Below are 206,039 nucleotides of genomic sequence, written 5' to 3'. Positions count from 1 at the left end.
CATGGCATGGCATAGCGGTTCAGTAGTTAGCACTGTTGCCTCTCAGCACCAGGAACCCAAGTTCAATTCCATGCTCAGGTGACTGTCTGCAGGAGTTTTGCACATTTTCTCTGTGCCTGTGTGAGTTTCCTCTGGGTGCACCGGTTTCCTTCCAGAGTCCAAAGATATGCAGGTATGGTGGATTGGCCATGTTAAATTGCCTATAGTGTGCAGGGATGTGCAGGTTAGATGGATTAGTCATGGGAAATGCAGGCTTACTGGAATGGAGAAAGTGTCCCACCTAGACCCATTCCCCTACCCGATTACTTTACATTACCCCTGGTTAATGTATCTAATCTACACATCCCTGAACATTATGGGCAATTTAGCATGGCCAATTCACCTAACCTGCACATCTTTGGACTGTGGGAGGAAACTGGAACACCTGGAGGAAACCCACACAGACACGGGGAGAATGTGCAAACTCCACACAGACAGTCACCAATCTGGATTCAAACCAGGTCACTGGTGCTGTGAGGCAGCAATGCTAACCACTGAGCCACCGTGCCATCCTTGAGTTATGGTTAGTAAGTTTGCAGATGACACCAAAATTGAAGGTGTAGTGGACAGCAAAGAAGGTTACCTCAAATTACAACAGGATCTTGATCAGATGGGCCAGTGGGGTGAGAAGTGGCAGATAGAGTTTATTTTAGATAAATGTGAGGTACTGCATTTTGGAAAAGCAAATCAGGGCAGGACTTATACACTTAATGGTAAGGTCATGGAAAGTATGGCTGAACAAAGAGACCTTGGAATACAGGTTCATAGTTCCTTGAAAGTGGAGTTGCAATTATATAAGGTAGTGAAGAAGGTGTTTGTATTTGCCTTTATTGGTCAGTGCATTGAATACAGGAGTTGGGAGGTCATGTTGCGGCTGTACAGGACATTGGTTAGGCCACTTTTGCAACAGTGTTTTCAATTCTGTTCTCCCTGCTACAGGAATGATATTGTGAAACTTGAAAGGATTCAGAAAAGATTCACAGAAAGGATGTCGCCAGAATTGGAGCGTTTGAGCTATAGGGAGAGGCTGAATAGGCTGGGACTATTTTCCCTGGACTGTTGAAAGCTAAGGAGTTACCTTATAGAGGTTTATAAAATCATGAGGGGCATGAATAGGATAAATAGACAAGTTATTTTCCCTGGGGTGGGGGAGTCCAAAAAGGTTTGGCGGTTGCTTAAAGGTAAGAAGTAGGGGCATGGGGATGGTCTTGGCGAGGTGCTCGTCCTCAACTATAAACAGACCATTGTTCACAGCAAACTGCCCAGCCTTCAGGACAACATCGACCACAACACTGTACAAACCTATCATGGCAACTACTGCAAGACATGTCAGAATGTCAACATGGATACCGCCATTAATCATGGGTACACCACCCACCAATAATGCGGCAGGTACTCATGTGACTTAGCCAACATTGTCACATTTTTTATATAAAACCTTATTTTAAGTCATATTCTACAGATAACAAGTTCTGAGAGTTGCATATTAATGAACCGAAACCTGCAATCCATTCTAAAAGATGAAAGACTTAACAACAATCTAGGTTTGTTAACTAATGACACTGTAATCTTTAGCTATAAATTCTGTGTCCTGTGATTTCAGTTCCACAACCACCTGATGAAGGTGCAGTGCTGTGAAAGCTAGTGCTTCCAAATAAACCTGTTGGACTACAACCTGGTGTTGTGTGATTTCTAACTATTTTAATCTGTTCACCAATGGCGGGGCATCTTCAGTCACCTATGACCTAAACTTTCAAAATCTCTCAACCTTGCCTTCCACATTTAAGAAACTGCTCATAATGAATCAGCATCAGACCCCACCTTAGCTCCATGTTTATCTTTACAATGCTCCATGGGAGGCACGCTGTCACTTTAAAGGCACTATATAAATATACATTGTTGTTGCATGGTGATTTGGAAGGGGGAGGGTAAGGTTATTTCCTCGTCACCAGATAGGCTTTGCAATGTTGGAAGTGTTCTTCCTCTATCGGTGGAAGGGTTAAGGATTGCAGGAGTTGCAAGTTGGAGCTGACTTTGCTAGATGGCAGTGGGGAGCTGGGAGGCCAGGGCTGGAGGCCCTGGGAACTTCTTGCTTTCGAGTTGGAAAAGGGATTTCTTTTCGTGTCGGGGGCTGTGGAGGATGGCAATGAGTCAGTGAGACCCAGGCTTACAGCTGCCTGTTGTTGCTGCCACGTCGGAGAGACTGGGGGGAGCTGCAGACAGCACAGCAGCTGGGGTATCTGTATCAAACCGAGAGCATCCCAGTCCCTGCAGAGAGACCAACCCGGGAGCTGGGCTCAGCATCACCAAGGCAGGACCAGAGCAACAAGAGCCAGGCACTCCTGCAAATCGCTTCCCCATGATCAGCAATAACCACAGCATGGACGACTTCGAGACTGAGGAGGACGAGCCCTGGTATGATCAGCAGGATTTGGAACAAGGTGAGCAGGGCGAGAGGAATGAGAGAGAGGGGATTATGGAGGGTGGAGGGAGAGAGGGGATTAGGGAGGGTGGAGGGGAGAAATGGGAAAGGTAAGGACTGCAGCGCATCATGGAAATACAGGACACCAGAACAGCAACGTGAAAATCCAGTGTCGAGACAGGGGTGAGGTAGGAGGCCAGCTAAAGATGGTTGAAAGGGGAATAAGAGAAGGGACAAAGAGATTAAGGTGGAGGTGGAGAGAGAATTTCAAAGTGCTATCAGTTTTACTTTTTTTTTGCAAAAATAAAAATATCATCTGCATAAAATGTTAGAAGCTGCCATATATGTTTAGGTGTTTGTTTGTGGAGTTGAACAGAATCGCTGTAGTGTGATATAGTGCAAAGGAATTAAACCCTCAGACAGTGAGTGTAAGATGGTGGACTGCTGGAGAGGGAGGAATGAGAAATATGTGTCTCTGATAGAGAGAGACTGGAGTATACAGGGAGAGCCAATGAGCAGAGAAAACTGATGAGGTGTATAAACAGGACATGGGAATGACTCAAGAAAATGTGATATGCTTGCTGGGGAGGAGATTAATTGTAAATATTAAAGAGTGCAAAGGAAAACAGACAAAAGTAACAGACCAAATAGTTAATCAAAGGGCAAGAGAATGAGTTTCTGCCACCTTTTTAACACCATGAGTGCACAATCCCCACCAACACTTGCACAGTTCTCCTGAGCGTGTAACCTGTATACTTGGCTGCTTCTTCCCTGGAATGTGCTGGAGACAAAATCAAGGATAGTTTGCAAGAAATGACAACAGGAACTGGGTAGGCCACTCAGCCCCTCTATCCTGTGTCAGCTAACCACACTAGGAGCTGAGACCTGACCTCCTGCAGGTAATGAGCTGCTAGTTTGGAATAATAAATTACAGGTTTGAGATAATGTTTTATTTGAATTGGGTGTATCTAATTGATGAATATTCTGATAAAATCAGTTTCAATTCTCAGGATTATTTTTGCTTTGCTGTGAAGGAGAATTGCTCAGAGTGTGCTGTCATCTGGGAATGCTGTGTTGTGCTTGGCAGCATTTCTGTAACAATCCAGACTATATACACTGGTATGTTAGGATGAGATGGGAACTCTTTCTTTGAGTGCTGGAAGTTTCAGTGTTGCAGGTTTAAAACAAAATTCTCATGTTTAAGGGGACGTTATTTGTTCTGTACATGGAACAAGTGTGAACTGGATGCCCTGTAGCACTCACCCAGTGTTAGTCTTAATCATATGACAGCAAGCAGTTTAAGTAGATCAAGCATACTTGACCTTCACAATGTATTTATTCATGTCAGGGTGGATTTATACAGAGCACAGCAGCTTTATTTACAATTCAGTAGCTTTTTAACATACAATGAGCTTTTTCAGGAGTCATGGGATATCTGTGGGGAGGTAAGATGGTGGTTAAATGTTCATAGAGTCATAGAGATACACAGTTTGGAATGTTGTGTCCTTTCAAATTGTGATTCAATATTTAGCTTCTCCAAACATGGAATGTATCTGGCCAGATTGCTTTAAAAAAAGGAATAAGGTAATGGTGGGGGCAGGTCTGTCCCTGTATAACACTGGGGTACAGTATTGGTGGGGGACAGGTCTGTTACTGTATAACACTGGGGTACAGTACTGGTGGGGACGGGTCTGTCACTGCATTATACTGGGGTACAGTATTGGTGGGGGACAGGTCTGTCGCTGTATAACATTGGGGTACAGTACTGGTGGGGACAGGTCTGTCACTGTATAACACAATACTGGTGGGGAAAGCAGTTTGGGGGTTGAAGTGTTGTTGCCCACATTTTATCTGATTTGCACTCTGTGGGTGAGGAAGCCGAGGATCCAGTTACAGAGGGGAGAGCCGAGGCTTAGATCTTGGAGTTTAGAGATTAGTTTGGTTGGAATTATCATACTGAAGGTGGAACTTTAGTCAATAAGTATAAGCCTGACATAGGTATCCTTGTTATCAAATGTTCCAGGCATGAGTGTAGGGTCAGGGAGATGGTATCTGCTGTGGACGTATTGTGCCAGTAGATGAATTGCAAGGGTTCGAGGCACTTTTAGTAGGTTAGAGTTGATGTGAGGCATGACTAACCTTTTGAAGCACTTCAGTATTCATTAAGGCACACTACATAGTTTTTCTTTGGCACCCTGATGATGGTGGCCTTCTTGAAGCAGGTGGGGACTTCAGCTTGGATAAGGAGAGGTTGTAAGTGTCTGCAAGTACTCCCTCCAGCTGGTCTACACACGGCTGGTGACTCCATCTCGGTCAATTGCTTTCCATGGGTTCAGTCTCAAGAAGGCTGACTGCAGCAGTGACTGAGGGAATAGGTGCATCTGAGGCTTTTGGAATAAATATTGTTTCACTGACCTTGTGTTCAAAACGAACATAAAATGCATTGTGCGCATTGAGTAGGAATGTACTGTTGCCTGTGATTCTGTTTGACTTCGCTTTGTAGCCCATTATGTCATGTTAGCCTTGCCCCAAATGATGGGTGTCTGTGCAGTTGGTCTGGATCCCAAACTTAGTTTGAAATTGCCTCTTGGTGTCTCTGGCCTTGTGAAGGTTGTACCTGGATTTCCAGTATAGGTCAGGGTTGCCTGACTTGTACCCTTCAGACTTGATCTTCAGTAGGGAGTAGATGTCCCAGTTCATCCATGGTTTCCAGTTGGGAAACATTTGGATTAACTTCTTTGGCACACAGTCTTCTACACACTTACTAATGTAGCCTGTAATGGTAGTGGCAGACTCCTTGAAGAGGGTGGGGGGGAGAGAAGAGTTGGTAGATAGGTCGGTGGTATTGCAGTCAGTTTGATGTCAGGTTTTGTTCCCACTCTGGTTGAGCCTTAGGTCTGGGTTTCCATGAAGAGGTTGGGTTTGTGGGAAACTGGTAGGCCCTTAATTCATCTGGGCTTGCGATTTCAATGTCGTAAGTAGTCTAGCCTTATCAGTTATGGATTCTTTAAACCTGAAGGTAGATTTTAGAGACGTAGAATTGAGGTTTAGAAGAGGAGAACAGTTATAAGATATGTAAGAATAAGATCTGCTGTAGATTGGCTTGGAGGGGAACTTGTGGTGTTCCCATGTATCTCCTGCCCTTGTCCTTCTAGATGGAAGTGGTTGTGGGTTTGGAAGGTGCTGTCTAAGGATCTTTGGTGAATTTCTGCAGTGCATTTTGTAGATACGACACACTGCTGCTACTGAACGTGGATGTTGAAGGGAGTGGATGTGGTGCCAGTCAAGCGGGGGCTGCTTTGTCCTGGATAGTGTCAAGCTGCTTGTGTTGTTGAAGCTGCATCCAACCAGGCCAGTGGGGAGTGTTCCATCTCACTCCTGAGTTGTGCCTTGTAGATGGTGGACAGGCTTTGGGGAGTCAGGAGGTGCATTATTTGCCACTGTTTTCGTAGCCTCTGACCTGCTCTTGTAGCCACAGTATTTACGTGGCATGTCCAGTTGAGTTTCTGATCAACAATAACCACCAGAATTTTCATAGTGGGGGATTCAGTGATGGTAACACCATTACATTTCAAGGGGTGGTAATTAGATTGTCTCTTATTGGAGATAGTCATTGCCTGGCAATTGTGTGGCACGAATTTAATTTGCTACTTGTCAGCCCAAGCTGGGATGTTGTCCAAGTCTTGTTTGGACATGGCCTGCTTCTGTATCTGAGGAATGATGCCGAGGAATGTGCGATCATCAGGAATGTGTCGACTTGTGACCTTTTGATGGATGGAAGATTAAGCAACTGAAGATGGTTGGACCTAGGACACTACCCTGAGGAACTCCTGCAGAGATGTCCTGGACCTGAGATGACTGACCTCCAATAATATAACTCCAAACCGTGGAGATTTTGTCTCCAATACTTATTTATTCCAGTTTTGAAAGGGCTCCTTGATGCCACACTTGGTCAAATGTGACCTTTTTGTCAGGGGCTGTCACTCTCCCCTCACCTCTGAAATTCAGCTTTTTTTGTCCATGCTTGAACCAGGGCTGTAGTGAGGTCAGGAGCTGAGTGGCCCTGGCAGAATCCAAACTGGGCATCACTGGGCAGGTTATTACTGAGCAGGTGCTGCTTGATAGGCATTGTTATTGACACCTTCGATCACTTTATGAATGATCAAGAGCAGACTGATGGGCCAGGTTGGATTTATCCTGCTTTTTGCATACAGGACATACCTCGGCAATTTTCCACATTGTAGGGTAGATGCCAATGTTGTAACTACTGAAAGAACTTGGCCAGGGGAGTGGTAAGTTCTGGAGCATAAATCTTCAGTACTATTGCCAGAATGTTATCAGTTTTTCGAATTAAATTTAATTTACAAATCTGCCGTCAGTAATGTGATCATGAAGATTTCCATTTGTTCTAAAACCCCAACTGGTGCACTGATAGGTGAGAAGCAGCTGCCCATAGTCAATTATAGCCTATATATGGCTTCAGTCCAGCTGCTACTTCGATGTCTTAACCTGATTGTGTAAGGCAACCTCTAATTTAAATAGAAGGGTTGTATTTTCTTTTCAGGGCGACAAGTGATGGTTTTTACCACTAATGCTCACATCATGTATTCCCATTGTTACAGCTGTCTCTGCCCCCTGAACTAAATTCCCAATCTTCATATCAACAGTGAATGTGTCAGCATGCTTGTCCAGCAAGGAAGACATCCCAGCTGCCTCCATTGACCTGCAGACAGACCACTGGATCATGAGCACGCACCTTGTTGAGTCTACCTGTTTATTGTTCCCCCTCTCCTGAAGTCTAGGTTAGAATCATAATGGAGAAAGTGAGGACTGCAGATCAGAGGCTGGAGATCAGAGCTGAAAAATGTGATGCTGGAAAAGCGCAGCAGGTCAGGCAGCATCCAAGGAGCAGGAGAATCGACGTTTTGGGCATAAGCCCTTCTTCGGGCATTCTCCGAGGCCCGCTCTGACTGGAACAGGCTGGGGCCCCCGAGGCCCGCTCTGACTGGAACAGGCTGGGGCCCCCGAGGCCCGCTCTGACTGGAACAGGCTGGGGCCCCCGAGGCCCGCTCTGACTGGAACAGGCTGGGGCCCCCGAGGCCCGCTCTGACTGGAACAGGCTGGGGCCCCCGAGGCCCGCTCTGACTGGAACAGGCTGGGGCCCCCGAGGCCCGCTCTGACTGGAACAGGCTGGGGCCCCCGAGGCCCGCTCTGACTGGAACAGGCTGGGGCTCTGAGGAGTGGTCTATTGAGTACAGGAGTTGGGAGGTCATGTTGCGGCTGTACAGGACATTGGTTAGGCCACTGTTGGAATATTGCATGCAATTCTGGTCTCCTTCCTATAGGAAGGATGTTGTGAAACTTGAAAGGATGTTGCCAGGATTGGAGGATTTGAGCTGTAGAGAGAAGTTGGATAGGCTGGGGCTGTTTTCCCTGGAGCATCTGAGGCTGAGGTGTGACCTTACAGAGGTTTATAAAATCATGAGGGGCATGGATAGGATAAATAGACAAGGTCTTTTCCCTGAGGTGGGGGAGCCCAGAACTAGAGGGCATAGGTTTAGGGTGAGAGGGGAAAGATTATAAAAGAGACCTAAGGGGCAGCTTTTTCATGCAGAGGGTGGAATGAGCGTGTATGGAATGAGCTGTCAGAGGAAGTGGTGGAGACTCGTACAATTGCAACATTTAAAAGGCATTTGGATGGGTATATGAATAAGGTTTGGAGGGATATGAGCTGGGTGCTGGCAGGTGGGACTAGGTTGGGTTGGGATATCTGGTCAGCATGGACAAGTTGGACCGAAGGGTCTGATTCTGTGCTGTACATCTGTATGACTCTAATCCGAACCCTGTCCTGTGACTTGTTCTCTCTGTGTAGTGCATGTGATGAAACATTGACTGTGCTGCATTGCCTGGCAATTTTGAATATTTGTCTCTTTCAATTTCAACTTCAGTCATTCAACCCCATTTGAGGAGTTTGTTTGTTTGTCATAGTTTCCCTTCCTACGACCTGTGTTTTCCAGTAGTCCAGCTTAAATTCCATCCATTTTTGTCCTTCTCACTTCCCGACTTTGCTCAACTTTGCAATTTCTGATCTATTTCCCCCATTTCCACTGCTTGTTCCACATTGGTACCATCTCTAATTTAGCCAGTACCTTGGCCTTTTGAATCTAAATTTTTCAAATAAATTGTAAACCGTTTAAATTCCATCACTGAGCCTGCTCAGTACCTCCACCCGTCCGTCCATACCTCCGATGTGTCCTCTTTAATAGATTTCTTGATTCCTACTTTTCAGGTTCTTGTACATCCCCCAGGCTCACATTGAATATCCCAAAGGTTTGCTGTCAAACATAACTCAAAATTATTTTTTTTAGATTAGATTACTTAGTGTGGAAACAGGCCCTTCGGCCCAACAAGTCCACACCGACCCACCGAAGCGCAACCCACCCATACCCCTACATTTACCCCTTACCTAACACTACAGACAATTTAGCATGGCCAATTCACCTGACCTGCACATCTTTGGACTGTGGGAGGAAACCGGAGCACCCGGAGGAAACCCACGCAGACACGGGGAGAACGTGCAAACTCCGCACAGTCAGTCGCCTGAGGCAGGAATTGAACCTGGGTCTCTGGCGCTGTGAGGCAGCAGTGCTAACCACTGTGCCACCATGCATTTTATCTGAAACGTTTTACAAATGTAGAATTTAGAACCGTTTTTTATTATTATAGTGTTTCCAGGCCCCTCACGGTCTAGTTAGGTTATCACCTTCCTAACAATTTAGAGGATGTCTGTCAGCCTCCATCTCCAGTTCTACAATCTGCGATGATAACTGTTCACTGAATTGACTCTCACTCAAGATTATTGTTGATAATTGATCCTGTTGATTGCGAGTGACAAGAAAGATCATTGGTCTGTGGTAGCTCTGGTTTCTTCAATATAAATGCAACACTGGCATATTTGGGAACGATTTTTAAAAGGTAATTATTGGAATATCAGCACCACTGACAAGGTGGGTATTTGTTGGCCCTCGCTTCTTTCCGTAGGATGATGATGGTGAGCCTCTAGCCCGAAGCAAAGCAGTTTGTTCCAATGGAATGGATTAGTAAAACACAACCATCTTGTGGAACTACGGCTGCATAGCTCACACAGGGGGAAAGGTTTCTGCTCATACTGGGGGAAGTGATGGAGAGGGAATGGTACAGGGTCAGACTTGGGCTGGGGGGATGATATAGAGTCAGACTGGGGGGTGCCATATACAGATCAGGTAGGAGGTGTATAGGTCTGATTGGGGAAACATTATAAATCAAATGGGAGTAAACATAAAAATCAGGGGCAGGGGTAAATGCACAGATCAAATGGAGGAATGATACCTGCTTCACTTTTTCCTTAAGAATATTCATGAACTAAATGTGTACTTTAGGGTAATCTAATAGCTAAATGCTCACTATGGCTGAGACTCCAGCCTTTTCATTTAGGATTTTAAAAGTTTAATCAGCTTCTCAAACTGCCAAGATGGGATTTACCTTCTGTTCTGTGGATTACTGATGTAGCAACATAACCACAAGATTTGTGCAATAATGTTTGAGGATTGGACATGTGGCTGTTATCTGTTCACTATGGAATGTTAAGAGCGGAGTTGTTGCTTGGGAAGTTTTTCTTAGAACCCCTATAGTGTGAAACAGGCCTTTCGGCCCAACAAGTCCACACTGACCATCAGAAGAATAACCCACCCAGACCCATTCCCCTATCACTCTGTATTTCCCCTCACTAATGCACCTAACCTAAATATCCTTGAGCACTATGGGCAATTTAGCACAGCCAATCCACCTAACCTGCACATCTTTGGACAGTGAGAGGAAACCGGAGCACCCGGAGGAAACCCACGCAGACAAAGGGAGAATATGCAGACTCCACACACACATTCGCCCGAGGTTGGGATTGAACCCAGGTCCCTGGTGCTGTGAGGCAGCAGTGCTAACCACTGAGCCACTGTGCTGCTCCAACCGTGTGTGCACAACCCCGAAATCTGACGGAATATGCTCCAAACAAGTGAAGATCTGCTTTGTTAAATATTATGTCCCAGCTAACTGTCCAGTGCCACTCAGACGTTGCAGCTTGGAGTTTGTAGCAAGTGAAATTATCTTTCATCCCTTTTTTTACAGCTAAACAACCAATAGAGACAATCCAGATCAGTTATTATCATTGCTCCCCATGTCCTCCTGGTATGTTTGTTATATCTGTTAGTTGCTTCATTTTAAGATTAAGAAGAAACAGACAATGATTATTAATTAGCTGAGCATATACATGTAAGAGGGGCTTTTGTGGTGCTGATCATGTCCTGGCCTCTGGGCTAGAAGATGTGGGTTAAAGTCCCACCTACTGCAGACATCTGTCATAACATGTCTGGATAGTTTGATTAAAAATGTCTGTAAATGGAGGGAACCCCTCTAATACTGCGGGGGGGGGGGGGGTGCGGGGTGCGGGGTAGAAGGAACAGTAAGATGGAGTAGTCAATAAAGTCTATCCACGAAGGAAAATGTCTGCTTTCTATCTCACAGCCTAGTTTGGAACCAGATTGACAATCTTGTTTCTGTTTTATCACGGGTGTGTTGTGGATTATGCTCATAAGATCATTAAAAAAATGGGAGGAGGAGGGGCAGGAGGGTCCTCGAACCTACACTGATTTCATTGTAGCATTATTTCCACTCACATGCTTGTGCCTCCATCTCAACTGCCCAGGATCCTTAACTCTGTCAGAGATCAAAAGTCTATCTAATTTGGTCTTCACTGTATTCAATGACCCAACCTCATCTGGGGAAGAGAATTCCAAAGATGAATGATTCTCTATGAGAAGAACTCTCCTTTTGGCAGCCTTCATTTGTCAGACATTGTATCCCACAATGATCGTCTCTGTTCAGTATTGTCTGGTGTGGCTCAGGGACCCCATGCTGACATGGCCCTCTCTGCTACACTTGGTGTTGAGTGAGCAGATTGACAAGGAGTAGGCCTCGCTGCTCTGTTTCCTTTGTCCTTGTCTCTGAAGCTGAACTCCTTCTTTCTGCCCTCCCTTTTCCATGCCCCTGCAAACAATCAGACTGTCTGCAGTTGGTAGGGTCAGTGTTTGCCCATTGCAGTTGGAGCGGTTGGTACCTGGGAGGCTGTGCCCCAGTGGCCAGCTCAGCAGACAAAAGGACTACGGATTTATGGCTGTCATCCATCTGATGAAGATGGCTGAGCCAAAGCAGACATTGTTGGTATTACTCACATTCTAGAACCTCTGAATCAATGATCTTGTCCTACCAAGAGATGCCAAAGGTCTGAGACAGTGAAGGGGGAAACTGTTCAGCCTTTCTCCTGCCTGGTATAGGTTGTTGAGCTCTGTCCACTGGAGAAGAATGCAGTGTGGACACACGCTTAGTAGATTCACAGTTTGATGTTCTCACTCAGGTCACAGTGATCCCACACACTCTCTCTTATCCAGTTTGGAGATAATAGCAGCAGTTTCTGTGATACGTTATCATTTCAGCATTGAGTGACAGATTGCTGGTGTTTGTACGGCCTAGGTTAATGCTGCCATCTATCAGCATTGATGCTGTCTCAGTCAATGACTCCCTTCTTCCTGATGCTGGGAATCAAACCATACTCTTCATGGGCATGAGGAAGTGTACCTTTTTGCTGCTGAAGTCTTTTTCATGGAATAATATTATGGAACCATCAATATCACAAAGCTCGCTGATGAAGACTTGATGCACCCTGTATTGAGTCTCAGACAGGTAAAAACAATGACTGCAGATGCTGGATTAGAGTGGTGCTGGAAAAGCACAGCATTTCAGGCAGCATCCGAGGAGCAGGAAAATCGACGTTTCGGGCAAAAGCCCTTCATGAGTCTCAGACAAGCAAGGCTGAGCAACTTCGTCCATTCCGGTTCATAGTGGACATCCTGTTGAAGATCTGAAGACCTAGAACAGCAGCATAGAGAATACACTAAAGAATGTCAATGCCAGAATGTAACCTTGTTTGACATCACTCAGATAATTCTGATGTGACTGTCAATGCTGTCGTGTTGTCTTGGAGAGAGGGATTCATGTTGAGCAACTCATTTTCTCCAGCAGCTTAAACACCCTGAGCTTGCTCACATGGTTGCATGCCTTAGAGAACAATCAGGGCAGTGTATAGTGGCCTGTTTTGTTCAGAGTGTTTCTCTTGCAGCTGCTGGACTGAGATCTTTCAGTTCTGAATCCACACTGTGATTCGGAACAGCGAAGTTCAGACAGAATCTGCAGCTTAACGAGGCTAAACACTTGCCCCACTATGCCCGTTGGGGAGATATTCCAGTACTTAGTGCAATTACTTTTGTTCCTGTGCAGGGTCCTGTTACTGTACACAGTCTTTGCGTCACACACATCCTGTGGCAGTGCCCTCTCCCTCCATCAGAGACTGGAGTGTCTGTTTCCTGTGCCTGATAAGCTTGGTATCCAGCTTCTGCTCTGGCAGCCACTCATTCTATGGTGCCTAGAGCTTCCTGGGAAACCGTGTTGTCCATGGATACAACTTGAGGCAGTGTTCCATATATTTCTGTAGCTGTTTATTACATTTGATGACCTCCAAAACTTTGTTTTCAATTAAGCCATTTCATTTCATTTGCTATTCATATATGTGTCCCCAGCATTGCCTGTGTGTGAGGATATCTTTATATTTGGAAATGATGTAACCATTAATCAATGGCACATTGCCTAGCAGTCTGTTGGATTTTACTTTGAGCGCTAAGGCAAGATATATGTTGCAAAAAGAGACTTTGAAATCAGAGCTCATCTTACTGAGCTGCGCATTTTCACATCTGCTTTTATTTGCACTTTTTACCAATTTGCTCATGGGACAGATAGTAATCTGGAGCTAATTAAAAAGGGACTATAACTCGAGCTGTCATACTCCTTGTACAGAGCCTTCTTTCCTGATCCTCTCTGTGCCATGGGTTCTCACATGGACCATGGCAACCAGAAACTTTGCCTCCCACTCCAAGTTCCTCTCCAATCCTGAGGGAGACGCCCTCAGCCCATATACTGTCCAGTATTGTTACATTCCTCTTTACTGAGTGGGCACTTGCACCAAGATGCTGAGGTCAGTTTGCTCATCCTCCCTGCAGTCCCTGCCCTTGTGCTTTTTTGGATAATTAGCAAGGCTGAGGCTCCTTTACCTACTGGATCCTCATACATGCTTCATATATCGCCACATCTTCCTGAATTGATTAGATTCTCTACAGTATGGAAACAGGCCCTTTGGCCCAACAAGTCCACACTAACCCTCCGAAGAGTAACCCACCTAGACCCATTTCCCTAACCTATATTTACCCCTGACTAACGCACCTAACACTATGGGCAATTTAGCAAGGCCAATTCACCTAACATGCAAATCTTTGGATTCTGGGAAGAAACCGGAGGAAACCCACGGGGGGGGGAATGTCTGTGTGGAATTTGCACAGTCGCCTGAGGTGGGACTCTAACCCAGGTCCCTGGCGCTGTGAGGCAGCAGTGCTAATTGGAAGTACTTGATTACGGCTGACCCAATGTGTCCTGGCAACTATCCCCCCTCCCTGATGTATCACAGTGTCCAAGGCTGGATTCCGACATTGGATGTGGATGTGTTGCTGTGGATCACTGAGGTGTCCAGCAGCTCCCACCTGTGAGAGCTGCAACACATGCTTGCCTGCCATCTTGATTGTGTTTTAGTTAACAAGTTGATGTTTCATGTTTAGAGATATATACAATGATCATTTGTAGTTCTATCAAATACATTAACTATCTAAGATATATCTTAATCCAGTATTTGCACCTCTCTGGTATTTAAGGTCTGCCCAATTTAAAAAAAAACTTAACATTTACCGGCCGATGACCGGCCTCGTTAAAGCCCCTTGATTTCAGATCTCTGGCTCACTGTCTCTTGTTCTCTCTCTTGGATCACCCCTTCTTCTGTTAAAAAAGACAGAATATAAACTTTTCCCTTGCAACACTAAGGCTTTTATTGTTTTTCGGAGTGGATAGCAATGAGAATTACTACTGTGTTGTATTACTGACACAGATCCCAGACAGGCAGTGTACCTTTAAGACAGTTAGAGGCAACCACAACATCGCCCATTCCAGTATAAAGGTACCCATTGCACCTTCGGTTATGGTAATAATAGTTAGCTCCATCTTTGCTCAGTGTCATCAGTAGGTATAGAACCCAGCCTGTGTGTAAACCAGAGATCTTACAGCAGTGTAAGTTGTGTTGTTAAAAAGCTTCAAGATATCTGTCTCAGTAAGCACCTGGTTGTCTTGCTTTATGTTAGAGGGGCAAGCAGATAGAAAGCAGTGAGCTTTTCCAACATTAGTTACAAAAGACTTTGGATAATTCATAGTTTACCATTCTCAAGTTCATTGGGGAGGGCTGGTCAAGCCTTGGCAAATTCTTTTCGAACACCCGTCTATCTATCTTTCTGTCCAGAGTGAATTTATATTTATCAACTAATTACTTCAGCCCATAATATATGAAACAAATTTCAGTTTTAGTAAGCACTGTCAGTTCATTCAACTGGAAATGGAGTCTGAGATTCCTGACCAACAAAATATTTCATTATGACAGCTGAGATATCTGTGGGGTTTGGATGTGGAAACCATGTTACAGAATAGTCATCCGTTTAACCCTGTGGAGGTGAGATCCCAGTCAGATAAGCTGCTATCTCTGAGTGGTGTAACAGGCATGAATGGCATATTTCTGCTTCCAGCATCCTAGGTTTTCTGTGTCAATTCCTTCCAAAAATTGAAACTTGTGTCATGGGCGAACATCCAAGTTGAATAAGGAATGAATCCTTTCCTTAAAGGTATCCCTGTCACTTCTGTGTCACATGATGGTGCCAGATTGGCACTGCAGTACCACTGAAATGCTGCTTGCCGGAAGTGGCATCTTCAGTTAATACAGAAAACTCTGATATGGAGAGAAAGATCCCATAGTACTATACACAGAAGAGCGTGAGTGGGAGATCCCTGTGGAGACTTGGCTAACATTTATCACTTAACCAACTTCGTTAATAATGACCTGATATCTGCTTTGAGACCTTGCTAACTGGCTCCTGTGTTTCTTATTGTACAACAGTGATTGATCTCATTAGCCATAATAATGTTGAATAGTACAGCCAGCTTGAATGACTGGCCTACTCCCACTCCTATTTTCTAAGTTTGTATGACTGCACTTCAAAAGAATGTCATGGACTGTAAAACACTTTGAGGTGCCTCGGGGGTTATGAGAAACACAATATAAATGCAAGTTTTTTTTTCCCACTTTGTGCTGCATTATCCACGTTTGTGTTTCTTGCAGACCTGCATCTCGCGGCAGAATTGGGCAAAACCCTTCTTGAGCGAAACAAGGAGCTGGAAGATTCACTGCAGCAAATGTATGCAACCAACCAGGAACAGGTCCAGGAGATTGAGGTGAGAGCCATTTGATGAGAGGTGGCATGATTATCGAGAGCAGCTTGGTGCTAAGTTAACAGATCTGAAGGGAAGGGGCCTGGAGTTGGCCTCTGACTGTCCCCTGCATGCCAAGATCCTGATTTATTAATATACCTCGGGAAAAGCAAGAATCCCAATACTGACCCCTGGGGAACTCTCCTTCCTTCAGCCTGAAAAACATCTGTTATCCATTACTCACTGATTCCTATCCCTCAGCCAGTTCTGAGTCCACGTTGCTACTGTCCAATTTATTCCATGAGCTATAACTCTGCTGATGAGCCTCTTAATGTAATGAATTTTTTTCACATGTTCATGTGGCAGAAGCAACAAATTTCTCATGAACCCATTCTATTTCCTCGGTTATCTTTGGAACTCATTGCAGAAGAACAATTCTCCTCATGTCGCTTTTGGACTTTTTTTTTTAAACCAAATATCTGAAAGATGTGGCCTTTCTCACAGAGGAAACCTGTTTCTTGGCAATCCTGGCAGTTCCTGGAAAGAGAGAGAGAGAGAGAGAATTATTGTTTCAGTTCGATGACCATTCTTCAGAATTGGAAAAGTTTGAGAGATGGCAGAGTTTTGAAAAGCTCAGCAGCTCTGAGAGGGGTAGGGAGTAAAGAGAGGGGGAGGGGTTTAAAAGGAAGGCTTGCTATGGAGAGGGAAGTGGGGCAATGAAAGCAAAGAAATAGGGCAAGTCAAAAGGAGAGGGTAATGGGAAAGATTGTGAGCCAGTTTTTGTTACTTGCAGGTTACCAAAACCTGAGTGATGAGTGGCAAAGAGGGGGTGGGGCAAAGTGACATATAAGGGAGGGTGAGGAAAAAGGAGTGTGGTGGGGAGAGGAGAGCGGTGAAGACCTGTGGTTGGGAGGGTGGATTGGGTAGACCTTAACAGGGAATAGTGGAAGTTCTTGAGTGACCTATAGAAATGTCAATGAGATTGACAGCTCAGAAAAAGGCCCTTTGGCCCATTGAATCAGCATCAGTCAAAAACAAGCCCTTTACTATTTTAGTCCCATTTTCTAGCACTTGACCCATAGCCTTGTATGGCTAGGGTGCAGCCCACAGATTGGGACATCCTAGGATAATTGATCTATCTGAAATTGTTGAATTTATTGTTGAGTCTGTAAAGTGTCTCATTGACAGCTGAAGCCCTTTACACCTGCCCTGCCATTCTAGATCATCTATTTCAATGCCATCTCCCTAGATCCTTTGATATTCTGAGTTTCTAAAAATGTATTCATCCCTCTCATAGAGTCATAGAGATGTACACCATGGAAACAGACCATTCGGTCCAACCTGTCCATGCCGACCAGATATCCCAACCCAACCTAGTCCCACCTGTCAGCACCTGGCCCATATCTCTCCAGAGCTGAAAATGTGTTGCTGGAAAAGCGCAGCAGGTCAGGCAGCATCCAGGGAACAGGAGAATCGACGTTTCGGGCATAAGCCCTTCTTCCTTACCTGCTGCACTTTTCCAGCAACACATTTTCAGCTCTGAGCTCCAGCATCTGCAGACCTCACTTTCTCCATATCCCTCCAGACCCTTCCTATTCATATACCCATCCAAATGCCTCTTAAATGTTGTAATTATACCAGCCTCCACCACTTCCTCTGGCAGTTCATTCCATACATGTACCACCCTCGGAGTGAAAAAGTTGCCCCTTAGGTCTCTCTTATACCTTCCCCTCTCACCCTAAACCTATGCCCTCTAGTTCTGGACTCCCCGACCCCAGGGAAAAGACTTTGTCTATTTATCCTATCCATGACCCTCATAATTTTGTAAACCTCTATAAGGTCACCCCTCAGCCTCCGATGCTCCAGGGAAAACAGCCCCAGCCTGTTCAGCCTATCCCTGTAGCTCAGATCCTCCAACCCTGGCAACATCCTTGTAAATCTTTTCTGAACCCTTTCAAGTTTCACAACATCTTTCCGATAGGAAGGAGACCAGAATTGCATGCAATATTCCAACAGTGGCCTAACCAATGTCCTGTACAGCCGCAACATGACCTCCCAACTCCTGTAGGAGAAAGTGAGGACTGCAGCTGCTGGAGATCAGAGCTGAAAATGTGTTGCTGGAAAAGCGCAGCAGGTCAGGCAGCATCCAAGGAACAGGAGAATTGACGTTTCGGGCATAAGCCCTTTATCAGCTCCCAACTCCTGTACTCAATACTCTGATCAATAAAGGAAAGCATACCAAACGCCGCCTTCACTATCCTATCTACCTGCGACTCCATTTTCAAGGAACTATAAACCTGCACTCCAAGGTCTCTTTGTTCAGCAACACTCCCTCGGACCTTACCATTAAGTGTATAAGTCCTGCTAAGATTTGCTTTCCCAAAATGCAGCACCTCTCATTTATCTGAATTAAACTCCATCTGCCACTTCTCAGTCCGTTGGCCCATCTGGTCCAGATCCTGTTGTAATCTGATGTAACCCTCTTCGCTGTCCACGACACCTCCAATTTTGGTGTCAACTGCAAACTTACTAACTGTACCTCTTATGCTCGCATCCAAATCATTTATGTAAATGACAAAAAGTAGAGGACCCAGCATCGATCCTTGTGGCACTCCACTGGTCACAGGCCTCCAGTCTGAAAAACAACCCTCCACCACCACCCTCTGTCTTCTACCTTTGAGTCAGTTCTGTATCCAAATGGCTAGTTCTCCCTTATTCCATGAGATCTAACCTTGCTCACCAGTCTCCCATGGCGAGCCTTGTCGAACACCTTACTGAAGTCCATATAGATCACATCTACTGCTCTGCCCTCATCAATCCTCTTTGTTACTTTTTCAAAAAACTCAATCAAGTTTGTGAGATACGATTTCCCACGCACAAAGCCATGTTGACTATCCCTAATCAGTCCTTGCCTTTCCAAACACATGTACACCCTGTCCCTCAGGATTCCCTCCAACAATTTGCCCACCACTGAGGTCAGGCTCACTGGGCTATAGTTCCCTGGCTTGTCTTTACCACCCTTCTTAAACAGTGGCACCACGTTTGCCAACCTCCAGTCTTCCGGCACCTCACCTGTGACTATCAATGATCCGACGGTCGGAGGAGGAGCGTCTTATCTTCCGACTGGGAACCCTCCAACCGCAGGGGATGAACTTGGACTTCACCAGTTTCTTCATCCCCCCTCCCCCCACCTTGTCTCAGCCGGATCCCTCCAGCCCGGCACCGCCTTCCTGACCTGCAGTCTTCTTCTTGACCTCTCCGCCTCCATCCTGCTCCGACCTATCACCCTCACCTTGACCTCTTTCCACCTATCACATTTCCAACGCCCCTCCTCCAAGTCCCTCCTCCCTACATTCCTGAGGAAGGGCCTGTGCCCGAAACGTCGAATCTCCTGTACCCTGGATGCTGCCTGACCTGCTGTGCTGTTCCAGCAATAAAGTTTCAACTTTGATCTCCAGCATCTGCAGACCTCACTTTCTCCACTATCAATGATACAAATATCTCAGCAAGAGGCCCAGCAATCACTTCTCCATCTTCCCACAGAGTTCTCTGGTACACCTGATCAGGTCCTGGGGGGATTTAATCCACCTTTAACCGTTTCAAGACATCCAGCACTTCCTCCTCTGTAATCTGGACGTTTTGCAAGATGTCCCCATCTATTTCCCTATCCTTTTCCACAGTAAATACTGATGCAAAATATTCATTTAGTATCTCCCCCATTTTCTGAGGCTCCACACAAAGGCCGCCTTGCTGATCTTTGAGGGGCCCTATTCTCTCCCTAGTTATCCTTTTGTCCTTACCACACTCTGCACTTGCACGGCGGGTGCTCTAAAATGGCTACCCGACACACTGACCAGTAAATACAATGTACTGTACTTCACCCAGATAACAGGATGATATCCACTGCCTCCTCTTCCTCAAAGTAATCTCTGTCTACTCTTAGGTGAACTTAAAAGATTCTAAAACCTTCTTCAAAGTAGAGCATAGGGACCTTCAGTGTCCAGCCCTTATTTATCCCTCAAACATCACAAAAGGTTACAGGGCTGTTATTACATTGTGTTCTATTTGATTTTGTGTGCTCAAAATCGGTTGCTATTTTTCCGAAATTCCACCAATAACTATTCGGCTATAAAGCACTTTGGGACATCCTGAGGTTGTGAATGGTGCCACGTAAATGCAGGTTATTCTTCAGTGGCAGAAACAGTCCCTCCTGCATTTGCTTTCAGACTGAATACATTGAGGCCACTCCTTTAACCTTCTTCTGTCTCCCATGTACTAATTCTCCATTCTTTTCCTATGGCTAATCCTCTTCATATTTTCTCTGCACTGCAAACTTTAGGTTATATTTTAAACCCAAATCCCAAAATGTTTGTTTGAGACTTTAACCATTCAGGGACTAGATGATGACCTGCTGGAGTAACTCAGGAAACTAAAGCTATAAAGTAATATCTATCAAAGTAGGACAGTGCCATTATGAGCTGGCACAGCTTTTGATTCCCAGTTTGACTTTTGGCATTGGGGTCAACACTCAGTCACTGATGTATTTCCGTCACCCGTTTCTTTCCGAACAGTAGGACTCCACTAACTTCAGTTTCGCACTCTGTGCACACTGAAAGCTGTGCCTGTTGACTTTCTTTCCAAAACATAATCCACAGCATAATTAATGACATTTTTACTTGTCCAATCAAGCTACGTTTATAGTTGGCTGAAGGGGAGCATAATAGATCTGTCTGCCTAACTGCTGTTGTCTCTCTCTCTAGGCTTCACCTATCGCATACCACACACCTGCACACTTGAGCATTTCATGACTACCATCCATTCTGATGAAGAGTCACTGGACCTGAAACAGTAACTTTGTTCTCGCCACAGATGCTGCCACACTAAGTTTCTCCAGCAACGTCTGTTTTTGTTTCAGATCTCCAGCATCTGCAGCTCTTTGCTTTATTTTAATGGTCAATCTGTGATTGGCTCTCAGTGGGTGACATCTTGGTTTCTTAAGATTCATATGTTCATGACCACATCCTCTTCGCTATGGTCTATTTTTGTTACTTTTCTATGAAAAGAGGTTATTTTATGAGATGATTTGGAGATGTCAGTGTTGGACTGGGGTGTATAAAGTTAAAAGTCACACAATGCCAGGTTGTAGTGCTTCGGAGTGCTCCGAAAGTTAGTGCTTCCAATTAAACCAGTTGGACTATAACCTGGCATTGTGTGATTTTTAACTTTATTTTATGAGCGTTTACTTGCCATTTTGTTTAGAATAGTACTGTCAAGTTTAGCACTCAGTTTGAGAAAGAGAAACCTGGGTTATCAACAACTGTGGTAAACTTAAGGGTAAATACAAAGGAATGAGGGCAAAATTGACTGGAGTGGACTGAAAAAATAGTCGAGGAACAATTTGAGAAAACCGTTCAAGGCACATAGCAAGAGATATCATTTTGAGGAAGGAGGATTCTAGGAAGGGGATAAACCTGGTTAACCATAGAAGCTAAGGATAGCATCAAATGACAAGAAAAAACATACAATATGGCAAAGATTTGTGGGAGGCCAGAGGGATGGGGCGTGTTTTAAAAAACAACAAAAGATGACCAAAAGAGAATAATACGAAAAACACTTGAGTACCACAAAGGCAGGATAAAAGATTAGGTTAATTGATGAATATATTTTGTAATGAGTAGATTGCTGTTTCCTGGTTAGCCTAAGTGTTTTTTTCTCACCTTCTCTTGTGCTTGGACCAGTTTCTATTGTTTGTTTACTTTTCCCTGTTACTCTGACATGCTCTCACATTCTCTGCATGTCTGGTCAGGTAATCGATTCAAACAACCTTCTCTTATCTTTACTGCCCTCCCTATCTTTATTATCACCTCTCCAATTGTGCCTATATCCAACAATCATTAATCCAATGACCAAGACCAGGGTCCATACTATGATCTTCTAGCACTATCCCCAAGCGTGACTGATCCTCACCACCCACACCCCTCCCCTCACCCCACCCTGCCTCCAAACTCAATGCACAGATACGCTCACCAAGACCAGCCCAGCCTCTGATTTCCTGAACAAATCCTCAAGATTACCTTCCCTTTCTCATTCTGTATTGCCTGTCACATTCCAAGGTACTGCTGCAGAGACAACACCCACCCACCCCCTCCCCCCGCCTGAAATGAGAATATTTGTGAGAGGTATTACTTTAGAACATCGACCAGTACAGCACAGTACAGGCCCTTCAGCCCACGATGTTGTGCTGAGCATTTATCTTAATCTAAGATCAACCTAACCTACACACCCTTAATTTACTGCAGTCCATGTGCTTGTCCAGCAGTTGTTTAAATTTTCTAATATCTCTGATTCTACTACCATTGCTGGCGTGCATTCCACACAGCCACCTCTCTCTGCATAAAGAACCTACCTCTGACATCTCCCCATGTCTTCCTCCAATTACATTAAAATTATGACCCCTCGTGACATCCCTGGGGAAAAGTCTCTGGCTATCTACTCTACTCTAGCTATACCTCTTATTACCTTGTACACTTCTATCAAGTCACCTCTCTTCCTCCTTCTCTCCAGTGTGAAAATTCTGAGCTCACTCAAGCCCTCCAATCCAGGCGGCATCCTGGTAAACATCTTCTGCACCCTCTTAAGCATCTACATTCCTTCCTATAATGAGGTGACCAGAACTGGACACAATATTCCAAGTGTTGTCTAACCAGGGTTTTATACAGCTGCAGCAAAACCTCACATTGTTAAACTCAACCTCCCGTTAATGAAAGCCAACACACCATACGCCTTCTTAACAACCCTATCAATTTGGTTAGCAACTTTGAGGGATCAATGTACATGGGCCCCAAAATTCCACTGCTCCTCCACACTGCCAAGAATCTTTAACCCTGTATTCAGCATTCAAATTCGACCTCCCAAAATGAATCACTTTGCATTTTTTTTTATTCGATTAGATTACTTAGTGTGGAAACAGGCCCTTCAGCCCAACAAGTCCACATCAACCCTCCGAAGAGCAACCCATCCAGACCCATTCCGCTACATTTACCCTTTCACCTAACACTATGGGCAATTTAGCACGGCCAATTTACCTAACCTGCACATTTTTGGACTGTGGTAGGAAACCAGAGCACCCAGAGGAAAACCATGCAGACACTGGGAGAATGTGCAAACTCCACACAGTCTCCCAAGGCAGGAATCAAACCCAGGTCCCTGTAAGGCAGCAGTGCTAGCCACAGTGCCTCCCAGGTTGAACTCCATCTGCCATTTCTCAGCCCAGCTCTATAGAGTATCTTGTCAATATCTTGTAGCCTGCAATAGCCCTCGACGCTATCTACAGCACCACCGACCTTTGTGTCATCGGCAAACTTACTAACCCACCCTTCCATTTCTTCATCCAAGTCATTTATAAAAACATTGAAGAGCAGAGGCTCAAGAACATCTCCCTGCGGGACACCACTGGTCACCGACCTCCAGGTGGAATACTTTCCATCCAGTACCACTCGCTGTCTTCTTTTGGCCAGCCAATGCTGTATCCAGACAGTGGCGTCCTACACCACTCCCTAACTTCAGCCTCACACCCAGTGCACACCCTAATCACTGAAAGCTGTGCCTATTGACTCTTTCCTTAGTTTCCTGGGTTACCCCACCAGGTCATCTCCTGGTCTCTGAATGGTTAAAGTCTCAAACAAACACACAGAATTTAGGATTTGGGTTTAAATTATAACCTAAAACTCACAGTGCAGAGAAAATATGAAGAGGATTAGCTGTAGGAAAGGAATGGCGAAACAATATGTTCAGTCTAAACGTGAATGCAGGAGGGACTGTTTTTGTCATTGAAGAAAGAACCTGCATTTATATAGCACCATTCACAACCTCAGGATGTCCCAAAGTGCTTTACAGCTGAATACAGAACAACCTTGTCTTCCACTTTAAAAAAAAGGGGGTGGGGCAGCATGGTGGCTCAGTGCAGCCTCTCACGCAGCCTCTCAGCGCCAGGGACCTGAGTTCGATTCCAGCCTCGGGCGACTGTCTGTGTGGAGTTTGCACGTTCTCCCTGTGTCTGCGTGGGTTTCCTTCGGGTGCTCCGATTTCCTCCTACAGTCCAAAGATGTGCAGGTCAGGTGAATTGGTCATGCTAAATTGCCCATAATGAGGTGCATTAGTCTGTGGTAAATTATAGGGTAGGAGAATGGGTCTGGGTTACCCTTCGGAGGATTGGTGTGGACTTGTTGGGCCGAATGGCCTGTTTCCACACCGTAGGGAATCTAAATCTTTAAATCTTAAAACCTCAATTATCCAAATGAGACGGGTGGGGAGTATTTTGTTCGGATAACGTTTTTACAGGACCTTGAAATCTTGTTCGGATAATCCGAAATTCGGATAATTGACATTCAGATAACCGAGGTTATTCTGTAGTCGTTGGTGGAATTTAGGAAAGATAGCAACCAATGGTGGGTCTGATTTGACCTGGCGCTCTTGATCTCTGTTCTGTGTGCTAGCATTTCATCGAGCTGCTGGAATATCTGTCCTTGTTTTTGATTGTTGGGACGTGGGGCTCATTGGCGAAAGCAACACTTAGTTTCCATTCCTTGTTGCCCTTGAAAAAGTGTTGCTGAGCTACTTCTAGTCATTGAATGGAGGCTAGTAAGGCCATCATGACTCTTTTGTCCCTCTTGAAGAGGTGTTCAATCCCAGTCCACTACCTTTCTATAGGATACTACAGATGTTTCTTTCCACAGCATCAAAATCCCAGATACTGACCCATGCTGCAAGTTCACCCACCTTATTTTGGATGCTCCTGGCATTGAAGTACACACATTTCAAACCAACACCCTGATTGCCAGTGCCCTCTCGTGACCTTGTAAACCTGTCCCTGACCTCCCTCTGCTCAACTTTCCTTCTTTACACTGAACTACAATTCAGGTTCCCATCCCCCTGCTGCATTGGTTTAAACCCTGCCCCCCCCCCCCCCCTCCCCTCCCCTCCCCTCCCCTCCCCTCCCAAACAAAGAGCATTAGCAAATTTGTTCCCCCCCCCTCCCAGGATATTGGTTCCCCTCTGGTTCAGGTGAAGACCATCCTGTTTGTAGAGGTTCCACCTTCCCCAGAAAGAGCTCCAATTATCCAAGAATCCAAAACCCTCCCTCCTGCACTATCCCTGCAGCCACGTGTTTAGTACTGCTGTCTCCCTGTTCCTTGCTTCACTAGCATGTGGCACAGGCAACAGACCAGAGACATGTAGCTCTGAGCTTCCACCCTAGCTCCCTGAATTTCTGACTTAGATCCCCACCTTCCTACTTATGTCATTGGTGCCTATGTGGACCACGACTTGGGGCAGCTCCCCCTCCCTGTCAAGGATCCCAAAAACATTATCAGATAAAACAATCCCAGCTTCTCCGACCTATCTACGTAACTGGATAGTTATTACTGGTTAGGGTAGTTCCACCCTAACCAGGGAACAATTCTGTAAACCTCAGCAGCTCTCTCTGATTCACATCCTTCCTGAATGTGGTGCTGAGCACTGGATACAATATTCCTGCTGAGGCTAAGCTCATGATTTCTGAAGGCTCACTATATCATCCTTGCATTTGTACTCTTTTCATTCGATTTACAAACCGCTCACTGCAAGTTAGTGCCATATACGGAATCATTGCAGCCACAAACACAGTGGGTTGCATTTTCTCATTAACCCCTCTGACCCTTTCCCACCCTGTGACCAGCTTGGTGGCCCATTGCTATCTCCCACTTGAGGTCCTGCCTTCTGTGTCTGGCCAGTGCCGTCAGGCTACTCATTGTCGTGTTGACCTTGACCATGCCCATGCCCCCTTCTAACAACAAGGGCTCTTACACCCCAGTGAATGGAGACAAGGCAGTTACACAGCACCAAACCCCAACAAAGAGATCATCAATGCTCACCCATTACAATACAAATGCAGACCACATTGTCAAACCCCAGAACTTGATGGGGTCAGTGTAGAGAGAGCATTACTCTGTATCAAACCCCATGCTGCCTCTTAAGGAAGTGTTTGATTGGGACAGTGTAGAGGGAACTTAACTCTGTATCTGACCCTGTACTGTCCCTGTCATAGAGTCCTACAGCACAGAGACAGGTCCTAAGACCCAAACTGGTCCATGCTGACTAAAATGTCCATCCACACTAACCCCATTTCCCACTTGGCCCATATCCTTTTAAACCTTTCCTCTCCATGTATTTGTCCAATTACCTTTTAAATTGGCAATAAGGATTAGGGAGAACCCAAAGGCATTTTACTCATGTGAGGAATAAGAGAATAATCAGGGAGAAGATAGGGCTGATCAGGGATAGTGGAGCTTGTGTGTGGAGTCTGAGCAGATAGGGGAAGCTTGACCAGATCAAGATTAATGAAGTTGATGTGCTGGAAATCTTGGAAAATATTAAGATTGATAAGTCCGCAGGGCCAGACCAGATTTATCCTGGGCTGCTCCGGGAAGCGAGAAAGGAGGTTGCTAGGCCGCTGGAGAGAATATTTGCTTCCTCACTCTCCAAGGGAGTCGTACCAGAGGATTGGAAGGAGGTGAATGTTGTTCCTCTTTTCAAGAAGGGTAATAGGGAAATCCCTGGCAATTACAGACCAGTCAGTCTTACGTCTGTGATCAGTAAAGTTTTCGAAAGAATTGAGGGATAGGACTTATCACTATTTGGCAAAGCATAGTGTGATTAAAGGCAGTCAGCATGGCTTTGTGAGGGGCAAGTCATGCCTCACAAATCTTATTGAGTTCTTTGAGGAGGTGACAAGACAGGTTGAGAGTGGATGTGGTGTATATGGACTTCAGCAAGGCATTTGATAAGGTTCCCCATGGTAGGCTAATTCATAAAGTAAGGAAGTATGGGATACAGGGAGATTTGGCTATCTGGATTCAGAATTGGCTGGCTGACAGAAGGCAGAGTGGTTGTAAATGGAAATAAGAGAATAATCAGGGAGGAATAGAGGTCAGTGCCTAGAGGTCAGTGTTGAGTGGGGTCCCGCAGGGCTGTGTTTTTGGGCCTCTGCTCTTTATAGTTTTTATAAATGATTTGGATGAGGAGGTTGAGGGGTGGGTTAGTAAATTTGCAGATGGCACAAAGGTTGGAGGTGTTGTTGTTGTATAGAGGGCTATTGCAGGCTGCAGCGTGACATAGACAAGATGCAGAGCTGGGCTGTGAAATGGCAAATGGAGTTCAACCTGGATAAATGATGCATTTTGGAAGGTTGAACTCGAATGCTGAATATAGGATTAAAGACAGGATTCTTGATAGTGTGGAGGAACAGAGGGATCTGGGTGTGCAAGTACACAGATCCCTCAAAGTTGCCATTTTTAAGCGACTGCTGGACATGCACATGGATAGCAGTGAGTTGAAGGGTGTGTAGGTTAAGTTACTATATTTTACATTAGGATTAAACCTCGGCACAACATCGTGGGCCAAAGGGCCTGTTCTGTGCTGTACCTTTCTATGTTCTAAATGTTGTTAATGTACCTGCCTCAACCATTTCCGCTGGTAGCTCATTCCATATGTGTATCACCCTCTGTAAAAAAAAAAAAGGTTGCCCCTCAGGTTCCCTTTTATTCTTTCCCCTCTAACCTTAAACTGATGCTCTCTAGTTCTCTATTCCATAACCTTGGGGGGGAAAAAAACAGTGCATTCACCCTATCCATGCCTCTCATGATGTTATAGAAGTGTAGTTTCCTACACTAAAGAAAAATGTGCTAACTTGTCCAGTCTCTCCCTATAACTCAGACCCGTGAGTCCTGGCAACATCCTTGTAAATTTCTTCTGCACTCTTTCCAGTTTAATAACCTCTTTCCAATAGCAAGGTGACCAAAACTGAACACAATACTCCAAGTATGGCCTCATCAACATCCTGTACAACTGCAACTAAACTTCCCAACATCTATACTCAAGCCCTGACTGATGAAGGCCAGTGTGCCAAAAGCCTTTTTCCCTGCCCTGTCTACCTCTGACTCCACTTTCAGGGAACTGTGCACCTGAACTCCAAGGTCTCTCTGTTCCACTACACTCCTTCAGGCCCCACCATTCACCATGAAACTCCTACCTTGATTTGACTTTCCAAAATGCAAGCCCTCACCCTTATCTATATTAAACTCTATTTGCCATTTCTCAGCCCATTTCCCCAGGTGATCAAGGTCCTGCTGCAATTTCTGACAACCTTCCTCACTGTCCATGATACCATCTATTTCAGTGTCATCTGCAAACTTACTAATCAGGCCTACATTCTCATCCAAATCATTGATATGGGTAACAAACAGCAGTGGGCCCAGCACCAACCCGTGAGGCATTCCACCAGTCACAGGCCTCCAGTCTGACAGCATCCCTCTGCTTCCTGCCATCAAATCAATTGTATATCTAATTTGCCAGCTCTCCCTGGATTCCGTGTGATCTAACCTTCCAGAGCAGCCTACCATGTGGACCCTTCTCAAAGGCCTTACTGACATCCATATCGATTATGTCTACTGCCCAGCCATTGTCAACCTTCCTGGTCACTTCATTAAAGAGCCTCTAACAAATTTGTGAGGCATGATCTCCCACACAAAGCCATGCTGACCATTCCTAACAAAAGCCTGTCTTTCTAAATGCATGTATATCTTATCTCAAAATCTTAAGTAACTTACCTACCACAGATGTTAGGCTTACTGGTGTATAGTTCCCAGGTTTTCCTTTGCAGCCCCTTTCTTGAATAAGGGCACAACATACACTACTCTCCAGTCCTCTGGGACCTCACCTGTGGCTAACGATGATTCAAAAATATCAACCAGAGCCCCTGCAATTTCTTCTCTAGCCTCTTGCAGTGTTCTTGGATATCTCCGTCAGGACCAGGAGATTTATCCACCTTCATACATTCTAATACATCCAACACAACCTCGACTGTAATATAGATTATCCCCAAGATATAACCACTATCTTCACCAAGTTCCCAAATCTTCATGTCTTTCTCCACAGTAAACACAAAGCAGAAATATTTATTGAGGACCATGTCCATCTCCTGTGGTTCTGCACAGACATGTCCACTTGTGGTCCTTGAGGCGTCCTATTGTCTCTCTGTCCTGGGAGTATTTGATGGGACAGTGTAGAGGGAGCTTTACTCTGTGTATCTAACCTTGTGCTGTCCCTGCCCTGGGAGTGTGTGAAAACAGGATACCTGGTTAACAAGTCAAAGTGGAGGACTAAGGGTGAAACATCTTCAGAAATTCCTCGTCGGCTGCCCTTCAATCGGAGTGGTTCACCGGGCACTATTTCAATGTGACACTGTCTCCTGCTTGCTGCAATGTCCTCACCAGGCTGCTATCCGTGTGTATATCCAGTAGATGATGGTAGCCTGAAGCCTGTCTAACAATGAACATGTGAGGTACCCACTGTTCCTAGCTCAGCAGAGTCCATAATAAGGATTCAAAGCTTCCAGACTTGTCATGGCTTGTACCTCTCTCCAGGGAAACTTAAAGAATACAGGAAGCCACAGGAGGGAGCTTCTGTTATCGATGAGATTTCAGAGACATCTGGGGTTTGTTCTTATAGGACAGGGAGAGTGTGATGGTGCTGAGACATGGGGAGCATGTGTTGGGACATGGGGAGAGCATGAGCAGCAGAAGGAATGCTTCATGGTGGCACTTTGCCAGCTGGCTGTCTCCCTGCAGCATGCTGCCAAAGTTCTGGTTCCTGTATGTTCCACGCCTCCATTGTTAACCAAGCAACGGTCTGTCTTACAGCTGGGAATAATGAGATTCCATGTCAGCATCACTCTGGATTGTTTCCCTCGAAGCCACCCCCTCTCCAACTCTTCCTTCTCTCTTCCCTCCCTCCCTCTCTCTCTTTCTGTTTCAGTCACTGTATCACATCCTACCCCTCCCTTTCTATCTCTCTCTCCCCTCCCCGTGTCTTACTCCTACCTTCTCTCTCTCTTCACCCCTCACCCGTCTCTATCTCTTTTTCCCCACCTTCCTCCCCATGTACCTCTCTCTTCTCTGTCTCTCTCTGTCTCTCTCTCTCTCTTCTCTGTCTCTCTTCTCTGTCTCTCTTCTCTGTCTCTCTTCTCTGTCTCTCTTCTCTGTCTCTCTTCTCTGTCTCTCTTCTCTGTCTCTCTTCTCTGTCTCTCTTCTCTGTCTCTCTTCTCTGTCTCTCTTCTCTGTCTCGCTTCTCTGTCTCTCTTCTCTGTCTCGCTTCTCTGTCTCTCTTCTCTGTCTCTCTTCTCTGTCTCTCTTCTCTGTCTCTCTTCTCTGTCTCTCTTCTCTGTCTCTCTTCTCTGTCTCTCTTCTCTGTCTCTCTTCTCTGTCTCTCTTCTCTGTCTCTCTTCTCTGTCTCTCTTCTCTGTCTCTCTTCTCTGTCTCTCTTCTCTGTCTCTCTTCTCTGTCTCTCTTCTCTGTCTCTCTTCTCTGTCTCTCTTCTCTGTCTCTCTTCTCTGTCTCTCTTCTCTGTCTCTCTTCTCTGTCTCTCTTCTCTGTCTCTCTTCTCTGTCTCTCTTCTCTGTCTCTCTTCTCTGTCTCTCTTCTCTGTCTCTCTTCTCTGTCTCTCTTCTCTGTCTCTCTTCTCTGTCTCTCTTCTCTGTCTCTCTTCTCTGTCTCTCTTCTCTGTCTCTCTTCTCTGTCTCTCTTCTCTGTCTCTCTTCTCTGTCTCTCTTCTCTGTCTCTCTTCTCTGTCTCTCTTCTCTGTCTCTCTTCTCTGTCTCTCTTCTCTGTCTCTCTTCTCTGTCTCTCTTCTCTGTCTCTCTTCTCTGTCTCTCTTCTCTGTCTCTCTTCTCTGTCTCTCTTCTCTGTCTCTCTTCTCTGTCTCTCTTCTCTGTCTCTCTTCTCTGTCTCTCTTCTCTGTCTCTCTTCTCTGTCTCTCTTCTCTGTCTCTCTTCTCTGTCTCTCTTCTCTGTCTCTCTTCTCTGTCTCTCTTCTCTGTCTCTCTTCTCTGTCTCTCTTCTCTGTCTCTCTTCTCTGTCTCTCTTCTCTGTCTCTCTTCTCTGTCTCTCTTCTCTGTCTCTCTTCTCTGTCTCTCTTCTCTGTCTCTCTTCTCTGTCTCTCTTCTCTGTCTCTCTTCTCTGTCTCTCTTCTCTGTCTCTCTTCTCTGTCTCTCTTCTCTGTCTCTCTTCTCTGTCTCTCTTCTCTGTCTCTCTTCTCTGTCTCTCTTCTCTGTCTCTCTTCTCTGTCTCTCTTCTCTGTCTCTCTTCTCTGTCTCTCTTCTCTGTCTCTCTTCTCTGTCTCTCTTCTCTGTCTCTCTTCTCTGTCTCTCTTCTCTGTCTCTCTTCTCTGTCTCTCTTCTCTGTCTCTCTTCTCTGTCTCTCTTCTCTGTCTCTCTTCTCTGTCTCTCTTCTCTGTCTCTCTTCTCTGTCTCTCTTCTCTGTCTCTCTTCTCTGTCTCTCTTCTCTGTCTCTCTTCTCTGTCTCTCTTCTCTGTCTCTCTTCTCTGTCTCTCTTCTCTGTCTCTCCTCTCTGTCTCTCCTCTCTGTCTCTCCTCTCTGTCTCTCCTCTCTGTCTCTCCTCTCTGTCTCTCCTCTCTGTCTCTCCTCTCTGTCTCTCCTCTCTGTCTCTCCTCTCTGTCTCTCCTCTCTGTCTCTCCTCTCTGTCTCTCCTCTCTGTCTCTCCTCTCTGTCTCTCCTCTCTGTCTCTCCTCTCTGTCTCTCCTCTCTGTCTCTCCTCTCTGTCTCTCCTCTCTGTCTCTCTCTCTCTGTCTCTCTCTCTCTGTCTCTCTCTCTCTGTCTCTCTCTCTCTGTCTCTCTCTCTCTGTCTCTCTCTCTCTGTCTCTCTCTCTCTGTCTCTCTCTCTCTGTCTCTCTCTCTCTGTCTCTCTCTCTCTGTCTCTCTCTCTCTGTCTCTCTCTCTCTGTCTCTCTCTCTCTGTCTCTCTCTCTCTGTCTCTCTCTCTCTGTCTCTCTCTCTCTGTCTCTCTCTCTCTGTCTCTCTATCCCCTCAACTTCTCTCCCTCCCTACTGCTCCCACCCCTGTCTGTGTGTGTGTCTCTCTCTCCCTCTCCCCCCTTCCATTTCCCCCAATCCCCTCTCTCCTCATCCTCATCTCCCCCCCAACATCTCACCCCATTCTCTCCAAGCCCCCCCACCTTTCTCTCTATCCACCCCGACCTCCCCCTCTCTTTACCCCCACCTATATCTCTCTCCTCCTCTCTTCCTTTCTTCCCCCCCACACACACACACATCTCGCTTCTCAATTCCCTCTTTTTCCCCCCTCTACCTCTCTTCCCTCAGCCTCCCCTCACAGCTACCTCTCTCTACTAAGCATTATGGATTCTGATGTTATAAGCCATTAGCTTTGAGTTTGAGTTGGTGAACTGCTGGGAAGATTCATAAATAACATTGCTGAGCTCTCCATCTGCTCAAACTCAGAAAGGAGCCCTGTTCTCACAGGAACTACCTGTTGGTCAGCACTTTGCTTAGCGGTCACTTTGTGAGCTAACACACTGAATACCTTACACAGGTTTACAGCTCAGAAACAGGCCATTTGACATAACCACTCCATGTCTATGCTCTTTTCAAGCCTCCCCCAATCTTCTCTCCGCTCAGTGCATCATCATAACCCTTGTTTTCTTCTCAACGTATCTAGTTTTCCTTTAAATCCATGAATACTACTTACTTCAACCACTCACCATGACTGTGAATTCCCCATTCATGCCATTCCTTAATGGACTGGTTGTCATAGTGGGGAAATGCATTCAAACCCATTCAGGGCATACATTTTCCAGCAGGGGATAGTTGACATTTGACTCAATCCCTGTTCTGATCAGACCCTGAGACCTTTCTATTGTTTGTGTGTGTGTGTCATTTGAGGCTTTACAGCAAAGAAAGAGGCCTTCAACCCATCCTGCCGGCACCAGTCATCAAACATCCATCAATTCTAAACCCATTTTCAAATACTGACCTGTGGCGTTTCAAGTGCTCATCAGAATTGTTTTTCAGTGTCTTAAGAGTTCCTGCCTTTATCACCCTTTTCATGCAGTGAATTCCAGATGCTCTCTAAATCTCCTGTTCCTTGCCTTTAAACTGTGCCATTGAGTATTGCCTCATGTACTAAGGGGAAATGTATCTTCCTATCTACCCTTCCTAACCCCTCAGAACTTTGTCCACCTCAATCAAGCACTTCTGCTGTAAGGAAAACAACACCGGCCTTTCTAGTCTCTCTGAATTGACGCATCCCAAGCAACATCCTGGTGAATTTACTCTTCACCCCCTCCAGTGCAATCACATTCTTCCTAAAGTATGATGACCAGAACTGGACACGTACTCCAGCTGTGGCCTAATTGACATTGCATACAGCTCTATCACAACCTCCTTGCTCTTGTGTTCAAGAGCAAGGACTTATAAGGTAAGTATGCCTTAATTACGGAATGAGCTGCCAGGGGACATGGTGGAGGCTGGTATAATTACAACATTTAAAAGGCATCTGGATAGGTATATAAATAGGAAGGGTTTAGAGGAACATGGGTCAAGTGCTAGTCAATGTGACTGGATAGGTTAGGCTATCTGGTCAGCATGGACGAGTTGGACCAAAGGGTCTGTTTCGGTGATGTACATCTCTATGACTCTAATTACCTTACCTACCTTTCCTGCTGCCTTGAATGACCTATGGACATGCACACCAAGGTCCCTCTGATTCTCTGTACTTATAAGGATCCTACCATTTCATTGTGTACTTTCTCACCATGTCAGTCTTGCCAAAAAGATTAATTCCATTTGTCCAGTGTGTCTGTATCAACCTCTCAGTTGAGAGTTTTACTCCTCATTATTTACCACATCACCGATTTTAGTGTTATCCGCAAAACTATTAATCATACTTCCTACATATATGTCTAAATCATTAATGTTCACAACAGACATTATGGGACCCAACACTGAACCCTGTGCTGTGCTAGGCTGAACTCCGGCTTCCAGTCACAAAAAAAAATCTTCGGACATTCCTCTCTGCCTTCTACAAGTCAGTCAATTTTGGAACCAATTTGACAAATTGCCTTGGCTACCATGGGCTCTTAGTGTCTTAACCAGCTTACTATGTGTGTTTTTCCAGTGTCTGCGTGCACATGAGTGCGTGTGAAAATTGAGGAAGTGATGCTACACCTCTCCTCTTCAAATCATTGGTCAGAATATAGTGTTCAGTTCTGGGCACCATTTTTAAGGAAGGATGTTAAAGAGAGTGCAAAGGAGATTTACTACAATGATACCAGCAATGAGGGAAATTAGATACAAGGAAAGATTAGACAAATTGGGCTTAATCTCCTCGAAACAGAGAAGATGAAGAGGTGACTTTCTTGAGTTATACAAAACTATGAACAACTTTGACAGGGTGAAAAACTATGTTGTGTTTTCACTAATTGGTATGTCAGTAACTAAGGGTCACAATTTCAAGATTTTTAACAATACAGCTAGGAGTGAGATGAGGAGGACCTTCTTTTCTCAGAGTTTTTAGGATTTGGATGTGCTACCTGGGAGAATGGTAGAGGCAGATTCCTTGGGAGGTTTCAAAAAACAGCTCGATGTATATTTGAAAGTAATTAATTTAGAGAGCTCTGAGATAGAGCTGGAGAGTTCTTTTGAGTGCTGATCCAGACACAGTGGGTCAAGTGGCCTCCTACTGTACTATAAAATTCTATGATTCTGTTTGTTTGATTTCACTGTGTCCAACTCTGGGCATACATTTAGCAATGATGTCAAGTCCTCTGAAAAGGTGCAGAGTAGATTTATGTGCCATGGGTCAGGAATTTCAGTTACTGGAGAAACATCTGTAGTTCTCATTTGAGATGGAAGGATGAGTGAAAGTTTAATTTACATTTTGAGCATTATGATTGGCTTTGATAGAGTAGACAGGAAGTAAAGGATTCCACCCGTAGGAGACTCAGTAACTAGGGAATAAATATTTAAGGAATTTGGCAACAGTTCCAGACATATGTGCAACATTTTATACACTGAGCTGCCTGACGAGGAACTCCGAACAGATTAAATAGTAACATTTGGAAGGGAATTAGATAATTACTTGAAGTACTATGGGTAAAAGAGTAGGAATAATTTGAAACATCTTACAAAGAGCTGGTACAGAGACAGTGGGCTGAATGACCTCTATCCACACTGGGAGCCTTGTGGACAGAGAGAACTCTCCATTCACTGTCACAGTATACTCACCCTGTGTTGGGGGAACCAGGCAAAATGGGTGTATTACCAAAGCAAGACAAAATTTCTCTTGGGGAAGATGTTTGAACTTATTGTGGGAAGTTATTCCGGGCTATAAGATCTTCAGGTGAGACAAAGTGGGCGGCACGGTGACACAGTGGTTAGCACTGCTGCCTCACAGCGCCAGAGACCCGGGTTCAATTCCCGCCTCAGGCTGTGTGGAGTTTGCACGTTCTCCCCGTGTCTGCGTGGGTTTCCTCCGGGTGCTCCGGTTTCCTCCCACAGTCCAAAGATGTGCAGGTCAGGTGAATTGGCCATGCTAAATTGTCCGTAGTGTTAGGTGAGGGGTAAATGTAGGGATATGGGTGGGTTGCGCTTCGGCGGGGCGGTGTGGACTTGTTGGGCTGAAGGGCCTGTTTCCACACTGTAAGTAATCTAATCTAATCTAATCAAAAAAGTTTTTTAAAAAAAAAGGTGGTGTTGTATTATTAATTGTCAGTTACTGCAGTAAGGAGGGATGATATCTTGGAAGCGTCTTCAAATGAGGATTTGTACATGTATGTAGATCCTTTGTACATGTATGTAGAGCAGAGTCTGATTAGAACAAGTCAACATGGATTTAGTAAAGGGAGGTCATGCCTGACAAACCTGTTGGAATTTTTTGAAGAGGTAACAAGTAGGTTAGACCAGGGAAACCCAGTGGATGTGGTCTATCTAGACTTTCAAAAGGCCTTTGATAAGGTGCCACACGGGAGGCTGCTGAGCAAGATGAGGGCCCATGGTGTTCGAGGTGAGCTACTGGTATGGATTGAGGATTGGCTGTCTAACAGAAGGCAGAGAGTTGGGATAAAAGGTTCTTTTTCAGAATGGCAGCTGGTGACGAGCGGTGTCCCGCAGGGTTCGGTGCTGGGGCCACAGCTGTTCGCATTATATATTAATGATTTTTGATGAGGGAACCGGGGGCATTCTAGCGAAGTTTGCCGATGATACGAAGTTAGGTGGACAGGCAGGTAGTACTGAGGAAGTGGGGAGGCTACAGAAGGATCTAGACAGGTTGGGAGAGTGGTCCAGGAAATGGCTGATGGAATTTAACGTGAGCAAGTGCGAGGTCTTGCACTTTGGCAAAAAGAATAAAAGCATAGACTACTTTCTAAATGGTGAGAAAATTAATAAAGCCAAAGCACAAAGGGATCTGGGAGTGCTAGTCGAGGATTCTCTAAAGGTAAACATGCAGGTTGAGTCCATGATTAAGAAAGCGAATGCAATGTTGTCTCTTATCTCAAAAGGGTTGGAATATAAAAGTAGAGATGTACTACTAAGACTTTATAAAGCTCTGGTTAGGCCCCATTTGGAGTACTGTGTCCAGTTTTGGTCCCCACACCTCAGGAAGGACATACTGGCACTGGAACGTGTCCAGCGGAGATTCACACGGATGATCCCTGGAATCACAGGTCTAACATATGAGGAACAGCTGAGGATACTGGGATTGTATTCATTGGAGTTTAGAAGATTAAGGGGAGACTTAATAGAGACGTACAAAATAATACATGGCTTGGAAAAGGTGGATGCTAGGAAATTGTTTCCGTTAGACGAGGAGACTAGGACCCGTGGACACAGCCTTCGAATTAGAGGGGGTCATTTCAGAACAGAAATGCGGAGACATTTCTTCAGCCAGAGAGTGGTGGGCCTGTGGAATTCATTGCCACGGAGTGCAGTGGAAGCCGGGATGCTAAATGTCTTCAAGGCCGAGATTGATAGATTTTTGTTGTCTCGAGGAATTAAGGGCTACGAGGAGAACGCTGGTGAGTGGAGCTGAAATGCGCATCAGCCATGATTGAATAGCGGAGTGGACTCGATGGGCCGAATGGCCTTACTTCCACTCCTATGTCTTATGGTCTTTGAAGTAATCAGAACAGTTGGACAGGATGGTTACGAAGGCATATTGGATACTTGCGTTTATTAGTTGAGGCAGTAAGTACAAGAGCTGGGAGGTTATGAAGGAACAGTGCACAACATAGGTTAGTCCACAGCTGGAGTACTGTGTGCAGTTCTGGACACCTCACAATAGGATATGATTGCACTGGAAAGGATGCAGAATAGATTCACTTGGATGCTGGAAAATTTCAGCCAGAGAAAGAGACTGTATAGCTATGCCCCAGATACCTTTTTTACCCCCCATAATTTTGTACACCTCAATCCGATTTCACCCTTCTCACAGCCTTTTCTGCTCCAAGGAAAATAGCTCTACTATGTGGCCATGTGGGGTTGTTTAGGCCATAGCTGGAATACTGTGAGAATTCTGGTTACTGCACTATAGGAAGGACACGATTGCACTGGAGGGGCGCAAAGGAGATTTGTCAGGATGTTGCTAGGGATGGACAATTTCATCGAAGAGAGGCTTGATAAGCTCAGGTAGCTTTTTTTTTTGAGCAGAGAAGGTTGGAGATTGGGTGAGGGAACCTGATAGAGGTGAATAAGATTGAGGATCATAGACATGGTGGATAGGAAGTAGTCATTCCCCTTAGTTGAAGAGAACTTAATGAGGGGCATAATTTTATGGTGAAGGGCAGGAGGTTTAAATGGACTGGAGGAAATAGGGTGATGGGAATCTGGAATGCACTGCAGGGAGGGTAGTAGATGCAAGAAATCTCATAACCTTTAAAAAGTACTTGGATGAAGAGTTGAAATGTCACAACATTCAAGGTTATGGATGTGGTGCTAGAAAGTGGGATTGGTGTAGATAGGTCTATGCAGACTTGATGGCCCATAGGGCCTCTTCTGTATTTTCTGACTCTATGAATATGAGAGCTGGATGAGAGGCATTGTGTAAATCAGTCTGGTCCAGAGTGTGCAAATTAGCTTCAGTATCTCTGTGCTGGCCATGGAGTAGCATCAGCCAGCATTCCTGCTGCCGACTATGATCAGACTTTACTTCAATGTGGGAATGGAGTAGGCCATTCAGCCCATCTAGCTGATTCTGCCATGCAGTTTAGTTTCTGTCCTTATCTCGCAGTACCTCAGTAAACAACTGGAGATGTTGCGGCAGATGAACGAGCAGCATGCCAAGGTGTACGAACAGCTGGATGTGACTGCCCGGGACCTGGAGCTCCACAACCAGAGGCTGGTGCTGGACAGCAAGGCGTCACAGCAGAAGATAGACCGGTGAGTACACCTGGGGCAGAGCATACCCACCCTCGGGCACTAGGCTGATGCTGGCAGAGCCTGATGCACCACCACACACATCGTGGGAAATGTTTGATTAGACATGAAAGTCCGGACTACAAAAGCAAGCTAGTTAGACCAGGCTTTCATGAATTACTCAAGTCTCAGCTGGAATATTGCATTCAGGTCTGAGCATCTTCCTTTAGGAGGAGGTAAGGGCCTGGGAGAGGATGCAGAGAAGTTTCAGTAGAATCGAATCAAGGGCTGGAGGAGACTTCTATTACGTGAAGATACTGGAGAAAATAGGATAGTTTTCTTTAGAGCAGAGAGGTTAAGAAGAGATTGAACAGAGGTTGGAAGATTTTGATAGTGACTTCAGCAGCAGGAGATGAATGACCACAGATCGACGAGAAAATAACCAGAGAGAGATGAAGAGAATCTGTTTACACAATGACTATTACCATCTAAACTATACTTCCTGAAAGCATGATTTGGAGATGCTAGTGTTGGACTGGGGTACAGATTCAGTCGGACCTTCCGAAAGGAAAAGAGATAAGTATTTAAATAATTAATACATAAATCTAGGCCTGTGGGGAAAGGCTGGGACTAATAGGATATGTCTTTGCAAGAGACTGCAGGCATGATGGACTGAAAGGCCTCTTTCTGTCTCATCAATGATGCTCTGAGGTACTCCGTTCACAATGTTCCCTGCTCACTGTGGGATCTGGCATAAAATGAGATTCCAGTTTCTAGTGTGTAAGAAGCTATAAACTGTCCAGCTTGATCTCACTGACATGAGGCTTATGTCGGAATTACGTGGCAAAGTATGAGCTATATGCACAGGGACCTCTATCCGACCCCATGCTGCCCCTGTCCTGGGAATATTTGATGAGGAAGCTTTACTTTGTATCTAACCCTGTGCTGTTCCTGTCTTTGGAGCATTTGCTCGGGACAGTGTAGAGAGAACATTACTCTGTGTAAGAGAATAGCAGGAGTTTTAATCTGTATCTAATTAACTACATACCATGCTAGTACTTTTTTGGATGGATGGATTGAATTAGTGTAAACCTTTCTCCTGTGATTGGCTGCAGGTTGACAGAAACAATTGAAAGTTTACAGAGCCAAGTGGATGCTCTTCAGAGCCAAGTGCAGGAAATGAGGAACATGGATCAGCTGCGAGTCCGCAGGGATAAACGGGAACGCCGGAAAACTATCCATACATTTCCGTGCCTGAAGGAACTGTGCACCATGCCCAGGTAAGGTTCTGTGTGTGCTGCAGAGCCTGTGACCAACTCAGAGACTAGAAGCTCCCTGGATAAACTAGTATGTGTAGGGGGAGATAGTGGTTTGGGATCAATGTCTGAGCAATGGGGAGGGTGCCGACGGGGAGATCAGCCATGGTTCTTGCTTTAATTACATCCTCTCCTTTTGCTCTACAGCTGAAAACTGTACATGACTGCCTGAGTCTCTCAGATGATTCCTATTCTGGTTCAGTGGGCTAGTGATTCTCCCTCTGGGCTTCACAGGGGTCGGAGTTGGGTGCAGTATTATGTGCAGCTGCTATTAAAGTAATGGTCAGTGAGTACTGATAGAGGGAAGAAGAGAACACCAGTGAGTCTCAAGTTAATTTGGATATACAGGTTCGAATGGGAGAGCAGGAGTAATGTCTGAGGGAGGGGCAAGGTTTTGAAACATAAGGAGGCTGAGAACAGTCTTTGCTCTTGAGAGAGACTCCAGCAACAGTTTGATAAGCTGCCTGCTGCTTGTGTGGGAGTTAGCCATGTGACGCTGCATCTTACAACACCCATCATTTACACTTACCATATCTCCAAACACTGAGGACTGAGGTCTCCATCACATCCTTACTTGTAAATCCAATCAAGTCTGAATCTGCTACAGTTCTTCAGAAATAGGAGATAATGGAACTGCTCTTTGATGCCTCATACTGTTCAATAACTTACTGTTTCTCAAAACAGTGCACACTGTGAGTGAGTGAGGGTACATGATGACCCAGTGAGGTCAGATGAGGGTGCAGGGGGGGGACTGGAAACAAAGTGGGGATAGGTGAATATAGAGTGGGTCTGGATCTGCCCTTTTTGACTGCCTTTCAAACATGTCCAATTGGAGGAAAGATCAATATTCCAACCTCTATCTTCCCAGAATGAAAAAGAAAGTAAAGATTTTTTTTTTAAATGATGGTGTATTGGACAAATGTTAGAGACAGGATATAGTAGAAAATCAGACTGGTTACATTGAGTATAAGGTAAAAATAAAATGATCAAGGACAAAATATAAGAAAAGTCTATTGAGTAATATAAAGGAAATCCTAAAACCTTTTCATAAACACACAAAGTGAAAGGCTAGTTCAAGTTCTACAAAAAGGAAAGCTTCTTGCAGAGTTAGAGGGCATGATTGAGGTACTGAGTGAGTTTTTTGCATGAGGTTCAAAATTAACAAAACCCCCACTACCACCCCCAAACCTTGTCAGTGAGACATAGTCTGGGTTGCTAGGAAACTCGGCTGGAAATAACAGACCATCTGACCAGTTTTCAATCCTTCTCAGATGTGGGAATAATTTAAAGGAGGGTGTAGGAGTAGTAACAAATGACTGGTGCATTGTAAATGTTTACAGCTCTGTATAATAAAGATAACAGGGATAAATACAGCCCTATAACTCCGTCATCCCCGAGTCCAAATCATGTAAACTAATTTGGCAGGGGGATGGAATCCCCACTTGTAGTCCAGCAAGTAGGCTAGCTGTTTGTCAGGATGTCCAAGAATGTAGGGAGGCTGTGAAGAAGGTAGCACTGACAGGGAATACTTGCGGACACAGAGATGGGTTCAAGTGCGTATACTTCAACGCAAGGAGTATGAGAAATAAGGTGGGTGAACTTAAGGCGTGGATCGGTACCTGGGACTACGATGTTGTGGCCATCACGGAAACGTGGATAGAAGAGGGACAGGAATGGTTGTTGGAGGTTCCTGGTTACAGATGTTTCAGTAAGATTAGGGAGGGTGGTAAAAAAGGAGGGGGGGTGGCGTTGCTAATTAGAAATGGTATAACGGCTGCAGAAAGGCAGTTCGAGGGGGATCTGCCTTTGGAGGTAGTATGGGCTGAAGTCAGAAATAGGAAAGGTGCAGTCACCTTGTTGGGTGTTTACTATAGGCCCCCCAATAGCAGCAGAGATGTGGAGAAACAGATTGGGAAACAGATTTTGGAAAGGTGCAGAAGCCACAGGGTAGTAGTCATGGGCGATTTCAACTTCCCAAATACTGAATGGAAGCTCTTTAGATCAAGTAGATTGGATGGGGCAATGTTTGCGCTGTGTCCAGGAAGCTTTTCTAACTCAGTATGTAGATTGTCCGACCAGAGGGGAGGCCATATTGGATTTGGTACTTGGTAATGAACCGGGACAAGTGATGGGCTTGTTAGTGGGTGAACATTTTGGTGATGGTGACCACAATTCTGTGACTTTCACCTTGGTTATGGAGAGAGATAGGTGCTTGCAACAGGGTAATTACGATGCTGTAAGACAGGATCTGAGGAGCATAAGTTGGGAGCATAGGCTGTCAGAGAAGGATGTCGTGTAAATGTGCAACTTTTTCAAGGAACAGATACGACGTGTCCTTGATATGTATGTACCTGTCAGGCAGGAAAGAAATGGTCGTGTGAGGGAACCTTGGTTGACGAGGGAGGTTGAATGTCTTGTCAAGAGAAAGAAGGAGGCTTACATAAGGTTGAGGAAACAGGGTTCAGACAGAGCAGTGGAGGGATACAGGATAGCCAGAAGGGACCTGAAGAAAGGGATTAGGAGAGCTAAGAGAGGGCATGAAAAATCTTTGGTGGATAGGATCAAGGATAACCCAAAGGCATTTTATGCGTATGTGAGAAACATGAGAATGACGAGAACGAGGGTAGGTCCGATCAAGGACAGTAGTGGGAGACTGTATATTGAGTCGGAAGAGATAGGAGAGGTCTTGAATGAGTACTGTTCTTCAGTATTTACAAATGAGAGGGACCGTATTGTTGAAGAGGTGAGTGTGAAACGGACTGGTAAGCTAGAGGAGATACTTGTTAGGAAGGAAGATGTGTTGGACATTTTGAACAACTTGAAGATAGACAAGTCCCCCGGGCCTGACTGGATATATCCTAAGATTATGTGGGAAGCAAGAGAGGAAATTGCAGTACCGTTGGCAATGATCTTTTCATCTTCACTGTCAACAGGGATGGTACCAGAGGACTGGAGAGTGGCGAATGTTGTGCCCCTGTTCAAAAAAGGGAATAGGGATAACCCCGGGAATTACAGGCCAGTTAGTCTTACTTCGGTGGTAGGCAAAGTAATGGAAAGGGTACTGAGGGATAGGATTTGAGTATCTGGAAAGACACTGCTTGATTAGGGACAGCCAGCACGGATTTGTGAAGGGTAAGTCTTGCCTTACAAGTCTTATTGAATTCTTTGAGGAGGTGACCAAGCATGTGGATGAGAGTAGAGCAGTGGATGTAGTATACATGGATTTTAGTAAGGCATTTGATAAGGTAGGCTTATGCGGAAAGTCAGGAGGCATGGGATAGAGGGAAATTTGGCCAATTGGATAGAAAACTGGCTAACCGGTCGAAGTCAGAGAGTGGTGGTAGATGGTAAATATTCAGCCTGGAGCCCAGTTACAAGTGGAGTTCCGCAGGGATCAGTTCTGGGTCCTCTGCTGTTTGTAATTTTTATTAATGACTTGGAAGAGGGAGTCGAAGTGTGGGTCAGTAAATCTGCAGATGATACGAAGATTGGTGGAGTTGTGGATAGTGAGGAGGGCTGTTGTCGGCTGCAAAGAGACTTAGATATGATGCAGAGCTAGGCTGAGGAGTGGCAGATGGAGTTCAACCCTGCCAAGTGTGAGGTTGTCCATTTTAGAAAGGACAAATAAGAATGCGGAATACAGGGTTAATGGTAGGGTTCTTAGTGAGGTGGAGGAACAGAGGGATCTTGGGGTCTATGTTCATAGATCTTTGAAAGTTGCCACTCAGGTGGATAGAGTTTGTAAGAAGGCCTATGGTGTATTAGCGTTCATTAGCAGAGGGATTGAATTCAAGAGTCATGAAGTGATGTTGCAACTGTACAGGACTTTGGTTAGGCCACATTTGGAGTACTGTGTGCAGTTCTGGTCGCCTCACTTTAGGAAAGATGTGGAAGCTTTGGAGAGGGTGCAGAGAAGATTTACCAGGATGTTGCCTGGAATGGAGAATAGGTCGTACGAGGATAGGTTGAGAGTGCTAGGCCTTTTCTCGTTGGAACGGCGAGGTTTATAAGATGATCAGAGGAATAGATAGAGTAGACAGTCAGAGACTTTTTCTCTGGGTACAACAGAGTGTTACAAAGGGACATAAATTTAAGGTGAAGAGTGGAAGGTATAGGGGAGATGTCAGGGGTGGGTTCTTTACCCAGAGAGTGGTGGGGGCATGGAATGCGCTGCTTGTGGGAGTGGCAGAGTCAGAATCTTTGGTGATCTTTTAAGCGGCAATTGGATAGGTACACGGATGGGTGCTTAAGCTAGGACAAATGTTCGGCACAACATTGTGGGGCGAAGGGCCTGTTCTGTGCTGTATTGTTCTATGTTCTATGTAATCTATGAATAACGTCAGTACTGTTTTGTGATTCTCTATTAATTAATCATTGGAGAAGGATGTGTAAATGAGGGACATTCTACATGAATTAACTGGAAGCTAATAATGTCAAACTATACTGCGTGAGGTCTCTGAAGAAGCAGAGAGGGTTTGATGAAGGTGACGCAGTGGGTGTTGTGTAAAGAGCCTCCCCACAGACCGATTTGGAAATACACATAGTAGTTAAGAGGCAGTGTTAACTCTGAGCTGTAAATGGTGAATGGAGATTGTGGTGAAGTGTTTTCTGCCTGACAATATACTGATCCCCAGGGGTTGGTACTGGGACCATTACTCTTTCAGTAATAGAAAACTGGACTGGAGTACAGTGTGACAAGTATAAAGACTTACATTTATGTAGTGCCTTTCACAACCACCAGAGTCACTTTACAACCAGTGAAATCCTTTCGAAGGATAGTTACTGTTGTAAGGTAGAAATCATGGCATTCTGCACACACATTTGTTTTCCAACATTAAGTAAACAGTTGGCAATACTGCGTGTCTGTTACTTACAATGTTATTTAAATAACACACAAACTCTTCTTAGGCTTTAGCCAGAAGTATGGTTTATTCATGTGTTCAAACCCACGCAATTGTCACCATGCATATCTGAACCTCGAAGGAAAGAAAAGATGGCTAGGAAAGAGTTTGCAATTAAGAACAATTTAAAACTCAAAAGATATGGACATTTAATTCACTCTATTTTTGACTGAGTCCTGATAGTCCATGTCCACTGAAGGTTCCTTTCTGTTGGGAGGTTGAGTTCATCTGGATGCAGTTAACAGGAGTCATAGAGAGGTACAGCATGGAAACAGACCCTTCAGTTCAACTTGTCCATGCTAACCAGATATCCTAAATAAATCCGGTCACATATGCCAGCATTTGGCCCGTATCCTTCTAAACCCTTCCTATTCATTTACATATACAGATGCCTTTTAAATGATGTAATCGTACCAGCCTGCACCACTTCCTCTGGCAGCTCATTCCATAAACACACCACCCTTTGCGTGAAAAAGTTGCCCCTTCAATCCATTTTATATCTTTCCCCTCTTACTTTAAGCCTGTGCCCTCTAGTTTTGGACTCCCCTACCCTGGGGAAAAGACCTTGACTATTCACCTCCAACATTCCATGGAAAACAGCCCCAGCCTATTCAGTCTCACCCTATAGCTCAAACTCTCCAACCCTGGCAACATCCTTGTAAATCTTTTCTGAACCCTTTCAAGTTTCACAATATCTCTCCTGTAGCTGGGAGACCAGAATTGAACACAGTATTCCAAAAGTGGCCTTTGTAATCTCCTGTACAGCTGTAATATGAAGTCCCAACTCCTATACTCAATGCACTGACCAATCAAAGACAAGTGTTCTTCACTACCCTGTCTACCTGGGACTCCACTTTCAATGAACCTGCACTCCAATGACACTGCTCAGGACCTTATCATTAAGTATTATGCCTGATTTGCCCTACCAAAACACAGCACCTCACATTTATCTAGGTTAAACTCTATCTGCCACTTCTCAGCCCATCTGATCAAGGTCCTGTTGTACTCTTAACATTTAAAAAGAAAAGCACTTAAGCTGTGCCCCTGCTGTGAGCAGCTCCCAACACCGGTTTCTCCGTGGTCACTGAATTTCACTCATCCCTAACAAAATCTGTTAGAATTTTTCAAAGATTTAACCAAGTGTTTGGATGAGGTTTGGGTAGTTGATGCAGTTTATATAGATTTCAGCAAGGCCTTCAACAAGGTCTCACGTGGGAAACTGATAAAGAAGGTAAAAGCTTAAGGGATCCAGGCTAATTTAGCAAGATGGATCCAGAATTAGTTTAGTGAGAGAAGAGAGTGCTAGCATAAAACTGTTTTGTGGCTGGAGAGTGGTGGCCAGTGGCAAACCACTGGGATCACTGCTAGGTCCCTTATTGTTTGTGATATTAGTAACTGATGTAGATGAGAATGTGGGCACTCCAAGGCACAGAGAGGTCATGTTGGAACTGTACAGAAACTTGGTTCACTCACAGCCAGAGTACTGTGTGCAGTTCTGATCATCACACTAAAGAAGGATATGACAGTCCTGAAAGGGTGCAAAAGAAGATTCATCAGGATGTTGCCTGGGATGGAGCATTTCAGCTACAAAGAGAAGCTTAGTTTGTTTTCTTTGGAATAGAGAAGGTCGAGAAGAGACCATGTAAGAATGAGGGACATGGACAGTATAGTTAGATATAAAGACAGAGTTCCCCTTGTCCTCATCTACCTCTTGACAGTTTCCGCATCCAAAGCATCATCCCTAAACACTTCCATCAATTCCAACTAGACCCCACCATCAAGACCATCTTCCCTCTCCTTAGCCCCTTCTGCAAGGATGTTCCCTTTAACCATCCTTTGTTTGCGCCACACTGCCCACCAGCCCCCCTGAACCCCCAGGTACCTTCCCCTGCAACCAAAAGGCTGCAAAACCAGCCAGCATACCACCCCCCTCACCACCATCCAGGGCCCTAAACAGTCCTTCCAGGTGAGACAGAGGTTTACCTGCCTCTCTTCCAACCTAGTTTGCTGCATCAGGTGCTCCCGATGTGGTCTTCTTTATACCTGGGAGACCAAATGTAAACTTAGGGAATGGTTTGCCAAGCATCTCAGCTGGGCCCCGCAGGGGCCGACCGGACCTCCTAGTCACCACCCATTTTAATTCCCCTTCCCACTCCCTTTCTGACATGACCATCTTTGGCCGCCTCCATTGCCACAATAAACCAAACCACAAATTGGAGGAACAACACCTCATCTACAGCCCAGATTACTTAACATTGAGTTCTCCAATTTCAAATAACCTCCCTCCCCATCCCCACCACCTCCCTTCCACTCCTCCCATCCACCTACCGGATTCATTCCTCCCATTTTCCAACCAGGTTGTATCCTCTACCTGTCTTCACCTAACCCCACTTCATCACCCTGCCCCTGCCATTGCCACCCCCTTTATCTGCAGCTCACCTTACAGCCACCCTCAGTTGTGAAGAAGGGTTACACTTAAATGTTGACTTCTCCACCTCCTGTGCTGCCTAGCTTGCTCTGTTCTTCCAGCCTCCTGCTTGTGTACCCTGGATTACAGCATCTGCAGTTTTTTTTGGCTCTAATATAGATAGGAAACTGCTATTCCCCATAGTTGAAGGGTCAGTAACAATTACATCATTTTAAAGTGAAAGGCAGGAATTTTAGAAGTGATATGAGGAACACTGTTTTTACCTGTTTGGGGGGGAGGGAGGTCTAGTGGTCTAGAATGCATTGTCTGAGTGGCAAATTGAGTAGGAAACCTCACAATGTTTTAAAAAAAGATACCTGACATTTAATGCTATGGGACTAGTGTTGATAGAAGTGTATTTTAAGTGGCTGAAGGGCCTATTCTGTACTATAGGATTCTATGGATTCCTGCAAATTTTCCAAAGTTGATGAAGACACAATTGGATGAGATTCGTATCTTTTTTCCTCCCAGATTCTAATGTTTTCTGAACTAGATTTCAAAGGAGATTTAAATTGGAGGCAGACCATTTCCTTATTCCCCGTGATATTGTTTCTGTCTCCAGTCTCTATCCCTTTAGGATTTGAACACAAGTAGTCCAGGCTGACACTGAGGGAGTGCTGTCTTTCAGATGCTATCTTTTTGCCCCCTCATTATTCTATTTCAAGAATAATCGCGGAAGTTTCCCTTGGGCAATATTATCCTTTAATCCGCATCAAAAAACAGCATCTGGTCATTACCATAGTTACGCCCATTAGACATGGAGAGATCATAAATTGTTTTAAAGAGCTATTATTTCTTCTTTAAACATTATAATGAACATTGCTGTTCTAAAACATGGCCAATGCCAAACATGTATTTTACCCCAATTTTTGAAAAGTTCCAGCAGTAATTATGTAGCACAAAAGTTAAGACCCCAAACATCACACTCTTGCCCTTGTGGATTATACAGTCCACAAACTTCAAAGAACCCAAGTGATTAAGAACAAAGGAAAAACTGCAGGAAAGTATTTTAAATACTTGTTCAATGCTAGTTTTCTCAGTAGAAGCATGAAATATAGTTATAGTTCCCAAGCTTCTACTTCCCTTCCTATACAAAGGCACAAAAGGAGCCACGCTGCAGTCATCTGGCAACTCACCTGTAGCTATAGATGACAAATAGAAGGGGCCTTCCAATATCTAATATAATTATTTTGTATTTTTGACTAGAACCTCAATCTTTATTCATCCATTGTTTTTTGATCCTACCAGCCCTACCTCACTCAAGCAGAAACGTAGTGACTCTGAAGTCTCGTTATCACATTTTTGAAAGCCTCCCATTTATCAGAAATCTTTCTATCTGTGAACAGTCCAGTGGTGCTGTAGAGCAGAGACCTAACAGTTCAGGTACATAATTCTTTAAAGTTTGGGTTAAAACGACCTTTGGTACACTTGCCTTCATTGCTCAGACCTTGGAGTACAGGATGTTGGAGATCACCTCTTATGGAGTACTGTATCCAGTTCTGGTCACCCAGTTACCGAAAGAATATTATTAAGCTGGCCGGGGTTCAGAAAACATTTACCAGGATGTTGCTGGGAATGGAGGATCTGAGTTATCAGGAGAGACTGTAATTTTATTCACTGGAGTGTAGGAGGTTGAGGGATGACCTTTAGAGGTTTATAAAATCATGAGGGGTATAGATATGGAGGATGTCTTTCCTCTAGGGTGAGGGATTTCAAGACTTGGGGGCATATTTTCAGGGTAAGTGAAGAAAGATTTAAAGACACGGGGGGAGTAATTTGTTTTTTAAACAGTGTGGTTCGTGTGTGGAATGAACTTCCAGAGGAAGTGGTGGGTGCAGGCACAATTACATTTAAGACATTTGGGTAAGTACATGAATAAATGTTCGGAGGGTTATGCGCCAAGCAGAGGCAGGTGGGACTAGTTTAGTTTGGGATTATGGTTGGCATGAACTGGTTGGACTGAAGGGTCTTTTTCTGTGCTATATAATTATGACTCTACATGCCAGAAAGAGTGGGTAATTAATATTATAAAAGAACATGTTTGAGGGAAATGTATGACATTAAAAAATGACCAGTTCCAGGATCTGATGGCCTACACTCGACGTTCTTAAAAAGATAGAAAATCCTCATCGCAGGAGCTAAAATTCCTTAGATTAAAATGGCTCCAGCAGTATGAAAGTTAACACTAAAGACCATGCAGCACTGAGGAGGGAGAGATAAAACCGAGAACTACAGCCAGTTAATCATCAAGAAATTGCTGGAATACCTTATTAAAGAAGCCTTGACAATCCACTTAAAAAATTATAGTATGATCAGGTTGCATGGTTTTACAGACAATAAATTGTATTGGACAAATTTGAGTTTCTTTGGGGGACCCAACTAGTAGTGTAAATAAAAAGGATGTAGTCTACTGGTTTTCCGAAAGGCATACGGACCCACACAGGTTAATATGCAAATGTTCATGAAGTTATGCTTTCTATGACCATGGATAGATGGGTGGCAAATGGACAGGAAACAGTAGAGATATTTTCAAGGTGACTTTCTGTAACTAATATTGTTACAAGGATCGGCCTAAGGCATCAGCTATTTCTCTTTATTAAGAACTTGGACAAAGAGACAGTTTTGTGGCTAAATTTGCTGATATAAAGGAAGTGAGGAAGTGTGAGGTTATTCTTTGGTTCGTGAGTTTTGAGAAGATTTGTACCTCAGGTTGAGGTTCTGGATGTAGGTTTGCTCGCTGAGTTGGAAGATTCGGTTTCAGATGTTTCATCACCACATTAGGTGACGAAGCTTCATCCGGAGGCTCATTGATGGTACCTAGTATGGTGGTGAAATGTCTGAAACTGAACCTTCCAGCTCAGTGAGCAAACCTACATCTACTTATTCTTTGGTATTAGAACATATCTGTTTTCCTAATTATTGTGGAGTTGACCCATCTAAAAGTTTATTTTCAAAGATACTTAGGTATGCACTTGTCAGGAATGCAGAAAGTTACTATTCAGATACAGCAAATGTTTAGGAAGGCAAGTGGTATTTAAAGACTTTTATGCAAGGGGATTGAGTACATAAATAAAGAAGTCTTGCTACAATTAGAATCATAGAATTCCTAAAGTGTGGAAATAGACCCTTTGATCGAACAAGTCTACACCAACACTGAAGAGTAACCCACCCAGACCCATTCCCCTATTATCCTTCATTTACGCCTGACTAATGCACCTAACCTACACATCCTTTGTTCACTATGGGCAATTTTGCATGGCCAATTCACCTATCCTGCACATCTTGATTGTGGAGGAAACCAGAGCAACCGGAGGAGACCCACGCAGACAAGGGGAGAATGTGCAAACTCAAAACAGACAGTTGCCTGAGACTGGAATCAAACCTGGTTCCGAGGCGCTGTGAAGCAGCAGTGTTAACCACAGTGTATTTAAGGATGAATGTACTTGTTTTGGAGGTGGTACAGAGGAAGTTCATTACATTAGATTTTGGAATGATGGGTTATCCTGTGATAAGAGGCTGTGGAAATTAGATAAGACTACTTGCAGTGTGGAAACAGGCCCCTCGGCCCAACAAGTCCACACCAACCCGCCGAAGCGCAACCCACCCAGACCCATTCCCCTACATTTACCTCTTCACCTAAGACTACGGGCAATTTAGCATGGCCAATTCACCTACCTTGCACATTTTTGGATTGTGGGAGGAAACTGGAGCATCTAGAGGAAACCCACACAGACACAGGGAGAATGTGCAAACTCCACACAGAGGCGGGAATTGAACCCGGGTCTCTTGCGCTGTGAGGCAGCAGTGCTAACCACTGTGCCACCCATTAGGTCAATATTCCTTGGAGTTTAGTGAGAAGTGATCTCACTGAAATGTTCAAGGTTTAGAATGAGCTTGATACTGAGTGACTTCTGAGTGAATTTACACTGTTCAGGGATTATAAAACACACAAGAGGAAAGTCTGGCAGGCACAAACTTGGGATAAGGGAGCAATCACTTAAACTTGAGCTGAGGGGAAATTTATTCACAAAGAGTTGTAAATCTTTGGGATTCTATACTCCAACACAGTTATGGAAGCTCACTTGATGAATTGAATAAAGACCAAGGTGAATGGATCTTTGGACACCGAGATTAAAGGGATTTGGGAGTAGTGTAGGAGAGTGGGATTGAGGTAAAAGATATGGTGCTGAATGTTCTGCAGTTGCTTCATTTTCTTTATCATTTTCAGACGATAATTGTTTTATTTTTAAAACTGTTACGGTAATCTGGAGCATACCTATCTGAAAGGATGCTTCAAAGGGTTACTGAAGGAGCGGGGACTGATCAGGCACAGCCACAATGGGCTGAATGGCCTCTTTCCATGCCCTGTTGTAAGTGACAGCATCTGTTTCTCGCTCAGGTATGGCTGTCCCGAGGAGACGGGGCTGCTCGGGACCGGGAGCCCGGCCGAGCCCGAGCACAAGCGCCTGGAGAAGGAGAACGAGAGGCTGCGGCTGACGGCGAACGCCCTGAGGCTGCAGATCAGCCAGGAGAGGCAGCGCAAGGAGGCGGCAGAGCGGGAGTGCGCGGCCGTGCTCGGCGAGTACACGGAGCTGGAGCGGAGGCTGGGCCAGATGGAGAGCTGCAAGCTGCGGGTGCGGGAGCTGGAGGCCGAGCTGCGGGAGTTGCAGCAGATGAAGCAGGTGAAGCGGTACCTGATCAGCGGCGAGGACCGCCTGTCCGAGGCCCTGCTCGAACCCCTCAACAACGCGCCAGAGTCGGACGACGGGGCCCCGGCACCGGCCGACGATGAGGCCGCCTCGGAGCAGAGCTGCGTGAGGAAGAGCTGCAGCGACACCGCGCTGAGCGCCATCATCAGCCGGGACGATGTGAGCCGCCATGAGGGCAACTACACGCTGCACGCCAACAGCGTCCGCAAGCGGGGCATGTCGATCCTGCGGGAGGTGGACGAGCAGTACCACGCCCTGCTCGACAAGTACGAGGAGCTACTGGGCAAGTGCCGGCGCCACCAGGAGGGCCTGCGCCATGCGGCCGTGCAGACCTCGCGGCCCGTCTCTCGGGACAGCTCCTGCCGGGATTTCCTGCTCGAGTGCCTGGAGGCGGATCTCAAGGCCCCGGACAAGAGCCTCAGCCTGAGCCAGCAGGTGGAGGCGGCCGACAAGAGGCTGGGCCACTCGCAGCCCGAGTACAAGGCCCTCTTCAAGGAGATCTTCTCCCGCATCCAGAAGACCAAGGCCGACATCAGCGCGAGCAAGTCCAAGAGCCGCGCCACCAACTGACAGCCGCGTGCCCCGGGCTCCCGCGCAAACGGCAACCTCCAATAGGAGACGCTCTTACTGAACTCTCTCTCACTGCTGTGCCAATCGGAAGGCAGCTCTTTGTTAGGTATGTCCAGGTGACGGGCATGATCCGTTACCGACCGTCAGCTTGCCCTCCCCACTCAAACACAACCTCACAGAAAGACACCGCAAAATGTTTACTTTTTAGGGTGTTCGGTGTTTTCCAGGCGGGGCTGACACACACACACACACACACACACACACACACACACACACACACACACACACACACACAATCTTCACTCGCCCTGCCATGAAGGATGCCTGTTGTCCTGTTACCATGGTGATGGTACCCGCTCCCTGTCCTGAATCCCAGGCACACGTGTTTTATTTTCCTGAATGCACTCTGTTTCAGTGTTACTCCAGGATTAACTTCTTATCGACCGCTCATTCCGAACTTCAGCGCATGACTCGCAAGGCAGCGTGTCTGCTTATGGCACCCAGACAGTCGCCTCTTTTACCTTTTCGAAGTTCAGTGTTACAAACAAACTCCTGAAACCCAGGTACTGGCAAAACCTTCATCTTCAGGGGCTGTAGGGTTTTTAAACCACAAGAACGTGCTGCAGACTTGGTGCGACTGTTACTTGGTGTCAGATATGGGGGTCAGTGGTTCTGACAAGTTGGCTGACAGAAGATCGAACTTGCATCTGCAGCGACCATTGCTGTTCAGTGCAATTCACTGTGTTCCTTCTGTTACCATCTGTCCACTTGGGTTAGGGACAGAGTGAGCTTTTTTACTGCATTTACACATTTTGTTGTTTGACCTAATGATTAGACCAACTCTCTGGGTTCTGCTAATGTGACTGTTGATGGGTTTGGTGGGTGGTTGGGACGGGTTGATGAGGGTTGCTGGTGTTGTGGGGGGAGGGGGTGTTTTTAGGGGACGCTATGCAATAATGTAATTGCTTTCACAAATGTAATTCTGTGTCTGGGGTGGGAGGGAGAGACAGTAATTTGGCTTTTGGACCTTGTTCCTGATTACCCTCTCTAATGCATGAAGGTTTGGTCCAGTGTATTTTGTCTCTGCCTTCACTACTTATTGGTATCTGATTGGTTTCAAGGTCTAGAGAGCCTCTCTCATTTGCTCCATATCTTTCCTGAAGTTACTGTCTTTCATTGAGCTCACCCTGCTGGTAAGCCCAGAAGGTGAGGGTGGGATTGCAGATGGAGAACAGTTAACCAGGAATCTCTTTCAATTCTCTGTCCTGTGTCAGTGTCTCTCCATTTACATTGAGAAGTGCACAATCAATCCCAGCTCCTGGGCTAATGTGGTTCAGTTTTCACTATGTTAATGGTGCTTGTATTTGAGTCAATGTGCAATACTTTTTAATTGACAGTATTCTGTGTAATTTAGCACTGTCTTCCCAGAGACAATATGGTGAAATTTAAGGAAAGGAACCCTTTAGGCCTTTACTGACAACAGAGCCTAGCCCAGCCAAACTTTGAGGTCAATGCCCTTAGCAAGTAGAGAGATGATGGAAAAGATTATGTGGTTTGGGAATGGAATGGACCTCAGGCTGTACAGGTCAGTTAGAGCCTAAACGGGAGCAAGAGGCCTTATGATACCCTCAACCAGCTTGGGGAATGGGCAACACCAGTAAACATGGGGCTACTGTCTCCATTGCAGTCACAGCTTCACAAAACCCCTTTATGTTCTCTGAATCCCTTGGGGGGAGTGGGCTGGCTCTTTGCACTGTGGTGGGTGGGGAAGCTTTACCCATTACCCTGCTTCACTGAGGATTTTTGGCACAGGGCGATCTCATTCTGTAGGCTGACCCTGTCGGGGAAAAAAACTCTGAAAGAAAGAAATCTCAGGCCTCATTTGCTGCTGCTGCTGCTTCCATTTGAGATTATGGCTGACATCACCGAAACATGGGACTCATATCAACCATTTTCACAGCCAATTGCCATCTTCTGCAGGTTCAAAGGGCAAAACCAAACCCAGAGGCTGAGTGGCATGGCACAAAAAGTGAGTTGCTCGAGGCTCCGGTCTCCATTCTTTAGTCTGTTCTAGGTTTTACAGTTTACAGTGTGGTGGAGGAGGTTTGTCTGAATGGGCTGAGCTTGGAGACGAAGCACACTGTGGTCAAATATCACCAGTTCAAAATTGACATTTCTATGGGGCTGCCTAGAGATGAAGGAATGGAAGATGGAAAGTGTGGAATCCAATCCAATCAAGTAGGTACTGAGTGGCAAAGCATGGATGCTGTAACGTGTGAGAGGTCCCTGATGTTGATTCTGCTCCTTCTCCTTGACATGGGGTTAGCATATGTTACAGATAAGTGCCAAACTGTATTTAAAACATTTTTTGGTTAATAAATTGAAAATAAGTACTAAACCTCTCGGTCCTTGTATGATTCAGAGATTAAAAGGAGACATTGCTGTTACTATTTTGACTGTGTTTGTGACTGGTGTATTTTTGGGTCAGATTCTCAATGTTGAATGCAGCATCTCGCGGTTGTCTGGATATCATCACTTTCCCCCCCACCCCCGACTTACCTCCCAACATCCACCTCACGTCAGCTTCCGCAAGTCACCCTTTCCTCAATTTCTCCCTGTCATCTTTCAAGGTGTTGTCCCAATAGAAACTAGTCTCCCTTGTCTTGAACTCATTCTTCAGATTCTTCCCTCCCATGTTAAGGTCTGAAGTAGGGATTGTGCAATCATTGGTGCACATGTTCAGCACTATTCATGAGTCCTCAGATACTGAAACAGTACATGTTCAAACCTGGGCAACATCCAGCCTTGGGCTGAAAAATAGCAAGGAATATTCATGTCATGCAAATGCCAGACAATGACCATCTCTAAGAAGTGAATCTAACCACTGCCATTGACATTTGATGACATTACCATCATTGGTAACCCCCAGACTGTTGGTAATGGGGGAATTCAATGACCAGAAACTGAATGGAACTAGCCATATAAGTAACAAAAACATAAAATGCTGGAGAAACTCAGCAGGTCTGGGAGTCTGTGGAAAGAAAGCACAATTCTGAAGAAAGGTCACTGAACTCAAAACATTAATTCTGTTTCTCTCTCTCTAAAGATGCTGCCAGACCTGCTGAGTTTCTCCAGCACTTTGTTTTTGTTTCAGATTTCCAGCATCTGCTGTTCTTTATTTAGGAAGCTCAGGGGTGACCTGGCAGATTTCTAAAATCATGAGGGGCATATATAATGTAAATGGCCCAGGTCTTTTTCCCCAGGATGGGGGACCCCAAAACTAGACGGCACAGGTTTGAGATGAGAGGAGAAAGATTTAAAAGGGATGTCAGAGCCAGCTTTTTCCATACCGGGGGTGGTGTGTGTATATGGAATGAGCTGCCAAAGGAAGTAGTAGAGGTGGATACAATTACAGCAATTAAAAGAATTTGGACGGGTACATGGATAGGAAAGGATTTCAAGACTCTTCAAGTCTTGTCCACCATAGCGGGTTTTGAGAAGTTTTGTAGCTCAGGTTGAGGTTTTGGATGTAGGTTTGCTTGCTGAGCTGGCAGGTTCATTTCCAGACATTTCGTTACCATACTAGGTAACATCTTCAGTGGACCTCGGGCAAAGCAATGCTGAAAATTCCTGCTTTCTATTTATATGCGAATGACATCACCAACCCAAAGAAACCCAAAAATATAAATAGAAAGCAGGAATTTTCAGCACTGCTTCGCCTGAGGCCCACTGAAGATGCTACCTTGTAAGGTAACAAAACTTCTTGTCCACCATCTGCAAGGCTCAAATCAGGAATGTGGTAGAATATTCCCTACTCGTTTGGATGAGGGGCTTCCTGAAGGGCTTATGCTCAAAATGTCAACTCTCCTGCTCCTCGGGTGTTGACTGATCTACTGTGCTTTTCCAGTACCACTGCTTCTGACTCCCATTAACATCCAGGACAAAGCAGCCTATTTGATTGGGCACCATGTCCACAAACATTCACTGCCTCTACCACCACTTCAGTAGCAGCAGTGTGTACTATGTACAAGATGCACTGCAAAACTTCATTTGGATACATGCTGTGGAGGTACCGGTGTTGGACTGGGGTGGACAAAGTTAAAAGTCACACAACACCAGGTTATAATCCAACTGATGTACAGGCTTTCGGAGTGCTGCTCCTTGTATGATTTTTAATATTAGGATTCAGAACTGGCTTGAAGGTAGAAGGTAGCAGTGGAGGGTTGCTTTTCAGACTGGAGGCCTATAACAAGCTGTCTGCCACAAGGATCGGTGCTGGGTCCAATGTTTTTCATCATTTATATAAATGATTTGGATGTGAACATAGGAGGTGTGGTTAGTAAGTTTGCAGATTACACCAAAATTGGGGGTGTAGTGGACAGCGAAGAAGGTTACCTCTGAGTACAACGAGATGTTGATCAGATGGGCAAATGGGTGGCGGAGTAGTAGATGGGGTTTAATTTAGATGAACGTGAGGTGCATTAGTTTGGAAAGGCAAATCAAGGCAGGACTTGGTACACTGAATGCTAACATCACTGGGGCTGTTGACGGAACTGTTATGAAGTTGTAGACGTGTACTGCACCTTTAAGGGAGCTGAAACGTCTGGCCGGCATAGAGTGTGCTGAAAAATTTTAAAATGTAATATTTGGTTGTCAAACAAATAGCTGAAGCTGCGTTGCTATGGTACACAACAAATTCAAATTCGGCCAATCAGTTTAAATTATGCTCCAGACACCAAAATCCAAACGAAGTTGAATTTTACTGTTTTGGATGACATCAAACCAATGAGCTGGTCCGATGTTTTGGGGTTTATAAAATTGGGTATTTTGAACAGTTGGAGAGAACAGCAAAGAGCAGCCAAGCTCCAATAGACTACCTGCAAAATAGCTCTCTGAAAGGTACCTGTCCAGAAGAAAGTTGTGCAGCAAAAGACCGAAGACGACCTCAAGGAATCTACAGAGGATATTTGACATCTGAAGACAATTGGTTTTGAAAATTGATTTGCTGTAAATTTAAGAGGGAATTTATTGGACCAGTATTGTAGAGTGGGAGCTAAAAATAGGTTTAAGAGATAGCAGTTGTAAATAGTTGTTGTTAGATGTTCTCTTTTGGACTTAAAATTGTTAATTTTTTCTTTAGTGATATTTGGGCATATTTTCTTTCGTGTTCTTTGCTATTAAAAATTTAACAGATTACAGCGTGAGGTGATCTTTTCTGTGTATCTGGTTTAAATTAGCAGATGGAGTTACCCTGTGTTGTAACAGAACAAAGAGACCTTGGAGTACAAGTTCCTTGCAAGTGGAGTTGTAGAGATGTAGTGCATGGAAACAGACCCTTCAGTCCAACTCGTCCATGCCAGCCAAACATCTTAAACTAATCTAGTCCCATTTGTCAGCATTTGGCCCATATCCCTCAGAACCCTTCCTATTCATATACTCATCCAGATGCCTTTTAAATATTGCAATTGTACCAGCCTTCACCACTTCGTTGGAAGTTCATTCTATACACGTACTACCCTCTGTGTGAAAAGGTTGTCCCTTAGGTCTCTTTTATATCTTTCCCCTCTCATCCTAAACCTATGCTCTCTAGTTCTGGACTCCCCCACTCTAGGGAAAAGATGTTGTCTATTTATCCTATCCATGCCCCTCATGATTTTATAAACCTCTATAAAGTAACCCCTCAGCCTCCAACGGTCCAAGAAAGCAGCCGTAGCCTGTTCAACCTCTCCCTATAACTCAAACCCTCCAACCCTGGCAACATCCTTATAATTTTTTTGTGAACCCTTTCAAGTTTCACAACACATTTACATGAGAAATTTGTTGGGTCCTACATTGAATGGGGATTGTAATCTAAACAAAGCATCATCATTGCAATAATCTTCCCATTGCCTGTACTTCACATTGTACTTATAAGCAGATAAAAGAACACCTGAGTATCTGGGCTGTGGCTAAAGTAGCTACCAGAGCCAGTGAATTCAGAACAGCCACTGATGCTGCATGATCCACTTTGATTGTGAACTACGGGTGTTGTATAACTGTTTGAAAGGAAGTTGTAAATCTGAGTAGTTAAGGACAGATGATGAGGAAAGCTTCAGCTTGAGAGAGCAGGAGGTCTCTTCACTTGCCGGGGCTGCTTTGGTCAGCGATATCACTTTTCTTTTCTCCCACTGACTGGTTAACAGTTGGGTTATCCGCAACATCCAACTGTTATTGGTAGTTTAAAAAAAAACATAACGAGCCACATCACGTATGCATTGAAAAACCTCTGATCATGCCTTTGCTGTCCCTGTCTCCCCAGAATCGCTGTTTGAAGGTCAGTCTATCCAAACAATTGAAGACAAGATTTCAGTAAGAAAAATGTCATGATTCCTATTCTGGCTTGCTGGAAGTTTATCCAACTCAGACTGGTTTGTCTCAGCACATACACAATCTCACCTCTTCACTAAGTGTTATATTTTTTCAGGACAGCTGCAACAGAAGGTTAACTCCAAACTAAAACCAGTTTATACTGAGAAAAAAATGTTTCCTCATTTCACCTCTGCTTCCTTTCTAAGTCATCTTAAATGTATAACTTTTGGTTACTAATGGAAACAATTTCACCCATTTACAAATTGCAAGAAACAATTTATCAATTAATTTTGAAAATCTCTTTCAGAAGATAGTGTTAATTTTGCTGCATCTGAATTTGATAATTGTGTGAGACAATCTGGCACCAGATTATTCTGAATTGAAATGGCACATTTTTAAAAATAGAAAAATGTAACATACAGAAATGAGAAGGAGCAGTTGCACACAGGCATGCAGAAAGCTTGCAAAGACAGCTCTCTTACCCTCTGACAGTGAAAAAGAAACAATCCACAGATACATTGACAATAATTCTAACTCAAGAAATACCTAAGTCCAACTGACCAACTACCGAATTGAAGATCATGGATTCCCTACAATGTAGAAGCAGACCATTCAGCCCATTAAATTCACACGGATCCTCCAAAGACCATCACACCCAGACGCACCTCTCTACCTTATCCCTGTAACTCTGCATTCCCCATGGCTAATGCACCGAGCCTGCACATTCCTGGACACTTCCACACAATCGCTCAAGTATGGAATGGAACCCAGATCCCTGGCACTGCTCGTTCTCTCTCTCTCCCTCCCATACAAATACACACACTTCTTTCACTCCGAGGCTGCGCCCTCAGGTCCAAGTCTCTCCTACTAATGGAAATCACTTCTCCACATCCACTATATCTATGTCTGTCAGTGTACTGTAAGTTTCAATGAGATCTGCCCTTCATCGTTCTAAGCTTTATTGAGTACGGACCTAGTGTCCTCAACTGCTCCTCATATGACAAGCACTTTATCTCGAGGATCATTCTTGTAAACCTCCTCTGGACCCTCTGTGATGCCAGCACATCCTTCCTTACATACAGGGTCCAAAACAGCTCATAATATTGCAAATGATGTCTGACCGCAGCCTTACACAGCTTCAACAGTACATCTCTGCTCCTGTATCAACCTTCAGAGAATCCTGAACTAATAGCTCCCTCCTTGTCTAACACTGAGTGTCCCATGAATTCATACCCATTTCTCCTACACCAATCTTTGAGTCACGTGTTTAATTTTGTTAACCCTGTGTGGGTCGGGTAGTAATCCGGAGATTATTACCTTTTCGGTTATGCTTTTAATTTAGCCCATAGCTGCTCGTGTTCCCTCAGCAAAACCTCTTTCATCTTTCTACCTATATCATTGAAACTTACGTGATCCATGGTAACTGGATCTTTCCACTCCCACTGCATGTTCCTCTGCAGCCCAGATAAGATATCCTGAACCTGAGCACTAGGCAGGCAAGGAGGAGAAAGTGAGGACTGCAGATGCTGGAGACCAGAGTTGAAAAATGTGGTGCTGGAAAAACACAGCAGGCCAGGCAGCATCCGAGGAGCAGGAGAATCAACGTTTCGGGCATAAGCCCTTCTTCAGGAAGCACTAGGCAGGCAACACAACCTTTGGGACTCTTGATCCTCGCCTCAGTGTACATTCCCCTGACTGTACTATCCCCAATTACAACTACATTTCTCTTTTCTACCCACTCTTGAATGGCTCCCTGTGCTATGGTCAGTTTGCTCATCTTTCCTGTAGCCCCCACTCTCATCCCCACAGGGAGCAAGAATCTTAAACTTGTTTGACAAGCTCAAGGGCTGAGGTTCCTTCAGCACTATCTCATGATCCTTCTATCTGCCTCGCTCTTATCCACACTCTCCTGTCCGTGAACACTGACCAAATTCACAGTTGTTAATCTAAGGAACGTGAAACACAGAATCCAGATGACTCTCCCCCTCCTTGATGTGGTACAGTTTTCAAAGATCAGACTGTAGCTCATCAATTCTGAGCTGTTGTGCTCCTTGAATAACCAACACTTGAACAGATGTGGTTTCTATGAACAACCATGAGACTGACCGGTTCAGGTATCATACAGGCGCAGCACATCTTTATTTTAATTCATTAGTTGCTAATTTGATTTTTAAAATGTTCGCACTGGTCTTTTAGTTTGTTGTCCGTAAGTATTTCCCCGGTTTATCTTCAATCTGAAAGTAACCGATAATATAGTCACATTTGTAGCTATCACCAACAAATGAACTGACCGTTTTTTTTGGGCTTCAGTAAAGGTCCTGACACTGTGGCCTTTTGTTCTTCCGTCCGAGAAAATCACCACTTTATTAAGGTTTATGTGTAATTGCCCTGTTTATGTTCTTATAAATAAGGAGAATAAAATACACTTTATAAAATTTGGAAACATTGATAGGTAAGTAGGGTTTTTTTTAAACTTTTTGAATTGCTTTCGGTAATAACGTAATTGGATGACACCTTTATATAATAAAAATATTCACTGCAGCGTATTCACAGAAACATAATAAATGGGAAGAGCTGAACTGTTAATATTTAATAATTGATCCAGTGATTGACGACGAAAGACACCTCGGACCGTGTTTCAGCCCCAACTAGTGACATCGTTCGGGCGCCATGTTGTGAAGGTCGAGCCGGAGTGTGGGCGCCATGTTGTGAAGGTCGAGCCGGAGTGTGGGCGCCATGTTGTGAAGGTCGAGCCGGAGTGTGTGCGCCATGTTGTGAAGGTCGAGCCGGAGTGTGTGCGCCATGTTGTGAAGGTCGAGCCGGAGTGTGTGCGCCATGTTGTGAAGGTCGAGCCGGAGTGTGTGCGCCATGTTGTGAAGGTCGAGCCGGAGTGTGGGCGCCATGTTGTGAAGGTCGAGCCGGAGTGTGGGCGCCATGTTGTGAAGGTCGAGCCGGAGTGGGTGTCATGTTGGGAGCCGGGAGCCGGTTGCTGAGAATCTCAGGCGCGGTTGTCCGCTCCGGGCCCGGGCTCCGCCAATACCGCAGCGTTTACAATTTGGAGGTGCTTTACCCGAACAGCAGAGCAGGTTATAAGGGCCAGGTGCGAGCGGTGGAGGGGAGCTGATCGGCCTCTGAAGTCCTCACCCCGCGGCCTGTTCCCCCGTCCCCCCCTGTTCCCCCGTCCCCCCCTGTTCCCCCCCCCCCGTCCCCCCCTGTTCCCCCCCCCCCTGTCCCCCCTCCCCCCCCCCCCTGTCCCGTCCCCCCCTCCCCCCCCCCCTCCCCCCCCCCCTCCCCTGTCCCCCCTCCCCTGTCCCCCCTCCCCTGTCCCCCCTCCCCTGTCCCCCCTCCCGATGTGACAGGGGTCCGGGGACACAGCTGTACACCCCCCCCCCCCCTCCTTCCTAACCTGAACCGGTCTCTGCCTTGTTTACAAAGCCCTCCATTGCCTCACCTTCCCCTGTATTCTCCAGCCTCCTCTCTCTCATGTCTCCTCTAATCCTGCTCCTTTGTGACCCCCCCCCCCCCAGTTGTCATGCCCTTCATGCCTTTCGGTACCTTGCCCTAAACTCTAATAGTTTTATTGTGTTGTGCCATTTGTTGGGCTCCTTGTTTGCCCTTGATCTAGATGACTTGCCTGGCTATTTCAGAGGGCAGTTAGGAATCAGCTATATCGTTGTGCGTCTGCAGTCAGTTAGGCAAGATCAAGCAGATTTCCTTCCTGAAGAATCTTTGTGAACCAGATGGGTATTTACAATCATTTCAAATCTACCACTTGCTGTAGTGGGATTTGAACCTGTGTCTCTGGGACATTAGCCTGGCCTTAGGGATTACTAGTCGAGAGTGTGGTGCTGGAAAAGCACAGCAGGTCAGGCAGCATCCGAGGAGCAGGAAAATGGACATTTCAGACAAAAGCCCTTCATCAGGTTCGAAATATCGATTCTCCTGCTCCTCGGAAGCTGCCTGACCTGCTGTGCTTTTCCAGCACCACACTCTCGACACTAATCTCCAGCATCTGCCGTCTTCACTTTCACTTTATGGGTTACAGGGACAATAAGGATGGAGGTGGACCGTTTCTTTTCAGACTGGAGGACTGTGATCAATTGTGTGCTGAAAGAATTGGTGCCGGCCACTGCTTTTGTCATTTATATAAGTGATTTGGATGTAAACATAGGAGGTATGGTTTACAGACAGTAAGTTTAAAGATGACACCAAAATTTTTGGTGTAAGGGAGAGCCAAGAAGATGACCATCGAGTAAAACAGGATGTTGATCTGATGGAGAGAAAGTGACGACTCCAGATGCTGGAGACCAGAGTCAAAGTGTATGGCACTGGAGGGGCACAGCAGGTCAGTCAGCATCCCAGGAGCAGGAGAGTCAATGTTTCAGACATAAGCTCTTCATCAGGAATGATTCCTGATGAGGAGCTTGTGCCTGAAACATCAATTGTCCAGCTCCTCGGATGCTGACTGACCTGCTGTGCTTTTCCAGCAACATATTTTTCGATTTTGGATCAGATGGACCGAGGAGTGGCAGTTGCTGTTTGATTTGGATAAATGTGTACTTTGGAAAGACAAATCAGGGCAGGACTTGTACACTTAATGGTAAGGTCCTGGGAGTGTTGCTGAACAAAGAGACTTTGGAGTGCAGGTTCATAGCTCCTTGAAAGTGGAGTTGCAGGTAGACAGGATGCTGAAGAACACAGGTTTATAAAATCATGAGGGACATAAATGGGTTAAATAGACAACATCTTTTCCCCGGGTGGGGGAGTCCAAAACTAGAGGGCGTAGGTTTGAGGTGAGAGGGGAAAGATTAGAAGGGACCTAAAAGACAATCTTTTCATGCAGAGGGTGATGTGTGTAAAGAATGAGCTGCCACGGGAAGTGGTGGAGGCTGGTACAATTACAACATTTAAAAGGCATCAGGATGGGTATAAGAATAGGAAGCATGTAGAGGGATATGGGCCAAGTGCTGGCAAATGGTACGAGATTAATTTAGGATATCTAGTCAGCATGGACAAATTGGACCAAAGGGGTCTGTTCCCATACTGTACAGGTGTATGACTCTGTGCTACTATTTCCCACCCTCTAACCAAGATTTTGGCTAATAACTGACCTAATAACTCTTCCTATGGTTTGGTGTCACGTTAGTTCATGTTGTAAAGACATTCCATCACACTGGGTGACGTTGGTCACTGCAGCGACTTTCCTGTTGAGGTTTAATTTTATTAAAGTAGGTGCCTTGTGTCATTTACATAACTGAGAGTCTCATTACTCTGTGATGTGTTGTGAAACATAACTCTGTAAATTGGTTCTGGTTTCCTTTGCAGGAGGGAGCACAACAGAATACCTCCAGCACAGATATACCTATAGGTATGTGAAATAGGAAATGGTATTTGTGAATAATTCAAAATCTCAACCCTGAAAGGGTGATTTCTGAGATGATATCTCTGGGTTATAGACAAACAGTTTAGAACAAGTAATCCAGAACATTCAATTAAATTGTACAAATAGGAGAGAGGGACACCAGTTCAAACTCATTAAAGATATATTTTGAACTGAAATGCAGACACTGATTAGCTTGTGGACTTTTAAAATAGTGTATTCTTTCATGGGAGGTGGGTGTTTCTGACAATTATTGTTGTTGAACTGAATGGCTTGCTAGAGCTAAGAGTCAGCACTCTCACATAGGCCAAGGAGAACAGATTTCCTTTCCTGAAGGATGTTAGTGAACCAACCAGCCTTTTCGCTGGTTCTTTTCTGATGTTCTGACTTCACATTGTCCTCCAATTCTCTGGTAAAACTTTACCTGCATTTTCCCTCGCACCTCAGCCCTGATCATGCTGCAAACCTTTCACCTTATTCCTGATGTTATATTGGAGTAGGAAATAAATATTTGTTTTTATATGACACTTTTCATGACCACTGGGCATCTCAAAGCCAACAAAGTACTTCTAAAATGCGTAGTGAGCATGCTGATTAATTTAAGCACAGCAAAATCCCACAAATAAGAGTGTGGTAATAACCAGATAATCTTTGTTTGTGATGTTGAATGAGGGTTAAATATTGGCGAGGACATTGCTCTTCATCAAATTAAGGTGATTGGGCCTTTACATCAACCTGACCAGGCAGTGGGGGGTCTCACTGAAAGGTGCTGCTGTAGGATATCAGCCTTGGACTTTATACTGAAGCCCTGAAGTGGGCCCTAAAACTGGGATTTCCTGGTACACAGGTGGGTTTGTTGTATACCAAGCCAGAGCTGACCTGGCCGAGATTTTATCCCAAAATCTGGCAAGTATTGCTCCCTCTCCCGATTGTCTCACACTTCAGGATCTGTTTTCACTCCCTTTTCTGATGAAGCTCTGACTCAGCTGCTGTAACCAGGGTGTGGGACAATCTGAGAGCGAGAGAGGCCTTTCAAGGTGGTGAGGGCTTTCCAGGGATGAAACACAAGGGGTGGAACAGAATTGGGGTGGGTGAGGAGTTAGGAAGGTGCTCCCTTGGTAAGGAATTGGGAGGAAGCAATGGGTGTCACAGGTGCTCCTAGGTCAGATTGGGTATCAGCTGAGGCCTAGGTCACTTACAAGGTTCCAAACACTCAGCACTGGCACACGATTCACCATTAAGGGCATCACGCTTGAGCCCATGCCAATCTGACACTTAAGAACTCATCCATGTTCACTGTCAGACTTTGATTGTCCCTCTGTACTAGCCCATAATGACCTTGTCCTTGTCTGTATCCCTCCACCATCACTGGACCTGGATGACATGTTCAGTGTCCCACACTGTGGTTACTGTCTCTCTGTCACATCGATGTTTAGCTGTGAGGTTCTTATGTTACCATCAGTCTGCAGTTTCTGTTTGGATTGTGATCAGCTTGGACCCTCACTGTTGGTAATTTGTTTTGTCCTCAGACCGACTCACAGTGACCTACTGTCGGAGTAGTGGCCCTGGGGGACAGAACGTCAACAAGGGTGAGGAGACCGTTTGCTCAATAACATTTGATTTTCCTACTCTTACTGGCTACAGCTCGCCATCGCCTCACCTCAGTGCTGTGTGACCCTCATCTGAGAGGATTCACCTCCGGTTCAACTGGAAGTGACAACATATTGAGTTGTATCCTGTTGTCCTCTGGAATCCCGACTGGTTGCTTGGGGAGCTCAATGGATCATGATCAGGAGCTTGAGTCCTGGCTGTTTTGCAGTTCTCTGCCCACCCAGGCACTTGGTCTGATTCTGATCCAGATGAGCAGCAGGGCTGACCACCCAGGACACATCTGGCCTGCCAGTATCACTGGGAACAACACCCACGGGGGGTAGTATGAGGGGTTAATGACCATCATTAGGGGTATGGGAGACACTGTCCCTCAGGAAGGGTAAAGGAGGTGCAGCCCATCAAGAGGGGACAAAGGAGAATGCTGTCCCTCGGGAGGAGCTGACCCTGGGGAGGGGTACGGGAGGAGCTGACCCTGGGGAGGGGTACGGGAGGAGCTGACCCTCGGGGGGAGGGGTACGGGAGGAGCTGACCCTCAGGAGGAGCTGACCCTGGGGAGGGGTACGGGAGGAGCTGACCCTGGGGAGGGGTACGGGAGGAGCTGACCCTCGGGGGGAGGGGTACGGGAGGAGCTGACCCTGGGGAGGGGCACGGGAGGAGCTGACCCTGGGGAGGGGTACGGGAGGTGCTGACCCTCGGGGGAGGGGTACGGGAGGTGCTGACCCTCGGAGGAGGGGTACGGGAGGAGCTGACCCTGGGGAGGGGTACGGGAGGTGCTGACCCTCGGGGGGAGGGGTACGGGAGGTGCTGACCCTCGGGGGGAAGGGTACGGGAGAAGCTGACCCTGGGGAGGGGTACGTGGGTGCTGTCCTTTGGGAAGGGTATGGGTGACACTGTCCCTTGGGGGGGGGGGGGGGGGGGGGGGTACGTGGGTGCTGTCCTTTGGGAAGGGTATGGGTGACACTGTCCCTCGGGGGGGGTACGTGGGTGCTGTCCTTTGGGAAGGGTATGGGTGACACTGTCCCTCGGGACAGGGCTGGGTGTCTTGTCTCTCAGGGGTGTGCTAGGTCTAGTTGGAGTTCTCTTTGTGCTGGGTGTGAGTGAGTGATGGATGCTACGCTGGTTCTGTTGTTACAGTGAACACCAAGGCAGAAGTAAGGTTCCATGTAGCGACAGCTGACTGGCTCTCTGAGGATGTGCGGAGCACAATCACTGCCAAGGTGAGCCTTTCTGCTCGGTGACAGCCAACAGTAAAGAGTGGTCAGATGATAGAGCCCTTCTGTATTACTCCCTCCCTCTCCCTCTCCTCCTGACTGAGGCGTGTAATCCTCCCTTTATACATTGTCTCAGTCTGAAAAACAACCATTCATCACGGCAGGGACTCCTCACTTAAAGCTGCGGCCCTCTTCCTGAAAATTACCAAATGAAGTGAAATGAATTAAAGTTAATCACTGGTGCTAATAAGAATTAATGTTAAAGCTGGAATTCACATGTTTCATGCCTGGGAAAGTTGATGTACAGATTTAAATACTGTATTGTCAATGTCCTGTACTGTGTGTTCCTGCAAATTAAAAAAAACACTACATCTAAAGGAAATACAGAGTACAATCCAATACAGTCAATGATAAAACTCAGCTCTGTGCAGTGACCAAGTTTGATTAGTGCTGCAATCCCACGCTGTCAGTGCAAGGGAAAGAGGGAACAGCTGAAGATATTCCTTGTGGCAGTGGTCATTGGGGTCTTTGAAGTAAGAATGGAATGGGAACAGGAGCTGGGACTGGAGAAAGGCTTCAGCACAGGGAGCTGAGGCAAGAGGCACTTCAGAATAAGGGCATGAGCAGGCACAGGACAAACATTGTGTGCACATGTAGGCTACAGAATTGACTGTGACTGTTAGACTGCAATGGACAATAGTGAAAGGATCTGTGTGTTCTTTATTTTATGGAAAACCTTACAAGGGAAATGACATTGATTCAATTAATGTTAAGAAGTGTTACAACTTACCTGGGAAGAGGGTGCTGGTAATGGTGCCCCACTGTTCCACAATGTAACAAATCCCAATTAAACCACCAGGGTGACTAATCTGTCAGACTGACTACTGTCAGGACAAAAGCACAAGCATGACTGATTGACAGAAAATATTTATACTGACTGTAGTGCACTTAACTTTAACAAATATTGCAATAAATAAAGTTTCTAATCAATTAGGAACAAAAGTAGGCCATTCAGTATTTGAACTAGAAGACAATGAGGACTGCAGATGCTGGAGATTAGAGTCGAGAGTGTGGTGCTGGAAAAGCACAGCAGGTCAGGCAGCATTTGAGGAACAGGAGGATTGATATTTCAGGCAATGGCCCTTCATTCAGTATTTGAGCCTGCCCTGTCATCTAATATGATAAATAATCAAATGCTTAAATATCTTTTACACAGTCCATCCCCAATAGCTCTTTACATCATTGATTATCAGAAAGTTATCAATCTCTATTTTGAATGTACTCAAAGACTGAGCTTCCACAGTCCTCTGGGATAGAGAATTCCAAAGATTCTCCACCTTCTAAGTTTTCTAAACAAAAATCTCCTCATTTTGTTCTAAATGGTGTAACCTCCTAGTTTGAAATTGTGGTTCCAGACTCCCCAGTCCGGGGGAGCATTTTACCTGCATTGACCACGTGTGTCCCTTTAAGTATTTTGTAGGTTTCAATTAGATCACCTCTGATTCTTCTAAACTCTAGAGAATACAAGCCCAGTTTGCCCAATCACTCTTCACAGGACAGTCCCACTATCCCAAGAACAAATTTGGTGAACCTTCATTGCACTTCCCCCTACGGCAATAATATTTTCCCTGAAAGAAGGAGACCAGAATTTCACACAATACTCCTGGTTGGTCTAACCAAGCTTCTGCTTAAGTCTTCTATACTCCTGTACTCAAATCCTCTTGCAAAAAAGGCAAATTCCATTTGCCTTGTTAATAGCTTGCTGCACCTGCAAGTCTTTAGTGACTTATCGAGAAGGACATTTAGCTCCCTTTGTGCATCTATACTTTCCAACTTGTTACAATTTAATAAATACTCTGCACATCTATTCTTCCTACCAAAATGGAAAACCTCACATTTTCCCATATTATGGAATTGAATTTTGGTTTTATAGCCAAAGGAATAGAATATAAAGGTAAGGAAGTATTGTTGCAACTACACAAGGCATTAGTGAGACAGCACATGGAATATTGTGCACGGTTTTGGTCCCCTTATTTGAGGAAAGATGTAGTGGCATTGGAGGCAGTTCAGAGAAAGTTCATTAGATTGATCCCAGAGATTTAAGTAAGAGGAGAGATTGAACAGTTTAGGCCTAAACTCTCTGGAATTTGGAAGAGTGAGAGGAGATCTAGATTAGATTACCTACAGTGTGGAAACAGGCCCTTCGGCCCAACAAGTCCACACTGACCCTCCGAAGGCCACCCACCCAGAACCATTCCCCTACATTTACCCCTGACAAATGCACCTAACACTACAGGCAATTTACTATGGCCAATTCACCTAACCTGCACATCTTTGTGGGAGGACACTGGAGCATCTGGAAGAAACCCACACAGAAACGGGGAGAATGTGCAAACTCCACACAGACAGTTGCCCGAGGCAGGAATTGAACCTGGGACCCTGGTGCTGTGAGGCAGCAGTGCTAACCACTGAGTCACCATGCTGCCCTAATCTAATTGAGATACTCAGGATGATAAAAGGTTTGGATAAAATAGACATGGAGCGGATGCTTCCTCTAGGTCGAGAGGCCATAGACTTAGGATAAGGGGTAGCAAGTTTAAAACAGAGTTGAGGAGAAACGACTTCTCCCAAAGGATTGTGAATCTGTGGAATTCACTCCCCTAATGTGCGGTGGACACTGGGACAGTGAGTAAATTTAAGGAGGTGTTTGACAGATTTTAAATTGGTAATTAATGGAGAGAAGGTAGGAAAAGGGGGATGAAGAGCATAACAGCCATGATCGAATGGTGGAGCAGACTCGATGGGCTGAATGGCCTAATTTTGTTCCTGTTTCTAATGACTTTATTATATTACAACTGTCATCTTCTTGCCCATTCACTAAACCTGTCCATATCTTCCTTAAGGTACTGAACATCTTCCTCAAACACACATTGCCACTTTGCTTCATATCATCTGCAAGTTCTAAACATTACATTTAGCCGTAGCCTCCAAATCCCTGATATATTTTGTGTACAGCTGGTGTCTCAAGTACTATGTACCTTAAACTACATTCTTTAAGAATCCCAAATACATGCAAACACACAATCATGACTAAGACAGACAATTTGACACATTATCTTTCAGTGCTTCATCCTTTCTTTTCCTCTCATCAGTACCAGAACAGAATTAATCGGGCTGGGCAGCTGATTGTCACTTCGGAAGTCAGCAGGTACCAGATGAAGAACCTTGCTGATTGTCTGCAGAAGATTCGGAACATAGTGGCAGCAGCAAGTCAGCAACCCAAGCAACCATCCAAAGAGGATGCTGAGACTCGGAGAATGAGGTGATGGTTTAAAAACAGAGGGGTGCTTGTTTGCTCGGAACCCTCTTGAGGGTGTCTCCTTTCTGGCTGTGAAGTCCCATCCTGCTCATCTCTGAGGTCCCACAGTAGGGTACAAAATCCTGGCTGAGCTCCAGTGCAGTATAGAGAAAATGCCACATTGTCAGAGGTCCCACTGCAATATTCAGGGGATGCCACACTGTCGGTGGTCCTCTTGTGGTATTGAGAGAATGCCACATTATCATAAGTTCCACACCTCAAATAAGTCATTAAAACAAGTCTCCCCTCACACCAGGCAAGTGTAAGACATCCCATATTTTTATTTTGAAGAAGAGCAGGGGAGATTTCCCAAGTGTTCTGGCCTCAAAAAGAAATCTCAAGATTATCTGACCATTATCATATAAAGTCATAGAGATGTACACCACGGAAACACACCCTTAAGTCCAACCAGATATTCTAACCTAATCATTTGCCATCACTTGGCCCATATCCCTCTAAACCCTTCCTATTCATATATCCATCCAGATGCCTTTTTAATATTGTAATTGTACCAGCCTCCACCACTTCCTCTGGCAGCTCATTCCATACACGTACCACCCTCTGTGTGAAGATGTTGCCCCTGAGGTCTCTTTTATATCTTTCCCCTCTCACCTTAAACCTATGCCCTTTAGTTCTGGATCCCCCACACTAGGGAAAATTCCTTGTCTATTTATCCTATCCATGCCCCTCGTGATTTTATACACCTGTATAAAGTCACCCCCCCCCCCCCCCCCAGCCTTTGACACTCCAGGGAAAACAGCCCCAGCCTGTTCAGTCTCTCCCTATAGCTCAAATCCTCCAATCCTGGCAACATCCTTGTAAATCTTTTCTGAACCCTTTCAAGTTTCACAACATCTTTCCGATAGGAAGGAAACCAGAATTGCATGTAATATTCCAACAGTGGCCTAACCAATGTCCTGTACAGCCACAACATGACCTCCCAACTCCTGTACTCAATACTCTGACCAATAAAGGAAAGCATACCAAATGTCGTCTTCACTATCCTATCTACCTGTGACTCCACTTTCAAGGAGCTATGAATCTGCACTTTAAGGTCTCTTTGTTCAGCAACACTCCCTAGGACCTTACCATTAAGTGTATAAGACCTGCCCTGATCTGCCTTCCCAAAATGCAGCACCTCACATTTATCTGAATTAAACTCCATCTGCCACTCCTCAGCCCATCTGATCAAGGTCCCGTTGTACTCCAGTAACTTTCTTCGCTGTCCACTACACCTCCAATTTTGGTGTCACCTGCAAACTTACTAACTATACAACCTATGTTCACATCCAAATCATTTATATAAATGATGAAAAGCAGTGGATCCTTGTGGCACACCACTCATCACAGGCCTCCAGTCTGAAAAACAGCCCCCCACCACCACCCTCTGTGTTCGACTTTTGAGCCAGTTCTGTATCCAAATGGCTAGTTCTCCCTGTATTCCGTGAGATCTAATCTTGCTAACCAGTCTCCCATGGGGAACCTTGTCGAATGCCTTACTGAAGTCCATATAGATCACGTCTACTGCTGTGCCCTCATCAATCCTCTTTGTTACTTCTTCAAAAAACTCAATCAGATTTGTGGGACATGATTTCCCACGCACAAAGCCATGTTGACTATCCCTAATCAGTCCTTGCCTTTCCAAATACATGTAAATCCTGTCCCTCAGGATTCCCTCCAACAACCTGCCCACCACCAACACCAGGCTCACTGGCCTATAGTTCCCTGGCTTGTCTTTACTGCCCTTCTTAAACAGTGGCACCACGTTTGCCAACCTCCAGTCTTCCAGCACCTCACCTGTCACTATTGATGATCCAAATATCTCAGCAAGGGGCCCAGCAATCACTTCCCTAACTTCCCACAGAGTTTTAGGGTACACCTGCTCAGCCCCTGGGGATTTATCCATCTTTAGGCGTTTTAAGACATCCAGCACCACCCCTTCTGTAATGTGAACGGTTTTCAAGATGTCACCATCTATTTTCTTTTCATATCCTTTTCCACAGTAAATACTCCATATCCTTTTCCACAGTAAATACTGATGCAAGTATTTAGTATCACCCCCATCTCCTGCGGTTCCACACATAGGCTGCCTTGCTGATCTATTCTCTCCCTAATTACCCTTTTGTCTTTAATGTATTTATAGAATCCCTTTGGATTTTCCTTAACCCTATTTGCCAAAGCTATCTCATGTCCCCTCTTTTCCTCCTGATTTCCCTCTTAAGTATACACCTAGTACACTCAATCTCTATTGTCTATACCTGACATATGCTTCCTTCTTTTTCTTAAACAAAACCTCAATTTCTCTAGTCATCCAGCATTCCCTACATCTACCAGCCTTGCCTTTCACCCTAACAGGAATACATTGTCTCTGGACTCTCGTTATCTTATTCTTAAAGGCTTCCCATTTTCCAGCATCCTTTTACCTGCGAACATTTGCTCTCAATCAGCTTTTGAAAGTTCTTGCCTAATACTGTCAAAATTGGTCTTCCTCCAACTTAGAATTTCTAGTAGGTACAGCCATACACAGAATCAGACAATTTTCTTGTACACACCTTGTAACACTATGGCACTCCCAGTTAAAATCTGGGAGTGGGGGGTCTATAGTACAATCCCAATAAGATGATCATCCTTTTCTTATTTCTTACTTTCACACAAATAACTTCCCTGGATGCATTTCCAGGAATATCCTCCCTTGGTACAGCTGTAATGCTATCCCTTATCAAAACTGCCACTCCCCCTCCTCTCTTGCCTCCCTTTCTATCCTTCCTGTAGCATTTGTATCCTGGAACATTAAGCTGCCAGTCCTGTCCATCCCTGAGCCACGTTTCTGTAATTGCTATGATATCCCAGTCCCATGTTCCTAACCGTGCCCTGAGTTCATCTGCCTTCCCTGTTAGGCCTCTTGCATTGAAATAAAGGCAGTTTTAACTTATCAATCCTACCTCATTTTCTGCTTTGTTCCTGCCTGCCCTGACTGTTTGTCAAGCTCCATTTCCCGACTGTACCAGTCTCAGATTGATGTCTATAATTGTGGGATCTTGCTGTGCACCCATACATTACTGAGTTTTCTGCATTTCACAACTTCCTGGATTTCAATAAATGTTCAAAGCTATTTTATTGCTTGGAAAGTTCTTTTTAGCTTTCTGAGGTCATGGAAGGTGCTGTGTAAATGTAATTTCTTAAACATAAATGTTCAAAGACAGTATCTTAAAGAGAGGTCTCACTCCATTGGAAGTTTTTTTTAAAAAGGTCCCCCCCTCGGCATTCAGTGCACATTGATAGCTGAGTGCCATGTGCCTTGAAGGTTCATTTGGTACTACCACTGTGGACTTTGAGCTGTGCTGTGTTTTGGTCATAGTGTAAAGGACTTATAGGTGATGCATAATCAGCTGCAAGACTAGCTTAAAAGGTCTTCCCTGACTCAGTGTTAAGGTTCAATGCATGAAGGTTTTGTGGAACGTGTCCCAAGCTGAGCAGCTTCCTCCCCCATCCACATAGGCCAGTACTTAGCCAGATAAAGGAGGTTAGCAATGGGCTTGAGGGAAAATACACAGTCTTTGCTGACAAATTGTGATGATTCCAGGGTGGAGAATATGCAACGAGAACGGCTACGGCAGAAGAGGATTCAATCTACCATCAAAAGAGACCGACGCATGGGATTTGACTGACCAGACAGTCGCCAATCAACAACATCTGTGAACCTCATAGGGGTGGAGGGTCAGCTCAATCATTATCTCTACTGTTTTGTACAAAACATAAATTAATAAAATTGCTGCAAGACTCCAGTCATTGTGCTTTGCTCTTTACATTAGTGAGGCATTAGTGAAGGACTGTTCTCTTTTGGAGATCTAAATGACATGGTTCCCTGTATTAGTATTAAAGGGTCTGAACCTCAGCTTAACAATTTAGTGTTTGATGGAGTGTGACAGGGCAGTGTTCTTGGGTGTGTAAGGCAGTGCTGAAGACCTTGTTACTCTTGGTAATGGTGAATGCTCTGTGCTCCCTCTATCACTGAAAATTCAGTTTTAGAAATCCCAGATGACACACATTTGAGCAGGTCAGGAGTAAGAGCATGTTGAAGAACATATTGCACCCAAAGGAGAGTTTAGTTGGGTGATTGGGGGTTTCAGTTTACAAGACATTAAAAGCAGCACCTCAAATGGGTGAAGTGATTTTTTAAAGAACTAAGCTATGCCAATTATAAGGAATGGAAGATTCAAGATGAATATTGAATCTATCCAGGGACCTCAATAGTTAGGTTTGTGTGCAGTTTTCAGCTCAATGTGATAGGATGAGTATTGATGAAGAGGGCACAGCACAAATTCATTGATAGTTTGAGATTGAATTGAAGCTTCAGACCTAATCCAGATTTCCTGCTTACAGGTCTGGGCTTCACAACTCACCATCTGAGTTAGGGATTTAAACAGAGACCATATCAACCATAGGATTAAGTAGTTTGCATGTGGAGCATTTACATTAGAGGCCTGGTCTTATCAAACTGCCTGTTCCTGCACTCTTCTTTCTAACTTTTCACCTTTGAAATCCATGACACATAAGGTTCAGTATAAAAGTGGATACAAAATTGACTGCCATGCGACTGCTTAGTTCCTCAAAGTGTTTTTTAGATTGGTGAGAATATACAATTGTTTACAGATCTGTAAAATGGGTTAAAGCTTCCTCTATTAAAGCCAAAAGTAAAGCTCTCTCTAAACTATCCCAATCAAAAGCTCCCAGGACTGAGACAGCACAGAGTTAGATACAGTAACTCTACAATGTCTCTGATCAAACATTCCCATAACAGGGAAGCATGGAGTTAGATATAGAGTAAAGCTCTGTTCACTCTTTTGCATATAAATATGGAAAATAGGTGCAAGATTTGGCCCTTTGACCCTTCATGGCTGATCCTGCAGTCTCAATATCCCATTCCTGCTTTCTTTCTGTCCCCCTTGACCCCTTTAGCTGCATTGGCTATGTGCAGCTCCCTTTTGAATTTATCTAACAAACTGTTCCCAACAACTTTCTGTGGTAGAGAATTCCACAGGTTCACAACTCTGAATAAATTCTTCCTGATCTCAGTCCTGAATGGCTTCCCCCTTAGTGGTGGCTCAGTGGTTAGCACTGCTGCCTCACAGCGCCAGAGACCCAGGTTCAATTCCCGCCTCAGGCGACTGACTGTGTGGAGTTTGCACGTTCTCCCCGTGTCTGCGTGGGTTTCCTCCCACAGTCCAAAGATGTGCAGGTTAGGTGAATTGGCCATGCTAAATTGCCCGTAGTGTTAGGTAAGGGGTAAATGTAGGGGTATGGGTGGGTTGCGCTTCGGCGGGGCGGTGTGGACTTGTTGGGCCGAAGGGCCTGTTTCCACACTGTAAGTAATCTAATCTAATCTAATCTAGACTGTGACCCCTAGTTCTGGATATCCCCAACATTGGAAACATTCTTCCTGTCTAGTCCCATCAGGATTTTCATATGTTTCTATGAGAATTACCCCTTATCCTTATCCTTCTAAATTCCAGTGAGTACAAGCCCAGTCAATCCAGTGTTTCTTCATTCTGGGAATCAGCCTGGTGAACATTCACTAGAACAAAGGTAAAGCTTTATCTTCACTGTCACCATCAAATGCTCCCAAACAGGGGCAGCACAGGGTTAGATACAAGTAAACCTACATAGAACATAGAAGAATACAGCGCAGTACAGGCCCTTTGGCCCTCGATGTTGCGCCGATCCAAGCCCACCTAACCTACACTAGCCCACTATCCTCCATATGCCTATCCAATGCCCGCTTAAATGCCCATAATGAGGGAGAGTCCACCACTGCTACTGGCAGGGCATTCCATGAACTCACGACTCGCTGAGTAAAGAATCTACCCCTAACATCTGTCCTATACCTACCACTCCTTAATTTAAAGCAATGCCCCCTTGTAATAGCTGACTCCATACGTGGAAAAAGATTCTCACTGTCAACCCTATCGAAACCACTAATCATCTTGTACACCTCTATCAAGTCACCCCTAAACCTTCTTTTCTCCAATGAAAACAGCCCCAAGTGCCTCAGCCTTTCCTCATACGATCTTTCTACCATATCAGACAACATCCTGGTAAACCTCCTCTGCACCCGTTCCAGTGCCTCCACATCCTTCCTATAGTATGGCGACCAAAACTGCACACAATACTCCAGATGCGGCCGCACCAGAGTCTTATACAACTGCAACATGACCTCAGTACTCCGGAACTCAATTCCTCTACCAATAAAAGCCAGTACGCCATATGCCTTCTTCACCGCACTATTTACCTGGGTGGCAACTTTCAGAGATCTGTGTACATGGACACCAAGATCCCTCTGCTCATCCACACTACCAAGTATCCGACCATTAGCCCTGTACCCCATCTTTTTGTTACTCTTACCAAAGTGAATCACCTCACACTTAGCTACATTGAACTCCATTGCCACCTTTCTGCCCAGCTCTGCAGCTGATCTATATCCCGCTGTAACCTGCCACATCCTTCCTCACTGTCTACAACTCCTCCGACTTTCGTATCTACTCTCTTAAAACTGCAGGTAAACTCTCTCTACACTAACTTCATCAAACACTCGCAGGACAGATACAACATAGGGTTAGATACAGAGTAAAGCTACCCATACACTGTTCCCACTTGTCACGCCCAGGATAGATACAGTATGCAGCTCAAACACACTCAGCATCCCTGGGTCCCTGATGAGATCAGGCCTTCTAATGAACTCAACCCTTGTGATGAGCTCAATCTCAACACTATTACTGTCCTAAAGCTTTCCCTGTTTAACAGAGGTGTCTTTGTCAAGTGATTGATCAGGCCAGGCTGTGACACACACACTACAGCTGAATACCATGCTATAATCAACTCACCTGGAGGGTTGCCAGAGGAGCTGTTAGTCAGTCTTTAACCACAAGAAGTAGTCTGTTGGAGACCCCAACAAGAATATACTTGGATGAAATTGTATGCACCTTGTTTGGCAATACACATATTTCACACCAAGGTTAAATAATGTCTCCTAGTGCCATCCCAAAACCAACATCCCACCCCCAACACTGGGTCACAGCCACCCTCAGCCTCTCTACACTGGGACACAGCCACCCCCACCCCCCAACACTGGGACACAGCCACCCCCACCCCCCAACACTGAGACACAGCCACCCCTACCCCCTCTACACTGGGACACAGCCACCCCCACCCCCCAACACTGAGACACAGCCACCCCTACCCCCTCTACACTGGGACACAACCACCCCCACCCCCCAACACTGAGACACAGCCACCCCTACCCCCTCTACACTGGGACACAACCACCCCCACCCCCCAACACTGAGACACAGCCAGCCCCACCCCCTTTACACTGGGACACAGCCACCCCCACCCCACGCCAACACTGGGACACAGCCACTCCACCCCCCAACACTGAGACACAGCCACACCCACCCCACCCCCTAACACTGAGACACAGCCACCCCACCCCACAACACTGAGACACAGCCACCCCAACAATCCTACACTGGGGCACAGCCAACCTCTACTCCCCTACACTGGGACACAGCCACCCCACCCCCCTACACTGGGGCACAGACACCCCCACCCCCCAACACTGGGACACAGACACCCCCACCCCTCAACACTGAGACACAGCCAGCCCCACCCCCCTACACTGGGGCACAGCCACCCCCACTCCCAACACTGGGACACAGACCCATCCACCCCACCCCAAAACTGGGACACAGCCACCCCCACAACACTGGGACACAAACACCCCCCATCCCCCAAAACTGGGACACAGACACCCCCCAATCCCCAACACTGAGACACAGAAGTCCCCACCCCCCAACACTGGGAAACAGCCCCCTCCACCACCACAACACTGGGACACAGCCACCCCCACACCCCCCAACATTGGGACACAGACACCCCCACCCCCCCCCCAACACTGAGACACAGCCAGCCACACACACCCTACTGAGACACAGCCACCCCCACACACCCTAAACTGGGGCACAGCCACCCCCCACCCCCCAATACTAGGATACAGACCCCTCCATCCCACCCCAACTCTGGGACACAGCCACCCCCCCCCATACAACACTGGGACACAGACCCCTCCAACCCCCAACACTGGGACACAGCCAACCCCCACCCCTCACTCACTCCACAACACTGGGACACAGTCCCAGTATTGTTGAGGGCATGACTACGTTGCAGTGTTGGGGGGTGGGGGTGGCTGTGTCCCAGTGTTGGGGAGGGGAAAGGTCTGTGTCCCAGTGTTGGGGGGGTGCAGGTGGCTGTGTCCCAGTGTTGGGGTGGGGTGGAGGGGTCTGTGTCCCAGTGTTGGGGGGTGGGGGTGTCTGTGCCCTAGTGTTGGGGTGGTGGGAGTGCCTGTGTCCCAGTGTTGGGGGGTGGGGGTCTCTGTGCCCCAGTGTTGGGGGGGGGGGGGTGGGGGTGGCTGTGTCCCAGTGTTGGGGGTTGGGGGTCTCTGTACCCCAGTGTGGGGGATGGGGGTGGCTGTGTCCCAGTGTTGGGGGTGTGCAGGTGGCTGTCTCCCAGTGTGGAGGTGTCTGTGCCCCAGTGTTGGGGGATGGGGGTGTCTGTGTCCCAGTGTGGGGGTGGGGGTGGGTGTGTTTGTGCCCCAGTGTGGGCGTTGTCTGTGGCTCAGTGTTGGGGATGGGGGTGACTGTGTCCCAGTGTGGGGTTGGCTGTGCTCCAGTGTTGGGGGATGGGGGTGTCTGTGTCCCAGTGTGGAGGTGGGGGTGGGGGTGGGTGTGTTTGTGCCCCAGTGTGGGGGTTGTCTGTGACTCAGTGTTGGGGATGGGGGTGACTGTGTCCCAGTGTGGGGTTGGCTGTGCTCCAGTGTTGGGGGGTGTGGGTGTCTGTCTCCCGGTGTGAGGGTGGGAGTGTCTGTGCCCCAGTGTGGGGGGATGTCTGTGCCCCAGTATGGGGAGTGGGGGGGTGTCTGTGCCCCAGTCTTGGGGGTTGGGGGTGGCTGTGTCCCAGTCTGGGGGTTGGGGGTGGCTGTGTCCCAGTCTGGGGGTTGGGGGTGGCTGTGTCCCAGTGTTAGGAGGTGGGGGTCTCGGTGCCCCAGTGTGGGGGGTGTCTGTGCCTCAGTGTTGGGGTTGGGGGTCTCTGTGTCCCAGTGTGGGGGGTGGGGGTGGCTGTGTCACAGTGTTGGGGGGTGCGGGTGTCTGTATCCCAGTGTGGGGGTGAGGGTGTCTGTTCCCCAGTGTGGGGGGTGTCTGTGCCTCAGTGTTGGGGATGTGGGTGACTGTGTCCCAGTGTTGGGGGGTGGTGTGTCTATGCCCCAGTGTGGGTAGTGGGGTCTCTGTGCCCTAGTGTTTGGGGGTGCGGGTGGCTGTGTCACAGTGTTGGGGGGTGCGGGTATCTAGTGTTGGAGGGTGGGGGGGGTGTCTGTGCCCTGATGTGGGAGGGGGTGGGCAGGTGTCTGTGCCCCAGTGTGGGGGGGTGGGGGGGCTGTCTGTGCCCCAGTGTGGGGGGTGGGGTGTCTGTGCCCCAGTGTGGGGGGTGGGGTGTCTGTGCCCCAGTGTGGGGGGTGGGGGCGGGTGTCTGTGCCCCAGTGTGGGGGATCGGGTGTCTGTGCCCCAGTGTGGGGAGTAGGGGGGGGGGGGGGGGGGGGGGTGTCTGTGCCCCAGTGTTGGGGGGGGGGGGTGTATGTGCCTCAGTGTGGTGTGTGGCGGGGTGTCTGTGCCCCAGTGTGGGGATGGGTTGGGGGGGTGTCTGTGCCCCAGTGTGGGGTGTGGGGAGTGGCTGTGCCCCAGTGTTGGGGGTGGGGGGTGTCTGTGCCCCAGTGTGGGAGTTGGGGGGTGACTGTGCCCCAGTGTGGGGTGTGGGGTGTGGGGGGTGGCTGTGCCCCAGTGTGGGGGTGGGGTGGGAGGTGTCTATGCCCCAGTGTGGGGGGTGGGTGTCTGTACCCCAATGTGGGGGGTGGGGGTTGGGGGGATGTCTGTGCGCCAGTGTGGGGGTGGGGTGGGGGGCTGTCTGTGCCCCAGTGTGGGGTGTGAGGTGTGGGGGGTGTCTGTGCCCCAGTGTGGAGGGTGGGGGGGTTGTCTGTGCCCCAGTGTGAGGGTGGGGTGGGAGATGTCTGTGCCCCAGTATGGGGGGTGGGGTGGGGGGATGTCTGTGCCCCGGTGTGGGGGGTGGGGGGGGTGTCTGTGCCCCAGTGTGGGGGTTGGGGGGGTGTCTGTGCCCCAGTGTGGGGAGTGGGGGGGTGTCTGTGCCCCAGTGTGGGGGGTGGGGGGGTGTCTGTGCCCAAGTGTGGAGGGTGGGAGGGTGTCTGTGCCCCAGAGTGGGGGGTGGGGGCGGGGGGGGGGGGTGTCTGTGCCACAGTGTGGGGGTGGCTGTGCCCCAGTGTTGGGGGGTGTGTGCGGGTGTGTGTGCCCCAGTGTCGGGGGTGGGTGGGTGTCTGTGTGTGCCCCAGTGTTGGGGGGTGGGTGTGTGTATGTGCCCCAGTGTTGGGGAGTGGGGGTGTGTGCCCCAGTGTGGGGGGAGTGGGGGGGTGTGCCCCAGTGTGGGGGGGTGTACCCCAGTGTTGGGGAGTGGGGCTGTGTGTGTGCCCCAGTGTTGGGGAGTGGTGGTGGGGGGGGGGGGGGTACTCCAGTGTTGGGGAGTGGGGTGTGTGTGCCCCAGTGTTGGGGAGTGGGGGGGGGGGGTGTGCCCCAGTGTGGGGGGTGGGTGTGTGTCTGTGCCCCAGTGTTATGGGTGGGGGTGGCAGTGCCCCAGTGTTGGAGGGTGGGAGGGTGTCTGTGCCCCAGTGTAGGGGGTGGGGGGGTGTCTGTGCCCCAGTGTTGGGGGGTGGGGGTGTGTGTGCCCCAGTGTCGGGGGTGGGTGGGTGTCTGTGTGTGCCCCAGTGTTGGGGTGTGTGTGTGTGTGTGTGCCCCAGTGTTGGGGAGTGGGGGTGTGTGCCCCAGTGTGGGGGGTGTGGGGGGGTGTGCCCCAGTGTGGGGGGGTGTACCCCAGTGTTGGGGAGTGGGGCTGTGTGTGTGCCCCAGTGTTGGGGAGTGGTGGTGGGGGGGCGTGGGGTGTGTGTGCCCCAGTGTTGGGGAGTGGGGGGGGGGGGTGTGCCCCAGTGTGGGGGGTGAGTGTGTGTCTGTGCCCCAGTGTTATGGGTGGGGGTGGCAGTGCCCCAGTGTTGGAGGGTGGGAGGGTGTCTGTGCCCCAGTGTATGGGGTAGGGGGGTGTCTGTGCCCCAGTGTTGGGGGGTGGGGGTGTGTGTGCCCCAATGTGGGGGGTGGAGTGGGCGGGGGGTGTGCCCCAGTGTGGTGGGTGGGGGGGTGTCTCTGCCCCAGTGTGGGGGTGGAGTGGGTGGGGGGTGTGCCCCAGTGTGGGGGGTGGGGGGGTGTCTGTGCCCCAGTGTTGGGGGGTGGGGGTGTGTGTGCCCCAGTGTGGGGGGTGGAGTGGGCGGGGGGTGTGCCCCAGTGTGGGGGTGGGGGGGGTGTCTGTGCCCCAGTGTTCGGGGGTGGGGGTGTGTGTGCCCCAGTGTGGGGGGTGGAGTGGGGGGGGGGGCTGCCCCAGTGTGGGGGGTGGGGGTGTGTGTGTGTGCCCCAGTGTGGGGGTGGAGTGTGGGGGTGGGAGGTGTCTGTGCCCCTGTGTTGGGGGATGGGTGTGGGTGTGTGTGCCCCAGTGTGGGGGGTTGGTGGGTGTCTGTGTGTGCCCCAGTGTTGGGGGGTGGGTGTGTGTGTGTGCCCCAGTGTTGGGGGATGGGTGTGGGTGTGTGTGCCCCAGTGTGGGGGGTGGGTGGGTGTCTGTGTGTGCCCCAGTGTTGGGGAGTGGGGCTGTGTGTGTGCGCCAGTGTGGGGGTGTGGGTGTGGGGGTGTGTGTGCCCCAGTGTTGGGGAGTGGGGGGGGGGGGGGGGGGTGCCCCAGTGTGGGGGGAGTGTGTGCCCCAGTGTTATGGGTGGGGGTGGCAGTGCCCCAGCGTTGGAGGGTGGGGGGGTGTCTGTGCCCCAGTGTAGGGGGTGGGGGAGCTGTCTGTGCCCCAGTGTGGGTGGTGGGGGCAGGGGGAGGGGGGTGTCTGTGCCCGAGTCTGGGGGATGGGGTGTCTGTGCCCCAGTGTGGGGAATGGGGGGGTGGGGTGTCTGTGCCCAAGTGTGGAGGGTGGGAGGGTGTCTGTGCCCCAGTGTTGGGGTTGGGGGGGGGGGGGGGGTCTGTGCCCCAATGTGGGGGTTGGGGGGGTGGGGGTCTGTGCCCCAGTGTGGGGGTTGGGGGGGTGGGGGGGTCTGTGCCCCAATGTGGGGAGTGGGGTTAGGGGGTGTCTGTACCCCAGTGTGGGGGTTGGGGGGGGGGGGTGTATGTGCCCCAGTGGGGGGGGCTGTCTGTGCCCCAGTGTTCGGGAGTGGGGGTGTGTGTGTGCCCCAGTGCGGGTGTGGAGTGTGGGGGTGGGGGGTGTCTGTGCCCCAGTGTTGGGGGGTGGGTGTGGGTGTGTGTGCCCCAGTGTGGGGGGTGGGTGGGTGTCTGTGTGTGCCCCAGTGTTGGGGGGTGGGTGTGTGTGTGTGCCCCAGTGTTGGGGGATGGGTGTGGGTGTGTGTGCCCCAGTGTGGGGGGTGGGTGGGTGTCTGTGTGTGCCCCAGTGTTGGGGAGTGGGGGGGTGTACCCCAGTGTTGGGGAGTGGGGCTGTGTGTGTGCGCCAGTGTGGGGGTGTGGGGGTGGGGGGGTGTGTGCCCCAGTGTTGGGGAGTGGGGAGGGGGGGGGTGTGCCCCAGTGTGGGGGGAATGTGTCTGTGCCCCAGTGTTGGAGGGTGGGGGGGTGTCTGTGCCCCAGTGTAGGGGGTGGGGGAGCTGTCTGTGCCCCAGTGTGGGTGGTGGGGGCGGGGGGAGGGGGGGTGTCTGTGCCCGAGTGTGGGGGATGGGGTGTCTGTGCCCCAGTGTGGGGAATGGGGGGGTGGGGTGTCTGTGCCCAAGTGTGGAGGGTGGGAGGGTGTCTGTGCCCCAGTGTTGGGGTTGGGGGGGGGGGGGGGGGGGGGGGGGGTCTGTGCCCCAATGTGGGGGTTGGGGGGGGGGGGGTCTGTGCCCCAGTGTGGGGGGTGGGTCAATGCCCTAGTGTGGGGGTGGGGTGGGGGGGTGTCTGTGCCCCAGTGTGGGGGTTGGGGGGGGGGGTCTGTGCCCCAATGTGGGGAGTGGGGTTAGGGGGTGTCTGTACCCCAGTGTGGGGGTTGGGGGGGGTGTCTGTGCCCCAGTGTGGAGGGTGGGATGTGTGTGCCCCAATGTGGGGGGTGTGGGGGATTGTCTGTGCCCCAGTGTGGGGAGTGGGGTGTGTGTCTGTGCCCCAGTGTGGTGTGTGAGGGGGTGTCTGTGCCCCAGTGTGGAGGGTGGGAGGGTGTTTGTGCCCCAGTGTTGGGGGGCGGGGTGTCTATGCCCCAGTGTGGGGGGTGGGATGTGTGTCTGTGCCCCATTGTGGGGGGTGGGGTGGGGGGGTGTCTGTGCCCCAGTGTGGGAGTTCGGGGTGTGTGTGCCCCAGTGTGGGGGTGGGGTGGGTGTGTGTGTGTGTGTGTGTGTGCCCCAGTGTGGGGGTGGGGTGGGTGTGTGTGTGTGTGTGTGTGCCCCAGTGTGGGGGCTGGGGTGGGGAGGTGTGTGTACTCCAGTGTAGGGGTGGGGTGGGGGGGTGTCTGTACCCCAGTGAGGGGGGGTGGGGGGTGCGTGTGCCCCAGTATGGGGGGTGGGGTGGGGGGGGTGTCTGTGCCCCAGTGTGGAGGGTGGGATGTGTGTGCCCCAATGTGGGGGGTGTGGGGGATTGTCTGTGCCCCAGTGTGGGGAGTGGGGTGTGTGTCTGTGCCCCAGTGTGGTGTGTGAGGGGGTGTCTGTGCCCCAGTGTGGAGGGTGGGAGGGTGTTTGTGCCCCAGTGTTGGGGGGTGGGGTGTCTATGCCCCAGTGTGGGGGGTGGGGTGTGTGTCTGTGCCCCATTGTGGGGGGTGGGGTGGGGGGGTGTCTGTGCCCCAGTGTGGGAGTTCGGGGTGTGTGTGCCCCAGTGTGGGGGTGGGGTGGGTGTGTGTGTGTGTGTGTGCCCCAGTGTGGGGGCTGGGGTGGGGAGGTGTGTGTACTCCAGTGTAGGGGTGGGGTGGGGGGGTGTCTGTACCCCAGTGAGGGGGGGTGGGGGGTGCGTGTGCCCCAGTATGGGGGGTGGGGTGGGGGGGTTGTGTGTCCCAGTGTGGGGGTGGAGTGGGGGTGGGAGGGGTGTCTGTTCTCCAGTGTGGAGGGTGGGGTGGGGATGGGTGTCTGTGCCCCAGTGTGGGGTGTGTGTGTGTGTGTGTGTGTGTGTGCCCCAGTGTGGGGGGTAGGGGGTGTGTCTGTGCCCCAGTGTGGGGGTGGAGTGGGTGTGTGTGTGTGCCCCAGTGTGGGGGTGGGGGGCTGTCTGTGCCCCAGTGTGTGTGTTGGGGGTGTGTGTGCCCCAGTGTGGGGGTGTTTGTGCCCCAGTGTTGGGGGTGGGGTGGGTGTGTGCCCCAGTGTTGGTGGGTGGGGATGGGGTGGGGGTGTGTGTGTGCCCAAGTGTGGGTGGTGTGCCCCAGTGTGGGGGGGTGGGGGTGCGTGTGTGCCCCAGTGTTGCGGGGGTGGGGGTGTCTGTGCCCCAGTGTGGGGGGTGTGTGTGTGTGTGTGCCCCAGTGTTGGGGGTGGGGTGTGTCTGTGTGTGCCCAAGTTTGGGGAGTGGGGGTATGCCCCAGTGTGGGGGGTGGGCGGGTGTCTGTGCCCCAGTGTTGGGGGGGTGGGGGGGGGGTGTATGCCCCAGTGTGGGGGGTGGGGGTGTGTGTGTGCCCCAGTGTGGGGGGTGTCTGTGCCCCAGTGTGGGGGTGGAGTGGGGGTGTGTGTGCCCTAGTGTGGGGGTGGGGTGTGTGTGCCCGATTGTGGGGGTGGGGGGCTGTCTGTGCCCCAGTGTGGGGGGTAGGGTTGTGTGTGCCCCAGTGTGGAGGTGTCTGTGCCCCAGTGTTGGGGGGGTGGGGGGGTGTGTGTGCCCCAGTGTGGGGTGTTGGGGGTGTCTGTGCCCCAGTGTTGGGGGGTGGGGGGTGGGGTGTGTGTGTGTGCCCCGGGGTGGAGGGGGGGGTGTCTGTGCCACAGTGTGGGGGGTAGGGTTGTGTGTGCCCCAGTGTGGAGGTGTCTGTGCCCCAGTGTTGGGGGGGGGGGGGGGGTGCGTGTGTGTGTGCCCCGGGGTGGAGGTGGGGTGTCTATGCCCCAGTGTGGGGGGTGGAGTGGGCGGGGGGTGTGCCCCAGTGTGGGGGGTGGGGGGGTGTCTGTGCCCCAGTGTGGGGGTGGAGTGGGTGGGGGTGTGCCCCAGTGTGGGGGGTGGGGGGGTGTCTGTGCCCCAGTGTTGGGGGGTGGGGGTGTGTGTGCCCCAGTGTGGGGGGTGGAGTGGGCGGGGGGCGTGCCCCAGTGTGGGGGTGGGGGGGTGTCTGTGCCCCAGTGTTCGGGGGTGGGGGTGTGTGTGCCCCAGTGTGGGGGGTGGAGTGGGGGTGGCTGCCCCAGTGTGGGGGGTGGGGGTGTGTGTGTGCCCCAGTGTGGGGGTGGAGTGTGGGGGTGGGGGGTGTCTGTGCCCCAGTGTTGGGGGGTGGGTGTGGGTGTGTGTGCCCCAGTGTGGGGGGTGGGTGGGTGTCTGTGTGTGCCCCAGTGTTGGGGTGTGTGTGTGTGTGTGCCCCAGTGTTGGGGAGTGGGGGTCTGTGCCCCAGTGTGGGGGAGTGGGGGGGGGGGGTGGTGTGTGTGTGCCCCAGTGTTGGGGAGTGGGGGGGGGGTGTGCCCCAGTGTGGGGTGTGTGTGTGTGTGTGTGTCCCAGTGTGGGGGGTGTCTGTGCCCCAGTGTTGGTGGGTGGGGGGTGTGTCTGTGCCCCAGTGTGCGGGTGTCTGTGCCCCAGTGTTGGGTGGGTGGGGATGGGGGTGTGCCCCAGTGTGGGGGGTGGGGGGGTGTCTGTGCCCAAGTGTGGGGGTGGAGTGCGGGGGGTGTGCTCCAGTGTGGGTGGTGGGAGGGTGCCTGTGCCCCAGTGTGGGGGGTGGGGGTGTGTGTGTTCCCCAGTGTTGGGGAGTGGGGGGGGTGCCCCAGTGTGGGGGAGTGGGGGTTGGGGGTGTGTGCCCCAGTATTGGGGGGTGGGGGTGTGTGCCCCAGTGTGGGGGTGGGGGGGGGGTGTGCCCCAGTGTGGGGGGTAGGGTGTATGCCCCAGTGTGGGGGGTGTGCCCCAGTGTGTGGGTGGGGGGTGTGCCCCAGTGTGGGGCTGGGGGGGTGTGCCCCAGTGTTGGGGGGTGGGGGGGTGTGTGCCCCAGTGTTGGGGGGGGTGTGCCCCAGTGTTGGGGGTTGGGGGGGTGTGTGCCCCAGTGTGGCGGTGGGGGGGGTGTGCCCCAGTGTAGGGGGTGTTTGTGCCCCAGTGTGGGGGTGGGGGTGTGTGCCCCAGTGTTGGGGGTGGGAGGGGGTGTGTGCCCCAGTGTGTGGGGGTGGGGGTGTGTGCCCCAGTGTGGAGTGTGTGCCCCAGTGTGGGGGTGGGGGGGGGGCTGCCCCAGTGTGTGGGTGGGGTGGGGGGGTGTGCCCCAGTGTGGGGGTGGGGTGGGTGGGGGGGTGCCCCAGTGTGGGGGGGTGTGTGTGCCCCAGTGTGGGGGTGTGTGTGCCCCAATGTTGGGGGTGGGGGGTGTTTGTGCCCCAGTGTTGGGGGTGGGGGGTGTGTGTGCCCCAGTGTTGGGGGTGGGGGGTGTGTGTGCCCCAGTGTGGGGGTGGGGTGTGTGTGTGCCCCAGTGTGGGGGTGGGTGTGTGTGTGCCCCAATGTGGGGGGTGGGGGAGGTGTGTGCCCCAGTGTTGTGGGGTGGGGGGTGTGTGTGCCCCAGTGTTGGGGGTGGGGTGTGTGTGTGCCCCAGTGTTGTGGGTGGGGTGTGTGTGTGTGCCCCACTGTGGGGGTGGGGTATGTGTGTGCCCCAGTGTGGGGGTGGGTGTGTGTGCCCCAGTGTGGGGGTGGGGGGTGTGGGTGCCCCAATGTTGGGGGTGGGGTGGGGGGGTGTGCCCCAATGTTGGGGGTGGGGGGGGGGTGTGCGCCCCAGTGTTGGGGGTGGGGGTGTGTGCGCCCCAGTGTTGGGGGTGGGGCTGTGTGCCCCAGTGTGGGGGTGGGGGTGTGTGTGCCCCAATGTTGGGGGTGGGGTGTGTGTGTGTGCCCCAGTGTTGGGGGTGGGGGGTGTGCCCCAGTGTGGGGGTGGGGGTGTGTGTGCCCCAATGTTGGGGGGTGGGGTGTGTGTGTGCCCCAATGTTGGGGGTGGGGTGGGGCGGTGTGCCCCAATGTTGGGGGTGGGGTGGGGGTGTGTGTGCCCCAATGTTGGGGGTGGGGGTGTGTGCCCCAGTGTGGGGCGTGGGGGATGTGTGTGCCCCAATGTTGGGGGTGGGGGGTGTGTGTGCCCCAGTGTTGGGGGTGGGGGTGTGTGCCCCAGTGTGGGGGGTGGGGGGGGGGTGTGCCCCAATGTTGGGGGTGGGGTGTGTGTGTGCCCCAATGTTGGGGGTGGGGGTGTGTGTGCCCCAATGTTGGGGGGTGGGGGGGGTGTGTGTGCCCCAATGTTGGGGTGGGGGGTTGTGCCCCAGTGTGGGGGTGGGGGTGTGTGTGCCCCAATGTTGGGGGTGGGGTGTGTGTGTGCCCCAGTGTTGGGGGTGGGGGGGTGTGCCCCAGTGTGGGGGTGGGGGTATGTGTGCCCCAATGTTGGGGGTGGGGTGTGTGTGTGCCCCAATGTTGGGGGTGGGGTGGGGCGGTGTGCCCCAATGTTGGGGGTGGGGTGGGGCGGTGTGCCCCAATGTTGGGGGTGGGGTGGGGGGGGGGTGTGCCCCAATGTTGGGGGTGGGGGGGTGTGTGCCCCAATGTTGGGGGTGGGGGTGTGTGCCCCAGTGTGGAGGGTGGGGGATGTGTGTGCCCCAATGTTGGGGGTGGGGGTGTGTGCCCCAGTGTGGGGGGTGGGGGGGGTGTGCCCCAATGTTGGGGGTGGGGTGTGTGTGTGCCCCAATGTTGGGGGGTGGGGGGGGGGGGGTGTGTGCCCCACTGTTGGGGGTGGGGGGTGTGCCCCAGTGTGGGGGTGGGGGTGTGTGTGCCCCAATGTTGGGGTGTGGGGTGTGTGTGTGCCCCAATGTTGGGGGGGGGGGTGGGGTGGTGCGGTGTGCCCCAGTGTTGGGGGTGGGGTGGGGTGTGTGTGCCCCAGTGTGGGGGTGGGGGGTGTGTGTGCCCCAGTGTGGGGGTGTGTGTGCCCCAATGTTAGGGGGGGTGGGGGGTGTGTGTGCTCCAGTGTTGTGGGGGTGGGGGGGGGGTGTGCTCCAGTGTTGGGGGGGTGGGGGGGTGTGTGTGCTCCAGTGTGGGGGTGGGGGTGTGTGTGCCCCAGTGTGGGGGTGGGGGTGTGTGTGCCCCAATGTTGGGGGTGGGGGGTGTGTGTGCCCCAGTGTTGGGGGTGTGGGGGGTGTGTGCCCCAATGTTGGGGGGGGGTGTGTGTCCCAGTGTTGGGGAGGTGGGGGGTGTGTGTGCCCCAATGTTGGGGGTGGGGGGGGGTGTGTGCCCCAGTGTGGGGGTGGGGGTGTGTGTGCCCCAATGTTGGGGGGGGGGGGGGGGTGGGGGGGTGTGCCCCAGTGTTGGGGAGGTGGGGTTGTGTGTGCCCCAATGTTGGGGGTGGGGGTGTGTGTGCCCCAGTGTGGGGGTGGGTGTGCCCCAATGTTGGGGGGTGGGGGTGGGGGGTGTGTGTGCCCCAGTGTTGGGGGGGTGGGGGGTGTGTGTGCCCCAGTGTTGGGGGGGGGTGGGGGGTGTGTGTGCCCCAGTGTTGGGGGGGTGGGGGGGGTGTGCCCCAGTGTTGGGGGGTGTGTGTGCCCCAGTGTTGGGGGGGTGGGGGGTGTGTGTGCCCCGGTGTTGGGGGGGTGGGGGGTGTGTGTGCCCCTGTGTTGGGGGGGTGGGGGTGTGTGTGCCCCAGTGTTGGGGGGGTGGGGGTGTGTGTGCCCCAATGTTGGGGTGGGGGTGGGGGGGGTGTGTGCCCCAGTGTTGGGGGGGGGTGGGGGGTGTGTGTGCCCCAGTGTTGGGGGGGTGGGGGGGGGTGTGCCCCAGTGTTGGGGGGGGTGGGGGGTGTGTGTGCCCCAGTGTTGGGGGTGTGGGGGGGGTGTGTGTGCCCCAGTGTTGGGGGGGTGGGGGGTGTGTGTGCCCCAGTGTTGGGGGGGTGGGGGGTGTGTTTGCCCCGGTGTTGGGGGGTGGGGGGTGTGTGTGCCCCTGTGTTGGGGGGGTTGGGGGGTGTGTGTGCCCCAATGTTGGGGGGGGTGGGGGGTGTGTGTGCCCCAGTGTTGGGGGGGGTGGGGGTGGGTGTGCCCCAGTGTTGGGGGGGTGGGGGTGTGTGTGTCCCAGTGTTGGGGGGGTGGGGGGTGTGTGTGCCCCAGTGTTGGGGGGGTGGGGGGGGGTGTGCCCCAGTGTTGGGGGGGTGGGGGTGTGTGTGTCCCAGTGTTGGGGGGGTGGGGGGTGTGTGTGCCCCTGTGTTGGGGGGGTGGGGGTGTGTGTGCCCCAGTGTTGGGGGGGTGCGGGGTGTGTGTGCCCCAGTGTTGGGGGGGTGGGGGGTGTGTGTGCCCCTGTGTTGGGGGGGTGGGGGTGTGTGTGCCCCAGTGTTGGGGGGGTGGGGGGTGTGTGTGCCCCAGTGTTGGGGGGGGTGGGGGGTGTGTGTGCCCCGGTGTTGGGGGGGTGGGGGGTGTGTGTGCCCCAGTGTTGGGGGGGTGGGGGTGTGTGTGCCCCAATGTTGGGGGGGGGGTGGGGGGTGTGTGTGCCCCAGTGTTGGGGGGGGTGGGGGGTGTGTGTGCCCCGGTGTTGGGGGTGGGGGGGGTGGGGGGTGTGTGTGCCCCAGTGTTGGGGGGGTGGGGGGTGTGTGTGCCCCGCTGTTGGGGGGGGTGGGGGGTGTGTGTGTCCCAGTGTTGGGGGGGTGGGGGGTGTGTGTGTCCCAGTGTTGGGGGGGTGTGTGTGCCCCTGTGTTGGGGGGGTGTGTGTGTCCCAGTGTTGGGGGGGTGGGGGGTGTGTGTGCCCCTGTGTTGGGGGGGTGGGGGGTGTGTGTGCCCCAGTGTTGGGGGGGTGGGGGGTGTGTGTGCCCCAGTGTTGGGGGGGGGGGGTGGGGGGGTGTGTGTGCCCCAGTGTGGGGGGGGGGTGTGGGGGGTGTGTGTGCCCCAGTGTGGGGGGGGGTGGGGGGTGTGTGTGCCCCAGTGTTGGGGGGGGTGGGGGGTGTGTGTGTATCAGTGTGGGGGGGGTGGGGGGTGTGTGTGTCCCAGTGTGGGGGGGGGGTGGGGGGTGTGTGTGCCCCAGTGTTGGGGGGGGGTGGGGGTGGGGGGTGTGTGTGTCCCAGTGTGGGGGGGGGGTGGGGGGTGTGTGTGTCCCAGTGTGGGGGGGGGTGGGGGGTGTGTGTGTCCCAGTGTTGGGGGGGTGGGGGGTGTGTGTGCCCCAGTGTTGGGGGGGTGGGGGGTGTGTGTGTCCCAGTGTGGGGGGGGGGGGGGTGGGGGGTGTGTGTGTCCCAGTGTTGGGGGGGTGGGGGGTGTGTGTGCCCCAGTGTTGGGGGGGTGGGGGGTGTGTGTGCCCCAGTGTGGGGGGGGTGGGGGTGGGGGGTGTGTGTGCCCCAGTGTGGGGGGTGGGGGGTGTGTGTGTCCCAGTGTGGGGGGTGGGGGGTGTGTGTGTCCCAGTGTGGGGGGTGGGGGGTGTGTGTGCCCCAGTGTTGGGGGGGGGGTGGGGGGGGTGTGTGTCCCAGTGTGGGGGGGGTGGGGGGTGTGTGTGCCCCAGTGTTGGGGGGGTGGGGGGTGTGTGTGCCCCAGTGTGGGGGGGGGGGTGGGGGGTGTGTGTGCCCCAGTGTGGGGGGGTGGGGGGTGTGTGTGTCCCAGTGTGGGGGGGGGGGTGTGTGTCCCAGTGTGGGGGGGGGGGTGGGGGGTGTGTGTGTCCCAGTGTGGGGGGGGGGTGGGGGGTGTGTGTGTCCCAGTGTTCGGGGGGGTGGGGGGGTGTGTGTGTCCCAGTGTTGGGGGGGGGTGGGGGGGTGTGTGTGTCCCAGTGTTGGGGGGGGTGGGGGGTGTGTGTGTCCCAGTGTTGGGGGGTGTGTGTGCCCCAGTGTTGGGGGGGGGGTGGGGTGTGTGTGTGTCCCAGTGTTGGGGGGGGTGGGGGGTGTGTGTGTCCCAGTGTTGGGGGGGGGGGGGGGGTGTCCCAGTGTTGGGGGGGTGTGTCCCAGTGTTGGGGGGGGGTGGGGTGTGTGTGTGTCCCAGTGTGGGGGGGTGGGGGGTGTGTGTGTCCCAGTGTGGGGGGGGGGTGGGGGGTGTGTGTGCCCCAGTGTGGGGGGGTGGGGGGTGTGTGTGCCCCAGTGTGGGGGGGTGGGGGGTGTGTGTGTCCCAGTGTGGGGGGGGGTGGGGGGTGTGTGTGCCCCAGTGTTGGGGGGGTGGGGTGTGTGTGTGTCCCAGTGTGGGGGGGTGGGGGGTGTGTGTGCCCCAGTGTTGGGGGGGTGGGGTGTGTGTGTGTCCCAGTGTTGGGGGGGTGGGGGGTGTGTGTGTCCCAGTGTGGGGGGGGGTGGGGGGTTGCTGCAATTAGACACATGTTCAGTGTCAATTTCCGGGTTTGTGCGGGAACCGATTATCTTTGAGACTTTGCGCTGAATTTACCGAGCGCCGGAAGCCTCCGAGATTAAAAGAACGGGCTTTAAAAATTGCCAATCAGAGTAATCCGGGAGCCGCCGCACTCACCGGTAGTTTTGGATTTCGAAGAATGTTACGATTATTTCAAGTTTATTTTTTAAAAAATGCACACCTTCCGTAAAATGCGACCACGAAGGGACTCGAACCCTCAATCTTCCGATCCGAAGTCGGACGCCTTATCCATTAGGCCACGCGGTCGGTACGATGTCTGCAGCACAGACGGCAGATCCGCAACTGGTGCTGACACATTGCCCAATGTCAGTGAAGTGGAAGGAGGCTGGACCTCAGAGTACCCTCATTCAAAACATTCCTCACTCACAGAGTCCCTCAGAGTATCCTCAAAGTCCCTCAAAACATTCTTCACTCCTCACTCACGCACTTCCTCACTCAGAGTAGCCCTCACTAAGTCTCACTCATTCAGATACTCCCTCATTCAGAGTCTCCTTCACCCAGAACCTCACTCACTCACTCAGATAAGGCTGGATCTCAAATACCCTCTCACTCAATGTCCCTCAAGAGCATTCCTCACTCGTCTCCTCACCCACAGCATCCCTCACTCAGAACTTTCACATCCCTCACTCATACACTCCCTCATTCTGCCTGCCACCTCCTTGTCTCAGAGCATCGACATCCACCCCTTCCTCACTCAGAATCTCCTTCACTCAGAACCTCCACCTAGACATGCCTCACTCACAACCTCCACTTCTGTCTCAGACCTTTAATCACTCAAAACCAATATCCCCCCTCCTCATTCAAACCCTCCCTCACTCAGACCCTGCACTTTCTTCTCCCAGAGCCTCCATGTCCAAGTCATGAACCTTTACTTACTTAGAGCCATCATTTCTCTGACACCTGCCCGCCCTCATTCAGTAACACCCCATTACCCATACCCTCCTTGACTCGGATACCCTCAACACTTAGACCTTCTTGCTCCTAAAACATCAAACAATGAGACCCAGGTTGCCAGCACCCAGTCCCACTCACCAATTAATCCTGCCCTTGTTTTCTTCCAATGCAAACAGTTAATTCCTGTGTTTAAAATGCTTAACATACTCATCACCCCATCTGTTTTAAGATTATCACTATTCCATTTATCGGGGGGGGAGGTTGAATTGAGATTAAGAGTTGAACTTTGAACACTCGAGCGACTTGTTTTAATGGTGAAGCACTGTAGATGAATTGACACCCAACTGTTTCTACGTTCAAGGCTAGCAGCTGGTTGGATGTTGAATTGGTTAATCCAAGGGAGAAGTAATGATAACTAACCAATCACAAAGAATGTTGATTAAAAAAAAGAGAAATCCAGATCTGACTGTGTTTTCACAAGAGTGATTTGAAAGCTTCCAGATTGACTGTTTTGTTTTGATGCCTCATATAAAATCCAGTTGTTGAATTGTTGAATGTTCTGAGAAAGAATCCCAGTCTGTAATAAGTAAGTAAATGTTTCTGGAAATTTGTTGAAGATGTTTGCATTCACTAGTGACTTTGGAATTTGAGCAAGATATACAGTTCTATGCGAACAATCCATTGTCCAAGGATTTCATGAAGCCTGAGTATTCATTGTTTGAAACTGTTTAATTACAGGTAAATTACAATTTTATTGTCTTTTTAGTTTCTGTCTTACCTGTATCTGTCTTTTGGTTTGGTTGTGCATGAATAAGGATTATGTTATAAGATTTGGTTTAGATTGTAGATATTAACAAAATTACCTTGTTGTTTATCCTTGTTCTGTCAAAGTGACATTACTAATTAATTGTTAATTGTTTGTTTGAATTGTAAACTTAGTGTCCGAAATCTTCTGGCTATGATCAATTGGGTAATTTTGGGAGTCACTGAATGTTGATTTCACCATATTGTGAATCCAGTAATATTGAGGATTATTTGATTTGTCTTGCTATCCCTGTGTTGTAACACAATCTCCTCCATCCTCTGGTGGAAGAAATTTCTCCTCATCTCAGTTCTAAAAGGTTGTCCCTTCACTCTGAAGCTGTGGTCTCAGGCCCTGTCTCTTCTACTAGTGGAAACATCTATTCCATGTCCATTTTATCCAGGCCACTCAGTATTCTATATGTTTCAATTAGATCTCCCCCTCATCCTTCCTTCTAAAATCCATTGAGTAGAGATCCAGAATCCTCAACCATTCCTCATTTGACAAGCCCTTCATCCCTGGGATCATTCTTGTAAACTCCTCTGGACCCCGTCCAAAGCTAGCAACATCCTTCCTTAGATATAGGGCCTATAACTGATCACAATATTCAAAATGCGGTCTGACCACAGCCTCAGCAGAACATCTCTGCCCTTACATTTTATCACTCTCAAAGTGAATGCTAACACTGCAACTGCCTTCCTAACTGCCAAATGAATGTTCACCTTAAGAGAATCCTGAATTAGGACTACAAAGTCTCTTTGTATTTCAGATTTCCTGAAGCCTTTCCCTATTTAGAAAATAGTCTACACGTCAATTCTGACTAAAGTGCATAACCTTAAACTTCCCCACATTCCATCTGCTATTTCTTTACCCAATCTCCTAGCCTCTCCAAGTCTTTCCGCAACCTTCCCACTTCCTCAACACTGCCTGTCCCTCAACCTATCTTTGTGTCATCTGCAAATGTAGCAACAATGCCCTCAGTTCCTTCACCCAGGTTGTTAATGTAGAATGTGAATCATTGTGGTCCCAACACTAACCCCTGCAGAACTCCACTTATCACAGGCTGCCATCCTGTAAAAGACTCCTTTTTTTCCCCTACTCTCTGCCCTCTGCCAGTCAGTCAAATCTCCATTTATGCCAGTACCTTGTCCCCAATAAGGGCTCTTATCTTGTTTAGCAGTTTCCTGTGCAGTACCTTGTCAAAGGCATTCCTGAAATCCAAGCAGATGACATCCATTGACTCTCCTTTGTCTAACTTGCTCATTACCCCCGAAGGAGGTCTAACAAATCTGTCAGACATAACCTCCCCATGACAAAGCTATGCTGACTCAGCTCTATTTTAACATGCAATTCTAACTTCTCCACCAATCTCATCTTTAATAATGGGCTCTAAAATCTTACGAACAACCAAGATCAGGATAAACGGTTGATGATTTTCTGTATTCTGCCTCCCTTCTGCCCTCCTTAAACAGGGTGTTACATCAGCCATTTCCAAGTCATCTGGGGCACTCCCAGTTTTTTCTGAAGGGTCATTACCAAATGCCTCTGCAATCTCAACTATTTCTGTTTGAACTCTAGGATGTAGTCCAGATTATTTATCCACCTTCGGACCTTCCAGCTTCCCAGCGCCTTCTCCTTAGTGATGGTTACTACACTCACATGTTGATAATTCCCAATTTAATATCCTGTGATTCCACCACGTGTCAGCCCGCTGAACAGTTCCAATTAAACAGAATTTTATCCTCGAAGAGCAGGATTTTGTCCTTCAGAGTTTTGAAAAGTTCACTGAGCTGATGCTCTGACACTTGACCCCTCTCCCTGGTGACCCCGGGGACTGCGCACGCGCGCTGCCGTGGACGGAGCTGTTTCCGGCCTCACCGGAAGTACGGCGTGGCCATGAGGCAGAGCCAGTTGTCGGTGCGGAAGCGATGGGGGAAGCCGCTGCTGTTTGCGGCGGTCGGTGTCGGGATGGTGTCCGCCTTTCTGTACAGGTCAGACAGCGGCCGGGGGGTGTCCACCCCAACCCGGGGCTGGGGTGTTCTCCCTCCCCACCACCACTTTAGAGAAATAGGAGTGACCCCTCCTTGGCCACCCCCCCGGAGACCGGGGTGTCCCACCCCCCACCCCCCCCCCCCCAGAGACCCGGGGTGTCCCCCCCAGAGACCCGGGGTGCCCCCCCCCCCCCCCAGAGACCCGGGGTGCCCCCCCCCCCCCCCAGAGACCCGGGGTGCCCCCCCCCCCCCCAGAGACCCGGGGTGTCCCCCCCCCCCCCCCAGAGACCCGGGGTGTCCCCCCCCCCCCCCCCAGAGACCCGGGGTGTCCCCCCCCCCCCAGAGACCCGGGGTGTCCCACCCACGGGGACTGGAGTGCTCGCTCCTTCCCGATCCTCCTCCCGAGCAACTGAGGTGTTCCCCTCCTCTCCCCGTGATGATATTCCCCACCCCACCTTCCTTGCCCAGAGACTGGTGGTGCCCCCTCCCCCCAGAAGGAGCGTCGCTCCGAAAGCTAGTGCTTCCAATTAAATCTGTTGGACTATAACCTGGTGTGGTGTGATTTTTAACTTTGTACACCCCAGTCCAACACCAGCATCTCCAAATCATAATTTTGTTGAAAGTGACTTGCTGAGGTAATGACGACCAACACTAATATTCAGCGGTAATCAGTTCAAATCGCACCAGTGACCTCTGACACATTTAATTAAATTTAGTAACTTCTGGACTCTTGCAAAGTGCTGTGTTGTACTTAAGGCAGTTAGGTATTTTTTAAACATGTCAGGGTGAAAGCTGTGGCCCCTGCATGGTCTGAGCCCACATGTGGCTTGAGGCATATGCCAGCTGTGATTTAGTTTTAATGTCCTGAGGGCAATGAGGAATGTGTCAGGCATAAAGTTGTGAAGTAGCTCGTCATGACTTGCACTACCTGGCATTGTTGTGTGTGTTGAACAGGCACAGTTTCTTCCCAGATATTGAAGAGATTCGTGCTAAGGAACGTGACAAATATAATGAAAAGCTGCAGGTGATCCTGGAACGGAGAGACAAACAACTGCAGGAATTGGACGAGAAGAAAAGACCACGATGAACTTGGGAAACAGGAATGAACTTCCCCACTTGAGTAGCCAATTGTAGTGCTCTGCAACCAGGCATGGTGCTCAAGCATGACACTCAGACTGAACAAAACCAGGATGAATGTTTGTACGATACACAATGCTTCTGAAATGCTCTTTAAAAGAATGAATGAAGGTTAAAGTTACACAACAATTTTAAGGATGTATATATGTTTGTAATAAAAGTAAATTGTAGATATCATGTCATTTTTGTTGACAATTTTTAATTTAAAACTCAAAGGGTTTCTTGACTTATTCAAACACAATAGAGAGGAATTGCAAGCCCATAGGATAGCAGGATCACTGTCAATAGCTGAGACATATACCAAAAGTGCTGGTTTCAGCACTTAATTAGCAATAAGTGGTACTAGGAAAGATGGGTGTTGTAGCTGGGCTTAGCACCATGCATCAAAGTTAAAGGGCAGAGAAAAATGTTACCATAGAGACAACTGAGTCCAATTTTTGATTTATGCATAGTGCTCTGACTAGCAGAGGCAGGAAACTGCCCAGCAAATTCAGAAATAATAGGAAGAAAGAACAAAAATGTTTTTTCTTGATCACTATCTGACTTGAATGAGTGCCATTTTGCTACATTGTTTGAACCATGTCTTATCTTATACACAAAGCAGGGAGGGATCTTACCTTGGTGTTTTCAAGACTTCAAATAATATGCATTTAATACTCCCTTTAAAAACACATCAGAACAACTTCAAAATGTAGAACTTCCCAAAAGCCCTGATTGCAGTCAGTGACATGCTGGAAGGCCAGCGTTTATTGCTCTGAAGGTGGTGTGAGAAACAGATTTCTTGAATTGCCGCAGTGCCATTAGGAATGGGTGTTTGACCTATAGATAGTGAATGAACAGCAATATAGTTCCAAGTGGCTTTGAGGAGCTCCCATGCACCTGCTGCTCTTGTCCTTCTGAGCTGGTAGAAGACTTGTTTGGAAGGTGCCTATTGAAGGAAGCTTGACAAGTTGCCGCAGTGCATCTTGCAGACAGAACTGTAGAAAGACACAGAGCTTTGCCCAGTAGTACTGTATCTGGATTATACAATGACCTATCTTTACCCATTATACAGTGAACAACTGTGCACACCTATATGCAACCTTGGTGTTGTTCAGTGACCTAAAATCAATTGTGACAGAGAGAGACAGGCCTGTACCACTTAGTACTGTCCCCACATTGTACAGTATGACCTGACCCCAATGTTATTTCATGACTGAACTTCACCCACTAGTACCATGTTTGTGCAATATAGTGAGAACTGTCCCCACCAGGGGTTCCATGGGGTATTATCCAGCAATCGACCTCTAGCTACTAGTACTACCCCATGTTATATAATGAGAAAACTACTGTACCTGTTCACTGACAGACCTGAACCCAATGGTATTGTACCTGTATCCATCAGTACTGTATTGTTATAGTGATAGACCTGACCCAACCAGTACAGTACCCCAGTGTTGTACACTGACAGATCTGTCCTCATTCTGTACAGGTGTTATACAGAGACCTTTCCCCACCATTACTATACCAGTGTCGTAGAGTTTCAACTAACTTCAACACAACCTACATTTTGAAGGACGTAACCTAGAACTGTATGTCACATGAGTTGAACATTTCAAATTGTCAGAGTTCAAAAGATCTATAAATGCAGCACACTTCAATGACAATACTGTGTGGTTTAATCATCCCATCATCATGTCATAAAAGTACAGCGATGAAAGAGGAACAAGATTGACAAGAATTGTGGAATTTCACATAATTGTTTACTCAATTGTTATACTGCATCATTCACCTCCCCTCAAAAGTCACTGAGTGAAATCCATGCACACAATGATCCATAGGAAGAACAGAAAGGAATTCTCACAAAGCAGATACAATGATACACTGGCTCTGCTTTCTAGTCGCCAAGGAATGAGCAACACCACAGGTCCGTTAAAGGCAATTAAATGCATTGGTTGAATATATACTTATCACGCAACAACAAAAAAAAACATGGGGAGATTTGGCAGCTTTAATTCTTGAGTAGTGCTGTAAGCCTCTCACAGGCTTCAAGCGAAAGGCAGAGAGGTTGAGTTCTTCAGTAAAATGAGCCCACTGATCAAGGAGGCCCATGTGAACCAAAACATCAAGAGGCCGGTGTCTGAGTGTGGCAAAGGTTTGATGCCCCCAACTAGTGGAGGCTTCCTCCTCAAGGTTCAGAATTGAAACAGCAATTCCGATTCAGTAAGTCACATTCTTGAGCCTCGCTCTTGCAGAATCTGTTTCCAGAAAATAATATCGGGAGATAAGTTCATTAGAGGTTTTAAAGGGGTGGGAAAATTTGGTCAAGCAAACCCAAGTTGGTAGATCTCAACCCCACCATGTCAAGTATCCCCCATCCCTTCTGTCCAGCTGTCCGACCTTCTCCACTTTAGCACGTTCCACATTCTAACCAGTAACAACAAAATGCAAAGAATATCTCAAACTGTCGTAACTTGCCAGCATGAGGTCGGCATGTCTTGTGGCAGCGAGAGTGTGAGAGAGAACTAGAGGTGAATGGATGGCAGAGCAGTACCTTGGCTTTTTCACTGGGCTCTATGACAATTCCATTAGTCGAGTTATTTAGCTCCCTGGAGACAACACAAAGGAATTCAGCCTGATCTTCATTGCCATAGTTATAGGAGGATCCAATGCTAATGAGCTGTGAAAGAACATGGAATTTAAATTACGTGTAATACATTTATTAGTGCACCAAGTATAATTACACATGCCTCCTGCTGCACAGACATTTTCTCCATTAATGAGATACTGCAAACATTTGGAGAGATCTCTCGCTAATCTAAGATGGAGGACAGGAAATAATTATGGCTGTAAGAGCTGCTCCTTTTTTTGAGGTATTTTCAGTGTAGGATTTCCCCAAATTCCAGGAGCAGTAATCACTGTTTTATAAGCTGTTGCATTGTTTTGGAACTTTGGGGGGAAAAAGATCAAAAGGAGACAAGGGTCACATGGTCAGTGAATCAAACAAGAAAGACACCTGCACTGTTGTGTGACCCAGCAGTGAGCCTTCACAGCTACTGCCTCTGCTGTTTGATTTCAAATACCTCTGAACATCGGAGTTCATCTGAGATGATGTTGGCAGGGTTGGAGTTACAGGGAGAGGTTGAATAGTTCGGGCTATTTTCCCTGGAGCGTCGGAAATGGAGGGACTTTATAGAGGTTCATAAAATCATGAAGGGCATGGATAGTGTAAGCAGGCAAGGTCTTTTCCCTGGAGTGGGGGATTCCAAAACCAGAGGACACAGGTTTAAGGTGAGAGGGGAAAGATATGAAAGGGACCAAGGGGCAACCTTTTCGTGCAGAGTGTGGTGTGGGTATGGAATGAGCTGCCAGCGGAGTGGTGGAGGCTGGTATAATTACAACATTTAAAAGGCTCCTGGGTATATGAACAGGAAAGGTTTAGAGGGATATGGGCCAAATGCTGGCAAATGGGACTAGATTTATATAGGGATATCTGGTTGGCATGGATGAGTTGAACCAAAGGGTCTGTTTCCGTACTGTATATCTCTATGACTATGTAGCTGCCTCAAAAGTTAAAGAACCAAGATAAGTTGTCTTTGTAGGGTTCGTCTTTAAAAACAATTCTTAGTAGTACATAAGTTAAACACTGCTAAAAGGAGAAAAATCAAAATGTTTTGTTTTGCATTCATAGGAATAGAACACAAGACTCAGACTTGAAAAGAGGAACACGAATTTATACAGCATGAGCAGAGTGCTGATTGGGCCGCCACTGGCTTGGAGATTCAGCAGGAACTATGAAACGTTAATCTTAACTCTCAGACCAGACAGGGAATATCTCTTCTATTCTTTACTCTGTCATGGATATATCAGCCAAGCTAGCACTAGTTGCATATCCCTAATTGCCCTTGAACTGAGTGGCTTCTTTGGCCACTGCAGATGGCCGGTTCAGACCTGCGCCCATATGCACATGCATAGGAAGTACCTATGCATGCTTGTATACCTGCACTGTGAGGAAGGGCCTGTGTGTGCACATGCATGTATGCATGTCAATGTGGGCACACAAAGGGAAGGTTTGTGCATGTCTCATCCCTGCAGAAGGCTGTGCACACATGCAATACAGGGTGAGAGTATGTGTGTGCACCTGAGAGAATGGGTGAATATGAGTGAAAGCTTGGTACAGTGTGCACATGAGGGAAAGATCTAAACATGCAGTCTCCCCATCCTAACCATGTGTAATCTGTACACACATACAAAGTTCATCAAATGAGCGTACATGGGGTGCACACTGGGAATGTTGCCAGCAATAGTCCTACATGCACAGGAAAAATTGAATGCCAATGGGGGTTGGGTGGGTAGTTTGCAGATGTGCATGAAAGGGAGAATGTGTACATTGATGCATGCATGAGTGACAGCACTCATATGGGTGATCATATAATGGAAGGAGCACACATACACATGCCTATGAGGGAATGTGTGTGCATACATGTGCATGAGAAGGTACATTCATGTAAGACAGGGAGAGCGTGTGAGCACTGCACATGCAAAAGGGGGCACAGGAAAGAGGAGGACAGGGCAAGAATGTGCAGATGGGACTGGGAGATTTTTATGAACCTTGGTACTGAGTGAGTTGAACACCAACCAATCAAGCTCCTCACTCTCCCAAAAAAAACCTGCCCAACAAATTAACTGGGAGAGGAATCCCACATTGAAAGGCAACCTGCTTCTGACCTGATGCTTGAGGTGCCAAAAGGCCTTCTCCTGCTGCTAACTTGTATGTTCATGTGACTTCACATGCCTATGAATTCTATTCAGACCAGATCAGAATGGTGGCTCAGTGGTTAGCCCTATTGCCTCACAGCACCAGGGACTCAGGTTCGATTCCACCCTCAGGTGACTGTGTGTGCAGTTTGCACGTTCTCCCCGTATCTGCATGGGTTTCTGCCGAGTGCTCCGGTTTCCTCCCACAGTCCAAAGAAGTGCAAGTTAGGTGGATTGGTCATGCTAAATTATCGATAGTGTTTAGGGCTGTGTAGGTTAGGTGCATTAGCTATGGGAAATGCAGAGTTACACGGATAGGATAGGTGTGCTATTCTATGCTCTTCGAAGAGTTAGTGTAAACTGTTGGGCCGAAAGGTCTGTTTCCACACTGCAGGGATTCTAAGAAACCAGGGGTAAACACAATATCAGTGCGAGTTATACTCAACTTAGTGCAGTCCTGAGCCCCACCCACTTAGAGTCATAGAGATGTACAGCATGGAATGTGATCAGGAATTGGAGCCGAGCTTGTCTCTGTCTAGATCGCTCTTTTTAACTTAAATAGCAGGAAAATAGTTTAATTAGTTAGATCTGCTTCCTGGCACTTCTAAAAGCCTCTTACTCATTACTCAAATGACCAATTTAAGTCTTTAGAATTGCTTAGAAATTCTGCTAAATATTGTTATAAATGTGGGGTGGCACCATGGCTCAGTGGATAGCACTGCTGCCTCACAGTGCCAGTGATCTGGGTTTGATTCCAGCCTTGGGCGAATGTCTGTGCAGAGTTTGCACGTTTGTGTGGGTTTTCTCCGAGTGCTCCGGTTTCCTCCCACAATCCAAAGAATTGCAGGTGAATTGATGAATTGACCATGCTAAATTACCCATCGTGTTAGGTACATTAGTCAGGGGCAAATGTAGGGGAATTGGTCTGGGTGGGTTACTCTTCGGAGGGTCGGTGTGGACTAGTTGGGCCGAAAAAGGCCTGGTTCCATACTGAAGGGAATCTAATCTAATCAACCAAAAAAAACATGTCACACAACCCAATGATTAAGAAATATAAATGTGTTATGCTGTACCACCACCACTGACCCCCCCAGCCCCAAATCCTCCATGAGAACCAGGTTGGGCAATGGAGCTTTTACTAAACAGATCCTCTTTGCTAAAAATAGCTTGGAAGAATTCCTCAGAAACACACCTGCAAGTTAATATTATATAGTAGATCTGCATTGCAACACAGTCATCCTCTCCACATACTGGTAAACTGAGTGCAAAACATCATTCAAATGTTTATACAAACATTGTTTCAAAAGGTCTACAGGATGACATAAAAATTCCTACCCTAGCCATCGTTGAAATGTAGAAGGATAAAGCACCACAGAAGCAGTCCTCCCTGATATTTCAAACAAACTCAGCAACATTCTGCCTAACACAACCCTCAACTGCACTCCTGACCAAAAAAATTGACTTCACTTCCACTGAAATTTGCTTACTGTCCACCTTGCATCACATACCTAGCATTCTGTTGCATATATTCCCTCCCCTTTCTGCCACTCCATTCTGTTTATCTTTTGAGATTAAACTGGATTATTGTTAGCCCTACTTCGGGTTGTGTCATTTTCCACTTTTTACTGTTTAGGTCAAACTGTTGCTTTTAAAATCCTTACACCTCAATAACAGCTCCCCTCAGTGTTCAAAGTATACTTGCAAGTACAGTTGCAGTGCAGTGCCCATTGATGGTTTCAACCTTGTCAAAACCGTAGATCCCATTTAATAATAACTGATAATTAAGGAGTTACCTGCTCAAACTTCCAGCCATCTGACATTGTCGAAACCATCTGGGTGAGCTCCTCTTCCTGGCACTGCAGAACACGGTAAACATGTTTAACTGGACCCTATGGAGCAAACAGCGATAATTAGAAATACTAGCATAGCGATCTTTATTCATTCATAAAGCAGTCAAAGGCAAAAAAGAAACAAACCACCACCTCCTTTTCTTCTGCTAAGGCAAACCTTAAAGTTTTCCTTTTTTTAAAAAAATTTCATTTAAGGTATTGCTGGCTGGACCAGCATTTATTGTCCATCCCTAGCTGCCTCTTGAGGTAGTGATGGTGAGATGCTTTCTTGAACCACTGCAGTCCATGTGACCAAATCTTCAGTTATCCATTGCTCCATGACAAACTTTATTTGATAACATTTCTGTGAAGCATCTTGAGGAGTTTTCAGACATTAATGGTGCTGTATAAATTCAAAAGCATTATGGCTGTTGCTCCTACCAATCACACCAAGTCAGAATGATTCCCAAGTCTTGCTGCATGCAGGCATGGTCTGCTTGGTTATCTGGCGAATTCCAAATGAAACTGAACACTGCAGCATCATTCAGAAACAGCCATGAGAGAACATGGGATAGAGGGAAGGGAGATAAATCTGCTCAGGTAAGAAGTGAAGCATCAGAATTTCTAAAGTGATTGACCTCCAATAATCATAACCATCTTTCTTTGTTCCAAATCAATGGTTAGCTTCTCTCTGATCCATTGAACTGAACTTCAAGGACCCTTGATCAAATGTATCTTCTCACCTCACATATAGCATTCAGCTGTGTCCATTTCTAGCTAATACTGTTTCTACATCAGCTGAGGTATTCATGAAGGCCTCGCCTTTTCAAACTGTCCTGAGGCATGATGACCCTCAGGTTAAATTCACCACGGGTCATCTCTCTCATGAGAGAATAATCCTGTGGTCCTCTGGGACTTGGTGACTTGGATATCTGGAAATGTGGGAAATTTTTCCACTCCAACTGAGAGATGGTGGATCTATCTTTCTGGTTACAGAGTCATAGAGTCACCTAACATGGAAACAGACCCTTTCGTCCAACTCATCCATGTTGATCTAGTTTCATAAACTAAATTAGTCCCATTTGCCCGCGGTTGGCCCAAATCACTCTAAACCTTTCCTATTCACGTACCTGCACAAATGTCTTTTAAATGTTGTAATTGTACCCACCTCTAACACTTCCTCTGGCAGTTCATTCCATATACGTACCGCTCTCTGGAAACACTGATTCCCAGGTCCCTTTTAAATCTTTTCCCCCTCACCTTCAACCTATGCCCTCTAGTTTTAGACTCTCCTACTCGAGAGAAAAGACCTTATGTATGCCTTTCATGATTTTATAAACCTCTGTAAGATCATCAGCCTCGTATACTCCAGGGAAAAAAGTCCCAGCCTAGCCAGCCTCTCGTTATAACCCAAACCTTCCAGTCTCGTTAACAACCTTTTAGATCTTTTCTGCACTCTTTCCAGTTTAATAAAATCCTTCCTATGGCAGGGCGAACAGAATTGTATGTAATACTCCAAAAGTGGCCTCAACAAGATGTCCCAACTCCTTTACTCAATGTTCTGACCAATGAAGTCAGGTGTGCCACTTTCAAGGAACTATTTATCTGAACCTCTAGGTCTCTCCATTTGACAACACAACCCAGGACTCTACCATTGATTTTGGCTTATCAAAATTCAACATCTCGCATTTATCAAAATTAAACTGCATTTGCCACGTGTTGACAAGCTTATGTCTCCTTTGGCCTACTGGTTAGAAGTGCCAGCTTCTGGTGAATCTGGTCAGGGATTATACATTGGAGAGTTTGTTTTTTCATTGGTGCAACCTAAACAGTCTCTGAAAGATCACCAAACACGCCGACTATACATTTTGTGCCAAACACCTAAGGACACTGCCAATTAAAAAAAAATTAGATAAATTACTTTTGAAATTTCCATTCCCAACTTCACTTCACTGTCCAGGGTCCTGTAATGTGTGCAACACACTTTGATGATCCCTATGTTCGCACTCTGCTTTTGTACATAAACATAGACTGGTTTCAGAGAGATGTCAGAAACCTGAGTTGGAGCGATCTCGTTTCCAGTAAAATAAATTACCAAATGGTTAATCCAAGGGTAGGTTCTCACCTGTGAAGTCCTATTCTCCAGGTCCCTAATGCGTTCTTTGACCAGCCGAACGAGTAACGCAATGTTATAAAACTCTGCCTCCTCCAGGACCCCTGGAAAAATAAAGTACAGATTAGAAAGCACTCAGCCAGGGCTTGACTCCATCAGCAGTAGTGTCAGAAGCTCAAACATTGCCTCAAGCTTAAAATTTGACCAACAAGGCAGTTTTCATGAGCTTGGTGGCTCAGCGGTTAGCACTGCTGCCTCACAGCACCAGGGACCTGGGTTCAATTCCCACCACAGGCTACTGTCTGTGTGGAGTTTGCACATTCTCCCCGTGTCTGTGTGGGTTTCATTTGGGTGCTCTGGTTTCCTCCCACAGTCCAAAGATGTGCAGGTTAGGTGAATTGGCCATGCTAAATTGCCCGTAGTGTTAGGTGGATTAGTCAGGGGTAAATATAGGGGTGTGGGTTTCCATTCAGAAGGTCGGTGTGGACTTGTTGGGCCGAAGGGCCTGTTTCCACACTGTAGGTAATAGAATCTATTGCACCATGAACATTCAGACAATTTAACAAGTGAATGGCAACATAGTACCATACAAGTACAAAGGGCATGTCCAAACAAAATACTCAATATCTAACCCATCCAGTTTCCTACAGCCAAACTTACACCTTGTCCAATTTCACTCAGTACCTGTAATGTTTTTCACTACAACACAGGGCAAATGTAGGAACACCACCTAATTGGAGATGAACTGATACAGCATCCAAATGAAACCTGGGTCTCTGCTTTGTATGGCTTTGGGCTATTCAAAATGTACACTTAACATAAGATTATTGGGCAGCATCCATTGGTACAGTTTTAACCAGGATCATGTTTTGTTCAGGGAAGGGAGGAAATATATAATAAATTGTAATTTGTTTTTGATAAAATCCCTACAGTATGGAAACAAGCCATTTAGCCCATCAAGTACACACCAACCCTCCGAAGAACATCCCACCTGACCAACCCACTTCCCTTTCCCTGTAACCCTGCATTTCCAATTGCTAATCCACCCAACCTGTACATCCCTGGACACTATGGGAAATTTTTGAGGAGAAAGTGAGGTCTGCAGATGCTGGAGATCAGAGCTGAAAATGTGTTGCTGGAAAAGCGCAGCAGATCAGGCAGCATCCAGGGAACAGGAGAATCGACATTTCGGGCATAAGCCCTTCTTCAGGAAGAAGGGCTTATGCCCAAAATGTCGATTCTCCTGTTCCCTGGATGCTGCCTGACCTGCTGCGCTTTTCCAGCAACACATTTTCAACTATGGGAAATTTACCATGGCTGATTCACCCAACACGCACAGCTTTGGATTGTGGGAGGAAACCATGGCACCTGAAGGAAACCCGCACAGACATGGAGAGAATGTGCAATCAGCACACAGACAGTCATCTGACGCTAGAATTGAACCCGGGTCCCTGGCGCTGTGAGGCAGTAGCGCTAACCAATGAGCCACAGTGCCTGAATGAAACCTATCTGCTATGTCAAAGTGTGGCCTTCACCTTTCACTGTCTTATGAGCAGAATAGCTGACCAGTTTACTCACTCAACTGTGACTCAGCTTTTTAATTCAAGTATTATGCTTGGGAAAAAATTGACCTATGGGAGGAGAGTAGGTACAGATCATCTTTTATACCTTTCGATCCAAGCTGTTTAAACCCAGTTTTGGCAGTCTAATTGAGTGAACAAATAGACAATAGTGCAGGGTATGTCTTAACACTTAATGCTAATCAATGTAATGGTCAACCCACCTCTATAATGAATCACTGCACTAAACATAAGTAAAGTCACCATACTCTCAGAGGACCATAGGGCTGCTCTCTCATTTGAGAATGGCTGATGGTGAAGTTTAAACTGATAGTCACTAGCAAGGGGCTAGAAGGCAGGATCGTCACAATAATCTCAGTCAGTGCAGGTACTGACCATAACTGACATTTGAAGGCCTCACAATGTTTAAGACTCGTCAGCATGCCTTTGACTTTCTTCAGAAACTCTCTAACCTGATATGGTTTTACTCAGTTTCTAAAATCCACACCATCAAACAAAAATGCACAAAGGATGGAACAGAATTTAAAATGGACACAAAACCACAGTGGAAAGTGTGTTTTGTCCTCTAAGTATTCGTTACTCGCGAAGAGAGAAAAAGATGTGGAGTCGGGAATGTGCAGGAAAATCATATATCCTCTGAAAAACAAAGCAAAGTGTGAGTCATTCGCATATTGAAATGCGCCTCTGCACTCAGCTGCAACGTTTAGCTCTTCATTTGCTGCAGCTTCTTGACATCTACCTGTACATCACAGCTCATATCATTAACACTTTAGCTATTCCACATCATCCTCTGCAGCAATTTACGCAAAGTACCATCAGCCCTACCAACATGAGGAAACCAGAAACCCAAATCAAGCTCCAAACTTCAACAGTGAAACCACCGCTTTCAATGAGCAAGCAATAATGATACCTCAATCTAGATCATTTGCCTTGTGCGTTAGGATAAAGAATTTTACACAATTGTTCAAATCATGTACATATTTTAGATAAATATGTAAGACAAATGGCAACAGATGTTGTGTTTAGAATACCATTTTCAGAACACTTGCTTTTTCTATTATACTTGTGCAACACAGTCTTGGTCTAATCAGTAAATAAAATCCTAGACTGGTGATCTCTCATGATGCAATCCAATCTCTTTGAGAACTGGACACATATTAATCATTCCTCAAAATCAACGCGCTGTTTTCCCTGGAGCGTCGGAGGCTGAGGGGTGACCTTATAGAGGTTTATAAGGTCATGAGGGGCATGGATAGGGTAAATGGACAAGGTAATTTCCCTGGGCTGGGGGAGCCCAAAATTAGAGGGCATAGGTTTAGGGTGAAATGGGAAAGATTTAAAAAGGACCTAAGGGGCAACTTTTTCACACAGAGAGTGGTTCATGTTGGAATGAGCTGCCAGAGGAAGTGGAGGAGAAGGGTGATTACAACATTTAAAAGGTATCTGGATGAGTTTATAAATAGGAAAGATTTAGAGGGATATGAGCCAAGTGCTCGCAAATAGGGCTAGATCAGTTTAGGATATCTGGTGAACATGGACAAATTGGACTGAAGTGTACGTTTCCGTGCTGTATATCTCAATGGCTCTAAGTGCCCTATTATAACATCTTTAGTAATAGCTTCTGACATTTTGCCTATGTCAAACATTAAGCTAACTTGCCCATAATTTCCTGTCTACTGCCTCCCTCCCTTTTTGAATAAAGGAGATAAATTAGCCATTTTATAATCTAATGAAACCTTCTCTGAATCTAATGAGATTTAAGACCTTTGGATGAAATCCATCAGCACCTGGCGACTTGTCACCTCGCAGTTCAAACATGTAGCTGTCCCTTCTTGAAAGTTGTATGCAGTAAAACATATTTGACCACAAAGCTATGATATCGTGGTCTGCAAAGAATGTCTGTAATGCTCTGCCTGAAAAGGAGATGACTGGTCCTGTCATATCGTTCCCTGAGGAGCATTGCATAAAGTTTTAAACAAATGCCAAAATATAACTTGGCATCTGGTGAGAAATGCTGTCCCTGCCAGATCCTTCCCTACACGCCTGGAGTTTCACTCTCTCTACCCAGAGAGGCAATGGTGAGGAAGAGACAGTCGTTCATTTCCTTTGGATGTTCCTTTGCAGAGAAGGTGTCGGGAGAGAGATGCAATCGTCAAGGTCCAATTTGAGAAACACTGTGGCTGAGGACTCTGCACGCTATGGGCTGTTCCAGGGATGCACACAGAGCCAAACATTAAATTCTGCTGGAGGACATCAACTTTGTGAATTACACTTATTAGTTTTCTGAAACACATTGGCTCTATCCATTAGAAGATCATTCACAACTAAATGTTGCAGACTGGCACATTACAAGGTCCAAGATTGTAAACTGAGGAATGTACTGAAGCTTGACACAAGTGCATAAAGAGTTAATGGAGAAAAGAACTGTCTAAAGTCCACCTTCCATAGTAAACTAAAGGATTGAAAATTGTGTAAAATCCGTGCATTGCATCTTTGTCAAGGAATATTTATTATAAACTTCAAGTGTAATTGAACTTGGACTGAGGCAATTCAGACTGTCACATGCTGTATAGAAGATTTTTAATTGTATTGTACTTTCTCAAGTGTCCAACTTGAAATGTTATTGAGCATATTTATACATTTGTTTAATAAATAATGTATAAGTTTGAGGAAAAAAAAAAGTATGATGTCCAGTGAATATCCTTGGCAATATGTTAATGTCAATCAGTATGCTAAGTTATATTTCAGCAGGTTTCAATTCTCACCCTCCTCTGCTAAATCCTTGTTAATGATCAGTTTGCCATGTCGCAGGTAGTTGAGGATCGGCCCAAAGTAACTTGGGTCTCTGTCAATTAGGTAGGCACCGGTTTCATCCTGTAAAATATAGAGAAAAAGCAAAACATAAAATAAAGTGTAATACAAATTGATCATACACAATGCAAAATCAGACTTTGAATGTACTGAGAATGTTTTGGTTTCGTATTTCTTCCATACAAACAGCATAACTTCAATTATGACAGTGTTTGGTGAAAACCTGAGTGGGATTGGGGACAGTTGATGAGGATGAGGACTGCGAACCCTTTGGCTTTTGTTGGTGATCTTTCACCAAGATCTGATAATGATCAAGAATGTAGTCACCCTTCCTGCCAGTCAGTGCTTACTCCCATCAGGTTATCCTGAGGAAATTGCTGCTAAGGAAATGTTCCCATGTTCAAACACGGGCAGAGATAGTTGGTGAGAGAATGTGTTGCTGCTGGCAAGATGACCAGGAGTGGGGAGGACGGTGCTGGATCTAGTAAAAAACAGAGCCATACAAACAAGTCAGGGTGGCACCTGGTCCTGAGTACACACAGTGTGTGGATGGGGCTCTCATGTAAACTGACCCCAGTCCAGAGGGGCTTGCCCACCGATCACCATGGAGACAATGCAGTGGGGTTGGGGGGGGGTCACCATGGAGACAATGCAATGCAGTGGGGTTGGGGGGTCACCATGGAGACAATGCAGTAGGGTTGGGGGGGGTCACCGCAGAGACAATGCAGTGGGGTTGGGGGGGGTCACCGCAGAGACAATGCAGTGGGGTTGGGGGGGGTCACCGTGGAGACAATGCAGTGGGGTTGGGGGGGGTCACCGTGGAGACAATGCAGTGGAGTTGGGGGGATCACCATGGAGACAATGCAGTGGGGTTGGGGGTGGTCACCATGGAGACAATGCAGTGCGGTTGGGGGGGGTCACCATGGAGACAATGCAGTGGGGTTGGGGGGGGGGTCACCATGGAGACAATGCAGTGGGGTTGGGGGGGGGGTCACCATGGAGACAATGCAGTGGGGTTGGGGGGGGGGTCACCATGGAGACAATGCAGTGGGGTTGGGGGTCACCATGGAGACAATGCAGTGGGGTTGGGGGGGTCACCATGGAGACAATGCAGTGGGGTTGGGGGGGGGGTCACCATGGAGACAATGCAATGGGGTTGGGAGGGGGGGGTCACCATGGAGACAATGCAGTGGGGTTGGGGGGGGTCACCATGGAGACAATGCAGTGGGGTTGGGGGGGGGGGGGGTCACCATGGAGACAATGCAGTGGGGTTGGGGGTCACCATGGAGACAATGCAGTGGGGTTGGGGGGGGTCACCATGGAGACAATGCAGTGGGGTTGGGAGGGGGGGTCACCATGGAGACAATGCAGTGGGGTTGGGGGGGGGTCACCATGGAGACAATGCAGTGGGGTTGGGGGGGGGGGGGTCACCATGGAGACCGCCATTACCTTGTCCGAGTCCAGGTCTGGGTCCTCCTGGCACAGGCGGCACAGGAAGGATTTGGGATCCCTGCACAGGGTTTGCTTGGTGCTGACGAAGTACGTCCCTCCCACGTTCAGACGAACCCATTTGTTGGCGGCTTTGTCCCCGGAGCCGGGAGCGCTGGCGCCATTACCGCCCGGAGGCCCCGCGTTCTGCAGCTCCGCCATCAAGCCGCCATTTCCGGAAGTGTCGGGTCAAACCTCCGCCTACCCAGGGGTCGCAGTGACGTAATTCCGTTTCCGTCTCGCCATTTTGCTGTCCTTGTCGGATTGAGGAGTGAGTCGCTGTGGGGCTGCTTCAGGGGGGTAGGTGAGAAGGGGGACCGAGGGATGGAGACCAAGTGTTGAGGGCAACCTTTTCCGTATCATGGCTTAGACAAACTGTCCAGGTTTGCTGACAATGCAAGGCTAAGTGAGATTGTAATCTGTAAGGAGCCCATAAAGCCTCAGCGTAGATAGCGAGATAGTTTCAGTGAGTGCATATCATGTGGGGAAAAGGGTCCCTACTATTAACCGAAATGCAGAATATTTTTCAAAGGTGTAAAGTAGGAAGCATATTATTAAATTTGTAAAGATTTGCACGGATGTTACTGGGCGTGAAAGGTTTGAGTTATAACAAGAGGCTAGGACTTTTTTTTTCCCCTGGAGTGTTGGAAGCTGAAGGGTGACCTTCGAGAGGTTTATAAAATCATGAGCATACGTAAGGTGAATAACAAAGGTATTTCCCCTTGGGTGGGGTGTTCAAAACTAGAAGGCACCGTTTGAAGGTGAGAGGAGAAAGATTTAAAAGGGACCTGAGGGGCAACTTTTTCCACAAAGAGCATGGTATTTGGAATGAACTGCCAGAAGAAGTGGTAGATGCAGTACAGTTACAACGTTTAAAAGACATTTGGACAGATACATGAATAAGAAAAGTTTAAAGGGATATGGGCCAAACCCAGGCAAGGGAGACTACTTTGGTTTGGGAAACCTAGTCAGCCTGGACAAATTGGAGCAATGGGTCTGTGTCATTGCTTGACGACTTTATTTCCAATTTGGAGAGAGTTGTATACAACAAGAACAATGATTTTCAGTGGGGTGGGTGTAGGCGGTAGGGTGAGAAGCAACGAATAAGTGAAAAGGACACTTAAGGAATGGGAAGGGAATGAAATTTGAGTTATGTGATCGGATAAATAGTAGAGTTGTACAATACATTTCCTGTACAATTGCCCCAGTCATGTAAAATGTATTGTTTCAAGTCAGGATACCAGATGTGTGTGCTGATGATGACGCTTTTTAAATTTAAACACAGGTTTTGAAGTTTTTGAGTTCTATTGCTCTTGTTGGTATCATTCCCAGTATCTCTGGCTCTGTAGTTTTTTTTAAAAAATTGTCTGCTGTGGGTATTTATTGCCCATCTCTACTTGTCCAGGTGCAAGTTGAGTCAAATACATTGCTGTGAATCTGCAGTCATACATAGGCTAGACTTGGTAAGGATGGCACATTTCTTTGAGGAGAAAGTGAGGTCTGCAGATGCTGGAGATCAGAGATGGAAATGTGTTGCTGGAAAAGCGCAGCAGGTCAGGCAGCATCTAGGGAACAGGAGAATCGACGTTTCGGGCATTAGCCCTTCTTCAGGAATTCCTGTACATTTTCATCTCATGGCACATTTCTTTGCCTCAGGGGTACATGAACCAGGAGGATTTTATGATATTTGACAGTTGTAGGGTAGGGTTTTGTTCCAGATTTTAGAGATATAGTTTTGTACGTGGGAGAAAGAAAACAAAAGATGATGCTTCAAACATCTTGAAAAGCAGCTGTAAATCAAGCTTGTGTGACAGTACTTGTGACAGATATATAATTGTGGAGGATCTTTCAACACGCTGACTGATTTGATTTATTATTTTACATGATGTACAGTGAAAAGTATTGTTTTGTGTGTTATCCAGACAAATCATATCTTATATAAGTACATCCGGGTAATAGAACAGAATGCAGAATAGAGTGTTCCTAATCTCAGTCTCTCTAATATCTGCTTTTCTAGACTGCAAAAATGTCTGGTCGGCGAGTTGCCATGAAAGCTGTTGATTGGTTGGCATTTGGTGAACGTGTTCCACCTAACCAGAGAGCTATGTTTAATGCACTGAAAACTCGAAGCGATGCTCTGTCTAGCAGGTCAGTGTCTCCTTACCTCTGTTCACAAGCATTTTTTGGAACAAAAATGTCATCTGTTGTAAATCTGATTTGCCAACAAAGACGCTTCATAATTTCTCACTCTGAATGTAAGCGGTGTTGAAGATGAAACATTTCCTACTTCAAGCAACGAGCAATTCACCTGAGGCAGTTCATGCTGCTGTTATTGCTCCTCCTGAGCCTCTTCCTAACCTTCCTCACCCAGCTCTATCAGCATGACTCTTTTTTTTTTCTCTTTTTTCCTCTTCTCCCTCAGATGATCTAGCTTCCCTTAAATATATGTATAGCATGCGCCTCAGTTGATCTCTATTGTGATGAGTGCCATGTTTTTACTGCTCACTCCGTAAAGAAATTTCTTCTGAATTCCCACATAACTATTTTGATTTATAATTTTGCTAGAAAGGCAGAAGCGAGCTCCCTCTTATCTCTCCTGTCAACTGTTCCTGACAGCACAGGATTAGATACTCCATAAAGCCACCTCTACACTGTCTCCATGAACACTCAGGACAGTTATGTCACAGGGCTAGATACTGAGTAAAACTAGCTCTACTCTTTTAAACTGAAAGTAAAACTTCCTTGAAATTGTCCTCATCAAATACACTCAAGACATGGGGTTACATACAGGGTAAAGCTCCCTCCACACTGTCCCGATCAAACACTTCCAAAAAAGGGACACTCCAATGTTAGGTACAGGGTAAATTTGCCTCTATCCTGTGAAACCACAATTAAAGTTTCATCTGAACTGTCTGCATCAAATACTCCCAGTACAGGGACTGTATGGGGTTAGACACTGTACAGGTGCCTCCCTTTACTCTTTCAAAGTTGCAAGTAAAGCTCTCATGATGCTGTCTCCATGAAACACTGCCAGGATTGGGACAAGAAGGGTGTAGATGCACATTAAGGCTCTCTTGGCATTGCTTGCAGGGCAGGTGATTGAGACTGTGTCCATAAGAAAAGAAGAAATAGGGGTAGGCATTTCAGCCCCTAGAGTCAGAGGAAGAGAAACGAGAGGTCATGCTTTCAAAGTGAGAAGTGGCATGTTTAAGGGGTTTACACGCAGCAAGTACTTCACACAGAGGGTGGTGGGCGTTTGGAACGCGTTGCCAGCAGACGTGGTAGAGGCAGGCACGGTGGATTCATTTTAGATCCATCTGGACACATGCATGAGTAGGTGGGGAGCAGAGGGATACAAATGCTTAGGAATTGACCGACAGTTTTAGACAGTACATTTGGATTGGCTCAGACTTGGAGGGCCGAAGGGTCTGTTCCTGGGCTGTAAATTTTCTTTGTTCTAAACAAAGGTCAGATTTTAGGTTGATGATCCATACTGTTGAGTACAAAATTCTCTCAAAATAATAGACCTTCTCCTGGTGAACATGCCTTTTTAAAATATGTATTTAATTGTAGGTCATAGCCTGCTGACTATTTCCACTTCCCCACAGGTTGACGTCGCTTTCTGAGAAACCTCCATCGATTGACTGGGTCTATTATCGGAAAGTGGTAATGAAGGCTGGTATGGTGGACGAGTTTGAAAAGAAGGTGATGGAACAGCGCCACACCTGTTTTGGTGTGGAGGGACTTTCAACAGGCAGGAAAACCCAAAAGATGGCATTTGTGTATCTTCTTTCAACATGACCTCGCTTATCCCACTTCCCTGCGCTTGGTCCCTGTCCTTCTAATCGTTTTCTATCTATGTATTTATCCAAATGCCTTTTAAATGTTGATAATGTACCTGCCTCAGCCACTCCTGCTGGTCGAGCATACCATGTGCATACCACCTTCTGTGCAAAATAATTGCCCCCTCAGGTTCCTTTTTATTCTTTCGCCTCTAACCTTAAACTGATGCCCTCTAGTCCTCAATTTTTCCCAAGGGAAAAAGACTGAGCGTATTCACCCTATCCATGTCTGTCATGATCGTATAAACCTCTATAAGGTCATCCCTCAGTCTCCTACCCTCCAAGGAAAAAATGTCTTAGCTTGTCCAACCTCTCCCTATTACTCCCTGGACCACTGAGTCCAGGCATCATCCTTGTAAAATTCTTCTGCACTCTATCCAGTTTAATAACATCCTTCCTATAACAAGGTGACCAAAACTGTACTGGCCTTAGAGGGCAGTCAGTGATAATCAACAGGAAATTTTGTTGCCCATATTTTACTTTATATCATGAGGCTTTATGGGCTCCAGAGTCAATGTTGACAACTCTCAAGGCCACCCCCTCCTGGCTATACGACTGTGCCACTGAGTCTGTCCTACTGGTAGATAATGGAAAGGTGTTTGGAATCTTTAAGCCATGATTCTATGATTCAAGCTGTTGCTTGACTAGTCTGTGGCATATCTTCTCCAATTTTGCAGTAGTCTCCAGATATTGATATGGAGGATTTTGCAGGGTCATTAGGGCTGAGTTTGCTGTTTTAATTTCTGACACCTAAGTTGATGCTACTTCACCTATCCAACTTCAGTCCTTTAGTCTTTGAACTGGTGATGAGCTAGACCACTTCAGATGGTGGTTATGTCATAATTGTTAGCCTGCAGTCACCTTAGGCCAGACCAGATATGGATGATAGATTTCCTTCCCTGGAGGATATTGGTGAACCAGATGCATATTGCAACAGCTATTGATGGTCACCACTGGACAAAAGTTATTAATTTAATGCAAATTCCATTGGTGGGTTACTAATCCAGTACTATTACCACAACATCATCACCTCTTGTAATTCAGGTAATCTGTTTAGGGGTGAAATAAAACTGTCAAGAGAGTTGCAGAAAGTATTTAGATTGATATTTTAATTTCTCTCTCTTATCCCTCTATTCTTATGCTCTGAAATAGTATAATGCTGTGACGATTCCAGAACCCATTGACACCCAAGTGGAGAAGATCAATGCCCAGGAGCAAGAAGCTGTGAGTAGCAGGCCCTTCGTGTATGCACACAAGCTGATCATGTTGTACAGACAAATCAACTCATCAGATTCTGGGTCTATATTCAGTTAATGGTTTCTTTTTATTCAACAGGACAAGAGTGCTAAGTCCTACATTCAGGCTTCTAAGGATCGGATTTCCAAATACGAGAAAGAGGTACTGCACTGGGAGAAGAAATAACCACTATTTGACAGAATTTAACTTTTGAATCACAGAATCCCTTCAAATTTTTTTCCCAGCTCGGTCCGACACAGCAGTCACTCAGCCACATTCTCTAAAATCTGCTACTATTATCTGACATCCTATTATTGATGAAGAGACCTATCTAAAAGCCACCCCTGGGCTTTGGACTCCTGCTCAGACCCCAGTTGTGGGAAGAAGGCAACAAATTCCAGCTAGCCATGGTCTCTGATACATTCTGTTCTCCGCAGCAGCTGCTGCTGTGCACCACCCCTGGCTTGGTCTACTCTCGACTTTGCTGTCCAGATGTCCAATGGCCACCACCTACCCATACCATTGGTTATAGTGCCTCTGAGGAGAGAGGAACATCATTAGTCAGTCACTGGACAATATGGAGTGTTTGCCTGAAATCTACATGAGCATATAAAAGTACATTTTGCAAATGTTATGGACCAGTCCAAACCCCTTCAAAACGTGTCAAGGAGATAGTCTAGCCTTTAATTTTATTTTCTTATCTTAAAGGCAAGTGCCAGACTTTGCATTCTGGATGCAATTTGAGTGGTCAAGCCATTAGTCTTGAAGCAAAACAAGCTTAATTCATACACTACAGTTAAAATACAGACAAAATAAAAGTCACTGTAACTCTATAGAAATATTTAAAATAATAAACTACTAATTAACTGTTCCAACACAATAACATCCCAAAAGCACAACTGTGGCAAAGGCAAATTCAGTAACATTGATTATGTTTCATGCAATTCAGGCAGCAGGAAGAAAACCCAAACTTTTAGCTGTAGCAAAAGAAGAGAGATGTAGCAGCTTTCACAACCCAACAGCTACTGAAAGCTAAAACTTACATCCTGGTTCTCTGGGAGCTTGACCCTACCCATTCAGGCTACTTCTATTTTTCCAATCCGTTTTTTAAAAAAAAACTAAGGCCTCCTGAGCGGTTTACTTTATTGACTTTGAGCAGACCACTCAATATATCTGTTTCAACCTCGCCATAAAAAATACCAGGACAGAATATACCTCTTCAAGCTGTTCATACTTGAAAAACTCAAGACTTACATCTATATGCCAGGTGTTAGAATTAGAGGTAGGTGAGCACTTTGGGGATAGTGACCATAATTCGGTGATTTTTACTCTCGTGATGGAGAGGGATAAGTGTGTACTACAGGGCAAGAGTTATAGCTGGGGTCAGAGAAATTATGATGCGGTGAGGCATGACTTAGGATGTGTGGCTTGGAAAAGTAGACTCCAAGGCAAGAGTGTAAATGATATGTGGAGCTTGTTCAAGGAGCAACTATTGAGTGTCCTTGATAATTATGTACCTGTCAGGCAGGGAGGAAAGGGTCGTGCGAGGGAGCCGTGGTTTAATAAGGAATTGGAATCCCTTGTTAAATGGAAGAGGGCGGCCTATCTCAAGATGAGACGTGAAGGTTCAATTGGGGCGATTGAGAGTTATAGGGTAGCCAGGAAGGACCTGAAGAGAGAGCTAAGAGCAGCAAGGAGGGGACATGAAAGGTCCTTAGTCGGTAGGATTAGGGAAAACCCTAAGGCTTTCTATAGGTATGTTAGGAATAAAAGAATGACTAGGGTAGGAATAGGTCCAGTCAAGGATAGTAGTGGGAAGTTGCGTGTGGAGGCGGAAGAGATTGGGGAGACACTGAATGAATACTTTTCTTCAGTATTTACTCAGGAACAGGGCATTGTCGTCGATGTGAATACTGAGTCACAAATAAGTAGAATGGGTGGCTTTGAGGTATGTAGAGAAGAGGTGTTGGAAATCCTGGAAAAGGTGAAAATAGATAAGTCCCCTGGGCCTGATGGCATTTATCCTAGGATTCTCTGGGAAGCAAGGGAGGAGATTGCAGAGCCATTGGCCTTGATCTTTATGTCCTCTTTGTCTACTGGAGTAGTGCCAGAAGACTGGAGGATAGCAAATGTGGTTCCCTTGTTCAAAAAGGGGAGTAGGGATAACCCTAGTAACTATAGGCCGGTGAGTCTCACTTCTGTTGTGGGCAAAGTCTTAGAGAGAATTGTAAGGGATAGGATTTATGCACATCTGGATAGGAATAATGTGATCAAGGATAGTCAGCATGGTTTTGTGAAGGGCAGGTCGTGCCTCACAAACCTTATTGAATTCTTTGAAAAGGTGACGAAGGAGGTTGATGAGGGGAAAGCGGTAGATGTGGTATATATGGATTTTAGTAAGGCGTTTGATAAGGTTCCCCATGGTAGGCTACTGCAGAAAATACGGAGATATGGCATTGAGGGTGAGTTGGAGGTTTGGATTAGGAATTGGCTGGATGGAAGAAGACAGAGGGTAGTAGTTGATGGCAAAGTTTCTTCATGGAGTGCCGTCACTAGCGGTGTTCCGCAAGGATCTGTTTTGGGACCATTGCTGTTTGTCATTTTTATAAATGACCTGGAAGAGGGGTTAGAAGGTTGGGTGAGCAAGTTTGCGGATGATACGAAAGTCGGAGGAGTTGTTGACAGTGAGGAAGGATGTGGCAGGTTACAGCAGGATATAGAGAAGCTGCAGAGCTGGGCAGAAAGGTGGCAAATGGAATTCAATGTAGCTAAGTGTGAGGTGATTCACTTTGGGAAGAATAACAAAAAGATGGGGTACTGGGCTAATGGTCGGATACTTGGTAGTGTGGATGAGCAGAGGGATCTTGGTGTCCATGTACACAGATCTCTGAAAGTTGCCACCCAGGTAAATAGTGCGGTGAAGAAGGCATATGGCGTACTGGCTTTTATTGGTAGAGGAATTGAGTTCCGGAGTCCTGAGGTCATGATGCAGTTGTATAAGACTCTGGTGCGGCCGCATCTGGAATATTGTGTGCAGTTTTGGTCGCCATACTATAGGAAGGATGTGGAGGCACTGGAACGGGTGCAGAGGAGGTTTACCAGGATGTTGCCTGGTATGGAAGGAAGATCGTATGAGGAAAGATTGAGACACTTGGGGCTGTTTTCATTAGAGAAAAGAAGGTTTAGGGGTGACTTGATTGAGGTGTACAAGACGATTAGGGGGTTAGATAGGGTTGACAGTGTGAACCTTTTCCCGCGTATGGAGTCGGGTATTACAAGGGGGCATAGCTTTAAATTAAGGGGGGGTAGATATAGGACTGAAGTTAGGGGTAGGTTCTTCACTCAGCGAGTCGTAAGTTCATGGAATGCCCTGCCAGTAGCAGTGGTGGACTCTCCCTCTTTATGGGCATTTAAGCGGGCATTGGATAGGTATATGGAGGATAGTGGGTTAGTATAGGTTAGGTGGGCTTGGATCGGCGCAACATCGAGGGCCAAAGGGCCTGTACTGCGCTGTATTCTTCTATGTTCTATATAAGCCAACTTTGATAATGTAAATGTTTTGCTGCTTTAAGAGGGTTTTGTTTTTCTCATATCTGGGGTCAGGTTCATTTCAAAAGTTTTTTTTAATGTATGGGTGGGTGTCACTAGCAAGTTCAGACATTGTTACCCAACTCTAATTGCCCTTAAGAAGCAGGGAGAGTTATCCGGGTCACATTGGAAATAGTTTGCAAAGCAATCCTTGACTTGCATAATCTTGCAAGGTCATGTTTCTGTTGTTAATGTGGACTTCATGCTGTTGTCATTTTGGTGATTTGATAGAGATATTGGTTCACAGGATTGATGGTAATAGAAGGTAAACCAAGAAACTGCACATGAAATTGATTATTTCACCATGTGATGTGACTGAGAATCATTTGCATTTTACTACATGTTGTTAAAAGTACTATAATTATGTCATTTCTGGTCATCAGACTTTTTCTGTTCGGCTACTTATTTTTTAACCCTCTGCATAATTATATTTTAGATGAGATTGGCATCGACCATCGGTGCTTAACTTAATTTTCATAAGGCCCCTCACACATAGGTTGTGCTGTGATGAGTTGTGGCTCTGGCCATCATTACATGAATGCCCATGGGCTACTGAGGTTTGGGCACTTTACTGCAATTACTGATCCATGTCCCCACTTAATTGTTCTAAATCATTTTTCCACCGGGGTCCCTGGATGGTGTGAACTCCTATCTGATTCTACCTTATGTGGAACTGGATTATTTAGGAAAAATTCTACTTCTGAGACATAGTCACACAGCACCTTTGGTCCAACCAGTCCATGCCGAACATAATCAAACTCATCCATGTACCTGCTCCTGGTCATATCCCTCCAGACCTTTCCTATTCATGTACTTATCTAGATTTCTTTTAAACATTGTAATTGTGCCCACATCCAGTAGTTCTTCAGGAAGTTCATTCCACACGCAACCACCTCTGCAAAAAGTTTGCCCTTCATGTCTTTTAAATCTCTCTCCTCTCACCTTAAAAATGTGTCCCCTAGTCTTGAAACCCCTCATCCTTGGGAAAGGAAACCTACCATTAACCTTATCTATACCCCTCATGATTGTATAAACCTCTATAAAGTCACCCCTCAACCTCCTGCGTTCAGTGAAAAAAAACCCAGCTTTCTTTATAACTCAACTTCCATATGCAGAAATATCCTGGTAAATCTCTTCTGATACCTCTTAATATCCTTTCTATAACTGGGTGACCAGAACTGGACACAGTACTCCAGAGGAGGCCTCATCAATGTCCTGTACAACCTCAATATGATTTCCACCTCCTATGCTGAAAAGACTGGGCAATGAAGGCAAGCCACCCTATTTAAATGTGACATAAACTTCAAACTTATACCTGAACCTGGAGATTCCTGTTATACAACACGACCCCAAGGCCCATTACTTGTATAAGTCCCACCCCTGTTTGTTGTACCAAAACATGACATGTCTGCAGTCAAACTTCGGCCCTTTTCATTCTGTTGGGTACTACTACCCCACTCTCTTTCCCTCCCCCAGCTCCTGGAGAACATAACCAGGTTTGATTGGATTATAGACTAAGTGTCAGCAGCACAGTCAATCCTCGTTTCAGATCCTGTTTTTACCATTGGACAAAATAGAAAGTAGTCACAGTGCAACTCCAATGTTAAGGAGCACTGAGGCTACTGAGTGGGTTATTTGGTGGTCTCTCTGAAGAAGTTTATCTGGGGGAATGAGGAATGAGGGACAAAATGTGTGTAACTTGCCGGAGAATAAACGTTTTGGTTATCAGTTTGCTGGATCATGTGCGTTTCTCTCATTTGTTCTTTTCACTTGCTGTTTTCCAGTTGACGAAATTCAAAAGCATGATTCCATTTGACCAGATGACCATTGAGGATCTGAATGATGCTTTCCCTGAAACTAAACTGGACAAGGAAAAGTATCCCTTCTGGCCGCACAAGCCCATCAGTGAACTGTAAATGTCCCCTGCTCCCCACTGTTTGTGCTGTCTGCAGCTGTAACTATATCTTGTAAAATAAAACTCAAGCTCAGTGTTGAGTGAGTGCTCCCCTTTGTGTTATTGGGTACTGTCCAACAAGTTTATTTGGAATCACAAGCTTTTGGAGCTGATGAAGGAGCATTGCTCCAAAAGCTTGTGATTTCAAATAAACCTGTTGGACTATAACCTGGTGAAGTATGATTTTTGACTTTGTCCATCCCAGGCCACCACCAGCACCTCCACAACATTTCTGGTTACTGTATAGCTAGCAATTTCTCTCTTTGTTCTCATCTCTTGAAGATGCTGACCCACACTAGACCACAACTATAGGGGTTGTATGTTCTCCACTATCTCATCCAAGTGGCTATGTCTACAGTCTAGATGAGAATCAACAAGGTATTCGGTGTCAGGGTGCCACAGCTGATCATCTGATATTTCCCAGTGAGTTCTGGAGAGTTAAGTGGACATCTGAATTGAGTTATCTCTCCTACCTATTGTTATTTGGCATCAACAGTTTCCTAGTCCAATGTTTAAAATAATGTTTCGGTTTCTCTATTCTATTTGTGCTTTGTACTCTGAGAAATCCTTTCAAGCTGAAGAATTGTAATTTTTTATTCAATATAATCTAAGATCAATAATATAAGAGCAAATTATCTGGTCATTATCTGATTACTGTTCGTGGGAGCATGTCCATAAATTGGCTGCAAGCTTTCTAACGTCACCTGTGACACATGCAAAAGTGCTTTCAGAAACCTTGAAGTTGGAAAGGGCATGATGTAAATAGAATTATTGCTGACTGATTGCTGAAGCTTCTCATCTTGCTGTCATCAGAACAAACACAAGCATGTCAAATTTCAAACAGCCAAAATTTATCCCACAGAAAACGGTGCTAATTGTTTAACAAGTTGTTTCTGAGACTGGATGCTAATAATTCTTTATTCCAGTGCGGTAGAATTGCAACCTCTTCAGTGTTAGTGACCAAAGGTATTCCCTGCTTCACAGCAGCTCACTCTCTAGAGGAGGGAAGTTGAATTTAATTTTCACTTCATAGTTTGTCTTGCTGTTGCTTCTGCCCAGCCACCATATTCACTGGTGACATCTTTGTCAGAACATTTGGAAAGGTAATAACTGGTCTCATAAAATTGTTGGAATAAAGTGTAAATGTTTCCCTAAATCTAAGTTATTTTCTGGCTTTGTTGCTGCAAAATTATGGGGAAGTTTAGTATCCTCCACTTCAAAATGGCTTGTGCTAGGAAAGAAATGAAAAAGTGAGATTAATTCTGCCCAGTCAATTAAAAAAAAAGCAAATTGCAGTGCCAAAGTAATACAGGTTAGTAACCAGTGATTGAGGTCAAATCCCAGTGTAGGAGTTTAAAAATTGGAATTCAGGTAAAAATTAAAGAATTTTAAAGCTCGTGTCAGTAAAAGTGATTATGGAGCTTTTAGATTCTTGTAAAACCCAATTGTTTATTTAATGTGGTCTTGGAAACGAAATCTGCCATTCTTATATTACTTCAGTGTCTTTACTAATGTGCTTGACTCAACTGGCTTCTGAAGTAGCATTATAAACCAGCTGGTAATATCTCACACTATGCTTTCTCAGGACAGGGGAAGGTGGACATTAAATGCTGACAATGCGAATGATATCCACCTCCTGAGAATGAATAAGACATAAGGCAGAAAGATATACCTTATCCCTGTTCTTTAAAATGAACTGTAAATTTCTTGCAACCTGGAGAAGGAACTGTTCTAAAACTCGAAACTTATTTAGACACAAAATAAAAACTGCAGATGCTGGAATCCAAAGTAGACTAGCAGGAGGAACAAAAAAAGCCAGGCAGCATCAGGAGGTGGAGAAGTCAATGTTTCAGGAATGTCCACTTCTCCACCTCCTGATGCTGCCTTGTTTGTTGTGTTCTTCCAGCCTCCTGCTTATCTACCAAGAGTTGAAACACCTGGGTTGGCGTTAGAAAGTTCTCGTAATGACTTTGGAGATCATCAATTCCTCTAGCTCTTGGCTCATAGAGTCAAGTAGGAAGGAAGAATTAGCCCCAGGGTGGTTGTAGGATCAGGAGTTCTATCCCACTAGTGAATTTGGAGTTGATGTTCAGTGGTTGAAGTTTTCACACTTTGACATGACGTTGAAGGGAAGCCTAACAAATTATGTAGTTAACATGGGAAATATTCAGTAACATCAAAAGAGTGCAAAATGTGAAAGCATCTGCGCTTTGAACTGGTGAGACTCGTCAAACTTTTTATACATCTTGAATCAGGTTGTGCGCTCGTTGACACCCGTGTCTCAGAACAATTCAACCCCAGGGCATCAATGTGGATTTCACCAGTTTCCTCATTTTCCCCTCCCAGTTCCAGCCTTCCAGCTCAGCACTGTCCCCATGACCTGTCCTACCTGCCTATCTTCCTTCCCACCTATCCACGCCACCCTCTCCTCCCTGACCTATCACCTCCATCCGCACCCCCATCCACCCATTGTACTCTTTGCTACCTCCCCCCACCCTCCTCTCTGACCTGTCACCTCCATCCGCACCTCCATCATCTATTGTACTCTAAGCTACTTTATTCCCCCCCGCCCCCCTCCTCATTTATCTCTCCACTCTGCAGGCTCCCTGCCTCTATTCCTGATGAAGGGCTTTTCCCCGAAATGTCCATTTTCCTGCTCCTCGGATGCTGCCTGACCTGCTGCGCTTTTCCAGCACCGCTCTGATCTGGGCCTGTGTTATAGGTCATTGCCTTGTTGAGGTGTTTGTGAGGTAGGGTGAGGTGGAGCCTGGGGGCTGGTGCGTGTCCCTTTAAGAGGGGGCGGGGCCGACCGGTTTCTCGATGTTTCTGTCCCTCAGTCCGGCGGAGAGATGGCGGTCAACAGGCCGGGGGAGCCCGGTAACCAGAGGTAACGGCAGGGACAGCAAACCCGGCTCCGGCTGCAGACCCTCGGCTCGGAGTTTTAACCTGATGTACTCTTGTCGGTTACACAAAATAGCTGCATTTATATTAACGGTTATTTATGATCGAATCTGATTGTATTTATCAATTATATAGAACGACACAGTCCCAGGGTGAGGCTATTCGGCCCATCGTAGCGGTTGAAAACGTCCCGCGGTTTTGCCAACCCTCTGCCACTTCTCTCCCTTCAGACATTTATTCGGTTTCCGTTTAAACGTTAAGATCCTGGTGTTGCTCGGTTCCTCCTTCCCCCAGAAAACAAAATAACAAAACGCGCTGGGTGGTCTTCCCAGTGCCCTGGCTAATGTCCATCTGTTAATCAACATGACCGAAAATAACACAGTCTTCTCACATTGGCAACCGCACTCCTGTCAGAGGGATGCCTGTCACAACAGTCTGTGTCCTCACCCTGAAGCCTGTTACAATTTCCCCACCTGTTTACTGCACTTTTGAGTTGTGTGTCACTAGCAAACTGAATTGTTAACTGAATAGTGTGCCCACTCACTTGTGGAATACATTGAACAGTAAGACCTAGCATAAGACAAATATTTAATTGAGGATGGAAGAGATACCACACACTGTCATGCTTAGTGGTGACATTGGACTAATAATCCAGCAGAACTGGCTGCTATACTCGGAGGAGGGGTTTGAATCCCACTGCTACAGATGGTGTAATTTGAATTTAGTTAATAAATTTAGAATTAAACAGCTGGACTAATGGTGAAGAAAGCATTTGGAATGCTTGCCTTTATTGGTCAGTGCATTGACTATCAGAATGTCATCATGGAGTTGTACATGACACTGTTTCAGCCACTTTGGGAACACTGGCGCTAGACTATTAATTCAGAAACTCCAATAATGATTTGGGTTCAAATCCAGCCAAAGCAGATGGTGGAATTTGAATGCAATTTTAAAAATCTGAAATTAAGAATCTACTAATGACCATAAAACCATTGTTGATTTTTGTAAAACTCATCTGGCTTACTACTATCCTTAAGGGAAGGAAATCTGCCATCTCACCTGGTCTGATTGACATGTGACTCCAGATCTACAGCAATGTGATTACTTTCAACTGCCCTCTGAAATAGTCTCGCAAGCCAGTTGTATCAATCACTACAAAGTCTCAACAAAGAAATGGAACTGGATGGACCATATGGCATTATCTTTTGCCTTGCCTAGGTCAATGGTAGAAACAGGGAATCATATCTTACAGACACTGTCATCACCATCACTCTAGCAGGACAGTGGCATACAGTTGGAAGGCAGTTTCCTTGGGAGTCCTCAACATTGACTGTGGACTCCATGAAGTCTTATGACTTCAGGTTAAGTGTGATCAAGGAAACTTCCTGCTGATTATTACATACTGTCCTCCCTCAGTTGATGAATCAGTGCGCCTCCATGTTGAACAACACTTGGAAGCACCAAGGTTGGCAAGGACACAAAATTATTCTGGGTGTGGGATTTCAATGTCCACCACCAAGAGTGGCAGCCGCAACACTACTGATGGAGCTGGTTGGGTCCTAAAAGAACATAGCTGCTAGACTAGGTCTGCAGCAGCTGGTGATGGAACCAACAGTGAGGAAAAACATACTTGACCTCACCCTTACCAATCTATTGGTTGCAGATGCGTCTGTCAATGACAGTAAATGGTAAAAGTGATCACTACACAGTCTTTTAGGAGACAAAGCTCTGCTTTCACATTGAGAATGCTGTCCATCTGTGTTGATTCTATGATTATCACTGTGCTAAGTAGCACCGACTTCAAATAGATCTAGCAACTCGCAATGTGCAACCTCATAGCCTGGCATATCCCCACTCAACTATTGCAATCAAATCAGGGATCAACCCTGGTTCAATGCAGAATGCAGGAGGGCATGCCAAGAGCAGCTTCAGGCATACCTAAAAATGAGGTGTTAACCTGATGAAGCCACCGAACTGGACTACTTGCATGGTAAACAGCAAGTGATAGACAGCAGATCATATCTAAGCTCTGCAGCTCAGCTACATCTAGTTGTAAATTGTGGTGGAGAATTAAATAACTCAACATGGATGAAAGAGCTGAATTCCAGAGGTAAGGTGAGAGCAACAATTCTTCACATTAGTGCCACATTCGATACCGTGATCAAGGAACCCTAGCAAAACTGGAATCGGTGGATAATGGCAAGTGAAAAAACATGGGACTAGCTGAGTTGCTATTCTACAGAGTTAGCATAGTCATAATGATCCCTGAATTGGCCCCTGTATTCTAATTATCGTACGATTCTGTATCATATGAGTTAGGAGCCATGGTCATCATGATATTCCCCCATCAATGCTGCCGTTGTTGTGCTTTGTGGCTGCCGTTATGGCTGCAGCAGCAGATGACAGATTTTAGTTCTGTTGTAAAATTATAATATCTCAAATGTTGTCTCCTGTTAAAGTTGAGGTAAGAGAACTGCTCTCTGAATACCCAATGTGGATAAGGCCTCCTACCAAGAGCTCTTTTCTCCCTCCATTTTCCAGCAGTTTGCATGCTTTGCATGCCTTCTTTCATGCCCCAGTTATGCTCAATTCCCAGAAGAAGGTCAAGCAGATACCGACGAGTGCAAGCAACTTTATTCAGCACAAGATTTTAAATGAATAAGTATTCTAGCATCAGTTGGACCACTCTTCTATACTATTCAGACAATGAAATACAGGAAAATTGCATGAACATCTAGAGGAATTAATCCACCAGCAAATGTATAGGTAGTTTATGATCCCTTTAATTAGTGTTGGTGTGAAGTTCTTCATGCCAATTAACATATCTTCCGCTATGTGTGATTATAACACAGAATACGTTGGAGAGTGGATTAAAGAACTTGTCTTTCTGCTCTTGACATGATAAGCTGCACTCAACATTTTTGTTGTTGTGATGTGGGCTTCATTGGCAAGGAGATCATTTATTACATAACCTCTGATTTATCTTGCAAAGTTTGTGGTAGGCTGCCTCCTTCAACTGCAAGGGGTGAACGGTGGTGTTAGGGAGGAAATTCCAAGATTTTCATATTGCGACATTAGTATATTGTTCCACATTAAGATGGTGTGTGGCTTGGAGGAGAATATGTAGGTGGTGGTATAACGATGTATCTTGTCCTTCAAGATGGTATGCTGTGCTGTCTCTGTGTATCACTGTGGATGGGATGGTGATCAACTGGGCTGCTCTGCTTGGATGTTGTGAACCCCTTGAGTATTGTTGGAGCTGCACCCAACCAGACAAATCGAAAATATTCAATCATACTCCTGCCTTGTGCTTTGTAAATGGTGGACACATTTTGGAGATGGAATTTCCTGATGAAGGACTTATGCTCGAAACATCTATTATCCTGCTCCTTGGATGCTGCCTGACCGGCTATGCTTTTTCAGTACCACACTCTTCGACTCTGATCTTCAGCATCTGTAGTCCTCACTTTCTCCATATTTTGGGGAGTGAATAGATAAGTTATTCACTGAAAAATCTTTGATCTGCTGTCATTGTCACACTATTTGTATGCCTGTTATGTTTCTGGTAGGAACTGGAGTTGACCATTCAGCCCTATAAACCTGTTTTGTCCTTCAATAAGATCACAATTGATCTGTAGCCTAATTCCATATGCCTACCATGGTCCCATATCTCTCGATACTCCTGCTTAAAAAAAAATTGTCTTAGATTTAAATTTAACAGTTGAACTAGCAACGATCAATTTTTGAGGAAGAGATTTCCAAACCTCCATCATTCTTTGCATGTACTTTCTAACATGTCTCCTGAATGGCCTGACTCTAATTCTTAGACTCTGCCCCCTGTTTTATAAGCTTCAACCAGTGGAAATAGTTTATCTTTATCTACTGTACTCTTCCCTGTTAATATCCTGTTAACATTCTAAATTCTAGACAATAACGGCCCAATTTGTCTATTCACTCCTCACAACCTAAACTTTGAAGTCAAGATATCATCCTTGTAAACCTTGAACTCCCTTTATGACCAAAACATCCTTCCTAACGGATGCTACTCAGACCTGCTCACGTTACTCGAAATGGGGTCTAACTAGAGTTTTTGTATAAATTCAGATTAACATCTGCATCTTTATACCCCAGCCATTTAGATATGAAGGCCAGCATTCATTAGTTTTCTTTACTATTTTCTACTCTTGTTCATGGCATTTTAAAGAGCTGTGTACCTGAACCCCAAATCTCATTGGACATTAACTATATTCTAATAAATGCCTTCTAATAAAAAAGTATTCTATTCTTTTTTGATCGGAAATAGATAACCCCACACATACTTATATTAAATCCAACTGCACATGCTGCAACAAATTTATATATTTGACTTGTTATGCCTTTTCTGGGTCATTGTGACATTGTGAATAACATGACACCACTAGTCACATCTGACTAATTTGAGTACTTATCTATTATTCCAACTTTCCTCCACTTAATAAATTTCCTATCTGTATCAATAATTTCTCTTGTCTAGGACTTTATCAGAAACCTTCTGGAAGTCCATAACCAACATCACCTCCTTTTATCAGGCATGACATACCCTTCAAGAATCCATGCGGACTCTTCCTGATCACCTTGAAAATATGTTACCTTATTCTTGATTTTAGACATCAATAATTTCCATTGCAGATCTTAGGCTAACTGGTCTGGAGTTCCATGGGTTCCCTCTGTCAACCTTAAAGAGAGGAGCCAATGAGCAAATTTCCAATCTAGAGGTAGAACTGAATCCAAGAAACTGAAAGATAATATGCTTTCCTACCACCTAACCTGTGGATCGAAACCGTCAGGTCCTGAAGATTTGTCACTCTCTTCCGTTCCATTAATTTCCCCACTTTGATGACTCTAAGCTAATTGTATTTAGACCTTATCTTTGATCCTGTGCTAATTTCCATGGATCTTCCAGCAAGCGACCCTCCTTTTCTGCTGTGAATACTGAAGCAAAATAATCGTTCCCCATATCTGCCATTTTCAGGGTGAGTTCATGGGCCCCAGTTATGCCTGTCTCTTTGTGGAGTACGTGGAACATTCCTTGTTCCAGTCCTATTCTGGCCCTCACCCACAACTCTTTCTCTGATATATTGATGATGTTGTTGGCACTGCTTCCTAGACAGATCATTATCCACTCCTTGTCTGTCCAACTGTTCTTCTCTCTCTTTGGGCTCTATGCCAACTTATTCTTTACCTCCTCCCCACTCTATCTTGTGCATACAAACCAACATTTCATGAGCTAACATCAGTTCTGAGGAAGGGTCACTGGACCTGAAACGTTAACTCTGATTTCTCTTCACAAATGCTGCCAGACCTGCTGAACTTTACCAGCAACTTCTGTTTTTGTTTCTGATTTACAGCATTCACAGTTAAGAGTCGTGGAGTTGTAGAGATGACCAGCATGGAAACAGACTCATCGCATCTCCAACGCATCTCGTCCACATCCCGCACCTCCGCCCTCAGACCCCACCCCTTCAACCGTAACAAGGACAGAACGCCCCTGGTGCTCACCTTCCACTCTACAAACCTTCGCATAAACCAAATCATCCGCCGACATTTCCGCCACCTCCAAAAAGACCCCACCACCAGGGATATATTTCCCTCCCCACCCCTTTCCGCCTTCCGCAAAGACCATTCCCTCTGTGACTACCTGGTCAGGTCCACGCCTCCCTACGACCCACCCACCCATCCTGGCACTTTCCCCTGCCACCGCAGGAACTGTAAAACCTGCGCCCACACCTCCTCCCTCACCTCTATCCAAGGCCCTAAAGGAGCTTTCCACATCCAAAGTTTTACCTGCACATCCACCAATATCATTTATTGTATCCGTTGCTCCCGACGCGGTGTCCTCTACATTGGGGAGACTGGGCGCCTCCTAGCAGAGCGCTTCAGGGAACATCTCCGAGACACCCGCACCAATCAACCAAACCGCCCTGTGGCCCAACATTTCAACTCCCCCTCCCACTCTGCTGAGGACATGGAGGTCCTGGGCCTCCTTCACCGCCGCTCCCTCACCACCAGATGCCTGGAGGAAGAACGCCTCATCTTCTGCCTCGGAACACTTCAACCCCAGGGCATCAATGTGGACTTCAACAGCTTCCTCATTTCCCCTTCCCCCACCTCATCCTAGTTTCAAACCTCCAGCTCAGCACTGTCCCTTGTCTTGTCCGGACTTGTCCGACCTGCCTAGCTCCTTTTCCACCTATCCACTCCACCCTCTCCTCCCTGACCTATCGCCTTCATCTCCTCCCCCACTGGCCTGTTGTGCTCTGTGCTGCTCTCTCCCCACCCCCACCCTCCTCTATCTTATCTCTCCACGCTTCAGGCTCGCTGCCTTTATTCCTGATGAAGGGCTTTTGCCCGAAACTTCGATTTTGAAGCTCCTCGGATGCTGCCTGAACTGCTGTGCTCTTCCAGCACCACTGATCCAGAAATCTGGAAACAGACTCGTCTGTCCAATTCATCCATGCTGACCAGATATCCTAAATTAATTTGGTCCAATTTGACACCACCCAGCCCATATCCCTCCAAACCCTTCCTATTAATATATCCATCCAAATGTCTTTTAAATGTTGCAATTGTACCAGCCTCCATCACTTCCTCTGGCAGCTCATTCCATACACGCACCACCCTCTGCGTGGAATAGTTGCCCCTTAGGTTTCTTTAATATCTTTCCCCTCTCACCCTCTAATCTTGGACTCCCCTGCCCCAGGGAGGAGACTTTGTCTATTTATCCTATCCATGCCCCTCATGGTTTTATAAAACTCTATAACGTCACCCCTCAGCCTCTGACGTTCCAGGGAAAGCAGCCTCAGCCTATTCAACCACTCCCTATAGCTCAAATCCTCCAACCCTGGCAACATCCTTGTAACTCTTTTCTGAACCCTTTCAAGTTTCACAACATCTTTCCGATAGGAAGGAGACCGGAATTGCACGCGATATCCCAAAAGTGGCCTAACCAATGTCCTGTACAACCTCCCAACTCATGTCCTCCCAACTCCTGTACTTAATACTCTGACCAATAAAGGAAAGCATACCAAACACTTTCTTCACTATCCTGTCTACCTGTGACTCTATTTTTAAAGGAGCTATGAACCTGCACTCCAAGGTCTCGTTGTTCAGCAACACTCCCTAGGACCTTACCATTAAGTGTATAAGTCCTGCTCTGATTTGCTTTCCCAAAATGCAGCACCTTGCATTTATTCAGAATTAAACTCCATCTCACACTCTTCAGCCATTGGCTCATCTGATTACAATCCTGTTGTAATCATTAGGTAACCTTCTTCACCGTCCACTACACCTCCAATTTTGGTGTCATCTGCAAATCTTACTAACTATATCGGTTATGCTCACATCCAAATTACTTATATAAATGACGAAAAATAGTGGACCTAGCAACAATCCTTGTGACACTTCACTGGTCACAGGCCTCTAGTCTGAAAAACAACCCTCCACCACCACCCTCTGTCTTCTACCTTTGAGCCAGTTCTGTATCCAAATGGCTAGTTCTCCCTGTATTTCATGAGATCTAACCTTGCTAACCAGTCTCCCATGGGGAATCTTGTCGAATGCCTTACTGAAATTCATATAGGTCACGTCCCCACCCTGCTCTTATCAGTCCTCTTTGTTATTTCTTCAGAAAACTGAATCAAGTTTGTGAGACATGATTTCCCACGCACAAAGCCATGTTGCGTGAACCGCTGTGCTCTTCCAGCACCACTAATCCAGAATCTGGTTTCCAGCATCTGCAGTCATTGTTTTTACCATGTTGACTATCCCTAATCAGTCCTTACCTTTCCAAATACATGTACATTCTGTCACTCACGATTCCCTCCAACATCTTGTCCACCACTGACATCAGGCTCACTGGCCTATAGTTCCCTGGCTTGTCCTTATCACCTTTCTTAAATAGTGGCACCACGTTAGCCAACCTCCAGTCTTCTGGCACCTTGTCTGTAACTATCAATGATACAAATATCTCAGTAAGAGGCCCAGCAATCACTTCCCTAGCTTTCCACAGAGATCTAGGGTACACCCAATCAGGTCCTGGGGATTTATCCACTTTAATGTGTTTCAAGAAATCCAGCAATTGCTCCTCTATATTCTGGACATTTTTCAAGATGTCACCATTTATTTCCCTCCATTTTATATCTTCCATGTTCTTTTCCACAGCAAACAATGATGCAACATACTCATTTAGTATCTCCCCCATCTCCTAAGGCTCCACACAAAGGCCAGCTTGCTGATCTTTGAGGGGCCCTGTTTGCTCCGTAGTTACCCTTTTGTTCTTAATGTATTTGTAAAACCCTTTGGTTTCTCCTTAACTCTAATTGCCAAAGCTATCTCATGTCCCCTTTTTGCCCTCCTAATTTCCCTCTTAGGTATACTGCCTTTATACTCTTAAGAATTCACTCGATCTATCCTGTCTATATCTGACATATGCTTCCTTCTTTTTCTTAACCAAACCCTCAATTTCTTTAGTCATCCAGCATTCCCTATACCTACCAGCCTTTCACCCCAACAGGAATATACTGTCTGTCGACTCTCGTTATCTCATTTCTGAAGGTTTCCCATTTTCCAGCCATCCCTTTACCTGCAAACGTCTGCCCCCAATCAGCTTTTGAGATTTTTTGCCTTAATCCCAACAAAATTAGCCTTCCTCCAATTTAGAACTTCAACTTTTAAATTTGGTCTATCCTTATCCATCACTTTTTAAAACTAATAGAATTATGGTCGCTGGCTCCAAAGTGCCCCCCCACACCTCAGTCACCTGCTCTGCCTTATTTCCCAAGAGTAGGTCAAGATTTGTACCTTCTCTAGTAGGTACATAGAACACAGAACAATACAGCACAGAACAGGCCCTTCGGCCCACGATGTTGTGCCGAACATTTGTCCGAGCTTAAGCACCCATCCATGTACCTATCCAATTGCCATTTAAAGGTCACCAATGATTCTGACTCTGCCACTCCCACAGGCAGTGCATTCCATGCCCCTACTACTCTCTGGGTAAAGAACCCACCCCTGACATCCCCCCTATACCTTCCACTCTTCACCTTAAATTTATGTCCCCTTGTAACACTCTGTTGTACCCGGAGAAAAAGTCTCTGACTGTCTACTCTATCTATTCCTCTGATCATCTTATAAACCTCTACCAAGTCACCCCTCATCCTTCGCCGTTCCAACGAGAAAAGGCCTAGCACTCTCAACCTATCCTCGTACGACCTATTCTCCATTCCAGGCAACATCCTGGTAAATCTTCTCTGCACCCTCTCCAAAGCTTCCACATCTTTCCTAAAGTGAGGCGACCAGAACTGCACACACTACTCCAAATGTGGCCTAACCAAGGTCCTGTACAGCTGCAACATCACTTCACGACTCTCACACTTGGCAGGGTTGAACTCCATCTGCCACTCCTCAGTCTAGCTCTGCATCATATCTAAGTCTCTTTGCAGCCGACAACAGCCCTCCTCACTATCCACAACTCCACCAATCTTCGTATCATCTGCAGATTTACTGACCCACACTTCGACTCCCTCATCCAAGTCATTAATAAAAATTACAAACAGCAGAGGACCCAGAACTGATCCCTGCGGAACTCCACTTGTAACTGGGCTCCAGGCTGAATATTTACCATCTACCACCACTCTCTGACTTCGACCGGTTAGCCAGTTTTCTATCCAATTGGCCAAATTTCCCTCTATCCCATGCCTCCTGACTTTCCGCATAAGCCTACCATGGGGAACCTTATCAAATGCCTTACTAAAATACATGTACATTACATCCACTGCTCTACCCTCATCCACATGCTTGGTCACCTCCTCAAAGAATTCAGTAAGACTGGTAAGGCAAGACCTACCCTTCACAAATCCGTGCTGGCTGTCCCTTCTGGCTATCCTGTACCCCTCCAATGCTCTGTCTGAACCTTGTTTCCTCAACCTTATGTAAGCCTCCTTCTTCCTCTTTACAAGACATTCAACCTCCCTCGTCAACCAAGGTTCCCTCATACGACCATCTCTTTCCTGCCTGACAGGTACATACATATCAAGGACATGTCATGTCTGTTCCTTGAAAAAGTTCCACATTTCCACGACATCCTTCCCTGACAGCCTATGCTCCCAACTTATGCTCCTCAGATCCTGTCTTACAGCATCGTATTTATCCTTCCCCCAATTGTAGAGCCTACCCTGTTGCATGCACCTATCTCTCTCCATAACCAAGGTGAAAGTCACAGAATTGTGGTCACCATCACCAAAATGCTCACCTACTAACAAGCCCATCACTTGTCCCGGTTCATTACCAAGTACCAAATCCAATATGGCCTCCCCTCTGGTCGGACAATCTACATATTGAGTTAGAAAAGCTTCCTGGACACACTGCACAATCATCGCCCCATCCAATCTACTTGACCTAAAGAGCTTCCAATCAATATTTGGGAAGTTGAAATCGCCCATGCCTACTACCCTGTGGCTTCTGCACCTTTCCAAAATCTGTTTCCCAATCTGTTTCTCCACATCTCTGCTGCTATTGGGGGGCCTATAGTAAACACCCAACAAGGTGACTGCTCCTTTCCTATTTCTGACTTCAGCCCATACTACCTCCAAAGGCAGATCCCCCTCGAACTGCCTTTCTGCAGCCGTTATACCATTTCTAATTAGCAACGCCACCCCCTCTCGCTAATCTTACTGAAACATCTGTAACCAGGAACCTCCAACAACTATTCCTGTCCTTCTTCTACCCACGTTTCCGTGATGGCCACAACATCGTAGTCCCAGGTACCGATCCACGCCTTAAGTTCACCCACCTTATTTCTGATACTCCTTGCGTTGAACCCATCTCTGTGTCCGCAAGTATTCCCTGTCAGTGCTACCTTCTCCACAGCCTCCCTACATTCTTGGACATCCTGACAAACAGCTAGCCTACTTGCTGGACTACAAGTCTGGATCCCATCCCCCTGCCAAATTAGTTTAAACACCCCCGAAGAGTGCTAGCAAACCTACCTCCCAGGATATTGGTGCCCTTCTGGTTCAGGTGCAACCCGTCCTGCTTGTACAGGTCCCACCTTCCCCAGAATGCAGTCCAATTGTCCAAATACCTGAAACCCTCCCTCCTACACCATCCTTGCAGCCACGTGTTCAACTGCACTCTCTCCCTATTCCTTGCCTCACTGTCACGTGGCACCGTGACACACCGTAGAACACACCCACTCAAATATCAATCACTTACCTCCCCGACCAGCTCTGCGCTCCAACTTCACTTCCGCCCAGCTCTCGCCGCTCTCTGCTGTGAATCAGAAAACGTTCTTGTACACACTTGAAACTTTCCTCTACATCTAAACCTTTAACACTATGGTAGTCCCAGTCTATGTTTAGAAAGTTAAAATCCCCTACCATAATCACCCTATTACTCTGACAGATAACGGAGATCTCCTTACAAATTTGTTTGTTAATTTCATGCTGACTATTAGGGGGTCTATAATACAATCCCAATAAGGTGATCATCCCTTTCTTATTTCTCAGTTCCACCCAAATAACTTCCCTGGATGCATTTCCAGGAATATCCTCCTTCAGTACAGCTGTAATGCTATCTCTTATCAAAAACACCACACCCTCCTCTCTTGCCCCCCCCCCCCCCCCCCCACTTTCTATCCTTCCTACAGCATGTGTGTCCTGGAACATTAAGCTGTCAGTCCATTCCTGAGCCCCATTTCTGAAATTGCTACAATGTCCCAGTTCCATATTCCTAACCATGCCCTGAGTTCATCTGCTTTCCCTGTCAGGCCTCTTGCACTGAAATAAATGCAGTTTAATTGATCAGTCCTACCTTGTTCTCTGCTTTGTCCCTGCTTTCCCTGACTGACTTGCTTCTTTTCTCAACTGTGCCAGTCTCAGATTGATCTCTTTCCTCACTATCTCCCTGGGTCCCACCCACCACCTTAATAGTTTAAATCCTTCCGAGCAACTCTCGCAAATCTCCCTGCTAGTATATTAGTCCTCTTCAATTCAGGTGCAATAAGTCCTTCTTGTACAGGTCACTTCTACCCCAGAAGAGATTCCAATGATCCAAAAATATGAATCCTTCTCCAATACGCCAGCTCCTCAGCCATGCATTTATCTGCTCTTTCCTCCTATTCCTGCCCTCACTAGCTCGCAGCACTGAGAGTAATCCAGATATTAGTACTCCTGAAGACCTCCTTTTTAAATTCCTGCCTAACTCTCTCTATTCTTCCTTCAGAATCTCATCCTTTTCCCTTCCTGTGTCATTGGTTCCAATGTGTACAATGACCTCCTGCTGGGCCCTCTCCCCCTTGAGGACATTCTGCACCCTCTCAGACATCCTTGATCCTGGCACTAGGGAGGTAACACACCATTCTGATTTTTCGCTGCTGGCCACAGAAATGTCTTATCTGTGCCTCAGACTAGAGAGTCCCCGACACAATTGATTTCTTGAAACCCAACATACCCTCGTTGCATTAGAGCCAGTCTTGATACCAGATTCTTGGCTGTTTGCGCTACATTCCCCTGAGAATCCATCGCCCCCTACATTTTCCAAATCAGCATACTTGTTTGAAATTGGGATAGCCACAGAAGACTCCTGCACTGGCTGCCTACCTCTCTTACTTTTCCTGGAGTTAACCCATCTATGTGACTGTATCTGCAACTTTTCTCCCTTCCTATAACTGCCATCCATTCACACTACATTCCCCTGACAGTCCCTCACCCCTACATTTTCCAAAACAGCATATTTGCTTGAGATGGGGATCGCATGGGAGTCTCGTGCATAACCTGCCTCCCTCTCTTACCTTTCCTGGAGGTAACCCATCTATCTGACTGTATCTGTGGCTTTTCACCCTTCCTATAACTGCCCTCCATCATACCCCCAGCTCCTGTAAATTCTTTATTGCCTCTAATTGCCGCTCCAACTGATCCATGCTTCTCCAGTAGGACTTGCAACCAAACATACTTCATGCAGGAAGCTGTCTGTAATCTCCCACATCTGACAAGATGCGCATATCACTCTACTAAAGGCTATCTTTGCACCTTAAACTACAGATGCAGAAAGTAGCAGTCGTACCGCTCTAAAACACATTGCTCCAGGCTAACTTATTACCTATGTTTTATATTTTTAAAATTGAAGCAAGACAGATCTTAGTAAAACATATAATAAAAAAAACCACTCTACTCACTATTGTAGATTTTTTAAAAAGTGAGGTTACACTTAGCATCTCCCCTGTTGTAAGTCCTCCTACACAGGTTTCTCCAAAGACAGCTATGAATTTTGCTGTTTTTATTTTCTTAGACACAATCCGATGCCCAGAGATAATTGTGCTCAAACAGCAGAGGCAGTATCTGTGCAGATTCATTGCTGGGTCAGGCAGCAGTGTAGGTTTCTTTCTCATTTGAATCACTTCCCATGTGGTCTCTGCTTTTGTTCTCGCTTCCTCCTTTTTAAAAGTGCTGTTGTTTTTATTTTATTCTCCCAAAACAATGCAACAGCTTATAAAACAGTAATGATTATTCCTTGAATTCAAGAAAATCAGCTCCAACTCTGAAAATACTTCAAAAGAAAAGGAGCCGCTCTTAGAACCACAATTTTTCCCGTCCTCCATCTTGGATTACTCAGAATCTTCCTTTGTTTTTATAACTCCTTTATTTTTGAAGAAGGGGGTCGTTTGTATTCTATTGACAAACCATATCAGGCTTTGTCCAGTATTTCATCTACAAGATGACACCTCCAATAGTGCTGTTTCCCAATACAGCACTGAACTGTCAGTCTGGATTACATGGTTAATACCCTGGAGTAGAATTTGAATTCACTACCTTCTGGCCACTTAGCTAATCTAATATATAATTGCAACTGAAATAAGCCCCACAGAAGCCAATATCCCATCACCCTTTATTTACACAAGCACAGTACATGGACTCTAGCCACCTAGCTCAGAACTGGTCCTTAGAGTGAACAGGATTCCTGAGAATCCTGTTTATATCTGTTAGCCAGGACTGCCTGATTGGGGCTGTTAACTTGGGCCAATCAGGAACTCTTATTCAATGAGATCCACCTGGCCAACCTTATTCTAGTCACTACACAACACAAAGCTGTTTAACCCAAGCTGCCAGTATAGTCATTCATTCTGAATGAGAAGTAATTCAAATTCCATATTCATATCCTACTCTTATATCCCTTTACCCCTCCTTTACTTCAACTACATCATAACTATCCTGCCTCCATAATTGAAACCAAATGCATGAAAATGAAATTATTTTCCTAAACTTTGTCCCAAATCAAAAATGTAATACCTCTGCCCTCTCATTGTAGACTCCTCAATCATTCCCGGTTGCTTTCTAATAATCTCTGCCAGAAGGTACTTGTGTGGATATCAGGTAATCCATAAGCCACACAGTATTCACTGTTTAGGCTGTAAACCTGAATAAGATAGTGGAGAGGTTTACTGTGAAGCTATCCTTTAAACTTTCCTGGAGACAAAGCTACCTAGGGTGATCTCATTGGTCACAGGAGGTAGAAAACCATACTTGTATTGGCGTAACATTATGTTCCTGTTTCTTATGCTTGCAGCTTTCTGATGTTTTGTGATTATGTGAAGCTGTCATTCGTTGACAGGAATGTCACATTGGAGGCTTTCAAAGGCTCGAGGAAGGGAACTGTTTATCTGATGCCACATCAAGTAAGTAATTTTGCATCTTCCACACCTGCGAAGAGGTCCTGTCCATTTTTACATTAAATAAACACACAGGCTCTGAGCTTCATATACATCAACAGCAGTCACCACTTTACAGCAATAAAATTATAATAGAAGAGTTTATTTCATTCACCAGAGTTCATGACCAGTCAAGAATAATGACATGAAACTGTTCTTTACCTTGATACTAACTGCTTACAGTACAGACTAGATACAAAGTAAATCTTCCTTCTTCACAGAGTGTTTAATGGAAGTGCAAAAGAAGATGATCAACGTACGATCTTTACTAAACCCACAAACATTTAACAAGACAATAAAAGGGAAGGTTTCATTCTATTGTATCTAACCTGTGTGGTACTTGACTTGGAATAAAGCTAGTGCAGTATCTTCAAATAAATCTGTTGGACTATATCCTAGTGTTGTGATTTTTAACTTTGTCCAGCCAGTCCAACACCGGCACCTCCACTGGGTAATTTATTCCTCAACAACAATAATGTTTCACGTGGAAAATTGGTGGGATAAGGAGGGATGAAGTTTAACCTAGTGAGAAAAATTGAAATTTAATTAAAATGTTTGTAATTGCTTTTGAGTATGTTTAACTTTTCTGGATATTAAGAAATACCAATCAAATGAGCTGGCAACATTTGACATGAAGGCAGTACCAACAGAAACAAAGTTAAGACACGGACACCATGTCATCAGACACAACGGAGAGCTGCGGATGTAATGTACTTGATCCTGTTGTGCAGCGGTGGTAAGGAAAACATTAACTTTATTGAAAAATAAATTTTACTGTGGCTTCATCTTGTTACAGGGCTGCAATGGAAAGAAAGATCATGTGGTGTTGCACCACTTCCTGTGATCATGCATATCTCACAGCCAGACCTAACCCCTTACACTAATTCACATGCACATTTATCATTCCATCTATTGTATTACACCTTCTCTTCAAGTCTGTAGCTTCAGTTTCTTTTTTACAGGCATATTGACTATGATGGTTTCACTAATCTACCCAAAAATGTTCTCAGCTCATTTGGAGGAGATTGTGTGGCATACATGCTGCCCATCTTTTAAAATAGTACACAGTGACATTTTTTTGTGCATCTTTGATTTTGTTTGCTGGTAGAGTTGTGGTTATTATTAAAGGTTTTCACCTTTTCATTTAAACAATATCTTTCCACAGGACACAAGTCAAAGCATCGTCTATTGTCAGTTTTCCTCGACCAACTCTGTCTTTGCATTAAGACTTATCATTCTGGTCTGAATTGGTGTAGTTGTGGTGGCTTTTTTCCCATAACTCCTTTGAATTTGAAGGTTTCTAAGAGTTTGTGGTCTTACTCTGTCTTGAAGAACAAGAAGATAATCTGCAAATTTTTCACAAGTCCACATAGCAGTGAATGCTTCATTATCTATTATTGCATGTCTCTGTTCTGTCTCCCACTGGATAGCGTGTATAATAAACTGGTCTATGCTGTCCATTCAACTGTATCTGAAAGAGTGCAGATCCCAGTCCTGCATAAGATGCATCTACAGCAATGACAGTAGGTAGCTCTGGGCCATAGTGAGTTAAAATTTCTCCAAACAAAATCTCTATTGTGCTTCCTTCCTGGATGATATATTGTCTTGTCGTAAGTGCTGGTGTGGCTTGTTGATGACAGCTTGGTTGGGCAGAATCTTTATCTCTAAGTTTATCCTGTCATGAATTTCTAGAGCTCAGTAATTTTGCAACGAGCTGGAAATCCTCAAACCACTCTTGCCTTCTGTGAATTTACTGTGACACTAATCCATCCAGGACATGAGCATAACAGTTGCATGTGTTGGTTGTTGTAAGTCCTGTTTTCTATAGGCATTCACTCTGGTGTTATATTCTGTCTCAAAGGATCTATCGATCAGGGCATCATCCATGTGACATATGACTCCTTCCAGTGGGTCTTGATATTTGGTATTGTTCTCTAGAAAATCCTTGGTCTGATGTGATTGCAAGAAAACCTCCCAAACACTGTAATGAAGGCTGTGAGCAATTTAGACTCTTCATCAGAGGGTAGTTGCCAAAAACAAATATTAGTGTATGATATGCTATCTTTAGGTTTTCTAGTCCTGTGAATAGCCTTAGAAGTTCCATTCTGAAGTTTAAGTCTGATTTTCTTGGTCTTTCAGTTCTTCAACTCTGCAAGTCAGAGGTAAATCAGTACAGGTTTTCCTGGTTTGGAGTGAATAACTCTGGGTTAAGATAAAATGTATGGTTTTAAGATTTTTCTCTCTATGTTGTAAAAAGTTCGATTCAGTTGACATATGGCCTGAGTTCTATAGCCCCGTCCACACAATTTAAAAGCATGATGGTTGAAGGAACTTATGTTCAAGTATATTTTCTTCAACTTATCTTCGGTATCAGAAAGAACTGAAACTGCTGCCTCTGTGCCGAACTTAAAGAATGTCTTCTTTCTATCTATATGGTCATTAGCATCACAGTAGCTTCTGCTTGGTTCCTTGGACTTGCCAAAACAAAAAGACATTTCCACATTTATGTCTTCTATTCGTGGATCTTGCCATGTTTTGCTGGCTTTCCTTTAGATTTGACCTTGCTGTGATACACAGTTTATGCAGTACAGGCAGACCATATCATACAAAGTTCATAGGCTGATAGAGAAGGGGAAGGAATACAATATTATGGCTGAAGAGAAGGTGCACAAAAGGTAAGATCAACATTCGATTTGAAATTTGAGAGTTCCATTCAGTAGTCTAATAACAGCGGGAAATAACCGGTCCTCAAACCTATTGGTACATGTGTTTAAGCTTTTGTATTTTCTGCCTGATGGAAGTGATTGGAAGAGATTATAACTAGGTTGGGAGGGGTCTTTGATGATGTTTGGCTGTCCTTCCGAGACAGCAAGAAATGTAGATGGAGTCAATGGCTGGAAGGTTGGCTTGTGTATTGGACAGATGCTATGTTCATAACTTTTAGTTTCTTAATGTCTTGGGCAGAATGTTGCCATACCAAACCGTGATGCACGTGGAACGAATACTTTCTATAGTGCATCTCTAAAGGTTGGTAAAGGTATGGAGGTGCTGAATTTCCTTCATCTCCTGAGCAAGTAGAGGTATGTTGTGCCTTCCTGACCATCACATTAATGTGGATGATCCAGGACTGATGTTGGTGATTGGCACTCCTGGGAACTTGATGCTTTCGACCAGCTCCACCTCAGCTCCATTGATGTAGATAAGAGCGTGCCCTCCACCTTGTTTCCTGAAGTCAATGACCAGCTCTTTAGTTTTGCTGACATTGAGGGAGAGATTATTATTTTTACACCACAATGCCAAGCACTCTGTCTGTTTACTGTATCTGTCTCGCCATTGTTTGAGATCCAGCCTACAATGGTGGTATCATCTGCAAACTTGTAGATGGAGTTGGGACTGTGTGGCCAAATTTCGTCCTGAGTGTACAGGGAGTACATTAAGGTGCTGAGTACCCAGCCTTGCAGGGCACCGGTGCTGTTGTCTATTCTCACTGATTGCGACCTGTGAGTCAGGAAGTTGAGGATCCAGTTGCAGAGGGTGGACCAGAGATCTAGGTTACTGAACTTGGTGGGACAAGTTTTGTTCCTGTGATTCTTGCCATACCAATGACAGTTAGCTGGAGTGGTCAATGCAAACACTTTCTCCCTCCAGGATTTTTTGGTCAATTAGCTTTCTGTTTTTCAACTTAACACACTCCACTGAATCAGTTCTTTTGCAATTTTGATATCCGTCATGCCAAATTAAAAGTAATTTTGCTTGCTGACCTCTTGCTGAACCACAAGGGGCAAAGCCACATTAGATTTGGTACTGGGTGTTAAATTTGGAGGTAGGTGAGCACTTTGGTGATAGTGACCACATTTCAGTTATGTTTACTTTAGCAATGAAACAGATGGCAAGTGCTACAGCTGGGGAAGGGTAATTACGATGCAATTAGGCAAGAATTAGGATGCATAGGATGGGGAAGGAAACTGCAGAGGATGTGGAGCTTATTCAAGGAACAGTTAGTGCCTGTCCTTGATAAGTATGTATGTCTGAGACAGGGAGGAAGTTGTTGAGCGCAGGAGGAAGTTGTCGAGCGCAGGAGCCGTGGTTTACTAAGGAAATTAAATCACTTGTTGTGGGAAAATATTTGCTAATCCATGATGGGCCCACAAAAGCAAAATTGGCCAAATTGTACCAGAACACCCAGAATTCCCGAGCAGTTCACAAGCTGAATCAGACAGCACGCATACAAGGGAATACGCTTTAAGCTGCCATGGACATGACAGAGCACCACAGATATCTCAAAGCCCTAAGGGCAGTTTCACAACCCAGGAATACCAAAGCCACACAAAGAGCAGATCAGACAGAGAGGTACCACAGGACAATGGAAGCACCTCAACACTTCAGAAGAGACATTAACACCTACCTGTGAAGAGGAATGGAACCGTTGTCACTGTCAGGATATTGCATTGTATGAAGGAACAGGACATTCATCCGATATTTGTTTTCCAATTAGCATCCTTGTAACTAGATTACTCCATTTCTAGATATATTGTAGTTTCCCATTTCTTAATCAGTGTCATTGTGCAGCATTGCTATAAAACTAGTCTCATCCTCCACTCTGGGAAGAGAAATTCTGATCTACCTGTACAGACGGTCAGTTCTGTGTCAGCCTAGTCAATTTCTCTTCCAGCGATATCGCTCGCAATAAACTGTTTTGTCAATTTCACTTCGAATGGTGTTTTGTGATCTTTAACCTATTGGGCAAATTTCTCCGACACTTGTCAAGAGGAAGAAGAGTTAGGATGAGATGTGAAGATTCAGTTGGGGCAATTGAGAGTTACAAGGTAGCCAGGAAAGACCCAAAGGGAAAGCTAAGATGAGCGAGGAGGGGACATGAGAGGTTGTTCGCAGGTAGGATCAGGGAAAACCCTAAAGATGTCTCTAGGTATATAAGGGGTAAAAGAATGACTAGAATAAGATTTAAAATCACCCACCACCCAGGTTATAATCGAACAGGTTTAATTGGGAGCACTAGCTTTTGGAGCGCTGCTCCTTCATCAGATGGTTGTGACTATAACCTGGTGTTGTGTGATTTTTAACTTTGTACACCCCAGTCCAACACTGGCCCTAATCTTATTCTAGATTTGGAGATGCCGATCAAGGACAGTAGTGGGAAGTTGTGCATGGAGTCAAAGGAGATAGGGGAAGCGCTAAATGAATATTTTCATCAGTATTCACACTGGAAAAAGACAATGTTGTCGAGGAGAATACTGAGAAACAGGCTACTAGACTAGATGGGATTAAGGTTCACAAGAAGGAGGTGTTAGCAATTCAGGAAAACGTGAAAATAGATAAATTCCCTGGGCTGGATAGTATTTAACCCAGGATTCTCTGGGAAGCCAGGGAGGAGATTGCAGAGCCTATGGCTGTGATCTTTATGTCATCATTACCTACAGGAATGGTGCCAGAAGACTGGAGGATAGCAAATGTTGTTCTCTTGTTCAAGAAGGGGAGTAGAGACAACCCTGGAAATGACAGACCAGTGAGCCGTACTTTGGTTGTGAGTAAAGTGTTGGAAAAGGTTATAAGAAATAGGATTTATGATCATCTCGATAGGAATAAATTGGTTAGAGATAGTCAATATGGTTTTGTGAAGGTATTGCCTCAAGTCTTATTGAGTCCTTTGAGAAGGTGATCAAACAGGTGAATGAGGGTAAAGCCGTTGATGTGGATATGGATTTCAGTAAGGCTTTTGATAAGCCTTACTGCACAAAATGTGGAGGCATGGGATTGAGGATGATTTAGCGGTTTGGATCAGAAATTGGCTAGCTGAAAGAAGACAGCGAGCGGTGGTTGATAGGAAAGATTTCAACGTGGAGTTCAATCACCAGTGGTGTACCACAAGGATCTGTTTTGGGTCCACTGCTGTTTGTCATTTTTATAAATGACCTGTATGAGGCATAGAAGGATGGACTAATAAATTTGTGGACAACAGTAAGGTTGGTACAGTTGGGGGTAGTGCAGAAGAATGTTGTAGGTTTCAGAAGGACATAGATAAACTGCAGAGCTGGGCTGAGAAGTGGCAAATGGAGTTTAATGCAAAAAAGTGTGAGGTGATTCATTTTGGAAGGAGTAACAGGAATGCAGAATACTGGGCAAATGGTAAGATCCTTCGTAGTGTAGATGAGCAGAGATATCTCAGTGTTCATGTACTTTAGATTACTTAAAATTGGCACCCAGGTTGATAGGGCTGTTAAGAAGGCATAGAGTGTGTTAGCTTTTATTAGTAGGGGGATCGCGTTTCAGAACAATGAGGTCATGCTGCAAAACTCTGGTGCGGTTGCACTTGGAGTATTGCATGCAGTTCTGGTCACCGCATTATAGGAAGGATGTGGAAGCTTTGGAAAGGGTTCAGAGGAGATTTTATTTATAGATTTGTGGGATGTGCGTGTCACTGGCTGGCCTGTACTTATTGAAAAAGGCATTAAATATTTAATTATTTCCAGTACTTTTTTGTTCAACAAACTCTTGCCTGACTAGGATATCATATGCGTAGACAACAATTGAAGGGAGGTGCTGACATAACGGTAATATGACTGTGCTAATAATCCAGAATTTCAAGATAATGGTCTAGAAGTATGGGTTTAATTTCCATGAAATTTAAATTAGTAAATATCTAGAATCAAAAGCAACCCTCAGGGAAACCATTTAATGATTGTTGGTTGGTTGCTGGTTCAGTGACGTCCTTTCTGGAAGAAAATTGCTATTCCTACCTGGTCTGGCCTACATGTGACTCCAGATCTACAGCAATGTGGTTGACCCTTAACTGCCCTTAAAAATGGCCTGAGCATGATACACAGTTCAAGAGGCACTTAAGGACAGGCAATAAATACTTATCCACTCACTGAGTATTTACAGAGTCTGATGAGTCAAAATGTGTGGCACTGGAAAAGATCAGCAGGTCAGGCAGCATCCGAGAAGCAGGAGAATCAACATTTGGGCACAAGCCCTTCATTTATTCCTGAATTAGAAAACATTTTACGATTGTTTCATGTTGCCACGAGGCTGCAAAAGAGATCAAATTAATGAAATATCACAACACTTCCTGGGATGATGTATACTGTCTTTCATTAGCATATTACACAGTCAGACTTAATCTTTTACACTACAGTAGAAACTAACAGGCAGTGGTGATGGAGGGTAAAGATTGAGATGCAGACACAAACAGAAAGTAGATATAGACAGAAAGAGGGACGCCGAGAATTCGTGAAGAAAAAAATACAACTAACTCAGCAAGGGGTCAGTTTTTCTATTTGGCAGAGAAAAGACAAGAACACTTGGAAATACTGTGCAAACTAGCCAAGGTCTAAAACCCTAAAAGCTACAAGACAGCTCGGAGATGCTAACTAACTGAGCAGTTTCCCCAGAGTGGCCAAACTCTGAATCGGGATGTCAGCTGAAAAGGATCTGGAAAGCTACACCATCAAGATTGTTGTGAACTGAGAGAGAGAGAGAAGATGGTTAATAGAGTGGTATCTCGCAGATGATAATCATACCCATTAAAATTCACAAATAAAGGCTATTGACTGATTGAACTCCTGACTACCTGGCATGGACAAAGACAGCATATAATGAAACTGCATATCTACGTAATGCCTCATTGTGCATCACACCCCGCACATTCTTGTGATTTTGTATCTATTTTTGTATGAAATGTTATCTTTTAAATTTGAGATGTTGTTTATCTGTTTCATGTGAAATTTGTTTTGGTACTGTTTGGTGTTTAAGTAAAAGCTGCAGAAAGTGGAACTTTATTGGTAATTTCTTCTCCTTTGGAGATCATTCAGTAAATTTGGTAAATTTTATTTACAGTTTCCCCAAGTGTTTCAAGCAGTTCTGTACCCCAGCATTGTATACTGACAGACCTATCCTCACCAGTACTGTACCCCAGTGTTATACAGTGCCAGAAATGTCCCCACCAGTACTGTACCTCAGTGTTATACAGTGCCAGAAATGTCCCCACCAGTACTGTACCTCAGTGTTATACAGTGACAGACCTGTCCCCACCAGTACTGTACCCCAGTGTTATACAGTGACAGACCTGTCCCCACCAGTACTGTACCCCAGTGTTATACAGTGACAGACCTGTCCCCACCAGTACTGTACCCCAGTGTTATACAGTGACAGACCTGTCCCCACCGGTACTGTACCTCAGTGTTATACAGTGACAGACCTGTCCCCACCAGTACTGTACCCCAGTGTTATACAGTGCCAGAAATGTCCCCACCAGTACTGTACCTCAGTGTTATACAGTGACAGACCTGTCCCCACCAGTACTGTACCCCAGTGTTATACAGTGACAGACCTGTCCCCACCAGTACTGTACCCCAGTGTTATACAGTGACGGACCTGTCCCCACCAGTACTGTACCCCAGTGTTATACAGTGACAGACCTGTCCCCACCAGTATTGTACCCCAGGGTTATACAGTGCCAGACCTGTCCCCACCAGTACTGTACCCCAGTGTTATACAGTGACAGATGTTTCTCCACCAATATTGTATCAAAGAACAACAAAGAACAGTACAGCACAGGAACAGGCCCTTTGACCCACCAAGACTGCACTAATGCATGATGTCTTTCTAAACTAAAAATCTTTTACATCTACATTGTCTGTATCCCTTTTTACTACCAATTCCCATGTGAGTCAAGATGCCTCTTAAACATTGCTATTGTAACTGTCTCCACCACTTCTTCTGGCAGCGCACTTACCACTGTGCAAAATACTGGTCTCTCTCATCTCCTTTAAACTTAACCCCCTCTATCTTAAACCTATGTCCCCTAGTAATTGACATTTCTACCCTGGGGAAAGACTCCAACTATCCATTCTATCCATCCCTTTCATAATTTTGTAAGCTTCTTTCAGTTTGCCCTCATCCATCGACGTTCAAGTGAAAACAAACTAAGTTTGTCCAATCTCTCCTCATAGCTAATACCTTTCAAACCAAGCAACATCTTGGTAAACCATTTCTGTACCCTCTCCAAAGCCTCCAAATCTTTCTGGAAGTGTGGCAACCAAAACTGTAGACAATATTCCAAATTCCAATATTCACAGTCACCTCATGTATTCATTAAATGACTTCTGTTCACCAAGACTGTACCCCAGTGTTATACAGTGACAGACCCATCCCCATCAGTACTGTACCCCAGTGTTATATAGTGACAGACCCATCCCCACCAGTACTGTACTACAGTATTATACAATGACAATGTATCTCCTCCAATTCTATAGTCCTTAGTTACCCCCAGGACTAACATACACTATGCTAAATTACCCTATGCATCCAGCAGTGACAGGGATATACAGATATAACTGGATGTACTTGTTTCACTTATTCTCTGGTATGAATCTCTTTGTTTTCTGTGCTTCCCAGGTTGTCTTTTTGTCAAAAGATCTCAAAAAGGCGCTAAGATCCTTCACTATGCCATTTTCCCTGATAAAAGATTGTAAGATCAAGCGGCCAAAGCTTAGGCCAGGCTATATCAAAGGGCAAGTTGAAGCAGAGCCAAATGGTAAGTGGGAATAAGGAATGTTCCAGTCTCCTTCAATATGTGTTCCAGCAAGTAAAGGCAGAAATGGGTAATGATTAACAGCTGATGATAGAATTGCTTTGTTGGGTGAAGAAATTTGGAGTCTTGCTTTTTACATTCCTTCTTAAAATCACCCCTCCTCAGTTGTTGGTTCTGACATATTACATGACTTTTGGCTCTTCATCTGTAGAATGTTCTGCACCTTTTCCATGATGTCTTTTACTCTGCCATCAGGTGGCAACAGTATGAGGTGGCGTCAACAGCACAGCATGGTGACTCAGTGGTTAGTAATGCTCACAGTGCAAGGGACAGGGGTGGGATTCCAGCCTTGGGTGACTGTCTGTGTGGAGTTTGCATTGTTCTCTCCATGTTGGTGTGGGCTTCCACCACGTGCTTCTACTTCCTCCCTCAGTGAAAAGATGTGCAGGTTAGGTAGATTGGCCATGCCAAATTATCCATAGTGTATAGTAATGTGCAGGTTAGGTGGATTATTGATAGTAAAAGCAGGCTTATGGAGATAGGATTAAGGTCTGGGTCTGGGTGAGATGCTCTTCGGAGGGATGGTGTGGACTTGATGGGCCAAGTGACCTCTTTCGGCACTGTAGGGACTCTATATTCTATAAGATTGCTTCCACCCAAGGCTGGAATCCCACCCCTGTCCCTTGCACTGTGAGCTTACTAACCACTGAGTCACCATGCTGTGCTGTTGACGCCACCTCATACTGTTGCCACCTGATGGCAACAGCATTGCTTCTATTCATCTGATTATCAAATCCTCATTTATTATTGGAATTCTGACAGCTTTATAGTATGCCCTGTCCAGTCTTTAGTCTCATCATTCTAGGATCCTTCGAAGTGTCATCGTTCTCAACAGTATTTAATATTGGTCAATACTGTATTGGTTTGAAAATTCAGTACTTCCAGGGAATCCTGTTCTACTTGCCTTTTTCAAGCCTTCCAGGAGGCCACCACTTGTAATTCTGAAATTTTTCTAGTCATGGGGCAACCACTTCCTGAAATATTCAGCCACCATATATCTTGTGGTGAATCAAGCTGCACTTTGATCTCAGAACCCTCAAAATGTGGTTGAGACACTTGCTGCAAGGCTGATCATTTGGGACACATGATATGTCTTGAAATTCCCCAAAAGTGCAGAAATTGAAGGTTAAAGAAGCAGCTTCCCCTTTTGGAACACAGGCGCAAGAAGTCTAGAGGAGGTTGACTGTTCAAGTCTGGGGCAAAAGGAAGCCTTATGAGGGAGATGTCTTTGGCAGGAAAGAGCTGAGCTGATTTTTCAGCACCCTCAGTGATAAATAAATCCACAAGTTCTCCTTATTGTTGGAGGTGAGGTGTCTGTGGGTGTAGGGATCGAATAATTTGGAGAAGAAAAGCTGAGGGTCATCTTTGACCGACAGATGATCTCCAAGTTGTAAGTGGAGTTGACAAGGAGATGGATGCTTGCTACACTCCAGGCAGTTCACGCGCCAATCTTTCCAGAAAGCCAGTGATGAAGGACAGAGCTGAAGCAATCTCTACATTTTTCTATTTATTTTCAGAATTTCACATTACAAACATATGGCTCTTAACATAGAACACAGAACAATACAGCACAGAACAGGCCCTTCGGCCCACGATGTTGTGCCGAACATTTGTCCTAGCTGCCGCTTAAAGGTCACCAATGATTCTGACTCTGCCACTCCCACAGGCAGCGCATTCAATGCCCCCACCACACTCTGGGTAAAGAACCTACCCCTGACATCCCCCCTATACCTTCCACCCTTCACCTTAAATTAAATGTCCCCTTGTAACACTCTGTTGTACCCGGAGAAAAAGTCTCTGACGGTCTACTCTATCTATTCCCCTGATCATCTTATAAACCTCTATCAAGTCACCTCTCATCCTTCGTCGTTCCAATGAGAAGAGGCCTAGCACTCTCAACCTATCCTCGTACGACCTATTCTCCATTCCAGGCAACATCCTGGTAAATATTCTCTGCACCCTCTCTAAAGCTTCCTCATCTTTCCTAACGTGAGGTGACCAGAACTGCACACACTACTCCAAATGTGGCCTTACCAAGGTCCTGTACAGCTGCAACATCACCTCACGACTCTTGAATTCAATCCCTCTGCTAATGAACACTAATACACCATAGGCCTTCTTACAAGCTCTATCCACCTGTGTGGCAACTTTCAAAGATCTATGAACATAGATCCCAAGATCCCTCTGCTCCTCCACCTTACTAAGAACCCTACCGTTAACCCTGTATTCCGCATTCTTATTTGACCTTCCAAAATAGACAACCTCACACTTGACAGGGTTGAACTCCATCTGCCACTCCTCAGCCCAGCTCTGCATCATATCTAAGTCCCTTTGCAGCCGACAACAGCCCTCCTCACTGTCCACAACTCCACCAATCTTCGTATTGTCTGCAAATTTACTGACCCACCCTTCGACTCCCTCATCCAAGTCATTAATAAAAATTACAAACAAACAGCAGAGGACCCAGAACTGATCCCTGCGGAACTCCACTTGTAACTGGGCTCCAGGCTGAATATTTACCATCTACTACCACTCTCTAACTTCGACCGGTTAGCCAGTTTTCTATCCAACTGGCCAAATTTCCCTCTATCCCATGCCTCCTGACTTTCCACATAAGCCTACCATGGGGAACCTTATCAAATGCCTTACTAAAATACATGTACATTACATCCACTGCTCTACCCTCATCCGCATGCTTGGTCACCTCCTCAAAGAATTCAGTAAGACTGGTAAGGCAAGACCTACCCTTCACAAATCTGTGCTGGCTGTCCCTAATCAAGCAGTGGCTTTCCAGATACTCATAAATCCTATCCCTCAGTACCCTTTCCATTACTTTGCCTACCACCAAAGTAAGACTAACTGGCCTGTAATTCCCGGGGTTATCCCTATTCCCTTTTTTGAACAGGGGCACAACATTCACCACTCTCCAGTCCCCTGGTACCACCCCCGTTGACAGTGAAAAACCTTGTGGTTCTTGTGATGTAGAGGTAGTAACTCTGGACCAGAAAATTCTTGGCCAATTCCCACCTTCTTTGGAGATGTATTATAAAATGTCCAAAACAAGTTAACTTTAAAACAAAAGTATATAGGTCCTAACCCAACATAGAGATTTCTTTTTACAGGATCATGTGACTATCTAGTTTATGTACACTAATTGTATGCAATTAGACATAATTAATATACAATTGACATTGTGGATCAGTGATTTAGGCATCTTGTGCTGTTGGGCAGTACTCTCCTCTACGAACCTCTTGGACTTAGGGAATGAAGATAAAGCCTGTGAGGGGAAATGAGGCAATTTGTAGATTTTTCTAGAGAGGGAGCTGGGTAAAAGGAGTGTATCTTTTTCTTCCCTGATCAGAATTGGCCTCTGGAGACAAACCTAACTAAAATTTAAAATTTTCACTTGTTTTAACATGGGGCATGAGACAGGTTCCCTGTCTGCTTAAGGGAGATACATAGGATGTTAACTGTAGCATCAATCAAAGGGCATTGGGCTTCAGAGGAAGACTTGACTAAATGTAAGTAACTGAGAGGGCATTTCAACATGAGATTGTCCTATCAGCAACAGAATTTTAAAAGACCTAATTAACAAAGACAAAAAGCAACCAGACCAGCACTGTGAATAGGGAATTCCTCTACAGGGCAGCCTTTGGGGGTATTCAGAATGCAGAAAGGGCCTCCTCAGAGCACTGGCTTACTTGCAGGCATGTGATCTGTCCCTGCTGCATTGAAGAAACTGGTGATTGGTTGGGAAATACCTGTTGCAGTTGTAAATGTATCTTTAGCAAGGTTCTTAAAGAGGCAAATTGTCTACCTGCCTCATAAGACCGTTTAGTCTCTCAAGCCTGCTTCTCCGTTCAATAGGATCATGGTTGATCTAACATTCATTATGTCCACTTTCCTACTCTTTCCCCATAACCCCTGTTTTCCCTACTGATCAAGAATCTATCTTCCTCAATCTTAAAAAACACAAGGGCCCTACTCCCATAGCTTTCTGTAGAAAGGAGTTCCAGAGGCACTCAGCTCTCAGAGAAGATTTATTTTTACTTGTCTCAATCTTAAATTGGTGTTCCTTTACACTGAATCTATGCCCTCTGGTGATAAGGGAAAACATCCTCTGAGAATTTACCCTGTGAATTCCCCCTAAGAATCCTACATTTTTAATGTTCTCATTCTTCTACACTCTAGTGTTTAGAGACCCAACCTGTTTAGCCTTTGCTCAGAGTACAATCTCCTAGTGCTCCGTTTCTGAATTGTCTCCAATGAAATTATATCTTTCCTTAAACAAGGGGACCAAAACTGCTCATAGTACTCCAAATCTGGTTTCATCAGCATCTTGACCAGTTGCAGTAATGAGAAAGTTTATAGCCTTAAAACTTATCCTTAAACAGTTAGACTAAAATGTAATTTTGAATTATAGAACACATTTGCTGCACACTAGAAAATAGACAGGCAGGGAGGGTAAGACAATTAAGAACATTTGCCTTAACATCAGTGAATCTGTATAAGCAGGACATCGAGTGATAACATTCACGGTTATTCCTTTGTAAAATTAATAGCAGTGTTTGATTCTGACCTCAAAACAAAACTCAGTATCAATTAACTTCTCTCCCGAATTATTTTCCTTCACTTTTATCTGTCCAGTTCAGAACATGCAGTTCTTTTGTTAACTTTTTGTGTTTGTGACAGTACAGCCTTTGTAAACTTGTGTATAAAGGTAACCTGTTTGTGATAGTACAACAGCGTAACCTGCCAGGGCTCTTGAAGGACGAGCAATGTCCTACTCTCCTGGGTTATTAGAATCCAGTTAGCTTGGCTTATAGGTATCAGTGTTATGTTGTAACAGTGATGCTATTAGTAAATTAAGGGGCTAATTAAAATTAAATTAAACGGTCTGTAAGAGTTTTTTTAAATTCCATACTACCAAAGGTATGATCTCTGGAACAAACCAAGAGAGGTTTACAGGTGGAGTTCACAAGGAATTCCCTGGGCTGTCTCAAGTCTGTACTTTATCAGTAAGACTTCCCTACTCTTGTTTTCCAAACTCCTTTGAAACAAGGGCCATCATTCCATTAGCCTTCCTGCTGCAACTGTGTGCCAGCTTTGTGTTTTGTGTGCAACTACCTCCAAGTCCTAGTATTGCAACTTTGTTAGTTTCTTTTATTTAAATAATACTGCTTCCAAAATGAACAACTTCACATTTTCCAAATTATACTCCATTTGCCAACTCTTGCCCACTGACTTAACCTGTCAATGTTTCTGTAAACTATTTGTACCGTTTTTCACTTGCCTTTCGACCTATTCTTGTCTCATCTACAAATGTGGTCAAAATATATTCACTTCCTTCCTCCAAGTCATTTGTACATGTCATAAACAATTGCAATCCCAGCACTGATTCCTGTGGAATCTCATTGCTTAGAGTTGCCAACCTGAAAATAAAATCCCTTATCTCCATTTGATGTTTCGCCTGCCCATTGCCCAAATCTCTATCTATGCAAATATACTGTCTCCATAGGCTCTTATGACTTAAACCTTTGTGAGGAACTTTGTCAAACACCTTCTGGAAGATCAAATACAATACATTTAATCGGTTCCCCTCTATCCACTCTAGTTGATACTTCCTTGAAAAACTTGTAAATTAATGAGACACTATTTTCCTTTCATGAAGCCATGCTGACCTTTGATTAATTACGATTTTCTAAATGTTTTGCTATCACTTCCTTAATTATTGATTCAAACATTTTCCAAACAATAGACGCGAGGCTAATTAGCCTATAATTATCTGCTTTTTAACCTCCCTCCATTTCCGAATAAGAATATCACATTGGCAGTTTTTCAATCCTTCGGTACTTCTATAGAATCAAAGATTTTTAAAAATTACAACCAATGCTTCCACTATCTCTGTAGCTACTAGAATAGGATGCAGGTCATCAAGGCCAGGGGATTTATCTACCTTTAGATCCATTAGTTCGTCTGATACTACTTCTCAAGCGATAGTAATGGTATTAATTCCTCCTGTGTTCTTTAGTATTAATGGAATGTTTGAAATATTTTCCACGGTAAAGACTAATGCAAAATATCCATTTAGCTGTTCTGCCATTTCCTTGTTTCTCATAACTAGGAATCTCTCCAGATTCTTTGTCTAAGGGGCCTGTGTTCAATTTGATCTCTGTCTTCCTTTTTATATATTTTAAAAAGCTCCCGGAGTGTCAGAGCTAAGGGGTGACCTTATAGAGATGTATAAAATCATGAGGGGCGTGAATAGGGAGCCAAGAACTGGAGGGCATTGGTTTGCAGGGGGTGGGGGAGATGGATTTAAAAGGGACCTAAGGGGCAACTTTTTCATGCAGAGGTGAGGTGCATGTATGGAATGAAGTGCCAAAGGAAGTTGTGGAGGTTGGTACAATTACAACATTAAAAGGCATATGGAAGGGTATATGAATAGAAAGGGTTTTGAGGGATATGAGCCAAGTGCTGGCAGGTGGGATTAGATTAATTTAGGATATTTGGTCATCATGGACGAGTTGGATCAAAGGGTCTGTTTCCATGCTGTACATCTCTAATGACTATGACTTATTGTCAGTTCTTATATTCCTTACAAGTTTGACCTTGTGGTTTATTTTCTCTCTTCAGTCCTCCTTTACTGGATTCTGAATTTATCCCAGTTTTCAGGGCTGTTACTGATTTTTGCCTCCTTATATGCTTTTTCTTTCAACTTTATGCTTTCCTTAACTTAAGGTTAGGCATGGTTGGTTTATCCCTCTGTTAGAGGGATATATTTTTGCTGAGAGCCATAAATTACTTCCTTAAGTATTTTGTGGGGTGAACAACATTACCAAGACTTAAACTGTGTCACTCAAAATCATTGTTATTTCCTGAAGCTGATATTCTCACCCAGCCACCCACCCCAACCCAGCCTCTGTTTACTGACTCCAAAAGGCCTGAAAATTCAATCCATCATATTTCCGGAGGTAAATATTGTAACCATTGTAAGTGATGGGAGGTGTCATCATCAGTGCTATCAAGCAGCACTTACTCAGCAATAATCTGTTAGCTGACTCCCAGTTTGGGTTCTGCTGGGGTCACTCAACCTCTGACCCCATTATAGCCTTGGTCCAAATATGGGAAAAAGAGCAGAATTTCAGAGGGGAGGTGAAAGTGACGGTCTCGGATATCAAAGCCGTATTTGACAGAGTGTCACATCAAAGAGCTCCAACAAAACTGAAATCAATGAGAACTGGGGAACTGGAGGGTTCCTAGGCGGAAGATGAGGCGTTCTTCCTCCAACCGTCGTTTTGTTGTGGTCTGACGATGGAGGAGTCCAAAGACCTGCATATCCTTGGTGGAGTGGGAGGGGGACTTGAAATGTTGAGCTACAGGGTGGTTGGTCCGGGTGTCCCAGAGGTGTTCTCTGACCCGGACCAACCAACCCAACCACCCTGTAGCTCAACATTTCAATTCCCCCTCCCACTCCACCAAGGATATGCAGGTCTTTGGACTCCTCCATCGTCAGACCACAACAAAACGACAGTTGGAGGAAGAACGCCTCATCTTCCGCCTAGGAACCCTCCAACCACAAGGGATGAACTCGGATTTCACCAGTTTCCTCATTTCCCCTCCCCCCACCCTGTCTCAGTCAAATCCATCAAATTCAGCACCGCCTTCCTAACCTGAGATCTTCTTCCCGACCTCTCCGCCCCCACCCCAGTCTGACCTATCACCCTCACCTTGACCTCTTTCCACCTATCACATTTCCGACGCCCCTCCCCCAAGTCCCTCCTCCCTACCTTTTATCTTAGCCTGCTGGACAAACTTTCCTCATTCCTGAAGAAGGGCTTATGCCCGAAACGTCGATTCTCCTGTTCCCTGGATGCTGCCTGACCTGCGCTTTTCCAGCAACACATTTCCAGCTCTGATCTCCAGCATCTGCAGACCACACTTTCTCCTTAGATTTTAAGAAGTCAAGGATGAATGATGAGGGGAGTAGAGACTGATAATGGAGGGAATGGGTTGAAGGACAGGGAGATGGGGAAAATGGGGAAGGTGAAGTTAAGGAAAATGAAGGTTGGAGAAAAAGGATGGGAGGTGAAGGAGATGTAAAATGGGTAGGAGGAGGCAGGGGTGATTGGAAGGGGAATGGACCTTGCTCATCACCACCGCCTCTTCCCCCTGCTCAAAACAAGACCTGGAATTAACACATCCTCCTCAAAGCTTAACCTAGGGTCATGTGAAGTCTGAAGCATTAAAATAGGGAAAAAGATTGGGAAACACTAGCTTAGAACTTAGTCTGAGCAAATCAGAAAATGTGTGATGAATTCTTGTTTTTTTCACTCTATTCTAATCCTCTTTCTCTTCCAAAGGAGGATGGATAGGTTCTACAACATTCAAACTTACCTTTCACAATGGAGGAGCCAACGAATTTGGACAGCTGATGCTACGAGTACAAGGTAGGGCTTCACTCACTTACCAAGTTGGTTCCAGCTCTGTCCCCCCTGGTCCTACATGCTCTCCATGTCCTTTCCGTTTTATATTTTAGACCATAAGATATAGGAGCAGAAATTAGGCCATTCAGCCATATTTGAATTTGCTCCACCATTCGATCAGGCTGATAGGTTTCTCAACCCCATTCTCCTGCCTTCTCCTCATAACACTTACTAATCAAGAGCCTTTCCATCTCTGTCTTAGGCTTTGTCTGAACAGTCTTCTACAGCAATGAGTTCCACAGATTAACCACACTCTGGCTGAAGAAATGTCTCCTAATCTCATTTCTAAAGGGTCATCGCTTCATCCTGAGGCTGTACTCATGGGTGCTAGTCTCTTCTCCTAGTCGAAACATCTTCTCTACACCTACTCTATCCTGGCCCCTCAGTATTCTATAAGTTTCAGTGAGATCCTCCCTCATCCCCCTAAACTCCATCAAGTACAAACTCAGAATCCTCAACTGTCCATAAGACCATAAGACATAGGAGTGGAAGTAAGGCCATTCGGCCCATCGAGTTCACTCCGCCATTTAATCATGGCTGATGGGTGTTTCAACTCCACTTACCTGCATTCTCCCTGTAGCCCTTAATTCCTTGTGACATCAAGAATTTATCAATCTCTGCCTTGAAGACATTGAGCGTCCCGGCCTCCACTGCACTCTGCGGCAATGAATTCCACAGGCCCACCACTCTCTGGCTGAAGAAATGTCTCCGCATTTCTGTTCTGAATTGACCCCCTCTAATTTTAAGGCTGTGCCCACGGGTCCTAGTCTCCCCGCCTAACGGAAACAATTTCTTAGCGTCCACCCTTTCCAAGCCATGTATTATCTTGTAAGTTTCTATTAGATCTCCCCTTAACCTTCTAAACTCCAATGAATACAATCCCAGGATCCTCAGCCGTTCCTCGTATGTTAGACCTACCATTCCAGGGATCATCCGTGTGAATCTCCGCTGGACACGCTCCAGTGCCAGGATGTCCCTCCTGAGGTGTGGGGCCCAAAACTGGACACAGTACTCCAAATGGGGCCTAACCAGAGCTTTATAAAGTCTCAGTAGCACATTGCTGCTTTTATATTCCAACCCTCTTGAGATAAATGACAACATTGCATTCGCTTTCTTAATCACGGATTCAACCTGCATGTTTACCTTTAGAGAATCCTCGACTAGCACTCCCAGATTCCTTTGTATTTTGGCTTTATGAATTTTCTCACCGTTTAGAAAGTAGTCCATGCTTGTATTCTTTTTTCCAAAGTGCAAGACCTCGCATTTGCTCACATTGAACTTCATCAGCCATTTCTTGGACCACTCTCCCAAACTGTCTAGATCCTTCTGCAGCCTCCCCACTTCCTCAGTACTACCTGCCTCTCCACCTATCTTCGTATCATCGGCAAACTTCGCTAGAATGCCCCCAGTCCCTTCATCCAGATCATTAATATATAACGTGAACAGCTGCGGCCCCAACACTGAACCCTGTGGGACATCGCTTGTCACCGGCTGCCATTCCGAAAAAGAACCTTTTGTCCCAACTCTCTGCCTTCTGTCAGACAGCCAATCCTCAATCAATGCCAGTAGCTTACCTCGAACATCATGGCCCCTCACCTTACTCAGCAGCCTCCTGTGTGGCACCTTATCAAAGGTGCCTTTTGGAAGTCTAGATAGACCACATCCACTGGGTTTCCCTGGTCTAACCTACCTGTCACCTCTTCAAAGAATTCTAACAGGTTTGTCAGGCACGACCTCCCCTTACTAACTCCATGTTGACTTATTCTAATCCAACCCTGCTCTTCCAAGAATTTAGAAACCTCATCCTTAATGATGGATTCTAGAATTTTACCAACAACCGAGGTTAGGCTAATTGGCCTATAATTTTCCATCTTTTGTCTTGATCCTTTCTTGAACAATTGAAGACTGCTGTTGTAACCCCAATCATCCGGGACTTTCCCTGACTCCAGTGACTTTTGAAAGATCTCAACCAACGCCTCCGCTATTTCCTCAGCCACCTCCCTCAGAACTCTAGGATGTAGCCTATCGGGGCCAGGAGATTTGTCAGTTTTAAGACCTTTTAGCTTTTCTATCATTATCTCTTTTGTAATGGCAACCATTCTCAACTCAGCCCCCTGACTCCCTTTAATTGTTGGGATATTACTCATGTCTTCCACTGTGAAGACTGACGCAAAGTACTTATTAAGTTCTCCGGCTATTTCCTTATCTCCCATCACTAGGCTTCCAGCATCAGTTTGAAATGGCCCAATGTCTACTTTTACCTGTCGTTTGTTTCTTATGTATTGAAAGAAACTTTTACTATCATTTCTAATATTACTGGCTAGCCTACCTTCATATTTGATCCTCTCCTTCCTTATTTCTCTCTTTGTTATCCTCTGTTTGTTTTTGTAGCCTTCCCAATCTTCTGATTTCCCAGTGCTCTTGGCCACTTTATAGGATCTCTCTTTTTCTTTGATACATTTCCTGACTTCCTGTGTCAGCCATGGCTGTCTAATCCCTCCCCGGATAATCTTTCTTTTCTTGGGGATGAACTGTGTCCTCAATTATACCCACAAACTCCTGCCATTTTTGCTCTACTGTCTTCCCTGCTAGGCTCTGCTTCCAGTCGATTTTTGTCAGTTCCTCTCTCATGCCCTCATAATTACTTTTGTTTAACTGTAACACCATTACATCCGATTTTGCCTTCTCTCCTTCAAACTGCAGACTGAACTCTACCATATTATGATCGCTGCTTCCTAAGTGTTCCCTTACTTTAAGATCTTTATAAAGTCTGGCTCATTACATAGCACTAGGTCCAAAATAGCCTGCTCCCTTGTGGGCTCCATGACAAGCTGTTCCAAAAAGCCATCCTGTAAGCATTCCAAGAATTCCCTTTCTTTGGATCCACTGGCAACATTATTTACCCAGTCCACCTGCATGTTGAAGTCCCCCATGATCACCGTGACCTTGCCTTTCTGACATGCCTTTTCTATTTCCCGGTACATAGAACATAGAAGAATACAGCGCAGTACAGGCCCTTTGGCCCTCGATGTTGCGCCGATCCAAGCCCACCTAACCTATACTAACCCACTATCCTCCATATACCTATCCAATGCCCGCTTAAATGCCCATAAAGAGGGAGAGTCCACCACTGCTACTGGCAGGGCATTCCATGAACTTACGACTCGCTGAGTGAAGAACCTACCCCTAACTTCAGTCCTATATCTACCCCCCCTTAATTTAAAGCTATGCCCCCTTGTAATACCCGACTCCATACGCGGGAAAAGGTTCACACTGTCAACCCTATCTAACCCCCTAATCATCTTGTACACCTCAATCAAGTCACCCCTAAACCTTCTTTTCTCTAATGAAAACAGCCCCAAGTGTCTCAGTCTTTCCTCATACGATCTTCCTTCCATACCAGGCAACATCCTGGTAAACCTCCTCTGCACCCGTTCCAGTGCCTCCACATCCTTCCTATAGTATGGCGACCAAAACTGCACACAATATTCCAGATGCGGCCGCACCAGAGTCTTATACAACTGCATCATGACCTCAGGACTCCGGAACTCAATTCCTCTACCAATAAAAGCCAGTACGCCATATGCCTTCCTCACCGCACTATTTACCTGGGTGGCAACTTTCAGAGATCTGTGTACATGGACACCAAGATCCCTCTGCTCATCCACACTACCAAGTATCCGACCATTAGCCCAGTACCCCATCTTTTTGTTATTCTTCCCAAAGTGAATCACCTCACACTTAGCTACATTGAATTCCATTTGCCACCTTTCTGCCCAGCTCTGCAGCTTCTCTATATCCTGCTGTAACCTGCCACATCCTTCCTCACTGTCAACAACTCCTCCGACTTTCGTATCATCCGCAAACTTGCTCACCCAACCTTCTAACCCCTCTTCCAGGTCATTTATAAAAATGACAAACAGCAATGGTCCCAAAACAGATCCTTGCGGAACACCGCTAGTGACGGCACTCCATGAAGAAACTTTGCCATCAACTACTACCCTCTGTCTTCTTCCATCCAGCCAATTCCTAATCCAAACCTCCAACTCACCCTCAATGCCATATCTCCGTATTTTCTGCAGTAGCCTACCATGGGGAACCTTATCAAACGCCTTACTAAAATCCATATATACCACATCTACCGCTTTCCCCTCATCAACCTCCTTCGTCACCTTTTCAAAGAATTCAATAAGGTTTGTGAGGCACGACCTGCCCTTCACAAAACCATGCTGACTATCCTTGATCACATTATTCCTATCCAGATGTGCATAAATCCTATCCCTTACAATTCTCTCTAAGACTTTGCCCACAACAGAAGTGAGACTCACCGGCCTATAGTTACTAGGGTTATCCCTACTCCCCTTTTTGAACAAGGGAACCACATTTGCTATCCTCCAGTCTTCTGGCACTACTCCAGTAGACAAAGAGGACATAAAAATCAAGGCCAATGGCTCTGCAATCTCCTCCCTTGCTTCCCAGAGAATCCTAGGATAAATGCCATCAGGCCCAGGGGACTTATCTATTTTCACCTTTTCCAGGATTTCCAACACCGCTTCTCTACATACCTCAAAGCCATCCATTCTACTTATTTGTGACTCAGTATTCACATCGATGACAATGCCCTGTTCCTGAGTAAATACTGAAGAAAAGTATTCATTCAGTGTCTCCCCAATCTCTTCCGCCTCCACACGCAACTTCCCACTACTATCCTTGACTGGACCTATTCCTACCCTAGTCATTCTTTTATTCCTAACATACCTATAGAAAGCCTTAGGGTTTTCCCTAATCCTACCGACTAAGGACCTTTCATGTCCCCTCCTTGCTGCTCTTAGCTCTCTCTTCAGCTCCTTCCTGGCTACCCTATAACTCTCAATCGCCCCAATTGAACCTTCACGTCTCATCTTGAGATAGGCCGCCCTCTTCCATTTAACAAGGGATTCCAATTCCTTATTAAACCACGGCTCCCTCGCACAACCCTTTCCTCCCTGCCTGACAGGTACATAATTATCAAGGACACTCAATAGTTGCTCCTTGAACAAGCTCCACATATCATTTACACTCTTGCCTTGGAGTCTACTTTTCCAAGCCACACATCCTAAGTCATGCCTCACCGCATCATAATTTCCCTGACCCCAGCTATAACTCTTGCCCTGTAGTACACACTTATCCCTCTCCATCACGAGAGTAAAAATCACCAAATTATGGTCACTATCCCCAAAGTGCTCACCTACCTCTAATTCTAACACCTGGCCTGGTTCGTTACCCAGAACCAAATCCAGTATGGCCTCACCTCTTGTTGGCCTGTCTACATATTGTGTCAGGAAACTCTCCTGCACATATTGAACAAACACTGACCCATCTAACGAACTTGAGCTATAGCTTTCCCAATCAATATCAGGAAAGTTAAAGTCCCCCATAACAACCACCCTATTACTGTCACTCATCTCCTGAATCACCTTCCCTATCCTTTCTTCAATGATTCTAGGACTATTAGGAGGCCTGTAAAAGACTCCTAACAGGGTGACCTCACCTCTCCTATTCCTAACCTCAGCCCAAACTACCTCAGATGGCAAGTCCTCATCCATCGTCCTTTCCACCACTGTAATACTATCTTTGACAAGCAATGCCACACCTCCCCCTCTTTTACCCCCACCTCTGACCCTACTAAAACATTTAAATCCTGGAACCTGCAACAGCCAATCCTGTCCCTGTTCTAGCCATGTCTCCGTAATAGCCACAACATCGAAGTCCCAGGTACCAACCCACGCTGCAAGTTCACCTACCTTATTTCGTATACTTCTTGCATTGAAGTATACACACTTCAAGCCACTTTCCTGTTTACAGGTCCCTCCTTGGAAATTGATGCCATGTTCCTAACCTCCCTACACTCCAGGCCCTGCACCCTGAAGCTACAATCTGGGTTCCCATGCCCCTGCAGAGTTAGTTTAAACCCCCCCCAAGAGCACTAGCAAACCTCCCCCCAAGGATACTGGTGCCCCTCAGGTTCAGGTGTAGACCATCCTGTTTATAGAGGTCCCACCGTCCCCAGAAAGAACCCCAGTTATCCAAAAACCGGAATCCCTCCCTCCTGCACCATCCCTGTAGCCACGCATTTAAGTGTTCTCTTTCCCTATTCCTCGAATCTCTATCACGTGGCACGGGTAACAAACCAGAGACAACAACTCTGTTCGTTCTAACTCTGAGCTTCCAACCTAGCTCCCTGAAAGCCTGTCTAACATCCTCGGCACTCCTCCTACCTATGTCGTTGGTGCCAATATGGACCACGACTTCGGGCTGCTCCCCCTCCCCCTCCAGGACCCGGAAAACACGATCAGAGACATCACGTACCCTTGCACCTGGGAGGCAACATACCAAACGTGAGTCTCTCTCGTTCCCACAAAACCGCCTATCTGTGCCCCTAACTATCGAGTCCCCAATTACTACTGCTCTGCTCTTCTTCACCCTTCCCTTCTGAGTAACGGGGACAGGCTCCGTGCCAGAGACCTGAGCCCCGTTACTTACCCCTGGTAAGTCATCCCCCCCACAAGTATCCAAAACGGTATACTTGTTCTTGAGGGGAATGGCCGCAGGGGGTCCCTGCACTGGCTGCTTCCTCCCAGTCCCCCTCACTGTCACCCATCTATCTGCCATCTTTGGAGTTACTACTTCCCTATAACTCTGATCTATGACCCCCTCTGCCTCCCGAATGATCCGAAGTTCATCCAACTCCAGCTCCAGTTCCCTAACACGGTCTTGGAGGAGCTGGAGATGGGTGCACTTCCTGCAAGTGTAATCGGCAGGGACGTCGATGGCATCCCTCACCTCATACATGTTGCAGGAGGAACATTGCACTGCCTTCACTGCCATCCCTCTAAAGCTAACTTTTATTTAAAAAAAACTGGGTCTAAAGAATACAACAAGCAAAATTCAGCACTTACCTACTTACCACAACAGGTGTTATTATTAGGTTAGAGGAGGAGGGCGGGTGGGAGGCACTACCCGTGTAGTGCCTCGGGTTCCTCTCCTTCGCGCTTTTAAAGGGGGAAAAAACCTACCCAGGTAAGCTTACACTAACTGCTTCCGGGTCTCGGCTGCCCCTCTGATCGTCGTCACTTCCCCCTGGTGCTCCCGCTCTTTCTGTGAAGAGAGAGTGAAAGAGAAAAAAAACACCGCTGCCCGCTACCGGTAAGCACTTTTAAAACCAAACGGTCTTACCTTCGCTGCTGCTCGCACTGGAAATGACCGACCGCTTCGAAGGGTGAGTATAAATACTCACCGCTTTCCTTCCCGGCTGCCCCTCTGGTCGTCGTCACTTCCCCCTGGTGCTCCCGCTCTTTCTGTGAAGAGAGAGTGAAAGAGAAAAAAAACACCGCTGCCCGCTACCGGTAAGCACTTTTAAAACCAAACGGTCTTACCTTCGCTGCTGCTCGCACTGGAAATGACCGACCGCTTCGAAGGGTGAGTATAAATACTCACCGCTTTCCTTCCCGGCTGCCCCTCTGGTCGTCGTCACTTCCCCCTGGTGCTCCCGCTCTTTCTGTGAAGAGAGAGTGAAAGAGAAAAAAAACACCGCTGCCCGCTACCGGTAAGCACTTTTAAAACCAAACGGTCTTACCTTCGCTGCTGCTCGCACTGGAAATGTTGCACCTCTGGTCCTGACCACTGTTAGGAGGTCTGTACATAACTCCCATTATGGTTTTTTTGCCTTTGTGGTTCCTCAATTCCACCCACACAGACTCCACATCATCTGACCCTATGTCATTCAGTGCCATACATTTAATTTTGTTCTTAACTAACAAGGCCACCCCACCCCCTCTGCCCACCTCCCTGTCTTTTCGATAAGTTGTAAATCCTTGGATGTTTAACTGCCAGTCCTGAACCCCTTGCAACCATGTCTCTGTGATGCCTACCATATCATAATCATTCACGATGATCTGTGCCGTTAGTTCATCTACTTAACTGTCCCTCATATTATAAGCCCTTTATCCTTGAATCATTCTTGCTCCCTTAATTCTTAGAGCTGCTGATTCTGCTAGGGTTCTGTTTCCTGGATTCATCAGTCAAGATGTTTGATGAGGCAAATCATGGGACCAGGCTATATCTACATGTCAATGCACTGTATCAGTTGTGGCTCAGTGGGTACCTCTCACCTTCATTAAATAATTTAAAGCTCTCCCTGTCATTTCAAATAGCTGTACGTGGTCCCGTGACCCTATGTGGAAGAGGAGTGAAGTTCTCCATTTTGTTCTTGCTCACATTTATCCCTCGACTGATATCACTAAAAATAAATTTAGTGGTCATTTATTGGTGACCATATCTGGTCATTTATCATATTGCTGTTTGCGGGAACTTGCTTCAGGAAAAATAGATGCTATTGTCTTACATTGTAATCCTAACCATACATTAAGCGGTGACTATAGTTCATTGATTGTGGACTATGTTGGGACATTCTGGGCTGTGAAAACTGCTCCATAAAAGTGAAAGTTGTTCATCTTGAGGATATTATCCCAGGTAAACTCTTTCACTTTGTAACACTGGTGTCGAATACTGGTGAGCACAGGTCACTAACATATAACATTGAAGTACAATGGTGTTGGGGATAAGTTTTTCTAATATTGGGGTACAGTACTGGTGGGGACTGATCTGTCATTGCGTAATGCTGGGGTCAAGTACTGGTGGGCACAGGTAATGCTCTATAAAACACAGGGATAGAGTACTGGTGGAGATAGGTCTGATGGTAAATATAAGAAGAAAGTAATGGAACTGAATGTAGTCAGACAGATCCAGTTAGGCGTAAGTTCCTTGGGCACTGCCCTAAGTATGCGCAAGTCCCATGGGCAGAGGTAGTTCTCTTATATATTTTCAGTGTAGAAATTGTTCAGTGAGTCCCAGCAGTCTACTAAATTATAGAAGCTTTGCTGCATTGTCTTACATTGTGGAAACAGTTAGGCCTTTCTTCAACTTTCAGCACTTTGAGATTTCCTTCTCAAAACAAAATTTACAGCTATCCATTCTCTACCTTAGCTACTTGCCGTCCTTGTGGGAGGGGTCAGGTAACTAAAATAGCTGGTTTGTGATGCAGAGTAATGCCAATAACAGGGGTTCAACTTCTGCACTCTCCTCAACCTTGCCCTTCTCCTGAAGTGTGGTAACACTCAGGTTAAAACACAATCAGTCGTCCCTCCCTAATGAGAGACCAACCCTATGGAATCGTAGAATTATGGCTACTTTACATTTACTTGTCTTCCTTATACTCTCCTACAATTAACTTTTATAGGTTAGTATAGCAGGTAGTTAGTTTATGAATCTGCTCATAATTGTCAGCAGTTTCTGCTGTCTGTCTTGCAGTTGCAATCTTGTCTTCAATATTGGTTCTAAATGACGAAAAATAGTGAGTTTCTAAATTAGATTAGATTACTTACAGTGTGGAAACAGGCCCTTCGGCCCAGCAAGTCCACACCGACCCCCCAAAGCGCAACCCACCCATACCCCTACATTTACCCCTTTAACCTAACACTACGGGCAATTTAGCATGGCCAATTCACCTGACCTGCACATCTTTGTGACTGTGGGAGGAAACCGGAGCACCCGGAGGAAACCCATGCAGACACGGGGAGAATGTGCAAACTCCACACAGTCAGTCGCCTGAGTCGGGAATTGAACCCGGGTCTCTGGCGCTGTGAGGCAGCAGTGCTAACCACTGTGCCACCGTGCCGCCCAATTCTTCTAAGAGAAACCGCTCTTTGATGGCTTCATATGCTGATTCCTAATGCCTATAATTGGATTGTAAAAATTACTTTGATTTGATAGGGTAAAGCAATGTAGGTTTGCCCAGACTATTCCTTTAAATTTTGAAACGTTTGCCTGTATGTTTCAGGAGCTAACTTATACACACCTAGAAAAACCTTTTAATGAAATCCATAGATATCTCCTCTGAAAGAGATGCATAAATTTCATGCATGCCACAATGATGCTCTGACTGGGTATTCTGCATGACTCTGCCAAAGTGGTTCAGTCATCTTAAGGTGGTTAATGGTCTATTCCGGTAGAAGTGTGATCAGTGTTGTATTTTCATTCTGCGATAGTCTGAGGATTTTGTAGGGATGTTGTGAGCAATTTTCAGAAGGGTACCTCTTGTCTCATAGTAGCCAATCCTGTAGCACCTTTTGGAAGGAGACTGGAACCTCTGAATATTCCAGTGTGCAAGACTCGTGGCAGTTCCCAGGATATCTGGTGCAGACCTCCAAAATGTGACATCAATGATCACATAATTTGAACACTAGTAGAAAGGAATCTTGTTCTTTTGATGAGCTCTGCAAATTAATGTGGAGCACTGTCAAAGCAACATGAATGCAGTCAACAGAGCCCTGCACCTGGGGGAAGCCTGCAATGGTGGAGAGTGCCAGGCCTGAGCTGCTGGACCTTTTTAATCACAGGGATATGAAGGTTGGTGAGCTGGAGAAAATGGCATCAGTTATTTGCCAGATACATGAATGGGTCAAGGATTGAGAGATACATGCAGGTACTCAGTTGCTCCTTGATACAAGTTGCTGACATACAGATTCAGGGCATCTTAGACCTTGATAGTCAGCAGGATGAGATTGCCACCCAGTGCTGCTCCAGCAGGAGAAACAGTTTTATGATGATGGCCTGGGACATTCTTAATCAGTGCTTACAATCTAACATCCAGTTGAAGAAAATGATAATGAGGCTGGTAGACTTGCATTCTCATCATTGTCCTCTGCGTCCTTGGTCGATCTCCCTATTGTTGTGCAATAATTTCTGGACCTTATTGTTTTTGCTGAGCTTATTGACAAAGTAGTAATCACAATTTTTTAAAAAATATCTTCATAGTTGGTTCAAGACCACAAGCAGTCCAGCTATGGTGATCTTTGAGAGATCTCTGAGCAGTTAATCTGTGCAGAATGTCAGAAAGATAACAGTTTAACTGAAGAAAATCCAGAGATTTAATGCATATTGATGAAGCTGAAAATGTGTTGCTGGAAAAGCGCAGCAGGTCAGGCAGCATCCAGGGAACAGGAGAATCGACGTTTCGGGCATAAGCCCTTCTTCAGGAATCATATTGATGAAGCCTCATGTATGCCCTCACAGATTGTAACATGGAGGCTTCCTAAGGAGGTCTTTGTCATGCCTCGGTCAGAAGCTCTGAGGTATGTTAGCTCATCCAGTACGCATTTCCGAACCAACATTTTCATGCTGCTCTGGAGGAGTAGAACTCTGCCTATAAGGTACCATGATAAAACCTCCACACTACAGACCATGCCGTTCAGTACTTGTTGTGCAAAGTGCGAACATGTCAGCTGCGAAGCACTGTCTGCCAGTGCTAGTTATAGAATATGTACGTGAATTGGAAAGTTCAGGTACTACTTTTAAATGCCTCGTTCTGCTACCTAGCTGACATGACAAGGAAGTAATTACAGTATATTATGTAATGGTCATGAGGGCTTGAGGCCATAATTCTTTACATGAATCATTTGAAAAGTAACAACATGCCAACGAATTGCAAATTGAAGCCAGAGAGCTGTCATTACAGTACTGAATCAGTGGAGGGGCATGGTTACTGCAGTTTCCCCTAGCAAAGCCTCAAATGCCAAAAGTTTCTGTTCACTTCTGAAGTAGAAAGCAACAACTTGCTCTACCCACAATGCATGTGGTAACAGCCATTCTGTGTGGTTATTAAGCAACTGATTTTTGATCTGACATGGGAGGATTCCAATACTCACAGTATCTTCCATGTTCTGCCTGTGACACACCGATTTCATCACTTCACCAACCTTTGTTCTCTTTTGAGTTGCTGTTTCTGTGGCCTGTGTAACCTTTCAGTCCCCCCTGCTTTTGTTAAGCCTATTTATATTTGGGGCTTAATCAGTCCCATGTTCAAATGCAATGAGATCTGGACAATATCCAGGAAAAGTAGCAAATAATGTTTGTGCTACACAAATGCCTGGCAATGAAAATTTCCAACGAAAGATAATCTAGCCACTGCCCCTTGACATTCAATGACTTTGCCATCATTGAATTCCCAACGATTGAAATCCTGGGGGTATCGTTGATCAGAAACTTGAACGGACTTGCTGTATAAATATGATGGCTACAAGAGCTGGTCAGAAGTCACTTCCTAACTCCCCAAAGCCTGTCCACCTTCAACATAGTACAAGCATGATGGAATATTCCCCACTTCCTGAATGGGTACAGCTCTAAACAACATTCACAAAGCTTGACACCATCCAGGACAAAGCAGCTCACTTGATTGGTACCACATCCACAACTATTCAGTCTCTCCACCATTTATGCTTCATAGTACACACTGCTACTATCTACAAGATGCCCTATGGAAATTCACCAAAGATCCTTGGATAGCACCTTCTAAACCCACAACCACTTTCATCGAGAAGGACAAGGGCAAGCTGATGCTGGGTATCAAGGTACTATTTTATGAGGAAATGTTGAGTAGGTTCACTAGAATTTGGAACAATGAGAGACAACCTTATTAAAACGTCCAAGACTCAAGGGATTTGACAGTGTAGCTGCAGAGAGGTTGTTTTCCTTTGTGAGAGAGACTAGGACAGAGAGCATTTACTCAGAATAAAGGATCAGATTTAAGACAGATGAGGAGGAATTTCTGTTGTATGCAGTTTTGGTTTCCTAGTCTGAGGAAGGACATTCTTGCTATGGAGGGAGTCCAGTAAAGGTTCACCAGACTCGTTCCAGGGATGGCAGGACTGACATGATGAAAGACTGGATCGACTAAATCGACTAGGCTTGTATTCACGAGATTGAAGAAGAATGAGGTGTGGGTGGGGATCTCATAGAAACATAAAATTCTGATGGGACTGGAGAGGCTACATTTGGGAAAAATATTGTTCCCGATATTGAGGAAGTCCAGAAGTAGGTGTCACATTCTAAGAATAAGAGGGAGCCCATACAGGACTGAGATGAGGAAGAACTCCTTCACTCAGATGGTTGTGAACCTGTGGATTTCTCTCCCACAGAAAGCTGTTGGGGCCAGTTCATTCGATATATTCAAGAGGGAGCTGGATGTGGCCTTTGCGACTAAAGGGATCAAAGGGTATGGGGAGAGGGCGGGAATGGGATAACAAGATTGCATGATCGTATTGAATAGCAGTGCAGGCTTGAAGGGCCGAATGGCTATTCCTGCACCTTTTTTTTCATGTCTCAATGTTTCTTCCTTCAGAGGGTAGTGAATCTGTGAATTCGCAGATCAGTGTGAATCTGTGGAATTCTTTGTTGCAGAGAGCTGTATAGCGACTCGGTCAATAAGTATATTCCATATTTAAAAATCACAACACCAGGTTATAGTCCAACAGGTTTAAATTGGAAGCACACTAGCTTTCGGAGCGACGCTCCTTCATCAGGTGATTGTGGAGGGCTCGATTGTAACAGAATTTATAGCAAGAATTTGCAGTTTAATGTAACCGAAATTATACATTGAAAAATAGATTGTCTGTTTAGTCTTTCATCTGTTGGAAGAAGTGAAACTATCACTGTACTCTATGTGTATATCACAAAACCCTCTTTTTAAAGTTGCATTCTCGGGTTAGCTGTTAACAATGGTGATAGCTAGACAATATGTTGAAGGTGTTGGCCCCCTGTGTTCTCTGTCTATGACCTAATGTTTAGATTGTTATCTTACTTTTTAGATTAGAATCAGAGTTTTACATGAATGCATGCAGTTTTTGAGCAAAGTGCAATGTAACTCTGCAAGTACAAATTTCACCACACAAAATATATGTGTGGGCGCACACAGAGTGTCTTAAGTCTGTGAAGGGGTGCTTGTGAGAGTGTGGGAGTGTGTGTGTCTATAGGGGTTTGTGTGGGCATCTGTGTGTGTACGTAGGAATATCTATGTGTGTTTGTAGTGCAATGGTAATCACCTGTAATGTGACATGAACCCAAGGTCCCGGTTGAGGCCCTCTCTATGGGTACCGAACTTAGCTATCAGCCTCTGATCGGCCACTTTCCTCTGCTGCCTGTCCCGAAGTCCACCTTGGAGGATGGTCACCCGAAGGTCCGAGGCTGAATGTCCTGGACCACTGAAGTGATCCCCAACTGGGAGGGAACTCTCCTGCCTGTTGATTGTTGTGCTTCAATGTATAATTTCAGTTACATCAAACTGCAAATTCTTGCTATAAATTCTGTGTTACAATCGAGCCCTCCACAATCACCTGATGAAGGAGCGTCGCTCCGAAAGCTAGTGCTTCCAATTAAACCTGTTGGACTATAACCTGGTGTTGTGTGATTGTACACCCCAGTCCAACACCGGCATCTCCAAATCATATATTCCATATAGATTTTTAATCAGTAAGGGTAGAAGCCAGGAAAGAGGAGTTGAAGTTTATCAGATCAACTATGATCTCAGTGAATATTAGAGTAGACTTGACATTAAAGTCGGGAGGTAAAAACAATGACTGCAGATGCTGGAAACCAGATTCTGGATTAGTGGTGCTGGAAGAGCACAGCAGTTCAGGCAGCATCTAAGGACCAGCGAAATCGACGTTTCGGGCAAAAGCCCTTCATCAGGAATAAAGGCAGTGAGCCTGAAGCGTGGAGAGATAAACTAGAGGAGGGTGGGGTGGGGAGAAAGTAGCATAGAGTGAGTGGGGGAGGGGATGAAGGTGATAGGTCAGGGAGGAGAGGGTGGAGTGGATAGGTGGAAAAGGAGATAGGCAGGTAGGACAAGTCCGGACAAATCATGGGGACAGTGCTGAGCTGGAAGTTTAGAACTAGGGTGAGGTGGGGGAGGGGAAAACGAGGAAGCTGTTGAAGTCCACATTGATGCCCTGGGGGTTGAAGTGTTCCGAGGCGGAAGATGAGGCGTTCTTTCTCCAGGCGTCTGGTGGTGAGAGAGTGGTGGTGAAGGAGGCCCAGGACCTCCATGTCCTCGGCAGAGTGGGAGGGGGAGTTGAAATGTTGGGCCACGGGGCGGTTTGGTTGATTGGTGCGGGTGTCTCGGAGATGTTCCCTAAAGCGCTCTGCTAGGAGGCGCCCAGTCTCCCCAATGTAGAGGAGACCGCATCGGGAGCAACGGATACAATAAATTATATTAGTGGATGTGCAAGTAAAACTTTGATGGATGTGGAAGGCTCCTTTAGGGCCTTGGATAAAAGTGAGGGAGGAGGTGTGGGTGCAAGTTTTACAGTTCCTGCAGTGGCAGGGGAAAGTGCCAGGATGGGAGGGTGGGTTGTAGGGGGGGCGTGGACCTGACCAGGTAGTCGCGGAGGGAACGGTCTTTGCGGAAGGCGGAAAGGGGTGGGGAGGGAAATATATCCCTGGTGATGGGGTCTTTTTGGAGGTGGCGGAAATGTCGGCGGATGATGTGGTTTATGCGAAGGTTGGTAGGGTGGAAGGTGAGCACCCTGTCCTTGTTACGGTTGGAGGGGTGAGGTCTGAGGGTGGAGGTGCGGGATGTGGACGAGATGCGTTGGAGGGCATCTTTAACCACGTGGGAAGAGAAATTGCAGTCTCTAAAGAAGGAGGCCATCTGGTGTGTTCTGTGGTGGAACTGGTCCTCCTGGGAGCAGTAACGGCGGAGGAATTGGGAATACAGGATGGCATTTTTGCAAGAGGTAGGGTGGGAAGAGGTGTAATCCAGGTAGAGGTAGCTGTGGGAGTCGGTGGGTTTGTAAAAAATGTCAGTGTCAAGTCAGTCATCATTAATGGAGATGGAGAGTTCCAGGAAGGGGAGGGAGGTGTCAGAGATGGTCCAGGTAAATTTAAGGTCAGGGTGGAATGTGTTGGTGAGGTTAATGAATTGCTCAACCTCCTCGCGGGAGCACGAGGTGGCGCCAATGCAGTCATCAATGTAGCGGAGGAAGAGGTGGGGAGTTGTGCCGTTGTAATTACGGAAGATCAACTGCTCTATGTAGCCAAAGAGACAGGCATAGCTGGGGCCCATACGTGTGCCCATGGCTACCCCTTTGGTCTGGAGGAAGTGGGAGGATTCAAAGGAGAAATTGTTAAGGGTGAGGACCTGTTCAGCCAAACAAATGAGTGTGTCGGTGGAAGGGTACTGTTGGGGACGTCTGGAGGGGAAAAAACTGAGGGCTTGGAGGCCCCGGTCATGGCGGATGGAGGTGTAGAGGGATTGGTGAAGAGGAGGCGTTGGGGGCCAGGGAAACGGAAGTGTTGGAGGAGGTGGTGGGCGTGGGTGGTGTCTCGAACGTATGTGGGGAGTTCCTGGACTAGGGGGGATAGGACAGTGTCGAGGTAGGTAGAGAGGAGTTCCGTGGGGCAGGAGCATGCTGAGGCAATGGGTCGGCCAGGATGGTCAGGCTCGTGGATCTTGGGAAGGAGGTAGAACCGGGCAGTGTGGGGTTCCTGGACTATGTGGTTGGAAGCTGTGAGTGGGAGATCTCCTGAGGTGATGAGGTTCTGTCTGGTCTGGGAGATGATGGTTTGGTGATGGGGGGGGGTGGGGTCATGGTCGAGGGGGCAGTAAGAGGTGTCCTCATTTGGCGTTTGGCTTCAGCAGTGTAGAGGTCAGTGCGCCAGACTACCACTGCGCCCCCTTTATCCGCTGGCTTGATGGTGAGGTTGGGATTGGAGAGCTGCGCATTGCGAGGGTGAGAGGTTGGAGTGGGGGAGGGGTGTAGACAGGTTGAGGCAGTTAATGTCCCGGCGGCAGTTGGAAATGAAGAGGTCGAGGGCAGGTAATAGGCCAGCGCGGGGTGTCCAGGTGGATGCAGTGTGTTGGAGGTGGGCGAAGGGGTCCTCGGAAGGTGGACAGGAATCCTGATTGTGAAAGTAAGCTCGGAGGCGGAGGCGACAGAAGAATTGTTCGACATCACGGCCTGTATTAAATTCATTGATGCATGGTCGGAGGGGGATGAAGGGGAGTCCTTTGCTGAGGACTGATCGTTCATCCTCAGTGAGGGGAAGGTCTGGGGGGGGGGGATGGTGAAAACTCGGCATGGCTGGGAGCTGGGATCTGGTGTGGGTGTGGAGCTGGGAGTTGGGGCGGAACCTGTAACAGGAGTGTGTGTGGTGGTGGGGGGAATGGGGGTGGAGTCATGAGCAGGGGTGGTGCTCCCCTCAGGGTTCTGGAGGCCGGGAATGGTGACAGTGGGATATGTGGGGGGGCATGTCAGCAGAATGCAGGTGAGTGGCCCTGGTGGGGGCGGAAGTGGTGGTGACCATGGCAGTAGGGGTGGCAGAAGTCACTGAGCATGTGGCATCAGCGATGATGTGAAGGGCAGAAGTGATGTCATGTGTGATGCATGAGGAATTGTGAGGGGTGGAAGTGATTGTGGGAGTGGCCATGATGGGGGCAGAAGTGACATCATCAATCAACATGGGGTGGCAGCTGCATCAGCTGCATGGCCAATGGCGTCTGTGTAGATTCCGAGGCCAGGGAAATCTTCTGGAATGTTTGAGGAGCGCTGGTTATGGAGGTGGGTAGATAAAAGTTTGTGGTACTTACAGTTTTTGATGTTTGAGATGGAATTGAAATACTGTTTGTTGAGAGTATGAATTCTCCTGAGGATGTAGTACAGAGTGGGTCCTTTGCAATTCTGAGAGAGTGTGGCCCTCAGCTGAGGCAGGGCTGACTGTAGAGAGCTTAGATGCCGGCGCATTGCTGCAAGCGTGAAGCGGAGGATCTTGAAGGAGAACTGTTGCTGGTGTTTTTGAATCTGTAGTCTGTACTGTTTGTCCTGTTCGGGTCCGAACTCTGCTGGTTTAAAGGTGGTCCAGAGTCCGTGTGGGATGAGTTGGTTACGGAGGCAGGCACTGAGGAAGCAAATGTGGCTGTGGTAGCGAGTTTGTTTCACGACATGGTTGAAGAGCTTCAGGGCAGAGGAAATGACCTGGGAGTTGCAGTGGGAGATGGACTCCCTGAGATTCTTGTAGAGAGAGGAGGAAAACTTCTTCAAGGCAGGCATCCTTGCAAGAGGATTCGCAGTAGGGTTAAAATCAATGAGGTAAAAACAATGACTGCAGATGCTGGAAACCAGATTCTGGATTAGTGGTGCTGGAAGAGCACAGCAGTTCAGGCAGCATTAAAGTCACCGATTTTGGCTCTATGGTCAGTTTCAATTAACCACATGATCTTGTCCCCTAGATTAATGTCACCACAGGCACACTGACTGTCTTATAATCCCTGGACTGGTTGTATTTGATCTGTAGGGCTGACTGTTCCCAAATGTCAGATTGCCAGTACATTGTTCCTCATACTGGAACTGAAAGAGAACAAACCACTTGACTGACTGTGGTGGTACTCTGACTGACCATTTCTCCCCAATGAGGACTGCTCCCCTTTGACTTTTATATGGCCATTTATTCGAAGTGCGAGCAGTATGTTTACCACGTAAACAGCCAGCATTGCTTCTGATGTGATTTTGATGTAACGCAGTGGCAAACATTGACATGTCCATCCACTTGACTGTTCAGTGTTCTGAATCATGACAAACTGCTTGCCTCTCCCTTTGTAGTAAAAGTCAATGTGAGCCACAGACGCTGGCAATCTGTGACTGAGAACTGAAGATCAGTGCACTAAGAAAGCAATGTAAGCCACCCAAAAGCTGGCAGCTCACAAGTCAGTGCTAATCTGAGTGTGTGCACTAAGAAAAACAAAACCAAGTAGAAAGAGGCTGGCAGCTCTAAGTAGATACAAAGTAAGTGAAGTTTTAAGAAAACATGAGATGTGTCTATGTATCTGCATATAAAGAATCTGGCAGAAGCATGCAAGTCATAGGGGTCCCTGAACTCCAAAATAAAGTGTTGAAGGGCTGAACTGATGTGTAAGTTGGCTCTCTAGTAGGCATGAAACTGTGGTGCTGTAGGTTCATTGCCAATGATAACTCACATGTACAATAGATGGAGGAGGATGGTGGCTATGTAGCATATAGGGACATTGTTGTGAAGAAGCATTTCCATTATGGTCTGGGACAAACATTTGGTAAACTGCAGCTGTCAAGTAGCAGCTCTGACTTACTAATCAAGAATTTGTGCTATCTGGTTTCTCAGGGAAGCAGAGGAGTATTGGACGAGGTACCTCATAGATAAAGTGAGTTTGAATTTTAATGAGGTGCAAACGCACAGAGAATAAGATAGTCGTCTGTCAATGGCAAGGTTCCGAAGTTACCATTTAAGGCTTGAGGGGAAAATTGCAAATATTCTTCTGGATGTTAAGATTCTATTTTTTTTCTTTTGGTTCTTGCTGTATTTTCCTAAATTTTTTGCTATTGCTCATGCCACTCCAGGGAGGGGATAATTCCACAATGTTTTAATCCCGTTCTTGTTTCTGACCACAATGACATGTCCACGTTGTACTTATAATGCACAGCCAGAATGCAGCTTCGAGTCCAGGACTCTAAATACAACGTGAAGAGTTTGTTAAGGTTTAAAAGGAGGCTTTATGTTGAAGAGGTGAGTGAGTATGGATTCCCAGAGGACAGACCTGTACTATTTAGTTATCAGTATAGTGGAACATGTACATTTTCTCATTTGTTCTGCTAACTTGCTGTTTTCCAGCTGAAGAAATGAAAAAGCATAACTCGGTGTCACCAGATCAAGTTCAAAACCATGATTCCAGTTCACAGCATGGCCACTGAGGATCTGAATGATGCATTCCCTGGCATCAAACTGGAAGAGAACTATATTTTTCTGGCGGCACAAGCCCAGTGAGCTGTAATTGTCCATGTTCCAGCATGCTAACAGTTGCTGTACCCAGCTATATCTTGTAAAATAAAGCAAAGTTCAGTGTTGAGTGAGTACTCCCTATGTGTATCCAGAAACTGTACAGCTAGCAATTTCTTTAATGTAAATGAAGTAAAAAAATACACACAGTGGGAGATTATTCTGTGTCTGACACTGGGAATCAATGCATTCCTTGTCCTTATTCCAAATCTTAGAATTTACAACCAACATCAGAAAATAAGTTGTCTACTTATTTTACCAGGAATTTACAGGCTTGATCTTGGTTGCAAGATCCATCCCAACAGATGTAGTCCAGCAAAGAATTTAAGCAGAATGGGAGAGAATCTTTTAAAAAAGCACATTTCTTTTTTTACAGCAATAGCTGCTACATTCTAAATCAGTTAAAAATCACACAACAGCAAGTTATAGTCCAACAGGTTAATTTGGAAACACTAACTTTCGAAGCACTGCTCCTTCATCAAGTGGTTGACAACCCACTAATGAAGCAGCAGCATTTTGAAAGCTAGTGCCTCCAAATAAACCAACTGGACTACAACCCGTGTGGTGTGATTTTTAACTTTGTCCACCCCAGTCCAACATTGGCACCTCCAAGTCACATTCTAATAAGTCAGTCAACACTGTCCTTTTAGAGATCCCAAAGCCTTTTGCCAGCTAATGAAAGCAGGTAAATCCTTAAGTAAGTGGGTGAGGGGTAGGGGGCCTGATGGTTAAGATATTAGTGTGGTATTTGGGTGATGGGGCCCATGAGGAGTTTGTCACAAGATAATGGTCATGTGTTCAGCTGGAAATCAGTTAGGTATCAGAGTGGAGTGATTGGATAGAGTTAGGTATTTAGAAGACGTATTATTGTGAGGGTCAATGTGAGCGAGTCTGGGAGGGGATCAGTTTTATGCGTAGCCAGGGATTAGAACAAGTTTTAATCCCTAATATTTCCTGGTTAACTTTAGGTAGTAAATTGGAATCCATTTTAGAGTTAGGTACTTTTACTGAAGTTTCCAAACGCTGGATAATTGCCCATTGAAATTTAAACTTTCTGAATGTCTCAGAACAGCATGAACGGGTTGGACCAAAGGGTCTGTTTCAATGCTGTATCTCTCTATGACTAACTTCTGAGAGGTCCCAACATGCATTTTCAGAGTACACCCAGTCTGACTATTCAATCATTATCTAATTATTTTTTGAGACAGTGTGTGCAAGTTGACTGCCATATTTCTGGGGGACCCTGGCTATTCATAGGAGATACATTTCAGTAAAATCTGATGAATTGCAAAAGAATGAAAATCTAGGATTTCCCATAAGAATTAATGAACTACCATTTGGCAACATGCTAACATAACAACCAAAGTATGAAACAAGGTGAAGTACCGAAAATTGTTCCCTAATTGAATTGAGATGCATATTTGAAAGACAAAATGTTGACTAATCAGAGCAATGATTAGTGCAGATCTCCTATTATGCAGACAGTTCAAAAAGTACATAATTGGCTATAAAGAACAACCTGAACTTGCAAAAGGTATTCTATAATTTTTCCCCCCTTCTGATTGCTTGTGTATAAAACACTACATTACTGAAATGGGGTAGAGCATGATTGTAGATAATTTACAATTGCAAATTGTGTATAAATCCATATTAATGTGCCCTTAAGAAGTGGCTATTGCAGAATGTCAGTCATTGTCCTGGCAGGACTGATACAATGAGTTTTTAATTCTACATTTCTTTTTGTTGTGATCGAGGATTGATTTTATTGCACTGTTTTATGCCACAAATCGGGAAGAAGAAAAAATCAACTCCAGTTACCAAACAGGTCAACGTCTGGAAATGTTTGTTTGCCTTTGGCCATTTTGTTTTCAAAATTTTTTTTTTTTCTTCAGTTTTTCAACTGAGACCAGATGAAGTAGGAACAAAAGTAGGCTGTTCAGCCTCTCAAGCCTGCTCCACCTTTCAATAGGATCATGGCTGATCCAACATTGCTCACATCCATTTTCCTGTGTTTTCCCCATAACCTTCGACTCCCCTACTGATCAAGAATCTGTCTCTCAGCCTTAAACATACACAAGGAATGGACACTTCTGTTAGATAGACAGAGGATTCTGAAAGGTTCGTCATTTTCTTGACTAGAATGTCATAAATGATGCTACAAATCCAAATGATTTTCCATTTGCTTTGCTGTAAAACTCCCAGGAGTGTTCAGTTGCTGCCACTTCACCAGACCAGCCTGTGCTGGGAAGGAACTGTAAAAACTAAGAAATTTGCTCACTCTAAGTTCAAATTTCAATACCTCATAAATGGAGTGGTCTAGACTGATTTAATGAATAAGAGTTCAAATTTCACCCTGGCAGTTTGAAAATTGACATTTATAATCATGCACCTCAGATTACAACAGGATCTTGACCAGATGGGCCAATGGGCTGAGAAGTGGCAGATGGAGTTTAATTCAGATAAATGCAGGGTGCTGCATTTTGGGAAAGCAAATCTTAGCAGTACTTATACACTTAATGGGAAGGCCCTAGGGAGTGTTGCTGAACAAAGAGACCTTGGAGTGCAGGTTCATAACTCCTTGAAATTAGAGTCACAGATAGATAGGATAGTGAAGGCGGCGTTTGGTATGCTTTCCTTTATTGGTCAGAGTATTGAGTACAGGAGTTGGGAGGTCATGTGGCGGCTGTACAGAACATTAGTTAGGCCACTGTTGGAATATTGCATGCAATTCTGGTCTCCTTCCTATTGGAAAGATGTTGTGAAACGTGAAAGGGTTCAGAAAAGATTTACAAGGATGTTGCTAGGGTTGGAGGATCTGAGCTATAGGAAGAGGCTGAACAGGTTGGGGCTGTTTTCCCTGGAGTGTCAGAGGCTGAGGGGTGACCTTATAGAGGTTTACAAAATTATGAGGAGCATGGATAGGGTAAATAGGCAAAGTCTTTCCCTGGGGTCAGGAGTCCAGAACTAGAGGGCATAGGTTTAGGGTGAGAGGGGGAAAAATATAAAAGAGACCTACGGGGCAACTTTTTCCACACAGAGGGTGGTACGGGTATGGAATGAGCTGCCAGAGGAAGTGGTAGAGGCTGGTACAATTGCAACATTTAAGAGGCATTTGGATGGGTATATGAATAGGAAGGGTTGGAGGGATATGGGCCAGGTGCTGGCAGGTGGGACTAGATTGGGTTGGGATATCTGGTCAGCATGGACAAGTTGGACCGAAGGGGCTGTTTCCACACTGTACATCTCTATGACTCTACGTACATAGGGGCACAGTGGCTCAGTGGTTAGCACTGCCTCTCAGCACCAGGAACCCAGGTTTGACTTCAGCCTTGGGTGACTGTGTGGAGTTTGCACATTTTCCCCGTGTCTGGGTGGGTTTCCTCTGGGTGCTCTGGTTTTCTCTCACAGTCCAAAGATATGCAGGTTAGGTGAATTGGCCATGCTACATTGCCCATAGCGTACAGGGATGCGTGGGTTAGGTGCATTAGCAAGGGGTAAATGTAGAGGGATGGGAATGGGCCTGGGTAGGTTACCCTTCAGAGGGTCAATGTGTTTTCACACTGTTGGGATTCTATGATTCTATTAAGACTATCCTGCCAAAGTTATGTTAAATCAACACTAGTTCCACCTTTCAGCCTGAGGCCTTGAATATTATGACATTTCAAGTCTCTTCTTAAGTCATTTAAATAAGGCACCTCAAATATCCTTCCAGGCATTGCATTCCAGAGCCCCACCATCTTCAGAGTGAAAAACCTTCTCCTCAAATCCCTTATGAACCTCCAGTCTTTTACCTTAAAATTATGTCCCTTATTATTGACCTTTTGACTCATGGGAACAATTGCTTTCTATTCACCCCATCCATGCCCTTCAATGTTATACACCTCTATTAAATCCCCCATCCCCCTTCTTTGTTCTGCAGAAAACAACCCCAACATATCCATCCTCTCTTCATAGAGAAAGTGCTCCATCTCAGAAAACAACCTGATGAATCTCCTTAGCACTCCCTCCAGGGCAATCACATCCTTCCTGTAGAGTGGTGCACACAGTACTCCACCTGTGGCCTAACCAAAGTCTTATACATCTCCAACATAAACTCCCTGCTCTGAAAATCTATGCCTTGACTGATATGGCGGCATTCAGGATATGCTTTAACTATTCTATTAACCTGCCCTGCCATCTGATGGGATTTGTGGACAAACACCCCAAGATTACTCTGTCCTACAATTGATTGAGTACTCACTTGTCTTGTTACATCTTCCAAAGTGCATCATCTCACACTTATCACAGTTCCATCTGCCACTGATCTGCCCAGTGTGCTTATATCCTCCTGTAACCTAAGATCATCCTCACAGTCTTCCTAAAGGTAAGACACTCCTATTTCTTTTTAAAAATGTTATTAACCAGTACAAACTACAAACAGTTAACGATGAACAGCAGTTTACAAGAAACAGCAATTTACAGGGGAAAGGGGCAGCAAAGCCAGACCCCAAACCCCACCGTACAACCAATACATAGGGGAAAAAAAAGGACAAACCTCAAATCCCACCTTACATCACTAAGGAAACAGTAAACTCAATCACATACAAACAGAACAGAACAGTGCATATATCACAGACACTCCTGGCAACCTAGCAACACTCCTGTTGCTTTTTCTTTCCTGTTTATATTTTATTAAACAGTACAAGTTACAAGCAACAATTAAAATTAACAGCCGTATACAAGAAACAGCAATTTACAGGGGAGAGGAATGGCAAAGCCAGACTCCAGACCCCACCGTTCAACCAGTTTTCAGGGAAATTAAGACAAACCTCAAATGCCAGTTTCAGTAACAGTAACAAATACAGACAAGACAGTCCAATTAAGTAAGAAACAGTGCATAGAATACAGAACCCCCCAGCATCCCACCAAACCACCCATCCCTCCCACCTTCCGGCCACTCAAAGGCAGCCCACCCCAAGTCCATCCTGACACACCTGATGACCATGTCTAGGACAGTCCACCCCATCACCCCTTCTTGGGACATCAGTGTTCAGAATGGCCTACCCACCTTCTGGTGGTCGGGTGACCGGCATTGGGGCAGTCTACCCATCTTCCAGTGCACAGGACGGCCTAACCACACTGACTCTCGGGGTAACAGCTTTCGAGACAACTTATGAGCCTCTCAGCTCAAAGTTAGGCCTGCCAGATCCGGGGACACACAAGACGGTGCAGGTGATAACCCCAACAAGCAACAAGACAGAGTCAATTACCATCAAGATACAGAGTTCATTACCATAAACAGTTCTCTTCAGTATGCAGAATCCATTCCCAGGAACACAGAGTCCACTCCAGTGTGCAAAGTACACTCCTGAAGGCAGCAAATGCACACCCAATAGCACACAGGTGTTCAGTCTCCATAGAGGCCTGGTCTGTCCACAGAGAACCAGGCCCTACTCACAAGAATACAGTTCATTGTAAAAGGTGCCGTTAACTCTCAGAGGATGCAGCAAATGCTTACCTCCCAGCACACACACACACACACAAACACACACTGTGTGGCATGCGGAATTTATGAGGGCTCTAAGATCATATACTTCCAGGACTTCTCAGCGGCAGTGATCCAAAAAAGAAAATCTTATGATGGTGTCAAAAGAAGATTAAGGGACCTTGGGATTCAGTACTCTGAGGTAGCTGGCAGTGCTTTGGATCACCTTAGATAGATCCATACATCTCTAACACATCGGAGAAGGCAAATGGCTTTGTGGACAAATTAATAGTAGTGTTGTTTGGGTATGTCTTTGTTCGTTTATTTAAAAAAATAAACAGAGGAAGTCCTGCTGGAGCTTTCTTTTCCTATATTTTGTTTCCTCTTGGTAAATAATTTGGTTTAAACTATGTTTGGCGGTGGTTGAGTTGTGTACTTTCAATTTCTAAGTTAAGCTATACCAAAGGATGGGTGTGGTACTTACCCCTTTTTAAAAATTTTTTTTCTTTATTCATATTGCCATTTTATGGTGCATTTGCTTTCTTTTCTGCTTGTGTTTGCGGTGCGGCTGTAGCTAGGATGAGGGAAAATGGTTGGAATGGCTAGATGCCTACCTATGGGCAGTTTGGAATGGGACAAATTCCCCTTTTCAGCACCATTTTTTTTGTTTTTAAAATCTTTGATATTTTTATTTTTGTAGGTTTGTTAAATGTAGTGGTTTTAGTTTATGTCGTCTTTATGTTTGATGGATCACGTGACACTAAGGCTCAGTGATTTGTGGTTTGAGTTCCTCCTATCTGGAATTTGAGTGGCACTGCAGGTAGTTATGGCTTGTGACTTGATGAAATGGTATACCTGGAATATCAAGGGAAGTCACTCACCAATTAAGAGGAAGAAGGTACTTTTGAGTCTTAAAAAAGGAGAAAGTGGATATTGCTTTGTTCCAGGAGACACACTTGGATAATAGGGAGCATTTGAAAGTACAGCAGAATGGCTTTGATCGGCTTTACTTTTTATTATTTAATACCAGTTGGGGAGTGGCTATGTTGGTTAGGATAAATCTCCCATTTAAGTTACTAGAGCGTGTTAAAGACACACACGGGAGGTTTGTCATTCTTAGAGCCGTGATAAATGGGGAAGAATATGGTGTTTTAAATGTTTATTGCCCTCCGGCCCATCCCCTCAAATTTCTGGTAGATACGTTCTCTAAACTGATCAGTCTCTAGTCCTGGCATATTATTATAAGGGGAGATTTTAAACTGTCTCATGGATCCCATGGTAGACAGGTTTCCCAAAAGCCCCTTGATATCCTCTGCACAAACTAAACAAGTAGTGAATGTGTGTGTGGAATTAAGGTTGGTGGACGTCTGGAGGCACCTGCACTCTACAGGCTGGGATTTTACATTTTTTTTCCAATCCACATAGGTGCCACACCAGGATTGATTTTTTTCTGACCCCTGTGGCAGATCTGGATTTGGTGGCATCTTGTATGATTGGTAATATTAAAATCTCTGATCACACTCCAGTATACCTGTTGGTTAAGATTAAGGATGTTACAGGTAGTTCAAGACACTAGTGAATGGATCCCTTTATCCTCAAGGATAACAAATTTGTGGACTATTTCTCTAGGGAATTTCAGGCGTTCCTAGACATTAACTCAGGCTTGGTTAGTAGTCCATCATGCCAGGGGGTTAATTATATCCTACCCTGCCAGTAAGAAGCAGCAGAAGGGTGAGCAGCAATCTCTCCTCGAAGCGCGGTTGAAGGCAGCCGAAAAGGCTTACTTTGACAGGCTCTCGTTGGTCAAACTACAGAGGATTATGGCGCTGCGGTCTGCATTGAACTCCATGCTCACACAGACAGCAAAGAAGGAGCTTGCTTTTGCAAAGCAAAGGTTATATGAGCATGGTGACCGGCCAGGCAAATACTTAGCATATCTTGCCAGGAAAAGGAATGCCTCACAAGCCATTATGGCAATTGGAGGGGGTCTGGGAACTTAACGTGCGACTCCAAAAATATTAATGTGGCATTCCAGAGATTTTACTCTTAAGTTATACCAAACTGAGGGTTGTGTGGAAGGGTAGGCCAAAATAGAATCTTTTTTTTAAAAAGGATCTGGAGCTCCCGGGCATGACCCTCGTACAAGAGTCTTTTTTCAATGCTCCCTTATCAGAGCAAGAGGTGCAGGAAGCTGTGAGGCAGCTTCAGAGTGGAAAGGCATCCGGTCCTGACGGACTTCCCAGCGAATTCTATAAAGGAATTTATTAACATACTATCAGGCCTGATGCTCAATATATGTTTAATGACTCATACAGCCATGATTATCTCCCACCATCTCTAAGAGAGGCCAATATTTCACTTATTCTAAAAAAACAGGAAGGTCCTGAAGGACCCGTGCTTCATGCACGCCCATTTCACTCCTAAATGTGGACTTTATAATCCTCTCTAAGACTCTTGCGTTAAGGCTGGAGACTGTGGTACCCACTATTGTTAAAGAGGATCAGACAGGTTTCATAAAAGGCCGCAGATCTTCCAATACTGTAAGGAGGCTACTCAATGTAATTCAAGCATGTCAACAACAGTCAATATAGGGATTGGTGATTTCTTTAGATGCAGAGAAGGCGTTTGACCAAGTTGAGTGGCTGTACCTTTTCTATACTCTGGAGCAGTTTGGTTTGGGCAAAATCTTTATAAAGTGGATAAAGGTGGTGTACAATCAAAAAATTTTTAACATTTTTAGGGGCAGCTGGCAGGTCTGTCCCCTTTCACCACTGTTTTTTACATTAGTGATTGAACCATTGGCAGAGGCCATTCATAGGGATCCCAATATATCCGCTCCAGAAGAAGGGCTTATGCCCAAAACGTCGATTCTCCTTCTCCTTTGATGCTGCCTGACCTGCTGCGCTTTTCCAGCAACACATTTTCAGCTCCAGAAGTGGGATCAAAATTACATAAGATTTTGTTGTGTGAGGGAACGATGTCCTAATTTAAAAAAAAATCAAATCCAGCAGTTTCACTACCTCGCCTGATACAATGCATTCACGTGTTTGGCGCTTTTCGGGATACAAGATTAAGTTTGCTAAATCCGAGGCTATGCCTATGGGTGGTCTTACGAAAGGTCTTGAGGGTGAATACTGATTCACATTTAAGTGGTCATGGAGGGGGGTTGTGTGTATTTGGGCATATTCATTACTCCAGTTCTGGATTGGTTGTTCAAAGTCAATTTTGTTCAATTATTTGACAAAATCAAACAAGACCTTCAAAGATAGGTGGCACTCCTGGTCTCGTGGTTGGGTCAGATAGCACTTAAGATGAATATTCTCCCCCGTTTGCTGTATTCTATATGGATGCTCCCCTGATTGTCAATAAGCAAATATTCAGGAGACTGAACAGCTGGTTCAGCCCCTTTATTTGGCATCGGAAGCGGCCCCTCATTAAATTAGCTAAACTGCAACTGCCTCACAGACTGGGGGGAGGGGATCTACCAGACATTAAAAGCTACCAACTAAGCTCGCTTTTATCTCACGTGAGTGATTGGGCCTCTTTCAAGATGGTTAAATATCGAAGCCTCCCAGGCAGGGTGCACCCTTACTAGCTTGCTGTTTTTGGACAAAATGAGGACAGTTAGGGAATATTGTCATAACCCAATAGTTATCAATACTGTTAAAGCATGAAGGGCAACTCACCAGAGGGAAAGCAAAACATCCTCTTTTATACCTTTAGTGAGTATGCTGGGTTTTCAACCAGGGATGATAGATTTGGGATTCAAACATTGGGCAGCTAGGGGGTATCTTGCATGGGCGATTTATTTGAGGGAGACACAATGATGTCCTTTGATCAGTTAGCATGTTATCTAACAGGGACCTTTTTGTTATTTTCAAGTTAGGGATTTTATTTAAAAAAAAGACTATTCTTTTGACTGATCACTACAAATCCAACATCGATAGGAGGATAGGTAAAAAACAATGATTGCAGATGCTGGAAACCAGATTCTGGATTAGTGGTGCTGGAAGAGCACAGCAGTTCAGGCAGCATCCGAGGAGCAGTAAAATCGAAGTTTCGGGCAAAAGCCCTTCATCAGGAATGAAATAGGAGGATGCTCAGTGCTAAGAGAACACTGTCTTTCAGTACTTTATATCATCAATTTCGGGGTGCCCTCTCAGATGAGTTCGATTGACTCTGCAGGGGGTAGGAGAGAGCACTAGGTATGAGGCATGAGAAGATATTTGGGAAATGCAAGAAACATATCAATTTGCAATGGGACCCATGCCTTACAGGTGAAGATTCTCCGCAGGGTCCACTTTGCTCCAGACTGTTTGTCAAAATTTAAACCAGGGGTATCTTCAACACGTCCCAAGTGTAAGGTCTGTACGGGCACTCTCACCCATTGTCTCTGGTCCTATGGTAGGCTTCAAACATACTGGAGTGCTGTGGTGGGTGCAATTGAGAGGATTTTGGGTGTAAGGGTGGAGAAGGATCTGATCTCTTCTTCTTGTCCTGCCCAGTGTGTTCTCTTTATATGTGCATAAGAAAACACTTTCTGCACAAGAAATAATATCTTGCTAGGTTAGGTATCAGAAACCCCTCCCCCCCCAGGCCTGTCGGGTTGGCGGAAGATTGTTATGGAGCATATTCCCCTGGATTTTCTCACAAATATCGTACACCACAAAACAGAGAATTTTTACAAGACATGGCAGCCCTTTTTGGAATACCTGGACACAGATTTATCTGCCACATTAACAAGGACTTTTATATGGCTGTAACAATTGTGTTTTACAAGTTCAGTATCCGGGGACGAGGAACTGTGAAAGTATGAGTGAGTGCCTTGTTTGGCTGAGTTGAGTTATTTATGAGTTTGTTGTTGGTTATTATTTATTTAGTTTAATAGTTAGTTGGGCTTTGTTTTATTCCGTATATTTCTATATATTTATACATGAGGGTGGGTAGGGTCTTTTTTGTACTGTTTTGAATTGTATTGTTGTTTTGTATTTGTTGTAAAATTTAAAAATCTATTTTTTCAATAATATTTTTTTGAAAAGTACAAATTACAAACAGTTAACATTAAACACCTGTATACAAGAAACAGCAATTTACAGGGGAAGAGGGAGCAAAGCCAGACCCCCAAACTCCACCGTACAACCAATTCATAGGGGGGAAAAAGAAAGGGCGAACCTCGAATCCCATCTTACATCAATCAAGAAGGAAACATAATCACATACAGACAGTCCAATAAACCAACCAATAAAATGGTGCATATATCAGTGACACCCCGGCAACCCAGCAAACTACCTGGCCATTCAAAGGCAGCTTGCCTCATTGCCCCTTCTGGCTGTTGGTCCACCCAGTGTCCCTTCCAGCTCTGTCCACCCTGACACAGCTTCAGGCCACCTCCAGGACAGCCTGTCCTTTTTACCCCCAAGCTCCCCAAGGACAATTGCGATCAGGACGGCCTACCCACTTTCTGGCTTCCTTAACCACCCTCTCATATCTTCCAGCCACCTCTAGGACAGCCCGCCCCAGTACCTGCCCAGAGTGACAGCGCTGAGAATGGCCTACCTGCCTTCCAGCGCTTGGTCTGCCCCTACGTGCCATCTAGCTCTCGCCCACCCCAACACATCATTCGCCCCATGGACTGCCCTGACACACTTTCCAGCCAACTCTAGGACAGCCCGTCCCCCACATTGGGACACCGCTGGGCAGGGCAGCCAGCAAGCCTTCTGAATCTCTACCTGCTCCAATGCACCTTCTGGCTCTCAACCACTCTGACACACCTTCCGACCACCTCTAGGACAGCCCCTCCCAATCAACCCTGCTCAGGATGGCAGCACTCAGAATGGCCTACCCACCTTCTAGTTCACAGGACAGCCTACCTAGCACGTGGGCTAACAGCTTTCAGGATGACCTATGACCCTCTTAGCTCACAGTGACGCCTGCCAGACACACAAGACAGTGAGATGATAACCCCAACAACCAACAAAACAGAGTCAATTACCAACAAACAGAATCCTTACTGATAGAGTTACCATACACAGTTCTCTTCAAAATGCAGAGTCCATTCCGAGGAACAGAGTCCACTCCAGTAATCAGAATGCATTGTCAGAGATGGAGTCCACAACCAAAGACAGAGTCCACTCTGGTATGTAGAGTCTACTCCTGAAGGCAGCAAATACACACCGCACAGCACACAGGTGTTCAGTCTCCACAGAGGCCTGGTTTATCCACAGAGAACTAAGCCCACAGTACATTGGTGAGGGAGTAGTTAACTCACAGGAGTTTGGTCCACTCCCAAACTCCAGGACACAGCAATTGCTCACCTTCCAGCACACACACACAGATATTCAGTCTTTACAGAGGCCTACTCCACCAACAAAGGCCAGGCGTACCCATAGGAACAGCTCATCTGGAAAGATGTATTTTCTCACAAGGGATCAGTTCAAACACCAAAACAAAAACAGTGAAGACGCATACAAAGAACAAAAGAAAACTAGAGTCCAAGGGCTAGGCCTTGCCACAAAATCAACATTTTTACTTTGAGAAAAAGACAAAGTAACACACAGGCTGGACCCAGCCAGTGAAACAACAGTTCCTTAATGAGGGCTGAATTACACCTGAAACACATTGACTGTGTAGATCAGGAAGTTTAGAAATCAGTCCTCAAAAAAAAAAGGAATACCAGTTAACAAAACTGGCTTTGTAAACCAGCTAGTTTAGGAATCAGGTTCTCCTCAGCCTCCCCTCCCCCCCCAAACAAAAAACCAAAACTAACAACAGCAGTAACACACTGACTGTGGCATAGCCAGCCCAGAGTCAGTCCCCTCCCTGACACAAACTGATCCAGCTCACACAGAGTCAGGAAGTCTGATACTCCTATTTTTTTTATTTTTTTTTTCTTCTCTTTTTTTTAGTGCTGTGTGATCAAAACAGTGAAGGGGAGGGTAGGGACTAAATCAAAATAGAGTTGGAGGGACACTCCCTTTTTTTTTCTTTTTAACCCCCACACTACCACCTAAGTGCGGTAGTGCTTATTTTGTCCCCAGCACCCATGTGTGTGTGCAGGTGTGAGACACAGTGAAAGACACAAGGTGCACCAATCTTTATTCGATTTCCACCACCAGGAAGACAGGAAAACACCCGGGTGGCCAGTGACAAACACTGCCCTTCACATCAAAGAGCAGTGCTGTGTGATCAAAACAGGGGAGGGTAGGGACTAAATCAAAATAGAATTGGAGGGAGAAATAATGCACTCCGCTCCCTGCGGCGCCCACCTCTCCCTGAACAACTCCAGGGTGTTGGTCGACACCGCGTGCTCCTTCTCCAAGGACACCCGGGCTCTAACATAACTGCGGAAGAGGGGCAGGCAGTCGGCCTTAACGACCCCCTCCACGGCCCGCTGCCTGGACCTGTTGATGGCCAGTTTGGCCAGGCCCAGGAGCAGACCCACGAGGAGGTCTTCAGACCTGCCCTCCTTCCTCCGTACCGGGTGCCCAAAGATCAGGAGCGTGGGACTGAAGTGCAGCCAAAAACAGAGGAGAAGGTTTTTAAGGAAATCAAAAAGGGAGTGCAAACGCCCACACCCAATATACACGTGGTCCACGGACTCCACAGCACCGCAGAACAAGCAGTTGGGCTGGGAGTCCGTGAACCACCGCAATCTGCGGTTGCAGGGGACTGCTGCGTGCAACACCCTCCACCCCAGATCCCCGAGAGAAAGGGGGAGGACTCCCGCGTAGAGAGCCCTCCACTGGGGATCCCCACCGCCCGGTGGCAAATGGGCACGCCAAGGCGTGTCCGGACGGTGGATGAGGGAGAAGAGGTGGATGGTGTGCAGCAGCAGTCTGTACAGGGCTTTTCTTTTTATATCCCTAAACAAAACAAAATTGAAATTTCGGAGGCGGCTCAGGTTGTGGGGCACAGGCTCCCGCGGGAAGTACAGGACCTTGGGACCAATGTGAAATTCCGTCCGGGCTGGGGTGAGCGCGGACGGGATCCCACCGCACACCTGAGCGTCCTCCAACTGGTGCACTACGTCGGGTCCGAGCACCGCCGTTTTAAGGCGTCGGATGGCGGTGGCCACGTACTGGACGTCTACCGCTGCCCTGCCTGCTATGTCCTGCGGTAGCGTCCAGCCCAGGCCCCCGGCACCCAGCACGTCCCCGACCCTGGTCACCCTCGCCGCCGCGGCCCTCCCCTCCGACAGCCACTCGAACCCGCGAGTACGGAGGTGCGGATTCCTGAGCAACGGCTCCCTGACGACAGCCGCTACTCCAGCCGGAGGGTAGGCGCGACGCGATTCGACCATGTTCCAGACAGTGATCAGGTCCTGGTAAAAGACAGGCAGCGTCTTGAGGGCGACCTCCAAACCGTCACGGTCGACGAACAGGAGCTGCGTGTCGTACTTGAGGTTACGCACCTGGCGGAAAAAATACGTCGCCAGGGCGCACCACCTAGGAGGAGGCTCGACGTAAAGGTATCGCCGCAAGGTCTGAAGGCGGAACGTCGCGACCTGGGTGCGGACGCACACCAGCGACTGACCGCCCTCCTCAATTGGGAGACTCAGAACCTGCGCGGCGACCCAGTGCATCTTTTTGTCCCAGAAGAAATCGACCAACGTTCTCTGGATGTCAGCGACAAAGCCAGGAGGAGGGACCAAAGTGACCAGCCGGTACCACAGCAGGGCGGTCACCAGCTGGTTTATGACCAGCACTCGACTCCTGTAAGATAGCACTCGGAGCAGTCCTGTCCAGCGGCCTAGGCGAGCCGAGACTTTGGCCTCCAGCTCCTGCCAGTTGGCCGGCCAGGATTCCTCAGCCGGGCCGAGGTAGACCCCCAGGTAGAGGAGATGGGTGGTACTCCAGCTGAACCCCCGTAACTCCTCCGGCAGAGAATCCACCCGCCACGGACCGACCAGTAGTCCGGAACATTTGGCCCAGTTGATCCTGGCGGAAGACGCCGCCGAATACACGGCCTGGCACTCGCGCATCCTCCCCAGGTCAGCCGGGTCGGTGAAAGTGAGGAGCACGTCGTCGGCGTAGGCCGAGAGGACCACCCCCGTGCCCGCGCCGCGCAGAACCAGCCCCGACAACCTCCTCCGCAAGAGGCGCAGGAAAGGCTCCACGCACAGGGAATACAGCTGGCCGGACAGGGGGCAGCCTTGACGCACTCCTCTCCCGAAGCGAAGGGGCGCCGTCAGGGACCCGTTAACTTTAACCAGACACTCTGCGGCGGCGTACAAAAGTCGGATCCGGGCGACGAACTGCGTCCCGAACCCGAATGCCCGCAGAGTCCCGAGCAGGTGCTCGTGATCGACCCTGTCGAACGCCTTCTCCTGGTCGAGAGACAGGAAGGCGCTCGGCAGACCAGCCCGTCGACAGAAATGGATCAGGTCCCGGACCAGGTGGACGTTATCGTGTATCCTCCGGCCCGGGACCGTGTAGGACTGGTCCGGGTGAATCATGTGGGCCAGCATGGAGGCCAGGCGAGAAGACAACACCCTGGCGAAGATTTTGTAATCCGTGCTGAGGAGGGAGACCGGACGCCAGTTCTTCAAAGAACGAAGGTCCCCCTTCTTTGGCAGCAGGACGATGACTGCCCTGCGCCAAGAAAGGGGCAGCAGTCCGGCATTTAGGCACTCCCCCAGGACCTGTGCGTAGTCGCTCCCCAGGACGTCCCAGAACGCCCTGAAGAACTCCACAGTCAGCCCGTCCAGCCCCGGGGTTTTGCCCCTCGAGAGCCGGTCGAGGGCGCCGGTCAGCTCCTCTAAGATGACAGGAGCGTCGAGCCTTCCGGCGTCCTCCGGGCTGAGCTGCGGCAGGTCCTCCCACAGAACTCTGCGAGCATCCTCGCTGGACGGATCCGGAGAGAACAGAGCCGTGTAATAGTTCCGGACGTGGGCCCTGACGCCCTCCGGATCCGAGACGAGGGACCCGTCGTCGGCCAGCAGCACAAGGAGCTGCTGACAGGTGCCACGCCTTTTTTCCAGCGAGTAGAAGAAGGGGGAGCCGTGATCCAGGTCCTGGAGGAGCTGGATCCGAGACCTCATGTACGCGCCCCGAGCCCCGATGAGCTGCAGGTCCCGGAGCGCGGCCTACTTCTCTTCGTACGCCCCGCGCAGGGCCGGGTCCGCGTCGGGCTGACCGAGGCGTGACTCCAGGTCGAGCAACTCCCCGATCCTGGATTTCCGCCTCTTCGTCGACCCCCTCGCGTACTCCTGACAGAAGACGCGGACGTGAGCCTTGCCCACGTCCCACCATAGCCTCAGGGAGGGGAAGCTTCCCCGCTTCATTCTCCAGCCGGCCCAGAAACGACGAAACGAGTCCCGGAACCGCTCGTCCTCCAGCAGCAGGTTATTAAAGTGCCAGTACGCGGAGCCGAGCCTGGCGCCGAACGGAAGGAGTTCCGCCCACACCAGGTGATGGTCCGTGCACGACACCTGCTGCGTGGAGGCCTTCGGAAAACAGGAGGCGTATGCCCGCGAAACGTACAGGCGGTCGATTCTGGACGCTCCGACCCCAGGCCTCACGAAGGTGAAGGCGATGGAGTCGGGATGGAGATTCCGCCAGACGTCCACCAGATCGAAGGACTTGACCAAGTCCCCCAACCTCTTCCCTGACGCGCAGCCAGTGCGGGCACCGCCGTGGTCCCTGCCCTCGAGGACGCAGTTAAAATCTCCCCCGAGGACGACGCACTGGTTCTCGTCGATGGAGGCGAGATGAGCGGACACTTCTCCGAAGAAGCTCGCTTGCCTCAGCCCGGCCAGGGGAGCGTAGACGTTCACCAAGTGGAGCACCGCGTCCCCCAGCCGAACCGTCAGGTGAAGCAAACGGCCTGGCACGGGCTCCATGACCCCCAAGATCTCTGGCTGAAAATGCGGGGCCAATAAGGTAGCCACCCCGCCAGATCTGCGGGTGAGGTGACTCATGTAGACCCCCCCTCGCCACTCCAGGAGCCAGGTGGCTTCGTCTCCCGGGGTAGTGTGGGTTTCTTGCAGGAAGCACACCGCATACCTCCCGTCCCGAAGGACCGAGAGGGTCTGGAATCTGTGCTGTGACTCCCTGCTGCCGTTGATGTTGAGGCTGGCTATAGTTGTCTCCATGTCGGAAGCGTTGTCAACCACCACCATTACAGTTAAAAACCTATATACACATTTACAGGGAGGACGGGGGAGGGGCACAGAAGTCCCTCACCCTCACCAGGAGCGCCCCCAGGAAGTTCCTGACTCGCTTTCACTCATTGACATCGAGCCCAGGCGCCTGGCGAGCAGCGTGGGCCGACCAGTAAACTCTCTTGAAGGAGTTCCAGCGGTCGAGCGCCAGTTGGGCTCTATCCCGGCGACTCCAAGTTTCCTCGACAAACCCCCAGAGTTCCTCGAGGGGGATGAGGGGGAGATCGGTGGGGGGCACCTGGGATTCGAAAATATCGATGCAGACAGAGTCCGCGTCGTCCCCGGTGTCCACCACCGATCCCAACGCCTCCTCCAGGAGGTCACCCTCGGTCACCGACCCCTCCCCCACCGAGAGAATGGGGGCTGCTCCGGCACCGCCAACTGGCCTCAAACTCCCAGTGACCCCACCCCCAGGGTCACCGGCGGTACCTTCCTCAGCGCACCCCTTCCCAGAACACCCAGAGTTCGGGTTATCGGGCGGCAGAAGCTCGTGGCCCGGCTCCTCTCCCGACACCGGGACGCCCGGCTCCTCGGGGAAAAGGTCCTCTCCCAAGGCAAAGGCCCCCGGAAAAACAGTCTGGGAGAGAGGAGCGAGGATAACACCTTCCTCCCCTCCACCGCTTGACAACCCAGCAGAGAGTTCACCGTTATCACCCACACCACAGCCCATGTGGTTATTAAAGTCCTCCCCAGGGGCTGGAGGAGTTATGGCAGAAGGGCCTGCTGTAGCCCCTGGGGGTTTGGGTGGGACAGGCAAGAGACGCCGTAGGCTCATCCCCCTGGAGAGGGGCAACGCTGCTGGAGTGTCTCTTCCCTGCCCGCCTTGGTGGTCATGGGGCCCGAGGTCCCTCCCCTCAGCCTTTCCCGGAATACTATTGGCTGGGGGAATGCATGGAGCACGGCCAGGGTTGGGGAGGGTCAGCCGTGTCACCCTGCCCTGCCCCTGGTTTATCAGGTAATGGGCTGTGGGCTGAGTTCTGAGTTCCCAGTTCCCTCTCTGGGGCCTAGACAGACAGTTGCTGTAGGAGGTGAGGCAGTGGTGATTCCCCCCAAGGTTAGTGCCAGGGTGGTGGCTGGGCTGGGTGGGGCTTGGGGGGGGCCCCCCAGGCTGGGTGTTGTAGTGCCAGGAGCAGCCGTTGAAGCCTCAGGGGTTTCTGTGACAGGGCAAGGGCAGGGGCAGGGGCTGGGGCTGGGGCTGGGGCTGGGGCTGGGGCTGGGTTTGGGTTTGGGTTTGGGTTTGGGGGTCAGGGTTCCTGTGCCGGGGTGACACTGCTGGGGTGGGGCAGGTCGTGGGCTAGGTGTAGGGGAAGGTGATAGCGTGGTCTCCCCATGGGCGGGCCTGGCATGTTGCATCTTCCTAAGCGCCTTCTGCTGGACGCTCAACCCCCCCCCCCACCTTGCCAGAGGCTGAGGCATTGGAAGCCTCTGGCTTAGCCCCCACTACCGGGGCTTGTGGTGTTGACTTTGGGGGAGGGGGAGTGGGTGTAGTGGCGCCACCCTCAGCCGTTGGTGTAGGCTGGGCAGCTTTCTGGATGGGACAGTGTTTTCTAATGTGCCCCACCTTGTGGCACTGCATGCCGTCCAGAAGACGTGGTATGCTGCACCCTTACGGAGGAGGGTAAAGGAGCCCTTGGTGACTTCCTCCCGGTCAGGCAAATGAACACCTGGCATCAGAAGGAGTATACGTGCCCGAAGGCAGGGTCCTTAAGACTGAGCAGGAGTGGTTGGACACCCGACTGGATCTCCCCCAAGGTGTTGATGTGGGGAAGAAGGAGCTCACTGGCAATGAAGGGCGGGATGTTGGAGATCATGACCCTCTGGGCCGTAACCTCTAGAGGGTCAATGGGTAGATGTGTTCCACCCACAGTGAGCCCCCTCTCCACGGCCAGGTGGACCGCCTGCTCGGTCTTCAGGAAAAACACTGCCTACCCCACTAGCCATGGCATTACTGCAGGCCTCAATGGTCATGTTGGGGTGGGGAAAGGCCATTACCCCTAGGCGTTTAGTCAGGTACCTGAAGGGGGTCGTGGTTGCAGCCAGGGTTGGAGCAGCCGCCCCTAAGGCGGCGGCTACCCCGGCATAGGTACGACTGGGCCCTGCGATTTTGGGACTCGTCATACTGTGCTGCTGAATGTTGGTAGGCCCAGGAACCAGCTGTGTTGTTGAGTCCAGGTGAGGCCTCAGGCAGTGGCAGCAGCAGGTGGAGGCAGGCCTCAGCTCGCAGCAGTGGTGGAAGTCCTAGGGAGGGGCCCAAGGCAAGTCCCAGGCAGCGGTGGTGGAGGCAGGCCTCAGGCAACAGCAGCAGTGGAGGCTGGCCTCAGGCAAGTCCCAGGCAGGCCCTTGGTCACAGTGGTGGGGGCAGACCTGTTGGGGAGGGTCCCCAAGGCAGGTCCCAGGCAGCCCCAAAATTTAGTCCCAGGCAGCAGCGGTGGAAGTGGGCCTCCAGCAGTAGCAGTGGTGGAGGTCCTGGGGAGGGACCCAAGGCGAGTCCCAGGCAGCAGGAGTGAGGCAGGCCCCAAGCCCCAAGCTCCTGGGCCTGGCCAAACTGGCCATCAACAGATCCAGGCAGCGGGCCGTGGAGGGGGTCGTTAGTGCTTATTTTCTTTCCCAGCACCCATGGTGTGTGTGCAGGTGTGAGACACAGTGAGAGACACAAGGTGCACGAATTTTTACTCGGTTTCCACCACCATGAAGAAAGGAAACACCCGAGTGGCCAGTGACAAACCGTGCCCTTCACATCAAAGGGCAATGCTGTGTGATCAAACAGTGAAGGGGAGGGCAGGGATTAAATCAAAATAGAGTTGTAGTGGGAAATAATGCACTCCAATCCCTGCAGCGCCCACCTCTCCCTGAACAACTCCAGGGTGTTGGTCGACACCGCGTGCTCCTTCTCCAAGGACACCCGGGTCTAACGTAACCGCGGAAGAGGGGCAGGCAGTCGGCCCTAACGACCCCCTCCACAGCTCGCTGCCTGGACCTGTTTATGGCCAGTTTGGCCAGGCCCAGGAGCAGACCGCCGAGGCGGTCTTCAGACCTGCCCTCCCTCCTCCGTACCAGGTGCCCGAAGATCAGGAGCGTGGGACTGAAGTGCAACCAAAAGCAGAGGAGTTGAGTTTCGAAAAAAAAACCAAAAAGGGAGTGCAAACGCCCACACCCAATATACACGTGGTCCACGGATTCCACAGCACCGCAGAACAAGCAGTTGGGCTGGGAGTCCGTGAACCACCACAATCTGCGGTTGCAGGGGACCACTGCGTACAGCACCCTCCACCCCAGATCCCCGAGAGAAAGGGGGAGGACTCCCGCGTAGAGAGCCCTCCACTGGGGATCCCCACCACCAGGTGGCAAATGTGCACGCCAAGGCGTATCCGGACGGTGGAGGGAGAAGAGGGGGACGCTGTGCAGCAGCAGTCGATACAGGACCAGTCTTTTTACGTCCTTAAAAGGGACAAAATTATAATTCCGGAGGCGGCTCAGGTTGTGGGGCACAGGCTCCCGCGGGAAGTACGGGACCTTGGGGCCAATGTGAAATTCCGTCCGGGCTGGGATGAGCGCGGACGGGATCCCACCGCACACCTGAGCGTCCTCCAACTGGTGCACTACGTCGGGTCCGAGCACCGCCGTTTTAAGGCGTCAGACGGCGGTGGCCACGTACCGGATGTCCCCCACTGCCCTGCTCGCTATATCCTGCGGCAGCGTCCAGCCCAGGCCCCCAGCACGTCCCCGACCCTGGTCACCCTTGCTGCCACGGCCCTCCCCTCCAACAGCCACTTGAACCCGCGAGTACGGAGGTGCAGATTCCTGAGTAACGGCTCCCTGACGACAGCCGCTACTCCTGCTGTCCAGACCATATTCCAGACAGTGAGCAGATCCTGATAAAAAGACAGGCAGTGTCTTGAGGGCGACCTCCAAACCGTAACTGTCGACGAACAGGAGCTGCGTGTCGTAGTTGAGGTTACGCACCTGGCGGAAAAAATACGTCGCCAGGGCGCACCACCTAGGAGGAGGCTCGACGTAAAGGTATCGCTGCAAGGTCTGAAGGCAGGACATCGCGACCTGGGTGCGGACGCACACCAGCGACTGACCGCCCTCCTCAATAGGGAGACTCAGAACCTGCGCAGCGACCCAGTGCATCTTTTTGTCCCAGAAGAAGTCGACCAACGTTCTCTGGATGTCAGCAACAAAGCCAGGAGGAGGGACCAAAGTGACCAGCCGGTACCACAGCATGGCGGCCACCAGCTGGTTTATGACCAGCACTCGATTCCTGTAAGATAGCACTCGGAGCAGTCCTGTCCAGCGGCCTAGGCGAGCCAAGACTTTGGCCTCCAGCTCCTGCCAGTTGGCCGGCCAGGATTCCTCAGCGGGGCTGAGGTAGACCCCCAGGTAGAGGAGATGGGTGGTACTCCAGCTGAACCCCCGTAACTCCTCCGGCAGAGAGTCCACCCGCCACGGACCGACCAGTAGTCCGGAACATTTGGCCCAGTTGATCCTGGCGGAAGACCGAGCAGGCGGTCCACCTGGCCGTGGAGAGGGACGGCTCTCTGAGGTTGGACACAGCAGTCTGACCCCATTGACCCCTCTAGAGGTTACGGCCCAGCAGGGTCAGTGCTCATCCGCCCTTCATCAGCCTTGGGGAGATCCAGTCGGGTGTCCAACCACTCCTGGCTCAGTCTTAGAGGACCCTGCCTTCGGGCACGTATCTCCTTCTGATGCCAGGTGTTCATTTGCCTGACCGGGAGGAAGTCACCAAGGCTCCTTTACCCTCCTCCGTAAGGGAGGTGCAGCAACACGGCTCTTACCTCTGGAACGGCAAGGTGCCACAGTGGAACGTAGCAAGTCCAGCAGTGCAGAGGTGGCACATTAGAAAACACTGTCCCATCCAGAAAGCTGCCCAGCCTACACCAACGGCTGAGGGTGGCGCCACTACACCCACTCCCCCTCCCCCAAAGTCAACACCACAAGCCCCGGTAGTGGGGGCTAAGCCAGAGGCTTCCAATGCCTCAGCCTCTGGCAAAGGGGAGGGGGGGGGGGTGAGCGTCCAGCCGGCCAGAAGGCGCTTAGGAAGATGCAACATGCCAGGCCCGCCCATGGGGAGACCACGCTATCACCTTCCCCTACACCTAGCCCACGACCTGCCCCACCCCAGCAGTGTCACCCCGACACAGGAACCCTGACCCCCAAACCCAGCCCCTGCCCCTGCCCTTGCCCTGTCACAGAAACCCCTGAGACTTCAACGGCTGCTCCTGGCACTACAACACCCAGCCTGGGGGGCCCCCCAAGCCCCACCCAGCCCAGCCACCACCCTGGCACTAACCTGGGGGGAATCACCACTGCCTCACCTCCTACAGCAACTGTCTGTCTAGGCCCCAGAGAGGGAACTGGGAACTCAGAACTCAGCCCACAGCCCATCACCTGATAAACCAGGGGCAGGGCAGGGTGACACGGCTGACCCGCCCCAACCCTGGCCGTGCTCCCTGCATTCTCCCAGCCAATAGGCTGAGGGGAGGGACCTCGGGCCCCATGACCACCAAGGCGGGCAGGGAAGAGACACTCCAGCAGCGTTGCCCCTCTCCAGGGGGATGAGCCTACGGCGTCTCTTGCCTGTCCCACCCAAACCCCCAGGGGCTACAGCAGGCCCTTCTGCCATAACACCTCCAGCCCCGGGGGAGGACTTTAATAACCACATGGGCTGTGGTGTGGGTGATAACGGTGAACTCTCTGCTGGGTTGTCAAGCGGTGGAGGGGAGGAAGGTGTTATCCTCGCTCCTCTCTCCCAGACTGTTTTTCCGGGGGCCTTTGCCTTGGGAGAGGACCTTTTCCCCGAGGAGCCGGGCGTCCCGGTGTCGGGAGAGGAGCGGGGCCACGAGCCTCTGCCGCCCGATAACCCGAACTCTGGGCGTTCTGGGAAGGGGTGCGCTGAGGAAGGTACCGCCGGTGACCCTGGGGGTGGGGTCACTGGGAGTTTGAGGCCAGTTGGCGGTGCCGGAGCAGCCCCCATTCTCTCGGTGGGGGAGGGGTCGGTGACCGAGGGTGACCTCCTGGAGGAGGCGTTGGGATCGGTGGTGGACACCGGGGACGACGCGGACTCTGTCTGCATCGATATTTTTGAATCCCAGGTGCCCCCCACCGATCTCCCCCTCATCCCCCTCGAGGAACTCTGGGGGTTTGTCGAGGAAACTTGGAGTCGCCGGGATAGAGCCCAACTGGCGCTCGACCGCTGGAACTCCTTCAAGAGAGTTTACTGGTCGGCCCACGCTGCTCGCCAGGCGCCTGGGCTCGATGTCAATGAGCGAAAGCGAGTCAGGAACTTCCTGGGGGCGCTCCTGGTGAGGGTGAGGGACTTCTGTGCCCCTCCCCCATCCTCCCTGTAAATGTGTATATAGGTTTTTAACTATACTGGTGGTGGTTGACAACGCTTCCGACATGGAGACAACTATAGCCAGCCTCAACATCAACGGCAGCAGGGAGTCACAGCACAGATTCCAGACCCTCTCGGTCCTTCAGGATGGGAGGTATGCTGTGTGCTTCCTGCAAGAAACCCACACTACCCCGGGAGACGAAGCTACCTGGCTCCTGGAGTGGCGAGGGGGGGGTCTACATGAGTCACCTCACCCTCAGATCTGGCGGGGTGGCTACCTTATTGGCCCCACATTTTCAGCCAGAGATCTTGGGGGTCATGGAGCCCGTGCCAGGCCGTTTGCTTCACCTGACGGTTCGGCTGGGGGGCGCGGTGCTTCACTTGGTGAACGTCTACGCTCCCCTGGCCGGGCTGAGGCAAGCGAGCTTCTTCGGAGAAGTGTCCGCTCATCTCGCTTCCATCGACAAGAACCAGTGCGTCGTCCTCGGGGGAGATTTTAACTGCGCCCTCGAGGGCAGGGTCCACGGCGATGCCCGCACTGGTTGGGCGTCGGGGAGGAGGTTGGGGGACTTGGTCAAGTCCTTCGACCTAGTGGACGTCTGGCGGAATCTCCATCCCGACTCCATCGCCTTCACCTTCGTGAGGCCTGGGGTCGGAGCGTCCAGAATCGACCGCCTGTACGTTTCGCGGGCATACGCCTCCTGTTTTCCGAAGCCTCCATGCGGCAGGTGTCGTGCACGGACCATCACCTGGTGTGGGCGGAACTCCTTCCATTCGGCGCCAGGCTCGGCTCCGCGTACTGGCACTTTAACAACCTGCTGCTGGAGGACGAGCGGTTCCGGGACTCGTTTCATCGTTTCTGGGCCGGCTGGAGAAGGAAGGGGGGAAGCTTCCCCTCCCTGAGGCTATGGTGGGACGTGGGCAAGGCTCACATCCGCGTCTTCTGTCAGGAGTACGCGAGGGGGTTGACGAAGAGGCGGAAATCCAGGATAGGGGAGTTGGAGAGGAAGATGCTCGACCTGGAGTCACGCCTCAGTCAGCCCGACGCAGACCTGGCCCTGCGCGGGCTGTACGAAGAGAGGAGGGCTGCGCTCCGGGACCTGCAGCTCGTCGGGGCTTGGGGTGTGTACGTGAGGTCCCCTCCCTTCCCCCCCGCCCGCCCCCTCCCCCTTCAAGGAGGAGATTCCTTGCACACGTGCATTAATACTGGTCCAGCTCTCAGACTGAACAGAACCCTTGACACCCCTGTTTATTTTTAATTTTTTTTCCCTTTATCCCCCACACTAGCGCCTAACTGCGGTAGTGCTGATTTTTCCCCAGCACCCATGGTGTGTGTGTGCAGGTGTGAGACACAGTGAGAGACACAAGGTGCACAAATCTTTATTCAGTTTCCATCACTAGGAAGAAAGGAAACACCCGAGTGGCCAGTGCCCTTCACATCAAAGGGCAATGCTGTGTGATCAAACAGTGAAGGGGAGGGCAGGGATTAAATCAAACACTCCTGTTTTTTCTGTTAGCTGGGGCTCTCTGGATGAGATTAACAGTCCCAATCAGGGAACTCATATTCTATTAGGTCCATCTAGCTGACCTTGTTACAATCACTACAATAAGGAATTTAAAACTGATTGGCACTCCTTCTGAAATTGACTGTTGTTGGAAGAAAACCTAACCTGGGAAGTCAGCCCACTACTCCTCATGACTTTGATGGATATGTGATTCCAATGTACAAACTTAAATGGTGACTCTGAATTTGTCGAAGAAACAATTTGAAACCAAGTACCACAGTAACTTAGAATCATAGAATCCCTGTGGAAGCAGGCCATCAAGTTCACCCCTACCCTTCCAAGTCCATCCCACCTGGATCCATCCTATCCCTGTAGCCCTCCATTTCCTTTGCCTAACCCGCTAAGCCTGCACATCTGTGGACACTATTGGCAATGTAATGTGGCCAACCCACCTAACCTGCACATAGAGTCATAGAGACATAGAGATGTACAGCATGGAAACAGACCCTTCGGTCCAACACGTCCATGCCAACCAGATATCCCAACCCAATCTCCCATATCCCTCCAAACCGTTCCTATTCATATAGCCATCCAAATGCCTCTTAAAAGTTGCAATTGTACCAGCCTCCACCACTTCCTCTGGCAGCTCATTCCATACATGTACCACCCTCTGCATGAAAAAGTTGCCCCTTAGGTCCCTTTTATATCTTTCCCCTCTCAACCTAAACCTATGCCCTCTAGTTCTGGACTCCCGACCCCAGGGAAAAGACTTTCTCTATTTACCCTACCCATGCCCCTCATAATTTTGTAAATCTCAGCCTCCGACGCTCCAGCGACGTCAGGCTCACTGGTCTATAGTTCCCTGGCTTCTCCTTACTACCCTTCTTAAAGATGGCACCACGTTAGCCAACCTCCAGTCTTCCGATACCTTACCTGTGACTATCGATGATACAAATATCTCAGCAAGAGGCCCAGCAATCACTTCCCTAACTTCCAAGGTCCTGGGGATTTATCCACCTTTGGCGTTTCAAGACATCCAGCACTTCCTCCTCTGTAATATCGACATTTTGCAAGATGTCACCATCTATTTCCGTACTTTCTATATCTTCCATATCCTGTTCCACATTAAATACTGATGCAAAATACTCGTTTAGTATCTCCCCCATTTTCTGAGGCTCCACACAAAGGCTGCCTTGCTGATCTTTGAGGGGCCCTATTCTCTCCCTAGTTACCCTTTTGTCCTTAATGTATTTGTAAAAGCCCTTCAGATTCTCTTTAATTCTATTTGCTAAAGTTATTTCATGTCCCTTTTTGCCCTCCTGATTTCCATTAGAAGAGCTGTTATACTCTTCTAAGGATTCACTCGATCTATCCTGTCTATATCTGACATATGCTTCCTCCTTTTTCTTAACCAAACCCTTAATTTCTTTAGTCATCCAGCATTCCCTATACCTACCAGTCTTTCCTTTCACCCTAACAGGAATATACTTTCTCTGGATTCTCGTTATCTCATTTCTGAAGGCTTCCCATTTTCTAGCCGTCCCTTTACCTGCGAACATCTGACCCCCTTTTGAAAGTTCTTGCATAATACCATCAAAATTAGCCTTTCTCCAATTTAGAACTTCAACTTTTCGATCTGGTATATCCTTTTCTGCCACTATTTTAAATCTAATGGAATTATGGTCGCTGGCCCTAAAGTGCTCCCCCACTGACACCTCAGTCACCTGCCCTGCCCTATTTCCCAAGAGTAGGTCAGGTTTTGCACCTTCTCTAGTAGGTACATCCACATACTGAATCAGAAAATGTTCTTGTACACACTTAACAAATTCCTCTCCATCTAAACCCTAAACACTATGGCTGTCCCAGTTTATGTTTGGAAAGGAAGGAAATTGGAGCAAATCCATGCAGACACAGTCAGTCACCAGAGGGTGGTATCAAACCTGGGCCCCTGGGACTGTCAGGCAGCAGTGCCAAGTACTGTGCCACTGAGATGCCCAAACTTCTTAGGACTAGTTGCATGCAATAAATATCAGTCCCGCTGGCAACACCCAAAAATAAATAAACAGAAGAGAGCAGACAGGTGTGCTGTCTCAGTGTGTTCTGAATTTCTTGCAGCTCAGGATCATCCAGAATAGGAGTAGGCTATTCAGCCCCTCGACCCTGCTCTGCTATTTAATAAGATCATGGCTGATCTGATTGAAATCACAAGTCTGCTCCATTATCCATGGTTAAAAAACATAAATGTGCTGACCACCTGAAGCCTTTTATATCATTTTATCTTGAGGCAAATTGAATTTTCACAGTCGAACAATCCTCATCCAAGGTCTGTAGTGTTTGAGGCCTTCGTTAGAAGCCACTGACCTGTTGATGTGATGGAGTGGAGCCTGGGGCTGTTTATCACTGCGCTGGCAGGGTGAGTGTCCCTTTAAGAGGCGGAGAGGGGGCGTGTCCCTGTAAAAGGGGGCGGGGCCGACCGGTTTCTCGATGTTTCTGTCCCTCAGTCCGGTGGAGAGATGGCGGTCAACAGACCGGGGGAGCCCGGTAACCAGAGGTAACGGCGTACCCCCCGGGGGTGGTGGGTGTGGTACCCGAGGGGGTCAGGAGGCCTGGCCTGGGAAACGGTGACACTGTCGGCGGTTTGGGTTTAACACCCGGAACTGGCTGAGGTCACCATGAAGACCCTGCCTTCCTCCCCCCCCCCCCCCCCTCCTCCTCTCCCCCCCCCCTCCCCTCTCCCCCCCCTCCCCTCCCCCCTCTCCCTCCCCCCCTCTCCCTCCCCCCTCTCCCCTCCCCCTCCCCCCTCCCCCCCCCCCTCTCCCCCCCCCCCTCTCCCCTCTCTCCCCTCCTCTCCCCTCCCCCCCCTCTCCCCTCTCTCCCCCCCCCCCCTCTCCCCCCTCCCCCCCCCCTCTCCCCCCCTCTCCCCCCCTCTCCCCCCCTCCCCCTCCCTCCACCCTCCCCCCTCCCCTGCCTCCCACTCCCCCCCTCCCCCCACTCCCCCCTCCCCCCACTCCCCCCTCCCTCTCCCCTCCCCCCCCCTCTCCCCTCCCCCCCTCTCCCCTCCCCCCCCTCTCCCCTCCCCCCCCTCTCCCCTCCCCCCCCCTCCCCCTCCCCCCTCCCCCCCCTCCCCTCCCCCCCCTCTCCTCCCCCCCCTCTCCCCCCCCCTCTCCTCCCCCCCCTCTCCCCCCCCCTCTCCCCTCCCCCCCCCTCTCCCCCTCCCCCCCTCTCTCCCCTCTCCCCTCCCCCCCCTCTCCCCTCCCCCCCCTCTCCCCTCCCCCCTCCCCCCCTCTCCCCTCCCCCCCTCTCCCCTCCCCCCCCTCTCCCCTCCCCCCCCTCTCCCCTCCCCCCCCCTCTCCCCTCCCCCCCCTCTCCCCCTCCCCCCCCTCTCCCCTCCCCCCCCTCTCCCCTCCCCCCCCTCTCCCCTCCCCCCTCCCCCCTCTCCCCCCCCCTCTCCCCCTCCCCCCCCTCTCCCCTCCCCCCCCCCTCTCCCCTCCCCCCCCCCTCCCCCCCTCTCCCCTCCCCCCCCCTCCCCTCCCCCCCCCTCCCCTCCCCCCCCCTCCCCTCCCCCCCCCTCTCCCCTCCCCCCCTCTCCCCTCCCCCCCCTCTCCCCCCCCCCTCTCCCCTCCCCCCCCTCTCCCCTCCCCCCCCTCTCCCCTCTCCCCTCCCCCCCTCTCCCCTCCCCCCCCTCTCCCCTCCCCCCCTCTCCCCTCCCCCCCTCTCCCCTCCCCCCCTCTCCCCTCCCCCCCCTCTCCCCCCCCCCCCCTCTCCCCTCCCCCCTCTCCCCTCCCCCCCCTCTCCCCCTCCCCCCCCCTCTCCCTCCCCCCCCTCTCCCCTCCCCCCCCTCTCCCCTCCCCCCCCCTCTCCCCTCCCCCCCCTCTCCCCTCCCCCCCCCTCTCCCCTCCCCCCCCTCTCCCCTCCCCCCCTCTCCCCCCCTCTCCCCTCCCCCCCTCTCCCCTCCTCCCCCTCTCCCCTCCCCCCCTCTCCCCTCCCCCCCCCTCTCCCCTCCCCCCCCCCCTCTAGCCCTCCCCCCCTCCCCTCCCCCCCTCCTCTCCCCTCCCCCCCTCCTCTCCCCTCCCCCCCTCCTCTCTCCCTCCCCCCCTCCTCTCCCCTCCCCCCCTCCTCTCCCCTCCCCCCCTCCTCTCCCCTCCCCCCCTCCTCTCCCCTCGTCCCCCCCCTCTTCCCTCCCCCCCCTCTTCCCCCCCCCCTCTTCCCCCCCCCCTCTTCCCCCCCCCCTCTTCCCCCCCCCCCTCTTCCCCCCCCCCCTCTTCCCCCCCCCCTCTTCCCCCCCCCTCTTCCCCCCCCCCTCTTCCCCCCCCCCTCTTCCCCCCCCCCTCTTCCCCCCCCCCTCTTCCCCCCCCCCTCTTCCCCCCCCCTCTTCCCCCCCCCCCTCTTCCCCCCCCCCTCTTCCCCCCCCCCTCTTCCCCCCCCTCTTCCCCCCCCTCTTCCCCCCCCTCTTCCCCCCCTCCCCTCCCCCTCCCTCTCTCCCCCCTCCCCTCCTCTCCCCCTCTCCCCCCTCCCCTCCTCTCCCCCC

The 206,039-nt window shown here is 47.5% G+C and overlaps 6 protein-coding genes, 1 long non-coding RNA gene and 1 other non-coding gene across 12 annotated transcripts in view; 6 read left to right on the top strand and 2 right to left on the bottom strand.

Annotated features, from left to right (window-relative positions):
• Nucleotides 1-2,091: 2,091 nt before the first annotated feature.
• On the top strand, nucleotides 2,092-54,563 carry cdr2l (cerebellar degeneration-related protein 2-like). The gene is made up of 5 exons (XM_043714308.2): nucleotides 2,092-2,480; nucleotides 15,810-15,922; nucleotides 38,029-38,177; nucleotides 39,269-39,433; nucleotides 51,237-54,563. The coding sequence occupies exons 1-5, from the start codon at nucleotides 2,399-2,401 to the stop codon at nucleotides 52,114-52,116; spliced, it is 1,389 nt and encodes a 462-aa protein (XP_043570243.1). The 5' UTR covers nucleotides 2,092-2,398; the 3' UTR covers nucleotides 52,117-54,563.
• Nucleotides 54,564-61,412: 6,849 nt separating this feature from the next.
• Nucleotides 61,413-73,809, top strand: mrpl58 (mitochondrial ribosomal protein L58). 2 transcript variants are annotated; one of them, XM_088000402.1, is made up of 6 exons: nucleotides 61,413-61,564; nucleotides 63,790-63,832; nucleotides 65,374-65,433; nucleotides 66,590-66,672; nucleotides 69,819-69,988; nucleotides 73,608-73,809. In XM_088000402.1, exons 1-6 carry the CDS (start codon nucleotides 61,430-61,432, stop codon nucleotides 73,690-73,692), a joined length of 576 nt encoding a protein of 191 aa, XP_087856528.1. In that variant the 5' UTR covers nucleotides 61,413-61,429; the 3' UTR covers nucleotides 73,693-73,809. The 2 variants fall into 2 exon arrangements, with proteins under 2 accessions (XP_087856528.1, XP_087856529.1); XM_088000403.1 differs by having other exon boundaries at nucleotides 61,414-61,525.
• Nucleotides 73,810-91,780: 17,971 nt separating this feature from the next.
• trnar-ucg (transfer RNA arginine (anticodon UCG)) lies at nucleotides 91,781-91,853 on the bottom strand. The gene has a single exon. It is a non-coding gene; the product is annotated as a tRNA-Arg (tRNA).
• Nucleotides 91,854-95,115: 3,262 nt separating this feature from the next.
• Nucleotides 95,116-96,608, top strand: LOC148145269 (uncharacterized). The gene is made up of 2 exons (XR_015761363.1): nucleotides 95,116-95,294; nucleotides 96,249-96,608. It is a non-coding gene; the product is annotated as an uncharacterized LOC148145269 (long non-coding RNA).
• Nucleotides 96,609-98,071: 1,463 nt separating this feature from the next.
• LOC122561963 (BTB/POZ domain-containing protein KCTD2-like) lies at nucleotides 98,072-111,161 on the bottom strand. Its single transcript, XM_043714301.2, has 6 exons — nucleotides 110,951-111,161; nucleotides 109,456-109,564; nucleotides 105,123-105,214; nucleotides 102,962-103,057; nucleotides 98,965-99,090; nucleotides 98,072-98,668 (listed from the first exon to the last, which is right to left on the bottom strand). Exons 1-6 carry the CDS (start codon nucleotides 111,149-111,151, stop codon nucleotides 98,639-98,641), a joined length of 654 nt encoding a protein of 217 aa, XP_043570236.1. The 5' UTR covers nucleotides 111,152-111,161; the 3' UTR covers nucleotides 98,072-98,638.
• Nucleotides 111,162-111,231: 70 nt separating this feature from the next.
• On the top strand, nucleotides 111,232-121,650 carry atp5pd (ATP synthase peripheral stalk subunit d). The gene is made up of 6 exons (XM_043714305.2): nucleotides 111,232-111,289; nucleotides 113,007-113,137; nucleotides 114,598-114,694; nucleotides 115,984-116,055; nucleotides 116,167-116,229; nucleotides 121,440-121,650. Exons 2-6 carry the CDS (start codon nucleotides 113,016-113,018, stop codon nucleotides 121,569-121,571), a joined length of 486 nt encoding a protein of 161 aa, XP_043570240.1. The 5' UTR covers nucleotides 111,232-111,289; nucleotides 113,007-113,015; the 3' UTR covers nucleotides 121,572-121,650.
• Nucleotides 121,651-124,413: 2,763 nt separating this feature from the next.
• Nucleotides 124,414-177,093, top strand: LOC148145268 (WW domain-binding protein 2-like). Its single transcript, XM_088000401.1, has 5 exons — nucleotides 124,414-124,496; nucleotides 139,109-139,217; nucleotides 148,665-148,803; nucleotides 157,224-157,310; nucleotides 176,859-177,093. The coding sequence occupies exons 1-5, from the start codon at nucleotides 124,459-124,461 to the stop codon at nucleotides 176,936-176,938; spliced, it is 453 nt and encodes a 150-aa protein (XP_087856527.1). The 5' UTR covers nucleotides 124,414-124,458; the 3' UTR covers nucleotides 176,939-177,093.
• A 26,886-nt stretch (nucleotides 177,094-203,979) lies between these two features.
• Nucleotides 203,980-206,039, top strand: part of LOC122561962 (WW domain-binding protein 2-like) — a 34,390-nt gene continuing 32,330 nt past the window's right edge. For all 4 annotated transcript variants that reach the window (XM_088000400.1, XM_088000399.1, XM_088000398.1 and 1 more), the window contains exon 1: nucleotides 203,980-204,062. In XM_088000400.1, coding sequence (XP_087856526.1) covers nucleotides 204,025-204,062 — 38 coding nt within the window. In that variant the 5' untranslated portion in view covers nucleotides 203,980-204,024. The remainder of the gene's footprint in view (nucleotides 204,063-206,039) is intronic.

The sequence above is a fragment of the Chiloscyllium plagiosum genome, unplaced genomic scaffold, assembly GCF_037043375.1.
Source record: "Chiloscyllium plagiosum isolate Xiang-an unplaced genomic scaffold, Cpla_swu_hap1 HiC_scaffold_25, whole genome shotgun sequence".
Classification (NCBI taxonomy): domain Eukaryota; kingdom Metazoa; phylum Chordata; class Chondrichthyes; order Orectolobiformes; family Hemiscylliidae; genus Chiloscyllium; species Chiloscyllium plagiosum.
Note: the sequence above shows the minus strand (reverse complement) of the source record. Positions and strands in the feature narration are given on the sequence as shown.

Bases quoted from the DNA above. Each gene is read 5' to 3' on its own strand.
- mrpl58 (XM_088000402.1), top strand. From the start codon at position 61,430: ATGTTGGGAGCCGGGAGCCGGTTGCTGAGAATCTCAGGCGCGGTTGTC. The intron at 63,833-65,373 runs GTATGTGAAATA...TTTTGTCCTCAG, and splicing joins CAGCACAGATATACCTATAG to ACCGACTCACAGTGACCTAC. The intron at 65,434-66,589 runs GTGAGGAGACCG...CTGTTGTTACAG, and splicing joins GGGACAGAACGTCAACAAGG to TGAACACCAAGGCAGAAGTA.
- LOC122561963 (XM_043714301.2), bottom strand. From the start codon at position 111,151: ATGGCGGAGCTGCAGAACGCGGGGCCTCCGGGCGGTAATGGCGCCAGC. The intron at 99,091-102,961 runs GTAACTCCTTAA...GTTCTTTCACAG, and splicing joins ATGGCTGGAAGTTTGAGCAG to CTCATTAGCATTGGATCCTC. The intron at 98,669-98,964 runs GTACTGCTCTGC...TTCTGGAAACAG, and splicing joins AGCCCAGTGAAAAAGCCAAG to ATTCTGCAAGAGCGAGGCTC.
- LOC148145268 (XM_088000401.1), top strand. From the start codon at position 124,459: ATGGCGGTCAACAGGCCGGGGGAGCCCGGTAACCAGAG. The intron at 124,497-139,108 runs GTAACGGCAGGG...TTATGCTTGCAG, and splicing joins GGGGAGCCCGGTAACCAGAG to CTTTCTGATGTTTTGTGATT. The intron at 148,804-157,223 runs GTAAGTGGGAAT...TCTCTTCCAAAG, and splicing joins AGTTGAAGCAGAGCCAAATG to GAGGATGGATAGGTTCTACA.
- cdr2l (XM_043714308.2), top strand. From the start codon at position 2,399: ATGATCAGCAATAACCACAGCATGGACGACTTCGAGACTGAGGAGGAC. The intron at 2,481-15,809 runs GTGAGCAGGGCG...TGTTTCTTGCAG, and splicing joins TCAGCAGGATTTGGAACAAG to ACCTGCATCTCGCGGCAGAA. The intron at 39,434-51,236 runs GTAAGGTTCTGT...TTTCTCGCTCAG, and splicing joins GAACTGTGCACCATGCCCAG to GTATGGCTGTCCCGAGGAGA.
- atp5pd (XM_043714305.2), top strand. From the start codon at position 113,016: ATGTCTGGTCGGCGAGTTGCCATGAAAGCTGTTGATTGGTTGGCATTT. The intron at 113,138-114,597 runs GTCAGTGTCTCC...ACTTCCCCACAG, and splicing joins AGCGATGCTCTGTCTAGCAG to GTTGACGTCGCTTTCTGAGA. The intron at 116,056-116,166 runs GTGAGTAGCAGG...TTTATTCAACAG, and splicing joins ATGCCCAGGAGCAAGAAGCT to GACAAGAGTGCTAAGTCCTA.